General features: G+C 39.1%; 14 protein-coding genes across 14 annotated transcripts; 12 read left to right on the forward strand and 2 right to left on the reverse strand.

The window, feature by feature from the left end:
• The first annotated feature begins 1,438 nt into the window (after window positions 1-1,438).
• Window positions 1,439-10,267, forward strand: LOC139153281 (vomeronasal type-2 receptor 26-like). Its single transcript, XM_070727024.1, has 6 exons — window positions 1,439-1,491; window positions 2,126-2,417; window positions 2,740-3,597; window positions 4,100-4,327; window positions 4,741-4,867; window positions 9,372-10,267. Exons 2-6 carry the CDS (start codon window positions 2,274-2,276, stop codon window positions 10,265-10,267), a joined length of 2,253 nt encoding a protein of 750 aa, XP_070583125.1. The 5' UTR covers window positions 1,439-1,491; window positions 2,126-2,273.
• A 9,186-nt stretch (window positions 10,268-19,453) lies between these two features.
• On the forward strand, window positions 19,454-28,459 carry LOC139153549 (vomeronasal type-2 receptor 26-like). Its single transcript, XM_070727619.1, has 6 exons — window positions 19,454-19,506; window positions 20,141-20,432; window positions 20,751-21,608; window positions 22,477-22,704; window positions 24,724-24,850; window positions 27,555-28,459. Exons 2-6 carry the CDS (start codon window positions 20,289-20,291, stop codon window positions 28,457-28,459), a joined length of 2,262 nt encoding a protein of 753 aa, XP_070583720.1. The 5' UTR covers window positions 19,454-19,506; window positions 20,141-20,288.
• A 10,723-nt stretch (window positions 28,460-39,182) lies between these two features.
• LOC139153510 (vomeronasal type-2 receptor 26-like) lies at window positions 39,183-48,320 on the forward strand. The gene is made up of 6 exons (XM_070727530.1): window positions 39,183-39,235; window positions 39,870-40,161; window positions 40,484-41,341; window positions 42,134-42,361; window positions 44,365-44,491; window positions 47,425-48,320. The coding sequence occupies exons 2-6, from the start codon at window positions 39,991-39,993 to the stop codon at window positions 48,318-48,320; spliced, it is 2,280 nt and encodes a 759-aa protein (XP_070583631.1). The 5' UTR covers window positions 39,183-39,235; window positions 39,870-39,990.
• A 3,571-nt stretch (window positions 48,321-51,891) lies between these two features.
• Window positions 51,892-69,971, forward strand: LOC139153437 (vomeronasal type-2 receptor 26-like). Its single transcript, XM_070727350.1, has 6 exons — window positions 51,892-52,016; window positions 53,808-53,985; window positions 61,606-62,466; window positions 62,860-63,087; window positions 66,275-66,401; window positions 69,076-69,971. Exons 1-6 carry the CDS (start codon window positions 51,892-51,894, stop codon window positions 69,969-69,971), a joined length of 2,415 nt encoding a protein of 804 aa, XP_070583451.1.
• A 1,763-nt stretch (window positions 69,972-71,734) lies between these two features.
• LOC139154245 (vomeronasal type-2 receptor 26-like) lies at window positions 71,735-87,609 on the forward strand. Its single transcript, XM_070728673.1, has 6 exons — window positions 71,735-71,898; window positions 75,517-75,694; window positions 80,045-80,905; window positions 84,186-84,413; window positions 84,797-84,923; window positions 86,708-87,609. Exons 1-6 carry the CDS (start codon window positions 71,735-71,737, stop codon window positions 87,607-87,609), a joined length of 2,460 nt encoding a protein of 819 aa, XP_070584774.1.
• A 3,120-nt stretch (window positions 87,610-90,729) lies between these two features.
• Window positions 90,730-100,582, forward strand: LOC139153726 (vomeronasal type-2 receptor 26-like). Its single transcript, XM_070728035.1, has 6 exons — window positions 90,730-90,788; window positions 92,245-92,536; window positions 94,724-95,581; window positions 96,459-96,686; window positions 97,084-97,210; window positions 99,687-100,582. Exons 1-6 carry the CDS (start codon window positions 90,730-90,732, stop codon window positions 100,580-100,582), a joined length of 2,460 nt encoding a protein of 819 aa, XP_070584136.1.
• Window positions 100,583-117,485: 16,903 nt separating this feature from the next.
• On the forward strand, window positions 117,486-124,096 carry LOC139152943 (vomeronasal type-2 receptor 26-like). The gene is made up of 4 exons (XM_070726386.1): window positions 117,486-117,905; window positions 118,413-118,640; window positions 122,173-122,299; window positions 122,985-124,096. Exons 1-4 carry the CDS (start codon window positions 117,486-117,488, stop codon window positions 123,881-123,883), a joined length of 1,674 nt encoding a protein of 557 aa, XP_070582487.1. The 3' UTR covers window positions 123,884-124,096.
• Window positions 124,097-128,129: 4,033 nt separating this feature from the next.
• LOC139154246 (vomeronasal type-2 receptor 26-like) lies at window positions 128,130-141,077 on the forward strand. Its single transcript, XM_070728674.1, has 6 exons — window positions 128,130-128,257; window positions 129,437-129,614; window positions 130,047-130,907; window positions 133,893-134,120; window positions 139,014-139,140; window positions 140,161-141,077. The coding sequence occupies exons 1-6, from the start codon at window positions 128,181-128,183 to the stop codon at window positions 141,075-141,077; spliced, it is 2,388 nt and encodes a 795-aa protein (XP_070584775.1). The 5' UTR covers window positions 128,130-128,180.
• Window positions 141,078-144,531: 3,454 nt separating this feature from the next.
• On the forward strand, window positions 144,532-160,181 carry LOC139154248 (vomeronasal type-2 receptor 26-like). Its single transcript, XM_070728675.1, has 6 exons — window positions 144,532-144,650; window positions 148,567-148,858; window positions 149,725-150,579; window positions 153,307-153,534; window positions 153,992-154,118; window positions 159,277-160,181. The coding sequence occupies exons 1-6, from the start codon at window positions 144,532-144,534 to the stop codon at window positions 160,179-160,181; spliced, it is 2,526 nt and encodes an 841-aa protein (XP_070584776.1).
• Window positions 160,182-163,240: 3,059 nt separating this feature from the next.
• LOC139153625 (vomeronasal type-2 receptor 26-like) lies at window positions 163,241-174,449 on the forward strand. The gene is made up of 6 exons (XM_070727805.1): window positions 163,241-163,370; window positions 166,300-166,475; window positions 167,114-167,968; window positions 169,065-169,292; window positions 173,256-173,382; window positions 173,548-174,449. Exons 1-6 carry the CDS (start codon window positions 163,280-163,282, stop codon window positions 174,447-174,449), a joined length of 2,379 nt encoding a protein of 792 aa, XP_070583906.1. The 5' UTR covers window positions 163,241-163,279.
• Window positions 174,450-183,872: 9,423 nt separating this feature from the next.
• Window positions 183,873-198,995, reverse strand: LOC139154249 (vomeronasal type-2 receptor 26-like). Its single transcript, XM_070728676.1, has 7 exons — window positions 198,958-198,995; window positions 198,391-198,567; window positions 196,830-197,121; window positions 195,697-196,539; window positions 189,615-189,842; window positions 187,133-187,259; window positions 183,873-184,774 (listed from the first exon to the last, which is right to left on the reverse strand). The coding sequence occupies exons 1-7, from the start codon at window positions 198,993-198,995 to the stop codon at window positions 183,873-183,875; spliced, it is 2,607 nt and encodes an 868-aa protein (XP_070584777.1).
• Window positions 198,996-206,403: 7,408 nt separating this feature from the next.
• On the reverse strand, window positions 206,404-221,860 carry LOC139153582 (vomeronasal type-2 receptor 26-like). Its single transcript, XM_070727705.1, has 5 exons — window positions 221,555-221,860; window positions 215,182-216,036; window positions 214,157-214,384; window positions 207,437-207,563; window positions 206,404-207,299 (listed from the first exon to the last, which is right to left on the reverse strand). The coding sequence occupies exons 1-5, from the start codon at window positions 221,858-221,860 to the stop codon at window positions 206,404-206,406; spliced, it is 2,412 nt and encodes an 803-aa protein (XP_070583806.1).
• Window positions 221,861-229,984: 8,124 nt separating this feature from the next.
• Window positions 229,985-245,687, forward strand: LOC139154250 (vomeronasal type-2 receptor 26-like). Its single transcript, XM_070728677.1, has 5 exons — window positions 229,985-230,251; window positions 234,938-235,783; window positions 240,372-240,599; window positions 242,416-242,542; window positions 244,789-245,687. The coding sequence occupies exons 1-5, from the start codon at window positions 230,033-230,035 to the stop codon at window positions 245,685-245,687; spliced, it is 2,319 nt and encodes a 772-aa protein (XP_070584778.1). The 5' UTR covers window positions 229,985-230,032.
• Window positions 245,688-248,492: 2,805 nt separating this feature from the next.
• On the forward strand, window positions 248,493-259,649 carry LOC139154251 (vomeronasal type-2 receptor 26-like). Its single transcript, XM_070728678.1, has 6 exons — window positions 248,493-248,656; window positions 250,068-250,356; window positions 254,327-255,166; window positions 257,079-257,306; window positions 258,116-258,242; window positions 258,751-259,649. The coding sequence occupies exons 1-6, from the start codon at window positions 248,493-248,495 to the stop codon at window positions 259,647-259,649; spliced, it is 2,547 nt and encodes an 848-aa protein (XP_070584779.1).
• The last annotated feature ends 2,637 nt before the right edge of the window (window positions 259,650-262,286 follow it).

Raw genomic sequence — 262,286 nt, forward strand, 5'->3', positions numbered from 1 at the left:
TCTCTCTCTCTCTCTCTGTATCTAAGTCTGATTTTTTTGGTGCTTATCTCTAGCTGGCTCTCTGTGTGCTGCCTGGCAGACAGCAGCATCAAATGGTGGGAGGCTACTTCAAGCCTTTGTTGGTGCGGGATGAGCTTCCATCACTCGGGGAGAAAATGACCTGCTCTCTACCTGGAGACAATGGCCTGACATGCAACACGGCTGCTGCCGCTATTACCAGACTAAGTGCCAGAGCAGGGTCACATTGTGGCTCTGTGTCATAAGGGGCTCCAGAAGGAGGAAGGAACCTCATGTCCCTCATTGTGAAGCATGCTAAATTTCACTGGGCTGCACAAAGCAGAATAGCAGGAGGGCCATAGAGGCTGCAATAGTAGCGGCATTGCCCACGGTGGGATCAGTGATCAGTGTGGGGCAGAGAACACGTAGTGTGTCTCCTTGAGTGACCGAAGCATGCCCAGCACCAACAAGGGAATGGCACGTGGGCTGGACAAACTGCTTCGGTGGGGTGTGTTTAATCCAGAGGCTGAAGTTTGAGGACCCATGTTCTACAGCCTGAATAATTGTTATAGTGCTCTTTTTCAAGGTAGATATCATATTTGTTTGTTTGTTTGGTTTGTTGGTTTGTTTGTTTCACATTTCCTTATTTCCCACCTCTTTCTGTGAATGCTGTACAATTTTATGAATAATTTATTTTAAAAAATACAAATTGTTGTATTTAGCTAAGTATTAACTGTAAAACAAATTTGTTGAGAAAAATGACTTACACAGATTCATTTCCATACTCTGTTCTATAGTGGTGTTTTGTTTTCTTCTGTGAATATGAATTCTCATTCCCCCATTTGTTCTTCACATCTTCCAAAGGTTGACAAAAGTGCAGCAAGGTCTATTGAGATGTGATAAGCATGTTTCTTTCTGGTATTTCTCAAAGCATCATTGCAAAGAATTGTAATGTTAGTAATTAAGGATAGTTATTATCTCTTCTTCTCAAAATCTTAAGGGAATTGTAACTGTAAAAATGATTAATTTGGATTAAGACATTGCATTCTATTAATATCTGCTAAGAAATACAGATATGAATGTAGGAAGAAAAAGATTTGTCTTTCATCTGTAATATTTCATTAGAACTGCCAAGACCCTTCAAGCTCTGTTATTCTGTTAACCTTAAATAAAATTCATTATCTTAATTTTAGATACAGTTAATAAGTCGACTTCAGCTGAATGGTAATGAAGAAGCTACTGTTTGATATCTACAAATACTACATATTACTATGATTTTGTTGTATTCAGAACATTAGTTTTACTTTTTTCCTCAACTATAATGAGCATTTCTCTTCCCTCCACCTGCAAGCTTAGCAGTCCTCTTCCAATTGTTCATAAATATTACCAGGCTGGTGATTTAATCATTGCTTCTATTATTTATCAGGTTTTCTTTCTTACAAATGAGATAACGTTTGAAAGCCTTCCTTCTTCTGAAGTCCTTGATCAGTACCTGTAAGTATCCGACTACTTCTACTCCTTCTCATACCACACTATCTCTTCCCCACATTGCAACCTAAAAGCTGTATTTTCTTTCACTTTTATGCTAGTCAGTCCTTTTGATCTGTTTCAGTGAGGATATTTAGTCCGTTTATAATTCTAGACCTTACAAAGACTTAATCCTTATATTGACCTAATACGTATATTGAAATTGAGATGAATATTATTAGTTTAACCATTAAATATATGAATGTCATTCTATTCAATAAATTTCCTTCTTTTAACAAAGCAAGTTTCAACTCAGTTACTGATGACTGATCCACTAGTTCCTCTGGAAGTTGATTATGGTTCCCTTAATCTGAACTTGCTCAATCTTATTGATACATTTTTAAAAGTGACATCTGCAGAACCGAACATATTATTTCAAATGGGGTCTGACTAAATGCTGCCTTAGCTCAATATTAAGTAAACAAACCTAATTCAGTGTTTCCTTGTTGGTACAATCTATTTGTTAGTGACCAAATTGCAGATGTCCAGAACAAAAAATAAGCACTAGTTTATATATGTATTATAATTTATATGTACATTAAAATAGCTGTCCAATTCTGGAACAGAAATATATTGACATAATTTCTAAATCCTGCTGAAGGTTCATCACTCATAATTACCAGCACACTTTGGCTCTGGCATTTGCAGTAAAGGAGATCAATGAACATTCTGGGATTTTACCCAATGTTAGCCTTGGTTTTCATATTGCTACTGACTATCCTGTGGAAAGTACAACTTACCAATTAGCAATGGAATTTCTATCTACAAAAAATAAATTTACACCCAACTACAAATGCAATGACCAAACCAACACAATAGTTGTAATTGGAGGAGCCCGTAGTAACACCTGTGTCAACATGGCAATCACTCTATGCAACTACAAATTTCCCCAGGTGAGACACAAAAATGGATCAATATGTGAAGTTCACTAGATTTGTATTACAATCAAAAGTTTGGTAATTCAGTTGGAATACTTGAGGCAAGGCCATGATTCCGTTATAAGACACGAAGACTATTTTGAAAGGACTGTCCCCTTTTGCTTCTCGAGGAAAACTGCAGATGTCATGTAAAACTAATTTTTAGACATCCCACTTTGGTATCCCACTCAAACCAGACATTGGGTTAAATAAATGCACATGCTTTGCTGTTTATTTTTTTTTAAAAAAAATGGAAGAGATCCTTTATTCCTCTGTTCTTCTGACTTTCCCCATTTAGATTTCATACGGATCACCTCCATTGATGAATACTGAAACAGCAATGTTTGTCAAATGGATGTTCCCAGATGAAACCCATCAATTTAAAGCAATACTGCACTTATTGTTGCATTTTGGATGGATCTGGGTTGGATTAGTTTCTCTGTATGAGGAAGACAGAGACAGATTCATTCAAAAGAGACTTTCCATATTTTCAGAGAGAGGAATCTGCTTTGACTTTATAGAATGTTCACCACAAATGATGTATGGTAGTGAAGCTGATAAAATGATGGAAAATGGAGAAAAACTATACAAAGTGATTATGGAGAGTACGGTCACTGCAGTTATCTTGAGTGTGGAAATTACAGGCATGCTGATTTTGAGACTAATGATCAATGTTTTCAATAATGATAATATTCCAAAGAAGAGAATGGCCAAAGTTTGGATCATGACAGCCCAGATGGAATTCACATCCATTCTGATGCAAAGACAGTTGACCATTGATTTTCTCCATGGTGCTCTTTCCTTTGCAATTCATTCAAAGGAGCTCACCGGATTCCAACAATTTATACAGAATAGAAATCCAAAGTTAGAAAAAGATGATGGATTTGTAAGGGATTTCTGGAAAGATGCATTTGAATGCTCATTCTCCAGAGATATTAAAGATGAGAACTCTGAAAGGATCTGCACTGGAGAAGAGAAGCTTCAGACTCTTCCTAATTCAGTCTTTGAGTCTATCATGAATGCACATAGTTACAGCATCTACAATGCAGTCTATGCTGTGGCACATGCTGTAAAGACTATACGCTCTTCCAAATTCAAAAGGGGACGAAAAATGGATGAGAGGAGATGGAAGCTCCTCCTCCAATCACCTTGGCAAGTAATGATGTATAATGAAAACTTAGTGGGAAATTACACATAATAGAAACTTGCATTTTTGTTTTGTTTTAACTATTATAATGCTTTTAGATAGTTTTGAAAGCTACACTTGATACTTTCATGTGAAAGAAAACAAAAAATAAATATAAATATAATGCTTAAATATAGAGACAATTAGCAATATGTAAGAAACACCTTAGGGACAGCCAATATTCTGATAACTGAGTATCTCCTTAGCCATTAATATTCGATGATGAGGATGATGAGAATAATAATAATAATAATAATAATAATAATAGTCATCATCATCATCATCATCATCAAAATTTTGTGAAAATAGGAATAGTGTCACTCCAAGTGATTAGCCAATTTGTCCCTGAAGAAAATTTCATGTTTGTTTAGACCAAATTGAAAGAAACAAATTGAAAATTTCACTTCCCTTTTAAATATTCCTGAAAAGTGTCCTGGTAGGTTTCTTTCTTTCTTTCTTCTTTTTCATTCAGCTCCACCATTTTTTGCAACAAGTCTCCTTTAATAACAATGCTGGAGAACATGTTTCTTTTGGCTCCAATGGGGAGTTAGAAACTGGATTTGATATTTTCAATTGGGTCACATTTCCAAACATGTCCTTTCTGAAAGTCCAAATTGGAAAGATCGATCCTCTGGGTCCCCCAGACAAGCTACTCGCCATTTCTGACAAGGAAGCCATTTGGCCCCTCATGTTTAATCAGGTATGTCTCATTTTCTCATTTTCATAGTCTAATAATTTTGGTTTGTTGAACTATCCATTTTACAGCACTTCTTATCTCTATCAAGCCTGTTCAAAGACTGTCATATAGATATTTGATTTGATTTGACACCACCAACTAAATGGGACCTCAAATCCAGATTTAAACATCAGCTTCTTGTATATTGCCCCAAACTTATCTTTGGAATACAATTATTGGGAATGATTAATCAAACGGTTAATGTAAATTAAATAAGCAGTTAAAGATAGAATAGAGAGTTTATATCAGAAAGAAAACTGCAAAATACAACATATATGCTTGGGTTAAATAGGAAGAGTTTCTGTGTGTTCAGTTGATAAAAATAAAAATCACAAAAAATAAATTATGTTTATATTTTTGTTTTGTTTATTGAACAGGCATTGCCTCTTTCCATCTGTAACAAGGAATGTCCTCTTGGCCGTAGCAAAATAAAATTGGAAGGAAAATTATCTTGTTGTTATGACTGTAAACCCTGTCCAGAAGGGAAGATAGCTGACCAATTGGGTAAGCAAATAAGTCCTAGAATTATGATTAAAATTGATCTCAAAACATCTCTTGGTAAATGAGACATTTGTTAAGTTAATTTTCCCCTATTTCAAAACTACTCTTGCCAGAGGTGTTAAGTGAATCACTGCAGTTGATAAGTTTGTAACGAGTTGTTAAGTGAATCTAGATTGACTTTGGTTGCAATGCTGTTTCTAGATGCCGAGAAAGCCTTCGATAACCTTAATTGGAACTTCTTTAAAAAATTAATAAATATTATGGATTTAGGAGAGAATTTTGAAAATACAATTAAAAAAATATACTCCAAACAAAAGGCAAGGATAATTATAAATGGAGATTTAACAAATACATTTGATATTAAAAAAAGGAGTGAGGCAAGGCTGTCCACTATCTCCCTTAATATACATATTGTCTATAGAAATCTTATTAAACCGAATTAGAGGGGAATCATCAATACAAGGCACTCAAATTAAACAGCAAATATATAAAACACAGGCTTTCACCGATGATCTGGTCTTCTTCTTAGAAAACCCAGTCAGTTCAATAATACATTTAGTAAAAGAACTAGAGAACTATGGGAAAGTAGCCGGCTTAAAAATAAATAGGGATAAAACTAAAATATTAACCAAGAATTGTAATCAAGATTTAAATAAATTACTAATAAAAGAAACAGGCTTCCAAATATTAAAAAAAAATTAAGCATCTAGGAATTTGGTTTACGACAAGGTATTCTTCACTGAAAGAACTAAATTATATGAAATTATTAACTAAAACAAAAGAAGATTTAGAAAAATGGTCAAACTTAAATTTATCTTTAATGGGAAGGATCAATACAATAAAGTCTAATATACTTCCAAGGTGGCTCTATTTCTTCCAAACAGCACCAATACAATTAAACAAATTGTTCTTCACCAAAATAAATAAAATAATTTCTAAATTTATCTGGTGCAATAAAAAACCAAGAATAAACATGAAAGCCCTACAAGATCTAAGAACAAGAGGAGGATTCGGTTTACCATCAAGCCACTAAATTACTATGGATTAAAGAATGGGTCAACCTTGAAAATCCTAGAATTTTAATAATAGAAGGCCATGATATAAATGAAGGATGGCACGCACATTTGTGGGAAAAGGAACATTCAAAACATTCTCATTTTAAACAACATCAAATTCGGAATACACTGTTGACATACTGGCGGAAAGTTAGGAAAAAACACTATAATGAAATACCCAGATGGCTATCCACACTAGAAGCCCAAATACATCCAAATATAATTAGCCAAGAACAAATAATAACCTATGAAGCCCTATTAGATACCAAAGAAAGTCTAAAAACTAGAGAAAGACTTAAAGAGGAGGGCATAGTAATAGATTGGCTAGCATATTACCAAATTCAAAGTAGATACAAAAAGGACTTGGTGAAATCTGGAATATGTAAAAAACAAAATGAAATAGACAAAATATTGACAGGATCTGATAAAAAATTTATAACCAGAATGTATACTTATCTACTAAACTATGAAAACATCAAAGAAATAGTTAAACCTAATATGATAGCTTGGATGACTAACTTTGGATATGCAATTCAGCTAGAAGACTGGGAAAAACTATGGTCAGTTAACTATAAGATGACTTTGTCAACACCATACAAAGAAAATCTTTATAAAATGTTCTTTCGATGGCATTATGCTCCAGCGCGCCTAGCCAAAATGAATGTAAATATTAGTAACAAATGTTGGAAGTGTAAAAAAGAGGTGGGAACATACTACCACATATGGTGGAAATGTAATGAAGCAAAAAAATTCTGGATCCAAATCAGGACATGGATGGAAGAAATACTGGGCTACAAAATTGAGATAAAACCGGAAATTTATCTATTTAGGCATAATTAGAGGCAAACACAGCAAAGAAAATTACTACTTAATAAATCACTTACTTACTGCTGCAAGATTAGCATATGCACAAGTTTGGAAACAAGATAAGACTCCAAACAAAGAAACGGTGATTAAAAAAATATTAGACTGCGCCAAATTTAGTAAATTAACATATGAGATTCAAAACCAACAAAATAAGGACTATTACAAAGTGTGGGAAAAAATATACAACTGGGTGGAAGTTATGAAAAAGGTATAGTAAATAGAATTGTAAAAAATAAATCTTGAAAATATATAAATCGTAAATGTTCAATGTTGTATTGTATGATGTCTAAATGTTTGGTAAGTCAAACAAAATAAAATAAAAATGAACTACCATAGATTGACTTTGGTTGTCAGGACACCTCACAAGGTGATTACATGACCTTGGGATTAGATTAGATTAGATTAGATTTATTAGATTTGTATCCCCCCCCCCGCCTCTCCAGAGATTTGGAGCAGCTCACAACATCAAAACACAGTACAAATTCAATGATTTTAAAAAAAAACAGTTAAAACCCTTAATATAAAAAACAGTCATATATCCCAGACAAACCATACATAAAACAGAATGGCCCAGGGGAATCAATTTCCCCATGCCTGATGGCAAAGGTGGGTTTTAAGGAGTTTGTGAAAGGCAAGGAGGGTGGGAGCGATCCTGATCTCTGGGGGGAGTTGATTCCAGAGGGTCAGGGCCACCACAATGAAGGCTCTTCCCCTGGGTCCCACCATACAACATTGTTTCGTCGACAGGACCTGGAGAAGGCCAACTCTGTGGGACCTAATCGGTCGCTGGGATTCGTGCGGCAGAAGGTGATCCCGGAGGTATTCTGGCCCAATGCCATGAAGGGCTTTATAGGTCATAACCAACACTTTGATTTGTGACTGGAAACCGATCAGCAACCAATGCAGACTGCGGAGTGTTGGTGTCACATGGGCATATCTGGGAAAGTCTATGATTGCTCTCGCAGCTGCATTCTGCACGATCTGAAGTTTCTGAGCACTCTTCAAAGGTAGCCCCATGTAGAGAGCATTATAGTAGTCGAACCTTGAGGTAACTGTACTGTAACTATTAAAAAATAGTAACTATAAAAAACTATAACTAGTTAGTAATTATAAACAAAACCAAGTTAGTTTATAACACTGCTGCATGAATCCTAGCAACCGATTAGATCCCACAGAGTTGGCCTTCTCCAGGTCCCGTTGACTAAACAATGTCATCTGGCGGGTCCCAGGGGAAGAACCTTCTCTATGGCGGCCCCAGGAGATTAGAACTGCCCCCACCCTCCTTGCCTTCCGTAAACTCCTTAAAACTGACCTCTGCCATCAGGCATGGGGGAATTGAGGCATTCCCCCCCCTCCCCTGGGCCTATACAATTTATGTCTGTATGTATGTCTGGTTTAATAATGGGGGTTTTTTTAATGTTTTTTTAATTTATTAGATTTGTTGTGAATTGTTCTATTGTATGTTGTAAGCCGCCTTGAGTCTACGGAGAGGGGCGGCATACAAATCTAATAAATGAATGAATGAATGAATGAATGAATGAATGAATGAATGAATGAATGAATGAATAATTGGGGCCTGAGCTTTACAACATGTTGATACAGGCACCAATGAAACCTTTGAGTTTTCTTTCATAGTTCAGTGAGCTACCTAATTATAAAACCAATCACTTCCTTCTGAATTGGAGTATCAGAAGATATCTCAGTTTTCAATTATCTCTTGTTATGTTTAGTAGTTTTTTCAATGTTTTCTATTTGTTTTTATCTCCTATTCTACCCAGATTATTCATTGATAGATTGTGCTAATCCATATAAGTTTATTATATGAGATAGGCAACTATATACATTTTAGAAGTCAATCAATGTTTAGAAACACAAATAATAATTTAAAAACTGCTCTTATAAAAGCATAGGAATAATTCAGAAGGAAATGTATTGGAAAAGGCTGGACACTACAGACATGACACAAATCTCAACAAACAGATGACAACATTTAACACAAAAGATATGGAGCAAGCCCACCTATTGGATTATTTAGGAAGACAGATACAATTGAAGAAAGATGATCTCATCTATCAGTTGCCCCAGTGACATCCAGGGATTTAATGGAGATAACCAGCACCTATAATTTCATAGAGTAAAGAACTAGAAAAGAAGTAAAGAATTACACAATTCCTAAGCGGTCAGTAAGAAGCGTGCAAAAATTTACCACTTTTGCACTCCTTGTCCCTTGTGCTAAAATTTCTCTCTTACTAGCAGCATTTATGTAAACATCGTTATATCTTTGTATACTACGAATATGTACTTGAAAAAATAAATGAATAAAATAATAAAATAATAGCTCATGCAGAAGGAACAGAAATAGGTGAGTTAAGTGCATGTCCATAGCATTGCAGACCAAGTTATGCTTTTTAAATGGAGAGCTATGGTGATGCAGTGGTTAGATACTTGAGCTTTTTGAAATGGTCTTCAAAGGCAGCATCATATAAAGGTCATTCTAATTAAGTCTACTGTAAAATCAGGGCAAATGAAAATGAAATGAAGATGCTTCAAATCAATAATATTTCTATGGATGTTTTTTTTTTCAGACTTAGATGACTGTTTCTCTTGTCCAGAGGATCAATATCCAAACAAAGATAAAGATAGTTGCCTTCCAAAAAGTATAACTTACTTAACTTATCAAGAACCTTTGGGGATTTCTTTGGCGGTGATTACAGTCTCCTTTTCTGCCATCTCAGCTATGGTGCTCAGGATATTCATGAAATATCAGGACACACCTATTGTGAAAGCCAATAATAGGAACCTCACTTATAGCCTTCTTATTGCTCTCCTGCTCTCTTTCCTTTGCAGTTTGCTCTTCATTGGGCAACCTGTCCAAGTGAAATGTCTTTTGCGACAAACTGCTTTTGGTGTCATTTTCTCTGTAGCTCTTTCTTGTATATTGGGGAAAACAATCATAGTGGTCCTTGCTTTCATGGCCACCAAGCCTGGCTCCAATATGAGAAAATGGGTGGGGAAAAGGCTGGCTATCTCTATTGTTCTATCTTGCTCCCTGACACAATTCTGCATTTGTGTGGTGTGGCTTATAATTTCTCCTCCCTTCCCAGATTCTGACATGCACTCCATGGCTGAAGAAATTGTTCTACAATGTAATGAAGGTTCCACCACAATGTTTTATGTTGTCCTTGGCTTTTTGGGGTTCTTGACTGCTGTCAGTTTCACTGTGGCCTTCCTAGCTAGGAATTTGCCTGACACCTTTAATGAGGCCAAATTTATCACCTTCAGCATGTTGGTCTTCTGCAGTGTCTGGGTGTCATTTGTTCCCACCTATTTGAGTACCAAGGGAAAGTACATGGTTGCTGTAGAGATTTTCTCCATCTTGGCTTCAGCAGCAGGATTACTGCTCTGTATATTTTCCCCCAAATGCTATATCATTCTTCTGAGACCCAATCTGAATAAGAAGGAGCAACTAATGAAAAAATGAAAACTGGTTTTAATACCATACACTTTGAAAATAATATAAATGGTTGCTTTCTCCATATAATTCCTCCCCTCAGTTTGAGGTTCTGCCTTCTTTCTTCTATCATCATTAATAGGACATTCTGAATCTTAATCAGTAGAGTAGACAATAGCTAATAAAGAAGATAGGTTTTGATCAGCGTCATATAAAAATAATTAGGGGATCTAATCTGAAACCTAATCTGAATAAGGAGCCACTAATGAAAAAATGAAATAGATTTTAACACCAGAGCCTTTTAATGTAATCTATTTAGTTGCTTTCAGCATAAGTGCACTAGAGTGCCTTCCAACCCCTGTCCTATTGTCTCTCCTATATCCCATGTATCTTCTCTTCTATTCCTATATCTTTCTTCTATTCTCTCATTGATTATTTTATCCTATACTCTCTCTTCTATTATTTCTCTAATTCTATTTCCTCAAAGGTGTCTTCTATTACCTTCATTGTGTATTATTGTGTATTGGACAAAATAAATAGATAGATAAATAAATAAATAGATTTCAATTTGATTTTAGGAGCTGAAAGATAAAATAAAAATGATTAATCCTGGGATTGGCTATTTCTAATTTAATGAAAAAAAGACTAGAAGTGGCATAGTAGCAATTTTCCAAAATCTACAGAGCTGCCACATAAAGGAGGAGGTCAACCTATTTCCCAAAGCACCTGGAGGCAGGATGAGTAATAATGGATGCAAAGTAATCAAGGAAAGAAGCAACCTAGAGCTAAGAAGAAATTTTCTACCAATTAGAACAATTAATCAGTTGAATGACTTTCCCACTTTTAGGAAGAGTTTGAACAACCATTCATCTTAAGTGGACTGGAATGTCTTCCAACTTTGTTATTATTTTATTTTGTTATACTAACAGTATTTTAATGATATAATTACTAAAGATAAACGGGAATGGGTTTCAATCCTGCAACCCATTATCTTTGCAAAAATCTCCCATCTTCGCCAAATAGAAATGAAATTAAAGCACCTCTGGTACATGTCATGCCTAGGAATTTGCCTGACCCCTTTAATGAGGCCAAATTTATCACCTTCAGCATGTTGATGTTTTGCAGTGTCTGGGTGTCATTTGTTCCCAACTATTTGAGTACCAAGGGAAAATACATGGTTGCTTTAGAGATTTTCTCCATCTTGGCTTCAGCAGCTGGATTACTGCTCTGTATATTTTTCCCCAAATGCTATATCATTCTTCTGAGACCCAATCTGAATAAGAAGGTGCAACTAATTAAAAAATGAAACTGATGTTAACACCATACCATTTGAATGTAAACTGATTGGTTGCTTTCAACATAGCAATAGGACATATAAAACAATAGTTCTCCAAAGTTCATTCAGAACCTAGAAAACTTTCCTTAATCTGTTTTTGAAATGTTAGATAATGATTTTAAATCCTAATCAGCTTAGTAGACAATATCTAATAAAGAAAAAGATATTATTTTGATTGGTATGATATTAAAAATGTTGAGATTCCTAAAAGAAATACAGAGAAAAGCCATAAAAGTGCTTAAGGGATTTAATTTGTAACCTAATGTGGATAAGAAGGAGCATCTAATAAAAAAAATGAAACTGATTTTACGACCACACCAATACATAATGTTTATGACAATAATTAAGTGTTGTACCTCATGATTCTTGATAAATGTATCTTTTATGTACATTGAGAGCTTATGCACCAATGACAAATTACTTGTGTGTCCAATCACATTTGGCAATAAAGAATTCCATTCTATTCTATTCTCCCCTTTGAATGTATTCTAATTAGTTGCAATTGGGACTGAAATTAAAACAAGAATGATTATTGAGACTTGTTATGTCTAATATAATGGGGGGGGGGAAGACGAAAGGTGACAGTAGCAATTTTGCAGCAGAGGCGGAGTAACGACACAGACACAGAGAGCTGGATTTAAACTGGGTCATTTTATTAATTAAATTTGCATAATTTATTCATTAAATTAGCATAAATTTAACTACAAACCTAACAAGGACCCGCAGAGTCAAACAATTACTTCCGGGGTGGAAAATGACATTAGAAAAAATTCCGGGGCAACTTATGGGCGTAGCTCCATGCTGATCCAGGTGCAAGGCCCTGCCCTCACCTGGATCCCAGCCATGTACCTGCATGTGGGAGGTCTCGCCGTCTAACCCTTGCAAGGGGATAGAAATGGGCGGGACCCAAAGACAGGTTCCCTCCAATTGGTCAGATTGAGCTAAAGGCACCATGACCTTTGGAGAGAACCTGTCAATCATCCCCAAAGATGCCCAACGGAGAACACACAGTTGCTAAACACCACCCAACTAACCACAGGACAAGGTGTCAGCGATCCCGTTATCTAGCCCGGGAACATGCCGGGCCAGAAACAGGGCATTTAGAGACAAAGACCTGTGCACAAAATGGTGGACAATCCGCATGACCCTGTCACTCTTAGAGGACAGGGCATTCACAATGTGAACCACTGCCAAGTTGTCACACCAGAAGTGCACCGTTTTGTCTCTAAATTGCTCTCCCCACAGCTCTAAAGCTACTATCAGTGGGAAGAGCTCCAAAAAGGTTAATCCTTGACCAAGGGAGAGGCCCTCCATTCTGGAGGCCACATTGAATGGCACCACTGGTCGCCTAAAATAACTCCGAACCTGCAGGTCCCTGCGGCGTCCGAACACAATTGCAACTCAGCTTCCAAAAGAAGCTCATGCCTCCAAAAGGCCTGACCATTGAAGTGGGCCGAAAAGACCCGCCATACGTGCAGGTCATCCTTGACCCCAGCACATAAGCGGGTCCGATGATGGGGCAAATGAAGCCCCTTCATCGCAGAATACACTCACCAGGAAAAAGCCCTGCCGGGAGCTACCACCCGGCAGGCAAAATTAAGAAGCCTGGCAAGTTCCTGAAGCTGGTAAAGGGTCACCTTCCGGCTATCTAATACTTGGTCAAGCTTACTCTGTATCTTGAGTAGCTTGTCCGGGGGCAATCTACAAGATTGCTCCACTGAGTCCAATTCAATACCCAGAAAAGTGATCCTGATGGCGGGGCCTTTGGTCTTTTTGGGGGCCAAAGGGACCCCCAAATGAGGACAAAGGGCTTCGAAGGCCGACATCAGAGCTAAACATTGCTCTGAATGCGCAGGCCCCTCCAACAGGAAGTCATAAAAGTAATGAATGACTGAACCCAGACCAGAACGCCTCCCGAGCGCCCACTCCAAAAAGGTGCTAAAGCTCTCAAACAGGGAGCAAGATATGGAGCAGCCAATAGGCAGTGCTCTGTCCATGTAATAGCCCCCTTCAAAGTGGAAGCCCAGGAGCTCAAAATCATCTGGGTTTATGGGAAGGAGCCGAAATGCAGACTTAATATTGCATTTACCCATAAGGGCTCCCACCCCACATTTCCTAACCATGGCCACCGCTGTGTCAAAAGATGCATAGCGGACTGAGCAAAGCTCACCAGGAATGAAGTCATTCACTGATTCTCCCTTTGGGAAGGACAAGTGGTGAATCAACCTCAATTCACCACTGGCTTTCTTGGGAACCACCCCCAAGGGGGAGACCCGAAGAGCTGGTGAGGGCGGGCACTGGAAAGGTCCCAGTACCCTGCCCTCAGCCACCTCCTTCTGAATTTTAGCCCTAACAATGTCTTCATGACCCACAAACGATCTAAGGTTGTCAGACATGAAAGCCTTCCTAGGCCCCACATATGGTATTCTAAAACCCTCAGTAAAACCCTGTAAGAGGGCAGCCGCCCTCCTACGAGGGTGATACTCTCTAAGCAGTTCCTCCAGTGCTCCCAGCCTAATTTTCCCCCAGGAGGCAGGGGCCGTTTTGCCAGCCCTGCCCCATCCTTCTTATCCTTACTCCCTTTGGGTAAATGCAGGCGCTGGTGGCGTGGGAGCCCCCACAGTTCCCACACGCGTGTCTGAACCTGAATAGGGGATGAAAACACGCCCCCTTTGCTGCAAACTCATGACATGGAGGGGCAGGCTTCGCTGCGCCTCCCCCACCTGCCTGGTTAGTCCTCCATGTAGTGGCCGCTATCCGTGCCGTCGCCACCCCTGGCTTGTGCAAGCTGGGTCGCATTGAACCACAAATCCAGGACAACCATGTCCCAAGGAAGTGTGGAATCAAAGGCCATGCGCATTCTAAATGCCTCGTTATATAGACGCCAAACCGTGCCTTTGTACTCAAAATGAGCACGTGTGATAAGGTCAATGTACTTAAGCATAGAGGCAGCCTGTGTGGGCTCCCTCTGGATGACCACTGACATGTAGGTTAAAAAGGCGTATAGCCATGAGCTGAAGCATCTGTTAACCCTGACCTTCTTAGGTTTGTCTGCCTTAGCCTCATCCTCTTTTTCCTTCTTAGGAACTTCCCTATTCAGAAGGGAGAATAAATCTACATATTCTCCCTTCCAAATCCGCTCCCTAATGGAGGGATGCAGGTGAAAACCTAAAGGTGTGGAGGGTAACCCCCAAGGAATGGCCACTGCCCATACTGAAGCCGAGTGGTCTGGCACCATGGAAGCCCCCACGTTCCCCTCGCCCGACCCTGTCGAGGGCACTGAAGCCATCGAAGGGGCCTGGGCTACCGCAGTAGTAGTGGGAGAATCCCACAACTGACTGCAGGTGATGGCTGGACTACCCATGAATGTGTTGACCCCACTCCCTAAACCCAGTGGCACAAGAGCCGGCCCGGCCAGAGAGAGGGGTGGTGTAAATGTTGGGTGCAGTGCTGTCTCACCTGACCCCAAAGGGGTAGAAGCCATCCACGAAGACCCAGCTCCCGCTGAGACAGGTGTCATTGTCATCTGCCCGGTCTGGGCTGCTGGTTCACCTGGTGGCCTGCCAAGGGCCGCTGGAGCTGATAGGATGGTGCCCCCATGCCTGTACACTGACCTCCAGCGTGCGTCCAAATCATTCAACCTCTCGATTATCCTGGACCAAGAATGAGCAGGTACATTAGAGTCATTCAAAGGGGGTTCCCTTATCTTCCCCCCCGGCCTGGCCCTGACTTGAGCCTCCTCTTGTGCCAGCCGGGCCCTGACCAAGGGCGTCATTGCTCTCCTAGGCCTCGCCACCATCTCCCTAGGTGAAGGTAGAGGCACCTCATGGTGCCTTTAGTTCGATCTGAGCAATTGGGGCGGAACCTGCCTTTGGGTCCCGCCCATTTCTATCCCCTTGTAGGGGTTAGACGGCGAGACCTCCAACATGCAGGTGCATGGCTGGGATCGAGGTGAGGGCGGGGCCCTTCACCTGGATCAGAATGGAGCTACGCCCATAAGTTGCCCCGGAAGTATTTCTGACTTCATTTTCCGCCCCGGAAGTAATTGTTTGACCCTGCGGGTCCTTGTTAGGTTTAGTTAAATTTATGCTAATCTAATGAATAAATTATGCAAATTTAATTAATAAAATGACCCAGTTTTAAATCCAACTCTCTGTGTCCGTGTCGTTACTCTGCCTCTGCTGCAATGAATATTGCTTTTAAAAAAGGTAGTTTTTAGATGATTTACACTTAATTTTATGGCCAATTTGACATGGTTGTTGAGTGAAACACTGCAGTTGTTGAATGAATCACATGGTTATTGAGAAAATCCTCTGTTGACCTGGTTGTTGAAAGGTGGCTAGGAAGGAACAAATAGTGATCACATGACCCCTGAGTGCTGCAACTTGTATAAATGTACAGCATTTGGGTTGCTAAACATCCAAATGTCTTTTATGGTGACCATGGTCATGCTGAGCCAGTCATAAGTGAACTTTAATTGTATGCTAATTTTTGTTGTTGTTGTTGTTACACTGCATATAATATGGGGAAATTTTATGTTTTTGAAGTAAATAGTTTTACTCAGGAGATCAGACCATTCACAGATGGGAATCTCATAAACTCCCTACCAGTTCACCTAGCATGTGCATACTTGCTTTGGTCATGTGCATGCCTTCTGCACATGGGCGTGTCCTTCCACATGCATGTGGCTTATAAACATATGTAGATGGCATAGTGCTGGAGTTGGTGGGCAAGCCACAAATTGCTAGCACCAGTTCACCTGAACTGGTCTGAATCAGCTGAATACCACTTCTGACACCATTGCTGGCATTCTTGTCCCACATAGTATCTAATATACTGGATTTCAGAAGGCATCCCCATATGAAGGTAGTATTGATAGTGTCATGTAAATGTTGTTTAATCAGAACCATACTACATATCAAAATTCATCACAACTTTTCTCCTACACTTCTTTGGTTAAAGCTAATATATATTGGGCAAGGAAAGTTCAAAGTAAAAATTCATTTTATATTTGGCATTATACACTGCATCCATCCCAAAGGACTCTGAACAATTTACAGCTGGAGGCAGATAGGGCCATTGGGCTGTCGGTAGCCCTGAGCACCCGGGCTGCTTGCCAAAGAGCAGGTAAGGAGTTATGGGACTTTAGGTCTAGCAAGGGTTACAGGCAAATTTGGCCCATACCAATTGAACAGTTGTTGGAGCACTGTGTGCTGTTACATCAACGGGGTTTGCATGTTAAAACTATCAAGGGTAAGTTAACGGGCCTGGCGTTTATCGCCAAGGCTCATGGGTTTACTGACACCTGTAGGGACTTCCGCGTTAAGGGGATGTTGGAAAGATGGTCCCAGGAATGCCCACGGCCAGTGGCCAACGCCCAGCAACCATTGTCCATCCCACAGCTGTTGGCCTTAAGCCAAACGTGGGCTAGGCTGTGTACTTCGCATATGAAGCCTGCCTGTTCCACGCGACAGCAATGACGGCTTTTCTTTGGGGCATTTTGGGTCAGTGAGGTTTTAGTTACCTCCAATAGGGATGTTAGTTTGCGCGCACTCCAATAGAGCGATGTGCATTACCAGGGGACAGGGGTCTCCATCTGCCTGCGCCGGTCCAAAATGGACCAGTACGGCCGCGGAATGGAGATCACATTAGTGCCAACAACAAAGAATGTGGTGTGCCCGGTGGCAGCATTGGTGGCCTTCCGCGCAGTTTGCGGTGATGGCCAGGGAAATTTCTTTTGCCACAGTAACGGGGCCCCCTTGACCAAGTATCAATTCTGGACAGTCACATCCAGGGCCTTAGAGCAGATAGGTGCGGACCCCTCCAGGTTCGGCACACATTCATTCCACATAGGCGCCACCACTGTGGCTGAAGCAGTTGGTTTTGCGGACCACCACATCATGGCCATCGGCCGCTGGAGGTCCGCAGCCTTCCGTTCATATGTTAGGCCTCCTCAATAGGGTCCCCGTTATCAACTGGTTTTTAATTGTTGCTTGTTTTTTCAGCCGTTTCTGGTTCCTGGCCCCTCATTTGGCTCTGTGACCACAGTTTCGTTTTTTGGGCCGGATGTTTTGCTGCGAAGTCCCCCATTGGATCACAGCTGTCCCTGGACCTGAGGACCGATGTCGTTTGGATGGGCCGCAGGGGTCTGCGTTGGGAGGTGCTCCTCCCCCTGGTTTTTGGCCAGTGCCATTCCGAGAGAGCCCCCGAGTGGTTGGTGATCCACCTTGAGGGCAATGACCTCGGTGTTTTGAGTGTGCTTGGCAGTGATCATCCAAGCTCACAATAACCTCCTGGCCATCGCTGCTGCTTTTCCAGACACACATATTGTGTGGTCTGAGATTCTCCCCAGACTGGTCTGGCGGAATGCTGTATCTCCCAAAGCTGTTAACAAGGCCAGGCCATTGGGAAGGTTGTTAGGGAGTTGGGGGGATACATAGTGAAACATCCCCTGATTAAATTTGGAAAGCCCTGGCTCTACCGGGTCGATGGCGTTCACCTCTCAGATGAGGGGAATGCTATTTTCCTGTCATACCTGCAGAGGTGCCTCCAGGAATTGGTTTAGGAGGCTGGGTGGGGGTCGGGGGGCCAAGATTGAGATCTGACCCCACTCCATGGCAGGTTAGGGGTGGAAATGGGCAATTAGAAGCGACTGCGCATGCTCCTTTGGGCATCCTTTAAAGGGTGATGGACCGCCTCTCTCCAGGAACTAGAGGTTGGAACAACATCAGGGATTGGAGAGAGGATGTCCATGGGAATCACCGGATCCAATTTCCCATGGGGATTGGAGGGTGAACTCCTCCCACAAGACCAAGGGGAGTGGCTTGGATCCAGGTGAAGGTGGCTACCTTCACCTGGTTCAGCAAGGAGTTTTTTCCCAATGTTGCCAAGGAAGTTTCTGGTAGGAATTTCCGCCCCGTTAGTTTTGACCTCTGCAGGTCCTTAGTTATGTTGAATTTAAATATTTAAATTTACGTATTTAAAGTTACGTTATTTAAATTTATGTTAATTTAATAAAATGACCCTTATTTAATCCACAATATGTCTCAGCGTCTTTACTCCACTTCCGGGGCAATTCCTTATTTCCCACCTCTTTCTGTGGATGCTGTACAATTTTATCAATAAAATTAAAAAAAATACAAATTGCTGTATTTAGCTAAGTATTAACTGTAAAACAAATCTGTTGACAAAAATGACTTAAACAGATTCATTTCCATACTTTGTTCTATAGTGGTGTTTGGTTTTCTTTTGTGAATATGAACTCTCATTTCCCCATTTGTTCTTCACATCTTCCAAAGGTTCACAGCAGTGCAGCACGGTCTATTGAGATATGATAAGCATGTTTCTTTCTGGTATTTCTCAAAGCATCATTGCAAAGAATGGTAATGTTAGTAATTAAGAATAGTTATTATCTCTTCTTCTCAAAACCTTATAAGAATTGTAACTGTAAAAATGATTAATTTGGATTAAGACATTGCATTCTATTAATATCTGCTTAGAAATAAAATACAGATATGAATGTAGGAAGAAAAAGATTTGTCTTTCATCTGTAATATTTCATTAGACCCGCCAAGACCCTTCAAGCTCTGTTATTCTGTTGACTTTAAATTAAATTCATTATCCTAATTTTAGATACAGTTAATAAGTTATCTACAGTTGAATGGTAATGGAGAAGCTACTGTTTGATATCTACAATGACTACATATTGCTATAATTTTGTTGTATTCAGAACATTAGTTTTACTTTTTTCCTCAACTATAATGAGCATTTCTCTTCCCTCCACCTGCAAGCTTAGCAGTCCTCTTCCAATTGTTCATAAATATTACCAGGCTGGTGATTTAATCATTGCTTCTATTATTTATCAGGTTTTCTTTCTTACAAATGAGATAACCTTTGAAAGCCTTCCTTCTTCTGAAGTCCTTGATCAGTACCTGTAAGTATCCGACTACTTCTACTCCTTCTCATACCACACTATCTCTTCCCCACATTGCAACCTAAAAGCTGTATTTTCTTTCAGTTGTATGCTAGTCAGTCCTTTTGATCTGTTTCAGTGAGGATATTTAGTCCGTTTATAATTCTAGACTTTACAAAGACTTAATCCTTATATTGACCTAATACGTATATTGAAATTGAGATGAATATTATTAGTTTAACCATTAAATATATGAATGTCATACTATTCAATAAATTTCCTTCTTTTAACAAAGCAAGTTTCAACTCAGTTAGTGATGACTGATCCACTAGTTCCTCTGAAAATTGATTATGGTTCCCTTAATCTGAACTTGCTCAATCTTATTGATACATTTTTAAAAGTGACATCTGCAGAATCGAACATATTATTTCAAATGGGGTCTGACTAAATGCTGCCTTAGCTCAATATTAAGTAACCAAAACTAATTCAGTGTTTCCTTGTTGGTACAATATATTTGTTAGTGACCAAATTGCAGATGTCCAGAACAAAAAATAAGCACTAGTTTATATATGTATTATAATTTATATGTACATTAAAATAGCTGTCCAATTCTGGAACAGAAATATATTGACATAATTTCTAAATCCTGCTGAAGGTTCATCACTCACAATTATCAACATACTTTGGCTCTGGCATTTGCTGTAAAGGAGATCAATGAACATTCTGGGATTTTACCCAATGTTAGCCTTGGTTTTCATATTGCTACGGACTATGTTGTGGAAAGTACAACTTACCAATTAGCAATGGAATTTCTATCTACAAAAAATAAATTTATACCCAACTACAAATGCAATGACCAAACCAACACAGTAGTTGTCATCGGTGGACCCCGTATTAACACTTGTGTCAACATGGCGATCACTCTATGCAACTACAAATTTCCCCAGGTGAGACACAAAAATGGATCAATATGTGAAGTTCACTAGATTTTTATTACAATCAAAAGTTTGGTAATTCAGTTGGAATATTTGAGTCAAGGCCATGATTCCGTTAAAAGACACGAAGACTATTTTGAAAGGACTGTCCCCTTTTGCTTCTAGAGCAAAACTACAGATGTAAAACTAATTTTTACACATCCCACTTTGGGATCCCACTCAAACCAGACATTGGGTTAAATAAATACACATGCTTTGCTGTTCATTTCTTTTTTAAAAAAAATGGAAGAGATCCTTTATTCCTCTGTTCTTCTGACTTTCCCCATTTAGATTTCATACGGATCACCTCCATTGATGAATACTGAAACAGCAATGTTTGTCAAATGGATGTTCCCAGATGAAACCCATCAATTTAAATCAATACTGCATTTATTGTTGCATTTTGGATGGATCTGGGTTGGATTAGTTTCACTATATGAGGAAGATAGAGACAGATTCATTCAAAAGAGGCTTTCCATGTTTTCAGAGAGAGGAATCTGCTTTGACTTTATAGCATGTACACCACAAATGATGTATGGTAGTGAAGCTGATAAAATGATGGAAAACGGAGAAAAACTATACAAAGTGATTATGGAAAGTACGGTCACTGCAGTCATCTTGAGTATGGAAATTACAGGCATGCTGATTTTGAGACTAATGATCAATGTTTTCAATTATGATAATATTCCAAAGAATGGAATGGCTAAAGTTTGGATCATGACAGCCCAGATGGAATTCACATCCATTCTGATGCAAAGACAGTTGACCATTGATTTTCTCCATGGTGCTCTTTCCTTTGCAATTCATTCAAAGGAGCTCACCGGATCCCAACAATTTATACAGAATAGAAATCCAAACTTAGAAAAAGATGACGGATTTGTAAGAGGTTTCTGGAAAGATGCATTTGAATGCTCATTCTCCAGTGGTATTACAGATGAGAACACTGAAAGGATCTGCACTGGAGAAGAGAAACTTCAGACTCTTCCTAATTCAGTCTTTGAAACTTTTATGAACGCACATAGTTACAGCATCTACAATGCCGTCTATGCTGTGGCACATGCTCTAAAGACTATACGCTCTTCCAAATTCAAAAGGGGACGAAAAATGGATGAGAGGAGATGGAAGCTCTTCCTCCAATCACCTTGGCAAGTAATGTTGTACAATGAAAACTTAGTGGGAAATTATAAATAATAGGAAATTGCATTTTTGTTTTGTTTTAACTATTATAAAGCTTTTTAGATAGTTTTGAAAGCTACACTTGATACTTTGATACAAAATAAAATAATAAGTAAATATAAATCTAATGCTTAAATATAGAGATAGTTAGCAACATGTAACATACAGATTTTATTTTAATTCTAAAATGGTATGTGCCGCCCCGAGTCTTCGGAGAGGGGCGGCATACAAATCTAAGTAATAAATAAATAAATAAATAAATAAATGTGAAGGGTCTTTTTCAATCCACAATATTTAACAGAGTTTAAATGTAGAAACTTAAATAGTACTTTCTACTGAATAACATTATTATTCTTTACCAGCTGAATTTTGGAGTTACTAATATTCAAAAGTCTCAAAGGTGCTTTTTCAAAAGACAACTGAACTTTCTTTATTTTTCTGGAAGGTTTTTTGGTTCAAATCAAAACTGAAGAAGCTTCTTCGGTGAGAAGCAAAACATCTTCAAACAAAAAGAAAAAAAAGACCAGTTGTCTGTTGTAAAAAAGAAACACCTTAGGGACAACCAATACTTTGATAACTGAGAATCTCCTTAGACCTTAAGATTTGATGTTGATGATGATGATGATGAAGAAGATGAAGATGATAATAGAAGTCTTGTGAAAAAAGGAATAGTATCACTCCAAGTGATTAGCCAATTTTTCACTGAATCACATGAAGAAAAATGCATGTTTGTTTAAGCCAAATTCAAAGAAACAAATTGAAATTTTCACATCCCCTTTAAAGATTCCTGAAAAGTGTCCTGATATTATTTTTCTCTCTTTCTTTCTTCTTTTTCATTCAGCTCCACCATTTTTTGCAACAAGTCTCCTTTAATAACAGTGCTGGAGAACATGTTTCTTTTGGCTCCAATGGGGAGTTAGAAACTGGATTTGATATTTTCAATTGGGTCACATTTCCAAACATGTCCTTTCTGAAAGTCCAAATTGGAAAGATCGATCCTCTGGGTCCCCCAGACAAGCTACTCGCCATTTCTGACAAGGAAGCCATTTGGCCCCTCATATTTAATCAGGTGTATCTCATTTTCTCCATTTTATAGCCTAATAATTTTGGTTTGTTGAAATATCCATTTTACAGCACTTCTTATTTCTATCAAGCCTGTTCAAAGACCATCATATAGATATTTTATTTGATTTGACACCACCAACTAAATGGGACCTCAAATCTGCACACTGCTGGCTCACATTTAACCATGTTGTTCTGTTCGAGTTTGTGCAACACAAAATCAAAGTTTGAAACCCTGTAAAAAAAATTCCCTGCATTTCTGAAACTTGAAATTTCATGACTTTTCATCATTTCAGGGGTTCTCTCTATGATAATTTTGGGGGGATTGGGGGGCTTATTTTTTGCTGGGCAAAAAAAGTCACACTTGTACTGTTTACGAGTCTGTGTGACTCACACCAAAGTTCTTTATTTTAAGTGCTTATATTTGGTCAATTTGAAATTTTCTTTCCCTTGGAAATTATATTGAACATTTCTGCACACAATGAAATGAAAATTGAAATAAAAAAATAATGCTTATTGGTTTATTTTGTTCATAAAAGACTGCCCGCAACCTTTTTTGTGATTTTTTTTAAATTTATAGATAGTTTAGCCTGCAAACAACGTACAATTTCACTAAATTTGGTGTGGGACTACTAGTTTGAACATTCCTGATCATAAGAAAAATATAAATGAACAGAAAAAAATGATGCTTATTGGTTTTTTAAAATCAGAAATAAGCCCCCCCCCCTGCCCCCCCGGCTGCTTGCAACCATTTTCACTTTACATTTTTTCAGGCTTCAAATCCGAAATATTTTTAATATCTTAGCCATTGATTTACTTAATTTTACATTGCTGATCATCAAAAAATATTTTTGGATTGGGATGGGGCTAACTTTTTTGGGGAGGGATTTTTAATTGAATCTGTTTCTGGTCATATATGACCTGGACCAAAAAGATTTTTTTTAGGTACTTAAATTTGGTCTTTTTAAAATCTTTTTTCACTGGGAAACTAGTTTGAACATTGATGCTTATATTTTTTTTAATCAAAAAGCCTACCCCCATTTTGAGCATTTTGTGTCAGTTTATATTTTTTTAGGCTACAAATCTCTAAGTAATTGAACATTCCTGATCATAAGAAAAATAGAAATGAAGTGAAAAAAATGATGCTTATTTGTTTATTTTGCTCACAAAAGGGCCAACCCACTCGGCCTTGCTGTGTGCCATTAATTTAACTTTTTATATAGATTTGGCTAGAAATATTGGGAATATCCTTTGGAAAAGCAAGCACATGATAGCCAGACAAGTAATTTTATTAAAGAAATCGATTTTACTAAAAACAAGTATGTAATTTTGAAATTAACAGCATAATTTTTATATAAAATGAAATAATTGAACACAGGGATGGCCCTTTTATGAGCAAAATAAACAAATAAGCATCTTTTATTTTCAGTTCAATTTTCATATCATTATGTTCAGAAATGTTCAAACTAGTAATTCCACACCAAATTTAGTAAAATTGTAGGTTGTTTGCAGGCAAAACTATCTATAAATTGAAAAAAAAAATCACAAAAAGGGGGGGGCACGGGCTTTTATGAGCAAAATAAACCAATAAGCATTATTTATTCTTTTTCAATTTTCATTTCATTGTGTGCATATATGTTCAATCTAGTTTCCGAGGGAAAGAAGTTTTCAAATTGACCAAATATAAGCACTTAAACAAAGAATTTTCGGTGCGAATCATACAGACTTGTAAACAGTATAGTGGTTTTGAACAGAGCAGCAGGGTTAAAGATTTTCCCACATCAGCTTCTCATATATTGCCCCAAACAAATCTTTGGAATACAATTATGATTAGTCAAACGGTTAATGTAATAGGTATGAAATAAGCAGTTAAAGATACTGTAAAGAGTTTATATCAGGCAGAAAACTGCAAAATACAGCATAGATGCTTGGATTAAATAGGAAAAGTTTCTGTGTGTTCAGTTGATAAAAATAACAATCAGAAAAAATAAATTATGTTTATATATTTGTTTTGTTTATTGAACAGACATTGCCTCTTTCCATCTGTAACAAGGAATGTCCTCTTGGCCGTAGCAAGATAAAACTGGAAGGGAAATTATCCTGTTGTTATGACTGTAAACCCTGTCCAGAAGGGAAAATAGCTGACCAATTGGGTAAGCAAATAAGTCCTAGAATTATGACTACAATTGATCTCAAAACATCTCTTGCTAAATTAGACATTTGTTAAGTGAATTTTCCCCTATTTCAAAACCTCTCATGCCAGAGTTGTGAATCGCTGCATTTGATAAGTTTGTAACAAGTTGTGAATCTGGATTGACTTTGCTTGTCAGGAAGCCTCACAAGGTGATTACATGACCCTGGGATTAGATTAGATTAGATTTATTAGATTTGTATGCCACCCCTCTCCGGACACTCGGAGCGGCTCACAATAGCAAAACACAGTACAAATCCAATGATTTTTTAAAAACAGTTAATATATCCCAGACAAACCACACATAAAATGGAATGGCCCAGGGGAATCGATTTCCCCATGCCTGACGGAAAATGTGGGTTTTAAGGAGTTTGCGAAAGGCAAGGAGGGTGGGGGCAGTCTTGATCTCTGGGGGGAGTTGATTCCAGAAGGTCAGGGCTACCACAGAGAAGGCTCTTCCCCTGGGTCCCGCCAGACAACATATTTTCGTCGATGTGACCTGGAGAATGCCAACTCTGTGGGACCTAATTGGTTGCTGGGATTCATGCGGAAGAAGGCGATCCCGGAGGTATCCTGGTCCGATGCCATGAAGGGCTTTATAGGTTCTAACCAACACTTTGAATTGTGACCAGAAACCGATCGGCAATCAATGCAGACTGGGGAGTGTTCGTTTGACATGGGCATATCTGGGAAAGCCCATGATTGCTCTCGCAGCTGCATTCTGCAGGATCTGAAGTTTTTGAACACTCTTCAAAAGTAGCCCCATATAGAGAGCATTACAGTAGATGAACTTCGAGGTAACTGTACTGTAACAATTTGAAAAAACTAAGTTAGTAACTATAAAAAAAACTATAACAAGTTAGTAACTATAAAAAAAGTTAGTTCCCAAGCATCTGAATTTTGACACCTCACTATGGGGAGGCTGTAATGGTCAGAAATGTGAAAAACAGTCATAAGTAACTTTTTTCATAGTACAGTGGTACCTCATGATATGAACCCCTCGCCTTATGAACAACCTGAGATACGAACCCGAGGTTCAGAAAATTTTTGCCTCTTCTTACGAACTTTTTTCTTCTTACGAACCTGCTGCCACCGCCGCCGAGAAACCCCGCCACACGGCTGTCGCTTTTTGAAACAACCGGGGGGCTTCCCAGCGGGATTTTTTTGTTGAACGGATTAATAGATTTTACATTGTTTCCTATGGGAAACAATCTTTCATCTTACAAACATTTCATCTTACGAACCTCCCCCTGGAACCAATTAGGTTCATAAGATGAGGTATTACTGTTATTCTACTTTATAACAGTTAGTAAATGAACTGCTGTAAGTCATATATTAAAATTATCAATGACACAAAAACCATAATTGGGGCCTGAGCTTTACAACATGTTGATACAGGCACCAATGAAACATTTGATTTTTCTTTCATAGTTTAGTGAGCTACCAAATGATAAAATCAATCACTTCCTTCTGAATTGGAGTATCAGAAGGTATCTCAGATTTCAATTATCTCTTGTTATGTTTCACTCAAAAATTAAAGACAGTATTTTTCCAGAAAGTAAAGGGAACTTTTCTTTGGTAGTTTTTTCAATGTTTTCTATTTGTTTTTACCTCCTATTCTACCCATAGTATTCATTGATAGATTGTGGAAGGCCATATAAGTTTATTATATGAGATAAGTCAATCAATGTTTAGAAACACAAATAATAATTTTAAAAAGTTCTCTTATAAAAGGGTAGGAATAATTCAGAAGGAAATGTATTGGAAAAGGCTGGACACTACAGACCTGATACAAATATCAACAAACAGATGACAACATTTAACACAAAAGATATGGAGCAAGCCCACCTATTTAGGAAGACAGATACAATTGAAGAAAGATGATATCATCTATACGTTGTCCCAGTGATATCCAGAGATTTAATGGAGATAACCAGAACCTATAATTTCATAGAGTAAAGAACTAGAAAAGAAGTAAAGAATCACACAATTCCTAAGCGGTCAGTAAGAAGCGTGCAAAAATGTACCACTTTTGCACTCCTTGTCCCTTGTGCTAAAGTTTCTCTCTTACTAGCGGCATTTATGTAAACATCGTTATATTTATTTATTTTATTTTATTTATTTGATTTTTATGCCGCCCTTCTCCTTAGACTCAGGGTGGCTTAAAACATTTTAGCAATAGCACTTTTTTTAACAGAGCTAGGCTATTGCCCCCACAATCCGTGTCCTCATTTTACCCACCTCGGAAGGATGGAAGGCTGAGTCAACCTTGAGCCGGTGATGAGATTTGAACCGCTGACCTTCAGATCTACAAGTCAGCTTCAGTGGCCTGCAGTACAGCACTCTACCTATATCTTTGTATACTACGAATATATACTTGAAAAAATAAATGAATAAAATAATAAAGTAATAGCTCATGCAGAAGGAACAGAAATAGGTGAGTTAAGTGCATGTCCATGGCATTGCAGACCAAGTTATGCTTTTTAAATGGAGAACTATGGTGGTGCAGTGGTTAGATACTTGAGCTTTTTGAAATGGTCTTCAAAGGCAGCATCATATAAAGGTCATTCTAATTAAGTCAACAGAATACTGTAAAATCAGGGCAAATGAAAATGAAATGAAGATGCTTCATATCAATAATATTTCTATGAATGTTTTTTTTTCAGACTTAGATGACTGTTTCTCTTGTCCAGAGGATCAATATCCAAACAAAGATAAAGATAGTTGCCTTCCAAAAAGGATAACTTACTTAACTTATCAAGAACCTTTGGGGATTTCTTTGGCAGTGATTACAGTCAACTTTTCTGCCATCTCAGCTATGGTGCTCAGGATATTCATGAAATATCAGGACACACCTATCGTGAAAGCCAATAATAGGAACCTCACTTACAGCCTTCTTATTGCTCTCCTGCTCTCTTTCCTTTGCAGTTTACTCTTCATTGGGCAACCTGACCAAGTCAAATGTCTCTTGCGACAAACTGCTTTTGGTGTCATCTTCTCGGTAGCTCTTTCTTGTATATTGGGGAAAACAATCATAGTGGTCCTTGCTTTCATGGCCACCAAGCCTGGCTCCAATATGAGAAAATGGGTGGGAAAAGGGCTGGCTGTCTCTATTGTCCTATCTTGCTCCCTGACACAATTCTGCTTTTGTGTGGTATGGCTTATAATTTCTCCTCCTTTCCCAGATTCTGACATGCACTCTGTGGCTGAAGAAATTGTTCTACAATGTAATGAAGGTTCCACAACAATGTTTTATGTTGTCCTTGGCTTTTTGGGGTTCTTGACTGCTGTCAGTTTCACTGTGGCCTTCCTAGCTAGGAATTTGCCTGACACATTTAATGAGGCCAAATTTATCACCTTCAGCATGTTGGTCTTTTGCAGTGTCTGGGTGTCATTTGTTCCCACCTATTTGAGTACCAAGGGAAAATACATGGTTGCTGTGGAGATTTTCTCCATCTTGGCTTCAGCAGCAGGATTACTGCTCTGTATATTTTCCCCCAAATGCTATATCATTCTTCTGAGACCCAATCTGAATAAGAAGGAACAACTAATGAAAAAATTAAATAGATGACCATACCATTTGAATGTAAACTGATTGGTTGCTTTTAACATCTGCTTTCTCCCTTCCATTGACATCAACAGGACATATAATTAATAATAATTAATAATATTTTATTAGACTTGTATGCCGCCCCCTCCAATAGTTCTCCAAAGTTCATTCAGAACCTAGAACCTAGAAAATTTACCTTAATCTGTTTTTTGAAATGTTAAATAATGATTTAAAATCCTAATCAGCATAGTATACAATATCTAATAAAGAAGAAGATATTCTCTTGATCGCTGTGATATAAAAAAATGTTGAGATTCCTAAAAGAAATACAGAGAAAAGTCATAAAAATGCTTAGCGAGTTTAATTTGAAACCTAATCTGGATAAGAAGGAGCAACTAATAAAAAAATGAAACTGTTTTTAAAACCACACCCATACATAATGATTAGAACAATAATTAAGTTTTGTACCTCATGATTTTTGATAAATGTATCTTTTATGTACACTGAGAGCATATGCACCAATGACAAATTCGTTGTGTATCCAATCACATTTGGCAATAAAGAATTCTATTCTATTCTCCCCTTTGAATGTATTCTAATTAGTTGCAACTGGGACTGAAACTAAAACAAGAATAATTGCTGAGACAGGGTATGTCTAATTTAATGGGGGGGAAAGACGAAGGATGACATAGTAGCAATTTTCCAATATCCAAAAGAAGAGGAGGTCAACTATTTCCCCAAGGATTTGAAGGCAGGATGAGTAATAATGGATGCAAACTAATCAAGTACAGAAACAACCTTGAACAAAGAAGAAATTTCCTACCATTTCGCGCAGCTCTGCAGATTGCATCAGGGAATTGGAGAGGAAAAAGAGAATTGCCTTCATGCATTGGGTTTTTGGCATCTGTATTGGCAGGAACTGCTTGCCTCCTGAAATGTGATGCACTTTTTTGGCCTGTGCATGCCCTATTTTTGGAACTGGGAAGGAAAGAGTTTTTTGATGGTAGCACTGTGAAGCCCTCTCCAATTCCAAAAATGCAATGCTTGTGGAGGCCCGCCAACCGACATTGTTTAGTTGACGGGACCTGGAGAAGGCCCACTCTGTGGGACCTAATCGGTCGCTGGGATTCGTGCGGCAGGAGGCGGTCTCGGAGATATTCTGGTCCGATGCCATGAAGGGCTTTAAAGATCATAACCAACACTTTGAATTGTGACCAGAAACTGATCGGCAGCCAATGCAGACTGCGGAGTGATGGTGAAACATGGGCATACCTAGGTAAGCCCATGACTGCTCTCGCAGCTGCATTCTGCACGATCTGAAGTTTCCAAACACTTTTCAGAGGTAGCCCCATGTAGAGAGCATTACAGTAGTCGAACCTCGAGGTGATGAGGGCATGAGTGACTGTGAGCAATGAGTCCCGGTCCAGATAGGTCCGCAACTGGTGCACCAGGCGAACCTGGGCAAACGCCCCCCTCGCCACAGCTGAGAGATGGTTTTCTAATGTGAGCTGTGGATCAAGGAGGACGCCCAAGTTGCGGACCCTCTCTGAGGGGGGCAATGATTCCCCCCCCCCCAGGGTGATGGACGGACAGATGGGATTGTCCTTGGGAGGCAGAACCCACAGCCACTCCTTCTTATCCGGGTTGAGTTTGAGTCTGTTGACACCCATCCAGGCCCCAACAGCCTCCAGGCACCGGCACATCACTTCCACCGCTTCGTTGACTGGGCATGCAAATACAAATACAAATTTTCTCACATTGTGGCCACGTTCACCCTCCCCTGTGAGGTGCTGCATTGGCAACTGCATCCTCCTCCTACTCTGCGTGCCACCACTGAGCACTCCAATTGCTGTGTGAACTCTACCACTAGTGCATCCATGAGTGCATGCTTGTACTCTGTCATTTTGCGCTCCCGCTCGAGTGCTGGGATCAAGGAGGTGATGTTGTCCTTATAACGGGGATCCAGTGGGTTGCGAGTCCCTCCTGGTGAAGTTGGACTTAGGGGTTCAGGTGGGCTTGTTACTCACGTACCTGCCTCTCAGCTGCGTGTCAACAGCCCTGCCTGTGCTACTCGAGGAGGTGGCCGGGCTGGCGGTGGAGTTCCCCGGACTTATCGTCCTGTGGGACTTCAATCTTCCGTCGCTCGGCGGTTCCTCTGGACTGGCACAGGATTTCATGGCCACCATGACAGCCATGGACCTGACTCAAGTAGTTCAGGGTCTGACTCACGAGGGTGGGCACGCACCCGATATGATATTCCTCTCTGAGCAACTGAGTAATGATCTGAGATTAAGGGGCTTAGAAGTGTTGCCTTTGTCGTGGTCAGATCATTTCCTACTGCGGCTTAACTTCCTGGCTCCAATCCTTCCCCACAGGGAGGCGGAACCAATTAGGAGGTTCCGCCCCAGACGCCTGATGGATCCAGAAGGCTTCCAGATGGCGCTTGGGGTTATTCCAGATACACTTGTCCACAGTTCGGCAGAGTCTCTTGCTGAGGCCTGGAACAAGGCTGCAGGGGAGGCTCTTGACCGGATTGCGCCGTTGCAACCTCTCCGTGGCACTAGACCCCGTAGAGCTCCATGGTTCAACGAGGAGCTCCGGGTGTTGAAGTGCCAGAAGAGACGTCTGGAGAAGCGATGGAGGAAGAGTAAGTCCGAATCCGATCGAACACTTGTAAGAGCTCATATTAAGACTTACAAAGTGGCGCTCAAGGTGGCAAGATGCGCGTATCATGCCGCCTTGATTGCATCAGCGGAATCCCGCCCGGCCGCTCTCTTTAGGGTAACCCGCTCCCTTCTTAATCAGAGGGGAGTTGGGGAGCCCTTGCAGAGTAGTGCTGAGGATTTTAACACGTTTTTCGCTGATAAAATCGCCCGGATCCGAGCGGACCTCGACTCCAATTGTGAAACAGAGTCGACTGACAATGAGTCAGTCGAGGTGACTGGGGCTAAACGTCTTTGTCCATCTGTCTGGGGGGAGTTTGACTTGGTGACACCTGATGAAGTGGACAAGGCCATTGGAGCTGTGAGTTCTGCCACCTGTTTACTGGATCTGTGTCCCTCTTGGCTGGTTTCGGCCAGTCGAGGGGTGACACGGAGCTGGGTCCAGGAGATTATCAACGCCTCCTTGGGGAGGGGGTCCTTTCCACCCCTTTATAAGGAGGCGGTTGTGCGCCCCCTCCTCAAGAAGCCTTCCCTGGACCCAGCCGTGCTTAATAACTACTGTCCAGTCTCCAACCTTCCCTTCATGGGGAAGGTTGTCGAGAAGGTGGTGGCACTTCAACTCCAGCGGACCTTGGATGAAGCCGATTATCTAGGTCCTCAGCAGTCTGGATTCAGGCCCGGCTACAGCACGGAAACTGCTTTGGTCGCGTTGATGGATGATCACTGGCGGGCCCGGGACAGGGGCTTGTCCTCTGTCCTGGTGCTCCTTGACCTCTCAGCGGCTTTCGATACCATCGACCATGGTATCCTTCTGCGCCGGCTGGAGGGGTTGGGAGTGGGAGGCACTGTTCTTCAGTGGTTCTCCTCCTACCTCTCCGGTCGATCGCAGTCGGTGTTAGTGGGGGGGTCAGAGGTCGACCCTGAGGTTTCTCCCTTGTGGGGTGCCTCAGGGGTCAATCCTCTCCCCCCTGCTATTTAATATCTACATGAAACCGCTGGGTGAGATCATCCAAGGGCATGGGGTGAGGTATCATCAATATGCCGATGATACCCAGTTGTACATCTCCACCACATGTCCAGTCAACGAAGCAGTGGAAGTGATGTGCCAGTGCCTGGAGGCTGTTGGGGCCTGGATGGGTGTCAACAAACTCAAACTCAACCCAGACAAGATGGAGTGGCTGTGGGTTTTGCCTCCCAAGGACAATTCTATCTGTCCGTCCATTACCCTGGGGGGGATTATTGACCCCCTCAGAGAGGGTCCGCAACTTGGGCGTCCTCCTCGATCCACAGCTCACCTTAGAAAAACACCTTTCAGCTGTGGCGAGGGGGGCGTTTGCCCAGGTTCGCCTGGTGCACCAGTTGCGGCCCTATTTGGACCGGGAGTCATTGCTCACAGTCACTCATGCCATCATCACCTCGAGGCTCGACTACTGTAATGCTCTCTACATGGGGCTACCTTTGAAAAGTGTTCGGAAACTTCAGATCGTGCAGAATGCAGCTGCAGAAGCAATTATGGGCTTCTCCAAGTATGCCCATATCACTCCAACACTCTGCAGTCTGCATTGGCTGCCGATCAGTTTCCGGTCACAATTCAAAGTGTTGGTTATGACCTATAAAGCCCTTCATGGCACCGGACCAGAATATCTTCGGGACCGCCTCCTGCCGCACGAATCCCAGCGACCGGTTAGGTCCCACAGAGTTGGCCTTCTCTGGGTCCCGTTGACTAAACAATGTTGTCTGGCGGGACCCAGGAGAAGAGCCTTCTCTGTGGGGGCCCCGACCCTCTGGAACCAGCTCCTCCCTGAGATTAGGATTGCCCCCACCCTCCCTGCCTTTCGTAAACTCCTTAAGACCCACCTTTGCCGTCAGGCATGTGTGAACTAAAACACCTCCCCCTTGCCCATGTTGTTTTGTTGATTGATTGACTGTGTGCCTGTTTTTTATATATACTGTTTTTATGAGATTATTAATTTTAAATTGTAACTAGATGGGTGGGCATTGGATTTGTTATTATGTACTGTACTGTTTTTTATTATTGTTGTGAGCCGCCCCGAGTTTGCGGAGAGGGGCGGCATATAAATCCAATAAACCTAACCTAACCTAACCTAACCAGCATGGTATCCACCCAGTAACTGGAAGAGGTGATGATGCTGGCTACCCTGGGGTCATTGCGCAAGCTCTGGAGCATGTAGTGGCTCATGAGAGCCAGGCTGCCCTGAGTCAAGGAGATGTTGTCAATAACAGGTCTCTCCTCCTCCTATTCCTCCATCTCCTCCCTCCAGCCACACTCCATTGATGCCCGTGAGCTACACTATGGGCCGCCCTGCTACAAGTCCTCCTCCTCCCTCAAAACTCTACACTGGCTGGACAGCAGAGCACCACCTCCTCCTCTTCCTCCTCTGCTTCCTCCTGTGCCACATCCTCCATCATGGTCTGAAGAGTTTTTTCCAGTAGGCAAAGGATGGGGATGGTAGCACTGATGATGGCATTATCAGCGCTGACCATATCAGTGGCATACTTGAAGCACTACATCATGGCACAAATGTCCCTCATGGAGGCCCACTCATTGGTGGTAAAGTGCTGTTGGTCTGCACTTCTACTCACCCGGGCATTTTGAAGCTGGAACTGCTGCTGCTCACACACCCTTTCAAGCATATGCAGCACAGAATTCCACCTGGTTTGCAAATCGCAGATTAGGTGGTGGGTGAGAAGGCCAAAGTTCCTCTGCATGGAAGATAGGCAAGCAGCAGCAGGGTAGGAATGGTGAAAGTGTGTGCGCACCGACATGTCTGGATAATGGGCCAGGAACTTCTGCATCATCAATTTGAGCACATGCACCATGCAAGGGTTGTGCATCTACCCGCTCGGCCCAAGACTGCCACAAGGTTCCGCCTATTGTCATACACCACCTTCCCTGGCTTCGGGTTCAGCAGCAGCAATAACTCATCTGTCTGCCCCTGGATGCCGGTCCATAGCTCCTGGGTGGTGTGTGGTCTCTCGCCCAATGTCCCTCAAGGAGTCCCACTCATTGGCGGTAAAGTGTTGTTGGTGTCCACTTCTACTCACCCAGGCATTTTGAAGCTGGAACTCAACTATTGCCTGCTGCTGCTCACACACCCTTTCAAGCATATGCAGCATGGAATTCCACCTGGTTGGCAAATCGCAGATGAGGCGGTGGGTGGGAAAGCCAAAGTTCCTCTGCAGGGAAGATAGGCAAGCAGCAGCAGGGTAGGAATGGTGAAAGTGTGTGTGCACCGCACACACTTTATTCAGCAGCGCTGAGACGTCTGGATAATAGGCCAGGAATTTCTGCACCACCAATTTGAGCACATGCACCAGGCAGGGGTTGTGCGTCTAGCCGCTCGGCCCAAGGCTGCCACAAGGTTCCGCCCATTGTCATACACCACCTTCCCTGGCTTCAGGTTCAGCAGCAGCAATAACTCGTCTGTCTGCCCCTGTATGCCGGTCCATAGCTCCTGGGTGGTGTGTGGTCTCTCGCCCAAGCAGATGAGTTTTTCCACTGCCTGCTGCTGTTTCCCCATGGCCCTTCTGAAGTCGGAGGTTGCTGCACTGTGCTTACTGGATGTGGAGGGGGAAGAGGGGGAAGCAGAGTAGCAGGTGCCTGCTTGCACCACACATAGGGGTTTGAGGCGCAGATGTTACAGCCCTTGCAGCACCAGCTCCATCACCACCACCACCACCACCACCACGGCCACATTCCTTTTTTGTGGCTTTCTTCATGGTTGAAGCCCTGCAGTGACACTAGACCAAGGAAATTGTGAACAGAAGAAGGTGCGGTGTTCAGGTGGACCTAGAATTTGAAAAATAAATGCCCTGTAAAAATTAAATGCCCAGACTGCAATAGAGCACTTGTATTAGGCAGAAAAACATTAAAATCACAGATACAGGAACTGGCCCTTTGGTTGACCCAAAATTACAGAGAGCACTAGAGGCTTTAGATTAGATAGAAAAAGGAAATGCAGAGAAAGGAATTGGCCCCAAATTAAATTTACAGAGAGCACTAGAGGTTTTAGATTACACAGAAAAAGGAAATGCAGAGAAAGGAATTGGCCCTGTGGTTGACCCCAAATTACATGTGCCAGAAGTCAGTAGCAAGACAAGACTGACCATCCACCCCTTTTTAATTACTGGAATGGCATGATTGATCACTCCTATATGAACATTTCCAACCCAATCTGCACGTAGGGCAAGTCTATTGTTGACCCAGAGGTCAGTAGCAGCAATGCAAGACTGACTGCCCCTTTTTATTTACTTGAAAGCCCAGATTTATCACTTCTACTGTAACCTTTTCCACCCAATCTGCAAGTAGGACAAGTCTATCACTGAGAAATCTACCAATATCCCAGAGCTCAAAACACAGTGCTACTGCTTTGGAATCATGTTAGGTTTAACAAGTAGATTCATTAATGTAGTCTCATGTTTCTCAACCAAGACACATTTCAGATGAATGGACTTCAACTCCCAGAATAGTGGACCCTTGTTTGACCCAAAATTAAACTGACAGAGCACTAGGTGATTTTCATTAGATAGAAAAAGGAGTTGCAGAAAAAGAAAGTGGCCCTGTGGTTGACCCAAAATTAAATTGACAGAGTTCAGTAGCAGCAATGCAAGACTGACTGCCCCCTTTTAAATTCCGCACATACCAGAACTATGCAAGTGTGGTTCCCCTTTCAGTGTTAGCCAGCAGATGCAGCGAGACAGGGCAGTATCTGTTATTGCAGGCCCCAAATTTGACATCTATCCCTATATGGCGAAAATCTGGAATGTCTACAAGATGCCCCAGGTAAGATTTGCTCTTGAATGAAATGTAATAGGCTGTGAGAAGAGCCTTGAGGGCCACGGTCTAGACAATGATCTGCTATGACTTCAGCAACAGAGTGGTCAATGCCTGGAATATACCACTAGACTCTGTGGTTTGGTCCCCAAGTCCTCAAAAATTTAACCTTAGACATTCTACTGTTGACCTCACCAGGGGTGGGTTGCATTTACCTTTGCTGCCAGTGCGCATTGAGACATTTCATGCACATGTGCATCCCCTTGGGCAATTTCACTTCCATGCATGCTCGGAATGTGGAATCAGCCCAAAATACAGCTGAGGAGTTCATCAGCTGTGCTTTGGGTGAAGAAATAAAGATCAGTGTGAACCCAGGGGTGAGCAGGAGACCATTTTTCAAAACCCAGAATGAGGCAAAGCAATCCAAACACAGGAAAATCGACTAAAAATTCAGGAAAAAAAGAGATCATAATGAGCATGGACCAGCACAGACAGAACTGGATCTGTGATGCCAAAATTATGTCACCAGTTGGTTGTTAACAGTTCAGGCAATATATTTCGAATTGAGAGGAGCTCACCCCGGACCTCAACCCAATCTAAAGGGCATGCATAATTGTACTGACATGCCTATCATCCTGATGTTCTCATGTGCTCAAAATCAACTCATGTATGTGTGTGTGTGTGTGTGTGTGTTTGTGTGTGTGTGTGTGTGTGGGTATCTATCTGTCTGTCTGTCTGTCTGTCTGTCTGTCTGTCTGTCTGTCTATCTATCTATCTATCTATCTATCTATCTATCTATCTTATCTATCTATCCACCCTTCCACCTCTCACAATACTAGACAACACATTATCAGCAATAGAGACCTTCAAATTTCTAGGTTCTATCAGCGTCCCCAAGGAAAAAAACGGGAGGTGGCAGGGCAAAGCTGGGCAAGGGGAATCCCCATAAAGGAGCAGGCCCACTAAGGGGCAACCAGGTCTACAGCCCTCCCGGGCCCTAGCTAGGCCCAAAAAAATGCCGAGGCCAAGGAAAAATGGCCTCCTAAAGGCCACACAACAAGGCTGAAAGGCCCAAAGGCTGCGCTTCCCATCGCTGTGGAGAGGCCTGCTAGGCTGAACCACGAGGCTCTAATCTTCAGCGAACACCAGCCGGTGTTCACCCTTTGAAAGCCGGGGTGAAAAGGAAGGCCCCAGGCAGGCACAGCCCCTTATAAAGAACTGGCCTGCCCTGCCCCAGCATCATCATCATAAAGCGACGCTGCCAGGCTCGACCATGATCTCGCGAAAAATCGCGAGATCTTGGCCTCAAAACAGCGGCCGGTCCACAGAGCCACGTTTCTCTGCCCTGGCGCAAATCCGGCCGGCGTGGAAGTCCACCAGCTAGGCATTCTATTCTATTCTTCTCTACTCTATTCTATTCTATTCTATTCTACTCTACTCTACTCTACTCTACTCTATTTAGCTGTCAACAGACTTATGGAAGTCTGTTGTCTTGATTTCCAAATAATTGGTACATTAGCATATTTTATTACATGTCCTGTACATGACTTCCTATCTTTTAGACTTGCAAATGAACTATCTACAACACAATACAGTTCAATTCCTTGCTTCAATGAAACTTTAAAACCATACTCTAAAGTACCCTTTAAGTATCTTAATACTCTATTAACTCTTTGCCAATCATGTATTGTTGGTTTTGAAACTCTCTTACTTAATACTCCTACAACATAGGCTACATTGGGCCTTGTGTAATTTGCTATATATAAAAGACTGCCTATTTTAGATCTGGATATTCAAACATTTCACATCATCTTTTTTCTACATATATTAGAGTTTTTAAATATTTAGCATATCTCTCTGTCTCTGTTCCTGTTGTCTATCTAAGTGGGATTTTTTGGTGCTTTATCTCTAGCTGTCTCTTGCTGCCTGGCAGACAGCAGCATCAAATGGTGGGAGGCTACTTCAAGCCTTTGTTGGTGCAGGATGAGCTTCCATCACTCGGGGAGAAAATGACCTGCTCTCTACCTGGAGACAATGGCCTGATATGAAACATGGCTGCTACTGCTGCTACTGCTGCTATTGCCAGGCTAAGTGCCAGGGCAGGGTCACATTGTGGCTCTGTGTCATTAAGGGCTCCAGGAGGAGGAAGGACCCTCATCTCCCTCATTTGGAGCATGCTAAATTTCACTAGGCTGCACAAAGCAGAGTACCAGGAAGGCCATAGAGGCTGCAACAGCAGCGGTATATCCCATGGTGGGATCAGGGATCAGTGTCTTGGGGAAGAGAACACATTGTGTGTCTCCTTGAGTGACAGAGGCATGCCCAGCACCAATAAGGGAATGACACGTGGGCTGGACAAACTGCTTCGGTGGGGTGTGTTTAGTCCAGAGGCTGTAGTTTGAGGATCCATGTTCACCAGCCTGAATAATTGTTATAGTACAACTTTTCAAGGTAGATATCATATTTGTTTGTTTGTTTGTTTCACATTTCCTGATTTCCCACCTCTTTTCCTGGATGCTGTACAATTTTATACATAAAATTAAAAAAATACAAATTGTTGTATTTAGCTAAGTATTAACTGTAAAACAAATTGGTTGAGAAAAATGACTTAAACAGATTCATTTCCATACTCTGTTCTACAGTGGTGTTTGGTTTTCTTTTGTGAATATGAACTCTCATTTCCCCATTTGATCTTCACATCTTTCAAAAGTTCACAGCAGTGCAGCAGGGTCTATTGAGATATGATAAGCATGTTTCTTTCTGGCATTTCTCAAAGCATCATTGCAAAGAATGGTAATGTTAGTAATTAAGGATAGTTATTGTCTCTTCTTCTCAAAATCTTAAGGGAATTGTAACTGTAAAAATGATTATTTTGGATTAAGATATTGCATTTTATTAATATCTGCTTAGAAATACAGATATGAATGAAGGAAGAAAAAGATTTGTCTTTCATCTGTAATATTTCATTAGAGCTGCCAAGCCCCTTCAAGCTGTTTTATTCTGTTAACTTTAAATAAAATTCATTATCTTAATTTTAGATACAGTTAATAAGTCGTCTTCAGTTGAATGGTAATGAAGAAGCTACTATTTGATATCTACAATGACTACCTATTACTATGATTTTGTTGTATTCAGAACATTAGTTTTACTTTTTTCCTCAACTATAATGAGCATTTCTCTTCCCTCCACCTGCAAGCTTAGCAGTCCTCTTCCAATTGTTCATAAATATTACCAGGCTGGTGATTTAATCATTGCTTCTATTATTTATCAGGTTTTATTTCTTACAAATGAGATAACCTTTGAAAACTTTCCTTCTTCTGAAGTCCTTGATCAGTACCTGTAAGTATCCGACTACTTCTACTCCTTCTCATACCACACTATCTCTTCCCCACATTGCAACCTAAAAGCTGCATTTTCTTTCACTTTTATGCTAGTCAGTCCTTTTGATCTGTTTCAGTGAGGATATTTAGTCCGTTTATAATTCTAGACCTTACAAAGACTTAATCCTTATATTGACCTAATACGTATATTGAAATTGAGATGAATATTATTAGTTTAACCATTAAATATATGAATGTCATACCATTCAATAAATTTCCTTCTTTTAACAAAGCAAGTTTCAACTCAGTTACTGATGACTGATCCACTAGTTCCTCTGGAAATTGATTATGGTTCCCTTAATCTGAACTTGCTCAATCTTATTGATACATTTTTAAAAGTGACATCTGCAGAACCGAACATATTATTACAAATGGGGTCTGACTACATGCTGCCTCAGCTCAATATTAGGAAACCAAAACTAATTCAGTGTTTCCTTGTTGGTACAATCTATTTGTTAGTGACCAAATTGCAGATGTCCAGAACAAAAAATAAGCACTAGTTTATATATGTATTATAATTTATATGTACATTAAAATAGCTGTCCAATTCTGGAACAGAAATATATTGACATAATTTCTAAATCCTGCTGAAGGTTCATCATTCACAATTACCAGCACACTTTGGCTCTGGCATTTGCTGTAAAGGAGATCAATGAACATTCTGGGATTTTACCCAATGTTAGCCTTGGTTTTCATATTGCTACTGACACTTCTATGGAAAGTACATCTTACCAATTAGCAATGGAATTTCTATCTAAAAAAAATAAATTTATACCCAACTACAAATGCAATGACCAAACCAACACAGTAGTTGTCATTGGAGGACCCCGTATTATCACTTGTGTCAACATGGCAATCACTCTGTGCAACTACAAATTTCCCCAGGTGAGACACAAAAATGGATCAATATGTGAAGTTCATTAGCTTTTATTACAGTCAAAAGTTTGGTAATTCAGATGGAATACTTGAGGCAAGGCCATGATTCCGTTATAAGACATGAAGACTATTTTGAAAGGACTGTCCCCTTTTGCTTCTCGAGGAAAATTGCAGATGTCATATAAAACTAATTTTTAGGCGTCCCATTTTGGTATCCCACTCAAACCAGACATTGGGTTAAATAAATACACATACTTTGCTGTTTATTTATTTTTTTAAAAAATTGGAAGAGATCCTTTATTCTTCTGTTCTTATGACTTTCCCCATTTAGATTTCATATGGATCACCTCCATTGATGAATACTGAAACAGCAATGTTTGTCAAATGGATGTTCCCAGATGAAACCATTCAATTTAAAGCAATGCTGCACTTATTGTTGCATTTTGGATGGATCTGGGTTGGATTAGTTTCTCTGTATGAGGAAGACAGAGACAGATTCATTCAAAAGAGACTTTCCATGTTTTCAGAGAGAGGAATCTGCTTTGACTTTATAGAATGTTCACCACAAATAATGTATGGTAGTGAAGCTTATAAAATGATGGAAAATGGAGAAAAACTATACAATGTTATTATGGAAAGTACGGTCACTGCAGTCATCTTGAGTATGGAAATTACAGGCATGCTGATTTTGAGACTAATAATCAATGTTTTCAATTATGATAATATTCCAAAGAAGAGAATGGCCAAAGTTTGGATCATGACAGCCCAGATGGAATTCACATCCATTCTGATGCAAAGACAGTTGTCCATTGATTTTCTCCATGGTGCTCTTTCCTTTGCAATTCATTCAAAGGAGCTGACCGGAATCCAACAATATATACAGAAGAGAAATCCAAACTTAGAAAAAGATGATGGATTTGTAAGAGGTTTCTGGAAAGATGCATTTGAATGCTCATTCTCCAGTGGTATTACAGATGAGAACACTGAAAGGATCTGCACTGGAGAAGAGAAGCTTCAGACTCTTCCTAATTCAGTCTTTGAAACTACTCTGAACGCACATAGTTACAGCATCTACAATGCAGTCTATGCTGTAGCATATGCTCTGAAGACCATACGCTCTTCCAAATTCAAAAGGGGACGAAAAATGGATGAGAGGAGATGGAAGCTCTTCCTTCAATCACCTTGGCAAGTAATGTTGTACAATGAAAACTTAGTGGGAAATTACGAATGATAGGAAATTGCATTTTTGTTTTGTTTTAACTATTATAAAGCTTTTTAGATAGTTTTGAAAGCTACACTTGATACTTTGATACAAAATAAAATAATAAATAAATATAAATCTAATGCTTAAATATAGAGATAGTTAGCAACATGTAACATACAGATTTTATTTTAATTCTAAAATGGTATGTGAAGGGTCTTTTTCAATCCACAATATTTAACAGAGTTTAAATGTAGAAACTTAAATAGTACTTTCTACTGAATAACATTATTATTCTTTACCAGCTGAATTTTGGAGTTACTAATATTCAAAAGTCTCAAAGGTGCTTTTTCAAAAGACAACTGAACTTTCTTTATTTTTCTGGAAGGTTTTTTGGTTCAAATCAAAACTGAAGAAGCTTCTTCGGTGAGAAGCAAAACATCTTCAAACAAAAAGAAAAAAAAGACCAGTTGTCTGTTGTAAAAAAGAAACACCTTAGGGACAACCAATACTTTGATAACTGAGAATCTCCTTAGACCTTAAGATTTGATGTTGATGATGATGATGATGAAGAAGATGAAGATGATAATAGAAGTCTTGTGAAAAAAGGAATAGTATCACTCCAAGTGATTAGCCAATTTGTCACTGAATCACATGAAGAAAAATGCATGTTTGTTTAAGCCAAATTCAAAGAAACAAATTGAAATTTTCACATCCGCTTTAAAGATTCCTGAAAAGTGTCCTGATATTATTTTTCTCTCTTTCTTCTTTTTCATTCAGCTCCACCATTTTTTGCAACAAGTCTCCTTTAATAACAGTGCTGGAGAACATGTTTCTTTTGGCTCCAATGGGGAGTTAGAAACTGGATTTGATATTTTCAATTGGGTCACATTTCCAAACATGTCCTTTCTGAAAGTCCAAATTGGAAAGATCGATCCTCTGGGTCCCCCAGACAAGCTACTCGCCATTTCTGACAAGGAAGCCATTTGGCCCCTCATATTTAATCAGGTGTATCTCATTTTCTCCATTTCATAGCCTAATAATTTTGGTTTGTTGAACTATCCATTTTACAGCACTTCTTATTTCTATCAAGCCTGTTCAAAGACCATCATATAGATATTTTATTTGATTTGACACCACCAACTAAATGGGACCTCAAATCTGCACACTGCTGGCTCACATTTAACCCTGTTGTTCTGTTCGAGTTTGTCCAACACAAAATCAAAGTTTGAAACCCTGTAAAAAAAATTCCCTGCATTTCTGAAACTTGAAATTTCATGACTTTTCATCATTTCAGGGGTTCTCTCTATGATAATTTTGGGGGGATTGGGGGGCTTAGTTTTTGCTGGGCAAAAAAAGTCACACTTGTACTGTTTACGAGTCTGTGTGACTCACACCAAAAATTCTTTATTTTAAGTGCTTATATTTGGTCAATTTGAAATTTTCTTTCCCTTGGAAATTATATTGAACATTTCTGCACACAATGAAATGAAAATTGAAATAAAAAAATAATGCTTATTGGTTTATTTTGTTCATAAAAGACTGCCCGCAACCTTTTTTGTGATTTTTTAAAAATTTATAGATAGTTTAGCCTGCAAACAACGTACAATTTCACTAAATTTGGTGTGGGACTACTAGTTTGAACATTCCTGATCATAAGAAAAATATAAATGAACGGAAAAAAATGATGCTTATTGGTTTTTTAAAATCAGAAATAAGCCCCCCCCCCTGGCTGCTTGCAACCATTTTCACTTTACATTTTTTCAGGCTTCAAATCCGAAATATTTTTAATATCTTAGGCATTGATTTACTTAATTTTACATTGCTGATCATCAAAAAATATTTTTGGATTGGGATGGGGCTAACTTTTTTTGGGGGGGGGGGATTTTTAATTGAATCTGTTTCTGGTCATATATGACCTGGACCAAAAATATTTTTTTTAGGTACTTAAATTTGGTCTTTTTAAAATCTTTTTTCACTGGGAAACTAGTTTGAACATTGATGCTTATATTTTTTTAAATCAAAAAGCCTACCCTCATTTTTGAGCATTTTGTGTCAGTTTATATTTTTTTAGGCTACAAATCTCTAAGTAATTGAACATTCCTGATCATAAGAAAAATAGAAATGAAGTGAAAAAAATGATGCTTATTTGTTTATTTTGCTCACAAAAGGGCCACCCCACTCGGCCTTGCTGTGTGCCATTAATTTAACTTTTTATATAGATTTGGCTAGAAATATTGGGAATATCCTTTTGAAAAGCTAGCACATGATAGCCAGACAAGTAATTTTATTAAAGAAATCGATTTTACTAAAAACAAGAATATAATTTTGAAATTAACAACATAATTTTTATATAAAATGAAATAATTGAACACAGTGATGGCCCTTTTATGAGCAAAATAAACAAATAAGCATATTTTATTTTCAGTTCAATTTTCATATCATTATGTTCAGAAATGTTCAAACTAGTAATTCCACACCAAATTGTAGGTTGTTTGCAGGCAAAACTATCTATAAATTGAAACAAAAATCACAGAAAGGGGGGGGGCACGGGCTTTTATGAGCAAAATAAACCAATAAGCATTATTTTTTTATTTCAATTTTTATTTCATTGTGTGCATATATGTTCAATCTAGTTTCCGAGGGAAAGAAGTTTTCAAATTGACCAAATATAAGCACTTAAAAGAATTTTCGGTGCGAATCATACAGACTTGTAAACAGTATAGTGGTTTTGAACAGAGCAGCAGGGTTAAAGATTTTCCCACATCAGCTTCTCATATATTGCCCCAAACGAATCTTTGGAATACAATTATGATTAGTCAAACGGTTAATGTAATAGGTATGAAATAAGCAGTTAAAGATACTGTAAAGAGTTTATATCAGGCAGAAAACTGCAAAATACAGCATAGATGCTTGGATTAAATAGGAAAAGTTTCTGTGTGTTCAGTTGATAAAAATAACAATCAGAAAAAATAAATTATGTTTATATATTTGTTTTGTTTATTGAACAGACATTGCCTCTTTCCATCTGTAACAAGGAATGTCCTCTTGGCCACAGCAAGATAAAACTGGAAGGGAAATTATCCTGTTGTTATGACTGCAAACCCTGTCCAGAAGGGAAAATAGCTGACCAATTGGGTAAGCAAATAAGTCCTAGAATTATGACTACAATTGATCTCAAAACATCTCTTGCTAAATTAGACATTTGTTAAGTGAATTTTCCCCTATTTCAAAACCTCTCATGCCAGAGTTGTGAATCGCTGCATTTGACAAGTTTGTAACAAGTTGTGAATCTGGATTGACTTTGCTTGTCAGGAAGCCTCACAAGGTGATTACATGACCCTGGGATTAGATTAGATTAGATTTATTAGATTTGTATGCCGCCCCTCTCCGGACACTCGGAGCGGCTCACAATAGCAAAACACAGTACAAATCCAATGATTTTTTGAAAACAGTTAATATATCCCAGACAAACCATACATAAAATGGAATGGCCCAGGGGAATCAATTTCCCCATGCCTGACGGAAAATGTGGGTTTTAAGGAGTTTGCGAAACGCAAAGAGGGTGGGGGCAGTCTTGATCTCTGGGGGGAGTTGATTCCAGAGGGTCAGGGCTACCACAGAGAAGGCTCTTCCCCTGGGTCCCGCCAGACAACATATTTTCGTCGATGTGACCTGGAGAATGCCAACTCTGTGGGACCTAATCAGTTGCTGGGATTCATGCGGAAGAAGGCGATCCCGGAGGTATCCTGGTCCGATGCCATGAAGGGCTTTATAGGTCCTAACCAACACTTTGAATTGTGACCAGAAACCGATCGGCAACCAATGCAGACTGGGGAGTGTTCGTTTGACATGGGCATATCTGGGAAAGCCCATGATTGCTCTCGCAGCTGCATTCTGCAGGATCTGAAGTTTTTGAACACTCTTCAAAAGTAGCCCCATATAGAGAGCATTACAGTAGATGAACTTTGAGGTAACTGTACTGTAACAATTTGAAAAAACTAAGTTAGTAACTATAAAAAAACTATAACTAGTTATTAACTATAAAAAAAGTTAGTTCCCAAGCATCTGAATTTTGACACCTCACTATGGGGAGGCTGTAATGGTCAGAAATGTGAAAAACAGTCATAAGTAACTTTTTTCATAGTACAGTGGTACCTCATGATATGAACCCCTCGCCTTACGAACAACCCGAGATACGAACCCGAGGTTCAGAAAATTTTTGCCTCTTCTTATGAACTTTTTTCTTCTTACGAACCTGCTGCCACAGCCGCTGAGAAGCCCCGCCACACGGCTGTTGCTTTTTGAAACAACCAGGGGGCTTCCCAGCGGGTTTTTTTTCATTGAACGGATTAATAGATTTTACATTGTTTCCTATGGGAAACAATCTTTCATCTTACGAACATTTCACCTTTCGAACCTCCCCCTGGAACCAATTAGGTTCATAAGACGAGGTATTACTGTTATTGTACTTTACAACAGTTAGTAAATGAACTGCCGTAAACTCCTCAAAACCCACCTTTGCCGTCAGGCATGGGGGAACTAAACATCTCCCCATGGGCACATTTAATTTATACATGGTATGCCTGTGTGTGTGTCTGTTAGTATATGGGGTTTTTTAAATCTTTATATATTTTAATTAATTGAATTATTTATGATTTGTTTCACACTTGTTGTAAGCCGCCCCGAGTCTTCGGAGAGGGGTGGCATACAAATCCAAATAATAAATAAATAAATATATTAAAATTATCAATGACACAAAAACCATAATTGGGGCCTGAGCTTTACAACATGTTGATACAGGTACCAATGAAACATTTGATTTTTCTTTCATAGTTTAGTGAGCTACCAAATGATAAAATCAATCACTTCCTTCTGAATTGGAGTATCAGAAGGTATCTCAGATTTCAATTATCTCTTGTTATGTTTCACTCAAAAATTAAAGACAGTATTTTTCCAGAAAGTAAAGGGAACTTTTCTTTGGTAGTTTTTTCAATGTTTTCTATTTGTTTTTACCTCCTATTCTACCCATAGTATTCATTGATAGATTGTGGAAGGCCATATAAGTTGATTATATGAGATAAGTCAATCAATGTTTAGAAACACAAATAATAATTTAAAAAAGTTCTCTTATAAAAGGGTAGGAATAATTCAGAAGGAAATGTATTGGAAAAGGCTGGACACTACAGACCTGATACAAATCTCAACAAACAGATGACAACATTTAACACAAAAGATATGGAGCAAGCCCACCTATTTAGCAAGACAGATACAATTGAAGAAAGATGATATCATCTATACGTTGCCCCAGTGACATCCAGGGATTTAATGGAGATAACCAGAACCTATAATTTCATAGAGTAAAGAACTAGAAAAGAAGTAAAGAATCACATAATTCCTAAGCGGTCAGTAAGAAGCGTGCAAAAATGTACCTCTTTTGCACTCCTTGTCCCTTGTGCTAAAGTTTCTCTCGTACTAGCGGCATTTATGTAAACATCATTATATTTATTTATTTTATTTTATTTATTTGATTTTTATGCCGCCCTTCTCCTTAGACTCAGGGTGGCTTAAAACATTTTAGCAATAGCACTTTTTTTAACAAAGCTAGGCTATTGCCCCCACAATCCGTGTCCTCATTTTACCCACCTCGGAAGGATGGAAGGCTGAGTCAACCTTGAGCCGGTGATGAGATTTGAACCGCTGACCTTCAGATCTACAAGTCAGCTTCAGTGGCCTGCAGTACAGCACTCTACCTATATCTTTGTATACTACGAATATGTACTTGAAAAAATAAATGAATAAAATAATAAAGTAATAGCTCATGCAGAAGGAACAGAAATAGGTGAGTTAAGTGCATGTCCATGGCATTGCAGACCAAGTTATGCTTTTTAAATGGAGAGCTATGGTGGTGCAGTGGTTAGATACTTGAGCTTTTTGAAATGGTCTTCAAAGGCAGCATCATATAAAGGTCATTCTAATTAAGTCAACAGAATACTGTAAAATCAGGGCAAATGAAAATGAAATGAAGATGCTTCATATCAATAATATTTCTATGAATGTTTTTTTTTCAGACTTAGATGACTGTTTCTCTTGTCCAGAGGATCAATATCCAAACAAAGATAAAGATAGTTGCCTTCCAAAAAGGATAACTTACTTAACTTATCAAGAACCTTTGGGGATTTCTTTGGCAGTGATTACAGTCAACTTTTCTGCCATCTCAGCTATGGTGCTCAGGATATTCATGAAATATCAGGACACACCTATCGTGAAAGCCAATAATAGGAACCTCACTTACAGCCTTCTTATTGCTCTCCTGCTCTCTTTCCTTTGCAGTTTACTCTTCATTGGGCAACCTGACCAAGTCAAATGTCTCTTGCGACAAACTGCTTTTGGTGTCATCTTCTCGGTAGCTCTTTCTTGTATATTGGGGAAAACAATCATAGTGGTCCTTGCTTTCATGGCCACCAAGCCTGGCTCCAATATGAGAAAATGGGTGGGAAAAGGGCTGGCTGTCTCTATTGTCCTATCTTGCTCCCTGACACAATTCTGCTTTTGTGTGGTATGGCTTATAATTTCTCCTCCTTTCCCAGATTCTGACATGCACTCTGTGGCTGAAGAAATTGTTCTACAATGTAATGAAGGTTCCACAACAATGTTTTATGTTGTCCTTGGCTTTTTGGGGTTCTTGACTGCTGTCAGTTTCACTGTGGCCTTCCTAGCTAGGAATTTGCCTGACACATTTAATGAGGCCAAATTTATCACCTTCAGCATGTTGGTCTTTTGCAGTGTCTGGGTGTCATTTGTTCCCACCTATTTGAGTACCAAGGGAAAATACATGGTTGCTGTAGAGATTTTCTCCATCTTGGCTTCAGCAGCAGGATTACTGCTCTGTATATTTTCCCCCAAATGCTATATCATTCTTCTGAGACCCAATCTGAATAAGAAGGAACAACTAATGAAAAAATGAAATAGATGACCATACCATTTGAATGTAAACTGATTGGTTGCTTTTAACATCTGCTTTCTCCCTTCCATTGACATCAACAGGACATATAATTAATAATAATTAATAATATTTTATTAGACTTGTATGCCGCCCCCTCCAATAGTTCTCCAAAGTTCATTCAGAACCTAGAACCTAGAAAATTTACCTTAATCTGTTTTTTGAAATGTTAAATAATGATTTAAAATCCTAATCAGCATAGTATACAATATCTAATAAAGAAGAAGATATTCTCTTGATCGCTGTGATATAAAAAATGTTGAGATTCCTAAAAGAAATACAGAGAAAAGTCATAAAAATGCTTAGCGAGTTTAATTTGAAACCTAATCTGGATAAGAAGGAGCAACTAATAAAAAAATGAAACTGTTTTTAAAACCACACCCATAATGATTATAACAATAATTAAGTTTTGTACCTCATGATTTTTGATAAATGTATCTTTTATGTACACTGAGAGCATATGCACCAATGACAAATTCCTTGTGTATCCAATCACACTTGGCAATAAAGAATTCTATTCTATTCTCCCCTTTGAATGTATTCTAATTAGTTGCAACTGGTACTGAAACTAAAACAAGAATGATTGCTGAGACAGGGTATGTCTAATTTAATGGGGGGGGGGAAGACGAAGGGTGACATAGTAGCAATTTTTCAATATCCCAAAGAAGAGGAGGTCAACTATTTCCCCAAGGATTTGAAGGCAGGATGAATAATAATGGATGCAAACTAATCAAGGACAGAAACAACCTTGAACAAAGAAGAAATTTCCTACCATTTAGCGCAGCTCTGCAGATTGCATCAGGGAACTGGAGAGGAAGAAGAGAATTGCCTTCATGCATTGGGTTTTTGGCATCAGTACTGGCAGGAACTGCTTGCCTCCTGAAATGTGATGCACTTTTTTGGCCTGTGCATGCCCTATTTTTGGAAGTGGGAAGGAAAGAGTTTTTCAGTGGCAGCACTGCAAAGCTTTCTCCAATTCCAAAAATGGGATGTGCAGCTCATGCTGTCACCTTAAAACGCTTTTCTCCCCGATTCCAAAAATGCAATGCATGTGGAGGCCAAAACAGAGCATTGTTGTTTAGGTGGCCGGCAATTCCAGCCAGCATTGCTAACTTAAAATACTTTCCTCCCTGATTCCAAAAACAGGGGTTGTGGCTAGAAACCCCCCCCCCCCCAAAAAAAAGTATTTCCTACCCAGTTCCCTGATTCGCATTGCAGATTCACATGACCTCCTCCTCATTCTCCATAGACCCACTTTCCTCCTGGCCAGATCTTTTCCTGCCACAGGAGCAGAAGCTGATTGTCCTCCGCCTAGAGAAGGAGCAGGCAGACCAGTGAGCTGCCTTGCCTTATGCCTCTTCTGCAGTGCCTGCTTCATCAGCTGAGTCCCAATCTTCATGCTTCCTAGGGCCACTTTGGGAATCATACTCCAACTGAGGTTGCAAAGGCACAGGGGGCTGCTGGGAAGTCCAGTAGTGTACTTATGAGATGGCAGTGTCCAGGAGGACTGAGGTGCTGCATCTCTATTGGGCCTTGCTGTGAAAAAGTGAGGTTTTCAACATCTACAGCTACAGGTAGAAAGATGGGAACATTTCAGGAATTGAGCCTCAGGTGCGAAATCTGCCCCATGAAAATCATGCCCCAACCCACCCACTCCAGTTAAATTCATGCAGGGTGATAGGGCTTGTTTTAAATGGATAAAAAAATATGTGCTGCTCGTTATCAAAATCCAGGTGGAAGTGAGGATCCCTGCCACCTGAAACTGCCTGAGGTACACAGACTATGATGGTCTGTGGCAATCCCTATAGTCTGGAACAGCTGATTGAGGGTATTCCAGGAGGCTGATCTGCCCACCAATCAGCTGCTCCTGCTGAACCAGGCTGCAATAATGTGCTGAAGCTGACCAGGTCATCTGCTGTTTGCTGCAAGGAAGTTAGCCAGATGAATACCGACAGATGCTGGTAGGCAGAGACATAATTTTCCCCCCTTGTTTTCCTCCCCCCAAATTAAACTGCATCTTATAGTCCAGTATATCTTATACTCCAAAAAATACAATATTTTCTTGAACAGGTTCTCCTTGTTCAAGGCCTTTATAATAATGTTACTGCTGATATTGTACAGTAATTCTCAATTTATGAACACAATTGGGCCCAAAATGAATATAGCTTTTTAAAAAGGTAGGTTTTAGATGACTTACACCTGATTTTATGGCCAATTTGACATGGTTGTTGAGTGAAACACTGCAGTTGTTGAATGAGTCACATGGTTGTTGAGAAAATCCTCTGTTGACCTCATTGTTGAAAGGTGGCTAGGAAAGAACAAATAGTGATCACATGACCCCTGGGTGCTGCAACCTGTATAAATGTACAGCATTTGGGTTGCTAAACATCCAAATGTTTTTTATGGTGACCATGGTCATGCTGAGGCAGTCATAAGTGTGAACTTTAGTTGTATGCTAATTTTTGTTGTTGTTATACTGCATATAATATGGGGAAATTTTACGTTTTTAAAATAAATAGTTTTACTCAGGAGATCACACCATTCACAGATGGGAATCTCATAAACTCCCTACCAGTTCGAACTAGCATGTGCATACTTGCTTTGGTCATGTGCATGCCTTCTGCACATGGGCATGTCCTTCCACATGCATGTGGCTTTTGTAAACATATTTAGATGGCATAGTGCTGGAGTTGGTGGGCAAGCCACAAATTGCTACTACCAGTTCACCCGAACTGGTCTGAACCAGCTGAATACCACTTCTGACACCATTGCTGGCATTCTTGTCCCTCATGGTATTTAATATACTGGATTTCAGAAGGCATCCCCATATGAAGGTAGTATTGACAGTGTCATGGAAATGTTGTTTAACCAGAACCATACTACATATCAAAATTCATCATAACTTTTCTCCTACAATTCTTTGGTTAAAGCTAATATTTTTTTTTATTATTATTTTATTTTATTATTAGAGTTGAAAGGGACCTTACAGGTCATGAAGTTCAACCCCCTGCCTGCTATATATATTGAGCAAGGAAAGTTCAAAGTAAAAATTCATTTTATATTTGGCGTTATACACTGCATCCATCCCAAAGGACTCTGAACAATTTACAGATCTATCCCAATTGATAAGTTGCAAATAAAATAACCCTCAAAAGCTCCAACAAGATTCACTGGACATTGATTTCCCCTATAATTACCTAGGGAGCCTTAGTTATGTAGCTTCTTCTCAAATCCTTGGGGATGTCCAAGGGGTAATCTCAAAAGAACAGGTGAAGATTGTTATTAATCGTAGGACCAGAGCTAGAAATGTAACAATTGCTCTTTGAGAAAGGATATATCTGAAGCTAATTTAATTAGTGAGAGGGATTACTTTTTGTCATGTTTCATTGCTGCAGACAGAACTTGTTCATACATGGTGACACAAGTTTTCTTGAAGAAGATGATATTTTTCAGGGCTGTAATGGCAGTGTTACTGCCAGGGCTGACATGCATTACTCTTCAGATTAATGCATGTACTGTGGGTAAATCTCCCCTTATGAAACACAAGTATTTTTTGTCAGGTGATTTCATAATAGCTGGGATACTATCTCAGTTCTACATGATATCTGATCCAGTGCTTTTCAGAAGGCATCCATCCGAAGAACTAGTAGATGATCTCATGTAAATACTTTCTCTTCTTAACTATAGAATATCTCAGACCAGATATCCTTCTATAATAGGATGCTTGGAGTGAGTTAATTAGTATTATTACTTGCAGCAGAAATTTATCTATCCTGTTCCTTTCCGGTTAGTTCCTTCATTCTAACATAAATTGCTACCTTATAAATATATACCCACAAACACACACTTACATTATGACAGATCTCAATTGAATGATTAATTAAAAATTCATATTAAGCTTTTTTTGTTTAATTAATTTGCACCAAATAATCAATACTTTATGAAGAAATATTTCTGTTGCCAATTAAATAGCATCATTGTGTGACTTAATGGTTGCTCTGAATATTAGAGAAAAATGTCTGCCCTAATGAAAAAGCTACACTTTAATTAGGATAAGGAAGCACGCTAAGTCTATTATGAGGAAAAGAAAAAATATTTTTATATATATGTGCCATCAAGCATGCTTCTTTGAACCATTTTTTCATATACACACAAATTCCCTGAAGGAAATAGAAAGGTATAATGAATCTAATATATTATAATATAATATAATATATTATAATATAGTATAGTATAGTATAGTATAGTGTAGTGTAGTGTAGTGTAGTGTAGTGTAGTGTAGTGTAGTGTAGTATAGTATTGTATTGTAATGTAATGTAATGTAATGCAATGCAATGCAATGCAATGCAACCCAACCCAACCCAAAATAGAAAGGTATAATGAATCTAATATATTATAATATAATATAATAATATAATGTAATGCAATGCAATGCAACCCAACGCAATGCTGCGCTATGCTATATTTATTTATTTATTTATTTTATTTATTTCAGCTTACAACAAGAATAAAACAATATAAAATGGTTAAAATGCAATAATGAATAATACTATAAAAAAACTCCTTAAATATAACATTACAACCATACATCAAATATACCAATTGAATCATGTCTAGGGTAGAATAAAGATCTCAAATCTTAGGTCCCCCGAGCCTACAAGCCGACCAAGGTCAAGGCCTTTCAAAAAGCCAATAGAGTCGGGGCAGTACAGATCTTGGGGAGTACTTGACACCAAAAAGCCAGGACCGCCATAGAGAAGGCTCATCCCACAGGCCCACCAACCAACACTGCTTAGTCGATAGGACCCAGAGAAGGCCAAACCTGTGGTCTCTAATCAGTTGCTGGGAGGTATGAAGCAAGAGACAGTCCCATAAATAGTCTGGTCCCACAGTTATCTACAGTAAGAAGCTAATATATAAACCTAGAAGTATGTCTAAGAATTATATGGAGATGATAATATAATTATTAAAGTCCCTTCAAGCTATTTATCTCTCAGTGGAAATTGTTTATAAAGAATGAAAGAACCAGAATGAAACCATCAGCTTTTATCCACTAAAATGTACTTTTATGTTTTTTTCGAAGACATTTCCTCTTTCATGAAAAATCATGTTTTTAAAACAATAGTTATTGCAGACTATTTGAATTATTATTCAAGTATTTCATGCGATTTCATACTATTCTATTAGAACATTGTACAGTTTCTGAGTGAATTTAAATGATTATTTATATGATCAATTTAAATTTGTAATATTTAATTGAAATATTTTTTTAAAGTATGCATAATGTCACATTCTTTGAGAAATGAAATATGTCTTGGAATATATCTCTTATTGCAGATTTTTCCTACAGAACTATCAACATATTCTGGCATTGACTTTAGCTGTAAAAGAGATCAATGAAAACAACAACTTTTTACCCAATGCGACTCTGGGTCTACACCTCTCTAATAGTTATTTCATGGCGAAATGGACCTACTTGGCCTCAATAGAGTTTCTCTCAACAAGAGGCAGATTAAACCCCAATTATAAGTGTGATGCCAAGGACAGAGCAGTATCTGTTATTGCAGGACCCAACTCTCACATCTATCCCTACATGGCAAACATCTTGAATGTCTACAAGATGCCCCAGGTAAGATTTGCTCTTGAATGAAATGTAATGGGCTGTGAGAAGAGCCTTGAGGGCCACAGTCTAGACAATGATGTGATATGACTTCAGCAACAGAGTGGTCAATGCCTGGAATACACCACTAGACTCTGTGGTTTTGTCCCCAAGTCCTCAAAAATTTAACCTTAGACATTCTACTGTTGACCTCACCAGGGGAGGGTTGCATTTACCTTCGCCGCCAGTGTGCATTGAGACATTTCAAGCACATGTGCATCCCGTTGTGCAATTTCACTTCCATGCATGCTCAGAATGTGGATTCAGCCCAAAACACAGCTGAGTAGTTGATCAGCTGTGCTTCAGGTGAAGAAATAAAGATCAGTTTGAACCCAGGGGTGAGCAGGAGGGCATTTTTCAAAACCCAGAATGAGGAAAAGCAATCCAAACACAGGAAAATTGACCAAAAATTCAGGGAAAAAAAGATTGTAGTGAACACGGACCAGCACAGACAGAACTGCATCCACTATGCCAAAATTATGTCACCAGTGGGTTGCTAACAGTTCAGACAATATAGTTCGAATTGGGAGGAACCCACCCCAGACGTCAACCCATTCCAAAGGGCATGCATAATTGTATCGACATGCCTATCATCCTGATGTTCTCATGTGCTCAAAATCAACTCATGTGTGTGTGTGTTTGTGTGTATGTGTGTGTATCTATCTATCTATCTATCTATCTATCCATCCATCCATCCATCCATCCATCCATCCATCCATCCATGTATGTATATATATCTGCACCCTTCCACCCTTCCATCTCTCACAATAATAGGCAACATATTATCAAGAGTAGAGACCTTCAAATTTTAGGTTCTATCATATCTCAAGACCTAAAATGGTCACCTAACATCAAAAACATCATCAAAAAAGCACAACAAAGAATGTTCTTTCCGTGCCAGCTCAGGAACCTCAAACTGCCCAAGGAGCTGGCACAGAATTGAGTCTGTCATCTCTGCACCTCTATAACTATCTGGTTTGGTGCTGCAACCTAACAGGACTGACACAGACTTCAGCAGATAATCAGAACTGCAGAAAAAACAATTGCTGCCAACTTGCCTTCCATTGAGGTCTTGCATACTGCACGAGTCAAAAAGAGGGCGGGGAAAATATTTGCTGACCTCTCGCATCCTGAAGACAAATTGTTTCAACTCCTACCCTCAAAACTTCACTACAGAGCACTGCACACCAAGACAACTAGACACAGGAACAGTTTTTTTCCTGAACATCATCACTTTGCTAAACAAATAATTCCCTCAACACTGCTGCAAAAAGATCGCACAGACTGACTACAAGCATAGACAGGATGCTGTGGCACAGATGATCCACTGGAACTTGTGCCGGAACTACCATTTACCAGTGGCAAAGAACTGGTGGGATCATAAGCCTGAAAAAGTGTTCAAAAATGAGCAAGCAAAACTACTGTGGGATTTCCGACTTCAGACTGACCGAATTCTGAAGCATAACACACCAGACATTGTGATTGTGGAGAAAAAGAAAGTATGGATCATCGACATCGCAATCCCAGAAAACAGCAGAATTGAGGAGAAGCAGCTAGAGAAATTAGTGAAATACGAAGATCTAAAAATCGAGCTGCAACGACTCTGGCATAAGCCAGTGAAAGTGGTCCCAGTGGTACTTGGCACGCTGGGTGCAGTACCAAAGGATCTCAGCGGACATTTGAAAACCATCGGAATTGACAAAATCTCCATCTGTCAATTGCAAAAGGCCGCATTACTGGGATCGGCAAACATAATTCGCCACTACATCACACAGTCCTAGGTGCTTGGGAAGCGCCCGACTGGTGATGAAATACGAAATCCAGCATAGTGATCTCATTTGCTATGTTGTACTGACATAATAATAATAATAATAATAATAATAATAATAATAATAATAATAATAATAATAATTGTTGTTGTTATTGTTATTATTGTCATCATCATCATCATCATCATCATCATCATCATCATCATCATCTTACTGGGATTTGAACTTGTAGCCTTCTGCATTCAAGGCAGGATATTAACCTCTAAGTCACAAGCTTGCCTACAAATCAGCTTTCACCAGGGAAAAGCCATATGGCTGTTTTCTGTCGAAATCACCCTGATATTCCCAAATATGGGAGAAAGCAACTTTGCTTTCCTTGTGCATATATACATGCCTATATAAGCACAAGATATATGTATGTATGTATGTATGTATGTATGTATGTATGTATGTATGTATGTATGTATGTATCTCAGCCTAGTAGTTTTGGGATTTTGGGACACATTTTTATGAATGCATTTTCTTTTTTTAAAATAGAGTTTATTAATTTTTCATTATTTTCTTTAAAAACAGTAATACGTAATTCTGCATTGTTACATTGTTGCATTTGTTTTCTTTGAGCTTCTTCACATTTTATAGACTTAATCATATTATATTTAATCTCATTTTTGTTGTAATAATTAGAATACCTTTACATTTCTATTTACAGATTTACAGATTATACTTCGGTTTTTTTCTATCATCTATCCCAGATTTCACAATACTGTATTCTGAATCTTTCAGACCTTGCAAGTCTATTGTTAGCCTATCCATTTCAGCAGATTCGTATATATTTTTTTCTTATTGTACTCTCTGAGTCTTTCCAAAATTGAGCAAAGGTAATACTAACTGCTCTGATGATATGAAGTATTAAATACTTGATACACTTACTGTAATTTTTCCTGAATATTCCTAAGGGGAGGAGTTCTGATATAAATTCTATTTGTGGTTGAGTAATTTCTTGCATTTATTTATGTATCTTAATCCAAAATATTTTTGTTTCGGGGCACAAAAGTCACAGGTGAAAAAAGGTGCCTTTATCTGCATTGCCAACAAATCGGATTTAAATTTGGATAAATCTTTGCCAATTGAGTCAGAGCCAAATACCATATATAACACATTTTATAATATTCTCTTTGTATGATGCTGATTTGGATAATTTTTGATTTCTGTTCCATATCTGTTCCCAATCTGCCAAGTGAACACTGTGTCCTACATTTTGTGACCATGCTATCATGGGTCCTTTAACTAGGTCTTTGTTTCTTTCGTATTGCAACAGATAGTTATCAAATTTGGATATAATTTTGTTTTCTGGGCCTGTCAGAGGTTTGTCTAATATATTTGATTCAATTTCAATTCCATTATCTTTCATGTACTGTATGTCTTATAACGATATTGTATTTGGGCATATGGACACCAGTCAATTTCTATATTTTGGTTATTTAATCCTTTTTTAAAAAAGTTTTCCAGTTCTATCTTAAATGTTCTTGTATTTCAACATTTCATTTCTATCAAATATGTTTGAGTATATCATTGCTTCCATAGTTGAAAGCCAGTTTGGAACATTGATATAATAGGTTTTTAAAAAAATATTCAACCAAGTTGTAATCAATATTTCTCTAAACAGGTGCCTTTGAAAGTAGTTGGGAATTTTTTTCTTTATTCCACAAAAAAGAGGGCCAGCCCATCAATATGTCATGGCTTTCTAATGCCAAGAGATGGCTATTATACAAATTTGTTACAGCTTCCAATCTGGAAGTCCAAACCACCTCTGCTTTTATTGTCTTGGGTCCATTTTTTAAAAACTTGGATAGTTTTGCCAAATGAATCTTGTTATTATTTTATCCAAATTTGTAAAGAATTTTCTGACAACCTAAAGGGGATACCTGTAAATTTTTCCATCTTTGAAGATCCACTTCTAATTGTACTACAATTTTTTTATAGTTATTATTCTTTATTGTTGAGCATTTATTTGTTAAGTTGATACCTTAGTATTTTTTTAACTATTTGTAAACCCATTTCTTCTTCTAGATTCTTTTCTTGTTGGCTTGTCATATTTTTGGTTAATAATTTAGTTTTCAATTTGTTTATTTTTAAACCTGCCACTGACTCATATTTTTTTCTAACTCATTTATCAAAATTATTCCTGTTCCCTGTGGGTTCTCTAGAAAAAAAAAGTCATCAGCAAACACTTGTAATTTATAACTTTCTTTTTTTATTGTAGTTCCTTTAATATCCAGATTCTCCCTAATTCTATTCAACAATATTTCTATTGTAAAAATGAAAAGCTGAGGTGACAGTGGATAACCTTGTCTAACACCTTTCTGTATCTAAAAAGCTTTAGTTATGTTGCCATTCACTATCACCTTGGCAGATTGGGAAGAATATATTGTATCTATCATTTTTAAAAATTTGTCACAAAATTCCATTATTTGTATTAATAATTTCATATATTGCCAATCTATGTTGCCAAATGCTTTTTGTGCCTCCAGAAAGACAACTGCCACTTGTCTTTCTGGATCATTTCATAATATTGGTATCGTTATATTATCAATATTATCATTAGATATTGCCTACCTGGACTTCAGCAAAGCCTTTGATACGGTTCCACATAAAGAGCTGATAGATAAATTAGTGAAGATTGGACTTAATCCCTGGATAGTTCAATGGATTTGCAGCTGGCTGAAGCATAGACACCAGAGGGTTGTTGTGAATGGCGAGTATTCTGAGCAGAGTCAGGTTACAAGCGGTGTGCCACAAGGGTCTGTTCTGGGTCCTATTCTTTTTAATATGTTTGTGAGTGACATAGGGGAAGGTCTGGTAGGGAAGGTTTGCCTATTTGCCGATGACTCTAAAGTGTGCAATAGGGTTGATATTCCTGGAGGCGTCGGCAATATGGTAAATGATTTAGCTTTACTAGATAAATGGTCAAAGCAATGGAAACTGCAGTTTAATGTTTCCAAATGTAAAATAATGCACTTGGGGAAAAGGAATCCTCAATCTGACTATTGTATTGGCAGTTCTGTGTTAGCAAATACTTCAAAAGAAAAGGATTTAGGCGTAGTGATTTCTGACAGTCTCAAAACGGGTGAACAGTGCAGTCAGGCGGTAGGGAAAGCAAGTAGGATGCTTGGCTGCATAGCTAGAGGTATAACAAGCAGGAAGAGGGAGATTATGATCCCGCTATATAGAATGCTGGTGAGACCACATTTGGAATACTGTGTTCAGTTCTGGAGACCTCACCTACAAAAAGATATTGACAAAATTGAACGGGTCCAAAGACGGGCTACAAGAATGGTGGAAGGTCTTAAGTATAAAACGTATCAGGAAAGACTTAATGAACTCAATCTGTATAGTCTGGAGGACAGAAGGAAAAGGGGGGACATGATCGAAACATTTAAATATATTAAAGGGTTAAATAAGGTCCAGGAGGGAAGTGTTTTTAATAGGAAAGTGAACACAAGAACAAGGGGACACAATCTGAGGTTAGTTGGGGGAAAGATCAAAAGCAACATGAGAAAATATTATTTTACTGAAAGAGTAGTAGATCCTTGGAACAAACTTCCAGCAGACGTGGTAGATAAATCCACAGTAACTGAATTTAAACATGCCTGGGATAAACATATATCCATCCTAAGATAAAATACAGAAAATAGTATAAGGGCAGACTAGATGGACCATGGGGTCTTTTTCTGCCGTCAGACTTCTATGTTTCTATGTTTCTATTAGTAAACATTGATCATTTGGATGAGTTGTCTGTTGTAAATCCATCTTCTGATGTTTTGTTTTGTATTTGTCCAAGTTATTTTTATAGGCTTGTGATCTGGCCATATGTTTGGGGTTATTTGTATTTTTTCTATATTTTTACTGAGTTCCCTAGATACCCATACCATATCTATTCTAATAAATGTCTTATGTGGGTTAGAATAAAATGTACAATGCTTAGTTCTTGGGTGAAGAGTCCTCCACAAATCTATTTAAATTAAATTCTTCCTCCATATCAAAGAAAACTTTTGGTAAGATGGATTTCTCTGATTTTTTTCTCTCTCCTGTGTGGTCCTTTTTCCCACCTATTATCTCATTAAAGTCTCCAATTAAACAAATTCTTTTTCATTCTGTTTGAACTATTTTCTTTTGTATTTTTTAATATAAAATTCTTTTTGGTCTTTATTTGGGGCATAAATATTTACTATCAAAATATTTATATCCCTTATTTTAACTTCAGCTATCAATATTCTTCCCTTCTCTACTTTCCATAACATTCTTTATATATATTGCCACTTTTCTTTCTTTCTTTTTTAATCTGTGGAAGGATACTCCAAACATTTGTAAATGTAGAATATCATTTTTGTTCAATTAATTTTGCTAAGGTTTCCTTCCTTTTTACGGTACCATTCAAGCCTTGCACATTAATCAACATTAATTATATTTCTTTGTGCATCTTCCTATTCTACTTTATTTATTTAGTTTTGGGTTAAACTGGTTTGCTTTCTGAGCTCTAGTTCTGGCTTCCCTTTGTTTCACCTGTTCTTCTGTTTCTTTTGTTTTGCCTTCTTTCTTGATTTGTTTGTCTTCTCCTTCTGATTCTTGTCCTCCCTTTGTTTCTAGTTCTTGTCTTCTAGTTGACTGAGAGTCTTCATCTTTTCCTCTTATTTGGTCAAACACTTCTAGTGCTCTTTCTATATTTTGATTCTCATTCTTTTTCCTTCCCAAGTGATTTGCATCCTCTCTGGTATCAGCCATCTAAAAGGTATGTTCTTCTTATTCAATAGACAGAAACTTGTACTCCCACTTTTGTTCCCTCACCCACCTCAGTACTTGCTTCAATACTATTATTTATTTTCCTTTTAATGTTTCCCTCGTTGATATATAGACCAAATCCCTATTTCTTTTCCTTACGAATCATACATGGATTTTTCTTGGGAGGTTGTGGTGCTTTGCGTAGTTTGTGTGAACCCTGAATGTATTTTCTTACCATGTTTTAATAATAACATTAAGAATTCATGATTTTTTAACATTCAATATACAGTATTGTTATTTTAGAATAGTTAGTTTGCTCTTTAGATACATTTCCTGAATTAATGCCTTTCTAAAGTCTCTGGCTTTGTACTTACACTACAATAACAAACTGTTGAATGAATATTCTGTGCATCAGTTGTTTCAGAACTGGCAAGGATTAGCTAAATCCTAGGTGATATTCCATTAAGTAGCCATGTAAGGTAAAAGAAGGTTGTAAGCATGTTAAACAGTAATGAATGCTGAGTCATAGGAAGAAAATTGCAACCTGATTGGGCCAGAGCATTATAAAATGTAAAGCACTTTTACAATGGAGGTGGTGTTTTAGGTGGCTGTTAGTTGGCTGGCTGAAGCAGTTTGAGCATGAGTTAAGTAATGAGTTGGAGCTGTGGTGTTGATATAGATTGGTTTATTGTCTACATGTGAGTAAGTTTTACTGCATATAGCTAAAGTAAAGTTTGTTCCTTTAAATAGAAGACTAAGACAGAAGATATTTTGCTTGCACTGAAGAGTAAAACTGTTTAGTACTGGTTTTCTACAAAAGTGTCTTTGTTATTTATCTGAACTGGTTCCTGAATTGGCACACAATAAATTCTGGTATCTAGACAAGTCCTGCTGTGTATCTCAGTACATCTGGACAAGAACATGATTATAATTTGGTTATTACAGAAAGCCATAAATTAAAAGCAGATTAAAAAATAATAATGAAAGTTTCATTTTGAAAAACCATGTTCCTTCCCCTCCCCTTTTTTTGTTCCATATTCAGCTGACATATGGGTCTTCTCCAACAATAGATGACAAGATACAAACTGTTTTCTTTCATTGTTTTTTCCCAAATGGTGAACAACAGATTATGGCTATTCTCCAGTTGTTGTTGCATTTAAGGTGGACATGGATTGGGTTGATTTCCCAACCTGATGTGATTGGAGAGAGTTTCGTAAAAAACGCCGTTCCTTTGTATTCTCAGAAAGGCATCTGCTTTGACTTCATAGAAGAGATGGTCAAGGAAACATTCTCTAATGATGTTTTAGGTGTCCTTACAGGTTTTCGTAAAACCTACGCAATTATCATGAACAGCACTGTCAATGTCATTATTGTATATTGTGAAAATCAGAACACTGTCTTTTTTAGAATGTTGCCCTATGTTGAACTTTTGGTAGATACCTCCATTGAGGGAAAAGATAAAGTTTGGATAATGCCAGCCCAAATGGAGTTTACATCACTTGCACTTCAAAGAACTATGACTATGCATGCCTTCAATGGTGTTATATCTTTTATAGTTTCTTCCAAGGAAATTTCTGGATTTGATAAATTCCTTCAGATGAGAAACCCAACTTCTGAAGTGGAAGACCATTTAATGAGAGTGTTCTGGGAAAAGGCTTTTGAATGTTCTTTTCCTAAAGATAAGTTAAATGAAGACACTGGAAAGCTGTGCACCGGAGAAGAAAAGTTGGAGAAAGTACCTAAGTCTGTGTTTGATACCACAATGAGTGGGCAGAGTTACTCCATTTATAATGCAGTCTATGGTGTGGCATATGCCTTACAAGCCATGCTTTCCCTCAAATCCAAATCCAAAACAAGGACAGAAGTTCAGAGAGAAATATTGTTGGCTCAAAAAGCATGGCAGGTAACAAAAGAATAAATGAATATTTCCTTTTGCTGTTCTGTCTAATGCAATAAGATGTGTTACAATGGTTATAGCCAATGAGAATGCCAGAGTGGAGATAATTTTAAGTCTCTTGTCACTTTATTTTTCTCTTGTTTTGAGTAAATCTTTGTAATTGGGAAGATATAACACTTCTACAAAAATACGGAAGAAAGAATTAAGAGACAGTAGTATTTCTGAGTTTGGCAGAGGTTCAATACCTCTGTGGCAATAAAGAAATATTAAACGAACAATTATTCTATTATTGTGCCCAATTATATTAAACAAGTGACCTTTTACTTAATATTATGGATTCTTTTTTCTTTCTATTCCTTCCTTCTTTCCCATTAATTGTCTACCTCTGATTCCGTTTAGCTCCATCACTATTTGAGAACTATCTCATTTAATAACACAGCAGGAGAGAAAATTTCCTTTAATGAAAATGGGAATCTAGAGATTGGATTTGACATTATCAACTGGGTCACCTTCCCAAATGAGACCTTTGTTAAAGTAAAAGTTGGGAAGATCGATCCAACAGCTTCTCTGGATAAGCTATTCACCATTTCTGCAAAAGATATTATCTGGCCCACCATGTTTAAACAGGTATAGCCTGCTCAGATTTCAAATTGTGTGTTCTTTCCCATCCCTTCTTGTTTCCAGGATCTAATCCTTGAAGATATCAAGTTGAAAACTGCAAAATTGAAGAAATAGATGTAGTCCTCAAATTATGATCACAATTGGGCCCAAAAATTTATGTTGCTATACGAGACACTTATATGTTTTGTTCAATTTTATGACTTCTTAGTACAGTTGTTAAGTGAATCAATCCAATTTTTAAGTTATTAACATACTTGCTAAATTATCTGGCTTCTTTTTGATTTTCTTGTTAAGATGTTCCAAAAGATGATCACATAGAATAGAATGGAAATCTTTATTGGCCAAGTATGATTGGAAACAAAAGGAATTTGTCATTGGTACATAAGCGGAATCTCGCGCGGCCGCTCTGTTTAGGGTGACCCGCTCCCTTCTTAATCAGGGGGGAGTTGGGGAGCCCTTGCAGAGTAGTGCCGAGGATTTTAACACGTTTTTCGCTGATAAAATCACTCGGATCCGAGCGGACCTCGACTCCAATTGGAAAACAGAGTCGACTGACAACGAGTCAGTCGAGGTGACTGGGGCACGTACTTGTCCACCTGTCTGGGAGGAGTTTGATCTGGTGACACCTGATGAAGTGGACAAGGCCATTGGAGCTGTGAGTTCCACCACCTGTTTACTGGATCCGTGTCCCTCGTGGCTGGTCTCGGCCAGCAGGGAGGTGACACGGAGCTAGGTCCAGGAGATTGTCAACGCTTCTTTGGGGAGGGGGTCCTTCCCAGATCCCTACAAGGAGGCGCTTGTGCGCCCCCTCCTCAAGAAGCCTTCCCTGGACCCAGCCATTCTCAACAACTATCGGCCTCATCTCCAAACTTCCCTTTATGGGGAAGGTTGTCGAGAAGGTGGTGGCGCTCCAGCTCCAGAGGTCCTTGGAAGAAGCTGATTATCTAGGTCCTCAACAGTCAGGATTCAGGCCCGGCTACAGCACGGAAACTGCTTTGGTCGTGCTGATGGATGATCTCTGGTGGGCCTGGGACAGGGGTTTATCCTCTGTCCTGGTGCTTCTTGACCTCTCAGCGGCTTTCGATACCATCGACCATGATATCCTTCTGCACCAGCTGGAGGGGTTGGTAGTGGGAGACACTGTTCTTCAGTGGTTCTCCTCCTACCTCTCCGGTCGGTCGCAGTTGGTGTTAGTGGGGGGGTCAGAGGTCGACCTCTAGGTTATTCCCTTGTGGGGTGCCTCAGGGGTCGGTCCTCTCCCCCCTACTATTTAATATCTACATGAAACTGCTGGGTGATATCATCCAAGGGCATGGGGTGAGGTATCATCAATATGCAGATGATACCCAGCTTTACATCTCCACCCCTTGTCCAGTCAGCAAAGCAGTGGAAGTGATGTGCCAGTGCCTGGAGGCTGTTGGGGTCTGGATGAGTGTCAACAGACTCAAACTCAACCATGATAAGACAGAGTGGCTGTTTGTTTTGCCTCCCAAGGACAATCCCATCTGTTCATCCATTACCCTGGGGGGGGAATCACTAACCCCCTCAGAGAGGGTCTGCAACTTAGGCGTCCTCCTCGACCCACAGCTCACATTAGAGAAACATCTTTCAGCTGTGGCAAGGGGGGCATTTTCCCAGGTTCCCCTGGTGCACCAGTTGCGGCCCTATTTGGATCGGGAGTCACTGTTCACAGTCACTCATGCCCTCATCACCTCGGGGCTCGACTACTGTAATGCTCTCTACATGGGGCTACATATACATTAGTCAAGAATAATACGATACAATACTTAATGATTGTCATAGGGTACAAATAATCAATCGGTAAACAATCAATATTAATATAAGTTATAAGGACACAAGCATCAAGTTACAGTCATATATGTGGAAAGAGATGGCTGATAGGAACAATGAGAACGCTGGAAGTAATAGTAATGCAGCATTAGTGAATAGTTTGACAGTGGTGAGGGAATTATTGATGGCACCAGGAAAAATATGAGACCAATCATTGTTGTATCATTGGCAGACTTCAGTAGTTTAACAGATGGATCATTTGAGTTGCAGTAATTGGTAAATAGAGAGAAGAGAAGTGGTGAAAACACACAACCTGGGAGGGAGGGGCTATGCTAATTGTACAAGTATCTGATGTGCTTTTGCCTAGCTTCACTTGCTGCTTCCTATCTGTTAGGAAGCTTGTGATCCACTTACATTGAATCTACTTAGTGCAGCTTTGGATCTTTGAATATTTGCTTGGCCCAACTTCTAATATAGAATTATTGAGACACAACTGAGAGCTTACCAGGAACTATAATCACCCTAAGCATTAAACCATTCACTTTTTAAAAGGAAAACACAAATATAGAGAGACACACATGTAGATATCAGGTGCCACAGCCCCATGATTTATGGCTTTGCCAAGTTCTTATTTATTTGAAAAAAGGCAAGAAAAAATGATAAAACAATGACTCACATTGTTTCTGTTGTGTCCAGAAGACAGTTAGGCCTTGTACCCGCCCCATATTCCTGGGGTGGGAAAATACGATAAGGTGATTGGTTGGCTGAGCCTGGCAGCCCGGGGTATATATAGCTGCCAGCACGGCCATGTTTTGTTGTTGTCTTGTTTCGTTCTGTAAACCGTTACCTTCTGTTCTAATAAAATTAACCGTTACTTACTCCAAGTTTGCAGTCCTTCATTCTTGCAAGGATTCAACAGTTTCTTTTCTCAACAATGTTGTTGAAAGACATGCCACCCAAAGAAAAGCAATTGATGCTTACCTTCTTGGCATGGATGGGAAGGGAGAAAAAAGAAAGGGGAAATCCCATGTCAGGGGACATGTTAACCCTGGTCCAAAGAAAAAACTTCCCCATTGATGTGGCCAAAATAAAGAAAGGAATTAAAACTTGGGTGGAGCTAATTTAATTTCCGGCTAATTTATGCATTGGAAATAAATTCTTCTAGATATTTACCTAGCCAAATAATGCCTGAATCTCCAGTTTTTAGTATTCCTATTTCCAGTTTTGATTCTAGTTTCCATTTTCTGCAGTAGTTCCACTAATTTATTACAGTCGCTCAAAATCATCTTAGTTTTGTGACACTTATACCCTATTTTTTAAAATAAAATTCACCCTGACTTTGATTTTTTTTTTTAATAGAAAATTGTGACTTTTAATAAATCCTGCTTTCATTTCTTGATAGGTTCAACCTCTTTCTGTATGCAATGACAATTGCAATTTGGGGACCAAAAAGAGGAAAATAGAAGGGAAGCCATTTTGTTGTTATGACTGCATTCCATGTGCAAAAGGGAAAATTTCAAATCAGATGGGTAAGAGTTGCTTTGCGAAAAACTATTCAGGCTCTTTAACTGTGCTTTAAAATACTAATATTTAAACCTCCTAAGACAGGGGTGTCAAACTGGCTTGATTTTAAGGCTCCAATTAGGTGGTTCCACCCAGGTGCCAGGTCCCTTTTTGCGGCCTGGAATATGGATGTGGCAGGGGCTCTACAGCGGATTGGGCCTTTGTGACCTCTCTGTGGCAGTAGACCCTGGAGATTTCCTTGGTTTACTGAGGAACTCCACGGGATGAAACACCAGAAGAGTCATCTAGAGAAGTGCTGGAGGAAAAGTAAATCTGAATCTGACTGAACACTTTTAAGAGCTCATATTGAGACTTATAAAGTGGTGTTCAAGATGACAAGATGTGTGTATCACGTCGCTGAGGATTTTAATAAGTTTTTCACAGATAAAATCACCCAGATCTGGACAGACATTGACTCCAATAGGAACGTGGTATTGGCTGACAACAAGTCAATCAAGGTGATGGGTTCATCTTAGTCCTGTTGTGTGGGAGGAGTTTGACCTGGTAATGCCTGATGAAGTGGACATACCAATTCCACATAGATATGCCCATGTTTCTCCAGCACTACGCGGGCTGCATTGGCTGTCAATTTGTTGGTTACCAAAGTGTTGGTTATGACCCATAAAGCCCTACATGGCATCAGACCAGATTACTTATGAGACCGCCTCCTGCCGCATGAGCCCTAATGACTGGTCAGGTCCCACAGAGTTGGCCTTCAATAGACAATGTCACTTGGCAGGGCCTAGGATAAGAACCTTCTCTGTGGGAGCTCCAGCCCTCAGCAATCAGCTCCCCCAGAGATTTGCACTGCCCCCACCCACTTTGCCTTCTGCAAGAGTCTGTAGACTCATTTGTGCCATCAGACTTGAGGCCATTAGATTCTAGCCCCCTGTCTGATAAATGAAATGTATGTTTGTTTGTTTGAATGGGAATGATTGATTTTTAAAGAACTTGGGGTTTAGATTAGCTAATTTTAAATTGAATTGGATTTAGGATATTTTGTATTGTTTTTATATGTTGTAAGTCACTCCGAGGGGTGACATATAAATCCAATAAATAAATAAATAAACTCATAGCCCATGAGCTGGATGCGTCATGCACTGGCCATGCCCACACCTGGTTTTGCAAAGAGGAAAAAAGTTGGACTTTATTGCTTCTGATTAATGCAGAACAAAACTATGAAAAGAAAAACCTAATGAAAATCTTTTTCTGTTGTAGGATGAGGTATTCTATTGTAGGATGGAGATGATATGCCAGTGTCTGGAGGCTATGAAGGTCTGAATGGGTGTTAACAGGCTCAAGCTCACCCCGACAAGATGGAGTGCCTGTGGGCTTTGCCTCCCAAAGACAACTCCATCTGTCTGTCCATCACCTTGGGGGTGGACTTTTGACCCCCTCAGAGAGGGTCCACAACTTGGGAGTCCTCTTTGATCCACAGCTGAGGCTAGAGCAACATCTCTCAGCTGTGGCAATGAGGGCATTTGCACAGGTTTGCCTGATACACCAGTTGCGGCCTATTTGGACAGGGAGGCCCTTCTTCCAGTCACTCATCAGCTCCATGCCCTCTGCATGGGGCTGCCTTTGAAGACTGTTTATAGACTGCAGTTAGTGCAAAATGCAGCCACAGGAAAACAAAAGTTCATTGCTGCCTATATATTATCATCACTCCATTAGCTGCATTGGTTGAACAATGCAGCTAATGAACACAGTTTAAAGTGCTGGTTATGACCTATAAAGCCCTACATGGCTTAGGACCAGGTTACTTATGGAACCATCTCCTGCCTCATGGGTCCCAGCAGCCAATTAGATCCCACAGAGTTGGCCTTCTCCAGATCCTGTCAGCCAAGCAGTGCTGTCTGGCAGTATTTAGGGGAAGGGCATTCTCTGTGGCAGCTCCAGTCCTTTGGAACCAACTCCCCCTAGAGATTCACACCGCCCCACTCTCTTGGCCTTCCAGAAGATCTTAAAGACACACCTTTGCCCGCAGATCTGCGGCCGTTGAGCATGCTCCAGCCTATGGTATGACTGGGTTGGGACGAATCATTTGAATGATTGTATGTACTGGATTTTTAAGATTGGTTTTAAATTGGGTATCTGATAAGATGGTTGGGGTTTTATAATTATTTATCTGCATTGTTTTTTACTTTGTAGGCTGCCCTGAGTCTATGGAGAAGGGTAGCCTAGAAATCCAATTAAATAAATAAATAATTTTTCTCAAGAAAGATAGAAGGGAGAGAGGGAAAGAAGGAGGGAGAGGTAGAGGGAGTGGAAGGAGAATATGAAAAAAAGGATAGAGTAGAATTGTAATCACAAATGTGTAAGTATTATATATTCTAGAATATTTACAGCATGGCACTAAATATGCAGTTCATTAAACAAGCATTTTAATTAATCTCATTAATTAACTTTTCTATTAATTATCTGTTCCTCTAGATTACTATTTCTAGAAATGGATAGGTGTGGATGGATAGGATAGGTTAATCAGTGCTGGGTTCTAACTCCCATCACTACCAATTCACATACACACTCATGTATGTGTGATGATTCTGTGCATGGGCAGAAGCATCCAAGGCAGGTGGGAAGGTTCATAAAACTTGAGCATATCGATAGCAACCTGATCTTAATGCTTTCCTATTCCAGATGCAGTTGATTGTTTCCAATGTTCAGAAGATCAATATCCAAACAAGGCTCAAAATCTCTGTATTCTGAAAACTACAACTTTCCTGTCTTACAATGAACCACTAGGAATAACTTTGGCCACTGTTAGTCTCTTCTTTTCCTTCATCACAACTTTGGTGCTGGGTATCTTCATTAAAGAGAAAAGCACACCTATAGTCAGAGCCAACAACAGGAATCTCACTTATATTTTACTCATTGCACTCCTCCTTTCCTTTCTTTGCAGCTTACTCTTCATTGGGAAACCTGACCAAATGAAATGCCTGTTGAGACAAACTGCTTTTGGCATCATCTTCTCTGTGGCTCTTTCTTGCATTTTGGGGAAAACAACCATTGTTGTTATTGCTTTCATGGCTACTAAGCCTGACTCCAATATGAGGAAATGGGTAGGGAACAAATTGGCCAAAAGTATTATCCTATCTAGCTCCATAACACAATTCACTATTTGTACAGTGTGGTTGGCAATTTCTCCCCCATTCCCAGATTTGGACATGCACTCCATGGCTGAAGAAATTGTGCTGGAATGTAATGAAGGTTCAGCCATCATGTTTTACCTTGTCCTTGGCTTTATGGGGTTCTTGGCTTCTACCAGCTTCATGGTAGCCTTTCTAGCCAGGAAGTTACCTGATAGTTTTAATGAAGCTAAATTTATCACCTTCAGCATGTTGGTTTTTTGTAGTGTCTGGATATCATTTGTTCCAACCTACTTGAGTACAAAGGGAAAATATATGGGGGCAGTGGAGATCTTCTCCATTTTGGCTTCATCAGCTGGATTGCTGGGCTGCATCTTTTTCCCCAAATGCTATATTATTATTTTTAGACCTGATTTGAATACAAAGGGACAGTTAATAAAGAAATGATTCAGATTTTGTTATTAGTGTTGTGTATTGAGTGTTTCCCTGATTCCAGTGTGGAGTTCATTCTTCATAGTAGGTGGAGATGAGAAGATGGGCAACTGTTATTTCCCATTTTCCCCCAAATTCCATTTTCTGTTCTCTATAAAATTTTAGGCTATACATCTAATTTTTTTACTCTGTATTTGAATTGCATTTGAATTACCTTCTAGACCAAGGGTGTCAAACTCCAGACCCACAGAATGCATGTGATTGGATCTGGCCCACAGGCATCCTGATCTAACCAATGAGAGGAGGAAAGATTGGGCCAGCATGGCTTTGGCCTAGTCTACCCAATGTGAAAAGAAAAGATCAAGTCAATGTAACTTTGGCCTAATCTACCCAGTGCATAGAGGAAAGATTGGGTCAGCATGGCATCAGTCCGGACTATACAGTGCACAGAGAAACATGTCAGCAGTTTGGAGAGTGACATCAAGCTGGAAACGCCCACCCAATTGGCCATACCCAACTGATCCACCAAGGTCAACCACAGCCCTGATGCAGCCCTTAATGAAATTGAGTTTGATAACTCTATTCTATTCCATATTTATCCATTCAGCAAACATCTTTTACCACCACTATGATGGCCAAATATGGCATATATGGATATGTATATATATGTGTGTGTGTGTGTGTGTGTGTGTGTGTGTGTGTGTGTGTATGTACAATATTTTTGCTGATAATGAAAATGAAGGGAGTCTAGTATAGATATATTTCAAGCTATTTTGTCCCTTATTGAGATATACCAGTGTGACTCCATATTTGGGTATATCATATATGGGTATACCTCCCATATTTGGGTATACCAGGGTTATTCGACAGGGGGAAAAAACATATTTAACTCTTCCAGTAGTTAAAAGCTACTGACTTATAGGCAGATTGTCCAGGTTCAAATCCTGGTAAGAGTAGGGCTCTCTCTTTCCCTCCCTCCCCCCTCTCTCTGTCTCTGTGTCTCCCTTACTTTCCCTCCTTTTCTCTCTCTTTCCTTCCCTCTCTCTCTCTATTGCATCTCTATCACTATCTGTCCCTTCATCCCTTCTTCCAAATAGCTAGCTATCCATGATCACCTGTCCAACTTCACATGTCATATGAATCCAATCACTTGAGCTGTGGGGGGGGGGAGATAAAGCTAAGTGTTAGAGAGCCACATAAAATATGGCAACTCCAACCTGTCAAAACTTTCTGACTTAACATATTTGTTTTCTTAATATGAAAGCTTACTATAAGCATAAACCTGATTTCTTAATCATGCCACCTGTACCACTAGAAATCTGTAAAAAAAAAAATCCTTTTCATTCTTTATGTTATCTATTTACTTTTCTAGGTAGTATTTGCCTTGATTGGAACATGTTTTTTTCCTGCTACACAGAAATTTGCACTAAGCTGAAGTGTATGAAATGTTATGCACCATAATTGACCACATTTAATTTTATTACTGTGTACTCTGGAGAGTTCCAAGAAGTAGAACAAAATGGTAACTCAAACAAGAATGCCTGTTCTTAATTATATGCCTTGTTCCTTATTGTATTCAAATATGAGATTGGATGAGCAAGGCTGTTTGTGTCTGTTTTTCCAATACATTTCTGCAGTCAAATCATCTAAGGGAAATAGCAAAAATGTTAAGTTGTTCTGTCTTCACAAGACACATCAATAATCATTTGGGGAAAGCACATCAGTGATTTGCTATGTTATCCTTCATGCTGTGGGAGATAATATGGCTTCCGCAGATCATGTGCCATGATGCTAAAGGCACCATTATTGACCCTAGTATTAAATACAAATCTTATCATTCAGGCGATCTCAACATTGGTGGCATTATTTCTCAACTTTATGTGATGTCTAGCCTGATCACCTTCCAAAGAATTCCATCTGAAGAACTTCTTGATGATCCCATGTATGTAGCTATTTTTGTTAACTATACTAGTTAACTATACTAGCTTGAAATCCAGTTGGATAATCAATATATTATTTGGGCATGAAAGGAAGGGCATGAAGACTGGAATATAATTTCTATCTCCTTTCAATTATATTTCTCTGCTTAGATATTCTATTCTATTTCCTATATATTTCATTATTTTTGGGTTAACAGGAAGGCATTGCTTTTGTTCCACTTGGTTTCAAGTTCATAAAGTTGGTATAATTCATCTTGGTGTTTCTTAACAAATGACTGAGGTTTTCTCTTAAGCTGTGATTCCTAACTTCCCAGTATTTTTGTCTCTAACTTCCATGGCACAACAATTCCAGCATAATACTATATGTCTGTCAAGTCAAATCATACTTTAGACGAAAAAGAAATTTCTGTGAGATAAACCTAGTTAAACTCTCAGCCCAATACACTCACAGAATTTGCTGTGGGAAAATAGAAGGAGAGACGAATAGTGTGTGCATTTGTTCACCTTTTCTTATTTGTAAAAATAAGAAAGGTAAGAAAAAAATAGTCAATAAAATCAACATTTCATTTTGGAGAATACATGTTCAACGATAAAACAATTTATGCTGTTCCTATTTATTGCTATTTACTTACTTACTTACTTATTTACTTATTTAATGGCCCAACTCCCTGCATTTGGCATTTGAAAACAATAAACATTGAAAATCATGATCTGTCAGTTGCAAAAGGCAACCTACGTATGTGCAGGTCCACCATGAATGGTAGTATGTTCCTGGTTTTAGTTTGCATTTCCAGCAATTAGGGGGACATTTGGAAACATTTTAGGTAATCTTGCTGGAGAGAGGTACCATCGATAAAACATTTTTAATTGATTTTCTTTATAGGACATTGCTGTGGTATCTATTACATTATCTTTTTGAAATCCGAATTGTTTTTTATGTTCATTGTATTCTGATTTAATTTGCAGATATGTTAGCCAATCTATATTTATCCCTATGTCTTGTAATTGTTGTTTGGATAAGAGAACATTATTTTTGTCTAATAGCTGATGGTATGTTAATATTTTAGTAGGAGAAAAAAGGATAGGATAGGCGATAACCTATCATTTGGCGATAACCATTTTGGTACTGAGGTGTAGTGATTTCTCTTTATAGAGTGCCAAGTTGTTGTTAAGGCTTTTCGTAAATAGTGGTTTTTTAAGTATTTGGGTATTTTATAATAATCCATCACTAAGAATGCATCCAAAATTCTAGATATGTCAAAAATACATAGATTCATTATTGCATGAAATTATTTTATCTAGAAAGGTGTTTGATTATAGTGGAGTAGATAGGGAAGAGAGAAGGAGATTGATAGTAAGGAAGAGGAGAGATAGAATCTTTTTTAAATGTGACCACGTAACCATGAAAGTGCACTTTGCCTTTTACTTCAAATGTAGAAAGAACATTGCCTCTTCCACTGAATTTCTGACTTGGTGGTTTTGTAATCTAACTAATCTGTGTAATTCATATTTTCTAATCAATCAGTCAAAATTTGATTGGTAGGTACCTTGGAGGTCTCTTCTAGTCCAGCCCCTTGCTCAAGCAGGACAGCTCAAAGCATTTTAGACAAGTGGCTGTTCCCAATGACATCAAACACCCATGACCATAGTTCCCTCTAAGCTGAGCAGTGAGCAATCGCTCACTTAAAAATCATCATCAACTCAGAGTTTTCCAAACCTGCCCAGAAGCCGAGAGGGAAAGAGTGAGAGGGAAGGAGAGAGAGAGGAAGAGAGAGAAACAGATAGAAAAAAGAGAGGAAGGAAAAGAGAAAGAAACAGAATGGGAGGAAGGAAGAGAGAAAGAAAATCAAAAACTAGTTTGAAACTAGCTCAACTATTTAAGTGGCATTTTGATATTGATAGAGTTGCTCTATTATGAGCTCACTGTTATAGACACACAGTACAGTATTTTTTTTAAAAATTCTCTGAGGCAAAACAGGGTGGGTTTTTTGTTTGTTTGTTTGTTTATTAGTTCTGTGCTGCCCAGTCCCGAAGGGACTGCCGCTCAGACACTATACTTTTCCGCCCACCCCCCAAAAAAATTAGAGAGAACACTGCCCATGACATCAAAAGGAAAATTTCTTAGGCGTTCAAAAAGGTTTTTTTCCTACTTTTTAGACACTGACACTTCTAATGTGGTTTAATAGACAGTATTTCAACTTTCAAAACAAGATACAGAGGTAGAAATCCTTCCGCAATAGCCAGCCAATTCCCACACAGTATATCCACTAACCACCAGCTTTTTCCTCTAGTGAAATCCCATTGAGAATAAAGAGAGAATATTTTAGGAGCTGGAAATTATTATTATTTCTATGTTTTAGATATTGCCATTTCTAATATAGGTCAATATTTTTTTCCATTTTATTTATTTGTTTATTTGTTTGTTTGTTTGTTTTGTTAAGTGAGGACATGATAATATTAAGATACATTACTTAAAGTCAAAAATTTGAAAAAGAGTATTAGAAATAGTAATATTCAAATACATGTAACTAGTAAAAATGAAGAACATTAAGGACAATATGAAATCTTTCAAAATGAGAAATACAGTGGTACCTCATCTTATGAACGCCTCTTCTAACGAACTTTTCAAGATACGAACCCGGTGTTTAAGATTTTTTTTGCCTCTTCTTCCGAACTATTTTCACCTTACGAACCCAAGCTGCTGCTGGGATGAAGGGGTTTCTTTTTTTCCCCTTTTTTGAAGAAAGAAAAGGGAGGGGCGGCTTGGAGGGGGAAAGACTTTGCATTAACAAAAGTAGGAGAACAGCGTGCTTGCAGGCACTGAAAGGGTGTCTTTTGAAGAAAGAAAAGGGAGGGGCGCCCCCTTGCCTTTCTTCCTTCCCACTCACCCTTTAGCCTAGCCTTGCTTTTTCCACCCGCCCCCCTTAGCTGATCCTCCCTGCCCTCTGTTCGCCTCCCTTCTAAAGTTTGGGATTTTCCTGAAGGATTTGCACACATTATTTGCTTTTATATTGATTCCTATGGGAAACATTGTTTTGTCTTACCAACTTTTCACCTTACGATCCTCCTCCTGGAACCAATTAAGTTCGTATCATGAGGTACCACTGTATAGAAATTATACAACACTACTATAAAGAAGTGATCTTCCAAATATCTAATTCTGTACTGAATTTGTGAAACAGTGAGGAAAGATTCAACCTTGAACTAAGGAGAAATTTCCTGACAGTGAGAACAATTAATCAGTGGAATGGCTTGACTTCAGAAATTGTGTATGGAGGCTTTTAAGAAGAGACTGGATAGACACTTGTCTGTAGTAGTACATGGTCTCCTGCTTGAGCAGGGAACTGGACTAGAAGACCTCCAAGGTTCCTTCCAACTCTGTAATTCTCTTATTTTGTTAAGAATTTTTTGTTAACTATTTTTCCTTTGGGTAGGAGGTTATACTTTATTTCTGAACCTTCTCTGTTAGAAAACTGAACTTTTCTGACAGAAGCATTCCTTTGAAGTATGTTTGTACAGACGTATCAGCACATCTTATCCTTGATCTTTGCTGTAATGGAGATCAACAAAAATCTTCAGATTTTGCCAAACATCACTCTGGGCTTTGGGATATATAACAGCTATTTCATGGCAACGTGGACTTACCTTGCTTCTATGGAGCTTCTTTCTTCACATGGCAAATTTGTTCCAAACTACAAATGTAGCATCCGTCAAATCTCAATTTGTGTTATTGCTGGACCCAACTCACATATCTCTCAGGTCATGGCAGACATCCTGAGCATTTATAAGATTCCACAGGTAGGACGAGCTCAAAAAAACAACAACGTATATTTATACTTGATTTTCTGTATAATGACATTTGGGGCTGGGTAGGTTACAAGTAGTGGCAACTGGAAAATAAATAAAATCTGTCTGGGGAGCATTTCTATATGTTCAGCATATTTTATTGAAAATGTTGCAAGAGTTTCAGAAAAAAAATCTTATCTCTAATTTTTGAAAAAGAAAATGAGAATAAACCTATTGGAATTGGATGGCATATAAGTGTCACAAACAAACAAGCAAGCAAACAAACAAATAAATAATTGAATGAATGAGTGAATGAACAAACAAACAAACAAACTTCTTAATGTTTAGGTATTTTTCCTTCAATTTAAAATATTTTGCTTATTTCCATGAATTTTGCATAGCAGTTAATAACAAAAAATAAAACATTACACAGCTAAAGTATCAAAGTAGTGCAGTCCTAATAAAGAAAAGAAGCAAAACAGGTTAAATACTCTGATGGGCTCTAACACGAGTCCAAAACTTTGAAGACTAAACCTCTAGTGCCAGTGACCAACCCAGATTAGATCAACAGATGGTGTTTATCAGATAACTATAGTCACAATATGATTTGATATTGAAACATCTGCCACTTCATTTCTATTTCCAAGAATATAGCTGCATTGATATTCTTAAAGGAAGGGAGGGAGGAACCCCAAAATAAATGTTTTTATTTTTAATTTTTTTTTAAATTAAGATATATACATTAAAAACAATACAAAAATATATACATTATATACAATACATAGAAAGAAAAAACAGAAATGAAAAATAATACAAACAGAAAAAGAACAATGTACTAATATTAAAGAATAGACTCACATTTGTACAATATACCCCTTAGGGTTCTTTTATGGCAATTCATAGCAACGGGTAATTACTATAGTGATATACCTTATACTTTTCCCTATTTATAATTTTTTTCCACCTTAGTAATGTCTTTCCCTTAAATAAGTCAACTAATATTGGACAACTAGTATAAGTCAACTAGTATTGGACAAAATAAATAAATAAAATAAAATAAAATAAAAAAATATGAATATTGTCTCCAATTGTGCACCGAATCACCAAATCTATTAATCAATCAACTATTAAAATCCATATAAATATATTTTCAATTTTGTTTTTCAATTTTCAAATTCAGCAAAAAAAACATGTGACACTTATACATACATACAAACATACATACATACATACATACATACATACATATATATATGTAGATTGTTTTGAGTTCAGGTTTTGCCCCATGTAATATTTTGAGTGTCTATGCGACGTTTCGGTGAAATCACATTCACCATCATCAGGCTGAAGTTGTAAGCTTAATCAATCAACTATTAAAATCCATATATATATATATTCAATTTTGTTTTTCAATTTTCAAATTCAGCAAAAAAAAACATGTGACACTTATACATACATACATACATACATACATACATACATACATACATACATACATACATATGTAGATTGTTTTGAGTTCAGGTTTTCCCCCGTGTAATATTTTGAGTGAATCTCTGGTAGGCGGGAGGTGTCATCTCGTTTGTTCATGCTGAGGGGGTGTTTTTGTCCCTTGTCCAGCACATTAAAAAAACAGGGCATGAAATTGACTTTGAAAAAACTAAATTACTTTCCAAAACAGAAAATGTATACAAAAGAATAATTATGGAAGCCATAGAGATAGAAAAACACCCCCTCAGCATGAACAAACCTTAAACAAAAAAACGTATCATAATCATCACCATGTCAATCCTTCAACTAAATGTGATTCCACCAACCAATCAAATCATTAAAACATAGCCACCCAATCTATTTGCTACATTCAAACCAAATCTCCACCCCCACCACTATTTATAAGGAATAAATGGCAGTTGCAAACAAACTATATTTACAGCAGCACGAAGCTTACAACTTCAGTCTGATGATGGTGAATGTGATTTCACCGAAACGTCGCATAGACACTCAAAATATTACATGGGGCAAAACCCAAACTCAGAACAATCTACATATATATATATATGGGTTGGGCCTAGAGGCAAAAAGGAGCTGTGACGTTCCTTCAATATACCAGGGTGATCCGACATAAAAAAACATATAGCCCCTCCCTGGTACAGAGCTGGAAGGGATCAGGTCTGATGACTCAACTGCTAATTCTCTGCCTTACAAGGCAGAGGCTACCAGATTGAATCCCAGTAAGGAAGGGTGTGGCTAGCTGATGAGGCTAGAACAAGGCCAAAATGGGACCATCCTAGTCTCCCTTAATTTTAAAAATTCCAGCTAAAAACATTTGACACACACACATATATATATATGTATGTATCAAATGTTTTAGCTGGAAGTTTAAAATTAAGGAAGACTAGGATGGTCCCATTTCGGCCTTGTTTTAGCCTCATCAGCTAGCCACACCCTTCCTTACTGGGATTCGATCTGGCAGCCTCTGCCTTGTAAGGCATATTTGTTTTCGTATACATATATATCTTTTTTCCCTTTCTTTTCTTCATTTGTATGCTAGCCATCTACCCAGCTTATTAGCATGTTCAATTTTTTTTTTTTGCTATTTTAATTTTCAAAGCTATTTCTTCTTATGCTATCAAATTGATTTTATGTTTAAATATTTTTTTCTTCTCTAATTTCATTTTTGTTGGGTTCTTTATGCATCTTACATTCCAATTCTCCTATTTTTCTTTGTATCTCCTTTATTTGATTAAATCTGCTTCTATTCCTCCTATCATATTCACAATTGTGGATCACAAGCTTCCTAACAGACAGGAAACAGCAGGTGAAGGTAGGAAAAATCACATCAGATGCGTGTACAATTAGCACAGCCCCCCCCCCCAAGGCTATGTACTCTCACCACTTCTCTTCTCTCTATACACCAATGACTGCATTTCAAACGATCCATCTGTTAAACTACTGAAGTTTGCAGATGATACAACAGTGATCGGATTCATTCTAGACAATGATGAATCTGCACACAGACAGGAGGTTGAATAACTAACCTTGTGGTGTGACCAGAACAATCTAGAACTGAACACACTTAAAACCATAGAAATGGTGGTAGCATCCTCCAACGCTATGCTCTATGGCTCCACAATTGAAAATTTATCATACATAGTTGGCAATCATCACTCATAATAATGATCCTTTTTTTTTATCAAATTTGTGTTCTTGAACTTGTACTTTCAGAAAAATGTTATCTTATAAATATAATGACTTTCTTCGCAATATTATAAATCAGTGGCTATGCGCCATGGTGGTGCAATGGTTAGAATACAGTATTGCAGGTTACATCTGCTGACTGCAACTTGGCAATTCAAATCTGACCAGGCTCAGATCTGACTCAGCCTTCAATCCTTCTGAGGTCACAGATAGTTGGGGGTAATATGCTGACTCTGTAAACTGCTTAGAGATGTCTGTATAAAGCAGTATATAAGTTTAAGTGCTATTGCTATGCAGTTCTATTAACTTCACAGAAATTAAAGACTAGTGTTCAATATTAAAACCCCATAGAAATCAATACAAGTTAGTCAGGCTTATTATTGAAAAAAATTATACAAAATATTAAAATGTTATGTGCAAATGACATTAGTAGCGGTGGGCTTTACATATTCCTGCCACCAGTTTGCCTCTTGCCATGCATGTGCCCAGCCTTCTGCATGCACACACATCTTCCCTGCATGTGACCAGCCACCAAAAAGTGACAGCATTATATCCAGAGTTACTGCTATAGGTTCGACCAAACTGGTCCAAACTGGCTCAATGCCACCTCTCTTAGGAGTCAAAATGATGAACCACAAACTACACAATTATGATGTAAAATATATCCTTAGTCCATAGAAAGAAAAATAGTGTGGAACACATTTCACAAAGGCTTTCCTACTTTTACTGTAAACCACCAAGGGTCATAAAGCATTATAAAGTAGTATATAAATCAATGTTCTGTTTTTATAAAGGAGAAGAGAGAAGCATTATTTGTAAATCTGAAAGATTCATATTAGAGAGAGGGAGATAATTCTTTATTGGCCAAATGTGATTGGACACACAAGGAATTTGTCTTGGTGCATATGCACTCAGTGCACATAAAAGAAAAATATACATTTGTCAACTCTTCAATGTAGTCCAAAGGAGAAGCGGAACAATGAATATTTCTCTTTCCTTATTGTAAGATTACATTAACAGAATCTTACAAGACTAGAAGTATTTAGAAGAATCCCTGCTAAAAATCTTCACATCTCTCTTCTTCCATAGATCACCCAAGATTGTTCTCATACCATTATAGATATGTATGAATTCATTCCCTTTTCTATTTTCCTTTTCCCTTAGCTTACATATGGCTCTGCTCCAGTGATTGATAATGTGATTCATAAACATTTTTATCATCAGATGTTTCCAAATGAACAACTTCAAATTATGGGGATCCTCCAGCTGCTGCTGTATTTTAAGTGGTCTTGGATTGGGCTGATTTGTCAAGCAAATGAGATTGGTGAAAGATTTCTGCGGGAAGTGCTTATCAAGTTTTCCGAAAAAGGAATCTGCTTTGATTACATTGAAGAGCTTATGCTGGAGGCTTTTTCAACTGATCTGGGAGAAAAAATGGATAACTTTGTTCAAATATACAGTGTCATTATGACAAGTATTTCTAGTGTTCTGATTATATACTGTGAAAACCAAGTCATGGCTCTTTTCAGAATTATCTCCTCTGTTTCAGAATATTGGGAAACAACAGTAGAGAGAAAAGATAAAGTTTGGATTTTTTCAGCCCAGATGGAATACACTTCAGTTCCATTTCAAAGAGATCGCAGTATGGACTTCATCCATGGGGCTCTTTCTTTTGCAGTTTCATCAAAAGAAGCATTAGGGTTTCATAGATTTCTTCAACTGAGAAACAGTGTTGCTGAAGATGAAGACATTTTTTCAAGGGTCTTTTGGGAACAAGCCTTTGAATGTTCCTTTTCAAATTCCATTTTAAATACAAAGTCAGAGAAAAGATGCACAGGGTACGAGAAGCTGGAAACTCTTCCAGACTCTGTTTTTGAATTGAGCATGACTGGTCAAAGCTACAGTATCTACAATGCAGTCTATGCTGTGGCACATGCTCTCCACACCATGCTTACATCTCACTCCAAACACAGAGCAATGACCAGTAGTGGGAAACTGGAGCTGCTCAATCCTGAAGTATGGCAGGTAATCTCCTATATTTATCAAGAGAGCAAATGATTTTGCTTGCATATCTACAATTTTTCACAAAGTATCCTGAAACCTATTGAAATCTTTGATATTCATGGATCAGAATAACAATAGCAACAGCCCTTAGACTTTTGTCCAATTTAACAGTGCTTTTACATCCCTCTCTCATCAGTTTACAGAGTCAGCATATTATCCCCAACAATTTTGGGTGCTCATTCAATCACATCAGAAAGATGAAAGGCTGAGACAACCTTGAGCCTGGTGAGATTCAAACTACAGTAATACCTCATGATACGAACTTAATCGGTGCAAGTAGGAGGTTCGTAAGACTAAAGGTTCGTAAGACGAAACATTGTTTCCCATAGGAAACAATGTAAAGTCAATTAATCCGTGCAACCAAAAAACCCCCGCAAAAAAAGGGCTTTCGGCGACTGCTGGGAAGCCGTGCGGCTGTTTTAAAAGGTGACAGCCAGCCTGGGGGGCTTCCCAGCACCCCCCGAACCCGGGGGGTTCTGGGAAGCCCCCCAGGCCGGCTGCAACCTTTTAAAATGGCCGCGCCACTTCCCAGCTGTCTCCTGAAGCCGAACGCTAAAGCCGAACTTCTGCGTTATAATTAGGTATTCTGGCAGTAGCCCTCCTCTGCCTTAGACTGTGTACTGTTCACCTCACACCCATCCCAAAGAGATCTGGTGCCTAAGAGCACCATCATGCCTACTGTTCCTGTCCTAATGTTGCCTTTTATTTTTATTAATTTCATGTATACAAATTATGTATCTACTTATATGTATTATCTAATGTGAGATTGACAAAATAAATAAATTTAAAAAATTAATTAAGAATGGTGTATATTAACAATATAGAAAGTACACATAAAATATGAATTTTAAAAAAATAACGCAAAGATTTTGAAAATTGTAACATAAAGAAACAATCTGGGGAAATCAACCATTTGGTTGGATGGGCAGATGCAAAGAGCCACGGTGGCACAGTGGTTAGAGTGAAGTACTGCAGGCTACTTCTGCTGCCTGTTGGCTGCCTACTACTTGGTACAGTGGTACCTCAAGATATGAACCCCTCGTCTTACAAACAACTCATGATACGAACCCGGGGTTCAGAAAAATTTTGCCTCTTCTTACGAACTTTTTTTGAGTTACGAACCGGCGTTCGGAGACTGCTGGGAAGCCGCGCGGCTGTTTTAAAAGGTGACAGCCGGGCGGCGGGGCTTCCCAGAAGCCTCCCGAACGCCATTTCGTAACTCGAACAAAGTTCATAAGAAGAGGCAAAAATTTTCTGAACCCCGGGTTCGGTTCGGGAGGTTGCTGGGAAGCCCCCCAGCCTGGCTGTCACCTTTTAAAACAGCCACGCCGTTTCCCAGCTGTCTCCTGAAGCCGAACGCCAAAGCCGAACTTCCGCGTTCGGCTTCGGGAGACAGCTGGGAAGTGGCGCGGCTGTTTTAAAAGGTGACAGCCAGGCTGGGGGGCTTCCCAGCAACCTCCCGAACCGAACCCGGGGTTCAGAAAATGTTTGCCTCTTCTTACGAACTTTGTTCGAGTTACGAACCGGCGTTCGGGAGGCTTCTGGGAAGCCCCGCCGCCTGGCTGTCACCTTTTAAAACAGCCGCGCAGCTTCCCAGCGGTCTCCGAACGCCGGTTCGTAACTCAAAAAAAGTTCGTAAGAAGAGGCAAAATTTTTCTGAACCCTGGGTTCGTATCACGAGTTGTTCGTAAGACGAGGGGTTCGTATCTTGAGGTACCACTGTACCAAGTAGTAGGCAGCCAGCAGGCAGCAGAAGTAGCCTGCAGTACTGCACTCTAACCACTGTGCCACCGTGGTTCTTTGCATCTGCCCATCCAACCAAATGGTTGATTTCCCCAGATTGTTTCTTTATGTTACAATTTTCAAAATCTTTGCGTTATTTTTTTAAAATTCATATTTTATGTGTACTTTCTATATTGTTAATATACACCATTCTTAATTAATTTTTTAAATTTATTTATTTTGTCAATCTCACATTAGATAATACATATAAGTAGATACATAATTTGTATACATGAAATTAATAAAAATAAAAGGCAACATTAGGACAGGAACAGTAGGCATGATGGTGCTCTTAGGCACCAGATCTCTTTGGGATGGGTGTGAGGTGAACAGTACACAGTCTAAGGCAGAGGAGGGCTACTGCCAGAGTACCTAATTGCACACAGCTCTGTGGCTCTGGACCATGAGTGTGGGATCGAGCGTAATCACGCTTCCTGCAACTGTGCAGGTAGCAAAATCACACAGAGGGACTTGCATGCATGTGTGTTTTAGTGAGGTGTTCGCCTGCTCGTCGTCAGGGCGAAAAGGAGGCCCCAAGCCTGCGCAGCCTTTTTTATAGGGCTGGCAGGCTCCGCCCCCCAACGATGTCATCGGCTTTGGCTGATGACCCAAAATGGCTGGGATCTCGTGAAATCTCACGAGATCCCGGCCTACCAACATGGCGGCTACGGCGGGAGCTGTGTCTCCCTGGCCCTGCTGAAAATCCGGGCCGAGGATTAATCACCGGCCACACATTACTGGAGAACAAGCTACACAAGATTAGGTTTACAATGCTTTTTTGGCAATGTTGTTACAGTGGGCTTTGGCATTTAGATCATATGAGTACTCCAAGATAATTGACAGACTGAGGGTCGTTTACAAGGTCATGTGCACTCAGCTTGTATTTTGTGTTCTGATTCTTGTTGCCAATATGTAAAACAGAGCATTTGTTTTTTGAAATTTGGATTTGCCAATTATTTGACAATTTTAACAGAAAATATCTTTTTGAAGGGTAGCATTATTGTCGGTGGTGCTAAATAGTTTTACATCATCAGCAAAGAGGTATGTAGATTTATGTAGAGTTGGATGTATGTAAAGATTATGTAAATTATTATGTAAAGATTAATGCATAACTATGGAATGGAGGTATAGAAAAAAATGAGTGTCCTCAGGCACTAAAAATGAAAATGACATCAGAAGGAGGAGACAAAGGTGAGGAAAGATCTAGAAGAATTTGATGTGCATACCAAATAATACCAAGGAGGGTGAGAACTTGCTTTTGGTGGTGTGGCATGTACTTTTATGTGATAGACATGTTAAGCTGTCTTCAAATTTCTCTGTCCCTTTTCATGACTGTTTTGGATGAACAAATCATATTATAAGTAAGAAGCAGAACAATTTCTTGTAAAATCATGTTGCTGCATATGTTTTATTCATTCTTCTATAGCTTTATTAATTACTCTCATGTTCTTCCCTTGAGCTTCATCACTACCTGAGAAGAGTCTCATTTAACAACATCGCTGGAGAAAACATTTTCTTTGACCAGAATGGGAAGGTTGCATCTGGCTTTGATATTATCAACTGGGTCACTTTTCCAAATCAATCCTTTCTAAGGCTCAAAGTTGGAAAAGTAAATCCATCAGCTCAACTAGAAAGCCATCTCTCTCTATCGGTAGATAACATTGTTTGGCCCAATCTTTTTAACCAGGTATCTATTCTTTATTTTTCAAGAGGTGGTTCAGTGCTCATGGATCTTTGAACAGTTGTGCAAATTAATGAATCAAGCACAATCAAAACAATATTCTTGATTTACACAACCTTGAATAAGATTTTGCAGAAGAAAAACTATATTTGTGTCTCAAAGATTAGGCCTAATCTATCAGATGAATGAGAGATATTTCATTTACACGATTCACTGTGTTGGAAAGATATTTTAAGAGATAATCCTTACATGCTAGCATTGAATGTTTCATAACTCTGATCCAAAAAAGAAAGAAAATATTAATCAAAGATGACATTTTCAAGATTACAATTCTAAATTTAAATTACAATTTAAATTCTAAATATATTCCACTTTCATTTATTAAACAGACAAAGCCCCTTTCTTTGTGCAATGGTCATTGCTCCTTGGGGTACAGCAAGATTAAAATAGAAGGGAAACCATTTTGCTGTTACAAATGTTTACGTTGCCCCAAAGGAAAAATTGCCAACCAGACTGGTAAGAGGTGCCATGCAAAAACTGTTGGAATGGAATGTGGCAATGCCCTTAAGGAAAAAGGGAATGAGATGCTACCCACAGTAATTTAAGGATCATAAAAAGAAATTTAAAAAGAACTGCCTTAATGGATTAATCAGTTAAAAATGGCAGAAAAGGGTTTTGTAGTTTTGGATTTTCAATACTCTTTAATGTAGCTTTGTAACAATGTAGAATTATCTCCCTTAGTTGCTTTTTTCTGTCTGGTTTAGAGAAGGTTGATAACACATGACATCTGTTTTTCTGTCTATATATCTATCAATTATCTGTCTGTCTGTCTGTCTGTCTGTCTGTCTGTCTGTCTGTCTGTCTGTCTGTCTGTCTGTCTGTCTGTCTGCCTGCCTGCCTGCCTGCCTGCCAGCCTGCCTCTCTCTCTCTCTCTCTCTCTCTCTCTCTCTCTCTCTCTCTCTCTCTATCTATCTATCTATCTATCTATCCACCCATCCATCATCTCGCTCTCCCTCCCTCCCCTCCTCTCTTTGCTATGTATAACATGGAGAATTCCATGCTTTTAATTTTCAAATTATTGAGTTTTGTAAAGATATTGATGGGAATGAGCAAGGTTTTAACAATAGAGGAGGAAACTTCAGTAAAATGCATCTCATTTTAAAATATATATACTAAGTAGGTTTAAATGAGACAACCCTGAAAGAGAATCATTAAAAATAAATTGCCACTCTAAAAGAAATTTGGTTCCCAGGGAGGGTGGTTGTTACACATGACCCAACAAATATATCTTTGCCTCCACTTCACATGAAACTCAGATTGATGAAAATGAAAATGTTATGAAAATAATAAACAAGGAAGGCAAAGTTTTTCATTATTTGATACAGAGGTTTCCAAGAATAATTGATGCCAAGATTAAGAGAGGCATTTTTGTTGGCCTACATAGTGAATATGTCATCAATCACAAATGGTTTGAAGATATGTTAATTGGGCCATAGATTCCCAGGAAAGCCTTCTAGAAACTCATTGACAGGGGTGGGTTCCTTCTGGTTTCGACATGTTCACTGATGATGTCACAATACCATCACGAAACCAGATTGGGTTGTTGATGTAGCTTTTGCTTGGAAAGCACTATTCCTTTTAGATAAATTTGACCTAATTCACTAGCTATTATCCTGATTTTATCCTGTTATAAATTGGATAATTTTTTTAGCTTATTTCCTATTTTTAAACTATTTTGACCTAGCGTTAGGACTAGCGATGAGACCTAAGCATCTACACGGATCGCCATCTTGGAAAAGCCTTTTTTCTTGAAAAGTTGGAAAACATTTCCTTAGATCTCCACCAAACTCATTGTTGGGAGTATCAACTTGGCCAAACTTTGGAAGAGCTTTGCCCAAGACTTCTCATATATTTTGAGCTAACCTGACTCTCCCAACAATGAGTTTGGCATCAATCTAGGAAATGTCTTCCAGCTGTGTGTGCATTTGTGTTTTTAAAAAGGTTCTTTGATATTATTATAAGCATTACTTGTAATATTATAATGTATTTACCCATAAGCGGTAGGTAAAATCCAATTTCAAATTTGTAAATAAAATGAAATGATATCTGAATGAGTAAATTCCTTTCAAAGGATCTCTTCTCACACAAATAGAATTTAAGTTTTTCTTGCTTTTAACTTTCTAGATAAGCTGAATTTGGGATAAATATTTGGAAATTCCAGGCAATGACTATTATATTTCTGAAAGTTTGAGGATGGCTGATTTAAGTTTGAATGTTTGACAACTCTGTTTCTCTTCCAGATTTAGATGACTGCATCCTATGTACTGAAGAAAACTATCCTAATGAGAATCAGGATCTATGCATTCAAAAACGCATAAGCTTTTTGTCTTTTAAAGAACCCTTGGGAATCACCTTAACCAGTATGGCTTTCTTTTTTGCTTCCATCTCAGCAGTGGTGCTGGGGGTCTTCATTAAAACCCAGGACACTCCCATTGTCAAAGCCAACAACCGGACCCTCACCTATTCCCTTCTTGTTGCTCTCTTCCTGTCCTTCCTTTGCACGTTACTTTTTGTTGGACAGCCTAACCGAATAAAATGTCTCATAAGACAAACTGCTTTTGGCGCCATATTCTCTTTAGCCCTTTCTTGCATATTGGGCAAAACAACAATAGTGGTCCTTGCTTTCATGGCCACAAAACCAGGCTCCAAAATGAGGAAATGGGTGGGGAAAAAGTTGGCCAACATTATTGTATTGTCTTGCTCCCTGGTGCAAATCACCATTTGTAGTGTGTGGCTGACAATTTCTCCCCCGTTCCCAGATTCAGACATGAACTCCACACCTGAAGACATTGTCTTAGAGTGTAATGAGGGCTCAGACATCATGTTTTATGTTGTCCTTGGTTATATGAATTTCTTGGCTTCCATCAGTTTCACGGTGGCCTTTCTAGCCAGGAAGTTACCTGATAGCTTTAATGAAGCCAAATTTATCACCTTCAGCATGTTGGTCTTTTGCAGTGTCTGGGTATTGTTCATTCCCACCTATCTGAGCACCAAGGGGAAATATATGGTGGCTGTCGAGATATTTTCCATTTTGGCATCTGCAGCTGGATTACTGGGCTGCATCTTTTCCCCCAAATGCTATGTTATTGTTATGAGGCCTGATTTGAACAGAAAGGAACAGCTAATAAAGAAGCACATGTGAAATCTTTTTGTATATATTTATTTAGTAGGCTTTTTAGCCCAGTTACAACTGGTGCTTCTTTCAAATTGCTATTTTTTTTTCAGAAATAGTCCTTTCCCCAAAATAATAAGTTGGCCAACATTATTGTATTGTCTTGATCCCTGGTGCAAATCACCATTTGTAGTGTGTGACTGACAATTTCTTCCCCGTTCCCAGATTCAGACATGAACTCCATACCGGAAGACATTGTTTTAGAATGTCCCCACAATACATGCTATATATAGAAAGGAAGCAGTATGCTCCCTCCCATATTTGGGTATACCAGGGTGATTTGACAGAAGGAAAAAATGTGTGTGTGTGTTCTTCTGTCAAATCATCCTGGTATACCCAAATATGAGAGGAAGCATACTGCTTCCTTTTTGCCTCTTGGTCTCTCCAGGAGCCATCCAGGAACTTGCTATTAGCCAACAAACTATTTTCTATATATGCAACAATTTTTTGCTGATAATGAAAATGAAAGGCCCTAGAGGGGCTGGGAGACAAAAAGGAAGCAGTATGCTTTCTCCCATGTTTATCTCTCTCTCTCTCTTTATATATATACAGTAATACCTCATCTTACGAACTTAATTGGTGCCGGGAGGAGGTTCGTAAGGTGAAAAGTTTGTAAGACGAACCATTGTTCCCCATAGGAATCAATGGGAAAGTGATTAATGCGTGCAAGCCAGTCGCCACCACCAAAGGAGGCTTGAGCCTCCCGATCCTCCCCGCCCCTTTGCCATGCATATCATCCTGGGTGAAGCGCTGGCTCAAGCGGGCGGTGGCAGACCAGCTTTGTGTTTTTGGCTGGGGGGGGAGAAGTAGGACCTTCCTAACTCCCTCCCCCCCCAGCCAAAAACCCAAAGCCTGTCTGCTGCCACCCGCTTGAGTCAGGACAGAAGGGGCGAAGTGACATGAGGGATGGGAAGCTGAAGCCGCCGGCGGTTTGAGCTTCCCATTCCTCCAAGCCGCTTCGTCCTCCTGGCTCAAGCGGGTGGTGGCAGACCGGCTTTGTGTTTTTGGCTGGGGGGGGGAGAAGGAGGACCTTCCTAACTCCCTCCCCCCCAGCCAAAAACCCAAAGCCGGTCTGCCACCGCCCGCTTGAGACAGGATGACAGGCAGGGCAAAGCACTGTGGAGCAAAGCAAAGGGAGGCTCAAACCACCGGTGGCTTCAGCTTCCCATCCCTCCATGCTGCTTTTTAAAGCCGCCGGCAGTTTGAGCCTCCCTTTGCTCCATGCTGTCACCTTTTAAAACAGCTGGGGGGCTTCTCGGCGGCCTCCCGAATGCCGAACCCAGAAGTTAGGGTTTGGCATTCGGGTTCAGGAGGACGCTGAGAAAGCCCCGGCTGTTTTAAAAGGTGACAGCCGGGCAGCGGAGCTTCCCAGCGGCCTCCCGAACCCGAACTTTTGCCGAACGTCTGGGTTTGGCATTCAGGAGGCTGCCGAGAAGCCCCCCCGCATGGCTGTTACCTTTTAAAACAGCCAGGGGGCTTCTCAGCGGCCTCCCGAATGCTGAACCCGGAAGTTTGGGTTTGGTGTTTGGGTTCAGGAGGACGCTGAGAAGCCCCCCGGCTGTTTCAAAAAGTGACAGCCGGGTGGCGGGGCTTCTCGTCGTCGTCGTCGTCAGGTTTGTAAGAAGGAAAAACTTCGTAAGAAGTGGCAAAAAATTTCTGAACCCCGGATTCGTATCTCGGGTTGTTCGTAAGACGAGGGGTTCGTATCATGAGGTACCACTGTATATATAAAGCACTCCCCACCCACCCACCAGTATTTATAGAGGGAAGGGAGTTCAGGTCTCGGTGTGTTTGCCCTAGCACAAGGACAAAAGCACCAGCCTGAAGATAACGATATATACTCAGAACAATCTACATATATATATATACTGCTTTACAAAGTGATGCATGATTCCACCCTAAATAGTCTGAGCACATGGCCCAATAGCCATGCTACTCATGAGTAAACCCCCTCCTGACAAACCATTCATGCCTCCTAGAGGCCCTGTACACTCTAGCATCCAGAAGAGGCTCCTCCTCTTCTCCTGAGTCACTCTTCTCAGGAAGTGCAGAAGGCTCTGGTTGCTCTTCAGCCTCTGACATCACGTCTTCTTCGCTATCAGTCTTGGGTGCCAGGAGCACAGGATGCCTGTACCACACCTCCCCATTCTCTGCATCCTCAGGGTCCATTACTAATTGCACAATAAGCTAATTGGCCACAACAGATACTTTCTTACTACTCTACTATATTTTTCTTTTCTTCAATTCAATCGTTCAAAACTTGTTTCTATTCTGCTAAAAATATCTTTAAGAAAAAATGATTTCAAAATATATAATTATTTAAAGCATTTTTGCCTAAAGTAACAAACAAAATCTAAAACCATGAACATTTTTTTAAAAAAATAATGAAACCTTTTCATTATTTTTCCATTTTGGAAGCCTACTCTAAATGCAAAACTGGCTTTCATGTCATGCCAACTATACCAGTGCAAAGCAGAAAAAACTGTTATTTTTCTCATTTTATGTTATTTATTTATTTTCCTTGGTCTTCTTTGCCTTTGAGAACAGCCTGGGGTGTTTTTCTTTTCTTTTCTTTTTTTGGTTTGGTGGTGTTTTTTTGCTGTCAATATGTTTTGACTGCTATACAAAAAGTCACAAAGCATTTAATACCAGGGTGAAATCAATTATCTTTTTGCCGCAATTTTGGCTGCAAGAAATGATTGATCAAAGGATAGTGTGCCCTGCAATTGACCAAGTTTAATTAAACTCTTCTGGACTCTAGGGATTTCCAAAGAACAGAGCAAAACAGGAATCCAATCAAGACTCATTATGTTGGAGTTTGCTTTTCTTGTATAGCTTCTACATTCAGCACATCCAAGAGAAAGAGCCAAAATGTTAGGTTGTTCTATATCCAGAAGCCATATTGATGATCATTTGGGCAAAGCACATCTATGATTTGCTATGCTACTCTTCAGGTTGTGGGTGATAAAACTGCTTTCTCAGGTCATATGCCACAGTGCTAAATGCACAATTGACAATCCTAGTATTAAATACAAGTCTTACCATTCTGGTGATCTCCTCATTGGTGGCATTATTTCTCTCATCTACATGATGTCTAATCTAGTCACCTTTAAAAGACTTCCAGCTGAAGAACTTCTTGATGATGCCATGTATGTACTTGTCATTCTCAGCTTCCCTAATCTGGCTCGCTGGAGACAATATATTTTGGGGAAAGGAAAAATGGTTGAAATATACATTTTTATGTCCTTTTGGTTATCCTTTCTGTTCTCAGAGATTCTATTCTATTTCTTACATCATAATTATTGAGTTAACACCAAGACAATGATTTTGTTCCACTTTATTTCATCTTCATAAAACTTTGTTAGGATTTGCTTAACAGATATCTGAGTGATTCCCAAGCCTCTGCTTTACAAATTCCCAAATGCTTCCATGGCACGTACTTCCAATATAATACATTATAACTGATCAGATTGCATCCTGTGCAGAAAATAAATTTCTGTGACATAGTCCTAAAGTTAGATATAGATACAGATTAAAGGAGTTGGAAGGGCCTTCTAGGTCTTCTAGATACATGCCAAAGTAGACCCTACACCATTTATTCCAAAGGGCAGTCCAGTCTCTTCCTGAAAGCTTCCAGTGATGAAGCTCCCACAACATCTGAAGACAACTTCTGTTCCTTTGGTTGATTGCTGTCAGAAAATTTCTCCTTATTTCCCGATTGAATCTCTCCTTGTTCGGTTTCCATCCATTATTCCTTGTTTGACCATCAGGTATTTTGGAAAATAGTTTGACCTCCTCCTCTCTATGGAAGCCCCTCAAATATTGGAACACTGCTATCATGTTTCCCCTTCTCTTCATTAGGCTAGCCATGCCCAGATCCTGCAACAGTTCAACATATGTTTTAGCCTCCAGTCCCTTAATCATTTTGGTTGCTCTTCTCTGTGCTCTTTTTAAAATCTCAACATCTTTTTTATAGTTAATCAATTTATTTTAGAGACTTAATACACATTCAATGCAGAAGAATTTCTGCTGTTTACATTATGTGGCTATGGTTAAAAGTTTTGTTTATATAACACTTTTTAAAATTAATTCCCTGGAATTCATCAGTGAAAAATATGAATAGATTTAACAGTTGCCTATCCAATAGTTGTTCATGACTTTTACTTCAAATTTAGAAATGACTTTGTGTCTTCCACTGAATTTTTCCTTGACAGTGTTGAAATCTAACTCATCTGTATAGTTAAACTCTTGACATCAAAGATACAATTTCTTAGGAGCTGACAATGTTTTCTTTATAGGTTTTAGAATATAAGCACCCATTCTTTCAAAATGATATAGAAGTATTCCAATGCTATAAAACTTTGTAAAAGAGAATCTGATGTACCAAAGATTTGGATACCAAAGAGGCTATTTGCCAAATAGATGATTCTATATTGAATTTATGGCATAGAAAGGACAGATTTTTTCCTACAGCATGTCTGGCCTTGGGAGGTTCAGAGTTTATTTTTGCTTATTGCTGTTAATGAAGATTAATAAATTGAAAAGTAACAAATTGTCTCTTTGTAAATGCAAGCATAGTAACAAAGGCATTACTCTCCCTTGAAGTTTATTACAACAGAACTACTTGCATATCTTGTCCTTGGTCTTTGCTGTCAAGGAGATCAATGAAAATCCTCAGATCTTGCCAAACATCACACTGGGCTTTGGGATATCTAATAGTTATTTCATGGCAACCTGGACCAACCTTGCTTCTATGGAGCTTCTCTCTTCACATGACAGACTTGTTCCTAACTATAAATGTACCATCCATCAAAACTCAATTTGTGTTATTGCTGGACCCAATTCTCATAATTCTCAGATTATGGCTGACATGCTGAGCATTTACAAGATTCCACAGGTAAAACCTGCTTAAGATAAAAGCAAAAATCCTAATATCAGATCCTCTTTACAAGAAACTTTCTGGATTGGTTATAAACTAATATTAATTAAAACGTTAATAACATTTGGCTTGACAACACTTCAATATTTTGCAGTCCTGGTTTACTGAAAATTCTGATGAGTTTGAGGATCTTGTTTCCATTTTTTTAAAAAAGAGGAAATAAGGTGAGTCCTCTTTGTCTTTAAACATACTTTTTTCCCAATTTGAAATATAACTTGGATGATTTCCATAAAACTTCCAAACCTGTAAAGGTTATAACAAAAACTAATTTGACAAGAAATTGAAATATATATATATATATATATTGGAGATAAAGTTCATTTATAATAAATAAAAAAATAATTCAAAATAGCATTTTGGCTTATTTATTTTATTTATTTATTTTGTCAAGCACGTGTTAGATAACAGAAATAGGTATATACATAAAATGGATATGAATAAAAGTGGACATTAGGACAGGGATGGTAGGCACATTGGTGCACTTATGCAAGCCCATTACAGACCTCTTAGGAATGGGGTGAGGTCAAAGGTAAAAGGTCTAAGGTTTTGGGGGGAAAACACATAGTCAGGTAGTGTATTCCAGGCATTGACCACTCTGATGTTGAAGTCATATTTCCTGCAATCAAGTTTGATGCCATTTACCTTAAACTTGTATACCTCTGGGACTGCCTGCTGCCACACAAACCCCAGCAACCGATTAGGTCCCACAGAGTTGGCCTTCTCAGGGTCCCATCAATGAAACAATGCTGTTATTAGGATTAGATAGTAATCTTTTTGCTTTTATTCTTAGTATTATAGATATTACAAATTATTTAATGTAATCAAATATAACTACTAATAAAACTTTAAAATTATTAAATATCTATATAAATTAAGAGGAAGATATATAAGTAAAATGAATGAAATGTATTAATGTGATATAAATTGATATAATTGATTAAGTTTAAGTTTAAAATTTAAAACCTCGGTACACCCACATAACACCTTTGCTCCGCGAGCAGCACTGGCCGTCATACCCGTGAAAATTTACGAAAACACACACACACACACACATATATACACATACACGCTGTCATAGTTGTCTGGATTCAATAGTGGCACCTGTTTCTGGTTAGTTTTCTGTTCTTCATTGATGTCCTTTGTCTACTCCTTTTTCCTTTTCCTGTGTAAATAATTATTCCCTTTGTATCTGGAACAAGCCCACTGACTTAACTGTTTAAATCTTATCATTTTAAGTAAGCACAGAATCTCACTGTTTATCAGTTCTGTCTTTCAGTCTGTCTTTCCCACGCTGTCACAGAGTGTGTTATGAGTTCTGTAGTTCTCCGATCTCCCCTTTTGTTCTCTGCTAACTTCATGTTCAATGTAATATCCAATGGGGCTCTTGCTCTCTGAACAGCTCACCACAATAATCCAAACATGATCTTCATTTCTCCACTTCTGCTTTGTGAACATCCCTGCTTTGGCTGGAAAAATTCACCGTTTCTTTTCTGTTGAAGATGAGAGGATTATCCTCATCCTACAGGGCAATTGCCAGTTGCCTTGTGAACTTCAGAGAGTCCCCTTTCTATCGGCCAGACCCTCCTGTTCTAGTTAAAATTTCAAAAGGTTCTTCAACTTCAGAGAGTCCCCTTTCTATCAGCCAGACCCTCCTGCTCCAGTTAAAATTTCAAAAGGTTCTTCAAGAAAGAAAAAGATTTACCAGCAGAGCCCTGCTCTTCAGTTTCCTTATGCAGTAATGCTGCCACCGAAAGTCCCTAGGTTAACAACTCTTAATGCCTTTTTGGCAATACGGACATTTAAATCATAAATGAGTACTATTGATATTAATAGTATTATAATAGTATTGGTCTGTTCAAACTAGAAAGTTTTTCCTTCTACTTCTCCATTCCCCTCAGTGAAATCTAGAACAGGAGTTCATATGAGAACTCATTGGAGATTATCAATGCATCATAACTTTTTTATAAGAAACAATGGGTTTCCCAAAAAAGTGACCGTTTTGTGCCCTTAACTTCAAAGAAATTAAAATAACATCCTCAAAGAGTTATGTATAAGGCCTGAAAATCAAAGTAACAATATGGTTCAGTCAGATTTAACCATATGAAATTCATATGCCTATATTTTGTATTTTCTCTTTCTCCTAAGCTCACATATGGCTCTGCTCCATTGATAGATAACATGATTCATACAGCTTTCATCTATCAGATGTTTCCAAATGAACAACTTCAAATTATGGGGATTCTCCAGCTGCTGCTCCATTTTAAGTGGACCTGGATTGGGATACTTTTTCAAGAAAATGAAATTGGTGAACGATTTCTGAGGGAAATACTTATTGTATTTTCCCAAAATGGAATCTGCTTTGATTATATTAAGGAGTTTCTAACAATAGCTTTTTCAAATGAGACGGGAGAACAAATCAATACTTTTGTTAAATTATGCAAAGTCATTATGAAAAGCACTTCCAATGTTGTGATTGTATATTGTGAGAACCAGGTCATGGCTCTTTTCAGAATGATCTCTGTTTCAGAATATTGGGAAGCCACAGTTGAGAGAAAAGACAAAGTTTGGATTTTCCCGGCCCAGATGGAGTACACTTCAGTTCCATTTCAAAGAGACTGGAATATGGATTTCATCCATGGTGCTCTTTCTTTTGCAATTTCATCAAAAGAAGCATTAAAGTTTCAAAGATTTATTCAGATGATAAACAGTGTTCCAGAAAACAAAGACAGTTTTTCAAGAATTTTTTGGGAGCAAGCCTTTGACTGTTCTTTCTCTAAGTCCAGTTTAAACTCAAAGTCACAGAAATGGTGCACTGGGGAAGAGAAACTGGAGACTCTTCCAAACTCTGTTTTTGAATTGAGTATGACTGGACAAAGCTACAGTATCTACAATGCAGTCTATGCTGTAGCACATAGTGTACATGCTTTCTTGATATCCTATTCTAAACATAGATCAGCACCTGATAGTGGGAAGCAGAGGCTTTTTAATCGTGATGTATGGAAGGTATGCTCCTCTCTCTCTCTCTCTCTCCCTCCCTCCCTCTTTGTTTGTTTGTTTGTTTCTTTCTTTCTTTTCTTTTCTTTCTTTCTTTCTTTCTTTTTTCCCATTTCTTTCCCTTCTTTAATCTTAGTAGAAATAACTCAAGGCAAAGAATATATCCAACATACTTTCTTTCTCTTAAACACTTGATGGCAAGACAAGAAGAAATGGAAAGACCTAGACATAAGGAGAAATTTCCTGACAGTAAGAACAATTAAGCAATGCAGTAGTTTGCCTTCAGAAATTGTGGGAGTTCCAATACTGGAGGTTTTCAAGAAGCGATTGGACAGCAATTTCTGTCCAATACCATGGGCAAAGGTGGTAATCTGTTGATATGGACCAGTTCAGGTGGAACTGGTACTAATGACCTGCAGTGGTAGGCCTGCCCCCCCCCTTTGGTTCTATATTGTCCTATTTAAACACACTTTGAAGCCACATGCATGTGTGCATGCCATGGGTGCAAGCAAAGAACAGGTGCAAAAGGCCTTGCACATGCATGGACAGGTATGTCTGAGTGAAGCTAGCTTTTGAACCGGTAGGAAAGGTGAGTAAATACCACTTCTGGTGTGGTTTCTGCTGCTTAGGCAGGGAGTGGTACTGGAAGACATCCAAGGTCACTTTCAAGTCTGCTACTCTATATCTTGCATTCCTATTGAGGAACACATTGAGGTGAGGTGATTTGCCAAACGTCTCCAAGTTGGCTTTCACACCCCAGACAGGACTAGAACTCATGGTGTCTACTTCCTAGTTTGGGACTGAATACCTTTTGAAAACAATATAGCTGTATATTTTTGCCATTCATTTATACTTTTATTAATTACTGTAATGTTCTTCCCTTCAGCTTCACCACTACCTTAAAAAATCCTCATTTAACAACAGTTTTGGAGAAAACATTTTCTTTGACCGCAATGGGAAAGTTGTATCTGGTTTTGATATCATCAACTGGGTCACCTTCCAAAATCTATCCTTTCTTAGGGTCAAAGTTGGAAAAGTAGATCCATCAGTTCAACTCAAAAGCCTTCTCTCTTTATCAGCAGATAATATTGTCTGGCCCAATATTTTTAACCAGGTAACATTTATTCTTTTTAAAAAGTGTGGTCCACTTCACACATTTCAGCTGATAATTGAAAGGTTCACTTGAACAGATGTACAAATTAAGGAATCAAGTACACAAAAAGCAATATTCTTCATGCACAGGAATTCAAAGAGGAATTAGCCTAAGAAAATTAACTCAAGGTACTCCTCTTTCACAGCTAACTAACCCAAATGTTTGATATTCATCGGATAAATAAGAGACTTTCCTATTTACATATGCCAGAACGATATTTTAAGAAGTAAGCCAAGTCTAGTAAACTAACATAGAATGATTGATAATTCCAGTCAAAAAGGAAAAGAAACATTCCTTTAAAATTTTAACATCTTAGTTTGCTAATGTTTAAATATATTGCATTTCTCTTTACTGACAGAAACAACCTATTTCTCTATGCAATGATCATTGCTCCTTGGGGTACAGCAAGATCAAAATAGAAGGGAAGCCATTTTGCTGTTACAGATGCCTTCGTTGCCCAGAAGGGAAAATTGCCAATCAGACAGGTAAAAGATTCCATGAAAGAATAGTTGATATTTTATAGTCTGAAGGTGAATAAGGTTCAAAAATACTACCAGGCTTCCTGGTATTTGGGGCATTCTTCTAAAATAGAATTCTTTAGCAGAACATTCATGAGATTGTCCCAGGTAAACATGGCCCCAATTCACAAACATGAGATCAAACAAGAATAAATAGGGTAAACTGAAATACAGTGTAGGGAACATAAAAGACAATCCATAGAGATCCATTCATATACCCAACAGTCCAGAGCAGAAGTTAAATGCTACCATTGGACTGGTTCACCTGAGTTGGTAGTAAAAATGTTATTATTCCATTGAACCGATATATCTGACAATCAGCTGTGTGTCGATCAGCTGGCCCTGCAATCTAGATTAGCTAGAAAGCAGGATTTCTTGCTTTCTAGCTAATATACATTTGTGCCAAACCTGCCCCCACCTTGCTGTTCTACTTACTTCTACAGACTCCGATGGCTTCAAAATGCTCCTGTTACAGCACTGCACAATAGTGTCTGTGCTGTGCATGTGAGAACACAAAGCATGAGTGAAGTGAAGCAGTAGCACACATCAGTGGAATTCACTCCAGTCCAGAGCACAATACAATGGGCAACAGATTTGAAGAAATCAGTCTACATAGCTGTATGAGAGAGAGAACAGAAAAGACAGGGAGATTTAAAAGAATGTTCAAATTAAAGCACAATGTCTATAATTTCCAACACTTGCAAAACAATACAAAGGATCATTTCATCTAGAGTAGAAACCTGTATGTCAAATGTTCAGGCTATGTATACCAAAACATGTCAACTCTGAAGTGAACCTGGCTCGGGCCATTTTGGAGAAAGAATGGGGAGGGCATAGATGGGGAGTTTGTTGTAAAAACAAAATAGTTTCCTGTGGGAACCAAGAATATTTCAACATATGGCTGGGGAGAAGAGGAGTCTGGTTACCATGCAACCAACCATGTAACTTGATTGGAGAATGTGACTGATTGTCTGGGAGAAGGGGAAACTTTGACTTTTAAGCAGGTGAAAACCAAGGGAATTTTCAGACAAACAGATTAACAGAGTTGAACAGAGTTGCATTCAGAACCCTGATAAGACGGAGTGGCTGTGGGTCTTGCCTCCAGAGGACAATTCCATCTGTCCGTCCATCACCCTGGGGGGGAATTATTGACCCCCTCAGAGAGGGTTTGCAACTTGGGCATCCTCCTCGATCCACAGCTAACATTAGAAAACCATCTTTCAGCTGTGGCGAGGGGGCCGTTTGCTCAGGTTCACCTGGTGCACCAGTTGCGGCCCTATTTGGACCGAGAGTCACTGCTCACAGTCACTCATGCCCTCATCACCTCGAGGTTCAACTACTGTAACGCTCTCTACATGGGGCTACCTTTGGAGAGTGTTCGGAAACTTCAGATCGTGCAGAATGCAGCTGCGAGAGCAATCATGGGCTTCCCTAGGTATGCCTATGTCACAGCAACACTCCGCAGTCTGCATTGGTTGCTGATCAGTTTCCGGTCACAATTCAAAGTGTTGGTTATGACCTATAAAGCCCTTCATGGCATCGGGCTAGAATATCTCTGAGACTGCCTTCTGCCGCACAAATCCCAGTGACCGGTCAGATCCCACAGAGTGGGCCTTCTCTGGGTCCCGTCGACTAAACAATGTTGTCTGGTGGGACCCAGGGGAAGAGCCTTCTTTGTGGAGGCCCTGACCCTCTGGAACGAGCTCCCCCCAGAGATTAGAATTGCTTCCACCCTCCTTGTCTTTTGTAAACTTCTTAAAACCCACCTCTGCTGCCAGGCATGGGGGAACTGAAACATCTCCCCTGGGCCTATACAGTTTATGCATGGTATGTTTGTGTGTATGCTTTTTTAAAAAATAAGTGGTTTTTAGTGACTTTTTAATTTATTAGATTTATTATATATTGTGTTATTGTTGTTGTGAGCTGCCCCGAGTCTATGGAGAGGGGCGGTATACAAATTTAATGAATAAATAAATAAATAGTTTGTGAGTCCCTCCTTGCTTTTTCCCTTAGTCCAGTAGTGATGGGTTTTACTGTCATGAGTCAAAAGTAACCAAATGGAAAGTGCTGACATGTTGTTAAAAGACATTATGGATCATGCATTCTTATAACTGAGAAAGGCAAAGAACACTATATGAAGTCATTATGTTCTTCATCGATTGCATACCATTTCTGTGATATGACTATGATATGACTTCTGTGATATGACAAGACTATTTTATTGTTTATGATGTTTTATTATTGATATTGTTTTAATTCTTGACTGGCAGCTATTATAATTTATTATAAATAAAATCATATCATACAAAATTTCACATCATGTCATCGTAATTTCTAAGGCAATTTAGTCAATGCATTGAAGTTGTAGAAATTCTGGGAACTGTGATATGAAACTTCTGAATGTTTAGGAAGTCTGAGCTGACACATTTTTTTCCTCTTCCAGATTTAGATGACTGTTTCTCATGTTCCAAAGAAAACTACTCTAACAAGGACCAAACTATGTGCATTAAAAAGCCCACAATCTTCTTGTCTTACAAAGAACCTTTGGGAATCACCTTGACCAGTGTTGCTTTCCTCTTTTCTTTCATCTCAGTTGTGGTGTTAGGGATCTTCATTAAACACCAGGACACACCCATTGTCAAAGCCAACAACAGAAACCTCACCTACATTCTTCTCATTGCTCTTCTGTTTTCTTTCCTTTGTGTTTTACTCTTCATTGGGCAACCAGAACAAGTAAAATGTTTCATGCGACAAACTGCTTTTGGCATCATCTTCTCTGTAGCTCTTTCTTGTATATTGGGGAAAACCACAATAGTTGTTCTCGCTTTCATGGCCACCAAGCCAGGCTCCAAAATGAGGAAATGGGTGGGGAAAAGGCTGGCTAATATTATTGTCCTGTCTTGCTCACTGGTACAAGTCACTATTTGTAGTGTGTGGCTGGCAACCTCTCCCCCATTCCCTGATTCAGACGTGTACTCAATGTCTCATGAAATTGTCCTGGAATGTAATGAAGGTTCAGCTATCATGTTTTATAATGTCCTTGGCTATATGGGGTTCTTGACTGCTATCAACCTCATGGTGGCCTTCCTAGCTAGGAAGTTACCAGATAGCTTTAATGAAGCCAAATTTATCACTTTCAGCATGTTTGTCTTTTGTAGTGTCTGGCTATTGTTTGTTCCTACCTATCTGAGCACTAAGGGGAAATACATGGTAGTTGTGGAGATCTTCTCTATCTTGGCATCTGCAGCTGGATTAATGGGCTGCATCTTTTCTCCTAAATGCTTCATTATTATTCTGAGGCCTGATTTAAACAGAAAGGAACAACTTGTAAAGAAATAAAGTGAAAAAATTAGTTGACCATGGGAATGTTGTCAATGTGGTTTACTTGGACTTTAGTAAGGCTTTTGACAAAGTAGACCATAACCTACTACTAAATGAAGTAGAAAAATGTGGGATGGATAGCAACACGGTATGCGGTGGAGTACCCCAAGGCTCTGTTTTAGGTCCAGTACTCTTCAACATCTTCATCAATGACTTGGACAAGGGGATAAATGGGGAACTTATCAAATTTGCAGATGACACCAAACTGGCAGGAATAACCAAAATTCCAGAAGATAGGTGCAAAATACAGAAGGACCTTGACAAACTTGAACAATGGGAGCTATCTAACAAAATGAAATTCAATGATGAAAAAAGTAAGGTTCTACATTTAGGCAAGAAAAACAAAACACACAGGTACAGTATATGTGGTATATAGCTCAAGAGTAGTAACTGTGAGTGGGATCTTGGAGTCCTAGTGGATAACCATTTAAATATGAGCTAGCAGTATGCAGCACCTACCAAAAAAGCCAACATAGTTAAGTAGAGGGACAGAATCAAGATCACATGAAGTGTTAATACCACTTTATAAGGCCTTGCTAAGACCATACTTGGAATAGTGCATTCAGTTTTGGTCACCACAATGTAAAAAGGATATTGAGATTCTAGAACAAGTGCAGAGGAGAGTGACAAAGATGATTAGGGGACTGGAGGCTAAAACATATGAAGAACAGTTCCAGGAACTGGGCATGGCTAGTTCAATGAAAAGAAGGACCAGGTGAGACATGATAGCAGTGTTCCAATATCTTAGGGGTTGCCACAAAGAAGAAGGAGTTAACCTATTCTCCAAAGTACCCAAGGATAGAACATGAAGCAATGGGTGGAAACTAAATAAGGAGAAAAGTAACTTAGAACTAAAGATAAATTTCCTGACAGTCAGAATGGTTTATCAGTGGAACACCTTGCCTCCAGAAGTTCTGAATGCCCCAACACTGGAAGTTTTTAAGCAGATGTTGGATAACCATCTGTCTGAAGTCGCCTAAGCAGGGGGTTGGATTAGAAGACCTCCAAGGTCACTTCCAACTCTGTTGTTGTTGTTTTTGTTGTTGTTGTTGTTGTTTTTGTTATTATTATTATTATTATTATTATTATTATTATTATTTATTTTTATTATTTAAATAAAAGTAAACTTAAATTCCATTTTTTGTATTTAATTATTACTATTTTTCTTTTAAGTCTCAAGAAACTTTTAAGTCCTGAGTTCAAGCTTCACTTTGACAAACAAGGTTTACATTTGGTTAAGTTTGTTCAGATGCAATTTTTAATAATCTATTTATTTTATTTTATTTATTTTATTGGATTTGTATGCACTATTTTAATTGGATTTGTATGCACTATGTATGCACTGCATAAAAAATACAACCACATTCATTATCTCAGCAGTAGATACATTTTCTTTTTAAAATACAGGAGTAGCCATATATTAATCTTTCATATTTGATGCCAAATATTCCATGCAGTTAAATGTTACATTATGTAGAAAAAGATTATTCTGAAGAAAAATCTCATTTCAATTTAAAAATTCCAGAGGGGAATAAAGATTGAAAACTCCTTGCCTCTTTTCCCAGCTTTTTTCTGAATTCACAAAATGCTTTTTCCAGCTATTATTATTTTTATCTTTGTTAAAAATACAAAACCATATACAGTGGTACCTCTACTTAAGAACTTGATTCGTTTCGTGACCAGGTTCTTAAGTAGAAAAGTTTGTAAGTAGAAGCAATTTTTCCCATAGGAATCAATTAGGAAAGAAGTAAAAGCTTGGAATTTGGGTGGGAGGAGAAGGAGGAAGAAGAAGAGGAGGAGGACAGTCACTGCCAAAGGAAGAAGATGAGGTGAGGTGAATCAAAAAAATCCAAAACTTTAAGACTTTTTTTTAAAAAGAGGAACTCTGAGGTGGTGAGGAGGAGCATGCGTCTCCCATACATCCGGCGCAAGGCTGCCTCCCATACAGTGGGTCAGAGAGAGAAACCCAGGGGGAATGGCAGGAAACTTGCCATGCCTTCGTGCCACTCTCTGGGAAATTATTGCAGGCTTGGGTTCTTAAGTAGAAAATGGTTCTTAAGAAGAGGCAAAAAAATCTTGAAAACCCAGTTCTTATCTAGAAAAGTTTTTAAGTAGGGGCGTTCCTAAGTAGAGGTACCACTGTATATGTAAATATTCAAAATGTCCATCAGTATATCGGAACTTAAAGGACTATATAAATATAATATCATATAAATCTAAATAATGTATATTATCAGTATATGATCACTGTGGCATTGGAACAAACTTCCAGCAGATGTGGTTGGTAAATCCACAGTAACTGAATTTAAACATGCCTGGTATATCCACCCCAAGATAAAATACAGGAAATAGTATAAGAACAGACTAGATGGATCATGAGGTCTTTTTCTGCTGTCAATCTTCTATGTTTCTATGTTTCTATGACTATGTATCAGAATAGTTAAACAATTGGCAACTACATACCTCAACAACAAATGTTCTGTTTTACACATTGGCAAAAAAAAATCAGAATACCAAATACAAGGTGGGTGGATATGACCTCGTAGACGACCCTCACTCTGTCAAGGACCTTGGAGTACTGACCTCAAATGATCTAAGCATCATCGCTCATTGTAACAGCATTCCCAAAAAGGTTGTCAACCTAATCTTGTGAAACTTCCTCTCCAGTAATATTGTACTGCAAATTATAGTGAAGAAAACCTTTGCTAGATCAATTATCGAATGCAGCTCATCTGCCAGGAATCCGCACTGTATTAAATCAATTAAAACAATTGAGCAAGTCCAGAGGTATTTCACGAGAAGAGTATTCCACTCCTCTGTTAGCAATAACATACCTTATGCCACCAGGCTTGAAATTTTGAACTTGGGCAACCTAGAACTATGCTCTCTACAGTCAGATCTAAATGTAGCACACAAAATATCTGCTACAAAGTCTGTTAATGACTACCATACTTCAGCTTCAACCATAATAATCCATGAGCATGCAATAGATACAAAGTCAAAGTAAACCACTCCAAACTTGATTGCAGAAATTACGACTTCAGTAACAGAGTGGTCAATACCTGGAATGCACTACCCAGACTCTTGTTACTTCCCCAAACCCCAATAACATTAACCTTAGGCTGTCTGCTGTTGACCTCTCCCCATTCCTAAGAGGTCTGTAAGGTGCTCCATTTATTCATGCCCATTTACTATGTTTATTTATGTTTAAATTTATACTTGTTATCTTGTGCATGTTTGATGAAATTTTTAAAAATGAAATTTTTAAAAATGAAATGAACTGCCATTTATCAGAAATGTTTTGAGGTCAGCTACTTGGGCAGGAGTATTGGACTAGATGACCTACAAGGTAGATTTTAGTATTGTTTGGATCTTTAATTAATAAAGGCTTTGAAAGGAAGTGTGATAAAAAAAAATTAAGTTCAAAGCAATAGCACTAGATACAAGGAGAATTGTGTTGGTACCAGTAGTGGCAGTTATACAGAAAAAAATATATGGTACTGTGACTGAAGAAACTTTTAATAGTGACCCGAGTTTGACATTTCTATTCCCTTTCAAGTCTTTAGTTGAAATCAACCATGATTTTTTTTTCTTATGACTTAGTATTTATTTTCAATTTGCTTATTTTATTTCTATCAGTGGATGAAAGAAGCCTGTTAATCTATAATCATCTGGGAACGCATTAAGTACAAGTAGGAAATTATCTGCCATATCCTATTATCCTATCCGCCACATCCTAGCCTGTTATACTACTATCATTATCAAATTCTTCTTTGAGTTCTCAGTGGAATTCTGGTTGCTGCTGACAAGAACTAACAAGACTAAATGACACAAAGAACCTTCCCTATATCTTAAAGAGCTGTTAAAGCAGAAAGGCAGACAGGCCAATTTTAATCAGTTCTTTTCCTGATATTTTATGTTCTGTCCTCTCAGAGGGAGGCTACTTGAGGGCGTTTAAATTAGAGATAGGAAGAGATTAACAGTAAGCGTCTTGAAATGGTGGTTAAGATTCCACTGTTGGTACTGTTGCAATCTCAGATAATGTACAGTTTTGCTCTTGGTCGATGTCTGGTCAGCGAACCTCTTCCCATTCCCAGATATTTAAAGGCAGGACAGCTGAACCTTGGTGTCATAACCTTTCAAATCTATATGATTTCTGAACCTCTCTCATTTGAAATCCCACCCTCACATGAACACTCTGGATTCCCATTGTAAGATATTCAGATTGGTTGCATTTCTGCAATGAATTTTCCTTGTCGTGAATAATCAAACTTTACAGATTGCATTTCCTGGGCCACATTTATTAAAGTAATATTAGTGTGTTACTTGCAAAATTAATGCTGGAAAATTTAGCCTCCAAAATTTCTGCTCAGATTATTTCCAAAGGCTATGTTTGTTTGTTTGTTTGTTTGTGTTTGTTTGTTTGTTTATTGGATTTGTATGCCGCCCCTCTCCGGAGACTCTGTTATCTAAAAACTATTTGACTTGATTTGACTATCAGGTCTTAAACACTCAACAATTTACACATTTGCCAACCTTCCTGTTACATTTTATTATTACAGCTTTTTTTAATATCAGCCTACTAGTTTTTACATTGCTATATTATATCATTGTTACCTAAATCTTAATCTTATTCATTTCAGTCATAAGCCATAGATTATCCAAAATTAATTGCTAGACAACAATTTTTCATTATTTTGTATATCTAGTAAACGAAAGGAATAGCAAGATTGTTTACATTTTTTTTTGTATATCTTCTAATTGTGAGAAATCTAACTATATTATAGATATTTAAGCTTTTAACTGAACAGGTCCATCATGCATGATAGTATGTTCCATTTTTTTTTACATGCCACCTGTAAAACATTTTATAGTTTGGAACTGTTTGAAATAAAAATAGTAGTTTGGGGAGCACATTCATTTTTATTAAGGCAATTTTGCCAAGAATTGATAATTGGAGTTTTGACCATTTTTCTAAATTTGCATTCACTTTTTGAATTTTGATGAAAGTATTAATCCTAAGTATCTGGCCCTTTTGACTATATTTATTCCTAAAGTATTCTCTAATTTTTCATTTTGTTTGATTGTCATATTTTTGGTTATTATTTTAGTTTTAGTTTTATTAATCTTTAAGCATTGACTCTACCGTTTTTTCCAATTTCTTCATAGAGGATAATAGCAGTTTCTTCATTCTTGAAGACCATGTCATCTGCATATGCTTGTAACTTATATTCCTCCTTTTTAACTTTCAAATCTTTTTTTTTTTTGCTTCTTATATTTCTCAATAAACTTTCTAGTGCCAGTATGAAAATTAATGGAGCTAAGGGGCATCCTTGTCAGACTCCTTTTTTAATTTTTATTTTCTCTGTCATATCTCCATTTATTATAACACATGCAGTCTTTTGGTCATAAATTGCTTTTATTATTCTTATAAATTTTTCACCAAATTTCATTTTATTTAATAATTTGATAAAATAATACCAATTAATTCTGTTGAATGCTTTCTCTGCATTGACAAAGAGAAATGCAGCTTGCTTTTTAATATAAATGTCATAGTATTCTAAAGCATTCAATATAATCCCTGTGTTCTTTTTAATTTGTCTATGTGGGAGGAAACCGTTCTGGTCAAAATGAATAAATTTACTTAGAATTTATTTTTCTCTATCTGCCACAGTTGCAGCCAAAATTTTATAATCTGTGTCTAATAAGGATATTGGTCTGTAATTCTGAAGTTTTTGTTTATTTGTTTCATCCTTGTGTAGAATCATAGAAACATAAAAGATTGACGGCAAAAAAAGACCTCGTGGTCCATCTAGCCTGCCCTTTTACTATTTCCTATATTTTATCTTAGGATGGATATATGTTTATCCCAGGCATGTTTAAATTCAGTTACTGTGAATACTGGGTATTCACAGTACCCAGTATTGTGTTTAATACTAGGTATTAAACTGGTATATATCAGTTTAATTCTGGGTATTAGACTGATATATGCCTCCTTCCAAGATTCAAGGATTTTCCCTTTGTCTAATATATCATTAAACAGTTCCAACATTATTTGTTCTAGTGGATTTCGAATTGCCTTATATAATTCAGAAGGTATGTCATCTTGGCCATGAGACATATTATTCTTCAAGTTCTCTATAACTTTTCTTAACTCTGTTGGGGTAATCTTATTATTCAGCATTTCCCTATCATCCTCTGAAATTGTTGGAAGTGCAGTTTGTTCTAAATGTTCTGCAATTTGTTTTTCGTCAATACCTTTCATTCACATGCCCACCCCCACCCCACTCTGGGGCTTCCTCCATCCTGCTGACTTCCTCAAGCTCAGCAGGGCAGAGGAAGAAGAGGAGGGGTGGAAGGAGAAGGGGCGTTGGTATACACTGATACGCCCTTTCTCATGGGCGGAGCTATCCTCCAATAGATTGGGTTATGACGGTCTTGTGACGTGATAGGACTGAATCAATTACTTAAAAGGGAAGACCCCCAAGACCAACCCCTCTTTGATGAGGGAAGTAGCGATTCTGCGTGCTAACTCCAAACTTATAGTCCAAAAACCGTGTGCCACGGCTGGCCCTAGATCAGGGTGGGCCTTGGAGGATAGCTCCGCCCATGAGAAAAGGCGTATCAGTGTATACCAACGCCCCTTCTCCAGTGGGCGGAGCTATCCTCCAATAGATTGGGACATACCAAAGTTAAGGATTCTCTATGGGTGGGATACTAGGGCCTGGAAGCGACCCCTCATTGGAAAAAAACATGTCGGAGTACCCCACGGCCGAATCCTGAGTCCTTCTTAGCGAAGGCATCTATCTTATAGTCTCTGATGAATGGCGTGGACAATGCCCACGCAGCTGCCCTTCAGATCTCCTCAATGGGAATGCTAGACAGCCATGGTGCCGAGGTGACAGCACTATGAGTTGAGTGAGCTGTGACTCCCTGTTGCGGGGGGGTGCCCCGCCAGCTGGTATACAAGGAAAATAGTGTTCTGCAGCCAGCTTCCCACTGTAGTGGAGGAAGCCTTGCGGCCCAGAGAGGCCGGGCCAAGGAAAATGAACAGCGCGTCTGATTTACGGAAGGCCACTGTTCAGTCTATATATATAGATAAGGCCCTCCTACATCTAGCATGTGTCCGGGGAGTATCTGCTCTGATCCCGGATTCTCGCAGAAGGAGGGGAGAAGCCCCTTCTGTTTTCTGTAAAAGAAGGAGTCCACCTTCAGGGTGAAGGTGGGGTCCAAGCGTGGGATCCATTCTATGAATAGGATGTGCAGAGGTCCCTTTTGAACTTCCACGAGCAGAGGAGATAGCCACGAGGAAGGCCACCTTGAGTGTAGATTCTTTATTGGTGTACTATCTGCCGGTTCGAACAGGACTCTGGTGAAGGCCATGAGCCCCAGTGACAAGTCCCAGATGGGGAACCTGTGCACCATAGGAGGAGGCGTAGCTTGGAGATCCCTTTATTTATTTATTTATTTATTTATTTATTTATTTATTTATTTATTTATTTATTTATTTATTTATTTATATTTATTTATTTTATTTATTTAAAGGAAATCGTGACCCGCCAGCGATTCCAGCGGGTGACACTTCAGAACTATTGACAGTGCCACTATCTGACGCCTGAACGTGTTAATGGACAGGCCTAAGCCTACACCCCGTTTGGGAATCTGGGAATGACTATTATGGAAAGGTTTAAGGGGAGCAAGCCATCTTTGTGTGCCACTTACAGAGGCTACTCCAGATCGCGGAGTCTATGCGCTCAGTGGACGGCCTTCTGGCTGACAGTCTGATGTTAGAGAAGTCCTCTGGAGCCCTGCGTAGCTTTAGTGTGAGCCGCTCAAGCCCCAAGTGGTCAGTATCCACCAGCTGGGATCAGGATGCAGATGGAGCCTTGCGACAGCAACTTTTCTGTCATTGGGGTCCTACCAGGGGATACTACGGAAAGAGCCACCAGATCTGCCAACCTGAATCTCCTGGGTCGGTGCGGTACTGGTAGGAACACTTCTGCCTGTTCCTGCACAATTTCCCTGACCACCTGGGAAGACGGGGAGGGGTGGGACGGCATACCGAGGGACGACGTACAGAGGTTCATCACCGGGTGACTAAACTGGGAGGTGAGTTGCTTGAGCACCCCTGGGTGCAGAGAACGTTTCACCTGTTAATGTCATGATGTCAGAGCCAATCTGCCGTTACATTGTTTACCCTGCAGATATGTACCACTGTGCTCGAAAGGACTATGTCTCTGCTCACATGTCTAGAGTCATGGCTCCCTCCATCAACTGCCTGGGTCCTGTGCCCCCTGCCTGTTGATGTGTGTGTTTCTGTGATCCATCGCCACTGTAGCCGTAATTGGAGTCTAGTCCAGGGTCAAGGCAACAGTGCATTGCTAACGGGTGATGACTAGGTCTATTACTAGTCACCTGACTGAGGGACCGGTTGCCTGAGCATCCTCGGGTGCTGACGCCCATACAACTGGTTGGGATCATGGTGGCAGAGCCAATCTGCCATGATCTAGTCTACCTCTGAGGTACAATATAAGGGAGATGGACCCTAGAGTTGTAGCGAGGAAGGACCCCAGGCCCGCCTAAGTGGCCTTGGCTGTCACGGAGTGCCTGGGTGTAGGTTAGGGCAGCAAATGTGTAACTCAGTGGATGCCCCACCCGAGACCTTAGTAGACTGAACACCCTCGGGTGTAACAGGCCGCTCTGTCTGGTTGATGCTGTTGCCACTGAATCAGACCATCCTGGTGTAGTCCACCCCTGAGATGTATTCTGCCCTAATGGGTTAGAAATGTTCACCCATCCCTAACCCCAGAGCCATGGCCCCGTCCTCAGCTGTGGATGCAGCTGTCAGGGTTCTGTGGCCTGGGTATACATTATGTGTCAGTACCAATATGCGGCTGGCCGCCCAAGCTGTTTGGAACACCCTGGCCATCTCGTTTCTCTGCTGGGCTCCCCCAACCAGAGTACTTGCGTTTGTGGTGAGCGTTTCCCTTGAGGTCCTCTGAAGCCGGTCCCATTGGCAAATGCTTGTGCGTTCTGGTCTCCAGGGATGCTGTGACCATCCCAGGCAGTCGCGTTGTGAAGCATCGGTGTTTCCGCACCTGCTCGCTGGAAGGGAAGAAGAAACCACTGGAAATCCCCAAGTGGGGACTCTCCCAGGGAACAGTGTGAGTTGCAGAAAACATCTTCCTTAGGTGAGGGGAGAGGGCTTGGAACAGCAAGGCAAACGAGCCCTTCCCGGCTGCATCTAAATCTACTAGACTAACTCTCCATCCCTCAGATGGGTGTGCAAAGCCTACAAGGTCTCCTAGGCCTGCCAGTCTCATGGGCGGGCCCAGTTGGCCCCTGTGTCTATTACTTCTGAACCATGTTCTGCCAGAGCCTTGCATGGTCCCATCCACTTGCCCTGCCTCGCTGAGGCGGCTCGTATGGAGCGATACCTCCCCACCTGCGAGGCACGATTACCGATGGTGGAGGAATCACCATGGTTTGAGGGAGTAGATTTCTGGAAGTATGGCCAGGTTTAGAGGGTCTCCCTGTCTGCCTACTCCCCAAGACAATGTGCAGCAGGTGAATCTTAACTCCCCTCATTCCCTAACCTTATTGTAGAGGGGAGTCACCCATCTGTTGCTCATGTAAGGAATGGGTCTAGTATATACCTCTATTTTGGAATGCTGTATAGGAACATATTCCCGTGGCCGCCCCAGGCAAAGGTTAACCCAGGGCTACACTGCTCAGGTTATGTGTTATGTGTTAGGTTCCTTCAGCGATAATAGTAAAGGGGTTGTGATATCGAGAGCTGCTAACCTATTAGGCCAAGGAGGCCTAGAGTTGGGGTGAGACCGGGCCCTATCTCACTTAGTGACTGAGCTCTGTTGAGTGGCGGTGATCCCCATATCGTGCGGTACCCAGGTAGCCCAGAATTGGGACAATCAGAAGCCCCGTCTCACTTAGTGGCAGTGCTCTGCTTAGTGACCATGATCCCTGTCGTGGCATGACCTCCTTAATGAGAGAGGACCCTTCCTTGAAGGTGTCTAAAGACAGAGTGAGGCTCTGGGCAAGTTTTCAGACAACCTGCCTCACTTAGTGACAGTGATCTGCTTAGTGACGGTAACCCCCGTGGTGACGGGGCACTCTTAATGAAGGAGGACCATCCTTGCAGGTGACAGACTTCTGGATGGGGGGAGCTGGCAAGATATCAGAAAGTCTGCTTCACTTAGCGACGGTAATCTGCTTAGTGCCGGTGACCCCCTGTGGCGGCATGGCACCCTCGCTGAAGGGAAGCCCTTACCCGGAACTGACAAGGTTCAGAGTGGAGGATCTGATCAAGGAATGGAGCCAAAGGATGATGACACTTCTTAAGTGTCCTATCTAGAGACATGAACTCATGTAGTGACCATGGCCCCCCTAGTGGTGATGGTGACCGTAGTGAGGGCGAATCATCCCTTGACGGTGTTATGGGTCAGGGACAGGGTTTGGTTAGAACTGTAGCTGGGAGGACCCGGCTTCCCGAAAGGTTCCACTTAATGACGCAAAGCCCAAGTCGCAATGACCAGACAATGGGGTCAGGATGCTTGATGCCTTGGCGACCGTCCTCCATAGAGACCGGTACTCACTTAGTGGAGGTTCTCACTTGGTGGCGATGATCACCCAGTGGCGATGAGTCAGGAAAGGAGCCAGAAGGGCTTGAAGTTCCTAAGAGTGGCTTACCTAGTGACAGCTTTTCCCTGGTAAAGTGTCTCGCTTAGCGACGGTGGCCATCCACTGGAGGTGGAATAGTGAGAGAGACTGAACTCACAGTTTATAAATGAGTGGCGGAACTATTTTGCTCTCATCCGCTAACCTCTGGACCATAGGGTCCCCTCCTGAGAGGTTCTCTCTTAGTGACACTTACTGGGTGATAGTATTATGTTTAATGGCCATATGCCTTTGACGATGGTGGATTCTCGCCAGAGGGTGTCCATGCTCCGGGAGTAAGGATTTGAGGCAAGAGAAGACAGATAGGAGTGACCTCTCTGAGCCTGCCTCACTTAGCGACGGTTACCCCTAGTGTGCTTCCCTTAATGCCAATAACACCCTGGATGATGGTGAGTCCTTACCGGTGTTATCCGATGCTGAGGTACCATGTACGCCAGTTCAGAAGTATGGGATTGGTTCTATCCCAGCAAGGTGTTGGCTCAAGTAGATGCAATATATGTTGCCAAGGAACAGAACATTAACCTTTAAGTGGATAAGACTCAGGTGGTTGCAGCATTAGAGGAGGGATGCTAAGACACCTCCCACATTGCAGTATGCAAAAGTAGTGCATTCTCACTTTATTCCCCTCCTCTTCTTCTTCTTCTTCTTTTGTATTCTTTAATTAAAAGAATTGTTCCTTTTTTTTTTCTTTTGAAAAAGGGAGATATCAACTATAGCGTTAATGAACCTTGATGCTGGTAATAGTTAATGGAATTACTATCGTAATGCAATTAATATCTAAAACCATATCAATAGCATTAATGCTAGTGATAATAATAGTGATAATCTGAGCCTGTGGGTGAAGCTGTGAGGGGGGGGGGGGAGTTATCCCCCTAAACCTCCCTCCTGTTGAATCTTCCCACTCAGTGATGGAGAACAAAGAGTTAACTTTCAGTTTCCTCCCTCCTGAGAGGAAGGAGGGGTAGGGGGGAGGAGGGGGAAAGCAAGGGGTGGGTTATCCACCCAGTCATTTGCCTTGTGCTTGCCTCCTCCCCCTCCCAAGGTTCAGCAACCGCATGGTTGAGGACAAAGGAATTCCTAAAGGAAGAAACCAAGAGTGGGAAGGAGGGGGGGGGGAGAGGTGCTTGAAGCAGCCAATCTAAGGCTAGTTCTGGGGTAAATTCCCCCCATTTTTTGTGCCAGCATACTAACACCCAGAAGGAAACTGAAACAAGTTTTTTTAGAGAATGCATCCCCCTTTAATGGCAAATTGCCAAACCACCAGATGATCCTGAGAAAGGCAACCAATGGGAGGCTGGCTGAGGCTGATTCCGGCAGCGCCTCCGCGGGCATTTAAATGGTCTTCTGGAGCCCGGTAAGGAAAGCGAAAGGGAGCATGGCACTCCACGTTTGTGCGCCCGGCATGATCCAGGATGGGGGAAACACGGGCAGCGAAGAAGCAGCATAGGAAGAGGGGGGGAATGAAGGAGAACAATTCCTCTCCCCCCCCGGCCATAATAGTAAGCAGCAGCTAGCATTTCTTACTATCCCCCCACTGGTCTCCCAAGAGAGAACCGTGGCCGGCAAGTGAATGAAGGGGGGGGTGTCAAACTTGGATGGCTGTGCTGCCCCTCAGGGTTTATCACTCCTCCATCCCCTCCTCAGCGTGGGATTACCATACCTATGCCGCATTGGGAGCACGAGAGGAGGAGAGACCCTGCCGACTCTCAAGGCCCTGCCGGACCGATCGGCTTGGTGCTGCTGCTGATTATGTCTGATGTCCAGAATCCTCTGATCCGGTGATAGCCAGTTCAAATGATTGGCTTGGTGCTGCTGTTGTTTATGCCTGATGTCCAGAATCCTCTGATCCAATGGTAGCCAGTTCAAATGAAATGTTGAGAGTAATGCGAAAGTTAGGCCTAAGCCTGTAGTCCAGTGAAAGAGAAAGCATGTGTCCTAAGTCACGGATTGAATCAAAGAGGGGTTGGTCTTGGGGGTCTTCCCTTTTAAGTAATTGATTCAGTCCTATCACGTCACAAGACTGTCATAACCCAATCTATTGGAGGATAGCTCCGCCCACTGGAGAAGGGGCTTATCAGCCCAGACGCCTAGCCTTTCTCAATGAAGGAGGTGGGCAGAAGGACTCACACAGGATGCAGAGGAAGAAGGGAATTTCCCGAGCTGCTGAGGCTTCTCTAATGCCCGGCCCCTCGGGAAGTTCCCCTTCTTCCTCTGCTCCCATGTAAGTCCTTCTGCCCAGCTCCTTCGTTGCAAAAGGCCAGGTGTCTGAACTGCTAAGCCCCTTCTCCTTCCACTCCTCCTCTTCTTCCTCCGCCCTGCTGAGCTTGAGGGAGGCGGCAGGGCGGAAGAAGTAAGACCAAGGAAACCTCCAATAGGGTTCATTTGTTGACAAATACACACATGGAGGGAGCGAGGAGTAAAAAAAAAACCCTCCCGGTTTCAGCGAGGCAAAAAGGAGGCACCTTGGCTACACACCCGCTCCTTCAAAGAAGTAGCTGGCATTCTTCGCAGGGTGGATGGACGCACACACAAACACATACACACAGACACACAGACACACACACACACACCCTCCAAAACTCATCCCCCCCTTTTTTTTGTTCCCTTGGCTCCCTCCTCACTTTCCCAGCTGCCTAAGGCTGTGTAGGGCTCTCCTCACCCAGCCTGTGCAAGTGCAGTCAATCAGCTGCCAGATAGCACGCTTTCCTCTCCTCCCAACTGATGGGGAACTTCAAGCTCTGGGTTTTAAACGCAACTGAAAAGGGACACAAGAAGGTAGCCAGCTGCTTCTCATCCAGGCTTGCACTTGCTCATTCTCACTGTCTGTGCTGCCTTTGGAGGCACCTTTTGCTTGAGCTGGGGAGAGGCGGCACCTGCCCCACCCCTCCCACTGCCTCCTCTCCTCGGCTCAAGCAAAGGCACCAGCCGACCACTCCTATGGCATGCAAGGGGAAAAAGGCGATAGGAAGCCGGTGAGGTAGGGGGGGTGAGAAGACAGAAGCAAGAATCCACCGCTGCTTCAAAAACAGAGCCACCTGAAGAACTGGAGTCAGGGCAAGACGCTGACAGAAACACCAGTGGGGCAGGGGGAGAGAGAGAAAGGGTGCACGCAGACATCCTCTCTCTCTTCTTCCCCATGTGCCCAAAAGCCTTTGGCCAATAGGGTAAGGAAAAACCCCTCAAATTTGCCTTAAAGGCAGTGCCTCATTGCCGGCATCATCCCTCTGCATCGCCCTTCTTTCCTAATTGGAAATTAGAACCGTGGAGGGTGGAAAAGCGTGACCTCCGCAGCCCATTCCCTTGCCTGCCAGAGCCACCAATGTCTGCCGGGTTCCTGCAGGGTGCCCTCTTGTGGTGACTCATCAGTTACCTGAGTATAAGCCGAGGTCGGATTTTTCAGCCCATTTTTTGGGCTGAAAAACTCAGCTTATACTCGAGTATATATGGTAAGCCTTTGTATTATCCCATAAATTAAATAGTGTAGTGTCATCATTTTTATTCATTTGTAAGAAAATTTCTAGTTCTTTTCCTAACATGTTGATATATGCTATCTCTTTAGTTATTGTTTGGTTTAATGTCCACCTTTTTGTAACAGTTTTATCAGAATCCTTCCATTTTATGCACAAAGGATTATGATCTGCCCAAATAATTCAAATAAAGTGATTATTAGTTGCTAGTTGAAAAGACCAGAATATAAATCAATCGAAAAGACCTGAGTGTAAATCAATATTAGAACCAATCAAAAATCCAAAAATAGCAGCTGCAGGTTTTAAAATTTGATGGAATGTCAAATGTCAGTGTCAGTATCAGTCCAAAAGAAAGCCAAATAAAGCTATTCAGTATTTCCAAATCAATCCAAAAGGGCTGGTTATATGATCAGTTCATGTAAATCGCTGAGTTGTTTAATAATCTTTTTTTTTTAGAATGTGCAAATAAATAAATAAATGCAAAGGGCCACCGATTTTACTTTTCTTCTGTGCGTTTCTTCCGGTTTGCCCAGTCACTCTCAGAGTCTTATATTGGTCTAACTTCTGCCAACTTTCTCACATTCAAAAGTCCTTCCTCTTTCTGCTGCCAAATCTCATTCTAGATATATTGTATTTTTCACAGTGATTCTAATTTAGGTCCAATTGTTTGTTAAATTAAAGTCAGTCTGAATTAGTTACAGCGCTGAAAGCGTGCTATGGTTGATCTATCATTTACCATCCACTAGTCCAACACTTTCACTTTTTGTCTCTTCCGTTTTCATCTTGTTCCAAAAAAAGATATGTAATGGCCGCCTCAATAATCCCTGGACCCCCTCCCCCCCCACAAAAAGCAGAAAGGAATTTCTTACCAAGTCTCTCTCTCTTGTTGTCAGCAATGTTTCAAAATCCTTTTCTTTCCTTCTTTCCTTCAAAGCCAGGATCTGTCTATTTGTAGCTTTCAATTTCTGCTTCCTTTATTGGCATTAGAAAGCCATGTCTACAGACCGGCTGTGAGGTGATCTCTTCAGCTTCAGTTTCAGGATCTTCCTTGCACTCTAGGTGGTTCGCCTTGCCTCCACGGGTGCTCTGGAAATTTCCCCCTTTAGTTGCACATCCCTCTGAGCAGCAACCACCTATCCAGCAACTGAAAGAACTGAAAACAGAAAACAGCCACAGAGCTCTCCGAAGGCTGCCCTGCTACAATGCCGCTCCAAACCTGAAGTCAGCTTAATTAATTTTTATTTATCAAGATTCCTAGTTTTATGCTTTGATTTTTCCTTAACTTTCTGATATTCTTTTGTCATCAATCAATCCTCAAAGAGATTCTTCTGGCAAGTTATGTATTATTGTCCAAGCTTTCAAAAATCATAGTCTATTTTCTCTGATGCTTTTGAGAAAAAGGACATTACTCTCCAGATGAAATCACATCTAAACGGCATGAACTATATGTTTCATAGCTGGTATGTAAAATCTGGACAATTAATTCAGGTCTTTATTTTGAGATGACAAGTAAAAATAGGCCTGTCCTTTCACTTGGTGTCAGATTAAATAAAAATGTTTTAATTCCCCCGCCCCAGATTTAACATGCCAGAGATATAGAATAATGAGTTAATATCATCATTTTACAGGTACTTGACCCAAAACTATCAGCATATTCTGGCCTTGGAATTTGCTTTGAAAGAAATCAATGAAAACACTCAACTTCTAGCCAACATCACCTTGGGCTTTCATATTTACAACAGCAACTTTATTGGAAGTTGGACCTATCGTGGTGCATTGGAGCTTCTTTCAACAAAGGACAAATTCATCCCCAATTATAAGTGTGATGGCCAGAACAATGAAGTAGCGATCATTGGAGGACCTTATACAAAATTCTCCCTGGATATGGCAAATATTCTGTGCAACTACAAGATTCAACAGGTGAAGTATGCTTCCTTTTACATATGTATATATCAACATATATGTATATGTACATGTACATGTAAACTTACATGTACACATATACATATACATATACATGACCGTTGAGTGTTGACATTCTGCTCTGGCCAATAGTGCTTGTAGTATGATTTGGGTTGAATGGTTTTAATGCTAGGGTTTTAAAATTTTGTATTGTTTTATTTTGCATGGTCCTTTGCCAGGCAATTTGCTAATGTATTGTGCTAAATCTAATATCTGATCATTTTTTTAAAAAAAACAAACTCTGTCTTTACACAATTCAGCCATTCTGTTACTAAATTTTGCATGCTTATTGCAGAAACACTTTTCAATTGCTTTTCTTTTATCAGCTCATCTATGGTTCTGCACCTACAAATAATCATGGAGATGTTTTCCACTGGATGTTCCCTAACGATATGCTTCAATACATGGGAATTCTCCAATTATTGTTACATTTTGGGTGGACATGGGTTGGGATGATTTCTTTGCAATATGATGATGCTGATTGGTTTATAGCGACAGTGGTTTCAATATTTGCCCAGAGAGGCATCTGCTTTGACTTTATTGAAAGTTTCCCCAAAAAGACATACACTAATGAATTCAATGAAATGTTAGAGGATGGAAATGAACTATATGACACTTTCATGGCAAGCACAGTGTCTGTTGTGATTGTACAAGCTGAATTTATGATGACTATGAGGTTGTTGTTCTCTTATCAAGTTACATTAAAAAACAATAAAGTCTGGATCATGATAGCCCAGATGGATTTCACTTCCACTTCTATTCAAAGGAACTGGCCTCTACACTTCATTCACGGTGCTATATCCATTGTGGTTCACTTAGGGGACTTAAGAGGATTTCAGGATTTTGTTAGGGAAAGAAATGTGGCCACCAATCCAGAAGATGGCTTTCTCAAGGATTTTTGGGAAGATGCATTTCAATGTGCGTTCCCCAACTCCAGTGGAGAGAAGAATTTTGATGATATATGCACTGGGGAGGAGAAGATAGAAACCCTCCCTTCTTCGATTTTTGACATGAACATGAATAGCCACAGTTACACCATCTACAATGCAGTCTATGCTGTGGTATATGCTGTGCATTCTCTATATTCTTTCAAAAGGAAACATAGAGTTTTGCCAGATAAAGGACAACTGCAGCATCTCTATCTAGAATCATGGCAGGTATCATTTTGAGTGTGTGCGTGTGTGTGTGTTTACATTGTACATGTATGCATTTATATGTACATATATATATGCATGCATGTACAATGTAAATTCTATTTTCCATGATCATCTGTAGGACTTCCAACTGAAATAGCTCTTATTTTATGCAGATATTCTTGTAAAAATGCATGCTGTTCCTGTCTATACCTTAAACTCCTGTATCTTAAACTATGTGTTAGACCTTCTCTAAGATCTGTTTGCACAGTCTGCACCTTGGATCCCGTTTAGTGTGATACTATGGTTCTGGTGCCTGTTCTTGTGTTTCTATGATCAGAGCCTTTTGTTCAGCTGTTTCCAGCTACTAATAAGATTTCCCAATGTTTAACACCTATTCCACCAAGGAAAACTATGGTGGAAAGCAGTAATTAATCAGGAGTGCATTTGGGGATCTCTTTTTTCTCCAAAAGTTCTTTTAGCTCTTTGACTAATCATTTTTATAAAATGTTTCTCTTTTTTCCCATTGAGTTGCATCATTTTCTGAGGATTGTCTCATTTAACAATAATGCTGGGGAGCCTGTTTCCTTTGATGAAAGTGGGCAATTGGTGTCAGGATTTGATCTAATCAACTGGATCACCTTGCCAAACCAGTCCCTGCTTAGAGTCAAAGTTGGAAGTTTAGATGTATGTACGTCTGAAGTAATGAAGTTCATCATTCAAGAGAAGGTCATTGTTTGGCCCACAAATTTTAATCAGGTAGGTTGGATGTATCTGTTGTGTGACTCTCCCTTTAAAGACAATGTTAAAAGCAAAGATTCCGAGACTATGTTCTATAGCAGTGATTTTCAACCTTTTTTGAGCCGCGGCACATTTTTTACATTTATAAATTCCTGGGGCACACCACCAACCAAAATGACACTCTAACACAGTATAGATAACATTGTGATGCATTGTATACCACACTCTGTGGGGGGCTCTTATAAAGGTCAAATATCTATATACACCATCAGGATAGACATAACCAGCTGAAGCTGAGGCTTCATCTAGTGGTGGCAACATTTACCTCCAGTCGTCCTGACCAGAATTAGAAATAGGGACCCTGGGGAGGACTAGCAGCTTCAACTACTCACCTCGGCCACACAATGACAAGTGCGCAGCAGCCCGAGCGGGGACCTTCCTGGGTGTGGATGAGAGGCAGCCTGCTATTGGTTCATCGCTAGTGGTCGGGATGAATCCTAGAATGTGATTGGTCAGTAAGCTTTCCCTGTGCCTCCACTCTTCCTGTCGCTGATAGCTGGAGGGATTGTGAGGGGAATATTTATGTTCGGATGGAGGCGGCTGGCGGCGGGCCAGATAAATGGCCTCCGCAGGCCATATCTGGCAAACGGGCCATAGTTTGGGGGGCTATGTTTAATTTCCCCACAGCACACCTGACCATGTCTCACAGCACACTAGTGTGCCACGGCACACTGGTTGAAAAACACTGTTCTATAGCACAGATCCCTATATCAAAAAGTAAACCAAGTCTTTCTTTTGTTTGCTACAAATTGAATGTTTTCTATAATTGCCATTTCTCTTGCAGTCTTATACAATAATAAAATACTGCTGTTGCTTTGGTCACATATGTAATATAGCTAGCTAGAGAGATAGAGAAATAAAGATAAAGATAGAGATATAGAGATACCACAAAATAAATTGCTAAAGAAATGAGTAATTTTTTTCTAATAAAATTCCCATATCTCCAGATTTTACATTATCATAAAATTATACCTTGTCAGGTTTTGTCATTGTTGTATGCTCTATATTGTACTTATATTTCTCCAACTCATGGATACTTCAATACAGAAATCCATTCAGACGGGATTAATTTAGTCAAATGAAACCATTTAGTCAAATTGTTTTTACACAAAGGGAAAATAGTGCAACCTATCAAAAACAGTACCACAAAAGCATATTAGGAACACAAGATAAAATAGGGAAGAAAATGATAAGCGAACACCCGTGTACCCTAGATGAGTTCAAATCACCAAGACTAGATGGATTATACTCCAAGGTTTTGAAGGAACTACCAGACAAGATCTCAGAACCACTGAACTATATCTTTCAAAGATCCTAGAGCATCAGGGAACTACCAGACTGGAAAAGAGCTTATGTAGTTCCTATTCAAAAAAGGGAAAAAAATAGATCCAGGAAACTACAGATCTATCAGCCTGACATCAATACCCAGGAAGATACTGGAAAAGGTAATACAACAATAGATCTGCCAACACCAAGAAATGAGTAAAGTGATAATTAGCAAACCAGCATAGGTTTGTTAAAAACAGATCATGCCAAACCCATATTATTTCATTCTTCAGCACAGTGACTAAATTAGCAGACCATAGGAATACTGTCAATATAACTTACTTGGATTTCAGTAAAGTGTTTGATAAAGAAGACCATAACTTACTACTAAATAAAGCAGAAAATCTTCGGTTAGACAGCATCACCACCAGATAGATTCATAACTGGCTGACCAACTGCACTCAACACTCCAAAAGATGGGCTTAATATACAGAAGGGTCTTGACAGACTTGAAGATTGGGCATTATCTACAATAGACCTCTCCCCTTTTCTAGGAGGTCTGTAAGGGGCGTGCATAAGTGCACCTTTGTGCTTACCGTTCCTGTCCTAATGTGTTTTTATCTTTTCTATATCTACTTAACATAACTTATATTATGTTAAACATACTACAATACAATACTATATTTCTATGACAAATAAAATAAATAAATAAATAAATTATTTAACAAAATGAAATTCAATGGTGAAAAAGTACATTTAGGCAAGGAGAACAAAACGCACAGGTAAAATATATGTGGTACCTTGCTTAACAGTAGTAATTGTGAGAGGGATCTTGTGGTCCTAATGGAAAACCATTTACATATGAGCCAGCAGAGTGCAGCAGTTGTCCAAAAAACCAACATAATTCTAGGCTGCAGGAATAGAATCAAGATCACATAAAACAACTTAGAACTAAGGATAAATTTCCTATGCAATGGAACAACTAGGCTGTAGAAATTGTGAATGCTCCAATACTGGAAGTTTTTAAGATGTTGGATAACCATTTGTCTGAAGTGGTGTATTTTGTCTGGCTAAGCAGGAGATTGGACTAAAAGACCTCAAAGGTCCCTTCCAACTCTGTTATTCTAAATTACAAAAATTGAACAAAATAAAGAAAACAAAGAACAAGGAAACCATGATCACCTTCACCAATCACCAAGTATGAGAAAAAGCTAATATCCTCATCAATCATAACCCAAGTCAACACATTCATTTTGGTATTTATTATTTGTTTGTTTGTTTGTTTGTTTGTTTGTTTGTTTGTTTGTTTATTATTAGATTTGTATGCCGCCCCTCTCCAGAGACTCGGAGTGGCTCACAACAGGAATATAAAATACAAATCCAATGATTTAAAACAAAACAGTTAAAAACCCTTGATTAAAAACACTCATACAACCCAAACAAACCATACATAAAATGAAGCGGCCGAGGGGAATCAATTTTCCCATGCTTGGCGACAAATGTAGGTTTTTAAAAGTTTGCGAAAGGCAAGGAGGGTGCGGGCAATCCTAATCTCTGGGGGGAGTTGATTCCAGAGCATCAGGGCCACCACAGAGAAGGCTCTTCCCCTGGGTCCCACCAGCCGCCAGACCAATATGATTAATGCTATCCCCAAACAGTGGCTACAAAGAAATAAAATACTCATTTCTGAAAAGATTTTCATTCGACAAAATAAACTAAGTAGAGAACTGCACATCTTCTGTATGGTTTCAATCAGGGCACTTTCCAGTGAGTCTTTGTGATTATTCCATTGGCTTTTTGTAGATAGATTGCTGTTTTCGTACATGTTTTATATGCATCAATGATTTAAAAGCCCCCTCATGGAACAGTTGATGTTGGAGAAAGATCTCTAAGAGGGATACTAATTAATTAATTAATTAATTAATTATCTCCCATACATTCTGCACATTGACAACACTTAATTTAGCATTCTGTGCCATGGTGGTACAGTGGTTGGAACACAGTACTGCAAGTTACTGGTACTTCTGCTGACTGCCATAGTTTGATTCTCTCTGGCTCAAGGTTGACTCAGCCTTCCATCATTATGATGTCAGTAATATGGGTGCCCAGATTGTTGGGGCAAAATGTGGACTCTGTAAACTGCTTAGAGAGCTGTAAAGCACTGTGAAGTGGTATATGAGGCTAAGTGTTATTGCTATTCTACTTTTCTCCATTTCCCTTTCAGGTTCAACCCCTTTCTGTGTGCAATGATCATTGTCTTTCAGGTCATAGAAAAGCCATGAAAGAAGGGAAGCAGTTCTGTTGCTATGACTGCCTTCCATGTTCAGAAGGAAAGATTTCTCCAGAACAAGGTAAGAAATGCATCATTATAATGTATTGATAGAATAAGAAATAATGTGTTGCTTGCTTGATTTCGATCTCTGTTATTCAAAATTCATTGCCTCACCTCCCATTTCACTTGTTAAGATTTTTACATCTCAGAATACAATGGAGCTGAAGTTCTAATTCTGCTTACCAGCAATCAGAGTTGTGCAGAAGATGTATCCTTTTTTCTATCCTTCAAATAAACAAAAACTCAGACCATAATTTTGCTCTCAGTTATACTATTCTGTCCTCTTTACCCAGTACCCTGCCTGTAGTTCAAAACACAGTTAAACCCTAGCCAACCAGACCATGTATGAAGATCTTGATGCTTTATTTAAAAACAGGATGAGATCAAATAGCAATGCTATGTATTAGATATAGATTTTGTCTTCAGAAAAATATGCGTCACAAGCTAAGCTAGATTCTTCTAGATGTTTCTGTTATCTCAGAACATTATAAAATGGAATCTGGTTTATCAGGATGTAAGGGTACTTTGCAGGATCAAACATCATCAAACCAATTTCCAAATAGTGAAAGATTTGTTTTGGGATACTAGATGGAGCTCAAGACATGTTAAAGAAGAACAGGAATTTTAAAAATTTTAAATTAACTTATTATATAAGTTATTATATAACATACACAATATAAATAATGTACTATGTTCTTTTTCAGATGCAGATGACTGTGTCCCATGTCCAGGAGAGCAATATGCAAATTTCCATCAAAATGCATGCATTTTCAAAGAGATTTCCTTCTTATCTTACCAAGAACCTTTAGGAATTACATCTTTGATGTTTGCATTCTTCTTTCCTTTCATGACAGTACTTGTGCTAGCTATTTTCATTAAGCACAATGACACACCGATTGTCAAAGCCAACAACCAGAGCCTATCTTACCTTCTCCTCATCTCTCTTCTTTTTTCCTTCCTTTCTGCTTTCTTTTTCATAGGTCAGCCTACAATACTGACATGTCTCCTTCGACAAGTTACTTTTAGCTACGTTTTTTCAGTAGCAATTTCTTGTGTACTGGCCAAGACTATCATTGTAGTTCTTGCTTTCATGGCCACCAAACCAGGATCTAGAATAAGGAAATGGGTAGGGAACAGATTGTCTGCTTCTATTGTCTTTTCTTGTTCCTTTCTTCAAGCTTCTCTTTGTGCCATTTGGCTGGCAACCTCTGCCCCATTTCCAAATTTTGATATGTATTCCCTGCATAAAGAAATTATACTGGAATGTAATGAAGGGTCGACCTACATGTTTTACTGTGTCTTGGGGTTCATGAACATTCTTGCCCTCATCAGTTTCCTGGTTGCCTACCTAGCTAGGAACTTACCTGACACTTTTAATGAAGCCAAGTTTATCACCTTCAGCATGCTAATCTTCTGCGGTGTGTGGTTGTCTTTTTTCCCAGCCTATCTGAGCACCAAGGGCAAACACATGGTAGCTGTGGAAATCTTCTCCATCTTTGCCTCCAGTGCAGGGTTACTGGCTTGCATTTTTTTACCCAAATGTTATATTATTCTTTTCCAGCCTGAACTAAATAAAAGAGAACAGCTAGTTAGGAGGATATAATTCCTTTGAGTTGTATACTCACCATTGTGGACAACTCCATGTGATAAGCAAGATATTTAAATTTGAAAGTAAAGTTTATGAAAATATCTCAATCTTATGAAAATTCTTGCAATCTAGAGATATCCTTTGTCTTAATTGAAAGCAAGTTATATTTTATGCTATTTATACAACTACATCTGCTATTTGTTCACTTATTTTTAAAATTTCATTTATATTGAGGCTGTGGCATACTTGAACAAGGATATTTTTTTTAATCTGAAAGATAGAAATTAAGCCCAAAATTAATTTTAAATTTAATCTATCTGTTCTTTTCTTTTGGCCATTTATCATATCACAGACATATTGAATGAAGATTTTTCTATCTACTCTCCAGAGGAATATTAACCATGTTCTGAAAGCCAGAAATTGATACCTAAGATTAATTTTAATCTGTCTTTTGTGTTCTTTTGGTCACTTTTCATATCATAAACATACAGTAGCCCCTGAAACCATTTTGGAAATCTTCAAGGTTGCCACAGCAAGGCCAGTTGCAGCTGTGGGAATGTGAGGGGAGACATAGAGATAACTGGAGGTGAGAGAGTTGTAGTCAAAATAACATTCCTTCCCATGGAGCCAAGGACATTCCTACCACTCCTTCCCAAAGACATCCAGAAGAGGACTGGGACCTGATTGGACCATGTGATGAATGTATGACCTGGGGGCAAGAACTTTGTATTTTGATTTAAGTGGGGTAAAACCTCAAGGCATTCAGAGTTGGGTTTTCACCAACTGTGCCAATATGGAATTCCTAATAAATTCTTATTTTGAGGAAACTCAGGCCTCAGTTTTGATTTCATTGGGTCTGTTACTTGGAACTCTGAAACATACCTGATAAAAATTATGCTATCTATATACTACTCTGCAAAAGAAGATTAAAAATGTCCTTTAATATCTATGGATATTTTCAGTCATCTGGGTCATGGTTTATTCAAAGGCATCCCCCCCCCCCAAAAAAAATGCAACTGTACTTTCTTTGTTTTTCCTTGAAAAAAATGTCACTTCCCATCCAAGAACCTTCTTCAGTTTTGAGAACTGAAGAAACTTCTTGGATGAGAAGGGAAATTATTTCAAGGAAAAACAAAAAAAGTCCTGTTGTATTTTGAAAAAGTACCTTTTGGACATGTGCTTTAGTGATCTATCCAGCAGCTCCTAGAACTCTACAGATAATCCAGATAAGCATTTGAGTAAATAATTTCCTATTTAATATTTTCATCAAGAAAATATTATTATTAGACAAAATACAATAGAAAACAAATTAGAAATTAGAAATATATGGAAGAAATGGATACTGAAATGAATTAGAAATGTATTAAATGTAATATTTAATTTAAAATTAATTTAAATGACCAATTCAGGAAATAATTATAGGTCAATTATATAATCTACACAAGAACTGAAGAAATTCAAAAAGGAGATGTAACAAATAGGATAAAAATAAACCAGAAATCGAGTTGTGTACTCCATATATTTTTGCAGTGTAGGAGTTGTAGATTACAGTATAATTTTTTTTCTCAAACCAAATTGTTTGTTAGAGAGTAGGTTGTTTGTTTCTAAGTGGAGGGTAATAGATTGGTTAATTATTGATTCCTTGCTAGCCAAACTGGGTCACGGTCTGCCCTGTTTTGGCTGCTGATCAGTTTCTGGTCACAATTCAAAGTGTTGGTTATGACCTATAAAGCCCTTCATGGCATCGGACCAGGATATCTGCGAGACCACCTTCTGCCACACAAATCCCAGCGACCGGTTAGGTCCCACAGAGTTGGCCTTCTCCGGGTCCCATCAACTAAACAATGTTGTCTGGCGGGACCCAGGGGAAGAGCCTTCTCTGTGGTGGCTCCAACCCTCTGGAACCAACTCCCCCCAGAGATTAGGATTGCCCCCACCCTCCTTGCCTTTCGTAAACTCCTTAAAACCCACCTCTGCCGTCAGGCATGGGGGATTTGAAACATCGCCCTCTTGCCCATGTAGTTTTTGTGTATGATTCGATTGTGTGCTTGTTTTTTATATATTGGGGTTTCTTTTTGGACTTTTTAATCTAAAACTGTAATTTAGATGTCTAAATATTAGATTTGTTACTATGTACTGTTTTTTACCATTGTTGTGAGCTGCCCCGAGTCTGCGGAGAGGGGCGGCATATAAATCCAATAAATCTAATTTAATCTAACCTAAATGGCCTACTGCAGCACCAACCAAACATTTTGCCCACTAGCCTCCAGCAGCACTCTGAAGCCAAAAACAGGCCATGCAGAGGCCCCATGAGGCCCCCTGCAGCCTGTTTTTGGTCTCCTGGCCATCAGCAGTACTCTGCTAGCTAAAAATGGGCCGTGCAGAGGCCTCATAGATCCCATTTTGACTGGCAGAGGCATTATGGGCCAGTCCTTTGATTTTTCCAGGTTGGCACCAAGTAGGCCTTGAGTTTGACACCTGATATAGACTGACAAATGGACATTATAACTTCACTGTAGCATTTAAAATGCATCTTTCAGGAACTCTCTCTGTCTCTCTCTCTGTCTCTCTCTCTCACACACACACACACACACACAACACATGGCCCGGTTCACCCCTGGGGGCTAAGGATAACCGTCTTCTGGCCTCGGCACTTCACTGGCCAAAAATTCCCAGCAGCCTCGAACCCATGAGCTCAAGCTATCCACACTAGTCTCAGCCTCCACAACACACTGTATTACAGGCCCACACTACCCCACCACACACACACACAATCTCTTGAAATTTACAAACTTGCTAATTGCTAGATGTTTATGAATTGATGTTTCCTGATCTGCAAAGGAAGGATGGATGGATGGATGGATGGATGGATGGATGGATGGATGGAAGTACTATTTACTCCATGTTATGTGACATTTGGATTTATTCTAGGTATGTCTACTATTCCTCAGACTTGACAAGTGCGACAATATCATTTATTAGTTTTTTTTCTCCTCAGTAAAATTGTAGCACATTATAATTCTCTATGGATAAGTATCTCCTCTGTATTACTAACCTAATAAAGGACTTGTGTATATTCTCATGTATATTAAATGGCTCCTTTACATCAATATCCAGATCTTGCAAAACTGCTTATAATATATTAAGTCTGTAGATGACAATGATAGACTCCATTGTAGACATAGTTATGTCTTGTTGCCTCAGAGATTTCCATCTAATTAATGCCTCACATTATTATTATTATTATTATTATTATTATTATTATTATTATTATTATTATTATTATTTTAAATTCAGAAAATATCTGTGATACAATCCATTTGCTGAGCTCCAGTTGTTCTTTTATGACAAAAATGTGAATGATGAACACACACAGATTTATGTGGACAACACAATCCTTTCAACAGTTCCAAGGCACACCAATTTGCACCACTCAAGCAACCCTGATGACACAAATAAACTGTCAGGTGACCTTAATGACCCCAAAAAAGAATGCAAATGTCCAGCTGTCTGCAAGGAGTTTAACTCCTTCCATTCTTCACCATCCTGTCCAAGCTGAAAAATCTTCTTGGTTGAGAAGTGAAGTGTCTTCAAATAAAAACTTGAAAGTCGAGTTGCCTGTTGAAAAAAAAACTGTTTGGGACAACACATACAAACATGCATACTTACCCACCCACCCCACAAAATCCCCTCAAGCATCAGCTATATTCATTTGCTCAATAAATAAATGCCTATGCATATTTTATCCTTCTTTTCTTGAAACTTTAGAATTATAGCAGATTTTTTTGCACTAAAATTTCATTGTTTTTCCACAATAAAAGTACATGAAATATTCACTAAACATGTTTGTTTTTCTGTGCTGCAGAGAATTCATGGAACCATTGACTCCTTTGTTATTATTAAATTAGCCATAATTGTTATGCCTTCTTTTTCTTGTCTTTGGGGAGTTTGAGTGACTGTATGCCAAAATGCACAGTGAGGCTGGAGAAAAAAATATAAATAGTCCTTATTCTTTTCTCAGCATGTTATTTAGGAGCACCAGGCTCTGATACCTTCATCTCCACTGCTCCTCTCTCTCTCCCTCTCCATCTCCCTCTCCCTATCCCCCCTCTCCTCTCATTGGCTGAGAATGTCAAAAAAACATGCCTTCTCTTTATTGAAAATATGAAATATGGAAATATTACTACTTTATGGATTCATGTTACTCCCCCAGATAGCTGGTAAAAACACTGCAATGCAGTGTTTCATCAGAGACCCTGTTCCTATACTTCATAACTATTATGAACCAGGAGATCTTATAATTGGAGGCATCATGTCCCTGATTTATGTATTTTCAGAGGCCATGAACTTTGACAGACATCCATTTCAGAGCTCTCCAAGTGGTCTTATGTAAGTAGCGAGACTTCAGAACAAAACAAGCTATATCAATGGATACATTATTATCTTTATTTTGCTATTGCTCCTAATGTTTCCATTAATACTTGATAGCTAGCATTTCTCTCATGAGGTCGTCTTCTTCTAGTTCTTCCAGAAGACCTTCTTGCTCTTCTGGTGGAATCAACAGAGGTGTTATTCGGCTGGTTTGGGCAGGTTAGCCTGAATTGGTAGTGGAAATCACAGGTGGGCCCGCCCCCTCACCCTGGCTCTATTCTATCGTACTTGTGCATGTTTTTGAGGCAAGGCACATGCACAGAAGACTTGTGTGTGACTAAGCGCATGTGTCGGTGCCTGTGCACATGTGCGGAGATGGCTGCATGTATGAACTGATAGGGAAGATAAGTGAAAACTATCTCTGAGTCTAATCCATTGTTATTTGAGCTAGTACTCATGAGATAGTTCTTTTGTTTTACTCTTTATAAAATTTAGGACATTTCCACTTTTCCTCCACTGCAGTTAATAAAAGTTGCTAGCATGATTATTCTATGCCTATGCTCAGAAAGCTAAACAGTCAGGCTTGGTTGTAGTTGAATGAGAGACTTCCAGCAAAGGCAAAACCTGTGAATTAGGCCTAGAGATAAATAATAGTTCTAAACATTGGCACATAACAAGTTGATAAAGCCTCCAATGAACACACTTATAGTTCTAAGTTTTTATGCTCTCCTCTTTGGCTACTTAGGACTCCTGGTGTCCTAGAGAATTTAAAAGATAATTCTCTCATTTAGGCAAGAAGACCCATTGTTTTTCTAAAGGAGATTATGTCTCTCCTTTGGGAACATTGAAAATAGTGTTATATTTATGTTATCAGAATTTTTAAAGATTTTTTCCCTCCCAATTCTATATTTCATACAGCATGCTTAGCTTGGGAAGATTTGATCTAGGTGTGAATAGTCTTATGTAGACCTACAAGATATGAGCCATTTTGATACACTTTCTTAAATACATTTAGAAAGGAAGTATAGTCCATGTCCTATTATGAAGACATGATTATATTGCACTATGCCATTCTCATTGCAGGATACTGATTCAAACTTACCAACACATCCTGGCTTTGGCATTTGCTGTAAAAGAGATCAATCAAAGTCTCCAGCTTTTACCCAATATCACCTTGGGCTTCCATATTTATAATAGTCATTTCAAAGCTCGCTGGACATATCTTGCTTCATTGGAACTTCTTTTTAGGAAGGGCCAATTCATCCCTAACTACATGTGTGACACCAGGAATATTTTGCTAGCAGTCATTGGAGGTGCTCATTCACATGTCTGTCTTCATATGGCAACCATCCTGTCTATGTTTAAGATGCCACAAGTAAGATCAGTTTTATTGCACTTGTGAAAGAAAAATTTTATACCCTGAAGAAGAGATTCCTCCTCTTCTCCTGAGTCACTCATGTGCACCTCAGGAGGTGCAGAAGGCCCTGGTTGACTTTCAGCCTCTGATAGCACATTCTCTCTGACCTCTTCACTGTCATACTCGGGTGCCAGGTACACAGGCCAAGGGTACCAGGGCATAACCATCTCTTGATACTCAGGATCCGTGACAAGCTGTGAAGATGTGGACGGGCCACAACAGAACCCACACTTGGGCTGTACGTAAACCTCTTGTGGGCACTAAGGCACTAAGAGATGTGAGACTGGTGATGCATTTGATCTCTCCCTAGTCATCTCCTACAACGGCTAAAATCATACATATTATATTTTAGGTTTATGTCTTCCTCTCTTGTCTTTCTAATGTCTTCAGATCACATATGGCTCTGCTCCAGTGATGAATGAACAAACTCAAGCTGTCTTCTCCCATCAGATGTTTCCAAACCGGACCCATCAGTATAATGGGATTCTCCAGCTACTGTTGCATTTCAACTGGATATGGATCGGGGTGGTTTATCAAAATGAGGATATTACAGAGGAGTTCATAGAGAAAGTTCTCCCTAGTTTTTCCCAAAAAGGGATCTGTTTCAATTTCATCGAGCGGCTTCCAAAACAAACCTTTTCTGATTATATACCTGAGAGCATTGAAGAGGGCACCCAAAAAATGAAGGTTGTTATGGAAAGCAGTGCCAAAGTAGTAGTTATTCATGGTGAAATTCATGCTCTGATGTTTTTCAGAGTCATGAAAGCATATGTCGACTGGGATAATATTACAATGAAAACAAAAGCTAAAGTTTGGATCATGACAGCCCAGATCGAATTCATATCGTTACCATTTCAAAGACACTGGGATATCAATTTCCTCCATGGTGCCCTATCATTTGCCCTTCACTCAAAAGAGTTGCATGGATTCCATGAATTTCTTCAAAAGAGAAACCCCCTTTCAGAAAAAAGGGATGGTTTCTTATCAGAAGTTTGGCAGCATGCTTTTACTTGCTCATTTTCTGACAGTGAAACAGATGAGAGAGTTGAAAAACAATGCACTGGGCAAGAGAATCTGGAGACTCTTCCTATGACTCTGTTTGGAATGAGCATGACTGGTCACAGCTACAGCATTTACAATGCAATATATGCTGTAGCACATGCTTTTCATGCCATGTACTCATCCAGGAATAAGCGAAATGCATTTGTAAAGACAAAGAGCTTGGATCTTTCCAATCAGCATCCATGGAAGGTAATATTATCGGATAGAGCACAATCTATGGTACAAGCAAATACATTGGGCTAAATGTGATATATATCAATGAAAGTGCCTCAAATGTGGCCTCTGTTAAAAAATATGTATTGTTTAGTGTTGTTATAAGGAAATAAGTATTGGAGGTGACATGATAGCAGTATTTGGGGCTATCACCAATTTACTACCGGTTCACCCAGCAGCAGCAAAAATGTGAGTGCAGGCGTGAAGATGTATAAACTTCTGTGCATGTACTTGGCTCAAATGTGCTGTCTGAAAATGTGGCAACACTCTAAGATAGCCCTTTCTGTCAATGCTGGTAAGCTGAGCTATTGTTTAGCTCAGCTGAGGCACAGCTAATTGCTCTGTCACATGAGTCAGCTGAGCTACCAAAAAAAGGAAATATTGGATAGGGAATGGCAGGAGCTAATCAAAGGTGTTATTTGCTGGTTCTCCAAACTGGTCAAAATGACCACTACCAGTCCACCCAAACTACTGCAAACTGGCTGAATACCACCTCTAACTACCACAAACAAGAAAGAGTCAACCTATTATCCAAAGTACCTGAAGGTAGAATAAGAAGCAATAGATGGAATCTAAAGAAAGAGACAAGCAACTTAAAACTAAGGAGATATTTCCTGACTGTGAGAATAATTAATCTGTGAAACAACTTGCCTCCAGAAGTTGTGGGTGCTCCATCACTAGATGTGATTAAGAAGAGAATTGGACAACTATTTGGTATTGAGCAGAGAGTTGGACTTGAAGGTCAATATCCCTCTCGTTATTCTGTTATAATTTGGAAGAAAAAAATAAAATATTATTACAGCTGTTAGAAACTTGCTTAGGACTTCAAAGAAAAGGACTTTCTCTGAAGAGATCCCTTCATTGCACAAACAGGGATCAAATTCTCTCTCTACAGTAGCTTATTGGATCTACTTCATTTTTTCAGCCATACTCTATGAATTTATGGTGACGCCGACATTTTAATAATCATCTAAGAAGTACGGAAATTTTGCCAGTGTTCCTAAGAATAATGCAAGACTTTTTGGTATCTTTCTCAGTAAGACAATAACCATTGAGTTCACTACTGCCAGTTTATACCATAGTCTTTCATCTTTGATTTTCAGACCATGATACTTTTTTTTTTGTATAAGATTTTTTATTTTTTCTCCACCATGAAATAAAACAATATATTTAAACCCAACAATAATGCTTAAAATCAATCATATACAAATTTTCTTTTCTCATTACTCACTCCATGGAGGGTCTTATCCCTCCCCATATAAAATTTTCTGGTAATTTTATACATTATTAGCAATTCTTAAAATTCTAACTTAAAGTTTTTCCCTCACCGTCTTACTACAAAAGTTTATAACAATGTATAGAATAATAAAACCTCTTTTAACTAAATTTAATCTTATATCATATAGCTAATTAAAAATTATCTCTCTATATATGTATCTTTTTTAAAAGAAGCTATTCATAATATGTCACCTACATCGTAAAATAAAGTTCTATATGTTTAAATCTAAACAATAAGTAAATTTTGTGTTATCTCATTATATAATGCTACCACCATTTCTCATCTTTGCCAACTGGCTTGCAAAGCTGAATCAAATTCTCTTGTTTCAATTTTTTGAAAATTAACCAATTACTAATACATATATAATGTATCTCTTAATTTTCTATTCAATCATAAAACTTTCCCCAAATTTTATAATAATCCAAGTCTTGTTTATCTTTAAGTTTCAAAGTCAATCTACTCATCTCTGCACAATCCATAATTTTTCTCAAAACTTCCCTTTCCGTTGGTATCCTATTCAGTTTCCAACATTGTGCATATACAATCCTAGCTGCTGTAATTATATGTATAATTAAATATGTCTCTTCTTTATCAAAATTATCTGGTAAAATACCCAGAAGGTATATCTCGGATCTAAGATCAACAGTCTTTCTTAAAATCTTCTGAATCCAATGTTGAATTTGTGTCCAAAATTTACGTGCTTCCGGACAAGTCCACCATATGTGATAGAATGAGCCAGGTAACTCGCTGCATTTCCAACAGTTCATCGACAGATTCTGAAACATTTTTGCTAGCTTTTGTGGTGATGTATGCCATCTATAAAACATCTTATACATATTTACCTTAAAGGCAGTTGACATTGTCATAATTTCTCTCCCATAATTGCTGCCAAAAATCTCTGTCTATTGTATGTCCTGTATTTCTCATCCATTTTATCATTATGTCCTTAACCTGCTTGAATTCTAATTCAATCATTAAAAAGTATTTGTAAATTTTTTTGATCAAGTTAACATCCTGACCCAATAAGATTTGATCTAATTCTGTTTTTTGTAAGTTAATACCTTCTGTTTTAATGTCTTTCTCAAATCTTGATTGTAACTGTAAATACATAAACCAATCCAGTTTTATGCCTTGTTTTTCTAATTCCTGAAGAGGTTTTAACTTCAATGATTGTGTCAGTATATCCTTATATCTTAAAATATTAGACCAGTTTAGTCTATTGGGGTGCATAAATACTTCTATTATCGATATCCAAAATGGTACTTTTGAGTAAGTAAGCCATAGCTTGAGTTTTACATGTATGCCCAATATAAGCCATACCACTCCCCAATAAGACATAATTAAGACCATGCCCAATTCAGGGTGCACAGATAAAAATTAAGCTAGGGTATGGATGGGGAAGTGGAACTGCCCTACTACTTACCTTTAGATAGTTGCAGCCAGGCCTTGTACACCTCAGCCCACATCTTTTGCAGCTAGCAAACCTTTCCTGAAAGCCTCTGTAGCCAATAATAGAGCTCTGGATTGCATGGCAGAGACCTGAAGACCAACAGCAGAGCTGAACTGGGCATGTGTGCCATAGGTTTACTATCTCAGTTCTATTCTATTTTCTCCAGGAACTGCATTGTCCACTATTGAGACTTATTTTGTTTTTCACATGTTTCTCTTTTCTCCGAATTTAGCTCCACCATTATTTGAGAAGTACCTCATTCAATAACAGTGTTGAGGAAGAGATTTCTTTTGATCAGAATGGGGAATTAGTTGGTGGTTTCAATATTTTGAATTGGATTGTGTTCCCCAATAAATCTTTTCTCAGAGTTAGAATTGGTAAAATAGACACACAGGAATCCTCGGGTGAAATTCTTACTATCCAAGAAGATGCCATTATGTGGCCTGGGATATTTAACCAGGTAGGGTTGAAGTGCATGTGAAACTGTTTTAAAGTTGTTGTCCACTGTCATAAAAATACCCCAATAAGCGAGACAGGAGACAGAAATACAAAGATTCAGAGGTTTATTTCATGAACAATGTGGAATATGAAAAGCAATCATAACGCAACATACTGTACGTTAGTAACCCATTGCAATGAGGGGCAGAAACAATATTTAGGTCCAGCAAGGAATAGCTATGGCCAGTGGGCCCAATCTAAGACCCATCTTGTTTTATACTTTTTTTCAGACAGCCCCTTAATAAATGGAATTATACTTCCAATTAATTAGCACATTCTTGTGTATACATGTGAAATCTCCTATCATTTGGTACTTTCAGTTCCTTATTTCCAAAGTTTTTTTTAATATTCCTCGACCAAAATAGCCTCTCAAATTATTTACTTTGCAAATACATGTTATAAAATTAATAATAATAATAATAATAATAATAATAATAATAATAATAATAATAATTTATTAGATGTGTATGCCACTGGGATTCGTGCAGCAGAAGACGGTCCTGGAGATATTCTGGTCCAATGCCATGTAGGGCTTTATAGGTCATTACCAACACTTTGAATTGTGACCGGAAACTGATTGGAAGCCAATGTAAGTCATGGAGTGTTGGAGAGACGTGGCCAAACCTAGGTAACCCCACTATAGCGCTTGCGGCCGCATTCTGCACAATCTGAAGTTTCCGAACACTTTTCAAAGGTAGCCCCATGTAGAGAGCGTTGCAGTAGTCGAACCTTGAGGTGATGAGGGCATGAACCACTGTGAGCAATGACTCCATGTCCAAATAGGGCCGCAACTGGTGCACCAGGCAAACCTGTGCAAATGCCCCCCTCGCCACAGCCGAAAGATGATGCTCCAATATCAGCTGTGGATTAAGGAGGATGCCCAATTTGCAGACCCACTCCGAGGGGGGCAGTAATTCTCCCCAGGGTGATGGACAGACAGATGGAATTGTTCTTGGGAGGCAAAACCCACAGCCACTCCATCTTGTCAGGGTTGCGTTTGAGCTTGTTGACACCCATCCAGACCCCAACAGCCTCCAGGCACTGGCACATCACTTCCACTGCTTCGCTGACTGGACATGGGTTGGAGATGTATAACTGGGTATCATCAGCATACTGATGATACCTCACCCCATGCCCTTGGATGATCTCACCCAGAAGTTTCATGTAGATTAAATAGCAGGGGGGATAGGACCGACCCCTGAGGCACTCCACAAGGGAGAGACCTAGAGGTCGACCTCTGACCCTCCACTAACACCAACTACGACCGACCAGAGAGGTAGGAGGAGAACCACTGAAGAACAGTGCCTCCCACTCCCAAACCCTCCAGCCGGTGCAGAAGTATACCATGGTCGATGGTGTCAAAAGCCGCTGAGAGGTCAAGAAGCACCAGGATACAGAACAAGCCCCTGTCCCGGGCCCGCCAGAGATCATCCATCAGCACCACTGAAGCAGTTTCCATGCTGTAGCCAGGCCTGAATCCTGACTGCTGTGGGCCTAGATAATTGGCTTCTTCCAAGGACCACTGGAGTTTGAGCACCACCATCTTCTCAATAACCTTCCCCATAAAGGGGAGGTTGGAGACTGGACGATAGTTATTAAGCACGGCTGGGTCCAGGGAAGGCTTCTTGAGGAGGGGGTGCATGAGTGCCACCTTGTAGGGAGCCAGGAAGGACTCCCTCCCCAAAGAAGCATTGACAATCTCCTGGACCCAGCTCCGTATCACCTCTCAGCTGGCCGAAAGCAACCAAGAGGGACACAGATACAGTAAGCAGGTGGTGGAACTCACAGCTCCAATGGCCTTGTCCACTTCATAAGGTGTCACCAAGTCAAACTCCTCCCAGATAGGTGGACAAGGACGTGCCCCAGTCACCTCAACTGACTCGTTGTCAGCTGACACTGCTGTCCAATCAGAGTTGAGGTCCGCCCAGATCTGACTTTATCAGCGAAAAATGAGTTAAATTCCTCGGCACTGCTCTACAAGGGCTCCCCAACTCCCCCCTGGTTCAGAAGGGAGCAGGTTACCTAAACAGAGTGGCCGGGCAGGATTCCACTGATGCAATCAAGGCAGCATGATACGTGCATCTTGCCACCTTGAGCGCCAATTTGTACGTCTTAATGTGAACTCTTACAAGTGTTCGGTCGGGTTCAGATTTACTCTTCCTCCATCACTTCTCTAGACATCTCTTCTGGCATTTCAACTCCCGGAGCTCCTCGGTCAACCAAGGAGCTCTCTGGGATCTAGTGCCACAGAGAGATCGCAATGGCGCAATTCGGTCAAGAGCCTCTGTTGCAGCCCTATTCCAGGCCACAGCAAGAGACTTTGCTGTGGACGAGTGAATCTGGTAAAACCCCAAACGCCCTTTGAAAGCCCTCAGGGTCCATTAGGCATCTGGGGTGGAACCATCTAGTCGGTTCCGCCTCCCTGCGGAGGAGGATTGGAGCCAGGAAATCAAGCCACAGTAGAAAATGATCTGACCATGACAAAGGCAACCCTTCTAAGCCCCTTAGTCTCAGACCATTACTCAGTTGCTCTGAGAGGAATACCATGTCGAGTGCATGTCCCCCCCTCATGAGTCAGACCCTGAACTACTTGAGTCAGGTCCATGGCTGTCATGTGGCCCTGAACTCCTGTGCTAACCCAGAGGAACCACTGAGTAATGGTAAATTGAATTCCCCCAGGACGATAAGTCCGTGGAACTCCACCACCAACCCGGCCATCTCCTCGAGCAGCACAAGCAGGGTTGTTGTCACGTAGCTGGGAGGCAGGTACGTGAGCAACAAGCCCACCTGAACCCCTAAGTCCAACTTCACCAGGAGGGACTCACAACCCACAATCTCAGGAGCAACGAGTCTACATAGGCAAAGGTTGTCCTTGGCTATAATAACCACTCCTCCCCCCATTCTCTGGGGTCGAGGATGATGCCATACCTGAAACTTAGCTACGTAGATTTCCAAGAGAGGAACTCCTCCCTCTGGGCCCAGCCAAGTTTCAGTCACACATGCCAGGTCGGCCTCCTCATCCAGGATCAAATCCTGGATGACGAGAGCTTTATTTACCACTGACCTGGCATTGAATAGCAGCAGCTTGAACCCAGTACCCTGGGTTGAGCTCATGGAGCTGGAACAAGGGATCACTTTCAGGCAGCGATCCCTTCTTCTCCCAAAACGGCTTGTCCCATGGCTCGCGCCATATCTGCCGCTCCCCAGCATTACCGGAGTTTTCTGGCCCTCTGCCACCCCAGAGATAGGCTCCCCCAACCCTCCTGCCCTTCCATCACCAGGTGAGCTAAGCATCCCATCTACACTATATGCATTCATTTCATAATCATCCATTCCATACATGTAACCCCATTCATTCCATTCATTCCAATTATTACATATATCCATCATTAAAAGCCCCTAATAATTTAGATAAAAAAGTAAAAAATGTTAAAAATATTAGAAATAACAATTATCAACAATTAGCACTAAAATTACTAAATGACTACTAAAAACTACAGATACTAATTAGTAACAAAAATACAAGGAATAGTTGATTGACTAGTAGTTCTTTAAGCAAATCAGCAGCAGCTGGCACCAGATTCTAAGTCGGCAGAGTTCCAGAAAAGTCAGAGTCAATGAGAGTGTCCAAATCTCTAAGTACGGTGATCTCTCTGGTGCTGGCCGCTGCCACCGGCCAGCATTCCCCATTCCTGTTGGTATACCTTGGGCTCCAATGTGTTTGCAACACCCCCAGCTCTCGTCAGTCATTCCGGTCATTCTCTGATGTCTATTGTTCTTTTGGGGCGACATCTCTGGCTCTCCTCATTCTCTACAGTCCATGCACGGTCTCTGTAGAGCCTCCAAACAGCCTCCACTCAGCCTCAGCAAATTTGTTAATATCCCTCTCCTCCTCTTCCACAATGACCTTCTCCCTTTCGAAATTGCTTTTGCATAGTTGATTACAAACATTTCATTATTCTTAGGCAATCATCCTAACTAGTACTCCAATATATACCTATTCGTTTAAGGTCTAATATTATTTTGAAGCCTACATAATTTTAGAAATTCACAACTCAGCTTTCTTCTTCTTATACCACAATGGTTAAAAGGTTAAATATGATCCTTTTGAAGCCAGAGCCAAGTGGTGTAATGATTAAAGCATCAAGGTAAAAACTGGGGGATTACAGTTCTAGTTTTGTCCTAGGCAAAAGGTCAGGTGGATAGCTTTCAGTCTAGGACCTAGGACCTCTCAACCCTAAGAAGGATGTAAGAATCAACCACTTCAGGAAACCTTGCTAATAAAATGATAGGACTATTTGCCACAAGGAATCAAGACTGAGTGGAAGGAATAAAACTGATAGGGAGGATGAGGAGCAGAAGGAGGAGAAGGAGAGGCCGGAGGAGATCATGTTAATATAGTTCCTAGAAATTTAAAATGAAATGAAAAATTATCCTGTGTATGAGTATATTTTTAATCAATTAGAAAGGCATGATCCATACATGATTTCAGTATAAAATTATCCTCTGAGGAAAAATAGGGTGTATTACGTAATTTAGAAGAGCATAAAAGCCAGTTTTATTTCACAGAATTTTCAACCTACTCAAATGTTATTGGACTCAGTCTTAATGGATTGTTGATGTTGCTGGTATTGTTGTTATTATTCTTGCCTGATATCTTTAACTCACCCAGCTTTGTTTTATTTGAGTTTATAGCAAAACAAAACAAAAATATATGAACTGAATTATCTCAGAAAAAATAATAGAAATAAATACATATATAAAAGTCTTCTCATTCTATCAGCCTGTCTTCCCAAGCCATATATTGTCTATTGAGTTATAAAATTTAAACTAACTTTATTCTGTTTTTGTTCAGATACAACCCCTTTCTCTGTGTAATCCCCATTGTCGTTTAGGGTATGCTAAGTCTAAGAAGGAAGGGGAACAATTCTGCTGCTATAATTGCATTCCCTGTTCAGATGGGAAGATTTCAGACAAGGAAGGTAATAAATAGCTATACATAGAGGAAGGCTTGTGAACAAATTTGGCTACATGCAGTATTTCTATTAATCCAAAATATACATTGCTTGCAAACAAAGCTTTCTCTGAATTTGTAAGGCCTCTTCTCTTCTCTCCTCTTCTCTTCTCTTCTCGTCTCTCCTCTCCTCTCCTCTCCTATACCCTACCCTACCCTACCCTCCTCCACATCCCCCCTCATGTCCCCACATCCCCTCCACTCGTCTCTTCTCCTTTCCCTTTTTCTCCCCTTCTCTACACTTCTCTTTTTTTCTTCTCCTGCTTTCCTGCAATATTTTCCCCTTATTTGCTCATTCTCAATCTTCCTATTTCAGAAAAATTAAAATCCCAGTGAACTAGAATGTTCTTTAGTGCCATTGTTTCTGCCACATTTTAATTGTTTGTTTCTTTTTTTTAAAAAAAGAGTTAATATCCATTTTACTTTTTATGAAAAAATTGGTGAAAAAGTAAATGGATTAACAAAGAGGTCATTAATTTAAAAATGTGTAAAATAAGTAGCTTTGATTTTATACTTTTTTCTTCATTTTTCTATTTCTATGAGAGGATAGCTAGATTTAGGAGGTAACTGGAAAGCATTTCAGTATAAAAAGAGATAATCAAGACAACTATAAGTTGAAATCTCTTATTTCATCAGAAAATGGCACTTTCCAATTTTTTTCTTCTTCTTCAAACTTTACTTTTATTTAAGGAAAGAATTCAGCTTTGGATTATTATCAATATAATTGCTGTGGTGCGTTGGTTAATATGCAATATTGCAAGTTAATTCTGGCCACAGCCAAAAATTCAATCCTGACTGACTCAAGGTTGACTCATCCTTCCATCCTTCCAAGAGCAGCAAATGAGGACCCAGATTGTTGGGAGCAATGCTGACATTTTAAATCACTGAGGGGGTGCTGTAAAGCACTATGGAGCAATATATGTCTAAATGTTATTGCTAGTGCTCTTACTATACTGATAAAGTATGAATGTATCATCTTATTTTTCAGATATAGATGATTGTTTTGAATGTCCTAAGGACCAGTACCCAAACAGATTCAAGGATGGATGCCTTCCTAAACAAATAATCTTTCTGTCTTATACAGAACCATTGGGGATCATCCTGGCTATGTTGGCTCTCTGCTTTTCTTTCTTCACAGCTTTGGTGCTTGGAATCTTCATGAAACACAAGGAAACGCCCATCGTCAAAGCCAACAACCGAAGTCTCAGCTATATTCTACTGATCTCTCTACTATTTTCTTTTCTTTGTTCTTTTCTGTTCCTTGGCAAGCCTGAACAGTGGAAATGCCTCCTTCGGCAAACTTCCTTTGGCATGATTTTCACCATAGCAGTCTCTTGCATATTGGCCAAAACCATCATAGTGATTTTTGCTTTCATGGCTACCAAGCCTGGATCTCGAATGAGGAAATGGTTGGGGAAGAGTTTTGCTAATTCCATTATATTTTCTTGTTCCTTCATTCAAGCCCTAATTTGTATTGTGTGGCTGGCTACCTCTCCCCCTTTCCCTGATTTGGATTTGCATTCAGTGACTGAAGAAATGATACTACAATGTAATGAAGGTCATCCCATCATGTTCTATTTCACCCTGGGCTTTATGGGTTTCCTAGCCATTGTAAGTTTTGTTGTGGCATTTTTAGCTAGGAAATTACCTGACAGTTTTAATGAAGCCAAGTTCATCACATTCAGCATGCTGGTGTTTTGCACTGTTTGGCTGACATTCCTTCCAGCCTATCTGAGCTCCAAGGGAAAATACATGGTAGCCGTGGAGATCTTTTCCATTTTAGCTTCCAGTGCTGGGTGCTTGGGCTTTATCTTTTCTCCAAAATGTTACATTATTTTGGTGAGGCCTGAGTTGAACAACAAGAGACACTTGGTAAAAATAAACATAAGAAATCTACAATTCTGACTCAACTAGTGCTTTTATCCCCATTACCATATATCACCATATTTAATTATATTGAGCATACTGGATATATTTATAAATGATTATTTTCTTTTATATGGACCTAGTCTTCTTTCAAATATTGGGCCAGAAAATGGATGAGTTGAATACTTTTTTAATGTTGATTTTGGCCTCTTTGATGTTATTTGTATTAATTGTAATTTTCTTATCTTTTGTTTCCGTTGAGATAGACCATCCAGAATTATAATTATATCAATTGGATGGCTATACATACATATTTCAGTTTTGATCCCTGAGTATATCTATTCCTATAGCTGTAAGTAATTGCACCTGGGAATAAAAACTAGACCATCTTCCTGTAACTGTTTTGGAAACAGATCTTGTCTTTGAAGAGGGTAGACTACCTGGAACAGATTGGAATTGATTACAGTAGTGGTGATCAATTATGAATAATTGTTGTTGTCCATTCCATATTGAGGTATTTTATATTTATCTAGAAGCCTCTGTAATTCTGGATTTATCTAGAAATCTCTGATATTCTAGATCAGTGATTTTCAACCTTTTTTGAGCCACGGCACATTTTTTACATTTACGAAACCCTGGGGCACATTGAGTGGGGCGGGGGGGCGCTAAAAAAGGTTTGGACAAAAAAATTCTCTCTCTTCCTCCCTTTCGCTCTATTTCTCTCTCCCTCTTTCTCTTCCTTCCTCTCTTTTTTGCTCTCTTTCTCTCTCCCTCCCCACCTCCCTCTATGTCTTTGTCTCTCTCTCCTTCCCTCCCTCTTTCTCTCTCTTTCTTTCTCTCTCTTTCTCTTACTTTCTTTCTCTTGTTCTCTTTCTCTCTCTCTTGCTTTCTTTCTCTCTTGTTCTCTTTCTCTCTCGCTCTTTCTCTCTCTTGCTTTCTTTCTCTTTCTCTCTCTCTCTTGCTTGCTTTCTCTCTCTGAGCTTCACGGCACACCTGGCCATGTCTCACGGCACACTAGTGTGCCACGGCACACTGGTTGAAAAACACTGTTCTAGATAAATGAGCAAATTATTTAAAAGTTAAGCATTGAGATCTATGGTAAATGTATATTTATCATAGATCTGAAAGCTTAACTTTTAAAGAAAAAAGTGCTATAGTTATTGATATATGTTCATGTGTGAGAGAGAGGGAGGGAGAGGGAGAGAGGAGGGGTTGTGTGGAGCTTGGCTTATTTGTTCTATTTCTGGCATATTCCAATAAGGAACAAAAAATACAGTTGATAATCCCTTGCCAATGGCACTCAAACATTATCTGGAAATAGACAGTGATTGGAGTTGTAGTGATTAAGCCAGCTGGACAAAAAGCTGAATAGGAATGAGGACTCATTCAGTGTTTGAGAGTGGGCATTGCAGATCAAACCAGCTTCCCAAATCAAAACAAAATGGAGAATTTTAGATGGAAGCAACTGGGACAAAAGGAGAAGTAAGACACAGAAATTTGTAAAACTGGCTTATAGGGAACAGCAGTCAATCTGGAAATAATGGCCGAAAAATCAAGACTCCCCCTGTTTATTCTTCTTATAATGTTATTTGTTTAAAATGAAGAGGACTGCCCTTCAAAAGAGAAAAAGATATGCAGATCTTTTTCAAAAGAGAAAAAGACATGCAGATCAACTTACAATAGTTTATTTAATGACTATTCAAAGTTACAAAAGCAATGAAAAAATGACTTATGGCAATTTTTCACACTTACGACCATTGCATCATCCCCATAGTCATATGACCTGACTCTCAATTCCATATAATAGCTTTCCATTAGCCACTGAAAAATTCCAGGGGCTGAGCTGATACCAAACTGCAGCCTAGTGCATTTGAACGCTCCACGGTGCGTGACAATGGTCTGCCAATCAGCAGTTTCATTGTCTACAGGAAACTGCTGATCTGCCCTTGAAAGATCAATTTTCGTGAAAATGTTCCCCCCCCTAATGAATGCAACAGATGGGAGACCATTGGCACAGGGTATGAATGGGGGGTGAGTGCTCTGTTAATGGTGCACTTATAATCTCCACACAAACACACCGAACCATCAAGCTTAATAACGGTGACCAGTGGTGTCTCCCACTTTGCCTGGTCTACCGGCTCTAGGATTCCCAAGGTGATTAGCCAGACAAGCTTGGCATCTATCTTATTTTTAATGGCCAGAGGAACACAGCGAGGCTTCAGTTGGGTGGGAGGTACTAAGGGGTCAACCTCCAGGGATATTGGGGTACCTTTGTACTTTCCCAAAGTGCCATCAAATACCAAGGGAAATTCTGTGGCTAATTAATTAGAAACGCTAGCATCCCCAATTATGTTAATTCCCATAATGGTAAATCCCAGTGCTAAAAAACAGTCTAACCCCAACAAACTAGTAAAATGTCCATCCACAATAATTAGCGGTAACTGCCCCCGAAATTGTTTGTACTGTACTGGAAATGTTCCCTTGCCCACAGTTGAAATAAAATTCCCCTGGTAATCTTTCAAGAAGAGTGGACACGGTCCCAAACGCTTCTTAGCCAGTCGAAGAAATATACGTTTGATGGTACTCCAGGACACGAGTGATACAGAGGAGCCGGTGTCAATCTCCATGGGGCATAATGAGCTCCCTAAACGAATGATCACTGAAATCGATCCTTGCTGGCGATCACTGAAATCGATCCTTGCTGGCGATCCTTGCTGGTGAAGTGTGACGAACGATGAGAGGCGGGGCTTGAGGAGTGTCAAAAATGGCATTGCAGAAATCCCGGTGGCCAAAAGAGTCTCTCTGCCAGCTTCTTTGTTGCAGGGCAGATTGATCCCTGGAGAATGGCGGTTGCCAAGTAGATGAATTTCTACGAGTTCGGGCAATATGACCTTGTCTGCTGCAATGGCGGCAGAATGCCTCCTTGAATCTGCAGGCAGATCGGAGGTGCTCACCCTCACAGCCACCACAATTTAACCCCGTGTCTCCCTGAAATCTGGATTCTCCCCGCGTTGCTGGTTGTTTTGGTCTTGCCAGGTTAGCTAGTCTGTTAACTTCTTCCTCTTGCCTTAAACTCAGTTCTGCCGGTAATACGGCTATGGCTGCAGTGTTGTGGGTGGCAGCAGTGGCAAAAGGCGAGTCCATCTCAGCTAATGATTGAGTGGACATCTTGACAGCCAGTTCAGTAGAAAATGTGAGGTCAGTCATAGTTAACAGACGGCGACGCAAACAGGTGTCCCGAACGCCGTAGACTAGTCTATCCATTAAATAGTCATCAAGATTTTGAAATTCACAGGACTTTGCAGCCCTTCGGAGGGTGGCCACATACTGGTTAATGGACTCACCTTCAGCTTGATTGCGGTGATAGAATGAATACCACCAAGCACATCTAGAAGGTGGTGGGGCATAGTGATTTTTTAAGGTGGCTAGAAATTTGTCCCAAGGTATATTGTGGATGCAGCAAGGGGCGAAGAGGGATATGGAATTTTCTAACATGTCAGTCCTGCAGAAACTTAGGAAATATGACCTTTTGCGGCCCCCAAATAAGTCTTTGTATTCATTTGATATTAAGAAACATTTGAAACGAGTGAGATATGCTTCCCATGACTCGCTGTGAGATCAAAAGGAGGAAAGGTGATGTGAGTAGATATCGCTATTTACCCAGGACGCGTTATTCTCCTTTTCCCTCAGGGTATGAATTCACACCCTGGTGCAGATCCTTGTTGCCAGTATAGTAAATCACCCTGAGACACGGCTGCAGCAGCAACACAACTTTATTAACTTGAACAGAATCCCACAGAAGAACAAGGGAACAGCACACTGACAGGTTATATATACTTGTATTCAACCAATAGGAACCAAACCTTGTTCCCGCCAAAACAGCACCCCCTGTTGTTGCCATGGACATGACAATTATTATTATTGTTATTGTTATCCTTATCCTTATCATTATTATATTAAATTTATGTGCTACCCCTCTCTGAGGATTCACATTTATAACAATTTGCAGCATCCATCCCATAGTCATGTTATAATTTCCAATGGGGTTCCCCTCCCCATAATTTCTGGTAAAATAAACAAACACCACTCACTCAGAACAAAGGATTCACATTTATAACCATATATTTAATTAACAGATACTGCAAAATATTTCATAAAATCAGATCTGAACATATGGGTATCTTCACTTATGACCAGTGAAGGGCTACCAACATTTTTACTACCACACTGTGGGCGTGGCTTATGCAGGAGGTTCTGCATTTTGTTTCAACTTCTTTCAGTGCAAATTGGGTGCTCTGGGGTGAAGCTCCATTTTCACCACCCCACTGCATTCCCCCTCATCCAGGTAGTAGCCCACCCTTGCTTATGACCATAACAACTTATAACTGGAAATCAGATCCTAATTGCAGTTGCAAGTTGATGATTACCTGTAACTCAGAAACTGAATGATTTAGGGCAGTGATGACAGACCTTTTTTTCCTCAGATGCTGAAAGAGCATGTGGGTGTGCTATCGCACAGGTGCGAGTGTCCACACCCATAATTCAATGCCTGGAAAGGACAAAAACAGCTTTCCATGTCCCCTGAGACTCACTGGAAGCTGGAACCAGCCTGTTTCCCAACTTCTAATGGCCCAGTAGAATCATGTTTTGCCCTCTCCAGGCTCAAAGGCTCCCCTGGAGCCAGAGGAGGGTAAAAATGACCTCCCCCATTCCCCCAGAGGTTCTTTGGAAGACAAAAATGCCCCCCAGAGCCTCCATGAAGCCAAAAATCAGCTGGGTGGCATACACATGCATATTAGAGCTGAGCTAGGGCAATGGTTCACCATCACTGATTTAGGGGATGTATAATTTTCTTGCTTTTAAATTATATGTATATATGCAAACACAAACACACAACACCAGCAGGGGTCTGCTCCTAGTTCAGTCCAGTTCTTAGAAACAGTAGCGCCGGTGGCTGGAGAAGAGAAGAGAAGAGAAGATTATGATGTTAGTATTATTTTTTTCTCCCCAGGTCCTTGGGGAGTTTTAAGGTCTATAGGAAAAATAACAAAACAAATCAATATCAAATCATGTTTATCAGCCATTCAGAGTTAAAATAGGAGGTCTCTGATTCTTCATCAATTGGATTGCAAACAAATCCAATTGCACTGAACAGTCATGGCTTCAGTTCACATAATAAGCAACCAATCAAGTTGAATAATACTGTGCAGAGATCTTGCTGGGTCATATCACTGATTCATTTTTAGCAAGAAGACTTCCATGGAAAATGATGACATTGGTGGTGTTTGTATTAGTGCTACTTCCATTGACAGTGTGCAAAGTTTCTAGCTTTAGATGCAATGTTAGTGAGCCTCTTCCTATTCATCATAAGTATTATAAGTCTGGAGATTTCATATTGGCTGGCATCATTTCTCACAGTTATCGTTTCACAAGTCCTACATTTTATCTAAAACGCCCATCTTCGGAGGTTTTTGGTGATTTTGTGTAAGATGCTTTATTTTCTTAATCCTTTCATGTGTGCTCTCCAATTATATTCCAAGTGTGTTTTTCTGTTGCTGTATGTTGTGGGGGAAGGAACTTTGCTGATACAGGCTTGTTTAGTCATTCGGTAGAGAGTAATCTAAAATACTTCCTTTTTCAAATAATGGAGGCAGACTCCATTGAGGAACAGTCAACTTTCAGAGACATAATTCTGGTTCCAATCTTATGTCTCAAATATTTTAAAGATGTGAGTATCTATTTTCAGCACCATGGTCATTTGGCTATGGTGTCCCTCCAAATTAACAGAATAATAGAGGAACATTGGAGGTCTTCTATGTTATTTCAGAAAAATGGTTATTCAATCTCTTCTTTAAAAATCTCCAGTTCAGGAGATGTCTTGAAAGCAAGCCATTCTATAGATTAATTGTTCTCAACCTAGAACTGGGGGGAAATTTCCTAACAGGTCCCATCCAGCTCTGTTATTCTGTTCAGAAATTTCTGATATACATCAATTAGTGGAATTGTTGTTCTCACTGTAAAGTGAAAGAAATTTCTGAAGAAGCTTCTTGGATGAGAAGTGAAACATCTTCAAAGAAAACCCAGAAAGTCCAGTTGCCTCTTGAAAAAGTACCTTTGGGACAACCATGACCTGGATGATTGAGAATCTCTATAGACAATCAATGGAATGATTTGCCTTCCATTCTAGGGCATTTGAAAGAGAGGCACATTGGTTCTTTGATCTAAAATGGATCTGCAAATTATTCCCTGATATCTATCCTATTGGTGATATTAAATATTAAATACTTGATACTCTTACTATAATTTTCCTGAATATTCATAAGAGGAGGAATTCCAATGTAAATTCTATTGTGATTGAGTAATTTCTTCCATCTATTTGTGTATTTTAATCCAAAATCTTTTTGTTGCGGGGCACAACCACCACATGTGAAAGGAGGTGCCTGGATTTTTTTCTGCATTGCCAACAAATCAGATTTAAATTTGGATAAATTTTTGCCATTCATGTCGAAGCCAAATACTATCTGTAATACATTTTATAATATTTCTCTTTGTATGATAATGATTTGGATAATTTTTTATTTCTGTTCCATATCTGTTCCCAATCTGCCAAGTGAATACTGTGTCCTACATTTTGCGACCATGCTATCATGGGTCCTTTAACTAGGTCTTCATTTCTTTTGTATTATAACAGATAATTATAAAATTTAGATATAATTTTGTTTTCCAGGCCTGTCAGATGTTTGTCTAATATACTTGATTCAATTCCAATTCCATTATCTTTCATGTCCATTTTATAACGAGATTGTATTTGGGCATAGGGCCTCCAGTCAATTTCTATATTTTGGTTACTCAATTCTCCTCTATTTTTAAGTTTCCCAGTTTTATCTAAAATGTCCCTGTATTTCAGCATTTTATTTCTGTCAAATGTGTTCAAATATCATTACCTCCATATTTGAAAGCCAGTTTGGAACTTTGATATGTTTCTTTTTAATATCCAACTATGTTGTAATCAATGTTTCTCTAGCCAGGTGCCTTCGAAAGTAGTTGGGATTTTTTTCTTTATTCCACAGAAATCTGAAAGTCCCAAGCCCCCTCTCTTTTTATTGTTTTGTAGGTCTTTTTAAAATTATTCTTGTTTTTTTGTTTTGCCAAATGAATCTTGTTATTATTTTATATAAATGTGTAAATAATTTTCTGTCTAATTTAACAGGAACTACTTGGAATAGATGTAATAATTTCAGAACAGTGTTCATTTTGATGATAGCTATATGACCTAGAAGGAATACCTGTACATTTTTCCATCTTTGAAGATCCGATTCTACTACTAATTTTTTATAATTATTATCCTTTATTGCTGAACATTTGGTTAAGTTAATACCTAAGTATTTAATTTTTAAAACTATTTGTAAACCCAATTCTTCTTCCAGATTCTTTTCTCAAACACCTTCTTTCCTAAGATCACTCTGAATTCTATCATCATCTTTGCTGACAGTTCAAAATTGTAAGATGTCCATTCCTCTCATCATAGGGTCCTAAAACAGCACTATCAACACATCCTGTCTTTGGAATTTGCTTTAAAAGAGATAAATGACAACCCCAATATCTTATCTAATGTCACTCTGGGCTTCCATATCTACAATAATGATTTCAGGGCAAGGACTATTTATCTTGCTTCCATGGAACTTGTCTCCACAAAAGATAAACTTCTCCCAAATTATAGATGTCATGCACAAAATGATCTGGTAGCAGTTATTGGGGGACCTAACTCTGATGTTAAATTCAATATGGCAACCATTCTCTGCATGTACAAGATCCCACAGGTAGGCAGTATGAAGAAAAATAAAAATTGCAATAAAGGTACAAACATGCCCTATCAAATTTGAGGTATTTTTGTTCTGTAGAGATGAGAAAAATAAATAGAAAGAAATTCAAGGATTTAATTTTTAAAGAAACTCTTGGTTCAAGGACATTAAGCAAGAAATGCTGATTATCCATTCCTTTCTTTATGGAGCTAAATTGTATCATGAGTATTAGGAGCAGTTTTGTATGATCGTTAGCAAGGGTGAAATCCTCTAAAGTCTGCTATGAATTTGCTTTGCATGCGCAGATGCAAAACAGACACTACCATGCAGCGCTGAAAAAGGAGCATTTTGAAGCCATCAGAGTCTGCAAAAGTAAGTAAAATAGAGAGAGGTGATCAGCTATGATGCATGATTTAGGATTAGCTAGAAAGCAGGAAATCCTGTTTTTTAGCTAATCTAGATCGTGCTGCACAACTGATCATTGCACAGCTGATCATTAGATATACCAGTTCATATTGTTTCACATGAACCAGCAGCATGTGAACCGGTCCAAATAGGTAGCATTTCACCTATGATTGTTAGTTCCATTCAAGCAACCCACTGCAGACAATTAAGTTCCTTTATTTTATTATTTTCCACCCAAATTGCATATGAAAAATATGATAGGGATTTTTTAAATTTCATTTGCAAAAGAAATCAGATCAAAAGTAAACGGTGAAAAAGAAAATGGAGAAAGAAAGAAAATCTAAGTTTCAGAATATTTATTAATTAGACTTTTATGCCACCCCTCTCCAAGGACTCCGGGAATAGATGATCAACAAATACATGCAGACAAACACACATACTTTTGGAAATATCTTTTCTGGTATTCCCTTTTCATTTAGCTCATATATGGTTCAGATCTAGTGATGGAGAAAAAAACCCAAGGAGTCTTTTTCCATCAGATGTTTCCAAGTGAGGCACTCCAGTATGAGGGTATTCTCGGGTTATTGCTATATTTCAGCTGGAGATGGATTGGAGTGGTTTATTTGAATGATGTTAATGGAGAGAGATTCGTACAGGAAGTGCTCCCCATGTTCTCCAAGAATGGCATCTGTTTTGACATCATACAAAGATTCCCACAGCTAACTTTATCTATCTTTGTTGATCAAATGATGAAGGAGGCACTTGACACACTCGTGTGTATCAGGAAAAGCACTGCAAATGTATTCATAGTCCACGGGGAAATTCAGACTTTCTTTGTTTTGAGAACGATACTTTATTTATCAGAATTTGAGAGTGTACCAATGACAAAAAAGGTCTGGATTATGACAGCTCAAATGGATTTCACCTCAATTCCCTTTCAAGACCATTGGAATTTAGATTTCCTCCATGGCACTTTATCACTTGCAGTGCACATAAAGGAATTGTTTGGCTTTCAGAACTTTGTTCAAACCAGAAGTCCTAAATGTAGAAAAGAAGATGGCTTCATCAAAGCTTTTTGGGAACAAGCTTTTAAGTGTGTGTTCCCTATTTCTCTAGGACATCAAGAGGGGAACATAATCTGCACTGGGGAAGAGAAATTAGACTCCCTTTCTGTATCTGTTTTTGAAACAAGCCTAACTGCTCATAGCTACAGCATCTATAATGCTGTTCATGCTGTAGCTCATGCTCTACATGATATGCATTCAACCAAAACCATGTACAGATCTAGAACAAAGAGAGAAAGATTGAAGCTTCTGCATCTATCTCTGTGGCAGGTACTGTAACTGCTCACCAAGCAGTTATATATAAAATAAAAAAGAGATATAAAATTCTTCTCAATGATTTTATGTACTGATCTGAATAAAGTAGAGTCTAGGTTAACGGCGGTCTTATTTATTTATTTATTTATTTATTTATTTATTTATTTATTATTAGTTTGATTTCTAGGCCTCCTTCTCTTGGGACTCAGGGTGAATATCTGAATTATATTTTTTATAGATTTCATAATTATGACTTACTAAAGTATGACTTACTAAAATATACATATACTCTAAAAAATAATATATTAAGTGATAGCAATAGCACTTAGACTTATGCATTTGCTTCACAGTGTTTTACTGTGCTTTACCTCTCTAAGCGGTTTACAGAGTCAGCATATTTCCTCCTACAATTTTCAATCCCCATTTTACCCACCTCGGAAGGAAGAAAGGCTGAGTCAGTCATGAGCCTGGTGAGATTTAAACTGCCAAATTGCAGGCAATCAGCAGAAGTATCCTGTGTTCTATCCACTGTGACACTATGGCTCATAAATGATATGATTGTCTTCTTGTTACTGATGTCAATATCTTGTTTTTTCCCCTTCTGATAAGTTTATTTAAGTTTCCAGATAAATACTATACAATAACATTAGTCCAGCATTCAACTATTTCATCACTTTTGTCACTTTATTTTATTTAACATAGTTGCCATGGACTAAAAGTTATGTTGACCATAGTGATTATCTTAAATAATGTGACAAGAAGAAACGATTAAAGATAAATAAGGCAATTGGTCCAGATGGCATCCACCCCAGAGTTCTTAAAGAACTCAGATTTATCATTGCTACCCCCCTGACTGATTTGTTTAACCAATCCCTGTTAACAGGAGATGTTCCTGAGGATTGGAGAATAGCCAGTGTTGTACCTATCCACAAGAAGGGCAGTAGAGAAGAAGCTGGTAACTACAGTCCAGTTAGCTTGATATCAGTTATAGTTAAAATGATGGAGACTCTACTCAAAAAGAGGATAAATCAGCCCCTAAAAAACAATAACTTATTGGACACAAATCAGCATGGCTTTACTGAAGGCAAATCATGTCAGACTAATCTCATTGATTTCTTTGACTATGTCACAAAGGTGTTGGATCAAGGTGGTGCCGTGGATATTGCCTATCTGGATTTCAGCAAAGCCTTTGATATGGTTCCACATAAAGAGCTGATAGATAAATTAGTGAAGATTGGACTTAATCCCTGCATAGTTCAGTGGATTTGCAGCTGGCTCAAGCGTAGACATCAGAGAGTTATTGTTAATGGCAAGTATTCTGAGCAGAGATAGGTTACAAGCTGTGTGCCACAAGGGTCTCTTCTGGGTCCTATTCTTTTAAATATGTTTGTGAGTGACATAGGGGAAGGTTTGCCTATTTGCCGATGACTCTAAAGTGTGCAATAGGGTTGATATTCCTGGAGGCGTCTGTAATATGGTAAATGATTTAGTTTTACTAGATAAATGGTCAAAGCAATGGAAACTGCAGTTTAATGTTTTCAAATGTAAAATAATGCACTTGGGGAAAAGGAATCCTCAATCTGAGTATTGTATTGGCAGTTCTGTGTTAGCAAAAACTTCAGAAGAGAAGGATTTAGGGGTAGTGATTTCAAAATGGGTGGGCAGTGTGGTCGGGTGGTAGGAAAAGCAAGTAGGATGCTTGGCTGCATAGCTAGAGGTATGACAACCAGGAAGAGGGAGATTGTGATCCTGCTATATAGAACGCTGGTGAGACCACATTTGGAATACTGTGTTCAGTTCTGGAGATCTCACCTACAAAAATATATTGACAAAATTGAACAGGTCCAAAAACGGGCTGCAAGAATGGTGGAAGGTCTTAAGCATAAAACGTATCATGAAAGACTTAATGAACTCAATCTGTATAGTCTGGAGGACAGAAGGAAAAGGGGGGACATGATCGAAACATTTAAATATGTTAAAGGGTTAAATAAGGTTCAGGAGGGAAGTGTTTTTAATAGGAAAGTGAACACAAGAACAAGGGGACACAATCTGAAGTTAGTTGGGGGAAAGATAAAAAGCAACGTGAGAAAATATTATTTTACTGAAAGAGTAGTAGATCCTTGGAACAAACTTCCAGCAGACGTGGTTGGTAAATCCACAGTAACTGAATTTAAACATGCCTGGGATAAACATATATCCATCCTAAGATAAAAATACAGGAAATAGTATAAGGACAGACTAGATGGACCATGAGGTCTTTTTCTGCCATTAGTCTTCTATGTTTCTATGTTTCTAAATAAGCAACAAATAACAAATTTGCTTAGCACAGTGGTATTTTTATGACCTAAAATAAAACATTTAGGGGTCAGAAAGGTTATTTATAAGTTTCCAGTTTGAATAACTGCTATTCTAGGTTTTCTTTTCATATCTTGTTTACAATATTATTGCTTATAATTTACATTGTTTATAACAAGAATAGAAACAAATCAAAGAGAAAAATAACTTGGAATTATGGAGACATTTCCTAACAGTGAAAACAATTAACCAGTAAAACAGGTTGCCCTCAAATGTTGTGGATGCTTCATCACTGGAGGTTTTTAAGAAGAGACATGTCTGAAATGGTGTAGAGTCTGGGAGTTGAACTAGAACTGGAAGATCCCTTCCAGCTGATTGATTGATTGATTGATTGATTGATTGATTGATTGATTTTCCTTCATTTAGTTTCCTTATTCCTGATTTTAGTTCCATCATTTTCTGAGAACTGTTTCATTTAACAATTCTGCTGATGAAAAAGTTTCCTTTGATGAAAATGGTTCATTAATAACAGGATTTGATGTTATCAATTGGGTCACATTCCCAAACCACTCCTTTCAGAGAATTAAAGTTGGCAAAATAGAACCCATGGCTCTTTCCAAGGAAGGCTTTACCATTCATGCAGAAGAAATTCAATGGCCCAGCCAATTCAACCAGGTAAGAAGCACACTCATAATACCCATCCTGTAAAAAGAAATAAATGAAAAAATAAGGAAAATTTAAATGTAGAAAAGTGTTCACCAAGAATCACCCAATCAATATTGTAACCTGATCCTGGTTTCCAAAATAGCCAAAGTATTCAGTCTTCCTAGAGGCAACTTATTCTAAATTATTCCCATACTGAAAGATTTAACAATCTGGAAACATCTGGATTATGTCCTTCAGTATTCTAACTTCTGCAAATATATATATATATACTCTTTGTTAATCTTTGTCTATCTTTGGTGAGTTCTTGAAACATCCATGCAATTCTAGACTCCATCTGAAGAGTATAAGGAACATCAAACATTTCCTCAAAATAAGTAGATTATCCCATTCAATTCATAAGTGAACTATATATCAGTTCAAAAAGATGTACTTTCCAGTCTCTGGTTCTCCTTTCATTCTTCCACAGACAAAGCCTCTTTCATTATGTAATGATGAATGCCAAATGGGGACTAATAAGGCAAAGAAGGAAGGGAAGCCATTTTGTTGCTATGATTGCTTTCCATGTCCAGAAGGGAAAATTGCAGATCAAAAAGGTAAGAAATCCTGGATAAAGATTTCCATAAAATAATCGGGCGATGGTTAAGGATGATCTTAATTTGTCTATATATCCAACCTATTTTACAAAGTCTATTAAAATTGGCTTATTTTATAGGTCTTAAAGGTGGCTATGGAGGTGGGTGAGGAGAAGGAGGGGGGAAGAGAGAGAGCGCAACAGAATTTTAGTCTTATATACAGCTCCATAGTGCTTTACATCAGTCTCTGGATGCTTTACAAGGTAGAAGTATTATTTCCATATTTCCCTTAACAATCTGAATTCTCGTATTGATTTGGGAAGGGTGGCAGTCTGTGTCAACCTGAACTAGTCAGGATCAAACTCCAGGTTGTGGTCAAGTTTGCCCATAATATTACACTTCTGCTCTAGAGGTAGATAGTGGGGTTGGGGGGGAAAGAGACGGAGAGAGAGATTTATTTCAAGTCACTTAAATTATCTGCTACAACGTCCTACTTGTCAATGAAAAAAATAAATTTTGCTTTCCTTTTCCCTTGGTGGACCTTGATTATTCCTCTTCGCATTCTTTCTTAATTTGTCTGTGTGTGCACACATGTCTGTATAATACAATAAATTGTGATGCTTAGAAATCAATCAGAAATCAACCTAAGCATAGTTCATAAAATTATCTGCTACAACGTCCTCAACAACTACTCCAGCCTCAACCACAATAATACATGAGCACACAACAGATACAAACTCAAAGTGAACCACCCCAAACTTGTCTGTAGAAAATACGACTTTGTGGTTTCGTCACCAAACCATCACAACTGTATCCTTAGACTATCCATGTTGACCTCACCCAATTCCTAAGAGGTCAATAAGGGGTGTGCATAAGCTCACCAGTGTGCCAACCATCCCTGTCTAATTGTTCCCTCTAATCAGTACCCATCTTATGTATATAAACAATGTTATATCTATGTATATTACAAATATGTACTTGACAAAATAAATAAATAAACAAACAGCCCAAGCTTCATCAGGCATATCACTTCAAAGTAACTCAGCAGTGCTATTAAACATTTAGTGGTACTACTAAACAAGAAACACAATAATGAGGGCTGCAAAAATATTTTAGTATGTCTCTTCTGGAGATGTATTTGGAAGTCTACTCTTCAAAATTGTCGATGAAAATAATGTAAAAGTGTTTCTGTTGATTATTTATTTAGCATATAATGAGAACATGACAAAACCAAAATAAACATGTACATACCATACATATAATTAAATTAGATTAGTATTCTGTATTGGTCAAGGATGATTGGACACATAAGGAATTTGTCTTTGGTGCATATGCTCTCCATGTACATAAAAAGAAAAAATACATTCATCAAGAATCATAAGGAACAATACTTAATGATAATTACTTATTTGTAGTATCACCCATCCGCCCCCACTTAGGACTGCATGATTGTCACTTTGATGCTTATATCCTTACAATTTATATTGATTGTTACCTAGTATGATTTGATTACTTATTTGTAGCCTAAGACTACAAATAAGTAATCAAATCATACTAGGAAACAATCAATGTAAATTGTAAGGATATAAGCATCAAAGTGACAATCATGCAGTCCTAAGTGGGGGCGAATGGGTGATAGGAATGATGAGAAGATTAATAGTAATATTAATGCAGACTTAAAGAATAATTTGATAGTGTTCAGGGAATTATTTGTTTAGCAGAATGATGTCCTTTGGGGAAAAAAACTGTTCTTGTATCTAGTTGTTCTGGTGTGCAGTGCTCTAGAGCAGTGATGGCGAACTCAGAGCCATATTTGCTGGCACATGAGCTGTTGCCCTAGCTCAGCTCCAACATGCATATGTCTGCCGGCCAGCTGATTTTTGGTTCACCCTAAAGCTCTGGGAGGGGGTTTTTTAGCTTCCAAAGAGCCTCTGGGGGGTGGAGCATCTTACCTCCCTCGGTTCCAGGGAGGCCTTTGGAGCCTGTGGAGGGCAAAATATGAGCCTACTGGGACCACCAGAAGTTGGGAAACAGGCCATTTCAAGCCTCCAGGATGTACCAGGGGGTGGGAGAAGCTGTTTTTGCCCTCCCCAGGCATTGAATTATGGGTGTGGGCACTCGCGCATGTACAATAGCATGCACCCACATTCTTTCAGCACCTGAGGAAAAAAAGGTTCACCATCACTGCTCTACAGTGTCATTTTGAGTGTAGGAGTTGAAACAGTTTATGTCCAGGATGCAAGTAGTCTGTAAATATTATGAGGCAGTGGTCTCATAAATGAATATCCAATTCAGTTAGCTAAGTGATTACCTCTGACATTTCTTTGTGCAGAACTCCCAAGGAACCAAAAATGCATGTCTTGGGCAATCGTGCACAATATGTTTAACTCTTTGATATCAGTATCATAATGACAACAAGGGAAACCTTTCTCTCCCTACCGATACAGGGGAGAGGAATTGCTTCCAGTATTACATCTAATTTCATTCAATTTTGTTCAGTTGGAATAAAGCAGATTAAAACCAGGTGGATTTTAAAGAGGGAGGTGGGTGGATGTTAAGTGAATTTGTCTTTTCAATGCTGGCCTATGGTATTTCAATCTTGTAATGAAGTGTATCTGAAGAATATTCTTGAATCAAAGACATATTGCTTGAACCATGAAAGGAAATGTTGGTTAATTTAATATTTCTGGGAATCAGAGGAAAGAACATGGATATTCAGCAAATGCATTCGTTGCAGAAGGTGAAAAAGAAAATCCAAATATATAAAGCCACATACACTAATACACTGTGACTTTCTTAACCCTGGTATTCTCTTCGAGTCTGAAAGGACCCGAAATGAAGTTTGAGACCCTGTAAAAAATTTTCCCTGCATATCTGAAACTTGAAATTCCATGACTTTTTCTCATTTGAGGGGTTCTTTCTAAGGGTGGGGTGGGGTTTGGGGGGTGTATAGTTTTTGCTGGGCAAAAAAAGTTACCAATTTTACCCTCTGGGTCCTTTTAGACCCAGAGTATAAAAGGGTTGGTTCTACCTACTGGAATGGTCTTTTTGAATACTTTTTTCACTATTATGCTTATTTGAACATTTCTGAACACAATGATATGAAAATTGAAATGAAAAAATTAATGCTTATTTGTTTATTTTGCTCAGAAAAGCCCGCCCCCCATTTTTGTGAAATTTTCTTCATTTTCATCTAGATTAGGCTGCAAAATCTTACTTTTTTTTGACCATCTTTGGCATTGAAATACTAATTTGAACATTTCTGAACACAATGATATGAAAATTGAGATGAAAAAGGGATGCTCATTTGTTTATTTTGCTCAGAAAAGCCTCCCCCCCATCTGTGTGCACTTTTTTCAATGTATGGATAGAATACCCTGCCAAATCAGAATTTTTGACCATCTTTGGCATTGGCATACTAATATGCCAACTAATGGGGGGTTGAGCATTTATGAGCAAAATAAACAAATAAGCATTCAGTTTTTCACTTCAATTTTCATATTATTGTGTTCAGAAATGTTCAAATTCGTTTCCCAACACCAAAGATGGTCAAAAAAGTCAGATTTTGCAGCCTAATCTAGATGAAAATGAACAAAATTTCACAAAAATGGAGGGGCGGGGTTTGATGAGCAAAATAAACAAATAAGCATTAATTTTTTCACTTCAATTTTCATTTCATTGTGTTCTGAAATGTTCAAATTAGTATACTAGTGAAAAACATATTAAAAAAAAAACTATTCCAGTAGCTAGAACCAACCTTTTTTACTCTGGGTCACATATGACCCAGAGGACTCCAAGTGTTCCAAACATTTTTTTTTTCATTTCATTATGTTCAGAAATGTTCAAATTAGTATGTCAATGCCAAAGATGGTAAAAAAAAAAAATCTGATTTGGCAGGCTATTCTATCTATAAATTGAAAAAAGTGCACACAGCCGTGGGGGTGGAGACCCTTTTCTGAGCAAAATAAACAAATAAGCATCCATTTTTTCAATTTTCATTTCATTATGTTCAGAAATGTTCAAATTAGTTTCCCAATACCAAAGATGGTCAAAAAAAGTAAGATTTTGCAGCCTAATCTAGATGAAAATGAATAAAATTGCACAAAAACAGGGGGTGGGGTTTGATGAGCAAAATAAACAAATAAGCATTATTTTTTCACTTCAATTTTCATTTCATTGTGTTCAGAAATGTTCAAATTAGTATGCTACTAAAAACATATTCAAAAAGACCATTCCAGTAGCTAGAACCAACCTTTTTATACTCCGGGTCTAAAAGGACCCAGAGGGTAACAAGTGTATAGTAAATGCGAGGATAGTACCAAGGTTAATTCATATTTTTCTTGGATTTAATAGTGTTAAAAATATTTACATTTTTTTAGAGAATGGAATGTCAGGGTTAAGCATATCCTGAGGTAATATCTCAATGCAGAACGAAGGCCTATGTTGAGAATGCTAAGTCATTCTGAGGCAATTTAGCATGCAGCAACCTCATCAGGTGAAAAGTATTTAAATATGCAAGAGCTCTCTCTGACATCTGATCCTGCTATGTGTGAAGTGTGCTTTGAAGATGCTGAACATATCTGTTGGTTCCTGTGAGTTATTGTAACTGAAATAGTTGTAGTGAGATACTAGTGAGATACTAGTGTGATGTATGTATAGTATAGATAGTATACAGCAGTAGTGTAAATAAGAAGTAAATATATTTTTCCAAGACTTCCTGCTGCTGCTGTGTTTCATTGAAGACTTCAACTCCATAATTTACTGGTCTGTGGCTGGCTGGTTGGGTTGGTTAGCTGGTTGGGCTGATTTGCTGCTTGGGCTGGCTAGTTTCCGCAAATGCAGCTCTGATATGGAAACTGTATTCTGGAATGATCTAGTACTTAACTAGAAGATGTTTTAGAATGTTCATAGCAAAAGCAATAAGACTTATATACCACTTCACAGTGCTTTACAGCCCACTCTAAGTGGTTTATGGAGTCAACCTATTGCTCCCTACAATCTGGATCTTCATTTTACCCACCTCAGAAGGATGAAAGACTGAGTCACCCTTGAACTTGGTGAGGTTCTAACTGCCAAATTGCAGCCAGCCAGCAGAAGTAGCCTGCAATACTGCATTCTAACTATGGCACCACCTGTGGCTCATTGAAATAGAAATAAAAATCCAGATTATGTATTTCAGATATGGATATTTGCAGACATTGTTCAGATTATCATTATCCAAACCCTATCCAGGATTCATGCATTCCAAAGAAGAAAACCTACTTGTCCTATGGAGAACCTTTGGGCAGCACTTTGGCTAGTTTTGCTCTTTGCGCCACTTGTCTCTCTGCTTTCATCCTGGGAATCTTTGTTAAATACCATGATACTCCCATTGTCAAAGCCAACAACCGGAACCTGACCTATGCTCTCCTTGTTTCACTCTTCTTCTGCTTCCTCTGCACTCTCCTATTCATTGGCCATCCAAAGAAACTGACTTGCTTCATTCGACAAACTGCATTTGGCATGATCTTCTCAACAGCAGTTTCTTGCATCTTGGCCAAAACCATTGTGGTGGTTCTAGCATTTACAACTATCAAGCCAGGGTTCAGGATGAAGAAATGGATGAGCCAAATGTTGACCAACTCCATCATTCTTTCCTCCTCACTGATTCAAGTCACCATTTGTACTGTGTGGCTGGCCATTTCTCCCCCATTTCCAGATGTTGACATGCATTCAGTGCCAGCAGAAATTATTGAAGAATGTAATGAAGGTTCGGCTTTCATGTTTTACTGTGTCTTGGGCTTTATGGGTTTCCTGGCCATTGTCAGCTTTGTAGTGGCTTTTTTGGCCAGGAGATTGCCTGACACGTTTAATGAAGCTAAGTTTATTACCTTCAGCATGTTGTTGTTTTGCAGTGTTTGGATGTCTTTTGTTCCAACTTACCTAGGTACCAAAGGGAAGTACATGGTGGCTGTGGAGATCTTCTCCATTTTGACCTCCAGTTTTGGGATACTGAGCTGCATCTTTTTCCCCAAATGCTACATTATTTTGCTGAAGCCAAATCTTAACACAAGGGAACAGCTAACAAGAAAAAATAAACTGTGAACAATGAACCTGAAATAGTGTAAATTTATTCTCAAAAACAGGCTTCTCTAGTATTAACCTTTATATGTGTGTTATTTCACACATTGTTTGTGCCTTAGGTAAAAGCTGACTCTTTACCTCTAGTGTCATTATTTTCGTATATGTGGTTTAAATATGAATTCTTCTTAGGAGGCTTTGCTGTCTTTAAATATTATGAAACATCCAAAGTCTGTGCAAGCAAAATGGTGCTAAAATGTGAGATATGTTAGCTATTTTATATCCTTTATATTCTTATATAATCTTCAAATTCTGATCCAAGAACCTTTAAAGACATTCTGAATTTCTCTATTAAAAATTATGTGTGTGAGAGAGGGGAGAGGGGTGGAGGGAGAGAGTGGGAGAGAGATGACAGTATAATCTCTCCTTGGTAGAAAAATTCTTTCAAATCTCCGTATTTCTCTTTTAGATCATTATTGAAATTTGCAAATAAAATTGTGATAATTTGTCAATCTCATCTTTTTAGCTTCTTTTTTAAAATGCAAAATTTGATTATTTTTCTGGGAACCTGCTCATTATTTCCAAAGACAAAGAGAGAGTAGCAGCATATACTTTTACTCATTTAACAATAAATAATTAAGATGACTTGAATTACAAACTGTGATATTAACTGGCTCCCACACAGAGTGGGAAATGTGTGTGTGTGTGTAAAAGAGTTACTAGACAAATATATGTTAATGATGACATAGAATAGAATAGAATAGAATAGAATAGAATAGAATTTTTATTGGCCAAGTGTGATTGGACACACAAGGAATTTGTTTGGTGCATATGCTCTCAGCGTACATAAAAGAAAATATGTGTAACATATGTGTAACTATTAAAATAGAATAAGAATTGAAGAAGAAACTGCATGTAAATAGGAAATCTGGTTTGCTCAAATACCTAAAACTATACTGAGTTGAAAATAAATAAACACAGCAATGAAAGGAGGGAAAGGAGAGTTTATTTATTTTATTTAATTTATTTATTTTGTCCAATACATAATACACATCAAAGAGAATAGATATGTAATAATATAAATAAAGAAAAGAATAGAAGAAAAGATATAAAAGTATAGGTGAACATATTTGAAAGGAAGAAAAGATAAATGAGATAAGGAGAGACAATTGGACAGGGTACGGAAGGCACACCGGTGCACTTATGCACGCCCCTTTGAGTTGAGTAGAAGGATAAGAAGGAAGAGGAGGGAAGATGAGATGAAGGGGGAAACAGGGAAAGAAAGAAAGAGAGAGAGAGAAAGAAAGAGAAAGAAAGAAAGAAAGAAAGAAAGAAAGAAGGGGAAGAGCCGGCGGAGAAGAAAAGGGGGAAAGGAGAAAAGGGAAAAGGAGAGAAGAAGGGAGGGAAGGAGAAGAGAGAGAGAGAGAAAGGGCTGTTGTGGAATAAGGAGATGATATGGAATGACAGAAGAGCAACCTCAACTATATGTTTTAAGTTTAGGAAGGAATATATTAATATGAATCCTAAAAGATGCAGTAAGTGATTATTAATGGTTAAGGGATTATATATATATATATTTGTGTATATGTGTGAGAAATAAAAAATAAAAAAATAAAGGGAAAAAAGTTAAATGTTAAAGGATTAAAGTTAAAAAATTAAAAGTTAAAGGAACTTGTTCACATTTTCTTCTTTCTTTTTTTAAAAAATTATTAAATACACATGACAATACAACACTCAACATAGACAACACTAAACAAACAGTTGGGGCTTTCTAAAATAAGCTTTAATCAGATACAATCATATTTAGTTTTTTCTATCAAACAATACATTAGTATTCAGTTATATTACTTTATTTTTTACATATATTGCTTTTACATATATACATTGCTATAGCTATTTCTAAAAATAAGTTATTTAGTTAAATTTTTCTGTTTTTATTAGAGCAGTGTTTCCCAACCTTGGCAACTTGAAGATATTTGGACTTCAACTACAAGAATTCCCCAGCCAGCAAATGCTGGCTGGGGAATTCTGGGAGTTGAAGTCCAAATATCTTCAAGTCGCCAAGGTTGGGAAACACTGTATTAGAGGTTACAGTGATGGGCTACCAAAATTTTTACTGCCACACTGTGGTTGTGGCTTATTTAGTGGGTGTGGCTTATAGTCATGTGACTGGGTAGGAGTGATTTGCTGGCCATATGACTAGGGTGGCTTAAAGATCATGTGACTGGGTGGAAGTGGCTTGGACTCTTTTTCAGTTGATTAAGTCCCATTATTTCAATAGCTACAAAAAGGACAAATGTTAGACATTTGATTTGTTGAGGAGCAAAGTAACATTTTAAGGTTTTGTACTGAACCCACAAGGTTCAGTAAGATAACAGATTAGGGAAGTAGTTCAATTTCCTTTAATTGCTATAAAAGTTCAATTCTCAATAAGGATTAAAATGATTAAAGTGTTTATGGGTAAAAACATACTATTTAATTATTTCCTATTTTATGAGTAAAAGTAATTGAGGATCATACTAAGGTACTAGAGAAGGAAGGACAATAAAAAAACTTTTAAGTATTCAATAAATAGTGCCTAAACTTACTACCCTCAGTGCTTCCCCCACCCCCCAATGAGAGCAGTAGCCCATAACTGGTTACACCTCTTATTTTGTTTATTTCTTCTCTCTCTCAGCCAATCATATTTTCAAAGACTCAGAAAAACACTGCCAGTGATTTATGATGATAATGATGATATTTTCCCCATGCAATGCTGAAATTAACTATGTTGACTTCTCTGTTCCTTGGGGGATGATTAGATCTATTGGAAAAACAAGTGTGTTTAAAATCTGTTTATTTGTCATTGAAAGCTAGAAATGAAATCCATCATTTTTCCTTAGTTGAACAACAGATAATTTGCAGGCAATAATCATGACTTCAGTTCTCACAATTAGCAATCACTCAGGTTGTACAGTTCTATAGAGAGACTAGTCAGATGAGTTACATAGAAGATGATAACTCTGGTATTGTTGGTGTTAATGCTACTTCCATTGGCGGTGTGTAAGATTCCTAAGGTTAGATGCAATGTTAGTGAGCCTCTTCCTATTCATCATAAGTATTATAAGTCTGGAGATCTCATCATGGCTTCTATTATTTCTCACACTTACCGGTTTTCAAATCCTACTTCCTATGAAAATCGTCCTTCGTCTGCACTCTTTGGTGACTTTGTGTAAGGCATTTGATCCTCTTAATCATGCTGCATGCATTTTCCAATTATATTTTACATCTGTTGCTGTGTGTTGGGGGAGAGAGGGTACAGATTTGATGCAGAACTGTTTAGTTGTTCAGTAGAAATTTTTTTCTAAGAATGGAAGCAGGCTCCATTTTCATATGGGGCTGTCAGCCTCCATGCCGCTTACTTTCTTCAGTTGCCACAGAAAAGGGGGGAGTTCTAGGTATTTGGGAGGAGAGGGGATCGAGTGCTGGAGATGTCTCGATATGTGTCTGATTAAGTTCTATTCATATACTCCACGGCTGAATTCACATGTTTCTGGCCAGCTCAAGGTCAACAGTTTCTGCAAACCAGATGCAAAGACTCTACCTAAGGAGATGGCCATTTGACATTTGGGGGGCATTGGGATGGGATGGCCAACCTTGGTCTTTGAGGGGAGGGATTTGGGATTTCTATATATAATTTTTGCACCTTTTGCCTCAGATTTTGCTTTCAACTTGTTGCTATCAGTTCTTATCCAGTAAATGTACCTTTCTCTACAATCATGGAGTTGGGGTTTTTCTTTCATGGGCTTTGAGTGGAGAGACCTCTGATGTGGACCATATTTCTGCCTTATACACAAAGAATTTAAAATTGTTAATATTTCTTTATTAACTGGATAATACACATTTTTAAGGGAACATTTTAGCAAGAGCAGAAAGAAGCATGTACACACGTTCTAATTTAACTTACACGTTAGTGTTGTAAATTGAATTAAAGATTTATTTGTGAGACTAATTCCCTCCTCACCCACATCTCTGTCTGCTCCATTTAAATGGTCTAAATGTCTACTGCAGTGGTTGAAAAATGGAGACAATACCTGGAGAAACAGTTTTTAATTTCTCTAGTACCTGTAATGTTAATTTATTAATAATTAATGTCAATTTGGATGTACTGCACAAGTTGAAGAATGAGAAAGGAATAAGTAGCAAAGAAAATTTCAAGGTAGCATCTTAAATACAATATTTTCAGTCTTATTCTGGGTGAGAGAGAATGTCGGCAATGGGAGAGCCAAGATACATAAAGTCAAAGATGACCTCCAGTTGGTAAAGTGGCCACCACATTTCTCTAGACTCAGAAAGAGAGTATGGCTTAATAAGAAGCTGACAGAACATACAAAGATCCAGGTTTATAGAGCCTGTGTCCTGAGCACACTCCACGAATCTTGGACCCTTTACACACAGCAAGAGTGAAAGCTGAACACCTTCAATATGCACTGCCTCCGAAATATCCTTGGCATCCCTTGTCATGACAAAGTTCCAAATAGCACAGTCTGGAAACACCATGTTGGAATTTCTAGCATATATACACTATTGAAACAGCGACATCTTTGCTGGCTTGGTAAGGGATGTGCACCAGCATTTCTCTCTTATTAGTACCAATATCATATATATAAACAGTATTATTTATGATATGTATGATTGTTTTTATGTTAAGGGTTTTTTATTGTTTTTTAAATATTGGATTTGTACTGTTTTTTGTTGTTGTTATGAGCCGCTCCGAGTCCTCGGAGAGGGGCGGCATACAAATCTAATAAATAAATAATAAATAAATAAATTTATTTATACACTACCAATACATACTAGACAAAATCAATCAATCAATCAATCAATCAATCAATCTCCTGTATGATGAATTAGTGCAGGGAAAGTGCCCCAGAGGAAGACCACAGCTGCGATATAAGGATATCTGTAAGAGGAATTTAAAGACTTTGGGAATGGACATTAGCAGCTGGGAAACCTTGACCTTTGATCATTCAGCTTGGTGGCTAAAAGCACAGCATGACATTTGTTTGGCAGGCTGAGGCAAAGAGACAGTCCCAGAACCAGTGAAATCTGGGATCTGGCAGGGGACAGAATGGTTCCGCTCTCAGTGTGGAAGGGATTGCCACACTAAATGCTGTTCTAGGAACTCTTTCCAGAACATGATATCATGGTCTTTCAAGATTGAAGGTTGCCAATAAAAATAATCTGGTTGACTTTCATTTATTTGAGGATAATAAAGGGAGAAAATGAGCTACCCATTATGATGGCCATGGATTCTGTAGGTGTTATTCTTCCCCAAAAAAGAAGACACACAATAAGGGAACCAAAAATTCACAGTGTTGCCTAGAAGGAACATATAATAGTTTTGTAATATTCCACAAAAATATGGTCATTAATATTAAGAACCCAAACATTCAAACTCAATAATGTGTTCCTTTGCCAAAGCTCTGCATTTTTAACTTTTTTTTAACCACAGTCCCAAAAGGTGTGATTGAAAATAGGATTTAGGAGGATGCCTCTGCCTATTTTCAGTGTTCAACAAATCACTTTGAAATCTGAAATGTATGGAGGTCATCATAAGAAGAACCATTGATTTGTTAGGTCAATAACAATGAGATTATATGACCATTTCAATTTTGAGCACCATGCTGAAAAAGTTAGGTCTACTAACTTGTCCATTCCTAAAATTATTACGGTAAAACAGTCTTTCAAAAAAGATTGAAGGAAGTTGTACTAAGTCCCTAGAAGTACTTGCATTTCAAGTTCAGTAGAAACTGGAGAAACAGATTCAAATTGAAAGTATATAAAACTATTCTGGGGAAAAAAAGCACCAAGAGATATTTGGAAAATAATTTCACATGTTTTGTGCTTTAATGTGGTTGGGGCATATTAGCATTCTGAAGAAAAATCTTTAGAGAAGTTACAAAGTTCTTCCAGGACAAGGACCAAGCAATTTAATTTCAAATAAGATGCTTGTTATCATTTTTAGCTATTCATTTTTCTTGTAGAGTCATGAAACAGAACTACCAACATATCTTGACTTTGGAATTTGCTTTAAAGGAGATCAATGACAACACCCAATTCCTACCTAACATCACCCTGGGCTTCCATATCTACAATAATGATTTCAGTGCCAGTGTTATTTATCTTGCTTCCATGGAACTTCTGTCCACAAAAGATAAATTCTTTCCAAATTACAAATGTGATGCCCAAAATAATCTGATAGCAGCCATTGGGGGACCTAACTCTGATGTCTGTCTCAACATGGCAACAATTCTCTGCATGTACAAGATCCCACAGGTAGGCAGTATGAATATACCTTAAGTATTGAAGAAGGAAGAACACCTTCTCTAAAATCTGAGGCATTTTTCTAACCATGTTATATATGAACAAAATAGAAACAAATCCAAAGACTTAACTTAAAGAGAAACTCTTCATTCTGGGGAAGAATGTATCAGTTCCATTTTGAGTTGTCTGTTTATCTTCATTGAGGTAGATCATGTCACAAGAAGAGGAAGTAGACCAGTGGTGGGTTGCTCCCAGTTTGGCCCAATTCGGCGAACCGGCAGCAATGGCAGGAAGCTCCACCTATCTGCCCAGGATGCTTCTGTGAAGAAATGTTGCACGTACACATGAGTGCATACACAAACTGGTAGCAATGGAATTTGCAACCTACTTAGACATGATTTGATAGTCAGATTCATGTAAATAAATTCAGGGAACCTATTTAGGGGGAGAAGAGATACTTGCCCTACAAAATAAAATGGTAAAAAATTGACGCATTTGAAGTTTTTTGTGATTTTGAAACTGAAATCCAGGAAAATTGAATCATAAACAATAATACAAGAATGAAAAACAGAACCAAAGCATCAGAAACATTGATTTCTTATTGATTTCTTTTTTGAAATATATGTTTTTGATTTTCTCTTTTTATTTAGGTCACATATGGCTCTGCTCTATTAATGGAGAAGCAAACCGAAGAAGTTTTTTTTCAGCAAATGTTCCCAAGTGTGGCACTCCAGTATGAGGGTATTCTGAGGTTATTGCTATATTTCAACTGGTTGTGGGTTGGGGTGGTTTACCTGAATGATGTTAATGGAGAGAGATTTGTACAGGAAGTGCTCCCTATGTTCTCCAAAAGCGGCATCTGCTTTGACGTCATACAAAGATTCCCGCAGCTAACGTTTTCTGTATTTGCTGATCAAATGGTGAAGGAGGGCTTTGAAACATTCCTGGGTATCACGAAAAGCTCTGCAAATGTATTTATTGTACATGGTGAAATCCAGACCATCATTATTTTGAGAATGGTGCTTCACTTCTCAGAATTTGAGAACATACCAATGGTAACCAAGGTCTGGATTATGACAGCTCAAATGGATTTCACCTCAATTCCCTTCCAAAATGACTGGAATTTAGATTTCATTCATGGTGCAGTATCGCTTGCGATGCACAAAAAGGAATTGTCCGGTTTCCAGAAATTTGTTGAGGACCAACATCCTAAAGAGAAAAGAGAAGATGGTTTCATCAAAGCTTTTTGGGAACAGGCTTTTAACTGTGTATTTCCTGTTTCTCTGGCAGACCAAGAAGGGAGCACAATCTGCACTGGGGAGGAAATATTAAACTCTCTTCCTGCATCTGTTTTTGAAACAAGCCTGACTGCTCACAGCTACAGCATCTACAATGCTGTCCATGCTGTGGCTCATGCTCTGCATGTTATGCACTCAAACAAATCCAGGTTCAGATCAAGAAGAAAGGGAGGGAGATGGAAGCATCTGAATAAGTCATTGTGGCAGGTAATGGTCTTCCAAGCTGACATACTGTATGCATACTTGTTCAGCACATTTGTGCACAGTATGAAGTGGATATCAAGATTAGTGATTTTCAACATGTGGTCCATGGGGGAAGGGACATGATGTAATCACATGAGGCAGTAGTGGGTTCTAAATGCTTTTGCTACCAGTTCGTGTGTTTACATGCTGCTTCTACATAGAAGCATCCCAGGAAGATGGGCAGAGCCTCCCGCTGCTGCTGCTACCAGTTCACCGAACCGGGCTGAACCAGAAACAACCCACCATGACATGAGGTCTGCAAAGGCTTGAAGAAGTGTTCTGATTTAAACCTTCAGTTAAGTCTTAGAAGTCCAAGATCATGCTCCCTGGACACAAAAGATATTTAAAGGGTGTCTGTTGTGAAGGTATAGCAATAGCATTATTCATTCATTCATTCATTCATTCATTCATCCATTCATTCATTCATTCAAATTCTAAGCCTCCCAAATCCTTCTGGACTCTGGGTGGAAATAACACTTACACCTAACATTTAGACTTACAATATAAATCGCTTCACAATGCTTAACAGCCCTCTCTAAGCAGTTTACAGAGTCAGCATATTGCCCCCAATAACCTGGGTCCTCATTTTACCCAAATTGGAAGGATGAAAAGCTGAATCAACCTTGAGCCTGGTGAAATTTGAACTGCCAAATTACAGGCAGGCAGCAATCGGCAAAAGTAGCCTGCAGTATTGCACTCTAACCTCTGCACCAACCTGGCTCTTAAAGAAAGGAGTCACTGATTTTAATGGCACAATAGTTAGACTACAGTACTGCAGGCTATTTCTGCTGACTGCAATTTAGCAAATCCCACCAAGCTCAAGATTAATTCAGCCTTCCATTTTTCTGAGGTGGGTAAAATGAGGACCCAAATTTTTGGTGGCAATATGCTAACTCTGTTACATTGTTGTTTTAATTAACTGTTTAGAGAGGACTGTAAGGAACTGTAAAGCGCTATATAAGTCTTAGTGCTATTGTTATTGCTAGATCAATTACAGTCTTCCCCCCACCCCTGCATACATAAGCACTTCTTTAACTCCATAAATATTTTCTTATTCCAGTTGCACCATTACCTGAGAAGTGTTTCATTTAACAATTCTGCTGGGGAACAGGTTTCTTTTGATGAAAATGGTTCATTAATCGCAGGATTTGACATTGTAAATTGGGTCACTTTCCCAAACCAATCCTTTCAGAAAGTAAGAGTTGGCAAAGTGGAACCTTTGGCTTACTCTTTAAAAATGTTATCCATTTACGAAGATGATATTGAATGGCCACATAGATTCAACCAGGTAAGGACTTAATTCATATTGTAATACTTTAAATAACTTTCTGATATTAAAAAACAACAACAGTTCAGACCATATAGCCCCTGAATAATTTACCTATCATTGGATAATTCTTTGAAACTATCTCAATTTATCTCTCTTATTCTCTCTAGATATTTCAAGATTCTTCTGTCACTCATTTTACCTTCCCAATGTAACAATAGCACTTAGACATATATATCACTTCACATGGTTTTACAGCTTTCTCTAAATGGTTTACAGTACCTACAGTGGGTGGACAAAGAAATGGAAACACCTTGCAGCTCTTCCATGGAATCCAGATTTGTGAAGTTCCCTTCGAACAGTTTTTGTGGAAACTGGGTTCTGTACGTGTCTATTGAGCTCTGCAGTGATTTTAGGAGCTGCGGTCTTGCGATCCGCTCTAACAATTCACTTTAGATTCCGACGGTCTCTCTCAGACAACTTCGACTTTCGACCAGACCTGTGCTGGGCTGAGGACATTTTCCTTTCTCTTTCAAAAGCAGTAATTACTTTTGAGACATTACCTCTTGAAATGCCAAACATTTGGGACTTATCTCCAGGTTAACAGTGTCCAATGAATGGCAAAGGCTTCTTTCTCCCAGGTGGTCCATCTCCTCTCAGTCACTATCAGTTTTTGGGAGATGAGCACATGGCAGGAGTTGGCCTTTTTCATTCTTTTGCAGCAGCACTGCCACCACAGCCATATCAATAGCATCTGAATGAATGATGAATTGTCATTCAGAATCAGGGTGCTGTAGGATTGTTTCCTGGGAAAGAGCCACTTCAGTCTTTCAAAGGCTTTCTGGCAATCCATTGTCCAGCCAATTGGTTGATTTGGGTTTGGCTTGGTGGGCATCAGGCCTGTTTTTAGCAGCTCTGTCAGTGGGAGGGCTACTTCAGCAAAGGACCAGATGAATTGCCTATAAAAGTTCACGAAACTTTGCAATTGCTTGCAAGTGTGTGAGGGTTGCCAATTGAATACTCTCTCACTTTCCCCAGATCCATCTCAATTCTGTCCTTGGAGATACAGTATCCCAAATAGTCCAGTGAAGTTAGTGGAACTTGCATTTGGAAAGTTTCATATATAATTTGATAGCTAGGAGTTTTTTTAAAGACTTGTTGCACCAGGTGCTCTTCCAACATGAGAATATCATCTAAATACACAAGCATCCCCTTGTACAAGTGGGGATGGAGCACCTTGTTGATGTACTGCATGAAAACTGTGGGGGTTCCCTGCAGTCCTAAAGGCATCACCTTGAATTGGAAGCTTCCTAGCAGGCAGTTGAATACAGTTTTTCATTCATCCCCCTCCCTGATTTGGATGCAATAATATGCTTCTCTCAAATCTAGCTTGGTAAATATCTTGTCTCTGGACAAGTGGTTTAGCATGTCTTTCATGAGGGGAAGGGGATAGGTGTCCTACACACACTCTACATGTATGCCCCATAAGTCAACACATTTATTTGTTTGTCTGCCTGCCTGCCTGCCTGCCTGCCTGCCTGCCTGCCTGCCTGCCTGCCTGCCTGCCTGCCTATCTATCTATCTATCTATCTATCTATCTATCTATCTATCTATCTATCTATCTATCTATCTATTTCATTTTTATGCCGCCCTTCTCCTTAGACTCAGGGTGGCTTACAACATGTTAGCAAAAGCACTTTTTAACAGAGCCAGCATATTGCCCCCACAATCTGGGTCCTCATTTTACCCACCTCGGAAGGATGGAAGGCTGAGTCAACCTTGAGCCGGTGATGAGATTCTGATCCCCACATCTTTCTTCTTCTTGAATAGCATGGGGGCAGCAACCCTCAATTTTGCTGGTTGGATGAATCCTCTCTCCAAGTTAGCATCAATATACCTCCTCAACTCCTCCAGTTCCTCTGAGGACATGAAATACGTCTTCGGCTTTATGAGTATTACATCTCTCTTGAATTCTATTGTGCAGTCTGTCAGTTGGTGTGGGGAAAGTTTGTTACATTCTTCCTCAATAAATACCCTCTCTAAGTCTTGATATTCTGGGTATCTGATGGAGTGGCCTCCCTCACAGGGGCTGCCAGTTGACAATTGGCATCAGCCCATCTCAATGCTTCTGGTTCCTCAGAGGGGATGTCAGTTGACATGCACTGTTAACTTCTGCTACCCATCCTCCCATCTTATGGTGGGCATCCACTTGCCTAGCCATACCAGACTCAGGATGATGGCTTCTGACATCTTGGGGGCCATTATGAAATGAAGACTTTTGTAATGTTGCCCATCCTTAATGCTACATGCTTGGTGAGGAAAGTAGTCAGGGCTCCCCTGATTAGCGATCCGTCCAGCTGTTGAAACTGGATGGGGCTCACTAGGGTCCTAGTACAGATACCCAGCTTTTTCACCACTACCTTACTGATTAGGCACTGTGAGCAACCCCTATCTGTTATGGCATCTACCTCCTTCCTTTTCTATTTTGGGCATTTTTATTTTTGTCTTTATGAGGAACTGGCGAACTGCTTCACTCACAACCATGTCATCTTCATTGCTGCCCCTTTCATCCCAACGGGTTACTCCTTCTTCTGTAGGTGACATCTCATCATTATCTGGAGGGGAAGCTTCTCTTCCATCTGCAGCACCAGCTGTCCTAATCCAACAGTCTTGGGGCCCTCTTCCTGGAAGTAGGATGTAGCCTGGCCTTTGGCTAAGGGATGGGGCTGGTGCCAGACACTGTGTGGCATGGTGGACAACCTGACCACACTGATAGCACTTTATGCCCCTCATTGGCTTGAAGTGAATGGTTGCTGTGGTCTTAGGTGAAACCCTAGAACCCACCTTTTTCTGGCTGACCAGTTGATGGGTGTTTCCTTTCACTTTTTGACCACCTGGTCCAGAGCAATGGTGATAGAATACCAATCTTGAACTCTGCACGATACTCCCCGGATCTTTCAATTCTGAATACAGAGCATCTCAGAATATGTTCATCAAAAGGCATTCAGACCAGACCTGCACCATTCCTGGCCGCTTTTCTAAACTCACTGGGTACTCAGCTTGCCTTAACATTTGGATCTGTTCCTCAACATCTAGTTACTGGGCCTCATCACACAATCTGACCCTCATCAACTAGATGAAGTTGCCCATGTCATCTAGCTCAGGGGCTTTTCATCGAGAGTTCAGCCACCCATTCTGCTGTTTCACCCTCATTTCATGCCCATGGTTATCTTGTCAATCAGCTGCCTATTTGTTTGGTAGAAGTCCCTGGATTCATTGATATAAGTCCACATTCAATGCAGGAAATAGGATAGCTTCTTCAGGTCACCATCAAATATGGCAGCTGGCCTTGATGCAGCTGGTGGGGTGACAGCCTGACTTGACCCCCTCCCTGTTGCCTCTGTTGGCCTAGGCCCCATGTTGCCCCATCTACAGATAGGGGCCCAGCCACTGGGTGGCCCATACCTGACATTATAGGGGTCTGCTGTGCTGCCCCCCTCCATGGAGCTTCTCTGGAAAGGAGAATTTTGGCTATGATTTGGGGATTGTCCAACTCATGGTTAAGCATTCAAACCAGTCAGGGACATCCGTCAATGACTGAGAAGCTGGAATCTTTCATTTTCAGAGCGGATTGTGAGCATAATTTCTTGCTATCACCATTCCTGAGCCAAGAGCAGCCCAGTGTCCAGGGGGCCTCTCTTCCCTTGGGGGTGAGGACTCAGACCCCCGACTGCACCTTGCAAAGTATACTCTACTCTGGATCTCACTCTTTTCAACCTCTCCAGCAGCTATAAATTCCTGGGGTGGATAGTAGAGGACCTGGAATTCCCCAGCAGTTTTTTTTCCCTTTGTTTTCCTACCCCCAAACTAAGGTGCATCTTATCCTCTGAATGCTCTTGAAAAATGGCTGTATTGTGCTATTTCTTAGCTCATAAATATATAATTTATAATTATAAATTACTTACTCTTTTCATTTTTGACCAGGCATGGCCGCTTTCTCTCTGTAATGACAGATGTCATGGAGGCACCAGTAAGACAAAGATAGAAGAGAAGCCAAACTGTTGCTATAATTGCCCTCCATGCCCTGAAGGGAAAATTTCAAACCAGACAGGTAAGAGATACAATAAAGAGATGTTGGTTGTGACCTTCAATCCCACAGAATCATTCAAAATGTAGGGGTGATTTGCTTTCCCAAAAGACTATTGTGGTTGTGCATACTCTACAATATTTCAATAGAAGTCTATCTAGATTGTTCTGCTAATGCTTTCTTTTCCAGATATGGATGACTGTTTCCAATGTCCAGAGGATAAATATCCAAACTATGACCAAGATTCATGCCTTCCAAAAGATATAAGTTTCTTGTCTTATGAAGAATCTTTAGGTATCAGTTTGGCCATATTTGCTCTTTCCTTCTCTTTTCTTACAGCTGTGGTACTTAAAATCTTCCTCAAGCATCAGGGTACTCCCATCGTGAAGGCCAATAACCGGAACCTTACCTATACTCTCCTCATGTCCCTCTTGCTCTGCTTTCTTTGTATCTTGCTATTTATTGGACGGCCTGAGAAGATACCATGCCTCTTCCGCCAAACAGCTTTTGGCATCATCTTTACAGTGGCTGTTTCTTGTGTATTAGCCAAAACTGTCATTGTGGTTCTGTCCTTCATGGCCACAAAGCCAGGATCCCAAATGAGAAAATGGGTCGGAAAAAGACTAGCAACCTATATTGTTCTTTCTGGTTCTTTTATTCAAGCTTCTATTTGTACTATATGGTTGGCAACCTCACCTCCGTTCCCAGATTATGATACCCAATTAATAAGTGAAAAAATTGTTCTGGAATGTAATGAAGGTTCTGCTATCATGTTTTATGGTGTATTGACTTTTATGGGTATTTTAGCTGTTATCTGTTTTACTCTTGCATTCCTGGCCAGAAAGTTGCCTGACAGTTTTAATGAAGCCAAGTTTATCACTTTCAGCATGTTGCTATTTTGTGCTGTTTGGTTATCCTTTGTTCCAACCTACTTATGTACCAAGGGGAAATATATGGTAGCTGTAGAGATCTTCTCCATCTTGGCCTCTGGTGCTGGTTTATTGATTTGTATCTTTTTTCCTAAATGCTATATAATTGTTTTAAGGCCTGAGTTAAATAGCAGGGAACATCTGATGAGAAGAAAAAATTAAAATTTATACAAGGGTGAGTTAAAAAGTAATGCCATTTTATTTAGGACAGGTATACCAACACTGGAACATGTAGCATACATCAAAATGAAGCTGGTCCTCTGTGGATCATATCCCTACTCAGAGACAGGCCACCATTTCCCGGTGCTACCAGAATGGGCCAGGAGTAAGTGTGTGCAGAAGCCAAATCTCACGCGAGAACAAGATTTCTATTCTTTTTTTGCTTCTGCACATGCATGGAAGCAAAAAAAGGCTGTAAATGAATGGGGTAAGTCCAGATCCAGCTGGTGCTTGCAGTCTCAGCACTTGCTGCCTGCCCAGCCCTGATACCCACAGCCCCAGCACTTACAGCCCAGCGGTCTGCCCAGCCCTGGTGCTTGCTTTGTGCTCAGCCCTGCTGGTGCTTACTGCATGCCTGGCCCCGGTCCTTACCTTTTGAAGAAGAGCCAAGGCTGTGTGCTCTTTTGTGCACCCCTCTTGCAGCATCAGCATCAGCATCAGCATCAGCAGCAGCATCAGCAGCAGCAGCACCATATTCGCTCCCACCAGCATAGTAGCCAAAGCTCGGGGTTGCCGCTGCTACTGCTGCCATGCTCTGCCACTCTAGGCACCATGGTGAGATTCGGCTGCTCTGCATGTGCAGCAACTGAAATCTCAAGCAAACATCCCTTGCGCAGTGTGAGATTTCAGCAAAAATCGCCAATTTCTTGGTGTGCATGCACAGAAGCAAAAAAAAAAAAGGTGTGTCTTGTCTAACATTGCCCAGACTGGTTTCCTTTATTTACTCTACCTATTCTTTTTCTGATATAATCTTTGTTTTGCTTCTTTTAAAGATTGGATTCTTATTATTTCTATTTCTTGTTCCTTTCTGTTTTTAGTCAGTCATTTTTTAGATACTTTGCTATTTGGCTTATTCGGATTAGGGTAAAGAAGCTGGAAGACCTTTTGTCTCCCCCCCCTTTCTTTTTAAAATATATCTGTACATACTGTTTGATCTATTTTTACTTCTATTTTTGGTGCCTTTTTTTCTTCTTCTTTTTCTTACCGTCATTTTTACAGTTGGATTTGAACTGAAACCCTATTTTTTTATTTTTCTTATTTCTTGTTTTTTTTTCCACTATAAACTTTTTAAAAATATTGTTGCTGTTTTTCATTTGCTTCTTTTTACCTTTTTTCTTTTGCTGCCTTTTTGTGTTTTTAATTTTTTCTTTATTGGGTCCCTATGCCCATATTGCTTAGACTATAATTGTTTTGTTGGTGCTGTTGGCATTGAGTTTCTATACCCATTTTTATTGGATTATAAACATATTGAGTGGATTACAAAATGGCAGCAGGGAAGCAGCTACATCATCCTTCAAGTACATTGCCTACCATTTTCTCATCACCTCATGGCCATGGAGAGAAAAGTGAATTATCAGAACTTAAAAACATGATTGTACTACTCAGTGAAGATTTTAAAACTAGATTTGATGGAGTGAATGAAAAGATAACCCAAATGACAACTGAAATGAAAAACAGGAAGGCAGGGGTGGGCTAAAGCAGAACAGTGGGAATGCCATTCCATTGACGGAAATGGAGCTCGTAGGCTCGCTCCATTGCCATCTGGCATGCACATGCCATGCACATGCAACCGGATTGATTCCAGTAAAAATTACTGTTTATTTCCTTCCGTGCATGTGCAGAAGCAAAGAAACCATCAATTTTTGCTACCAGAAAGAGATTTTGGCTGCTGTGCTTGCTGCCACATCTAGAGCAGCAGTAGCAAAAGTGGCCTGTCCCAGCTCTGGCTGCGTGGCCTGCTCTTTGATCTCCCAGGCCTCAGGAGAGATGCCTGCAGTGCAGGAGAGCACAGAACAGGCCGCACGGTCAGAATTGGGGCCACCTGGCCTGCTCCCTGTGCTATGGCCCCTGCAGGAGGTGATCCAGGTAAGCAGGGGTGAGTGGTGTGGCAGGGCGAGTGACAGGGGGAGTGAGAGTGAGTGGTGCAGTGGGGGCTGGCAGCTCTTACCTTGTTTTGCTGATTGCTCATGACCAGCAACTCTTTTCTCCAATTTTTTTGGGGGGGTTGCTTCCATGCATGCGCTGAAGCAAAAAAAAACCCCTGGAAATCGCACACACACACGTCTTCACATGAGATTTGGCTTCTGGGCATCACACATTCTGCACAATCATGCACCAGGCATCGACACGCACCAATAACATGCACAGGGGCACACTCCTGGCACATTCCGGTAGGGCTGGGACTGGTAGCCTGCCCCTGCATGAAGGGCATCATGGAGAAAAATGATTAGCATTTTCAGCAAATAGAAGAGAAAGTAGAAGTCAATGAAAGAAAAGTGGAGGAATTGATATCAGTTAACAAAGGACAGGAAAGAACAAGTATAATTCTTGAGATGGATAAATCTAAATTTTACTTACGCTTTCAAAATACTTTGAAAGGGAGAGGAGAAAATATTATGGAAACAATGGCTGAAATTCTATTTTCTTTGGAAGAAAGTTAAAAAAAATATTAAATGATATGGATGAGGTATATAAAGCACATACTAGATACATAATGAGATACATGACCTGATACATGAGATACATGACCTGATGACCTGATGAAGTGGACAAGGCCATTGGAGCTGTGAGTTCCGCCACCTGTTTACTGGATCTGTGTCCCTCCTGGTTGGTTTCGGCCAGCAGGGAGGTGACACGGAGCTGGGCCCAGGAGATTACCAACGCTTCCTTGGGGAGGGGAGTTTTTCCATCACTCTATAAAGAAGCGCTTGTGCGCCCCCTCCTCAAGAAGCCCTCCCTGGACCCAACTGTGCTTAATAACTATCGTCCAGTCTCCAACCTTCCCTTTATGGGGAAGGTTGTTGAGAAGGTGGTGGCACTCCAGCTCCAACGGTCCTTGGAAGAAGCCGATTAACTAGGTCCCCAGCAGTCGGGTTTCAGGCCCGGTTACAGCACGGAAACCGCTTTGGTCGCGTTGATGGATGATCTCTGGCAGGCCCGGGACAGGGGTTTATCCTCTGTCCTGGTGCTCCTTGACCTCTCAGCGGCTTTCGATACCATCGACCATGGTATCCTTCTGCACCGGCTGGAGGGGCTGGGGGTGGGAGGCACTGTTCTTCAGTGGTTCTCCTCCTACCTCTCTGGCCGGTCGCAGTCGGTGTTAGTGGGGGGACAGAGGTCGACTCCTAGGTCTCTCCCTTGTGGGGTGCCTCAGGGGTCGGTCCTCTCCCCCCTGCTATTTAACATCTACATGAAACCGCTGGGCGAGATCATCCAAGGACATGGGGTGAGGTATCATCAATATGCGGATGATACCCAGCTTTACATCTCCACCCCATGCCCAGTCAATGAAGCGGTGGAAGTGATGTGCCGGTGCCTGGAGGCTGTTGGGGCCTGGATGGGTGTCAACAGACTCAAGCTCAACCCGGATAAGACGGAGTGGCTGTGGGTTTTGCCTCCCAAGGACAATTCCATCTGTCCGTCCATTACCCTGGGGAGGGAATTATTGACCCCTTCAGAGAGGGTCCGCAACTTGGTCGTCCTCCTCGATCCACAGCTCACATTAGAACAACACCTTTCAGCTGTGGCGAGGGGGGCGTTTGCCCAGGTTCGCCTGGTGCACCAGTTGCGGCCCTATCTGGACCGGGACCCATTGCTCACAGTCACTCATGCCCTCATCACCTCGAGGTTCGACTACTGTAATGCTCTCTACATGGGGCTACCTTTGAAAAGTGTTCGGAAACTTCAGATCGTGCAAAATGCAGCTGCGAGAGCAGTCATGGGCCTAACTAGGTATGCCCATGTTTCACCATCACTCCGCAGTCTGTATTGGCTGCCGATCAATTTCCGGTCACAATTCAAAGTGTTGGTTATGACCTTTAAAGCCCTTCATGGCATCGGACCAGAATATCTCCGAGACCGCCTCCTGCCACACGAATCCCAGCGACCGATTACGTCCCACAGAGTGGGCCTTCTCCGGGTCCCGTCAACTAAACAATGTCGGTTGGCGGGCCCCAGGGGAAGAGCCTTCTCTGTGGCGGCACCGGCCCTCTGGAACCAACTCCCCCCGGAGATTAGAACTGCCCCTACTCTTCCTGCCTTCCGTAAACTCCTTAAAACCCACCTTTGCCGTCAGGCATGGGGGAACTGAACATCTCCCCCTGGGCATGTTTAATTTATGCATGGTATGTCTGTGTGTGTGTCTGTTAGCATATGGGGTTTTTAAATACTTAAATATTTTAAATTTGTCTGATTGCTTATGATTTGTTTTTACATGTTGTGAGCCGCCCCGAGTCTTCGGAGAGGGGCGGCATACAAATCTAAGTAATAAATAAATAATAAATAAATAAATAAATAAATAAATAAATACAACTTACCAAGAGATGTGAGGTTTGCTAAAAAGGCCCAGATAATGGAATTACTGCAAAAGTTGAGAAACATTACGCTTAAAGTGAAGGAGACTGTTGTTCTAAAACAAATTCTAAGAAGAGTGAGAGATCTAAGAATAGAATACTACTTTTTGACAAAAACAATAATTGAAAGAGGAGTGAATTTTTGGTTGGTTCCAGAAGGTATAATGTTAGTATGGCAAGAACAAAGACCTAGACTCAATACAGTTAAGAAAGCAGAAATATTCTACAGACAGAATTTCATGAAGACAGAAGAAGAAAGAAGACAAATAATTGAGAGAGAGAGAGAAGACAACCAATTGGATGAGGCAGTTGGAGGACAAGAACTACAAGCAATTGTCCAAAAACTGGATATACCAGATGAGAAGTTGGAAAAAGTAATTGCAGAGTTCAAAGAACAAAGGGAATCGAGAGTTACAAAATCAACAAAAGATCTGCAAAAGCCATCAAATAGGAAAATAAAACATAATCATAATAAAATATAATTGATTCTTCGGAGAGGGGTGGCATACAAATAATAATAATAATAATAATAATAATAATAATAATAATAATAATAATAATAATTTATTAGACTTCTATGTCGCCCCTCTCCGAAGACTTGGGGTGGCTCACAACAGCAATAAAACAGTACAATACAAATCTAACCCTAACCTGCTACTTAAAAAACAATCAATACTATACACATAACTCTTAATGGTCAGAGAAGGGAATACATTAATTGTCCTATGCCTGGCAATATAGAAAGGTCTTCAAAGTCTTGCAGAAGGCGAGGAGAGTACGGGCAGTTCGAATCTCCAGAGGGGAGTTGATTCCAGAGTGCCAGGGCTGCCACAGAGAAGGCTCTTCCACTAGGCCCCGCCAGACCACATTGTTAAGTTGATGTGACCCTGAGAAGGCCAACTCTTCGGAGAGTCTTCGGAGAGGGGCGGCATACAAATCCAAATAATAAATAAATAAATAAAATAAACTCTATGGGACCTAATCAGCCATTGGGATTCATGTAGCAGAAGGCGGTCCCATAGGTATTCTGATCCAATGCCTTGTAGGGCCTTATAGGTCCCAAGGACAATCCCATCTGTCTGTCCATTACCCTGGAGGGGAGGAATTATGTCCAGAAGTGAATTGTGTCCAGAAACTAATCGGCAACCAGTGCAGACCATGGAGTGTTGATGAAACATGGACATATCTGGGACAACCCATGACTGCTCATTCAACTGCATTCTGCATGATCTGAAGTTTCCAAACACTTTTCAGAGGTAGTCCCATGTAGAGATTGTTGCAGTAGTCGAACCTCGAGATGATAAGGGTGTGAGTGACTGTGAGCAGGGACTCCCTGTCCAAATAGGGCCGCAACTGGTGCACCAGGTGAACCTGAGCAAAAGCCTTCCTCACCACAACCGAAAGATGATGTTCTAAAGTCAGCTGTAGATTGAGGAGGATGCCCAAGTTGCAGACCCTCCCCAAGGGGGTCAATAATTTCCCCCCCCCAGGGTAATGGACAGAGAGATTGGATTGTCCTTGGGAGGCAAAACTCACAGCCACTCCGTCTTGTCAGGGTTGAGTTTGAGCCCATTAAATCTGGCTTCAGATCTGGTTATAGCATGGAAATCACTTTGGTTGCACTGATGGATGATCTCTATTAGGGTTCGGGATAGGGGACACTTCTCTATCCTAATGCTTCTTGACTTCTCAGGAGCTTTCAATACCATCAACCATGGTATCCTTCTGTGATGGCTGGAAGGGTTGGGAGTGGGAGGCACCATTTTATGGTGGTTCTTCTCCTACTTCTCTGGCCTATCTCAATCGGTGTTAGTGGGAAGACAGAGGTCAACCTCTAGGCCCCTCCTCTGTGTGGTGCATGAGGGGTTGTTCCTGTCTCATGTTATATAATCAAAAGCCTTTGATTCAGTGGTACATGACAAACTATTTCTAAAATTAAAATTTTATGGGATTTCCAGTGCCTTGATTAAGTGGATAGCAGCAATGTAATGTTGGAAATGTAATCAGTTACCAGGCTCATTTTATCATATGTGATGGACATGCACAGAAGCTAAGAAATTTTGGAAAGAGATTCAGCATTGGATACAAAAGATTTTGAAAAGGACTATTGAATTTAAACCAGAAATATTCCTATTAGGTATTTTACCAGATAATTTTAATAAAGAGGAAATATATTTGATTATACATATTGTAACAGCAGCTAGAATAGCATATGCACAAAATTGGAAGCTGAATAAAATTCCAGATTAAAGAGAAACATTACATAAGATTTTAGACTGTGATGAAATGAATAGGCTTACTTTAAAACTTAAAGAAAAAGAAGAGTGTGATTAAGAGTGTAAGATCTGGGTAAACTTTTATGTATGGTTGGAAAGTAAAAATATTTGGGAAGTAATTTTCTTAATTATTTTTGAAGAAATACATAATGATTTAATTTTAATCTATTAAAGACCCGGATGACGAAATAAGGATTGGTGGCAGCAATGGATAAGGAGTTAACACAGAGATGAAAGGATTAAATTAGATATTGAGTTAAGATGTTTATGTTTTATTATAGATAGAAAAAGGGATTAGATTTTATAATATTGCTATCTGTAGGTGAAACATGTCGCATGTGTAGTTAATTTCAATTAATTTAACAAAGAAGAGGATAAAAAGTATATATTAAAAGTATTATCAGCATTTTTTCTCTGAATGTTTAACTATCAAAGAAATATCATTTATTATTATTTTAGCACTGATTTTGTGTTTTTTTACTGCTCATGTTGTTTTTACTGTGTGTTGGAGAAAAAAAAATAAATAAAGTTTTATACCCAGAAAAAAATACCCCCAAATGTATTTATTCAGCTGAACAAACCTGGGTACTTCCTCAAGTTGGAAGGTCCCTGAACACAAAGTAAGGCAGATAAGGTAACAGGTATAACCCCCAGTCTTATGTGTTTTTAATGGAACCTTCCACAGAGTCAAAGAGTTTTAATTCAGCCAGAACACCTTCCTTCCTTCCTTCCTTCCTTCCTTCCTTCCTTCCTTCCTTCCTCCCCACTCCCTCTCTTTCCCTTTTCTCTCTATCTCTCTCTTTTCCCTCTCTCTCATTCTCTCCTTCCAGTTCTCTTTCATTCCTGTGTCCTCTCCCTCTCTCCCCCCTTCACTCTCTCATTTGTTTATCTCTCCTCCCTTGTGTGTCCAACCACACTAGACCAATAAAGAAATAAAGGGAGGATCATCCCGGAGCAGATTCCATTGGCTCCAAAACGGGGGGGGGGGACCTGGCCATGTTGGAGGGAAACGGGGGGGGGGAGATGTGCTGCCTGGCACTCGGCTCCAGCCCCTCCTGCCTTTTCATCCTCCCTCTCTGAAGCTTTATCCCCCCCTCTCCAACCCCCACCCCTCTCTCCGAAGTTTTACAACTCCTCCCATTGTCTCAGCACTTACAATGGACAGTTTGTATCACTTTTGACTGCCGGATTCTCCATTTCAAAATGCGGGGGGGGAATCTTCCAGGCCCTGCTTTAAAACCCCCCAGGAGGCTTTTGAGACTCCTTCACAGCGATCAGGTGGTTGCTGTCAGCAGCTTTGCTGGCCGTCTCAGGTCTTGACGTCAGGGGGCCCCTGCTGCCCTGATCTCCATGCTCACCTTGCGCCATGGGGGCAGTGTGTGTGTGTGTGTGCAAGCCTCTTGCCTCCACTGCCTCCTTTTCCACCACCTTGCTGCCTGAGCCCGTTTACAAGGGGCTGGTAGAAGACCTGATGTCGCTTTTGCTAAAGGTAGGGGGGAAAAGAGTAAAAGTGACATTGGATCTTCCACCAGCCCCTTGTAAACGGGCTCAGGCAACGGGGCGGTGGAAGAGGAGGCAGTGAAGGCAAGGGGATTGCACGTGCCCCGCTAATGTCAAGGCCGTCTGGGGAAGCTGCACGCAGCGACAGAGCCGGAGAAGCCGGGCAGGGCTTAGAGCCCACGGGGCGTCGGTTCCATTGCACTGGCATGGAAAACTCTGGGCTGAGCTTGGTTTTTCCCTGCACCCCAGTGCGCTGCGCACATTAGAGGGAACATTGCACACAAGTAACAAGGTGATAAATCATAAGATATGAGCAACAAAGCAATAAGCATATAATACCAATATGAATATATAATAGAATAGATGACAAGGATAATACTAATATAGTCTAAAAGATTAGATATATCCATATCCATATCCATATCCACACAGTGCTGTGAAAATTATGTGTTTTGCAGACTGATATCATTGGGGCGGGGGGGGGGGGGTGTTGTGAATGTTGTTTTAGCATGCAATGCCCTGCAGTGGCATCCTGGGGGAAGAAGTTGAAACAGTTTAAGTGGTATATTTTCTCAGGTATTTCCTCTTCTGGCTCATGCAATGCACAGATCCTTAATGAAAGTAGTCTGGCTGCAATTGTTTTCTCTGAAGGCCTAATATCTCTTGACGTCTGTGTCTGTCCCATTCAATTGCTGTACCAAAGCAGATAGGTGTACAAGTAGAAACATCAAAATTTCCAGAAAGCATTTCACTGCCAATCGATTTGCATTTTATTGCATTAGAAATTGTGTTAATATGAGAAACCAATCCAGAAAATGTATAAAGCTGCATTATTCTTCTATAAGAAATTCCAATGATCAATCTAGTTTGCATCTACCCAAACATGAGTAAATCTCTCTCTTTGCCTACCTTACAAAATGAGGAAGCCTGTTGATTTTTCTAATTTTTAGAAGCATGGATACACAATTAAAATGCCTCCCAAGGACTTTCTAAAACCTGCTTAGGGAACCTTGCAGCCTCTTTGTTATTTATACTTAGTTACTGCAGATTTGAAACAACTATGAACATTGAATATATGCAGAGAAATGTGTATCTTTAATATATATTTAACATGTTAGGGAAAATATTAGCATGGTAAGCCAGAATCCACCCCTGGAATATATGTATAGAAAAGTACACCTTTGTATTGAAGATGTTAGGGAAAATATTAGCATGTTTCATGAAGAATTTATGGCCATTTAATTGATTTTTTTAATCAGATGCTCTTTTCTGTTAAAGTCAGGCCTCAACATGATGATATAGCATTTTGGGAAAAAGATACAAACCAGTAGTGCCCCACTGGAGGTTAATATAGCAAAGATCTCCACGGCCACCATATATTTGCCTTTGGTACTCATGTAGGCAGGTATGAAGGACAACCAGACACTGCAAAAAATCAACATGCTGAAAGTGATGGATTTTGTTTCCTGGAAAGTGTCTGGTAACTTCCTTGCTAGGAAAGCTGCAACAAAACTGACAATAGCCAAAAGTCCCATGAAACTCAATATACAATAAAGCATCACAACAGAGCCTTCATTACATTCCAGAATGATTTCAGTGCTAAGAGAGTTCATGTCAACATCTGGGAAGGGAGGAGACATGGAAAGCCAAACTACACAAAGAAACATTTGTACAATGGAACAGCAAAAAACAACAGAAAGGGCTAGTCGTTTTCCAACCCACATCCTCATCTTTGATCCTGGCTTAGTGGCCATAAATGCAAGAACCACTGTGATTGTTTTGGCTAACATACAGGAAACTGCCACTGAGAAGATGATGCCAAAAGCAGTTTGTCGAAGAAGACAAGTCATACTTGTGGGTCGACCAATAAATAGCAAGGAAGAAAGGAAGGAAAGAAGAAGGGAGAAGAGGAGGATGTAAGAGAGGCTGCGATTGTTGGCCTTGACAATGGGAGTGTTGCAATACTTCAGAAAGATTCCTAGAATGTAAATTGTAGTAAACGAAAATACAAGAGCCACTGTGGTCAAGCTGGTCCCCAAATTATCTTCGTACGATAGGTAACTGATAAATTTGGGAACACATGAATCATGGTCTTTATTTGGGTAATGATCACCTGGGCACTGAATGCAATCATCCATGTCTGAAAAAGCAACAATGTATATTAAATCATGATATTTATAACATTTCTCTATATTTTCCCCTTTAAGAAAATTAACTTGCCCAACTGCCAGCAGTTCAATCCTAACTGACTAGACTCTGCTTTCCACACTTCAAAAGTCAGTAAAATGGGGATTTAGATTTTTGGAGGCAATATACTAACTCTGTAAACTGCTTAGAGAGGGTTGTAAAACATTATGAAATTATATATAACTATTGCTTGGCTATATGAAATGGTTATTACTATTGCTATGATGCACTTTTCAGCTTGGCATCACCTGTAGAAGAAGAATGCTCTGAGATAGAGGCTCTGGTAGACTGGTGCAACAAATTAATCTTTTTCCAAATGTTAATAAAACAAAGGAAAATATCGTAGGTTTTAGAAAGAACTGGCACGATCATACTCCACTCAGGATCAAGGATGTAGCATTAGAGGTGGGCAGCATTTTGGGGTGCAGATAACTAACAAACTGAATTGTTTTCTCTACAGGTCATCTTTAGTGAAGCATCTGCATTTCCTTCAGTCCTGACCACTTTTTACATGTATAAGAGCATTTTAACAAACTGTATTATTGTTTGGTTTGGTTGCTGCAATGCCTTAGAGAGAAATTACCACTCTCCTTACCACTCTCTTTACCACTCCTTACCACTCTCCATTCAGAGAGTGATAAGGACATTTGAGAAACTTATTGGAAGCTCCCTTCCTGTCATTCAGGATACTGCTTATAAGCACTATGTGCTTACACTCTGAAGCATTGTTAGAAATCCCAAACACTCACTTTGTGGTCTTTTTTGTTCCTCCCCTCTGGGAGAAACTTTTGAAGTATTTCTAGCAGGACTACCAGATTCTGTAACAGCTTTGTTTCTTACGTCACCCATATAATAAACTCATAAGATTCATTTTTCTTGCAATATAAATGTATACATCTGAACTGGCTGTGTTATTTTTGCATGCTATATAATATGTGTAGGTATTTGCATAATTTTATATTTATTTATTTATTTATTTATTTTGTCATGTTAATGTGGTCTATATAGGAGGTGGAGAGCCTTTGAGAACTGTATGCAATGGAATTTTTTTCAATGTATGCAGATTAGTATACATTCAATGCAACAATAAAGTTATGGTAAGTTTTAAGCCTAAACTCTTGTTAGGTTTCTCAGATACTGTATACTTGTGTGACTAACACATTCAGTGAAAATGCATCAAACATTTTTGTAATGAGAAAAGTGCATTCAGTTACATTCAGGTAAAATCCACTCTTTTAAATCATCAACCAATTGGTGATATGCAATCATTGACCATCAATTGAAATTACTCTCAGTCTGATAAGGATTATAGTGCATAATGCAAAAAATGATCCAAATTTATAAATTGATATCTCCATCTTTTCTATTTATATTGGTAGTTAAAATCCAAACTTTATGGAAGAGCAATAGAAGCTAATAAGACAAGTTGTGGTGCTCACTGGATTTTCCTACAGATAAAATATTAGCTGATTCTGGATAATGATTATTATTTGTGTGCAATCTACATTTAGATTCACATTCCAAGACTGCTGGGAATATATTTAGGATAATTCCTGTCCTAAAATCTATGAATTACAAAGCTATCATCCAGTAAAATATAAGGAGTTGCAAGCAGTTTACTAACTTTTTTTTTTTTTTGGGGGGGGGGGAGAAAGTTAGAGTGTTAACATCTGATAAATTCAATGTTTACAGAGATTCAAGGATACAAAAATTTTGTGGATTGAAATCTTCATTTTCAATGTTATGTTAATGTCAGGGACAGTTTTAAATACAAGTGAACATTTATTTACAATCTGAAATCAACAGGAAGAAGTGTATGTTTTGTTTTGTTTTGTTTTGTTTTGTTTTGTTTTGTTTTGTTTTGTTTTGTTTTGTTTTGTTTTGTTTTGTTTTGTTTTGTTTTGTTTTGTTTTGTTTTGTTTTGTTTTGTTTTGTTTTGTTTTGTTTTGTTTTGTTTTGTTTTGTTTTGTTTTGTTTTGTTTTGTTTTGTTTTGTTTTGTTTTGTTTTGTTTTGTTTTGTTTTGTTTTGTTTTGTTTTGTTTTGTTTTGTTTTGTTTTGTTTTGTTTTGTTTTGTTTTGTTTTGTTTTGTTTTGTTTTGTTCTCATCAGACATACAAAGCCACAGGTCTTCGAAGATCCTATTGGAGATTACACTTTGAATCCATCCAGCCATTCATCGGTTTTAGGGCTATATGTTTCTATAGTCTGAATTTTTAAATAAATTGAAAGGGGACTTTATATAAGATACTAAACAATACTTAATCTTTGTCTAAATGTTGAAATATATCCTATGTTTCTATAAAGTTTTTACCTGTCTGATTGGAGATCTTCCCTTCTGAACATGGAATACAATCATAACAACAAAAAGGTTCTCCTTCTTTGGTGCTTTTTCTATAACCTGAATGGCATTTCTCATTACATAATGAAACGGGCTGTGTCTATCCGTGAAAGGAAGAAAGATTGGATTAAATATGATAAACTAAGAAAAAGCATAGGCATAACAATTGAAAAGGGGCATTGGTATACGATACACTGATATGCCCTTTCTCAAGGGGTGGAGCTAGCCTCCACATGAAAGGCAACGCTAGGGCCAAATCCCTTAGACAAGACATGGAGGTTGAGCCAAAAGACCTGATCATGGCCACAGAGTCCCTGGCAGTGGGCCCACAAGTACAAGTGGTGGCAGTACAAGCCTCAGGGATTGGGGGTAGGTGAAGCACCGGGTCCCCCAGGAGCAATACCTCCTCATACATCCTTTCTATGAACAATCTAGCACTGGGGCTGGGGGACTCAGACATGTGGAAGGGGCCCTTGGTGGATGAAAGGCCCTGAACCTCAGCCTCAAACCAGAACCCACCCAGCCAGATGACTACCCAGGACCAGTCTAAATTTAATGAGGCGGGACCCAGGGGAAGAGCCTTCTCTGTGGTGGCCCTGGCCCTTTGGAACCAACTCCCCCCAGAGATTAGAATTGCCCCCACCCTCCTCGCCTTTCGTAAACTTCTTAAAACCCGCCTCTGCCATCAGGCATGAGGGAACTGAGATATTCTTTCCCCCTAGGCCTTTACAATTTATTTATTTATTTATTATTTAGATTTGTATGCCGCCCCTCTCCGCAGGCTCGCATGGTATGTCTGTATGTATGTTTGGTTTTTATAATAAGGGTTTTTTAGTTATTTTAGTATTGGATTGGATTGTTGCATGCTATTTTTATCATTGTTGTTAGCCGTCCCAAGTCTACGGAGAGAGGCGGCATACAAATCCAATAAATAAATAAATAATAAATAAATAAATGAGTGCCTTTGGGAATTCCTATCCTCCCCACTCTTGTTGTAATGTGGGGAGAAATGGGAAGGAAAATGCCCATGCGTAGAGGGCCAGCACTGGGCCATCGACCTTTGGTACTTGTAATCGTTGGGCCAATTGCAGAGTGACGGGGAAGTATTTCTTATCTTGAGTACTAGGCAGCGGCTGGGTTCAGCCACTTCTTGTCAATGGTGTCAAAGAACAGATATGGTGTTGTGTTGTGTTGTGATCAGCCCCACCTGAGCTATGGTCTCCTCAGAAAGGGCCAGGCTGTGAGTCAGGGGCTTTAGGGTCAATTACAGTGATAGCTAAGTTAGCGGTGGCCCTTGCCTTGTGTAAGAGAGTGCAGAACAGGGCTGGCTGGAAGAGACCTGAAGCAGCCGGTGGCTCAGGGGCCAGGGTCTCATCTAACTGCACATCCTGTGAGCTGTCCTTCTGCAATTGGCCCTATTCCAGATCTGACATCAGATCAGGAATTCCCTGACCTAACAAAGGGTAAGCACTTGCCTCCCCACAGGCAGCTGATGCTGATGCACCATCATACTTGTTGGGCTTGGGGGAAGTGGGGTTTGGTGCACCTTCCATGGCCCTGACTGCTGCCTCGATGCTTCTTCTGACTGCCTCATTAAATCAAGACTGGTCCCCAGTAGTCACTTGGTTGGCGGGATTCTGAGTTTGAGGCTGAGGTTGGGGCCCTTCATCTGCCAAAGGCCCCTCCCACATGTCTGAGCCCCCCAGACCTAGTGGTAGATTGTCCACAGAAAGGATATTTGAGGAGGTATTGCTCCTGGAGGACTCAGTGCTATGCCTCCCCCAGATCCCTGAGGCTTGTACTGCCACCATGTGTACTTGTGGGCCCACTGCCATGGATCCTGTGGCCATGATCAGGTTCATTGGCTTGACCTCCATGTCTTGTCTAAGGGATTTGGCCTTCGCTTTGTCATTCACTAGCTCCACCCTTCTTAGAGAAAGATTTGTGCTACTGAATGAGAGACAGCAATAGGTTTCCAGGAGAACACATCAGTCGATTTGTGTTCTTCACTGAGGTGCAAATAAAAGCCAATGATCAGTATTGCAGTCAGATGTGTTCAGTTATCCAGTAATAATATGTTTATTTATTAAATATTGTCCAACTGACAAAAAAAATCACAAGAATATTTGGAAAGTGAATTCTAATTTACAATTTTGTTTATGAAAAATTTGCAGTTTATGAAAAATAATTGACTTTGTAACTTGAATATTGTGAACCTGAAATCTTGGATAAGGAAAAAAAGAATATTTTGCAACGTATCGAAATATGCGTGTGTGGGGTATTTATTTATTATTTTGACTTGTAGGCTGCAAGTCTCTATGGACTCTAATAATTCTAATTGACAGATGTAGAAAATATGACAACTTTGTTTTTTAAAAAAATAATTATTCAGTTTTGTAAATTGAGTAATGAAGTTTTTTGAACTTTAGAAAAGTGATATTCAAATGGTTTCTACCTGTCCAAATTGGGTTGGCCAGACAACATTGTTTTCCGAAATAGTCAACAGTTGGTCTAAGGGTCCATGTAGGTCCAGCTTTCCAATTTTGACTCTAAGAAAAGATTGATTTGAGAATGTGACCCAGTTGATGATATCAAACTCTCCTAGTAACTCTCCATTTTGGTGAAAAGAAATAGTTCTTCCATTAGTATCATTAAATGAGACATATCTAAGAAAGTGATCCATCTAAATGAGAGTACAAAAAATCATTTAATATATTCCTTTTTTATTGCAATTTTTTTTTATACTATTCATATGCTATGTGTATTAACATCTAAGTATGAGGAGGCAGGATTCTTAACTTTATTGATATATTGACATCAGGATATGTCATGATTTCCCTGATGGTAAAAGTGCAAACCCCCCAAGAAAAATATATTGAAAAAATGGATCTTTCATTCTGAAAGACTAAAAAATGATTGAACATATTTATTCGATATGGTTAAATATTTCAAAATGAATTTTCAAAGACCAGCAAATACTCACAGAACAATTAACCTAACGGTTAACTAGTTACTAATTAATTCAATAGCTGATTCATAGCAAAAAAACAACAACACCTCAATGTAAACCGCTCAAAACTCAACAGCAGAAAATAGGACTTCAGCAATAGAGTGATCAATGCCTGGAATGCACTACCCGACTCTGTGGTTTCTTTCCCAAACCCCAAAAACTTTAACCTTAGACTGTCTACAGTTGGCCTCATCCCATTCCTAAGAGTAAGGGACATACAAAAGCACACCATTGTGCCTATCTTGCCGGTATTACTGTCCTATTGTCCAAATTATTATTATTTATTTATTATTATTATTATTTATTAGATTTGTATGCCGCCCCTCTCCGAGGACCTGTACCTACTTTGCTTTTGTTCATGTTTATACCAATACCTGCTATTTTGTACATTTTTTACAAACAAACAAACAAACAAACAAATAAATACATTTTTTAAAATTTGGTTGGCTGGGATAAGGTGGTTCTTTTCCTGTTTCCAACATTGCGCATATAAGATCCTCTCAGCCGTAATGATGTGGAGTATAATGTGGAGTATAATAGTACCTTATCCCTTCTGATTAAAATAATGGAATGTGCTGAAATGTCAAAACTAACAATGGAATTACAAAATAGGGATGAGACATATTTCCACAAGGCCTGGGATAAATGGTATTGTTGGCTAAAACAAAGAAAACATTTTAAAATTACCCATAAAGAAGACTATCCAATAAAAACATCTTGTAAAATTAACAACTTATGAGATTACTACACTTGACATGACTTACAGAAGACACCAAGGGCATGGGGTGAGGTATCATCAATATGCCGATGATACCCAGTTGTACATCTCCACCCCATGTCCAGTCAACGAAGCAGTGGAAGTGATATGCCGGTGCCTGGAGGCTGTTGGGGCCTGGATGGGTGTCAACAAACTCAAACTCAACCCAGACAAGACGGAGTGGCTGTGGGTTTTGCCTCCCAAGGACAATTCTATCTGTCCGTCCATTACCCTGGGGGGGAATTATTGACCCCCTCAGAGAGGGTCCGCAACTTGGGCGTCCTCCTGGATACACAGCTCACATTAGAAAAACACCTTTCAGCTGTGGCGAGGGGGGCGTTTGCCCAGGTTGGCCTGGTGCGCCAGTTGCGGCCCTATTTGGACCGGGAGTCATTGCTCACAGTCACTCATGCCCTCATCACCTCGAGGCTCGACTACTGTAACGCTCTCTACATGGGGCTACCTTTGAAAAGTGTTCGGAAACTTCAGATCGTGCAGAATGCAGCTGCGAGATCAATTATGGGCTTCTCCAAGTATGCCCATATCACTCCAACACTCCGCTGTCTGCATTGGCTGCCGATCAGTTTCCGGTCACAATTCAAAGTGTTGGTTATGACCTATAAAGCCCTTCATGGCACCGGACCAGAATATCTTCGGGACCGCCTCCTGCCGCACGAATCCCAGCGACCGGTTAGGTCCCACAGAGTTGGCCTTCTCCATGTCCCGTCGACTAAACAATGTCGTCTGGCGGGACCCAGGGGAAGAGCCTTCTCTGTGGGGGGCCCGACCCTCTGGAACCAGCTCCCCCCTGAGATTAGGATTGCCCCCACCCTCCCTGCCTTTCATAAACTCCTTAAGACCCACCTTTGCCGTCAGGCATGGGGGAACTAAAACACCTCCCCCTTGCCCATGTTGTTTTGTTGATTGATTGACTGTGTGCCTGTTTTTTATATATACTGTTTTTTATGAGATTATTAATTTAAATTGGAACTGGATGGGTGGGCATTGGATTTGGTATTGTGTACTGTACTGTTTTTTATTATTGTTGTGAGCCGCCCCGAGTTTGCGGAGAGGGGAGGCATATAAATTCAATAAACCTAAACCTAAACCTAAACCAATCCACATAATCTTTAGATTTAAATAAATTGAGTGAATAAACCCTTAAATTACCAATAACTCCTAAAATCAACTACTACCCCATTGTGAACAACTAAAATCTTAGGGAAACTTACATCAGCTGAATTACAGGTTGTATAATATTGAAGTTCCAGCGTAATTGCTGGTTTTTCCTCTCCCTCCCCCCTTTCCTTCCCCTTCCCTTACTATTTTCTTCTTTATTCTCTTCTATCCACTTTCTATCTATCTTCTTTTCCTTTATCTTTCCTTAGATATGCTAATTACGGTTGTGATAATAAGCATTATATGTATTGTCTTTTGTTCTCTTTTTAAATGTATATACTCAATAAACATTATTTTTTTTTAAAAAAATGGTTGGCTGTTTGACACATTGACAATGATTGTCTGCTACATCATCTTACCTGTCAATGACTTATTCAGCTTCAGCTTCAATAATACACAGACAAACAATTGATACAAACTCAAGGTAAACTGCTCCAAACTTGATTGCAGGAAATACAACTTCAGCAACAGAGTGATCAATGCCTGGAATGCTCTATCTGACTCTGTTGTTACATCCTCAAACCTCACAGATTTAACCTTAAAACAGTCTACCGTGGACCTCACTCCATTCCAAAGAAGTCCATAAAGGGAGTGTGCATAAGAGCATCAGCGCTTCTACCACCCCTATCTTACATTATTTGTATTCATTTTCTTCATTCATGCCCATCTTCATATTTATATCTGGTATTTTGTACATGTTTGATGAACTAATAAATAAATGAACACTACATTGGCTTTTTTGTTATGCAGCAAAGCCAACAAACTAGCCCACAGAATGAGAGTTGAAATTCTGAGGATTATAAATAATACAAAGAAACAAGAGCTTTTTAATCCAACATAAAGGACTTCTCAAGATGATATTGATAATATTATACCATTATCATTAAGATTTAAGATCATTTTCGGAAAGGTCTAAAGAGTTTTTTTAAACAACTGAGAAACTACGATAAAGTTAGAAATATATCACCAATTTATGTACCAGAGAGGTTTCTCTCCACTTTTAGCAGTGTTTTTCAACCTTTTTTCTTCAGTCGAACCTTTTGGTGTCGTCAGATTTCTGACGGAACCTGTGCCATGTACCGGTACAGTTTATGTCCCTTCAAGGTGAGCCCCCAATTTTTTTTCAATCTAAAAATGTATGTAGGTGAGTTGGATCAGGATGTAATGTAGTTAAGTGTCGTTTCAATTTAGCCGGCGACATGGCACTATTAGCAAACTGTTCCCTACAATGCAAAGAGGTGATACACAGTCTGGGTCTCCTGTCCAAGTGAATCCCATAGCCAAATAATTGTTACTGTACTGATAAATCTTATGATGAGAATTAACAGCATCAGTTTTCTGCACTGTCAGCTCTGTAGATTTGGATGCAACGTCAAGCAATTGCTCGTTAACATCAGCTTCATCTAACTTTCATTTTTAATAAATTGGTCCATGTTAGTGGTAAAAATACATTTAGATTTAAATTGTATTGAAAATTAATGTGTACGACACTGTATATATGGTCTAACAACAGAAATGGAAATAGTATGAAGGTAAACAAGTGCAACAACTAATAACTGCATAGTGCGCATGCATATCATGGTGCAGGTATGCAGGTTAGGCATGATATGGTCCTGGTCGGCCTTCTCCGGGTCCTAACGTTTTTATATTAAAAAAATTCTTATTAAGTCACGGAACTCCTGGATGGCCCTTGCAGAATCCTTGGGTTCCACGGAACCCTGGTTGAAAAACACTGCTCTACAGGAATCTGACCATGTCTAGGTATCTGACCATATCTAGGTATCAGATATGGGAGGAGCCACAGAGCTAGCCATTCCAGGGGAAGGAGGAATAGCTGCTTAATAGCCAGGGTACTGGTGACGGGTGTAATTTATTTATTTGTTTGTTTGTTTGTTTACTTACTTACTTACTTACTTACTTACTTACTTACTTACTTACTTACTTACTTACTTACTTATTAGATTTGTATGCCACCCCTCTACGTAGACTCGGGGCAGCTAAAATCAATAATAAAACAACATATAACAAATCTAATATTTGAAATAACTAAAAACCCTTATTAAAAACCAAACATGCACACAAATATACCATACATAAATTGTATAGGCCTGGGGGAAAGAAATATCTCAATTCCCCCATGCCTGACGACAGAGGTGGGCTTTAAAGAGCTTACAAAAGGCAAGGAGGGTGGGGGCAATTCTGATCTCTGGGGGGAGCTGGTTCCAGATGGTAGGGGCTGCCACAGAGAAGGCTCTTCCCCTGGGTCCTGCCAAATGACATTGTTTGGTTGACAGGACCCAGAGAAGGCCGACTCTGTGGGACCAAACCGGTCACTGGGATTCGTGTGGCAGAAGGCGGTCTTGGAGATATTCTGGTCCGATGCCATGAAGGGCTTTATAGATCATAACCAACACTTTGAATTGTGACCGGAAACTGATCAGCAACCAATGCAGACTGCTGAGTGTTGGTGTAACATGGGCATATCTAGGGAAGCCCCTGATTGCTCTCGCAGCTGCATTCTGCACGATCTGAAGTTTCTGAACACTTTTCAAAGGTAGCCCCATGTAGAGAGCATTACAGTAGTCGAGCCTCGAGGTGGTGAGGGCATGAGTGACTGTGAGCAGTGACTCCCGGTCCAAATAGGGCCGTAACTGGTGTACCAGGGGAACTTGGGCAAACGCCCCCCTCAACACAGCTGAAAGATGTTTCTCTAATGTGAGCTGTGGATCGAGGAGGATGCCCAAGTTGCGGACCCTAGCCAAAGCCTGGATGAGGAGACCTTTATTTACCACTGACCTGGCATTGAGTAGCAGCAGCCTGAGCCCAGGGCCAAGATTACCAATCAAACACTTGTAAGAGCTCATATTAAGACTTACAAAGTGGCACTCAAGGTGGCAAAATGCGTGTATCATGTCACCTTGATTGCATCAGCAGAATCCCGCCCGCCGCTCTGTTTAATAATAATTAAGACTTGCTCCCTTCTTAACCAGGGGGGAGTTGGGGAGCCCTTACAGAGTAGTGCTGAGGATTTTAATACATTTTTTGCTGATAAAATCGCTCGGATCCGGGAGGACCTCGACTCCAATTGGATAACAGAGTCAACTCACAATGAGTCAGTTGAAGTGACTGGGGCCAGGGGAAGAGCCTTCTCTGTGGTGGCCCTGACCTTCTGGAATCAACTCCCCCTGGAGATTAGGATTGCCCCCACCCTCCTTGCCTTTCGCAAACTTTTTAAAACCCACCTCTGCTGTCGGGCATGGGGAAATTGATTCCCCTGGGCCGTTTCCGTTTTATGTATGGTTTGTCTGAGATATATGATTGTTTTTTTATATTAAGGGTTTTAAATTGTTTTTAACTATTGAATTTGTACTGTTTTGCTGTTGTGAGCCGCCCTGAGTCTTCGGAGTGGGGCGGCATACAAATTTAATAAATAATAATAATAATCTTCAGTATTCCACATTATGGAAAGAAATTAAGAAAGAGGCAGGAATTGAATGAGAAGGAACTTTAAGGTCATTTCCAACTCTATGGTTTTGTGATTGCAAGGAAAGGATGCTGCAAATGCCTTTATTAGTCCATGCAAATGATTACCTTCCATGACTGTTGATAAACTTTCTGTCTCGATCCATTTGCAGTTCCCTTCTGGTTGTCCATAGAAGAGTAAATAGCATGCAAAGCATATGCAATGCAGTATGCAGCTGTGTAGACACTGTAACTGTGAGCAGTCATCTTCATCTCAAGCACAGTCATAGGGAGGGTCCCTAGATGCTCTTTTCCAGTGCAAACGTCCTCAGTCATATTTTCATCAGTAAGATGAAATAAACATTTAAATACCTGTTGCCAGGTTTCTCTTAGGAAGCCATCTTCTTTTGCCAAATAAGGGTTCCTTGTTTGAAGAAACTGATGGAAACCAGAAACATCCTTGAAATTAATTGCCAAGGATAAAGAACCATGAAGAAAATTTAAGTCCCAACCCCTTTGAAGGGGAACAGATACATAATCAACATCTGATGTCATAATCCAGACTTTCGAATATACTGATGTTACCAGAAATTCAGCTACTTTGAAGTAATGCCTTAAAGTTACTATACTTTGAAATTCACCTTGAACAATCACCGTATTAGATGTGCGGTTAAAGAAAAAAAGTAATGTTTCATGAATCCCTCCTACTATTTCATCAAAATCATTGAGATAGCCGTCAGCGAGTTTTCTTATGAAATCAAAGCAGATACCATATTTCGAGTACACGGGAAGGACATTTTGTAGTAATATCTGCGTCAGTTTCCCAATATCAATATATAACACCCCAATCCATGTCCATCCAAAATGCAATAGAAGATGGAGAATCCCCCTGTGCTGTTTAATCTTATTTGGGAACATCCAGTGGAAGACAGTATCTTGGGTCTTCATCTCTGGAGCAGAGCAATATCCAAGCTAAAAAATGTGAAGGAAACAAAAAGGGAAAAAATATGTTCTATTCCCACGCTCTTCTAAGAAAATTTAAAGGTCAAGTTATTTTTGTATAGTACAGTATAATCCAATTGATATTACTGCTCTAGCTGAGATAGTTATGCAAAAAGTGATTAGTAAACATTAAGATTGGAACATATAAATATATATGTATTTTAATATTATTTTATTTACCAATATTAAATATTACTTAATAAAATGCTATTTATTAAACATTATTTTAAAGCAATTATTCTTTCATGGTAGCTACTTGCCTGTGCAATTTTGTAATTGGTCAAGATGTCTGCCATGTTCAAAACTTCATAAGAGTTTGGTCCCCCAATAACAGCTACCAGAGTGTTTTGGAGGTCACATTTATAGTTAGGAATGAACCTGCATGCTGTAGAGAGCAGTTCCATTGTGGCTGCATAAGTATATCTTGCATTACAATAGGTGTTATAGATCTTGAAGCCTAGGGTGACATTGGTTAAGATTTGGGCATTTTCATTAATCTCTTTTACAGCAAACACCAAGGCTACAACATGTTGGTAAGCCTGAGTCACCGAACTAGAATGAAATTCAAAAATCAGAAATATATACTGTCATTTTGCTTCTGAAGAAATATGTGCTGCATCTCAGTACAATATATGCCTGCTAACTTCATGATGAACTAAGAAACAGTGATTCTGTGCTTTGATCTAGCATGATGCATTTTTGCAGGTGTTAAAAATGATTACATTTACTCACATGTGTATACTTTCTCCAGTTCTCTCTCTACTACTACTACTACTACTACTACTACTACTACTACTACTACTACTACACACACACACACACACACACACACACACACACAAACCAGATGCAGATAGCCATTACTCCTGCTACCAGTGCGCTGTGTGCACAGCTTTGGTTCTCTTGCATGTGCGCACGTGTGTCCCAGCATGTTTTTGCTTCTGTGCATGATCAGGAAGCAAAAACGTATCGAAATCTTGTAAGGGGATACGTGTGCATGTGAGATTTCAGCATTTTCTTTTTGCTTCCGCACATGTGCAGAAGCAAAAAAAAAATCACTGAAATCTCACGCACACGTCCCCTTGCAAGATTTTGCTTCTGCGCGTGTGTACTATGCAAAAATACATTGAGATGTATGTGCACGCACACAAGAGAACTAAAGCTGCATGCACAGTGCACCGTTCACTACCGTGCCAGTATTAACCTACTACTGACACAAACCAGAAGAGAGAAAGAAAGAGGTGGAAGTGGAAGAAGTGTTTCTATTTATCTTTCATTGGAAAATGTTTACCAATAGAAATAAACAACAGACATAAACTTAAAGTAAACTGCTCTAAATTCGACTGCAGAAAATACGACTTTAGTAGCTGAGTAATTAATGCATGGAACTCACTACCAGACTCTTTCATATCATCACCTAACCCCCAAAACTTCACTCTTAGACTATTCACAGTTGACCTCTCCCGATTCCTAAGAAGTCAGTAAGTGCACTAGAGTGCCTTCTGTCCCCTGTCCTAATGCTTCTCTTTTACTAGTATCTTCTTTATAAAAATTATTATATCTTTGTATACCATCAATACGTATTTGACAAAACAAACAAATAAATACAATAAATAGAAATCTCTTGTGATTCTCAAGTACCCAAACTGTACAGGTTCCTTTAGATTAATAGACAAAATATAATGTGAATATCAAGAAAACCACTTCCTTCCTCCCTTCCTCTAGCAGCAAAACATTAGCAATTACTAAATTTTAATACTACTTGTCCCAATTTTTATCAGAGCAGGAGCACCCCGTGGCTTTCAAATTTCAGTTACTTACAGGAACTCAGGGATAATATCATGAAAGGGATGTCTTGTGAATTTGGTCTCTTCAGAAGCAACCATGTACTGAGAAACTATAGCACCAATAATAACTTCTCCTGGTTGATAATATTTATGAAGAATAATACTTGGGTCATTGCTACTACACTTGGCAAAACAAACATTGCAGATATTCCTAAGGAGCAAAGAGAATATGAGTGCCCAAAATGTTACAATGAGAAATAATCTGATACTTTGTTTCTTGGAAAATTCTTTTGAAAAACAGTATTCCATTTCTTCCATAGAGTAGCCTCAAAGTCTGAAAGTAAGTACCAGTTACAAACTGAGACAGTGGAGAATACACATTGGTCTATTGAATTGAGGGAGCACATCACTGTAATTCCAGGTTTGACAATCAGTAGGGTTATTTAAAAAACTACACTTTAATTTTCATAGAATCACAGGTACTCACAAGCCTTCGAGAATTTGCATAAGGGACTTGACAACTTTCTATTAAGATAATGATTAAATAATCCTGTAACATGTGGTGTTTACTACACTGCTGTTATTTTTGTCTCATACCCACTTGCCAAGAAGAATGTGGTCCATGAGGTCATACTCCATTGAACTCAATACAAGTTCAGAACTGAACCCCCCAGAACTAAGCATGTCATATTTTGATCCTATGATCATGGGAATGCTTTAAAGGTCAGTAACTGTGAAAAATGGTCATAACTCACTTTTTTCAGTTCCATTGTAATTTTGAACAGTCACCAAGTCAATTGTTAGTCAAGGATAACCTGTTAATTCTGTAAAAGAATATGTTTGTTTTTGTTGTTTTAATATTTTTAAAAGTTTATACTCAATATTTTTTTAAAAAACTGAAAGAAAATAAGCATAAGCCATGTGCTAGTTTGCAAAGGGCATCATAATTTTTAAATACTACACATTGATCCCATTTTTCCAGGGCAAGCACAATTTATATTTTGGGAAAAATAAGTTAATACAGGTTACTCAAAGTTCTCTCTGATGGTATAGGGAAGCTGTGTGCTGCAATAATTATTCCCACTAGAAAGAAATTCTATTCAGCCAACAGGTCAAATATGAGGTGTTTATCACCCTTCTATTCTACTCGACAATAGATCTCGGGTGGTGAACCTATGGCACATGTGCCCCAGGTGACACATGGAACCATATCTGACGGCACAAGAGGTGTTGTTCTATACCAGGTCCTGCATGCATGTGCATGCTGGCCAGATGATTTTTGGCCTTTTGGAGAGTGCTTGGTGGGGGGGGTGAGAACTGGCCCAACAACTCAACCAGAAGTTCATTTCTGAACTTCTGGTTGGCTGTTGGGTCCATTTTTCACCATCCACAGGCTCCGGAGGCTTTCCTGAAGCCTGGGGAAGTGCGAACATGATCTCCTCCAGAAGGCCAAAAAACAACTGGAATCAGTTATTTGACGTCCATAGTTTCAGTGAGCCCTGGATGTATGTGCAGGGGGGCAGCCTGGGTGGGGATCGGATGTTGTTATATTAACCTGAACTCCCATTCTCATGTAGGAGAGTTAGCCTCCAAAGATGGGTTTCACCCTTATCCAATGGCCAATCAGGACTGAGTCTTAGAAAAGTATAAATAGCACCTTCCATCTTATATTTCCCCTCTTCGATGAAGGATGAAAGAACAGACTGCGTGCAGCTTCCAATTCAGTCAGAACAAATCTTACGTAACAATTAGAACTATACATTCTGTGTAATAAGCAGAACCAATCATTCAAACTAGTAATCTCACACCAAATTTAGTAAAATTGTACACATTTTGCAGGCTAAACTATCTATAAATTGAAAAAAAAAATACAAAAAAGGGGGCGGGCGGATTTTATGAATAAAATAAACCAATAAGCATTATTTTTTATTTTCATTTCATTGTATTTTATTTTCATTTCATTTTATTTTATTTTCATTTCATTTCATTTCATTTCATTGTGTGCAGAAATGTTCAACCTAGTTTACAAGGGAAAGAAATTTTCAAATTGACCAAATATAAGCACTTAAAATAAAGAATTTTCGGTGCAAGTCACACAGTAGTAAACAGTACAAGTGTGATTTTGTACAGGGTCTCAAACTTCGATTTTGTGTTGCACAGATTTGAACAGAACAACAGGGTTAAATAACCTTAACAATGGACAGCCCACGGAGGGAATGGCCAACCACATGGAAGGTGGACCTTGACTGAGAAATAAACTCTCTGAATCCACTGGAACAGAACCAAGCACCTGGAGAAGGTTTGGATGCAACATGGAGCCAGGTGATACATGGTTTGGGGAACACTGAATGGCAATGTTCAAAAGCTAAGCCATACTGGGAACTGCTTATGCTCCAGGAAATCTAACATGATCCTCAAGGGAGATGTTCAGGATGGAAATCTTTCTGGTCTGGGGTAAGGGTGGCTTGCACTCCAAAGAGTCTAACAGTATTCCTGAGGGAGTGATCCAGATGAATGGAACCATCCACCCTGACTAGAACAATTGGAATGACATAGCGTCCAAAGAAAGCTGGCCTATCTTAGATCCCATTTCATTTAAGGTGGGGAAAAAGGGGTGACCTAAAGGTGTCGACCATATGAAGAGGGCCAATGAATGACCAGCATAACCTCTAGGGGAGCAGTGAAGATAATTACACTCAGTAAAGACACCCATGATGAGCCAAAGAGTCAAGAGGAAGACAGATACTCGAAATACACAACTGTGTAGAAGGAGGGTAGAACCAGGAGATGAAAAGACCGGAGGTATATACAAATACCCTCTCAGGAATCAACCAATGGACAAGGACCTCCTTGTCTAGTGCACTCCAAAGGGAACTATAAGGTCTCGTGACTCTATGACATGCTATGTATCTGGTAAGGCACGCCAAAAGGAAAAAAAACTGCAAGCAACCCCTAATCACGGGAAAATGCTTACCCTCCCAGGGACCTGCTAATTGGCCGAGATGTTCAGTGGCTGCTGGATGGTCTCCTGAAAGGGGACCTCCCTGATGAGTTAGGAGAAAAGGGAACAGGGAAGACCAAACCCACATGGAAGTGGGAATGGGTTCAAAGGCAAGACCATAAGACAGGGTCTGACCCATAATTGGACTTGTTTCACCTGGCAAACAAAGTCAGGTACCCTCCTAAGAGGAGATCCAACAAGAATTTAGGAATTGTTATTTGATTATTATTTATTTCCCTTATAAATATTTTTCTTCTTTTTTACATAATGAATCTTTAGAAATATGGAATTTTGAATAATTAATATCTATTTGAAAATATAGTTGATGATGATAATTAATATTGACATTGCTAATGAATAAGTCTTTATATAAGAATTTAAATCTAATACAATTTTTAAAAGTAATTAATTGTACAATTAAGTGATAAATCTGGGAAAATACAATTATATTATAAATTGGTATAAATTGGATTTGTTGAAATAAATTTAAAATGATATACTTGTAACATTAGAGAGGAATACATACCTCAGGGACCGCCTTCTGCTGCACGAATCCCAGCAACCAGTTAGGTCCCACAGAGTGGATCTTCTCCGGGTCCCGTCAACTAAGCAATGTCGCCTGGCGGGACCCAGGGGAAGAGCCTTCTCTGTGGCGGCCCGGGCCCTCTGGAACCAACTCCCCCCAGAGATTAGAACTGCCCCCACCCTCCTTGCCTTTCATAAACAACTTAAAACCCACCTCTGCCGCCAGGCATGGGGGAATTGAGATCCTCTTTCCCCCTAGGCCTTTACAATTCTATGCATGGTATGTATGTATGTATGTTTGGTTTTTATATTAATTGATTTTTAATCATCAATACCAAATTACTATTGTACACTGTTTTATTGTTGCTGTTAGCCGCCCCGAGTCTCTGGAGAGGGGCGGCATACAAATCCAATAAATAAATAAATAAATAAATAATGAATAATGAATGAAAGAAGTTAATGTGATTGAGTTTTGGAATTTGAATGATACCTGGAATTGATAATTTATTTTTGAAAATAACTAAATGTGGAATTTTTTTAGGGGCATTTAGTTACAAGAAAATAGGGATTAAGAAAAATGAATGATGAGAAAGGAAGTAAGGAAATGAATAAAGCACAATGACTTTGATTTATTAAACAAGAGAAAACAACCCGCAGAGGAAGTAAGCTATTGCATTAAAATTTTATTGGAAAATTAAATAATTGGTGTAATCTAGATGACAAAATTAGATTAAGGAGGTACCAAGAGATTAATGGTATATACTGATAGTAATGGATATTAAATTAAGAAGTATTAATGATTATATTTAGTAGATGATACATGTTTATTAAGCTGTACTGAGAAGCTATATATGTTTTATTAAACTGTATATGAGAGGTTATATATGTTTTCAGTGGGGATTAGAATTATCCACTCAGGGAAGAATTTAGATGGTGTAAGAGGAAGTAGGAGAGAAGGAGAGAAAGGTGATGTAGAGAAGGAAGATGGAAGGAGGAGAAAGAAGGAAAGGGGAGACAAGGTGCTAGAAAATAGGTATTAGATGAGGAATAGCTACCTAAGATAGAAAAAGGGAAGTGGAGGGAGGAAAGATTGAGATAGATTGAATAAATAAATTAAAACTGAAATGTAACTTAGGTTATTGTATTATTGTTTTTAAGCGATAATATGCATATTAAGGTATATGTGATGTTATATTTGCTTTTGATGTAAAGAAAAATAAAAAAAAATAAAAAAAGATATCCTTGTTATTATTAAGCCAGGGATCACTAGGCAGGGCTGCCTTAGATTTCTCAGTCCACTCTTCCTAGCTTTGGCTGCTCAACCATCAGGTCTGATAAGGACAGGGACTACTAGTTCCCCACTTGAGGGGTAATTGTCCTCTGCTGATTCCCCTGCAATTTGCTTCTTCTTTTGTTTCTTCCTTGAATCTTCATACCATACTGGTGTCAAGTCAGATGTTGGCACTCAGAACCCTGACCAGCATCCCAAACTGAGAGTAGCTGGATGAAATTTTAAGAGAGATTCGGGTTAAATTTCAGGATTCCAGATAGCATCCAAACTTAAATCAGAGTCCAAGTCAAAATGTTCCTCAAAGTTCAAATTTATTGCCAGAGCCATTCTGGCACCTATAGTGGGAAACCTGATTAGGGGACTGGAAAGTCTAGGGCACTGCTAGTCTAGTGTAGAGAAAGACCAGGGATGTCATGATAGAAGTGTTCCAATATTTGAGGGGTTGCCAGAGAGAGGAGGTGATCAACTATTCTCCAACACACTTGAAGATCAGACAAGACATAATGGGTGGAAACTGATCAAGAAGAGATCCAACCTGGAAATAAGGAGGAACTTTCTGACAGTGAGAACAATCAACCAATGGAACAGCTACAACTTCAGAAGCTGTAGGAGTGTCATCACTTGAGACTTTCAAGAAGAAATTGGCCTGCCATTTGTCAAAAATGGTGTAAAGCCCTGATGGAGAACCAATGGCCCATGTGCCCTAAGTGGCATGCAGAGCCATTTTATCTGGTATGCTAGGCATTGCCCATTCATCTTCCAGATTTGTCCCATGTACATGTGTACAGTAAACAGAAGATTAGCTGGCTCATGTGCATGTGTGTATTACGAAGAAAACTGAAAGATCATTCAGCTCCTCTTACTAGTAGCACATGTGCTAAGCTGAACAGTTGGTTGCTTTCTGGATCCTTAATGTCTCTGCTTGATTGTATGCTGCCAGGATCAAGATGGGCTGATGGGGGGGAGTGTACATTGCCCAGGATTGAGGTGGGAGTGAGTGAGTGAGCCAGGAGGGATAGAGAGGGGAGGAAGGCATGGTGGAGACCATCAAAACACAGAGAGTCACAGACAGAGTAGCAAAAAAAGTGTTTTATTGGGGTTACATTCATGCCAGTGCAGCAGCAACTCGAGGCAAGCCACGCTTCTGCAACGCATGGGGCATTGGGGGGGGGGGAGTTTTGTCTGGCTGGCACCACTGCTTCTCATTTTCCTAATCAGCACTGTTTTAAAGAGGGAGGAAACTGTTGAGAACTCAGACCACCCAGAGGGATCTGGGTGAGATGAGTCTCACCTAATTCGGCTATGGGGTTTTTTTTCCTTTCTAGACCAGCTCCAAGCAAGCAGTGCAGGCAGTACTTCTGAAGTTTGTGCAGCACTTCCTTGGAGCTGGCCTGGAAAGGATAAAAGTCTCTGGTGGGGAGGTAGGGAAACCCCAGTATATTGCTCCTGCTGCCCCCACCCTTTTGTGCTTGGAGTGAGATGGCAGTTCTCACTTTGCCACTTGCCCAGAAGCTGCAGTAAGTGGTAAGAGGCTTCAGCTTCTCCCTTAGAAGAAGTCTAAAGCACCAACATTTGCTGGCATGAATGGTTATGCTGGATGCCACCCGGAAAGTCAGGCTGGCAGGAGGATGAGGAGCAGTGGCGGCAGGTAATTCATGCTGGCAAAGTTTGGAGCAGGAGGCTTTCCAGTCCCAAAACAGGCAGGGGGGGCATATGCAGGTGGCATATGTGTGCAAAATGCACTTGCACATGGGGGTAATCAAGCATGCATGTGCAGGTGTGGCGTGCTTTACATTGTGGGTGCCGGCAAACATGCATGATATCGTGGGCACACACACATACACACTTTTGGCACTCAACCAAAAAAAGATTTGAGATCACTGGTGTATGCTCTCCTGCTTGAGTGTGAGGTTGAATTAGAGGGCCTACAAGGTCCCTTCCAACTGTGTTAATCTGTTAAATTTGTTAAACTTTTGATCCATATTCTGAAAGTATAATAAACTGGGTCATAATATTTTTTTCCAGGTTCTTGATTGTCATGAGCCTCCATATGATCAAACCATGTGATCTAAAATGTCCTTTGGTTGTTTTCAGTTTTCTATGGGGTTATACATGTCAGGCATTAAAAATATCTAGGTAATATCATAATGCAGAATGTAGGCCTCAGTTTAGAATGCTGAGTCATTCTGAGGCAGTTGAGCGTGCAGCATCCTAGTAATTATGTGAAAAGTATTTAACTAGACAAGAGGTCTTTGCTCTTTCTCTCTGTCTGTTCGCTGTTAGCTGTGTGCTGTTGCTGTTCATGAGAAATGTACTTTGAAGAATCCATAATGCTGTATAAGTTGTTCCTGTGAGTTATTAAACTAAGATAATTGTAGCGAGGTACTAGTAAGAGACTAGTTTATTGTATGTATAGTATAGATAGTAGTAGTAGTAGTAGTAGTAGTAGTAGTAGTAGTAGTAGTAGAAGTATAAAGAAATAAATATATTTTTCCACAACTTTCTACTGCTGCTATGTTTCATTGAAGACTTCAACTCCTCTACTGGTCTGTGGCTGGCTGGTTGAGTTGGTGGACTGCTGGACTGGTTTGCTGCTTGGGCACAAGCAGGCTAGTTTCTGCAAATGCAGCTCTGATAATACAGGGGATATGAGCCCTGATGGTGCAGTGGTTAGAGTGCAGTACTGCAGGCTATTTATGATTGACAGCTGCCTGCAATTTGGCAGTTCAAATATCACCAGGCTCAAGATTGACCAAGCCTTCCATTTTTTTGAGGTCGGTAAAATGAGGACCCAAACTGTTGGGGACAATATGCTGACTTGGTAAACAGCTTAGAGTGGGCTATAAATCACTGTAAAGCAGTATATAAGTCTAAGTGTGATTACTATTGTTATTATGTAGGGATCATAACTGCCTCTATGGTCAAAAGAGAAAATACAAATCCTAAGTGCTTATCTCAGCTGGCCAGCTTTTGGATTGCATAATCTTCTGTCCTATCCTTTTTATCTTTAGAGACATGTCTGTCATTATTCATTTAGATTTGGATTTAATTGGATTTGTATGTCGCCCCTCTCCGAGGACTCGGGGTGGCTCACAACATGTACAGAAAAAACAGGATGTAGGAGAAGTACATTTCGAGAATCAAAGAAAATTGAATTCTACTGTGCTATAGATACTTTGAGAGGGAAGGCTGCATTGAATCTATGAGCAAATTGAACTTCATATTCAGGATTATTTTTTTATTAAGTGTCCCTTTGTATTCAAATCAGGTCTCATAATAATGATATAGCACTTGGGGGAAAATATGCAGCCCAGTAATCCAGCTGCTGAAGCCAAAATAGAGAAGATTTCCACAGCCACCATATATTTTCCCTTTGTACTCAAATAGGTTGGAACAAATGATATCCAGACACTACAAAAAACCAACATGCTGAAGGTGATAAATTTGGCTTCATTAAAGCTATCTGGTAATTTCCTAGCTAAGAAGGCTACTGTGAGACTGACAGAAGTCAAGAGGCCCAGAAAACTAAGAACAATATAAAACATTGTTGTTGAACCTTCATTACATTCTAGGACTATTTCTCCAGCTATAGAATGCATGTCAAAATCTGGAAATGGGGGAGAAATTGTCAGCCACACCATACAAATGGTAAATTGTGCCAAGGAGCAAAATAGGACAATAGAAAAAGCCAGCTTATTCCCTACCCATTTCCTAATTTTGGAACCTGGCCTAGTGGCCATGAAAGCAAGAACAACAATGATTGTTTTCCCTAATATGCAAGAAAGGGCTATAGCGAATATGATGCCAAAAGCAGTTTGTCGCATGAAACATTTTGCTTGGTTAGGTTGCCCAATGAAGAGCAAACTGGAAAGGAATGACATCAGGAGAGCAATGAGAATAATGTAGGTGAGGCTCCTGTTGTTGGCTTTAACAATGGGGGTGTCCCGCTGTTTAATGAAAATCCCCAGCACCACAGCTGTCACGAAAGAAAAGAAAAGATTAACAATGGCCAAGGTGATTCCCAATGGCTCATTGTAAGACAGGAAAGTTGTTGTTTTTAGAATACAAAGATTTTGAGCCTTGTTTGGGTACTGGTCTTTTGAACATTGAAAGCAGTCAACTGCATCTGAAAAGAAACCAAAACATCATGGTTAATTTCCAGATTCGATCTCCACATTAGAAGTCAGTTGTAGAAAGTTTGGAATTTAGTATTTTGAATCACAATAAAGAAGAATGAATATTTTTGCACAACACAGATCTTACCCATCTGGTTTGAAATTTTTCCTTTTGCACATGGAAGGCAATTATAACAGCAAAATTGCTTCCCTTCTATTCTCATCTTCCGGGATCCAGAATAGCAATTGTCATTGCATACAGAAAGAGGTACAATCTATCAAGAGATAAAACCAGGATTTATTAAAACAATGTATTCATACAAATGAATGTCAAGTCTCTTTTTAAAAGCCTGCAATGAGGGACCACCCATAACCCCTGAAGTTAAGCTTTTGATTTTTCTCATTCAGAAAATGTCTCCTTAGTTCTAGATTGCTTTTGTCCTTGGAAGGTTTCTATCCATGTTTTCTTGTTTTGCCTTCTGGTGCTGTGGAAAATAAGTTTAAGCATTTCACCATTCCACTGCTGAAGACCACCCAAGTTCATAACAATAATAACAAACAACAACAACAATAATAATAGCAATAGCAATAACAATAACAACAACAATAACAACAACAATAACAATAACAATAACAATAACAATAATACCATGAAACTGAGACAACTGGTTATTTTAAAAAGTATTTGTGATGATCCATCCAAAGCTAACCTATTCAACTCTTTCTTTGGCTCTGTCTTTGTTAACAGTAATGGTTCATCCCCCATCTTTGCAAATTGCACCTCAAACTCTCTCAACAGCCTAACCCAAATTTACTGCACTGTAGACTGCTTTGAAAAAGTAATCCGTGACCTCAAACCTTCCCTATCAGTCGGACCAGACAGTTTTTGTGTATACTTCCTAAAAAAGCTTTCTTCTGCTATAGCTGAACCTCTAAGCAAGATTTCGGCATTATTCCCTGTTCTAAGACTTCATTAAATATAATTAATAGTATTTCCCCTAGTGTCTCTTTTAGTTCTTTATAGAGTTCACCTGGTATACCATCAGGGCCTGGTATTTTGTTATTTTTTTTTATTCAGTATTTCGTTTTCCAATTCCGTTAACGTTATTTTCTTATTTAATATTGTTCTGTCTGACTCTGATATCTCTTCTAATTTTGCTTTTTCTAAGTATGTGTTTAATTGTTCTTCTTTTATCTCCTCTTTTTGATATAGTTCTGTATAATGTTTAACCGCAATTTTCTTTTTTGCTTCCATTGTGTATTGACTATCTCCATTTTTGTCTTCTAATCTTTGTATATATCGTTCTTCTCCTTCTTTTTTAAATTTGTATGCCAACCACCTGCCCATTTTATTTGCATTTTCAAATTGATTTTGTTTGGCTATCCTAATTTTACCAGCAATTTCATCTTGTATTAATAAGTTAATATTATGTTTTACTTTATCCCTTTCTTTTCTTAATTTCTCATTTTGTAGGTCTTTTTGCATTTCTATTTCTAAGTGTTTTATTTTATTTTTATAGTCATACAATGTTTTATCTATAGATTTCTTTACTTTAGCTGAATATGCTATTGTTAGCCCTCTTATATATGCTTTCTTAGTGTCCCAGATGTTCTGGATTGTAGTATCATTGTTCAAATTGTCCTGAAAAAATAATTTGAGTTCTTGTTTAATATAATTAATGTCATTTTGTTCTTTAGTCAATGTTATAAAATATTTATGAAAATATTGGCAAATAGACTAGAAAATATTTTACCAAAAATAATTGAAGAGGATCAATACGGATTTGTGAAGCAAAGGAAAATAAGCGAACCGATTAGAAATGTAATAAATGTGATGCATCATGCTACTGTCACTAAAAGGAAATTGGGAGTTTTGAAATTAGATGTTTATAAAGCTTTTGATAAAGTTAACCATAGCTATTTATATAAATTATGTAAGGAACTAAATATGGGGGATAAATTTTGTGAAACTATAAAAGAGATTTATAAAGGGAATGAAGCATATATAAGAGTGAATGGACAAAGAACGCAGAGAATTAAAATATTAAACGGCACCAAGCAGGGATGTCCTTTATCTCCAAAATTATTTGTAATAGCAATAGAGATCTTAGCTAATAAGATAAGACAAGATAACACCTGGGCAGGATAGAGAATTGGGGAATTAGAAATGAAAATAAACTTATTTGCAGATGATGCAATTATATTGAGCCAGACCCCGATGGAGATGATTAAAGGTATAAGAAATATTTTACAAGAGTTTAAACAGGAATCAGGACTGTCGGTTAATATGGAAAAATCCGAGATTATGTTTTTAAATACAGGTCCGAGAGAGCAGATAGAAATTAGGAAAGAATCAGGGTTAAAATTAGGACTAAAAAAATTTAAATATTTAGGAATTTGGTTATTGAGAAACCCAGCGAAAATTGAGGAGGTGAATTATAGATTAATATGGAGGAAAATGTTGAAACAGATGAGGAGCTGGAAAGAGAAAAAGCTAAGGAGAATCTCTAAAATAAGTGCTTTAAAAATGATGATAGTTCCCAAAATGATGTACCTATTTCAGGTGCTGTCAGGGGTGCTATCAACATTTAAGTTTAAAGAGTGGGACAAAAAACTTAATTAATGGATTGAAAAAGATAAGAGACTAAGAATAAGGAAAAAGTGGTTAATTGCAAATGAAAAAGAGGGGGGATGGGAGTTCTTTGTTTGGAGCTGTATAGGGAAGCTTTTTAAATGGAAAGGTTAATGGAGTTGCAACTATGTGAAAACAAATGGGTGAAATTGGAAAAACAGATAAACGGGATGAAGAATAGAGAATTAATTTTTATAAAGTGGAACAGGAGCGACTTAGGTAAATTAATAGGTCCCATGAAAGGGACTATGGAAATTTGGAAAAAATGGCAGGGGAAAATAGGATTATATAAATTTAAACTGTCATTGCTTTATGTAATAAATAGAGATAATGAAACAAATTTGAATAGGGTTATAGCAGAGTTGAAGAGAAGAGGGATAACTAAAATAGAACAGTTATATGAGAAGGATGGCAGGCCAAGTAGAAATCATATAGAATGGTCGTTAGGTAAGGAAAGATGGCTACAAATAAATGCAATATGTAAATATCTCAATGAAAGGGAGAATAAAGAAGTAGTATTGAGGGAGGAGACAGGGTTAGAGAAAATAATAAGAGAAAAAAGTGAGGGTATAAAGGTGCAAGCAACCAATATATATAAGCTGTTAGTGCAGTCAGATGGGGACACCATTCAAGGATTGACTAAATGATGGCAAAATGAGATACAAGTAGAGGTACAAGAGATGGAAAATACAGTAGAAAATATAAGGAAAATTAAGAATACAAGAATTAGGGAAATGAGAAGGACAATATTACCTAAGTGGTATTATACTTCCATTCAACTCGCACACTTTCAACAGAAGGTTAGGGTAATTGTTGGCACAGCTGTCAAGATAAAGGAGTGTTTATGCATATGATTTGGGAATGCCCCATAGTGCAGGATTTTTGGCAAAAAGTGCAAGAGGACATAAATAGAATGTTAAATATTCAATGGACAATCACTAAGGAAATGGCAGTATTAGTTAAAAGCAAAGAATTTAGAGAAATAAAACAAGCAGCAATAGAAAGTGCTCAGGCGGTAATAGTTTTGGGTTGGAAGGATGCGACAAAATGGACAATCAAAATTGGTACAGGTACATGGTGGACCATATTCAATTTGAAATGATGGATAAAAGGATAAATTTGGATAATGAAACTGAATTGAAACAACTAATTGGACGGTGGGACAAAGTAAGAAGATATATGATGAGTAGAATCCGAGACCAAGCTACAAGAAATAAATTGGAATCACTCTATAATATGTAAATAGATAATTTGCTGTTGGCCTAAAGTGGGTTATATAAGAAACACCCCCGATATGGTGGTGGGATATGTGTGTGTGTCGGGGTGGTGGGCATTTTTCACTATGCACTGTTTTTTGTTGTGTGTATATTAAACTTGTTAAAAATCAATTTAAAAATTTTTTTTTTAAAAGAAAACAATAAACATTGACAAAATCATGATCTATCAGTTGCAAAAGCCCACCTTACCTGGATATACATGCATTATATGAAAATACATCACAGTCCCAGATGCTTGGGAAATGTTTGAGTTGTGATATTGTGATACAAAATCCAGCACATCAATCTCGTTTGCTGTGTATTACTGTTTTTGTGACAATAACAATTATGATGACAATGACAATAACAATAACAATAATAATGCCAACTCAGAAAGCTCAAATTGCCCAAGGAGCTCCTGATACAGTTCTTTAGAGCAATTATTGATTCTGTCATCTGCACCTCTATAACATTCTAGTTTGGTCTTTGACCATACAAGACAAACATATTGCTACCAACCTGCCTTCCATTGAAGACTTGTATACCACATGAGTCAAAAAGAGGGTTGTGAAAATATTTACAGACCCCCCACATCCCCACAAACTGTTTCAACTCCTACTCACACAACAATGCTATAGAATACTGCACATCAAGACAACTAGAAACAAGAGGAGGCTAAAATTTATGAAAAATGTTTACAGGATTTGGCTATGTCTATTATAATGAAAAAGAAGGACTATGGGTTATATAATAGCAGTGTTCCAATATTTGAAGGTTCCAACAAATACAAGCGTGTCGAACTGTTTTCCAAAGCACCAAAAGGCAAGATGAAAAACAATGGATAGAAACTAACCAAGGAGATAAGCAATCAAGAACTAAGGAGAAATATCCTAACAATAAGAGTAATTAACCAATAGGACATCATGCTTTCTGAAGTTGTGGGTTCTCTGGTATAGGTATAGGTCTCCCCTAGTTGGATTAAAAGACCTCCAAGGTTGTTTCCAACTTTATTATTCTATGTACTATGTTCAAAAGAACAACACATGAAGAGTTCAAGTTGACTAGTTCAATATGTTCTACTAGTTGAAATGATTGGAGACCTCCAAGATCCCTTCCAGCTCTATTCCGATTGATTGATTGATTGATTGATTGATTAACTGATTATTTTATGGCAATACTACCAGAGAGTTTAATAGACAAATTGATATATTTCAATTTATAACTGAATATTATTATTCTGTGAATTATATGATAAATAACTTTAATTACTTTAGCAAGTTTCAAAGATATACATATGCATATGTATACGCGCACACATACACACACATATAAAGAATTGTCCTAAAAATGCAAGTTCCAAGTATAGTTATCAATAAAGAGGTAGTAGCCATCATGATCTCCAGAATGTTTAATTTTTTATTTAAAACTATTAAAACTACTAAGCTTTCATCAGTCCCTAATGACTTCATCAGAGTGTAAAATCCCCATTGAAGAGATGCTTGCTTTTATGTGATGCCACTCAATTTAGTCATTGCACGCATAATAGGCCCACACTCTTTCTTCCCTCCTAATTAAATTAACTTTATTGTTTCTGCCTTAGTCATGCTGACAGATGACAATGGGACTTCTGTTCCCTCTTTCTGTTTCCTCTTTGTGTATTGCCTCTTTCTCTACTGTGTGTGTGTGTGTGTAAAGCAGGGCTATCAGGCATTGCTTTGAAGGTACTTCTCCCTGCTCTCTCTCTCTCATTGTCATTCCTCTTCTCCTTAGACACACATTGTCTCCTCTAAAATGATCTTCTGTTGGGTCTGTGTTGCTCTTCTCTCTCTCTTTCTCACACACACACACACAGAGAAAGAGAGAAAGACCCTCTCTCTCATTCTGCTGCTCTTCTAGCATGCTCTCTAGCACTCAGTTAGGGACAATCACACTTTCATTGGGCCAATCTCTATGCCTAAGGGGGAGAATTTGCCCCCGATTTCCATTCTGTTCCCCTTAAGTCCTTTCTGGTGTCTTAATGCCTGGTATGCTTGTGATATATCGATATGTCTATTCAAACAACAACTTGCTTAATAGTTTTAGTAGTTTTAAATATTTTTTTTAATGCTTTGGAGATTTGTTGGATTTTTATGTTATTTATGGTTATAAGTGATGTTCTTCACTTCATACAGCAGAGACTCTTCATAGCAGAACCGTGGTACTATGTATATTGGGGTACAAATACAATGACTCCAATATAAATCTTATGCTTTTATTTCTTCTTTTCTCATTGAACTGGTTTCATATTTACAGAAATAAACAACTTGACAGTATAACAATATTTCTCTATACAGCTGCTTTCTATGATACAGATTCACCAACAGTCAGCATATGAATCCCAAGAATTCTATCTTCCAACTGCCACAACTGACCACATGCCAGTATGCAAATTAGCTTTCTCTCAACATTCCATCCCCTTTTTCCATGCTATATGCTAACAAGATTGTGATAGCTACTGCCACTTTATCGATGTGTGTATATGTGTGTGTGTGTGTGTGTGTTTTCATAGATTTTCAAGGGTATAGGTGTATAAGTCTTGGCATATTTGGGTCTTTTCCTATGTAAGATCTTGGCAACATTTCAATGAGATCCCACTTGTCATCTTCAGGCTGGAGGTTTTTTGGCTTCATGCTAGGGCAAACAAAGAATGGTCAGAGCTGCCATCTTTCTATAAATATTAAATTCTGCTAAAACCATAAATACTTAATGAGGATATATTGCTAAATTATTTTTCTATACAGAGATCTTTTGTATTTCAAATTCTCTGGTCATTATTTCTTCATCTTCTCAATTTTTGGTCTGACAACTTTAAGGGTAACAATCATTCAAATCAATAATTTTGAAAATAAGAAGGGAAGGGGGAAAATACACAGTTTGAAATCTGAACCGGAAAATCAATCAATCAATCAATCAAACAATCAATCAAATAATAAATAAATACCTGGTTAAACTTGGCGGGCCAGATAATGTCTTGTGCAGAAATGGTTAATAGCTTATCCGGAGAAGCTATTGGATCGATCTTTCCAACTTTGACTTTAACAAAGGTGTCATTTGGAAACGTGACCCAGTTGATAATGTCAAATCCACTTTCTAAATCCCCATTTTCCTTAAAGGAAATTTTCTCTCCTGCAGTGTTATTAAATGACATGGTTCTCAAATAGTGATGTAACTAAAATGAAGAAAAGGTTGGTAATTAAAAAGCAGGGAAGGGAAGGGAAACAAGGAGAAAGAAAAAAGGGAGGGGGGACATCAATTTCAATGGCATTAAGTCAAAGGTGGGCTCCTCATAGTTTTCACTGGATCTAAAAAATTGGTAGTAAACTTGTAGTGATGTTACAGAATCGGTTCTGTGATCCATGGATTCCATCATCTTTTTTTGGGGGGGTAATTTTTGATGGTTTGGGCTTCTGCACATGTTCAGAAGCTGAATTTTTGGCACTGTACATGTGCCACAATCTTGGGGTGGGCTTTTTTGTTTTCTTGGCTATTTTTAATTTGCTTTTGCTTTTGCACATGTGACATGACCAAGTTTTTGGCATTGTGCACAAGCGCAGCCACATAGAATACAATGCGCGTGCAGGCAGTGATGCATCAGGAAGTGAACTGCTGGCAAGGTAAGTTAGAACCCACCCCTATATTAAGTTATGGATATTTATTTAATACAATTGGGTTCACCAATGGAATTATTGACCTCTGATCCATATTTCTCCCCTGTCATAGATATTTGGATCTATTCCAGACAGGCACAATTTTCTGCATCTTAATCATTTCCTCCATATTGTTGTATCATTATTGTAGCCTTGTTACCTATTCACAATTACAAAAGTTTCTCTAGGTCCCAAAAGGATATGAAAAACAGGGTAGCAGGATACTTAAAATCAACACTCCAGTATATTCATAACAGTAGGACAGAGCACTGCATTATAGGGAAGAGGAAAGTGAAGTGTTCATTCAATCACTTAATACCTGCCATGCCTTTTGAGTCCAAAACATTTCTCTCCCAATTTCTGCCCTTGTTCTGTATTTGGCAGAAAACATGGCTTGTAAAGCATGTGCCACAGCATAAACTGCATTGTAGATGCTGTAACTCTGCCCAGTCATGGTGATGTCAAATACAGATTTGGGTAGATTGTCCAACTTCTCTTCTCCAGTGCACAGCTTCCCAGCATTGTGATCTAACTTATTTTTAGGAAAAGAGCATTCAAAAGCCTGTTCCCAGAACACTCTCATTAAATGGTCTTCTACTTCTGACGTTGGATTTCTCATTTGAACGAATTTATTAAATCCAGAAATCTCCTTGGAAAAAACTTCAAAAGTTATAACACCATGGAAAAAGTCCATTCCCCTAGTTTTTTGAAAGGGAACGGATGTAAATTCCATCTGGGCTGGCATTATCCAAACTTTATCTTTTCTTTCAATGGGTATATCTTTAAATTCTGTAAAATAGGGTAACATTCTAAAAATGACAGTGACTTGGTTTTCACAATATAGGATAACGACGTTGACAGAGCTTTTCATGATAATAATGTACTTTTTGCCAAAATCTTCAAATGCTGCTGCAATATTATTAGAAAATATTTCCTTGGCCATCTCTTCCATGAATTCAAAACAGATACCTTGTTGGGAAAACAAAGGAACAGCATTTTGAATGAATCTGTCTCCACTTTCATTACTTTGGAGAATCAGCCCAATCCATGTCCAGCTAAAATACAACAGCAACTGGAGAATACCCAAAATCTGTTGGTCACCATCTGGGAAAAAACGATGGAAGAAAGCAGCTTCTATCTTGTCATCTCTCATAGGAGAAGATCCATATATCATCTAAATGTAGGGGGGTGGGGGTGGAGAAGGAAGGATGTGATTTTCCAAAGTGAAGCACTATTTTTATAAAAAAATATATTATTAATTCATGGTCTTTGTTATAACATTAACATAAACATTAAAGATTGTTCATAAAAATCTGATGTTCACAAATAGTAGAATTGCAAAACTAAAGGCAGATATGCATTAATTTCTTACCAAGATGGTAGAGTGGGCAAGATTGACAGCTTTAACTAAAGAGAACAATTTACCTAGTTTTGTTTGCAAAATAAAGTAATTATTGTTTAAATCTGTTATTAATTCATGGACATTGCTATAAATATTAATGCAAATATCAATAGATATTTAATCTTGTTTATAAAAATCTGATGTCTAGAAGTAATATAACTGCAAAGCTAAAGACAGAAATGCATTCGTTTGTGACGGAGATGGCAGAGATAATAAAATTGACAGCTTTAATTGAAGAGAACAATTTACCTAATTTTGTTTCCACCGAGAAACCATATCTGAATTTACACTTAAAATGAAAAAAAAATCAAACTAACTTTAGATTTTGATGATTTGATCGACTTTGTTGTTATAGAAAATGGTTTGAATTAACTGGAAATGTGGTTGTGTGTAGCTTTTTTGTATACTCTATTGTGATTTTTAAAAAATCAGTTTGAAGATATTTTTTTTTCCTTTAGCCAGTGATACCATTTGTCCCAGGCTCTGTAGAATTCTGAATCATCCCTATTTTGTAATTCCATACTTAATTTTGACATTTCAGCAGCTTCCATTACTTTAGTTAAGAGATTTAAAGTGGTTGGACTTATTTTTTGTTTCCAGAATTGTGCATATAAGATTCTGGCAGCAGTTAAGACATGGATTATGATATAAACGTTTTCTACACTAAAAAAAGACAACTGTCCAGCAAAATAATTCTGACATACAACAATCTACGAACCAACTCCCATTGTAAATACTATAAACAACTTACATAAGGCATTGATTGATACAATATAGAGATACTCGAAACATTCTGAAAGTAAACCGTCAAAACACCGATAAGTACAACAAACCTAAATTTGAGGTCGTAATATACTGAGCCGCCAGGCAAGTAGAAACATAGAAGAAACATAGAAGATTGATGGCAGAAAAAGACCTCATGGTCCATCTAGTCTGCCCTTACACTATTTCCTGTATTTTATCTTACAATGGATATATGTTTATCCCAGGCATGTTTAAATTCAGTTACTGTAGATTTACCAACCCCATCTGCTGGAAGTTTGTTCCAAGGATCTACTACTCTTTCAGTGAAATAACATTTTCTCACGTTGCTTTTGATCTTTCCCCCAACTAACTTCAGATTGTGTCCCCTTGTTCTTGTGTTCACTTTCCTATTAAAAACACTTCCCTCCTGGACCTTATTTAACCCTTTAACATATTTAAATGTTTCGATCATGTCCTCCCTTTTCCTTCTGTCCTCCAGACTATACAGATTGAGTTAATTAAGTCTTTCCTGATACGTTTTATGTGTAAGACCTTCCACGATTATGGTAGCCCGTCTTTGGACCCATTCAATTTTGTCAATATCTTTTTGTAGGTGAGGTCTCCAGAACTGAACACAGTATTCCAAATATGGTCTCACCAGTACTCTATATAGCGGGATCATAATCTCCCTCTTCCTGCTTGTTATACCTCTAGCTATGCAGCCAAGCATCCTACTTGCTTTCCCTACCATCTGACTGCACTGTTCACCCATTTTGAGACTGTCAGAAATCACCACCCCTAAATCCTTCTCTTCTGAAATTTTTGCTAACACAGAACATTGCCAATACAATACTCAGATTGAGGATTCCTTTCCCCCAAGTGCATTATTTTACATTTGGAAACATAAAACTGCAGTTTCCATTGCTTTGGCCATTTATCTAGTAAAGCTAAATCATTTACCATATTACAGATGCCTCCAGGAATATCAACCCTATTGCACACTTTAGAGTCATCCGCAAATAGGCAAACCTTCCCTACCAAACCTTCCCCTATGTCACTCACAAACATATTAAAAAGAATAGGACCCGGAACAGACCCTTGTGGCACACCGCTTGTAACCTGTCTCTGCTCAGAATACTCGCCGTTAACAATAACTCTCTGATGTCTATGCTTCAGCCAGCTGCAAATCCATTGAACTATCCAGGGATTAAGACCAATCTTCATTAATTTATCTATCAGCTCTTTATGTGGAACCATATCAAAGGCTTTGCTGAAGTCCAGATAGGCAATATCCACGGCACCACCTTGATCCAACACCTTTATGACATAGTCAAAGAAATCAATGAGATTAGTCTGACATGATTTGCCTTCAGTAAAGCCATGCTGATTTGGGTCCAATAAGTTATTGTTTTTTAGGTGCTCATTTATCCTCTTCTTGAGTAGAGTCTCCATCATTTTAACTATAACTGATGTCAAGCTAACTGGACTGTAGTTACCAGCTTCTTCTCTACTGCCCTTCTTGTGGATAGGCACAACACTGGCTATTCTCCAATCCTCAGGAACATCTCCTGTTAACAGGGATTGGTTAAACAAATCAGTCAGGGGGGTACCAATGACAGATCTGATTTCTTTAAGAACTCTGGGGTGGATGCCATCTGGACCCATTGCCTTATTTATCTTTAATCATTCAAGTTCTTCTAAGACATCAGCTTCTAAGATCACTGGAGCGGAATCCGTACAGCTGGAAGCAATGCTATATCCTCCTATAGTATTATTTTGTAAGGTGTCTTTTGAGAAAACTGAACAGAAGTAGCTATTGAAATGGTCAGCGATCTCCTTATTTCAACCAATGCATGTATTATTCCTGGTACTAAGCTTCGTGATGCTGCAGTTTTTCTTCTTATTATCACTAATATATCTGAAGAAGGTTTTATCCCCCTTCTTTGCAGATTTGGCAATTTCTTCTTCTTTTGAGGCTTTAGCAGCATATATTATCTGTTTCGCCTCCTCCTTCTCATTTTATACACCTCTCTATCAGCTATACTTCTTTATATCTCCTATAGGCAGCCTTTTTTTCATTGACTATAGCCCTTACATCATTGCTAAACCATAGCAGTTTCTTCTTCCTTTTACCTTTAGTTATTTGCCTTACATACAGTCCAGTGGCTTTTAAGATGGCTTTTTTTAATACAGTCCACTGGGTGCTCGCTCCTGCCATTTTATCCCTCCCCTTTAATTCATTATTTAAATATTCCCCCATTGAATTAAAAATTGTTTTTCTGAAATCCAGTACTTTGGTTGCAGTATAGGATTGTTCACAATCAGGTTTTACATAAAACCACAAACATAGATGGTCACTGCAACCTAAAGTTTCTCCCACCTTGATCTCTGAAACCCAATTCCCATTCATAAAAACTAAATCTAGAATATTCTCCCCTCTAGTTGGTGTCTTAACCAGTTGTTCCAGAGCTGCTCCTGTAAAGGCCTCTACTATATTCTTACTTTTGCATGTAAGGGCACTGGGGATATTCCAGTCAACATCAGGCATGTTGAAATCGCCCATAACCACAATATCTCCCTTTACTGCCATTTGGGTAATTTCATCCATCATTTGTTGTCATACATACAGCCATAGTCCCCTCTAAGCTGAGCAGTGAGCAATCGCTCACTTAAAAATCATCAACAACTCAGAGTTTTCCAAACCTGCCCAGAAGCCGAGACGGAAAGAGTGAGGGGGAAGGAGAGAGAGAGGAAGAGAGAGAAACAGATAGAAAAAAGAGAGGAAGGAAAAGAAAAAGAAAAAGAATGGGAGTAAGGAAGAGAGAAAGAAAATCAAAATCTAGTTTGAAACTAGCTCCACTATTTAAGTGGCATTTTGATATTGATAGAGTTGCCCTATTATGAGCTCACTGTTATAGACACACAGTACAGTATTTAATTTTGAAATTATCTGAGGCAAAACAGGGTGGGGTTTTTGTTTGTTTGTTTGTTTATTTATTTATTTATTTATTATTTCTGTGCTGCCCAGTCCCAAAGGGACTGCCGCTCAGACACTATACTTTTCCGCCCACCCCCCCAAAAATTAGAGGGAACACTGCATACAGCTACACTACTTAACCTCTAGGCCCTAGGGTAATCATATAGCTGATTATATTAATGGTAAATTCCTGATTATATAATTTTTAATGAACATAATTCTATAATCTTTTTCATTAACATTCTTCATTTTTTACTTCATCGGTATGGTTATATTAACTTAGAAAAGTAGAGAGTAATACATATACCACTAAACCCTCATGCCGGTTTCATCTACAAGGTTACATTTAAAAAACAACAACAACACAAATCATCAATGTGATAAATAATGTAGTGGCGACCATATGACTTAGATATGTTTAGGTACTATACTCGATTTACCACTAAATCTGAATAAAAACTAATTAAAATAGTATGATTCCTTGAATTATAAATACACGGTTAATATATTTTTATCAATTCTTTTTCTCACCATGTTTTAATAATAATATTAAGTATTCATGGATTTGAGTAAGCAATACAATTTTATTAATATTAGGGAATATTTATCTTGATATTCATATTAAAGAATGACCCTTCATTCGTTCATTTGGGCTCCGGTTTTTTTAATATATAATTTTGTCAAGCATGTATTAGATAACAGATATAGGTATAGACATACAGTTGTTAGTAATACATGAAAGGGATATGAATAAAGGGGGACATTCAGACAGGGATGGTAGGCATGTTGGTGTGCTTATGCACACCCTTTACAAACTATTTAGGAATGGGGTGAAGTCAACAATAGATAGTCTAAGGTTGCAGTTTTGGGATAGGGTTTTCCAGGCATTGACCACTCTGTTGCCAAAGTAGTATTTCCTGCAATCAAGTTTGGTGCTGTTTATCTTATGTTTGAATCTATTATGTGCTTGTGTTTTGTTGTGGTTGAACCTGAAGCAGTCATTTACAAGTAGGACATTGTAGTAAATATTGTTATGTACTATGCTTAGGTCCCATCAAAGGCAGCATAGTTCTAAATTGCCTAAGCCCAAAATTTCATGTCTGGTGGTATAAGGTATTCTGTTGTGAGTAGAGGAGTGGAGGGCTCTTCTTGTGAAATATCTATGGGCTCTCTCAATTGTATTAATGTCTGATATGCAGTGCGGATTCCAAACAGAGGAGCTGAATTCAAGAATTGGCCTAGCAAATGTTTTTTATGCTTTAGTTAACACAATATTACCAGAGAAAAAGCCATGCAAGATTAGGTTAACAACTCTTAATGTTTTTGTTTTTTTTTGGGGGGGGGGGTTGTTATAATGGGTTCTGTAGAAATGAGTACACCAAAATCTTTGACAGAATGAGGGTTGTCTACAAGGTCCATCCAGTTTGAATTTTATGTTCTGCATTTTTTTGTCAATATATAAAACAGCATTTATTGGTTGAGATTTTGAAATTGTCTAGGCTACAGATCTTCTTATGTCTCAAAGTTTTTGTCACAGCCCATGATATGTATTTCAAGAGCAAAACTTACCTGGGGCATCTTGTAGACATTTAAGATGTTTGCCATGAAGGGACAGATGTGAGAGTTAGGTCCTGCAATAACAGATACTGCCCAGTCCTTGGCATCACACTTATAATTGGAAGTGAATCGACCCCTTGATGAGAGGAGCTCCATTGAAGCCAAGTAGGTCCATCTTGCCATGAAATAACTGTTAGAGAGGTGCAGACCCAGAGTTAGGTTAAATAAAATGTGGTTGCTTTCACTGATCTCCTTCCTTGCAAAAACTAGGGCCAGGATATGTTGGTAGTTCTGCAGAAAAAATCTAAACAGATACATTAAAATCATATTTCTTTTCTTAAACAAATTTGGCATTACACATACTTTATTTGCAATTCAGATAAATTCTAAGCAGAAAAACAACAGCAACAGATTGCATAGCACCATGCAAGAATTCATGTCAATGCATTAGCACCTCAAATAATGTTCTAAAACATTATTTTTCAATGAAAGGGAAAGTGGTCTGGACAAAACAGTAATTTTTAAAGCCAGCTGTTATGATTCCTAAAAATTATTCACTAGGAAACTGGTGTATTTTATGAAGGAACATTAATAATAACCTTTTGATCTACTGTAATTCTTAGACATATTTCTAAGTCTTATAACTTTAGCTCTTCAATTTTTACCTTTTAAGGTATGTTTACCTTTCAAGAGCAAACAGAATAAAAGAGTTGAAACAGACTTTGGAAGTCTTCTAGTCCAACCCTCTGCTCAAGCAGGAAACCCTATGCCATTTCAGACAAATGGTTGTCCAGTCTCTTCTTTTTTAAAAAAAACCCAGTGTTGAAGTCCCCACAACTTCTGTAGGGAAATGGTTCTACTTGTTAACTGATCTCACTATCAGGACATTTAATCTTGCTTCTGTCCTTGATTAGCTTCCATCCCTTGCTTTTCCTCCTCCCTCATTTACAAGCAAGCTGAAGCAACAAAGTTTGGGGCTGTTAATATAGGGTTGTTATTTTTCCCCCATTCCTGCAACCATTATTTGTTCCATTATGTTCCATACAAATAATATATAGAACTCTTTTCCTGGAATCCCTTATCCTAAGAAAAATATGGAGAAGTTTCATTGGGGTAACCTTACAGTTGTACTCCGTAGCTGCTGAACAAACAAATTAAAAGTACTACATAGCACCATTGTTCTCTAATATTCAGAAGAAAATTCAACTGTTACAGGTTGGCATTCAATGAGCTATAAACAGTGTTTCAATAGTAGAGCACTGAAGATTAATTCCAGAGTAAGTTAATTTAATTTAATAGATTTATAAGCCGCCCAACTCCTTCTGCACTTTGGGCGGCATACAACAAGTAAGAAAATGAGAAAAGCCAATATAGAATTTGAACAAAAGCACTGGGGTGGCATCTGTCCTAAATATGTGTATTTGTTATTTATTTTCCAGGTAAGAAATATCAGTGGGAATCCATTTCTATTAGCTTAAGAATGAAGGAACTAACCAGCAAGAAACTAGGAGAAATAATTTGTTCTGCAAGCAATACCACTAATTAATTCAGTCCAGGCATCTTCTGAAAGAAATATATCTGGTTTGAGACATGTTAAAGCTAAAAAAAGAAACTCTTTACATGAACTCATCAACCAATTCTTCAGATGGATGTCTTGTGAAATCCACTTGATCAGATATCATGTAGAACTGAGAGAGTATCCCAGCTATCGTGAAATCTCCTGGCAGAAAATATTTGTGCTTAATAAATGGAGATTTTCCCATGGCACATGCTGTACTATGAGGAATAAGGCAAGTAACTCCTGGCAATAGGATTGCTATTACCATCGTGAAAAATATCATCTTTTGTAAGAAGAATTCCATCACCAGTTACCAACCAGTTCCACCTGCAACCATGAAACATTTTAAAAAAGAAGCTCTCATTATTGAAAATAGAATGCGTATATATTCTTTCTTAGACTATAACATTTCTAGCCCACTGGTTCCACAAATAATAGCACCTCTCTGTCTTCACCCGCTTTGGTTGGTTGTCCCTTAGACATCTCTAAGGATTTGAGAAGTTGCATTACAGAGACTATGCTGGTAATTATAAGAGAAATTGATGGATTTCTCTTATGGAATCAGTGATGCTCCTTAGAGACTTGGAGTAAGAAATAGAATAATGGAATCTATGGGCTCAGAACCAAAGGACCCATAACTGACAATTATGTATGATCTAGAAAGGGAGGGGGAGAATTAATTCCAATGAAAAAATATCTTTCAAAAATATTTTTCTAAATCTGTGGCTGATTTTCACCCTGATGAATTCTTGGACACACATTAAAAAATGACCGGTCCAAGAATCCAAAGACAAGTGGGCCCATTGCAGATTTCTACCCCTCCTTTATTCTATTGGCAGGGTCTTTAACTACTTTCACTTTTATCATAATGTTTGGTTTAAATGTCCAAAGAGTATCAGGTCTGTAAATTTCTGAAAATCCTTTGGGATTGGAGTAGTGTGTAATGCCACATAACTAAGCAAATAATAAAGAAATATCATTGGAAATAAGTTTTTAATTGGGCTACATTTACAAGGTGAATGAATGAGTCAAGGAATTTACTTGAATGAAGACAACGAGGACTTGAAAACAATATTAAGTGATTATGAACATCTAAGCAAGAAAGTCAAGGACTTGGGTGCACAAATAGTTTTTTTCATCTGTGCAGCCAAGGAAAGGACAATATCCAGTAAAAGAACAAAGAATTTTAGAAGTGAACCACTGGCTAAAGGGTTGGTGTTGCCAAAAAATGCTTTGGATTCCTAGACCATGGTCTATACAACCTCCAAGGTGGGCTTTTGAAAAGGATTGCTCCTCACAAAGATTGGGAAGAATATTTGCAGAAAATGACTGGCTCAATTTATCAAGAGGGCTTTAAACTAAAATTGAGTGAGGGAGGTGACTAGTCTTTAGGATATCCAGGACCTAATTCAAACAAAAATCCCTAGAAAGCAAGACAAATGATGAAGTAAGTAGGTATGGGAAGGAAGACAAATTCAAACATCAAAAAGAAGGCAAAGGAAACGTACCCAGAGTGAGGCATAAAAATCTCAAGTACCTATATACAAATGCACAAACATGGTGAACAAATAAGGTAAACCTAAACTATTACTACATAGGTAGATACAACATAGTTGGAATAACAGAACCTTGGTGACATGAAACCCATGACTGGAACATACTGATAGGAGGCTATAAACTCTTTAAACAAACCAGACCCCATAAAATAGGAGGTGGAGTTTCAATGTATGTAAAGGACCACTATATTACTACAGAGTTGCCTGAAACCAAAGATAAAAAAACTACTAGACTTCATATGGGTCAATATCCCCCCCCAAACAAACAAACAAACAAATAAATAAATAACAGAGCCTGTAGGACCCTGGACAGAACCCAGGTCTGGTACCTGTGTACTTGTGATAGGAAGATATTGGAGGCAACCTTAATGAACTTGTGGAGTAGGGGATGGGTGGGCAAAGAGTCCAGAGACCCACACGAAAGCACCATGGAGAGTTGACAAATTGTCAACAGAGAATGTTTGGAACCAAACCCTTGGCCAGGCCCTGGTGCAGGAACTGCAGGATGTTGATAACAGATAAATCGACCAGAGAGATCCTGCCAGCTCACACCAATCACAGAAAATCTTCCAAGTGGCCAAATATATGCAGTCCGTGGAAGGCCTTCTGGAGGACAGCATAATTTGGATACCCATTGTGCCACAGATTGAGCCGCTCAAGTGTCAGGTGGTCAGATGTAGCCAGCGTGGATTTATTATTTATTTGAGTTCTATGCCACCCAAGGATTTAGGATTGGGATGACCCCTGGGCAAGCGACCACTCTGTTGGTGGGATCCTCCACCATTGTCTTTGTTTGTCAGATGGTCACAAAAGGGGGTCATGTAACCTCAAGACACAGCAACATAAATATGAAACGGTGGCCAAGTTTTGATCATGCGATCATGGGACTGCTGCGAAGTTCGTAAGTGTGAAAAGGGGGCATAAGTCACTTTTTTCAGGGCCATTGCAACTTTGAACGGTCAGTAAATGAACTATTGTAAGTTGAGGATGTCCATGTGCTGCCTCTATGTTGGTTGAGGCAGGCAGGATTCTATTGAGTACCATTTGTTGGAGGTCAACGTCTTGCCTTCTCTTTCTGCTCAAGATCCCCATGTACAATTGGTGGGCCACTGTGTGACACAGAATGCTGGACTTGATGGGCTTTGGCTCTTCTTATGTTCTTATGTTCTTATGAGGACAACCTGCCTTCTCCCCTAGATGTTTTACGTGGAGCTTCAAAATGTACTCCTGATCTGCTTCTAAAAGAGTGCACTGACCAGACAGATAATCCTCAACTTCTGTTCTGACCCCAATGGAGGCCAACATTTCTATCTCCTGAGTAAGTTATTAAGTGAGTTCTGCCTCACTTTACCACCTTTCTTGCCACAGTAGTTAAGTGAATCCCTGCAGTTGCTTGTCAGAAGATCCCAAAAGATGTTCACATAACCCTGGGACATTGCCAACATCATAACTACAGACCAGTTGTCAAGTGTCCAAAGTTTCATCCAATAACCCCTTTATTTTTCTAACAAAGTCCTTCCTTCCTAGAAGGAATTATAGAAAGAATAAAATGGAAAGGGGGATTAAAGGGGGATACAAAAAAATTTAAAAGGGTTTGGTTCAAAGTTCTGCTCAGATTAAAGAAATTGGAGTTTGAGAAGGGTTGATTAAGCTTGGAGTATTGTTTTGTTTGCTCTTTTTTAACTTTAATTATTTTTTCTACTTAGATATATGAATTTAGGAATTACTGCTCTGTTTTAATAAAGTTAGAAGTATTGATTATAATAAGATATGTGGGAACAAATCAGTAGGTGATACTGATTTGAATTAATGCATAAATGGAATTGAATTTAGAATTTTTGGGGAGATTAATGATGTTAATGATTTTTAATTGATTGAAAATAGAGAATATTTAGAATTTTTTTCCTTTCTTTTCTTATCTCAAATTGACTGAAATTTAAGATTAATAATTAAGTAAGAAATGTAGATAAGTATTAATTGGCTAAATGTTAGATGGGCTGAAATAATTTTTAAATTTGGGATTAGATAAATGTACTATTAAGAGGGGAGGAAGAAGTCTGAAATTCTTTTATGTTTATGTTTTCTTTTTAATTTTCTTTTGTTAACATCTGATTGGCTATACAAGGTTTTCTTGGTTTATAGAAAAATGTATAAAAAAAGAAGGAAGCACTTTGGCATAATGATTAATAAGTTAGAAATATAATTGGTGGTGTACTTTTTGAAGGAACATTAAGGAGGGAATTTAATTAAAAGAAAATGTTTGTAACTGGATGACAAAATTAGAAATAAAACTTTGGCAACTTTTTTGATTATTGATATTAGTTACTAACAAAATACTGCATTTTATTCATGGAAAATTAGATGGTACACTATATTGTTTGAATGTATGTTGAGAGAGAAAAAAATTACACCCTCCCCAAAAGTCTTTCCTTCCTCTGTCCCTCCATTCATTTCATTCTTTCTCCTTACTTCTTTCCTCTCCACTTCTCTCTTTCCCTCCCTCTTTTTCCCTCAAATGAGACAAAGTCATGTAATTTCAAGTTTCAGATATGCAGGGAAAATTTTTTACAGGGTCTCAAACATTGCTTCGGGTCCAAAAAGACCCAAACAGAACAGAATTCTGAAGCTTTGGCTGAGGGAGGGGGGAGAGAAGCTTCCCTGAGAGAGAAATAAGATAAGAGGTTTCTGTCAAGTTTTGGTGGGAAGAGTTTTGAGGGGAGAATTGGCTTGAATCTGGGAAGGTGGGGGGATGACATTTTTATCTCAGACCAGGTTAGAAATTGAAGTGTTAGAATTTTTAGTTAGAATATCCTTGGAACTTCAGCTGAGGGAAGAAGAGGCAGAGAAAGGACAAGAGTGAGTTCTGTCAGGTTTTGCCTGGAAGATTTTTGGGGGAGAGAATTAGCTTAAATCCTGGAATATGCGAAGGGACATTTTATTTCAAGAAAGATTAGCAATTGAGAACTTTTTTTTTAAGTTTAAGCCTGGAGCTTCAGCTGAGGGAGGAAGAGGCAGGAAAAGGAGAGGAGAAGGTTCTGTCAGGTTTTGGTGGGAAGACTTCTGAGGGGAAAGTTAGTTGGAATCCCAAAAGCTGAGAGGGGACATTTATCTCAGACAAAGTTACAAATTGAAGAGTTGTAATTTAGAATAGCCCTGGAACTTCTACTGAGGGATGACAAGGGAGAGAAGAGGGGGTGGGGTTCTGTCAGGTTTTGGCTGGAAGAATTTTGAGTGGAGAGTTGGCTGGAATCTGAAAGGGGGACAAGAGATGGGGGAGGTGATCTGATTCAGGCAAATGGGTTAGCACATATCCAAGTCAAACACCAGAGATGGTCTGAGCTGAGTGAATCAAGATGCCTGGTCAGGAGATGAGAACCTGTAGATATCCAGAACAGTGGACATTGAGACATCTAGCAATGCCTATGTAGCAAGAAAGAACCTGGGTAACTGTAAAAAGGGAGTAGAGAAAACCAGACTCTAGCAGCTCTTTCAGAGCTGAAACAAATATATTAAATGTATATACTTAATACATCTATTCCTAGTAAATCAAATCTAATAATTAGAACTAAGCTTAATGACCTGTGTATTCTTAATAAATTATTAGATTATATTTCTAGTAAATCTAATCTGTAGCCCTCCATTTTTTCAGGAGCTCCAGTACTTTCTACAAAGCAATCATTATTTGGTAAAAAAACAGTAATGGAGGATGAGGGGGAAGGAGGAGGAATCACCTCTGAGAATTTTGCTGATGTCAGTGTTTTTGAAAAAGTGACTGCATACCTTATGATTATCTAAGGTGATTATTGATACTCTCAAAGCAGAGGAAAGCACTTTCCCATTCTAATTGCATGCAGGTATATAACTCCTGAAATAATCAAAGGATGGGTTAATGTATGTGTGTATGTATGTGTGTGTGTGTGTATGTATGTATGTATGTATGTATGTATGTATGTATGTACCAGAACATTTGAAACTCATATATTTGCGATGTGAGTAGATCATAGACTAGAGAAAGCTATATATGTGTCCATCTATCCATCCATCCATTCATTCATCCAGGGATTCAGCAAACCAGTGCATTTAGTGATAGAATCCAGAATCATAAAGACCATGGCGTGCTAAACAGCAGAATGATGATGATCGAAATAGGATTAGGAGATCTTAAATTAAGGGACAATCATCTTGCCTACTGCATGAGAAGATCCTTCTTGTCCCTAAGACTTCTTGTGTGTTTGCTGCTGCTGCAACCAACAGATTGTGTGATATCTCCTGCATTGTGTGCCATTCGTGAGTCTTTGAAAGCACAATATCAATATTTTCAGCCAGGTGATGTGATCATTGGTGGGATAATTTCACAGCTTTTCTCCTTTTCTGAAGGAACAGACTTCAGCTCACACCCTACACTCAAGTGTGATGTTGAACCTGTGTAAGGAAAACCTCATTGACTTCTGTAGTACTTGGTTATTTCCTAGCAGCAGCACTAATGTGGTTTTATCAACTCTGCATAGATTCTAGTAGTCAAATATGTTTAATCCCACATCCACCTATTCTGCTCTTCTGGTAATAGAAAATAGGAGGTTAAAATGGTGGCCATATCCAAAAAAATACACAACCATGTTAGTTTTCATCCCAGTAACTGTTATCTTATTGCTGTTGGGTTTGACCCAACTATTTGGCTTAAATTTATTTATTTATTTATTGGATTTCTATGCCGCTCCTCTCCGAGGACTCCAGCACTGAGCAAACTGGTGGATATTATGACCAAAACTTGTCTTCTGGCTCTATGATTCCATGATATTTGCCAGATCGCCTTGCTTGCTTTGAGTTTATTCTGATCTTTTACATCTGATGGGACCAAATCAATCAGTAAGACATGCTACATTTGATTGTGAGAAGGGGAAAAGTCAGTCTTGGCTCAATCTTCTGTAGCTTAAAGTTTTTGTCTTTATATATTATACATATCATTATTTATTTCCATAGACATGCTACCAAAAATACCATTGGGGAAAAATCTCTCCAGTAAGGTTGATATTTCTCTAATCCATTATTATTTAGCTTCTTCTCCAGTGTAAAAGACCTGTAATTATTTCTGAGCATATTTTCTCTAAAAATGGACTTCTCCCTTAGAAGGGTTAGAGAAGAGTAAATCCATTACAAGCAAATCTTCTAGTTAAGTTTCTGATTTTCCAAAGTTCTTTACTACAAAATATAATAATTCTAAGGGAGTGTCCCTCTTGCAGGAATGGTATGGGAATGTTAACAACATAGAACTTTGTGACTTACTCAAGATGTGTCTTTTACCTTAGTGTAATGCTGAAAAAATATCAGCACACCCTAGCCTTGGTATTTGCGGTGAATGAAATCAATGAAAACAGCATGATCTTACCCAATAGGACACTGGGATTTCATATCTATGATAGTCACTTTGATGCCCAAATAACTTATCAGAACACACTGAACCTGCTCTTTAATCAAAAGCCAACTCTTCTCAACTACTACTGCAGCAAGAAGATACCAGCAGCTGTCATTGGAGGTACTGACTCAGAAACTTCCCTCCACATAGCTACTATCTTAGGGATCTACAAGATTCCACAGGTAATGTGAATCACACATCTATTTATTTAGGAACATTATTATCTATTACAATATGTCTTATTCTTGACAATTTTAAGATAGACATCAACTCCATTTTAGATGGACTTCAATTCCATTGGTGTAGCTGGATGTACAACTCCAACTTGATGTATTTAAAAAAAGTTATTAAGAAATTTATTATCTACATCCAGAAGTTGATATACTAAAAAATTACTTAGAAGCTTACTACATTAAGCAAGTTTTTGAATTTATTAAGAAATTTAATATCATCATATTATTATTTACACTTTATCTACAGTGATTTAGCTTGATTTTAACAGGAATAACATGGCTTTTACCAAGTTTATTTGGGGAATACAAAGAGATTTAATATCTCTTTGCCAGCACCACAAATTGTGGTCCTCACTTTTTTTTCCCCTTCTGGTAATGCGATACCATTTCATTTGCCTTTCCTGGTAGTGTGATACTTTAGGCAGGAAGAGAGTTGTTACATTATTTCTCTCATTTGGGCTAGGGTAAATGTGTTTATAAAGGTTAATCACTTAAAACTTGATTTTACTATGCCAGTTATGTCTGGATGATATTTATATAAGTGATTCCTTGTTGAAAGGACAAAAGTTTATCTTTCTCAACAGGGTTCATGTTTTAGTTCTCACAATGTAACAGTTCTCTTTAATATAGTTCTGATCTTATTGCCTTTTTTGTCTATTTATCCTGGCCTTAACAATTCTCTTTTTTTTCCTTTTCTTTCTCTTGGTGATCTGGGTGGTGTACACAATAAATCACTTATACATTTAAAAAGTCTTTTAAACTTAATTAAAAGATAAACATGATAACAGGAAGGCTGCATTTTAATTATAATGTAGGCAGCCAGCACTTATTTGACACTGACTGGTCTTAGATTGTAAGCAGGGAAAATAAAAGGAATATTTATGAGTTAAGCACAAATAAGTGAATAATTAGACCAAGTAGAGAAATGTTTTTACTTCATGGGTTGTTAACTAGAAATGGGGAAATGGATGCAAAAAGAAATAAGATGTGTTAATGCTGATTTAAAATGTCATGTTAATATACAATCTGTTGTGAGGAATATATGGTGTATTTTTTTGGTGGTGGTGGTTGAGGTATGGTTTGATTTGACCCATGGTCAAGAAGGGAGAAAAATATTAGTTATGTAGAGTCAGTTCATGATTACTGCCTGTAGGTGCTGTAAACTAATTAAATGCCTTTTTTTAAGTAAGTAAAAGTATTAGGTTCTCCACATTTTACTATGTAAAAGAGAAATAGATATATTAGAAGAAACATAAAAGTCACTTGAAAACAGTGAGAATTGGATACTTAAGAATTATGTGTTATAATAACATGAGAGGGTCAAGAAACAAAGGGGTTATTTGAAAAATAGTACATTTCGAACTGTATACCATGATAAAAAATTAGCAATTGACCACAGAAAAAGTTTTATGACAATTGTTTTACATCCCAAAATGCTTGATGATCATTTTTATGTCCCAAAACATTTTATGAAATTTGCCAAATTTTAATTCTATTAAATTAAATAGAATTTAATTTAATAGAAATTAAATTTCTGGATACATTTCACAAGTTAGCTTGTTTGAGGCACATTGGTTCAAATGTTTTGATATGTGATGTACTGCTTCACTCAGACTACAGACACAAGAGCTTTAGTATAGATAGTAATGATGTAAACTAGGGCTGGCTTTTTTTTCCTTTTTATTTCATATCTTTAACTTCCTTGACATACTGCTTGTTCCTTTTCTATTTTTTACATAACATACATTTTTTTTAAAGGAAATAGTGTAATGTATGGATTAGACCAGGTTAGAACTGACGTGGGTAACTATAAAGGCAGTCTACTGTTGGTGATCTAATATAATCTACAGATTAGACTAGAAAGAAACAAAATACCAGGAGAAGGTATTTCTAAGTTTCTTCCATATTGTGAGTTAGAAAGCAACATGTATGTTTGTGAAGTCAACAAGTTTGTGAGCATCTTCTATCATTCACAATTACCTGTCAACATCAGTACAGTAGTACCTCTACTTAAGAACGCCTCTACTTAAGAACTTTTCTAGATAAGAACAGGATGTTCAAGATTTTTTTTGGCCTCTTCTTAAGAACCATTTTCTGCTTAAGAACCCGAGGTCGGAAAAATTTCCCAGGAAATTTAAGAGCGGCACGAAGGCCCGGTCAGCGTCCTGCCATTCCCCCTGGATTTCTCTGTCTGGCGCTGTGTATGGGAGGCATGTGCTCCTCCTCGCCACCTCAGAGTCCCTCTTTTTTTAAAAAAAAAGCCTTAAAGTTTTGAATTTTTTTGATTTCCCACACCTCATCTTCTTCCTTTGGCAGCGACTGTCCTCCTCCTCTTCTTCCTCCTCCTCCTACCATCCAAATTCCAAGCTTTTATTTCTTTCCTAATGGGTTTGCACACATTATTTGCTTTTACATTGATTCCTATGGGAAAAATTGCTTCTACTTATAAACTTTTCTACTTAAGAACCTGGTCATGGAACGAATTAAGTTCTTAAGTAGAGGTACCACTGTATCTCTGTTCACTCAGGATTTCACTTTCGTGATCAGTAGTATAGTCCCATCTTTGCTTCCTTCGCCTGATTTCACAGCCATAAGTATCGTCATTCCAAGGAACCAAATGATAATTGTTTTTAGATGGATTGAATTTTGGCTCTTAAATATTCATCAGTTTCTTTTGTTTGCTAGGCATTTAGTGAAAAGCAGACTAAACATGGTTGTAACCATTGGGATAAATAAATTTGTTGGAGAGGATGAAGACAACAAAATTTAATCTCCCCATGTTCTGAGGACACTTAACAGAGGGAAATAAAGACAGGGAGATAGATATCTCTGATTTCTAAATAAATAATTCCGGCTTCTCTTATCCATTTAAAAAAAAAAAAATAGGTTGTAAGAATTGTTAAATGCAGACATACAGGAGCATAGGATGAGTACATGGATCGTGATTCCATACTAAGTAAAATATTTCACTCAATATGAAATCACAATCCATATACTGCCCCATGAAATACTAAAATATTTCATTCAGTATGAAATCACAATCCATATAAATATATAAAAAAGAAAAAAGAAAATGTAAGCCAATGTGACATGTGTGTGATATAAGCAAGAAACCTATGTAGTCGGGCAGTAGGAAAAGCAAGTAGGATGCTTGGCTGCATAGCTAGAGGTATAACAAGCAGGAAGAGGGAGATTGTGATCCCCTTATATAGAGCGCTGGTGAGACCACATTTGGAATACTGTGTTCAGTTCTGGAGACCTCATGTACAAAAAGATATTGACAAAATTGAACGGGTCCAAAGACGGGCTACAAGAATGGTGGAAGGTCTTAAGCATAAAACATATCAGGAAAGACTTAACGAACTCAATCTGTATAGTCTGGAGGACAGAAGGAAAAGGGGGGACATGATCAAAACATTTAAATATGTTAAAGGGTTAAATAAGGTTCAGGAGGGAAGTGTTTTTAATAGGAAAGTGAACACAAGAACAAGGGGACACAATCTGAAGTTAGTTGGGGGAAAGATCAAGAGCAGCGTGAGGAAATATTTCAATGAAAGAGTAGTAGATCCTTGGAACAAACTTCGAGCAGACGTGGTTGGTAAATCCACAGTAACTGAATTTAAACATGCCTGGGATAAACATATATCCATCCTAAGATAAAACACAGGAAATAGTATAAGGGCAGACTAGATGGACCATGAGGTCTTTTTCTGCCGTCAGTCTTCTATGTTTCTTAAACCACATTTCTCCACATGGTTTAAAACACTCTAAATTCACAATTAATATTTTAAATAAGATTGCTATATCAAAAATAAACTAGAGGGAATGTGTATAATTTTAAAAAATACAGCACCAGACAATTAATATTTTAAGAAATGCCTAGGTCTAGGAAAAGAAAAAAAGTATGTTTACTTCCTGCATGAAAGATAATAGAATCAGAAATCCATCCTTATGGAAAACTAAGGATCTGGCATGGAGGTGACTCATTTCTTTAAAGATTACACCAAGATATCTGAGGATGACTTTAGACCACACAAGGGGATTTGAAGATTGGTTTGTTCATTATTGATTGATTGATTGATTGATTGATTTACTAAACGTATATGCTGCCCCTTTCACCATAACATCAACTCTTCATATCTTTATAAAGTCTTATTCATAACAGTGATCCTAAGATGTAAAGATGATGAAGTAAAATATAAAATGACTGATATATTACAAAATATCCTAAATAGAATATTTGGATCTTACTATAATGTTTACTCCAAAGGAAAAAGAAGACAAGGTTGCAAATAAATAGAAAGCAAGGTCTGAGTCAGACATGAAATACTAGGACTGAGCTTCAACATGGAATAACTATAAACTTTTTTAAAAATCGCTACACTTTTGTAAAGATGGGTGAAAGGAGAATGTAATCTTAGATCAAAAAAGCATGTTTACTTTCTGCATGAAAGATAATAGAGTCAGAAATCCATCCCAATGGAAAACAGGATCTGCCATGGAGGTGACCCACTTCTTTAAAGATTACGCCAAGATATCTGTGGATGAGAAAAAGAACGAGGATTACAGAAAAGTGCTTGATCTTGTAGATATTTTTAATTTCCTTATTATGAATGTAATTATGTTCTCTTTTAGGTCACCTATTGTTTATATAGACCACCAGTGAATGATATAAGCCACCCATCTTTTTTATACCGCATGGTACCTAATGAAGTACATCAGTATACAGGAATAGTTAAGCTATTGCTTCATTTTCAATGGAAATGGATTGGGATCATGGCCATGGATGATGACAAAGGAGAAAAGTTTGTGCAGATCTTGGAAAAAAACTTTTCCGATAATGGAATCTGCACTGCCTTCTCTGAACGAATGCCACTCCAAAGCAACATTTTTGGCGTTCTTAGTTTCAATGACATGTTTAGGGAAATGGCCCTTTTGCTGAGTAAAGCAAACGTCAATGTCTGTGTTATAAGTGCTGATGCTCACATGATGTTAGATTTGCAGATAGTGCTCAATCTTGCCGAATCAGACATGATGCTGCGTGTGCAGAAGGTATGGGTGATGACAGCCCATTGGGACTTTTCAGTGGAGCCCTTTTTAAATAATCTAAATATGCAGATTTTCCATGGCGCCTTGTCCTTTGCAAGTCACACCTCGGAGGTGTCAACATTTCAGAATTTCCTTCTCTTCCAGGACCCCCGTTCCCTGACGGACCATTTTAGAAGAGTCTTCTGGGAACAAGCATTTAAATGCTCATTTCCAGCCTCTGCAACAGACAAGGGAAGCTGTACTGGCAATGAAAGACTAGAAAGCCTTCCACAGCCTTTTTTTGAAATGAGCATGACCAGTCAAAGCTACAGTGTTTATAATGCTGTCTATGCTGTGACACATGCTTTGCATGCCTTTTATTCATCCAGAAGTAAATATGGAGTAGTGTTGATGAAAAACCACCCAAAGACTTTTAAAACACAGTACTTTCAGGTAATTATCTAATCTAGGAGCATGGGTGGTTTGCCATGGGGGGGAACGCAGTGGGGGAGCAAAAATGGAGCTCCACTGCAGAGCACCCAATTTGCACTGAAAGATGTTGAAAGAAAATGCAAGGTGTCCTGCATAAGCCACAGTAATAGTAGTAACACTTTTGGTAGCCCTTCACTGTCTAGGAGGCAGATTACTTTTGATGCATCAGTGTTGTTAATATTGTCTTCATTTATATAAGAAGGAGGCTCATTCTCCATTCTGGAGTAGAAACAGCCTTCAGAATGGGCTTATCCTCAACTAAACATCTGGAAGATCAAGTCAGTCATTTGTATAATTACAAGGATTCATCCTGTAGAACCCCAGAGGTGACTTGATCCTTCAGAGGATAGGTCGTGGTAAATTTTACTCCCTGAAATTTTTACCATTCTTCCCATCTAGAACAATGGAGTAGGTTGAGGGACAGAGGGACAGAGCCATGCAGAGAAAATGCAAGAAGGCTCAAGCAGCTGCTGAAGCAGCACAGGATCCCAGAACAGAGCTGAACTATGAGTCTGGGGGATCAGAGTGGGATCCCCTGGCATTAGATGCTACCAATCTCACCAGATCCAGGGGAGACATCTTTGGACTCACAGATCCCTAGGAGGCGTGGGCAATTCAGGAGTTTAACCAAGAAGAGGCAACTATACCTAACAAGCCCCGGCATCACAGCCACCTCCTCTCATGGCCCTGGATCCAGCTAATATCAGGGCCCTACTGGCAGAGTCTCTCCAACGAGCCTTAGCAGATTTCAGGCCCTCTTCAAGGAGAAAATCCCTATCTCCTCCTTCTCCTCTTCATCCTATAAAAACCTCTGCCATCTAGTGGAGATAGATTAGATGATTCCTCAGAGGAAGGATCCCTTAGTAGTTCCAAGGAAGAGACTCAAGATGAAGGGGATTCCGGATGAACTCTGTCAGAGGATAAGGCTATGACTACAGAATAACCTCAGTCCATTCACTATTCCCCCCAGACCTTTTTAAATCACTTTTGTTCAAGGCCCGAGCAGCAGTGGGCATAAACACCCCCTTCTACATCTTCTGCTGTAGAGAACCAGCCTAATCCACTCTTCTCAGAGACAAGGCCAGAGGTGGATACCATCCCTATCAAGCTATTTGTGGAGGCAGTGGAAAATCAGCAGGGGTCTCCTGCAGCTGGTCCTTCATCTTCACCCCAGGACAAAAGATATTTTAATGTGGCCTCTAATCTTTCTGACTTGCTTTCTGTGCCAGTAGTAAATATCCCAATAAGATATTCCAATAAGAGCCTTATACTTGTCCACATTGATTCCAGGAGAAGCAGATGAGATGCTGAAGCCAGAAGACAAGTGTATAGAGCAGCCTCTGGTCAAGATACACCAGTCAACAACATAGGCCATTAAATCAGCAGCCACTTCTTCCTTTTTTGCACGTGCGGTCCTCTTGTGGCTAGGTCAGATTCAGGAGCATATCCCTTTTTCCAATGTGAAAGCACAGCAGGACCTCAACAAGATCCTTGCAGTGGTCCAGTTCCTGGTGGACTCTACTGTCCAATTGTCCCACTTTGCAGCCAAGGCTATATCTTCTTCTTTAGTAGCCAGGTGCATGCAACGGCTCAAGTGATGGCAAGCAGACTCACAACACAAGTAGAAGTTGGCCACGGGGCTAATCAAAGGTTAATCACTGTTCAGAGAAGCATTGGACCCATTTCTGATGGACACCAGTGACAAACAAAAGATCCTCCCTACAGTGACAAGAAAAGGGCTGCCAAAGGTCTCTCCTTATGACCTTTGGCCCTTTTGAGTCTCTGACCAGGGCTTCTCTTCTTCCCGGACCTCAGGTCGGTATTCCTCCCATCAGAGAATCTCAGATGGGTGAGTCAGGAGGAAGCAGTTCCATAAGCATCCACGAGAGGCCTCTTCAACTAGGCCCCAAGGGGCAGATGGTAATTCTAATATGAGGCAGGTTGACCAAATTATGGGCAGACGGGGAAAGATCCACAGAGAATTCCTGGGTACGAGAAACCATACACAGGCGCCTCATGTTGGATTTTTCATCACCACCATCCTGCTTCTTCATACACTGCTCTATTTCTCAGATCCCATCTAAACACTATTTGATTGAGGAAGCTATTCAGCACCTGGAGGCTATCAGAGCCATCCAACTGATCCCCAAGAATCAGAGGGGGTGAGGTTTCACCTCTGTACTCTTTGTGGTTCCTAACAGATCGGAGGGCTGGAGAGTGATTTTAAACCTCAAATGGCTGAATCATTACTTAGTTTATAAGAGATTCAAAATGCCTCTATTCTCACCCTCATCCATTGGGGTGACTTTATGACATCATTAGATCTCAGAAGATATACTTTCATGCCCTGATCTTCAAGCCTCACAGGAGATGTCACCATTTTTGTCAGAGTCAGGACCACTTCCAATACAGAGCCTTCCCCTTGGGTCTTTCCTCAGTCCCCAGGATATTCACCTTAGTGGCCCACCTATGCACACCTATGCACATTCACTGTTACCTGAACAACATCCTATTACACGCACCCTCCAGGGAACTAGCCCAACAGCATCTAGGCATTACCATAGCTTGCCTCCAGAGACACAGCTTCTCCATTAACCTGGAAAAGAGCCATCTCTCCACTGATACTTCCATCCAGCATCTAAAAGCAGTAATTGATTCAATACACAGCAGAATAGCCACAGACAGATGGTAAATCAGGTATTGGAGGAATGGAAGTCCTCCTTGGACACCCTTTTTTCTCTTTTGGGGAAAATGATCTCATGTATAAACACCACCCCTAGCACCGCCCCTTGGGCTCGACTTCATGCCAAGGTACTCCAATAGTTCCTGCTGCCCTTCCAGAAAGAGGAACAGGGTACAGCTCACATCAAAGATTGCCTCTCCCTGCAGGTATACAGATCCCTCTCCTGGGGGAAATTGGGAAATTGTTTTTGAATCCCTGCCAGAATGGTAATGACAACAGATGCCAGTCTAACAGGCTGGAGTTTATGGTCCAGCATCAGTAGTCACCTCAAGAAACTTCAAATTCAACCAGCTGGTTAGAGCTGAGAACTGTCTACATTGCCCTCAAAAATTTTTGATTCCTCATAACAGAATCCAATGTCATAGTATTGATGGACAACATCTCCACAAAAGCACACATCAGGAGGACCCATTCCAGGTCCCTTCGGTCACAACATCTCCACAAAAGCACACATCAGGAGGACCCATTCCAGGTCCCTTCGGTCAGAAGCCAGGGAGATGGGGCTGTGAGAAGGCAAACATCTCCTCTCCCTAACCTTGGACCATATCTCAGGATTCACAATTTGCAGGCAGATTGGCTCAGCCATTTCCAAATGGATTAGGCAGATCTGGACCTATTCCTCCAGATCTCTCAGTGATTCAGGGCCCCTCTCATTGACCTCTTTGCAACTCATCTACCAAGGTACTTCCCCCACTTTTCCCCTCCAGAAGCAGAAAAGGTGTATGCCCCCAGAGTCCATAGCCCCAAGACCTCCTATATGCCTTTCTCCAATTCCAGTGATACCAGAGCTCATTGAGAACCTTCTGTCAGAATGTGGGGAGCTCATACTCATTGCACCATTTTGGCCTCAGTCGACCTGATTTGCAGACCTCTAAGCACTCTCATTCACACAGTCATGGTGATTGCCTCAACAGCATGCTTACTCAGGAAACCCTATGGCATCCGGATCCAGTCTGGTTACAGCTGACTGCATGGAGAGTGAGTGGAATGACCTAAGATGCCAGGAATATGATCAGGACATTATCCTCATTATGCAGGCATCCCGCCACCCATCCACCAACCACATCTAGTCAGCTATATGGAGGACATCTTGCACATGGTGCTCTAAGGAGGGACTCTCCCTGGATTACATTCCTCTTCCCAAGATATTCAGATTTCTAAAACATGGTCTCAACAGGGGATTAATCTTGAATACCTTTCCCAGGCAGACAGCAGCACTTTAATCAGTCCTGTCATGCAAACAACATGAGTCGCTCTTGTGGGTTCCTGCCATCCATTGATTTCTGCCTGCCAGTAATCCATTGATACCCAACTTTGCTATTAAAAGCCGGATGGGAAGGTCACAAATGGTAATTACATGACCCAGAACACTACAATAGTTGTAACCACAAACCAGGTGCCAAACACCCAAATTCTGATCACTTGACTCTGTGGATGCTGCAACAAGTCCACAGTTACAGGGAGAAAGTCAGCATATAAATATAATTCAGTTGTAGTAATCTTACCCTGGCAGATAGTAAACCTTAGCTTTGAAATATTTGGATTCCCATCAATGCTATAGGTACATCAAGATATTTCTATGTCAAAAGAAATTTTAGCCTGCTCATTTGAAATACATTATCTGATCATTCTTAGTATCCTTTTGAAAACGGAGTTGAACTGAAATATTTTGGAAGGAAATAATAAGATTACTAATAACAGAGTGATTAAATAGCTTCAAAGTATGGCAAATTCTTATTCCAAGTCAAACAATTTTCACTGGTTTCACCACTATGATAATACTTGTCAAAACTTCATTTATTCCAGCTTTACCATTTCCTAAGTCAAATCTCCTTTAACAACACTGCTGGAGACAAGGTGTCTTTTGACAATAAGCATGAATTGTTAGCTGGATTTGACATTATCAACTGGGTTACTTTCCCTAACAAATCCTTCATAAAAGTGAAAGTGGGACAAATGGATCCTGAAGCCCCATCAGGCAGAAAGTTCACCATCAACGAAAGAAAAATCAGATGGCAGGACCATTTTAAACAGGTATCACCATAATATGCACCCATACATTTGCAATGGAATAGATGTTGAAATTATATATCTAAGAGAGCTACCCATGTAACTGCTTCTGGCTGTGATGACAATTTCCTGATGAGACATTCTTGAACAGGTGTCAATCATTGTCTCTTTCTGAGAGTTGTGCCAGACCTCTCCACCATACAACATGTAAATGGGGTCTTCTGCTGGGTCAGCCTTCTGTCCCACTGAATTTTTTCTGCTCAATGTTGGGCTGGGGAAGGAAACGCTTAACTAAGCCACCCCCTTCTTTCTCTTGGCCCTGCCAATGTGGGAGGAGAAAGTCCAGGCTTGAGGGATAGCCCCCACCCTGCAATATCTACCCCCGCCATTCTCTCCCAGTGCTGCTTGCTGGCACGACAAAGGTGGAATGCTGTTGCTGCATAAAGCCAAATGCAGGGGTGCTTCGCTCCCACACTAAGGCTCCAGCCATGCTCCTGCCACAAAAGGGAGCCACAGCAGAGACTCCAAAGAGCCACATGTGGATCCAGAGGCACAGGTTGCCAACCCCAATCTAGGTGGTAACATTGTTGTGTCTTATTTGAATTCTTTATTGACCAAGTGTGATTGGACACACACGGAATTTGTCTTGTGTGCTCTCAGTGTACATAAAAGAAAAAGATACATTTGTCAAGAATCATGTGGTACAACACTTAATGATTTTCAAAGGGGTCGAATAAGCAATAAAGAAACAATCAATATTAATAAAAATCTTAGGATACAATGATAATAATAATAATAATAATAATAATAATAATAATAATAATAATAATAATAATAATAATCGCACATACACAAGTTGCCACTCTCATAGTTCAATGCCTGGCGAGGGCGAAAATAGCTTCCCTGCCTCCCAGAGACCCTCTGGAGGCCGCAAATGGCCTGTTTCCCAAATTCTGGTGGCCCCAGTAGACTCGTGTTTTGCTCCAAAGGCTGATGCTCCAAAGGCTTTCCAGGAGCTGGGGGGTGGGTAAAAATGCCCTGCCATGCCATCCCTGTGGAGGCTCTCTGGAAGCCAAAAACACCCTTCCAGAGCCTCTGTGTGAGCCAAAAATCAGCTGGCCAGCATATTGGAGCTGAGCTAGGGCAACAGCTCGCATACTAGCAGATATGGCTCAGCGTGCCACCTGTGGCACCCGTGTCATAGGTTCGCCATCACTGGTATAGGGTGATAGTTGACTTATCTTTATATAATTAATTTTTTGGGGAGTTATTGTGGATTCTCTACACATATAAACACACACCCCATTATCTATTGAGGAGCTTCTTCAGTAGCCCTGGAGAAGGCAACAGAGTGATACAAATAATGAAATCCCCCCTTTTCTATTTGTCTTGTGATATTAAATGTACTGTACATCTAAAAGTGTTGAAGTTTACAGTATGAAGCCACCTGTCAGACCTTGGAGATAGTTCAGACAGAAAACCATTGTTCCATCAGTACAAACAAAATATTTTCTGTAAGATTACAGTAATATGTATATATTCACTTCATAATGGTATATACTGAAGACCCCTAAAGTCAAATACTAGCAACTCAGAATAATGACAAGAGACTAATCAAAACAAAAAATAATGATGACATATTAATGATGAAAAAAGATTATTCAAAGTAAGCATAAGGTTCATTAATAATACATTCTATACTGGATTAGTTCTTACTTATATGTGTACACACACACACACACACAAATATTTCTCAGAGGTTCATGATGCATGTACTAATTTCTGAAAATGGTCGGCTTCAAGGGAATAATATGTATTTTTCTCTCTCATTAATGAATAGACTATACCCCTTGCTCTGTGCAATGGCCATTGCCCACCAGGCTCCATAAAGAAGAAGAAGGAAGGGGAACCTTTTTGCTGCTATGATTGTAATCCTTGTCCATCACGAAAGTTTTCAAATGAAAGAGGTAGAAAATATGGTATTGTAATGTTTGTGTGTGTCTCTCTCTCTCTCTCTCTCTCTCTCTCTCTCTCTGTATATCTGTGTGCCTGTGGAAATGAATGTAACCATAAAGACATGCATAGACATATCACACTGAAACAGCAATCACACACATACAGATCACTCTCATTATTCATCAGAGTTCCATTCTAGCTGACCTCTCAAATAGCAAGATATAATAGAGCTCTCTTTAACAGAGGGGTGAATCTGTGTTAATGCTGCTGGACTACATTTTTGTATGCTTTTGGCTAAGAGAACAAAGCTAATAAATTATGGGAATTGTTGCACATTCAGTCCCAAGAAGCATAGTTGTTCACTGCTGCTTTATGAAATAAGATGTTTTAAATTAACAAATACTTCTCAATAGATAAAAATATACTATACAAAATTTGAAATACTGCTATGAGTTCCTGATGGATAAAGTCACTTAAATTCGGACAGACCTGGACTCTGACTAGGCAGTATTGACAGAAATGTCTGGGGCAAGTCTTAGTCCTATTATTTGGGAAAAGTTTGATCTGGCAACACCAGATGAAGTGGACAAGGCCATTAAAGCTGTGAGCTCCACCACCTGTTTATTGGACCCCTGTCCCTCCTGGTTGGTTTCAGCCAGCAGGGAGGTTATATGAGGCTGAATCCAGGTGGTGATCAATGCTTCTCTGAGGGAGGGATCTTTTCCGGCTCCCTTAAAGAAAACAATTGTGCACCCCCTCCTCAAGAAGCCTTCCCTAGATATAGCTATTTTGAATGTTTCCTCCTGTCTTTTTTAGGGAAGGTTGTTGAGAAGGTGGTGGTGAAACCGATTATCTAAATCCATAAAGGTTTGGATTCAGGCCCAGCTACAGCATGGAAATTGTTTTGGTTGTGCTGATGGATGATCTCTGGTGGGCCCAGGGTAGGGGATAGTCTATCTTGGTGCATCTTGACTTCTTAGCAGCTTTTGTTACCACCAACAATGGTATCCTTATGTGCCAATTGGGAGTGAGAGACACCATTTTATGGTGATTCTCCTACTTCTCTAGTGAGTCATATTGGTGGGAGGACAAAGATCGGTTCCTAGGCTCCTCCTTTGTGGGGTGCCTCAGGGGTCAGTTCTCTCCCCCCTACTGTTTAATATCTACATGAAATTACTGGGTGAGATCATCTGCTGGCATGGAGTGAGTTTCCATCAGTTCACTGATGACACCCAGCTGTATGTCTCTACCCTGTGCCAATTCAGTGAAACAATCAAAGTGATGTGCTGGTGCCTGGAGGCTGTGCAAGTCTGAATGGGTGTCAATAAGCTCAAGCTCAACCCTGACAATACTGAGTGGCTGTGGGTTCTGTTCCCCAAGGACAACTGTATCTGTCCATCGATTACCCTGTGGAGGGGAAACAGTGACCTCATCAGAGCAGGTCCACAACTTGGGAGTCCTCCTAGATCCACAGCTGAGGCTCGAGCAACATCCCTTGGCTGTGGCTAGGGGGGCACGCACAAAGGTTAGTCTTGTGCTCCAGTTGCAGCCCTATCTGGATAGGGAGTCTCTACTCACAGTCACTCATGCTCTCATCACCTCGGGGCTTGATTACTGCAATATGCTCTACATAGTGCTACCTTTGAAGAGCATTCAGAGATTTCAGTTAACCCAGAATGCAGCTGAGCAAGCACTCATGAATGTGCCTAGACACATCCATATCACTCCAACACTCCATGTGCTGCACTGGCATCCAGTCAATCTCTGAGCACAATTCAAAATGTGGGTAATTACCTATAAAGCCCTTCATGACTTAGGGCCACATTTCTTATGGGACCATCTTCTGCCTCACATATCCCAACAGCCGATCAGATCCCACAGACAATGTTGACTGATGGGACCACAAGGGAGGACCTTCTCTGTGGTGGCTCCAGCACTTTAGAATCAGCTTCCCCTGGAGATTCACACTGCCCTCACTCTCCTGGTCTTCAGAAAGGCCCTAAAAGCATGGCTTTGCTGGCAGGACTGGGAAGGTCATTGAACATCAAAACGTCTTTTCTGGCCTCCTGATGAATGAATGATGGATGAATGCTTTAATGGTGGGACTTTTTAACTTTGTATCCATTTTATTGTTGTTTGCCACCCTGAGTCCTCATGGAGAAGGGCAGCATATAAATGTGAATGAATGAATGAATGAATGAATGAATGAATGAATGAATGAATGAATGAATAAATAAATAAATAAATATTTTCACAGATATGGATGACTGCTTAGACTGCCCAGAAGAACAATATCCAAACAAGGAAAAAAATATGTGCATTCCTAAGGATCTGAATTTCTTGTCTTATAATGAAACTTTGGGCATTACTTTGACTGTTCTGGCTCTATCATTTTCTGTGACCACAGTGGTGGTACTTGGAATTTTCATAAAACATCGGAATACTCCCATTGTCAAAGCTAACAACCGGAATCTCACTTATCTTCTCCTGGGCTCCCTCTTCCTCTGCTTCCTCTGTTCCTTGCTATTCATTGGCCAGCCCCAATGGCTTACCTGTCTTTTTCGTCAAATTGCTTTTGGGATCATCTTCTCAGTTGCAGTTTCTTCAGTTTTGGCCAAAACCATCACAGTGGTTCTAGCTTTTATGGCTACTAAGCCAGGATCAAAAATGAGAAAATGGGTGGGAAAAAGATTTTCAAATTCTCTGATTCTCTGTTGTTCCTGCATTCAAGCAAGTATTTGCATATTGTGGCTGTGCGCTGGCCCCCCTTTCCCAAATTTGGACATGCATTCTCTTCCAGAAGAGATTGTAGTTGAATGCAATGAAGGATCAGGCAATATGTTCTATTATATTTTAGGATATATGGGATTTCTTGCTCTCATCAGCTATATTGTGGCTTTCTTTGCCCGAAAACTGCCAGACTCTTTTAATGAAGCCAAATTTATTGCATTTAGCATGCTGGTGTTTTGTAGTGTGTGGATGACTTTTGTCCCAACCTATCTGAGCACCAAAGGAAAATATATGGTAGCCGTGGAGAGCTTCTCCATCTTGGCTTCCAGCCTAGGAATATTGGGATCTATCTTTTTCCCTAAATGCTACATAATTGTAGTGAGACCAGAACTCAACACAAAGGAGCATCTAAAAACAAAAAATTAACATTTACAGATATTCATTGATTTTAAAGAAATTAGCACGGTCTTGAAAAGAAATTTGGCGAGATAAAATGTTGATCATTCATGAGGAAGTAGAATGTATAAGAAAAGAAATTAGCCCTAACTTGACTTCGTTGCTGTTAAAATGAGGAAAGTGAATCTTTTGGAGCAGCTATCAAATTTCAGTTAATATAATATATAACAATAAATTTTCATGGCCTGCCCTACTTGAAAACATTGATACATCATTTGGAAGTAAATATATTTGATTATAATATTTCTTTTTCAGATCTTAAAACAATGCATCTTGTCAGCTAAACAAAGACAAAATACTTTATTTCAGTGTATAAACTGTATATTTAGGTTCACTTTTATCCTCAATTTCATATTTATTTCATATTATACATCTTCTCATTAAAAATTATGGTTGTTATATGACTACTGCAATAAAAGACAGATTGCTAATCATTGTATGAAGTTAAAATTCACAATATGCAAAAATATAATGGGTAATGGCCAGTGTTCCCTCTAATTTTTTTGGGGGGTGGGCGGAAAAGTATAGTGTCTGAGCGGCAGTCCCTTCGGGACTGGGCAGCACAGAAATAATAAATAAATAAATAAACAAACAAACAAACAAATAAAAAACCCACCCTGTTTTGCCTCAGAGAATTTCAAAATAAAATACTGTACTATGTGTCTATAACAGTGAGCTCATAATAGGGCAACTCTATCAATATCAAAATGCCACTTAAATAGTTGAGCTAGTTTCAAACTAGATTTTGATTTTCTTTCTCTCTTCCTTGCTCCCATTCTTTTTCTTTCTCTTTTCCTTCCTCTCTTTTTTCTATCTGTTTCTCTCTCTTCCTCTCTCTCTCCTTCCCTCTCACTCTTTCCCTCTCGGCTTCTGGGCAGGTTTGGAAAACTCTGAGTTGATGATGATTTTTAAGTGAGCGATTGCTCACTGCTCAGCTTAGAGGGAACTATGGTAATGGCTAAAGAACACTCTCACGTTCTGTGGAAGTTTCCAGATAATAAGAAAATTGATTGAGTAGCTATGGCCCTCTGGCTGTAGAATTCTGAGAGTTGAAGGCCACAGATCACAAAATTGCTGAAGTTGAGAAGCACTGGGATCAAAATTTTCAGAATCAACTTCTTCATGTGAAGTCACACAGCAAGCTAACCCTGACTTCTTGGCGTGCTTCACAAAGTGAGGAATCCAAAAATTATGAAAGTGATAATGGCTAATTTATTTATACCTAAAATGAAAAGAAAATAGCCCCAACTTGACCTCAATGCTCTTAAAATAGGGAAAGTGGATTTTTTTTTACTAGGTTTCAACTGTCTGATACTGTAACCTGTAACAATAAAGTAGTATTCCTGGAATTCCTGCACCATCAGTTTCATGACCTGGCCTACTTGAAGCAGTTACATAAAGGTTCCATTATGCAAAAGGCATACTACACTCCTTAATAAATGATACCTAGGGCATGCTACTCCTGATGGAACTGATGGAGTAGACAGAGACAATTGGAGAAAGTTGGTCCCACAAATATCCTGTTCTTGTGCTATTTAAGACTTTGTATATAATATGGGTTACAGCAGCAAGCTATTAACATTTATTAAGCATCCTAAATTTTGAACTTTTCCCAAAATGTCCTATAAATTCTCTATACGTTTTCCTTCTGTCATATCAATGTATCTTGGTGCATTCAGCAGCCATGTTTCAATGTCATATTCAAGCAGAACCTTCCACAATTCAGGCTGATTTAATTTATTCACTTTCTCTAAATCAAATATTGTACTATTTTCTTTGATAGATGTTTCTGGCGATTATTCTTAGTTCAATTCTTTAATAAAATGAACAGTTGTTACAAAATGAGTCACATCATTTACTCACATCTGCAACAAATATATTTTTACACATTTACAAATTTTTCATGTAAGGAAGAGGAAAATATGTGAGAACACAAGTATAAAACACATAATGTAGCGGGGGAAAAGCATAGTCATTGTTTCAAATCTTTGTAGGGACATGAAAACATATCTTTTATCAGATACACTTTATTTTTTTTCCATCCGTCCACCCAAAAAGTATTGACAAGCATAGCACATTTTCTTCAAAATTATTCTTCTAGTGGACACTGACATGAATATACACTCATACATACAGATATTCCGAATAAATCCAATCTAAGAAATCTAATTAAAAAAATAGATGTAACAATTTATTAGATTGTATCTTTAGTAAATGTATTCCAAATAAGTCAAATCTAATAATTAAATCTAAGGTTAATTTATGACGTGTATTCCTAAAAATTATCCTCAGTAAGTATAATTAATATATGTAATATATATCTATTTATCAGATTATATTCCTAATAAATCTAATATGTAGCTATCCTTTTGTTCAGGAGTTCCAGTACTTTATCATTGACAAAACAATCATTATTAGGCCCAAAGCAACAATGGAGACACAGGAGGAAGAGAAGAAGGAGGAGTAATTTCTGGGAATTTTGCAGTGTTTTGGAAAATATGACAGCATACTTTATGATTATCTAAGGTGATAATTATGAAATCATCATTACTGTTAAGGCAGAAAAATATTCAGCAGACCAGTGCATATGCATTTAGTGGTAGGATCCAGAATCATAAAGACCATGGCATGCTAAACATCTAGATGATGATTATCAAAGTAGGAAAAGGAGATCTTAAATTAAGGGACAATTATTTTGCCTGCTGCATGAGAGGATCCTTCTTGTCCCTGAGGCTTCTTGTGTGTTTGCTGCTGCTGCTACCAACAGATTGTGTGATGTCTCCTGCAGTGTGTGCCATTCATGAGTCTCTGAAAGTACAATACCAATATTTTCAGCCAGGTGATGTGATCATTGGTGGGATAATTTCACAGCTTTTCTCATTTTCTGAAGGAACAGACTTCAGCTCACACCCTACACCCAAGTGTGATGTTGAACCTGTGTAAGGAAAACTTCACTGATTTCTGTAATACTTGGCTATTTCCTGGCAGTGCCATTGAGTCTACGGAGATGGGCGGCATACAAATCTAATAAATGAATGAATGAATGAATGAATGAATGAATGAATGAATGAATGAATGAATGAATAAATAAATAAATAAATAAATAAATAAATAAATATGCTTTCAGCAACTTTAAATAGATTTATAGAAATCAGATAATTTTTACACCTTCATTCATTCATTCTGGTCTTCTTGTAATAGAAAATCGGAGATTTTGAAATGATGGTCAGACCCAAAACATACACGTGGTAACCATGTTAGTTTTCATCCCAGAAAATATTTGGCTTAAATTTAAAGCTCCAGCACTGAGCAAGCACTGCACACCAAGACAACTAGGCACAAGAACAGTTTTTTTCCCAATCGCTATCACTCTACTAAACTAATAATTCCCTCAACACTGTCAACTTTTTAACTAAGTCTGCACTTCTATTTCTACTATTTTTTTCTCATCATTCCTATCATCCTTTTCCTCCCACTTAAGATTGTTTAACTATAACTTGTTGCTTGTATCCTAAGATTTTTATTAATATTGATTGTTTCTTCATTGCTTATTTGACCCCCATGACAATCATTAAGTATTGTACCACATGATTCTTGGCAAATGTATCTTTTTCCTTTATGTACACTGAGAGCATATGCACCAAGATAAATTCCTTGTGTGTCCAATCACATTTGGCCAATAAAAAATTCTATCCTATCCTATCCTATCCTATTCTATTGGATATTATGACCTAAATTTCTTTTCTAGCTCTATGATTCTATGATATTTGACATATCTCCTATGCTCTGAGTTTATTCTGATCTTTAACATATGATAGTATCAAATCAGCCAGTAAGACATGCAAGAATTGATTATGTGAAGTGATAAACCCTGTCTTAACTTTGGCTCAATCTTCTTTTGCTTAAATACTTGGTATTATATACAGAGCATTATTTCCTATTCAAAAATCATGGGAGGAAAATAACTTCATATTTCTCTGACCTTGTGAGAGTCCAGAAACAAGTGGGAGTTTTTTGTGTGTGACTAGCATGTTGCATTACATGTAATTAGTCTGGCCTAGAAGAAAATAATCCATCATTGAACAGCATAAGTTAATGAAGCAATATTTAGTACGATATATTTTGCAATGTAAAACATTGCATTTGTTTCTAAGCACACAGTAGGACTTTTGAAATATTGGAGAAGGGTAAATCCATTACAGGCCAACAAGCTTGTTAGTTAAAAGTAACTTCAGTCTAATGTCAGGTTTCTCATTATCCAATGTTCTCCACCAGTACTTGCAAGAGTATTGTGTAAATGTTCACAACACTGAACTTCATGGCTTTCTGAACATGTGTCTTTTATTTTAGTGTAATGCTGAAAAAATATCAGCAGACCCTAGCCTTGGCATTTGGGGTGAATGAAATCAATGGAAACAGCATGATCTTACCCAATTGGACACTGGGATTTCACATCTATGATAGCCATTTTGATGCCCAGATAACTTATCAGAACACGCTGAACCTGCTCTTTAATCAGAAATCAGCTATTCTGAACTACAAGTGCAGCAAAAAGATACCAGTCGCTGTCATTGGGGGTATTGACTCAGAAACTTCCCTTCACATAGCTACTATCTTAGGGATCTACAAGATTCCTCAGGTAAAGTGGATTACACATCTATTTGTTTAGGAATTTATCTATTACAATGTTTCTCAATCTTGACAATATTAAGATGGATGGACTTCAATGCCATTGATATAGTTGGATGTACAACTCCAACCTGATGTGCTTAAAAAGTTATTAAGAAATGTATTATCCACATTTATTAAGAAAGTAATCGCATTCGTTAGAAAACTTATTACCTATATCTTATTGTTGAGATTTTCTCTACAGTGATGTTCAAAAGAAGATTGATCAGAGCAGAAATAATACTACTTATTCAAAGTTTAGTGTGGGAATACATAGAGTTTTAAAAACTAATTGCCAGCACCATTGCCAGCACTTTTTCTTCTTGTTGCATTAACATGATGCAACTTCATTCTTCTTTGCTGGTAATGTGATCATTATGAAATCAACATTACTCTCAAGGCAGAAAAAATATTTCCCTGCTGCTGTCAGGCCCTGTTGCAGAATGGGGAAAGCTACCCAAAAAGAGGTAGGGGAGGAAGACCCCTACCCACAATGTTGTTGGACATGGAACCCTCATCAACCAGCCTTGCTTTCCAGCCTATCCAAGTGACATGGGGCTGGGGGCAATTATCGCTTTACTCACAGTTCCTGGGGGACTGGCCAGAAGCATGTGCTGATCTCAGGCTAGGCTGGCTGGCTGGCTGGCTTGTGTGGAGGCAACAGCAGCTGTGATCATCTCTCAGGGGAGGTCATTGGCCCTGGATGCAGCAGGCTGCACTGACCCCGGCAGCTCTTAAGTTAAATGTGGAAAGCAGCATGCCTGAGAAGGTAAGGCAGCAAAAGGAGGTCCTCTCTTGGCCTTCCATGCTTGGCAGAAAGCTGCCGTGGGTGGGACATGGTGAGGCTTTGCTGCCTTTTGGACTCAGCTCTTGGCTTCCACAGGTCTTCTAGGGGACTGATGCTCACTCACCCTCCTTTTTGCCTACAGACCCACATGCAGCCCTTGACAGGTGCCACTTCTGGGCAATGGGCAAGCGTGCAAACAGGCAGCTTTCGGGGGAGAATGCTGTGCTGGGGACCGAGGCAACTGTGGCACTGTGGTGCAGCAAGGATCACACATGCAACCCTAGGACATACGCCCATCCACCAGGAGTGCTGCCAGCAGGCACTGGCCCTGTTAGGTCAGGGCACTTGGGCTGGCAGAGGCACATGAAAACTCTGGAGTCCCCGAGGCCTTTGGGATGGATCAGGTCATCCAAGACTTTGCTCCCAGGGAAGAGTTCCACTGTGGAGGGCTGTGTTTCTGGATCAGTTTCTCTTAGGTCCCCTGTCTGAAAGGCCTGCAGATGCTGAAAGCCAGACCCTAATGAAGCCAAGCCACATCATTTCCCCCCAGGCACTACTTTAGCTGAGTGCAGTGGACACGGAGCAGTTCTCCTTCCCCTGCTGTTGGCCTTACCTTCTCAGGCCAGGAGCTAGGCAAAGAATAGCTGGGTGGGGAGGGGCAAGTGGCTAGGCATGGCAATGAGTGGTGGGATTCAGCCAGTTCACCAAGCTTCAGAAAAAGTTAGCTAGTGAACCAGAACAAGCCAGCTGAATCCCACCTCTTGTTTTGTGGCAGCATTTACTTGGCACTGACCACTCTTAGATTGTAACCAAGAAAAAAACCAGAATAATTTTATTTTATTTTTTTATTTATTTTATCCAATACACAATAATACATAATGAAGGTTATAGAGGATATAGTAGAGAAGAAATACGAGATAAAGGGGAGAGACTATAGGACAGGGGATGGAATGCAATCTAGTGCGCTTATGTATGCCCCAAATTGACCTCTTAGGAATCTGGAGAGGTCAACCATGGATAGTCTAAGGGTAAAATGTTGGGGGTTAGGGGATGATACTATAGAGTCCGGTAAGGAGTTCCACGCTTCTACAACCCGATTACTAAAATCGTATTTTTTACAGTCAAGTTTGGAGCGGTTAATATTAAGCTTGAATCTGTTGTGTGCTCTTGTGTTGTTGTGGTTGAAGCTGAAGTAGTCTTTGACAGGCAGGACATTGCAGCATATGATCTTGTGGGCAATATTTAGATCATGTTTAAGGTGTCGTAGTTCTAAGCTTTCAAGACCCAGGATTGTAAGTCTAGTTTGGTTGGGTATTCTGTTTCGAGTGGAGGAATGAAGGGCTCTTCTTGTGAAGTATCTTTGAACATTCTCAATGGTGTTAATGTCTGACATGCGATATGGGTTCCAAACAGATGAGCTGTATTCGAGGATGGGTCTGGCGAAAGTTTTGTAAGCTCTGGTAAGTAGTGTGAGATTTCCAGAGCAGAAGCTACGTAGGATTAGATTAACAACTCTTGAGGCATTCTTAGCGATGTTGTTGCAATGGGCTTTGGTGCTTAGACCTTTAGTTATTAGTATCCTGAGGTCCCTGACCGAGTGGGGATTATCTGTGATAATTTGTTTATTAAGTTTGTATTTGAAGTTCTGATTCTTTTTTCTGATTCAATAATAATGAATCAAAAATAAATCATGAAAAATTAGAGCAAGTAGAGGAAAAATTGTATTTCATCCATTGTTAACCGGAGATGGGAAAATGCATGGCAAAAGAAAGAATATGTGTTGTATCCAGGGGACAGTTGAGAAACGTGGCCCGCCCTTTATCCCTGGGTGGGAAAATACAGAGCCTGGATTGGCTGGCTCAGCCTGGCAGCAGCAGATATAAATAGCTGCCAGGCGTGGCCATCTCATTGTTGTTGTTCCAACTAGTTTTGTTGAAGTTGCTGTTATTGTTTCCAATAAATCCTGTTAATGATTGCCAGGCCTACTGTCTTTCCTGGGGCAGATTTAATACTGGCGAAGAGGAAGTGACTTACCTGCATTGACTCTGAAACCAAGGTACCATTGATTCTTTTTCGCTTCCTGTGTTCCTCCGCCTGCCTTGCCACCGTCAGCCTTGTGTCCCTGGCCACCACTGGGAAAGATTTAATAATAAGTATAAATACAGATTAAAGAAGTTATGATGATATGGAGTCCGCAATGCAGAACAAATAGTGTGTTTTATTCAGCGATGGGCTCCTACGGGAACAGTCAGGAACGCAGTTCTGGTAGCAAAATTTGGAGCTCCACCCCAGAGCATCCAACTTGCACTGAAAGATGTTGAAACAAAATGCATAAGCCATGCCCACAGTGCGGTAGTAAAAATTTTGGTAGCCCATCACTGATTTTATTATTTATTTGTTTGTTTGTTTGTTTGTTTGTTTGTTTGTTTGTTTGTTTGTTTGTTTGTTTGTTTGTTTGTTTGTTTTGGGGTTTGTTAAGGATAGAAAAAAATGAAATCCTACATAGAGTCAGTTTGTGATTGGAATAGCCTGGTGATTATGCTGTAAACTAGGGGTGGGCAATTAATTTTGCCATGGGGCCGCATGAGAAATTGGGATGGTTTTAGATGGCTGGATTAATATAATTAACTCAGTTCTACCCAAAACTGTATATTATTGGGTATAACTGATTTAATTATATTATAATTATATATTACATTACATTATATTATAATACTATATTATATTATATTATTATTTATATTATATATATTATATTATATTATATATATTATATATATATAGTTATATATTATAATTATATTATAATTATAAATTAATTGCCCACCCCTTCCTTCCTTCCTTCCTTCCTTCCTTCCTTCCTTCCTTCCTTGTTCCCTCCATTTCTCCTTCCTTCCTTTCTTCCTCCATTTCTCCTTCCTTCCTTCCTTCCAACCTCCGCGGGCCGGTCACAGACAGCGGGCGGGCCACATCCGGCCCCCGGTCCGCACTTTGCCCAGGTCTGCTGTAAAAAAAAACCCAAATATTTTTTTTAAAAAAATAAAGTAAAAACCACTATATTTTTTGTGCTCAATATTTTTATATTTCCCTATTATGAATGTGCTTTTTTTGGGTATAATTTTTTTATTATGAATGTGCTTATGTTGGTCTTTAGGTTTCCTATTGTTTATATACTCCACCAGTGAATGATATAAGCCATCCATCTTTCTTATACCGCATGGTTCCTAATGAAGCACATCAGTATACAGGAATAGTCAAGCTATTACTTCATTTTCAATGGAAATGGATTGGGATCATGGCCATGGATGACGACAAAGGAGAAAAGTTTGTGCAGATCTTGGAGAAAAGCTTTAATGATAATGGAATCTGTACTGCCTTCTCTGAACGAATGCCGCCCCAAAGCAATATTTTAGACATGGTTGATAATTTCAATCACATGTTTTGGGAAATGGCCCTCTTGCTGAGTAAAGCAAGCGTCAATGTCTGTGTTATAAGTGCTGATGCTCACATGATGTTAGATTTGCAGATAGTGCTTAATCTTGCTGAATCAGACACGATGCTGCGTGTGCAGAAGGTATGGGTGATGACAGCCCATTGGGACTTTTCAGTGGAGCCCTTTTTAAATAATCTAAATATGCAGATTTTCCACGGCGCTTTGTCCTTTGCAAGTCACACCTCGGAGGTGTCAACATTTCAGAATTTCCTTCTCTCCCGTTCCCTGATGGACCATTTTAGAAGAGTCTTCTGGGAACAAGCATTTAAATGCTCATTTCCAGCTTCTGCAACAGAGAATGGCAGCTGTACTGGCAACGAGAGACTAGAAAGCCTTCCACGGCCTTTTTTTGAAATGAGCATGACCAGTCAAAGCTACAGTGTTTATAATGCTGTCTATGCTGTGACACATGCTTTGCATGCCTTTTATTCATCCAGAAATAAATATGGAACAGAGTTGGATAGAGAACACCGAAGGACTTCAAAATTGCAATATTTCCAGGTAATGCTGCATCTAGAAAGCAGATTTTTTTTAATTGCGTCATTGTTATTGTTAATGTTAATTCCTTCATTTATATAAGAAGAAGTCTCATTCTGTATAGAATGCCTTACTGAGCCTTCTCAGAGGAGATACAGAGAAGAAAAGATTGTGAGTATAAGAGTAGTCCTTGATTTATGACCACAATTAGGAACAACATTTCCATTCCTAAGCAAATCAGTTAAGTGACACCTGTCCATTTTTTAAACATGATTGTTAAGTGAATCATTGTAGTTGTTGAGCAAATTACATGATCATTAATGAATCCAGTTTCTCCCATTGACTTTGGTATCAAAAGTTGGATGAGGAGGATCACAAGGATCCAGGACATTACAACTATTGTAACTTTGATCACTTGACTGTAAGGATGCAGCAATATTTATAAGTGCAAGGTCTAGTTGTAAGTTATTCTTTCAGTGCCATGGTAACTTTTAATGATCACTAAATGAATGGTTGCAAGTCTAGGACTAACTGCAAACAATGGAAATAAATATGTGTAAATAGATTCCATAATTGCAATAAAAAGGACTAAAGGTATTCTGAGATTGTATTATTGTAAATTTGGAAAGAAATGAGAGATGTATTTTTGCAGAAGTGGGATGCTACAAAACCATAATTTATAACTAGGACATCAAACCCATTCTTTTTCAGAACAGTCTAATTTAAGTAATAAAAAATTGCACAATATGTTGTAGCAGAAGAAAAAATACATATCTGCTTTATAAACACTTGGAAACTGTCCAGAGTCAATAGAAATTAGACAACGTATCAATTTAATTCAATAGAAATACCATATTCCACCAAAAAAGGCACCAGGTCTTATTTTTGAGGGATGTCTTCCACTGACTCTCCTCACTTGCATATATTGCCCCGGCCTCCTTTTCACTATCCGAGGCCTACAGGAACTTCTTCTGAGGCCAGCAAGGCCAGCAAGAGTTTCCTGAACGCCTCTGCAGCCAATAACAGACCTCTGGAGCTCTATTATCAGCTTCAGAGGCCTTCAGCAAAACTTTGTGACCTTGCCTGCTGCAAAAGAAATGGGCTGGGATGTGTGAGGCCCAGCTGCAATTGTCTGAAGGTAAGTAGTAGAGTACCCGTTCACCTCACACTACCTCATGCACTCCAGTGTGTGATCTTAACTAGGACGTATTTTGTGAATAGGGCTTAAATTGGACACACGTGTAAAAATCAACATAGGGCTTATTTCAGGATGCACCTTATTTTCAATGAAACACAGTGGTAGTATTAGTAGTGGTAGTCAAGATAGTATTAGTAGCACTATTCTGCTGGCAAGTAGTAAACCTTAGTTTTGAAATATTTGGATTCCCATCGATGACATGGGTACATCAAGATATTTCTATACCAAAAGAAAGTTTCGTCTGGTTTTTTTTTTTTAAACCCATTATCTGATAGTTCTTAGTAACTGAGCTGAACTGAAATATTTGGTTGGGGAAGGACATATTGGGACTGCCAATAATGGAGTGATAAAATAATTAAATAATGTCTGAGTACAGTAGTACCCCTAGATACGAGCATAATTCGTTCCAGAAGGGAGCTTGTATATCGAGCAACTTGTATCTGGAACAAATAGCTTTAGACTTTGTTTTTCCCCTCTGAGATAACCAAAAGCAAGGATTCTTGCGCCACCTAGTGGACGCTCGGCTCGTATCCCAAATTTGAGCTCCGGACTGGAACAGAAATTTCTCTCCCCTCGTGGCTCGTATCTTGAAATACTCGCATGTGGAGCAGCTCGTATCTAGAGGTACTACTGTATAGCACATCTCTATTTCAAACCAAATGATTTTCACAAGTCAAACAATTTTCACTGTTTCTACCACTTTGGTAATAATACTTGCCAAAACTTCATTTATTCCAGCTTTATCATTTCTTAAGGCAAATCTCCTTTAACAACTGTGCCGGAGACAAGGTGTCTTTTGACAAGAAGGGTGAATTGCTAGGTGCATTTGACATTATCAGTTGGGTTACTTTCCCTAATAAATCCTTCATGAAAGTAAAAGTGGGACAAATGAACCCTCAAGCAGAATCAGGCAGAAAGTTCTCCATCAATGAAAGAAAAATCACGTGGCCAGACCATTTTAACCAGGTGAGACCAAACTGAACTGTCTAGTTTGAAAATCAAAGTAGCAATTGCAATTGTTATAATAAGAAGACAAATTTGACATTGTTGATCCTGTTTGGGAAATTTTAGCAAAGCTAGTTTGCAAAAAGAAGGAGGACTGAAAGAAATTGATAGCTTCTGTTCTCTTTTCCCTCAAGGAAATAGAGAATTTTCAAATGAGAAAATGCTCAGGTGCCCTGAGAAGGTTCTACTCATCATAGTCAGATTACTGACCTTGTCATGGTCAGATCACTCCCTGCTGAGGCTGGACTGAGCCAATTGACAGGCCAATACCCCACCTTAGTGAGGCAGAGCTGATTAGGTGGTTCCACCCCAGGTACCAAATGGACCCGGCAGAGTTTCAAAAGGAGTTTGGGGAAATACCTGACTCTTTTGTCTGCAACTCGGCAGAGTCCCTGATGACTGCCTGGAATAAGGCCACATCAGGCCTCCATCTTTCTGTCTTAATGTAGCTGCTTCGTAAAGTTAAATTATTTGAATCCCACCACTGACACTGAGCAGTCCTGAAATCAAATAAAGCAAGTCAGAATGATCATAAAAGACTAATCACATGCAGTAGGTTATTTCAACATATTAGTGATGAAAAAAACTTATCCAGATTATGGCAAGTTTCATCTACAATATATACTATTTTTGCTTATATGTGTACATATCTACACAAACACAGAGAAACAACTCCTGAATATTTCTCAGAGGTTTCTATGCATGTACTGATTTCTGAAAATGGTTGGATTCAAGGGAATAAAATGTGTTTTCCTCTCATTAATGAATAGACTATACCTCTTGCTCTGTGCAATGATCATTGCCCACCAGGCTCCATAAAGAAGAGGAAGGAAGGGGAATCTTTTTGTTGCTATGATTGTAATCCTTGTCCATCAAGAAAGTTTACAAATGAAAGAGGTAGGAAATATGGTATTGGAGTGTGTGTGCGTGCAAATGTATGTATACATAAAAACATGCCTGGACGTTTGTTTGTTTGTTTGTTTGTTTGTTTGTTTGTTTGTTTGTTTGATTGTTTGATTGTTTGATTGATTGTTTGTTTGATTGAATGATTGGCCCCTCTCCGAGACATATCACATTGAAACAGCCATCACACATATATGGATCACTCTCATTATTCATGAGAATTCCATTCTAGCTGAGTTCTCAAATTGCAAGATATAATAGAGATCTCTTTAACAGAGGTGTGAATCTGTGTTAATGTTGCTGGGCTACATTGTTTGTATGCTTTTGACTAGGAGAACAAAGGCAATACAGGATGAGAATTGTTGCACATTCAGTACCAAGATCCATAGTTGTTCACTGCTGCTTTATGACATAGATGTTTTAAATTAATAAATACTTCTCAGTAGATAAAAGTATACAAATATGTAATACTACCATGAATTCTGAATATCTATTTTCACAGACATGGATGATTGTTTAGACTGTCCAGAAGAACAATATCCAAATAAGGAAAAAAATATGTGCATTCCCAAGCATCTAAATTTCTTGTCTTATAATGAAACTTTGGGCATTATTTTGACTGTTCTGGCTCTATCATTTTCTGTAACCACAGTGGTGATACTTGGAATTTTCATAAAACATCGGAATACTTCCATTGTCAAAGCTAACAACCGGAATCTCACTTATCTTCTCCTGGTCTCCCTCTTCCTCTGCTTCCTCTGTTCCTTGCTATTCATTGGCCAGCCCCAATGGCTGACCTGTCTTTTTCGTCAGATTGCTTTTGGGATCATCTTCTCAGTTGCAGTTTCTTCAGTTTTGGCCAAAACCATCACAGTAGTTCTAGCTTTTATGGCTACTAAGCCAGGATCAAAAATGAGAAAATGGGTGGGGAAAAGGTTTTCAAATTCTCTGATTCTCTGTTGTTCCTGCATTCAAACAAGCATTTGCATATTGTGGCTGTGCACTGGTCCCCCTTTCCCAAATTTGGACATGCATTCTCTTCCAGAAGAGATTGTAGTTGAATGCAATGAAGGATCAGGCAATATGTTCTATTATATTTTAGGATATATGGGATTTCTTGCTCTCATCAGCTATATTGTGGCTTTCTTTGCCCGAAAACTGCCAGACTCTTTTAATGAAGCCAAATTTATTGCATTTAGCATGCTGGTGTTTTGTAGTGTGTGGATGACTTTTGTCCCAACCTATCTGAGCACCAAAGGAAAATACATGGTAGCTGTGGAGAGCTTCTCCATCTTGGCTTCCAGCCTAGGAATATTGGGATCTATCTTTTTCCCTAAATGCTACATAATTGTAGTGAGACCAGAGCTCAACACAAAGAGGCATCTAAAAACAAAAAATTAACATTTACGGATATTCATTGATTTTAAAGAAATTAGCACGGTCTTGAAAAGAAATTTGGAGAGATAAAATGTTGATCATTCATGAGGAAGTAGAATGTGTAAGAAAAGAAATTAGCCCCAACTTGACTTCATTGCTGTTAAAATGGGGAAAGTGAATCTTTTGGAGCAGCTATCAAATGTCAGAAAATATAACATATAACAATAAATTTTCATGTCCTGGCCTACTTGAAAAGATTTATACCTAATTTGGAAATAAATATATTTGATTATAATATTTCATTTTCAGATCTTAAAACAATGCATCTTGTCAGCTAAACAAAGACAAGATACTTATTTATCTCAGTGTATAAACTGTAAATTATGTTCACTTTTATATTTATTTCATATTACAGTGATCCCCCGGGTATTGCGATCCCGATCATTGTGAAATGGCTATATGGCGATTTTGCAACCCGGAAGTAAAAACACCATCTGTGCATGCGCGCCCTTTTTTCTATGGGCACGCATGCGTAGATGGCACCGGGCAGATCAGCTGCTGGGCGGCTTCCCTAGGTCTTCCCCCTCTTGCTGGCGCAAACTCCTCGCTGCCGCTCGCCCGCCCTTCGCCCGCCCACGCCATTCATTCTCGCCGCTTCCCAGCTGAGTCCTGAAGCGAATTGGCTTCAGGACTCCGCTGGGAAGCGCGAGCGAGCGGCGCCAGCGAACGGCTTGTCCGCCGCCTGCCTGCCCGCGCGCCCGCCCGCCCTTCGCCCGCCCACGCCGTTCATTCTCGCCGCTTCCCAGCTGAGTCATGAAGCGAATTGGCTTCAGGACTCAGCTGGGAAGCGCGAGCGAGCGGCGCCAGCGAACGGCTTTTCCGCCGCCTGCCTGCCCGCTAGCGAGGAGCCGAAGATTGGGGGCCGCGCGGCTGTTTTAAAACGTTGCCGCCGGCATGGGGGGGCTTCCTAGCAGCCCCCCAAACCTGGGTTGGGGGTCCGGGGGGTGCTGGCAAGCCCCCCATGCCAGCGGCGATGTTTTAAAACAGCCGCGCGGCCCCCAATCTTCAGCTCCTCGCTAGCACTGCGGAAGTAAAAACACCATCTGTGCATGCGCAGATGGTGTTTTTACTTCCGCAGCGCTACTTCGCTAAAACCCGATCATTGCTAGGGGTCCTGGAACGGAACCCTCGCAATGATCGGGGGATCACTGTATATATCTTCTCATTAAAAATTATGATTGCCGCATGACTACTACAATAAAAGGGAGATTGCTAATCGGTGTAGAAGTTACAATTCACAATATGTAAAAATATAATCACAAAATTGCTGAAGTTGGGAAGCACTGAAGTCAAAATGTTCAGAATCAACTTTGGAAGCTATTTAAAACCCACCTCTGCCGCCAGGCATGGGGGAATTAAGATTTCTTCTCCCCCTAGGCGTTAAAATTGTATGCATGGTATGTTTGTATGTATGTTTGGTTTTGTATATTAAGGGGTTTTAATTCGCTTTTATTATTGGATTATTATTGTATATTGTTTATGATTGCTGTTAGCCGCCCCGAGTTTTCGGAGAGGGGCGGCATATAAATCCAATAAAACTTGAAACTTAAACTTGAAACTTCTTCATGTGAAGTCACAGCAAGCTAACCATGATTTCTTGGTCTGCTTCACAAAGTGAGGCATCAAAAAATCATGAAATTGATAATGGCTAATTTATTTATACCTAAAATGCAAACTATTTGCAACTGAGGACACCATGTCTGCCCTCCTATCCATGTACCCTTGGATATTTTAAAGATAACTTTATGGTTCTTTTGGATTATAAGAATGCAGTATGATATATTTAATGGATATAGACAAAGGACTATGAAATCCATCATATTATTCTCTCAACTGATCAAAGTGATGCCTATAGGAAGCTGAAATATGGATATGATCATACCCTTCAGTTCTAGACGTATGAGACCAACCTATGCCTTGTAGCCACTGATAAAACTTATATTCAGTGCTCTGCAATGCTTTCTACGTACTGGATATTATAAGATCATATGGAAGCAAATTCCTTAGCTGGATATGTTATTTATCAGTATGAGTACAACAACAACAACAACAACAATAATAGTAATAGTAATAGTAATAGTAATAGTAATAGTAATAGTAATAGTAATAATAATAGCAATAATAGCAATAATAGCAATAATAATAATAACAATAAATTATTATTATTATTATTATTATTATTATTATTATTATTATTATTATTATTATCATTATCATTATTATGTCAATACAACATAGCAAACGAGATCACTATGCTGGATTTTGTATTTCATCACCAGTCCGGCGCTTCCCAAGCACCTAGGACTGTATGATGTAGCAGCGAATTATGTCCCCACGCTTGGTGGCAAAGGTGAGTCTTCAACATTTTACAGAAGGCGAGGAGGGTAGGGGCAGTTTGAATCTCCGGGGGGAGTTGATTCCAGAGGGCCAGGGCTGCATTGTTTTGTCGATGGGACCTGGAGTATATGAATATATGACTATGAGTACGGGATACTTAGGGAGACATGGCACCTCAGGTGTAGGGGCATGTCATGTCCTTCCATGGCAGCTTATTTAGGACAGCTTTTAGGGCAGCTTGTTCACCTTTGGTCCCCAGCTGTC

The sequence above is a fragment of the Erythrolamprus reginae genome, chromosome Z (genome assembly GCF_031021105.1).
Source record: "Erythrolamprus reginae isolate rEryReg1 chromosome Z, rEryReg1.hap1, whole genome shotgun sequence".
Taxonomy (NCBI): domain Eukaryota; kingdom Metazoa; phylum Chordata; class Lepidosauria; order Squamata; family Dipsadidae; genus Erythrolamprus; species Erythrolamprus reginae.

What these genes read in the sequence shown, in the direction of transcription:
- LOC139153437 (XM_070727350.1), top strand. Translation starts at nt 51,892, where the DNA reads ATGAAACACAAGTATTTTTTGTCAGGTGATTTCATAATAGCTGGGATA. An exon ending in ATGTCTACAAGATGCCCCAG is followed by an intron (nt 53,986 to 61,605) that starts GTAAGATTTGCT and finishes TTCCATATTCAG; the next exon opens with CTGACATATGGGTCTTCTCC. An exon ending in TGGCTCAAAAAGCATGGCAG is followed by an intron (nt 62,467 to 62,859) that starts GTAACAAAAGAA and finishes GATTCCGTTTAG; the next exon opens with CTCCATCACTATTTGAGAAC.
- LOC139152943 (XM_070726386.1), top strand. Translation starts at nt 117,486, where the DNA reads ATGGATTTCACTTCCACTTCTATTCAAAGGAACTGGCCTCTACACTTC. An exon ending in TCTATCTAGAATCATGGCAG is followed by an intron (nt 117,906 to 118,412) that starts GTATCATTTTGA and finishes TTTCCCATTGAG; the next exon opens with TTGCATCATTTTCTGAGGAT. An exon ending in AAAGATTTCTCCAGAACAAG is followed by an intron (nt 122,300 to 122,984) that starts GTAAGAAATGCA and finishes GTTCTTTTTCAG; the next exon opens with ATGCAGATGACTGTGTCCCA.
- LOC139154251 (XM_070728678.1), top strand. Translation starts at nt 248,493, where the DNA reads ATGTCTCCTGCAGTGTGTGCCATTCATGAGTCTCTGAAAGTACAATAC. An exon ending in AAGTGTGATGTTGAACCTGT is followed by an intron (nt 248,657 to 250,067) that starts GTAAGGAAAACT and finishes CTTTTATTTTAG; the next exon opens with TGTAATGCTGAAAAAATATC. An exon ending in GGATCTACAAGATTCCTCAG is followed by an intron (nt 250,357 to 254,326) that starts GTAAAGTGGATT and finishes GTTGGTCTTTAG; the next exon opens with GTTTCCTATTGTTTATATAC.
- LOC139154249 (XM_070728676.1), bottom strand. Translation starts at nt 198,995, where the DNA reads ATGGAGTATGACCTCATGGACCACATTCTTCTTGGCAA. An exon ending in GACCACATTCTTCTTGGCAA is followed by an intron (nt 198,568 to 198,957) that starts GTGGGTATGAGA and finishes TTTGCTCCTTAG; the next exon opens with GAATATCTGCAATGTTTGTT. An exon ending in GAAGATCTCCAATCAGACAG is followed by an intron (nt 184,775 to 187,132) that starts GTAAAAACTTTA and finishes TTGCTTTTTCAG; the next exon opens with ACATGGATGATTGCATTCAG.
- LOC139153549 (XM_070727619.1), top strand. Translation starts at nt 20,289, where the DNA reads ATGGAATTTCTATCTACAAAAAATAAATTTATACCCAACTACAAATGC. An exon ending in GCAACTACAAATTTCCCCAG is followed by an intron (nt 20,433 to 20,750) that starts GTGAGACACAAA and finishes TTCCCCATTTAG; the next exon opens with ATTTCATACGGATCACCTCC. An exon ending in GGCCCCTCATATTTAATCAG is followed by an intron (nt 22,705 to 24,723) that starts GTGTATCTCATT and finishes TTTATTGAACAG; the next exon opens with ACATTGCCTCTTTCCATCTG.
- LOC139153726 (XM_070728035.1), top strand. Translation starts at nt 90,730, where the DNA reads ATGTCTAATCTAGTCACCTTTAAAAGACTTCCAGCTGAAGAACTTCTT. An exon ending in GAACTTCTTGATGATGCCAT is followed by an intron (nt 90,789 to 92,244) that starts GTATGTACTTGT and finishes TCTCCCTTGAAG; the next exon opens with TTTATTACAACAGAACTACT. An exon ending in GCATTTACAAGATTCCACAG is followed by an intron (nt 92,537 to 94,723) that starts GTAAAACCTGCT and finishes CTTTCTCCTAAG; the next exon opens with CTCACATATGGCTCTGCTCC.
- LOC139153582 (XM_070727705.1), bottom strand. Translation starts at nt 221,860, where the DNA reads ATGTATCTGTTTAGATTTTTTCTGCAGAACTACCAACATATCCTGGCC. An exon ending in ATGTCTACAAGATGCCCCAG is followed by an intron (nt 216,037 to 221,554) that starts GTAAGTTTTGCT and finishes CCCTACATTTAG; the next exon opens with ATGATATATGGATCTTCTCC. An exon ending in GGACTCAAAAGGCATGGCAG is followed by an intron (nt 214,385 to 215,181) that starts GTATTAAGTGAT and finishes TCTTCATTTTAG; the next exon opens with TTACATCACTATTTGAGAAC.
- LOC139153510 (XM_070727530.1), top strand. Translation starts at nt 39,991, where the DNA reads ATGGAAAGTACATCTTACCAATTAGCAATGGAATTTCTATCTAAAAAA. An exon ending in GCAACTACAAATTTCCCCAG is followed by an intron (nt 40,162 to 40,483) that starts GTGAGACACAAA and finishes TTCCCCATTTAG; the next exon opens with ATTTCATATGGATCACCTCC. An exon ending in GAAAATAGCTGACCAATTGG is followed by an intron (nt 44,492 to 47,424) that starts GTAAGCAAATAA and finishes TTTTTTTTTCAG; the next exon opens with ACTTAGATGACTGTTTCTCT.
- LOC139153281 (XM_070727024.1), top strand. Translation starts at nt 2,274, where the DNA reads ATGGAATTTCTATCTACAAAAAATAAATTTACACCCAACTACAAATGC. An exon ending in TCCTCCAATCACCTTGGCAA is followed by an intron (nt 3,598 to 4,099) that starts GTAATGATGTAT and finishes TTTTTCATTCAG; the next exon opens with CTCCACCATTTTTTGCAACA. An exon ending in GAAGATAGCTGACCAATTGG is followed by an intron (nt 4,868 to 9,371) that starts GTAAGCAAATAA and finishes TTTTTTTTTCAG; the next exon opens with ACTTAGATGACTGTTTCTCT.
- LOC139153625 (XM_070727805.1), top strand. Translation starts at nt 163,280, where the DNA reads ATGGCTTCTATTATTTCTCACACTTACCGGTTTTCAAATCCTACTTCC. An exon ending in GCATGTACAAGATCCCACAG is followed by an intron (nt 166,476 to 167,113) that starts GTAGGCAGTATG and finishes CTTTTTATTTAG; the next exon opens with GTCACATATGGCTCTGCTCT. An exon ending in TGAATAAGTCATTGTGGCAG is followed by an intron (nt 167,969 to 169,064) that starts GTAATGGTCTTC and finishes TTCTTATTCCAG; the next exon opens with TTGCACCATTACCTGAGAAG.
- LOC139154246 (XM_070728674.1), top strand. Translation starts at nt 128,181, where the DNA reads ATGTCCCTGATTTATGTATTTTCAGAGGCCATGAACTTTGACAGACAT. An exon ending in AGCTCTCCAAGTGGTCTTAT is followed by an intron (nt 128,258 to 129,436) that starts GTAAGTAGCGAG and finishes TATTTATAATAG; the next exon opens with TCATTTCAAAGCTCGCTGGA. An exon ending in GGCCTGGGATATTTAACCAG is followed by an intron (nt 134,121 to 139,013) that starts GTAGGGTTGAAG and finishes GTTTTTGTTCAG; the next exon opens with ATACAACCCCTTTCTCTGTG.
- LOC139154245 (XM_070728673.1), top strand. Translation starts at nt 71,735, where the DNA reads ATGTGCCATGATGCTAAAGGCACCATTATTGACCCTAGTATTAAATAC. An exon ending in GAACTTCTTGATGATCCCAT is followed by an intron (nt 71,899 to 75,516) that starts GTATGTAGCTAT and finishes GATATATAACAG; the next exon opens with CTATTTCATGGCAACGTGGA. An exon ending in TCAATCCTGAAGTATGGCAG is followed by an intron (nt 80,906 to 84,185) that starts GTAATCTCCTAT and finishes TCTTCCCTTGAG; the next exon opens with CTTCATCACTACCTGAGAAG.
- LOC139154250 (XM_070728677.1), top strand. Translation starts at nt 230,033, where the DNA reads ATGATCTTACCCAATAGGACACTGGGATTTCATATCTATGATAGTCAC. An exon ending in GGATCTACAAGATTCCACAG is followed by an intron (nt 230,252 to 234,937) that starts GTAATGTGAATC and finishes GTTCTCTTTTAG; the next exon opens with GTCACCTATTGTTTATATAG. An exon ending in AAAGTTTTCAAATGAAAGAG is followed by an intron (nt 242,543 to 244,788) that starts GTAGAAAATATG and finishes ATATTTTCACAG; the next exon opens with ATATGGATGACTGCTTAGAC.
- LOC139154248 (XM_070728675.1), top strand. Translation starts at nt 144,532, where the DNA reads ATGTCAGTCCTGCAGAAACTTAGGAAATATGACCTTTTGCGGCCCCCA. An exon ending in TATGCTTCCCATGACTCGCT is followed by an intron (nt 144,651 to 148,566) that starts GTGAGATCAAAA and finishes CTCTCATCATAG; the next exon opens with GGTCCTAAAACAGCACTATC. An exon ending in TGCATCTATCTCTGTGGCAG is followed by an intron (nt 150,580 to 153,306) that starts GTACTGTAACTG and finishes TCCTGATTTTAG; the next exon opens with TTCCATCATTTTCTGAGAAC.